This window comes from Paramisgurnus dabryanus, chromosome 23, assembly GCF_030506205.2.
Source record: "Paramisgurnus dabryanus chromosome 23, PD_genome_1.1, whole genome shotgun sequence".
Classification (NCBI taxonomy): domain Eukaryota; kingdom Metazoa; phylum Chordata; class Actinopteri; order Cypriniformes; family Cobitidae; genus Paramisgurnus; species Paramisgurnus dabryanus.
In genome coordinates this window covers 15606130-15848014 of record NC_133359.1, presented here as the reverse complement: position 1 = coordinate 15848014, position 241885 = coordinate 15606130, and the positions used below count along the sequence as shown (strand labels likewise).

The following is a 241885-nucleotide window of genomic DNA, read 5'->3' as shown; positions in this document are numbered from 1 at the left end:
TAGTAAGATACGCGGGTAACCCTCTGTGTGAACAAGAATGCCATAAAGGGCGTGTCGAAGTGAGGACGCGCGCGTCATCATCACAACACAAGTTATGGTTCAGCTCCTTACAACGAGAGATAACATGTATATAAACATTCACCACGAGAAATGTTGCAAACTAGATTGAAGCAGTTATCAGGAAATGATATATGAGACGCATAAACAATGACGCACGTGCCGTAGTGAGGACGCGCGTGTCATGGCAACATGAAGTTGGTTCAACTCTTTAAAATGAGGGATTTACAACATTCACAACGAGAAATGTCAGCATACTAGACTGAAGCGGATATCAGGTAAGTTAGCTCGTTACTTACTGCGTTGAAACGGAGATCATTCAGCAGCATAAAAGAATATCGCGTCAGGTGCTCATTTGAGCTATAATAAACGAAAATACCCGCATGTCATCCCAACGAGATATATTGTTCAGCTCCTCAAAATGCGGGTTTAAATGCATATAAACAATCACGATGAGAAATGTCTGAAAACTGTATCAAAGCAGAAATCAGGGAGCTTGTCAAATATCCACTCTGAAGCTGAGATCATTCACCAGAATAGAACTGTGCATTCACGCGCTCCTTTGTAGTCTTATCATAAACAAAAATGCACGCGAGTTGTTTCTGGAGAGAGAAATAATAAATAATATGCAAACTTCAGACGCTGCGTAGAAGAGAGGGCGGGACTTTCAACATGTCACGTGTCTTTCCGGGACCATCAGATGCCGTGTAATCTTGGCAGTGTGAACGAACAAAAACTCTAACTATTCCGGAAAAATCCAGGATGCATTTTACGTGTATTTTACGGAATTTCTTTGTGAAAAGGGCTTAAATAATGCCGGAAAAAATCGGCGAACCCGGCAGCTACATATCGGCCGATGCGATACACTTAAAACTCGCAAATATCGGCCCGATATATCGGCTGTTTTTACTATGCTAATCAATGAATTATGGTGAAATGCCGCTACATCCTAAAGCCAGAGGGCGCTCTTGTGCAGAAACTCAATATGCGCTGTAGACGAAGAACCATACAAACGCAGCTATGACAGGCAGCTCCAGGAAATGGCTCAAGGATATATTTATATTGCTGTTCTTTAAACCTTTTCAGGTATTTTCATGATAATAAAGAATATAATGATTATGTTTCACCAGTGTTGCTTTTTCAAATGCATGTTATAAACGAGTCAAAGTAACAGTGATTTCAGATCAATAAAGACTTACGGATCAAAAGCCGTAGTACATGAAATAGCTGTGAATAATATCGGCTGTGCGATTCAGAATAGTTATTACGTATTATTATTGTGTATCTGCATTTATCGGTGCACCCCTAGTTCCTGTAGCTCAATTGGTAGCACACTCGATCTTAGCGAACACAAATACTGATACAAATGTATAGATTGAATACACTGTAAATCACTTTAGATAAAATCGTCTGCAATTACATGATTGTAGGGTTTAGAAATGCAACTTTTTAGCAGCTAAACATGTCTTTTAATACAATGTTTGAAAGCAAAATTCACCATCTTTAACTCATATTTCTCATCCAACACAGGTAACAAAATTGTAGTTTTATGACTTACCGACAACCATAAGCGTGAACTCGAAGCCCCTCTTCACAGACTTCCTGTACACCTGGTTGGGGAGGTTGGCAAAGCCGACATAACCCTCCAGATTTCTCTGCTGAAAGAAAACACAGCTTTACTCCACATACCACTGATTAAAGAGCATTGCACCTTCTCCATTACTGTTATCCCCACAGCTCAAGATCACTTCACAAAGGAAAGACATTAAAGGCTCGGATGATATCAACATTAGTTACAGTGGATAATGACTAACTCTTGTCTTACCCATAACTAATTTGAGGATAAGCGATAATTTGAGGATAAGCCGACAAACCTGCTTCAAGTACACACAAGCGCAGCACATCAAAATAGCCAAAGGCCATGTAGCAGGTTGACTGGTTTTCAAGCCAGAAACCAAACTTTGAAGACCAAGAAAATGGGGGAGGGAAGAATCTGATACAGGGACCTGAGAGGGGTGATGGGACAGGGACAAACTGAAAGAGGTACTGTTAATCCACATGCTCATTTACGTTTCGTATCAAATCCATCATGAACTCAAAGTCGTCATGGAGACAGTGAATTTCGTTCCATATAACAGCGAGCGCTTTATCCAGCTGTAAATTCCCCCTCTCTCTCTCCGACTTCTCCATCCTTATCTCTCCCTCGGCTTCTTTCTCCATGAATCTCATGCTCTCGGAAACGCAGGGCTGCAGCGCACGCTAGGCGAGGCAAACACAATTGATCGCTCTGCTTTGGCCGCAATGAGTTTCTCATGCGTGGTAAGCCAATGGAAAACTAACCAGCGGGCCATGCTGATCTTGATTTTGAAGGGGGGAGAGCTACTACAGTCATCATGGCTTAAGTTAACCATTTCTGATCTGTATGACTGGCAGTCGCAACAGACGGTTTCAATGCATTACAAGCCAATAGTGTTGGAAAAGTTGAATTAACACAAATTTCGAAATTTCTTAGCACCCCCCCCCCCATTCTGTCAATGAAAGCTTTTAAGCTGAAACGCAAAACCTAATGATCCTTGTTAAACCAGCATGATTTGGGAACATTTCAAAGCGACTTGTGTACTTCAATGGAAGGGAAGAAATCTTCAAAAGGGGATAGTTCATCCAAAAATGAAAATACTGTCATCATTCAAAACATTCATGGTGTTAAAAACCTATATAATCTTTTGTTCTGATAAACACGAAGGAAGATATTTTGAAAAATGTTTCTATCAGAGGCCCCATTGACTTCCATTGTAGGAATAAATCCATACTAGATAAATCCATAAATAGCTACGCTCAGGGATTTTTCCACACGTTGACTTTTCAAATGCTTATGTAACAGCAAAACATATGTTAGCTCAAATCTGGAAAAACACAAGTCAACTGAGCAAATCGAATAATTGGATGCTAAACTGCTGTCAGTATTACCAACATAGAGACCATAGTGGAGGGCAGGGCATATTGAAGAGTACATGTAGGTGGAAAACGTGAAGCAAAAATGTGTGGGTGCTCACAAGCGTGCAATGAACATCGATTTTTTTTTACAATTCACCCACCTCTGAGTGCAGTACAAAAAAACATCTAAACTAAAATAAGGCCAGTGGTCCAAAATAGTATTTGGACAACTTATGGTTGTCTCTGATGCTAGATAACACTACACAGATGTGATGTCACTAACCACAGGTGTACTTCATCACATGAACTATGGGCATGGTTTCGTAATTTTGGCAACCTAAATTAAACTTGATCTATTGCTTCACGCTCCAGACTACTTTGCTTTTCGTAAAATGTTATGCTTGAAGGTGTGCTCGTGTTGTTTTTGTTTAAAATACATGAGGGTAAAACAGTTACATCTCTTCACTTTTAGGTGCAGTCCAAATGCTTTTTGCGAGGCTGCTGCTCTTTTAGATGTGTAAGCAAATTCTTTAAAGTGACTTTTTATGAGTCAGTTCAGAAGTTTATTTCGTGATAAGACATCTAGTGGAGAATGCTGGAGGATCTGTGATATATATGGATAGTGACAGATTTTGGCTGCCGTTCTCTTTCTCGCCCCATTGAAATGCATCACCACTCACTGCTTTCCTCAAAAGAAACTGAGCATCATGGTTAGAGCCTGCCATTAAGGATTGCTTTATCAACACATAAACTACCCAAACTAACTAGATTCACAGATTCCTACTTATCTGACTCAATACAATCTCGATAATTAGCTTTGAGGTCATTCTAGATATTAACATACATAAGGATTAGTACCTGATCCAAGACACAAAAATCAACAGGGGGGTGCACTTTGGTTTGTCATTAAACAAGGGGGTTTTGGATCGTATGTGCGTAGAAAATGAGTGGGCTGCAGATTGGGAACCAAGTCTATCGCCCACCACCACCACGCGTATCCGATAAGATTTATTAAGCACTTCCACATGTGTTCCTGATGCACTTTCCCAAAAATGAGGAATTGAATGAATGAATGAATGAAATATACTCACTGCAACGCTGGACACAGCCGAGTCGGGTCTCTCGATCATTGTCCTGTGACAACACCCACTCTGAATCCAAATAAATCAGGCATAAAAAGATGAGTCGACTAGATAAGGGTCGTTGATCAACCCTGACTTTAAAATTAATACGAAAGGTGCAGATCTGATGTTGGTAAATTGTTGAATTAAAGATTTACGAGCATAAGACAAAATCCTGCATGCGTGCATTGGCCGGGAAAATGTTATAAATGTATCGAGCGTGAACAGCGATTGTCCTCCTCCCACAGAACTCAGCGCTCATTGGCCAGCCACTGGCCGCTTATCGTGATGTCATATAGCACAGCCCGCCCACGTATTTGATTGGTTCGCTGAAAATGACGCGATGGATTGTAGTATTTGTAGTCAGTGTTTTTAATATGCTTTATTCACAACAATTTTAAATGATATTTACAAAAATAATAACGTTGATAGAGTTAAGAGAAAAAAGGAATGGGAATAAGTAACAACCAACCACGAGGAACATGGACTCAAATAAAAAAAGATGCAGTATGACGCTGCTTATAGAAAAATGCACACGTATATGTCAAATACTTATATATGCATCAAATTATTCTCAAATAAAAAAAAGTTAAATCTTTTGTTCTCAATGAGATAAAGTGAAAGACCGATTCTTCATGTAATAATATAAATGCGCCTGCGCCCTCTAGTGGAATTGTCCAATAGTACAGGCAACGCATATCATTCTTAAAACTACAAAGAACCATTGTGGACGTTGTATTACCGTGCATTTTATGTATAATGGGCGTATTGTAAATATAAAACAATGTGAAAGGTTACACTTAATATAATTCTTATTTTTAAAGTTTTATTATATACCAAGGGTGCCCAAACTCGGTCCTGGAGGGCCAGTGTCCTGCAGAGTTCAGCTCCAACTTGCCTCAGCACACTGTCTGAAAGTTTTTAGTATGATTATTAAAAACCATTTTAAGTATAAAATCCCACTGTTGTTCTCATTCTATTATTTTCTATACAATGTCCTATCTTTATTTATTTTAAAGCTTGGTGTTTTTGAATATTTTCTTTCTTTTGCACTTGTTTGACTGTTTTATCCACCCATTTTCCTCCTTATTCCTATATGTGCGCATCTCAAATCCCTATTGCAGGTAGAGACTGTATTCCCTGCCGCTGAATTTTTATTTTTTGTTATAAATCAGCCATGTGACTGGCTTTACCACACCAAGAAACATCAACCTTCTTGTGTAATGAATGACTGAGGCCGTTTCTCAATCCGAAGGTTGCAGCCTTCGGATGTCGCATATGCACGTCGTTAACCCTGGTTTATTTAAGTTAACAGAGCATTATTCGCAAGTCATAAGCATATTACAACAATTTACGATTAACTAAGAATAAAGGGCAACTTTATAATTGTTAATATTCTGAAATAAGACTGTCTTGATGAGGTATGTAACCTACAAATGCGACCTCCGAATGCTGCAGCCTTCGGATGAGTGTCGGTGTCTATTCTCCACAGTACAGTAGGAGGCGCTCTGCTGCTCTTCAGTCCGCCGATAAAGACAGAAAAAAGTTATCGCATGTGATGTGTTTGTGTATCTTCCTCAGTGTTTTTCTCTCATGAGTCTTGTCTCTGTGTATTTTAGTGGTGAGATGTTGAAGATGAGAGATAATATGCGCTGTAAATCAGTAGGAACCGATCTGTCCATGCTGGATATTGATGACTTCATCACAGAAATCTCTCAGCTGAAGAAAGAAGTTGCGTTACTGGAGGCAAAGCTGAGGTCAAGGAGAGATGAAGGACCAGGAGTGAAGATAGACGTTTGTACAGCTTAAATATCCGTTACTTGTACCACTCTGTCTGTTTGACAACATCAAATCATTTGTAACTTACACTTGAGTGCACGTGTGTGTTGTAAGGATGTGGATTGTTATGGAACATCAACAGAATGTCTGGATTCAGTGTGGATCAGCAGCAGAGATCAGAGTCAAACACCACAGCCACTGCTGGACAAACTCTCTGAAGAGAAACCCAGTCTCTTACTTTACTCTGTTATACTGACTCAAAGCCCACAGATGCTCAGGACACTGCAGTGTGTGACAGTAATCAGGGTTTCAAAGATGAGGAATATACGGATCAAACCTGCACAGAGTCTCCAGATTCTGTCTGTAATGCTGGAGGACAGCAACAGATCCTGCAGACCACACTGAAGATGTGTTCAGTCAAACTGATTGACTGCAGGAACCTGATGATGAGGATAAAAACACAACCCACAGAAGAGGAACATCACACTGATGAAAATGAAGACAATCATGATGATGATGATGATGATGATGATTTTATTCCTTCTGGTAGGTTTCTTCTGTTCACAATAATTCACTCTCATGTCACTTCCTGCTTTTTTATTGTTGTTTTCTGGTACTTGAGTCACAAGCGCACTAAAACGTTTTTCATATTTAGTCAACATTGATGTCGTTTCGGATTTTCTCTGTCATAGCTTCTTAAATAATTTATGTGGAGCATCTAATCTTTGTTTCTGGGGCGGTGACTCGATTACTCAATATTGATTTGGACTGTGAATTAGTGTACAATGTGAGGAGCGTCATGTGCAGACCCATACCATCAAACTCAACCTGCATATTATACTTTACACCAGGGGTCTTCAACTAATCTTCTTCAAGGGCCAGATTTTAAAGGGGACATTTCACAAGACTTTTTTAAGATGTCAATAAATCTTTGGTGTCCCCAGAGTACATATGTGAAGTTTTAGCTCAAAATATCATATAGATAATTTATTATAGCAAGTTAAAATTGCCACTTTGTAGGTGTGTGCAAAAATTAGCCTTTTTGGGTGTTTCCTTTAACATGCAAATGAGCTGATCTCTGCACTAAATGGCAGTGGCGTGGTTGGATAGTGCAGTTACCGGGCGGTATTATCCCCTTCTGACATCACCAGGGGAGCCAAATTTCAATTACCTAATTTTTCACATGCTTGCAGAGAATGGTTTACCAAAACTAAGTTACTGGGTTGATCTTTTTCACATTTTCTAGGTTGATAGAAGCACTGGTGACCCAATTATAGCACTTAAAAGTCAGATTTTCATGATATGTCCCCTTTAAAAATGTAGATATGATGCAGGCCAAACTTTTACCCCAATTTTTACATTAACCTAATTCATGGGTATTTATTTATTATTAATATTATTATTATTACTATTATTATATATGCTATAACTTATGTTGCTTTTGTTACCTTTTTTATAGGTCATGATTAATAAACATGCATTTTCAATAAAATTTATCCGCCTTTCCATTACTGAAAACTAATTTCCTTTAAAAACAATTGCAGTTTAACTCAAAAGCCAAATGTTATTAGTTCAACTATGAAAAAAGTGCAAGTGTAATTAATCAACACGTATATTTTTTTATAATGTAGTAATGCAGAGCTCTAACTGTTCGTTCACACCAGACGCAGTAAAACCAGGCGGCAAAAACGCACTATTTGCACATAGTTGGACGCTTGAACATCTTGAATTCGTGTAATAGGAGGGGCTTCTGCGACTCACTTCCTGTAGTCACATAACCACTAGAACAAGCTCCAGATTGGTTAACATGACGCTAATATCCGCCAAAGTTTAGATTTTTTAATTCGGCAACGCTCATTTTGCACAGACAGGATGCCTTTTCGCATCTTTGCATTGACTTAACATGGAAATCACTCGCTTGGCCGCCTCTTCCGTGTCTGGTGTAATCTGCTTTTACTTAACTTTCATAAAATGTTACATTTCAAGTATTCACAACATATAGCCATTATTTTCTTAGTGACTAAAATTGCACTTCATGTTCTCTTTTTTTTCATATTTTAAAGATATATTGGCTAAACCGCCTTTCCATTGTACGCTACATTCGGACACGAATGTTGGAGTTCGCCCCCAAGTGGCATTCATAATAAAATTTCAGTTTAATAATAATAATAATAATAATAATAATAATTCCTTACATTTATATAGCGCTTTTCTCAGTACTCAAAGCGCTTTTTACAAATGAACGGGGGAATCTCCTCAACCACCACCAATGTGCAGCATCCACCTGGATGATGCAACGGCAGCCATATTGCGCCAGAACGCCCACCACACACCAGCTTACTAGTGGAGAGGAGATAGAGTGACATAGCCAATTAGTATGAGGGATGATTAGTAGGCCAGTGGGCAAGTTTGGCCAGGATGCCGGGGCACACCCCTACTCTTTTTCGAAGGACATCCTGGGATTTTTAATGACCACAGAGAGTCAGGACCTCGGTTTAACGTCTCATCTGAAAGACAAACATCCGAACGTCTCATCCGAAAGACAAAAGTTTAATCGTAAATCCATGTCAACATAGGACAGAAGCTCATTCCAGCACAAGAGCCTTTAATCTACGAATATATTTATGGTTAATATTTTACTTATCAGTTATCAATAATTTCAAAGTATTTAGGTGTTACTGATAAAGTTAAACAACAAAAGATAAATACCTTTCTCCTTACACACTGTGTTTTGATTGGAAAACACTGAAATACATCACTTCTGGTCATCACTTCTGGCCAAAATGTCTTTGGGAAGAGTTTTAATCAATGTAACATTTTAGTGTCACACCAAAGAATTCATACGGGTGAAAGACCTTTCAAATGCTCTCAGTGTGACAAGACGTTTACTCAGTTAGCTAACTTAACAACCCATCAGAGAGTTCACACCGGAGAGAAACCTTACCTATGCTCCATCTGTGGAAAGAGATTCGCTGGTTCATCTCAATTCAAAGTTCATCAGAGAGTTCACACTGGAGAGAAACCTTATCACTGCAATGTTTGTGGGAAGAGTTTCAATCAACGGGAAAATTTAGTGTCGCACCGGAGAACTCATACGGGAGAGAAACCTTATCACTGCTTCATCTGTGGAGAGAGATTCACTAATTTTGGATCTTTGAGGTTTCATCAGAAGAAACATGCTGAAGAACGACTTCACTGAAATTATCATAGTGTTTGCATACGGCTCGATGATGAAAACTACTAATTATTGCATAACAGAGGATCCTCCGCAGTGTATACACTTCATAAAGTATTTAAAAAGCATTTTTAATGTTGCTAAACAAACAAATTTATAAAGGCACTTTGTATTTAGTGTTGATCCTTTTTATTAAAATCCTTTTTATTCTGAAAGTCAGTTTCAGTTTGGGTGTTAATGACTTGCACATTCACTGGATAATTTTGCTAAACACGAATAGTATTTTATACTTTTTAGTGTGCAAATATTAATTTCACGCATACATTTAAAACATGTTCCCCGTTATACTCTGCGGATGAATGAATGTTGGGAATTTTGCCCATGTTGCGTTGTTTTTGAGGTCCTCATGCGTGGTGATGTTTAAAGGGGTCATATTATGAAATTTTTTAAAAGATGTAAAATAAGTATTTGGTGTCCCCAGTGTGCGTATGTGAAGTTTTAGCTCAAAATACTTCACAGATAATTTATTATATCATGTAAAAATTGCCACTTTGTAGACCTGAGCAAATGTGTGCCGTTTTTGGGTGTGTCATTTAAAATGCAAATGAGCTGATGAAATGCAAACACTGATCACAATGATGGTGATTTGTTGCCATTGAAACTCAATTGTGCTGTCATTTTTTTTCTCTCTCTTTCTCACTGCACTAAATGGCAGTGCCGTGCTTGGATAGTGCAGATTATGGGGGGGTATTATTGTAATTCGCCTTGCTACCTACCTAACAAAACAGGTGAAATCTGAACGACCTAATTTTTCACATGCTTGCAGAAAATGGCTTACCCAAATAAAGTTACTGGGTTGATATTTTTCACATTTTCTAGGTTGATAGAAGCACCGGGGACCCAATTACAGCACTTAAATGTGGAAAAAGTCCGATTTTCAAACTATGATCCCTTTAAAGTCCCTGAAAACATCTGTAGTCTCATGTAGCAACTTGTAAGCAACCTTCCTATTCAGTGGCGGTTGGTGACTAAGGGGCTGGACACACCAAAACTTTTAAACGCGGCTGAAAACGCCTTGAGGACGCCGAATGGCAGCAATTTTTCAGCTGAGTGCCAGCTTTCTTCAACTGAGCGCTTTGGTAGCTGTGATACTTCAGCTGCGAGCCAGTTGGTTGCTGTGGTAAAGTCCCGCCCCTCCTCAACTGTGATTGGGCGGCCGTGTGAGAACTGACATTGACGAGCGGAGCTTTTCTCCCAAAGTTTAATCTCTTTCAACTCTCGACGCTCAGCGCCGAGCGCGGAAAAACCGCAGAGCGCCGGTTTTCAGCGAGGAAAAAACCCGCTAGCTGCTGGCTTATTTGAAAAATGCAGAGCTTCCATTGGAAACAATTGAAAACATGCGCCGGCCGCAGGCGTAAAAGTTTTGGTGTACACAACCCCTAAGTCACCTTGACTTCTCTTACAAGGGGCACAAAATTTAAAATGTTTGTTGCATCATGTGAACCATGTGCATTAGGGGTGCACCGAAATTTCGGCCGAAAATGGCATTATCGGTTTCGGTTGTCATAAAAAATCATGCCGAAAATGTCAACCAAAAATGAATACCGTGCCCCTCCCATCCTTTTTCTTATAAAAACATTTGTTTATGTTTTAAGTGTATGTATAGATTACAGTCAGATTAACCTTAAGTCTGTGTCATTAATGTTAATCAAACAACCCATGACAAAGAGACAAATAGCTCTAAAAATAATAATATATTTAATTTATTGTGTTATGATTCATTTAATTTGATTTCTGTACTTAATGCTAATTTCAGACCTTATTAATGTACAACTTTGTTCTTTTTTATAAATGTTTGCAATTTCTTTATTGTTTATTTAATTTTTCCCACATGCTTTTTGCTGATCCGAAAAATAATCTGATCTGTGTCTCAAAAACTGTAATGTGATCCGAACTGTGAGTCTTTTTATCCTTCACACACCCCTAGTAAAGTTAGTACACAGTGATAGCCATAAATGCAATTGTACTAATAATTGGCATAATAATTTCTTTCGGTGTTTCAGTTTCGGTTTTCCGCCCTTGGTTTCCTTTTTTTGGTTTCGGCCAAGAATTTTCCTTTCAGTGCATCCCTAATGTGCATCATGCGTCATCTCAAAATAAGTGCCTGCTGCACACGCATCAAAAGGGTATATAATAAAAGAGATGATCACGTTTTACAAAATACTCGCAAGACACTCACTTAACACTTAACTCAGTAGTTTACACTCAGTATCTGGCAATCGTGAGCGTCTCTTTTATCATAAACCCTTTAGACGCGTGTGCAGCAGGCCCTTATTTTGACATCACGTGTGATGCACAGAAGTTTACATGATGCGCCGAACACATGACGAGCCACACACATGCATGGGCTAAATACATGTTGTGACGAGCTTTGCTTCATGTGCCCTCGAAAACCGTCCGCCACTGTTCCTTTAAAGACGATGTGCACGATTTCTGAAAAACGCTTTGGTAAAGAGAGTCGGGCAGAGTACCAAAACACACTTGTAGCCAATCAGCAGTAAGGGGCGTGTCTACTAACCGTCATCTTTGCCTGTGTGGGGCGGGTCTATCAAAAGAAGGTCCAGATTCTATTGGGGTAGGGGCATGTTTACTTCAGTGATTTCAAATGTCAACATTGGCTTTCAGAGATCATGCACACTGCCTTAAAAAAAGACACGTTAAAGCTTTAAAAATCACAAGTAGTGGTATTGGTGTGTTAAACGTAAAAATACATTGGGCTTTTGTTCACCGATGTTCATTTTATTTAAAGGGTTTGGCCTAAAATAAAATTACCCCAATTTACATATGTCCATCCTGTTTTCCATACGAACGCATATTCAGATATTTTTGAAAATGTCCTATTTCTTCTAATCTTCTTAATGGATGAATATAGGGTCCAGCTCCTTCAAGTCTGAAGAACGTGCATCCATCCATCCTTCGTTAAAGTAATCCACATGGCTCCAGGGGGATAATTATGGCTTCTGACGGTGATCAATGCAATTTTGTAAGAGTTTGACAAATTTTACGAATGAAAATAACAAGCATCCGGTAATGCAACCATCTGATTAGACTCCTCTGCATTCAGGAAAGAGTATTGTGGTGGAAATTCAGTAATAACCTACACTGTAAAAAAAATCCGTAGAAATTACAATGTTATTGCAGCTGGGTTGCCGGTAATTTACCGTAGATTTAAATTTATGTCATTTACTGGCAAGAGTTTGTTCAAAGTTAAATACATTTTAAATATTAACAAGTCTTTATCTTTACAGAATAAAATTATACAATAACAGCTCATGCAAATAATTCTGGGAACCAGAAATCATCATCAACCTTTTTCTGTTTTTTGCTTCAGATTTTGTTTCCCAGATTGTTTTGCTTGATGCTGTTTTTTAGTTTTACTCTGTGAAGACAAAGACTTGTAAATGTTTAATGTTCATTTAACTTTGAACAAAATGTTGCCAGTAAAAAAAGATACATTTAAATCTACGGTAAATTACCGGCAACCCAGCTGCAATTTCTACAGAATTTTTTTACAGTGTAGAGATTGAGACGAGACGGAATGAATGCTTAAAGAAGAAGAATTTGTTTTATTTGCAAGGACTTCCACATACAAAGCAATCAAATCGATATATAGGAGAAGCAACTCTCCCTTTCCTTGCTGGGTGTTTTATATGCCCAGATAACCCAACCCCCCCCAAAAGCAGATTGTTCCTGTTATGCAGTCTTGTTGCCCAAGACTATTTTCTCTGTTATCTTACTTACAAGGACAAGAGGACAGCACATTCTAACGCTGCTTTTCCATTGCATAGTACCCCACGGTTTGGTTTGGGTCAGCTTACTTTTTCCACTGGCACTGCAGTACGTAGTACCAGTTACTTTTTTTAGTACCACCTTGGTTGGGGTTTCAAGTGAGCCGAGCTGATACTAAAACGTGACATGAAAACACTTTAGGTCACTGACGGGTCTGAGAAAAACGTCACTACCAGCGTCATCGCTATAATGTAAACGATTAGCTTTACCTTAGTGCTAGCTTGCGCTGTCTCGAATAAACCTGTTGTCATCTGTGCTCTGCTATAAGTTCCCAAACTCCCTTTTAGTGATGAAAAACGTCCACAGGTTGTGAATGAGGAACACCATACCATTTTTTTCCAGACTTGCAGTTTGTGGTGGCAAATATCATATGCTACGCGCACGTCCACATTTATGCTTAAATGCAACTCAAACGAAGCTCAGTGGACGCGTCGACTGACGCCACGAGTGTTTGTATAGAAATTTTCATGTGAGACAGAGGTAGTGATAAACGTGATGTGCAAACATCTATTTGTTGTGGTCAATTTTAATTTTGTGGCGGACTGAGAAATTAATGTATGGGGATTTAAGTCTCACTTGTATGATGTCACAGCAGTAGGCAGCGCAAATATAACGACACGCCTATGATTCCTATGAATATTGATACTAAACTGAATTGTCAAGAGCAATGTCTGTGGTAACCGTGATATACACAGAATAATGGACTTTTGGTCCTTTGTTTTTAATTATTATCTGCCATGTAACCACCTTGGGTGTGCACTATTTTCAAATAATTCAATGGTCGGTCATCAATAATTTCTTACAAAACAAACCTGCAAATGTTGCGATTGGCCAATCAGAATCAAGCATTCCAGCGAGCGACTTAATAATAAAAAGACAATGTATCTGACTTACATGTTTGTGATGTCAGAGGGTTTTCTGGATCTTTGGTGTTGCATTGCATCATTTATGAAAGATTGTAAATCAGGTTTTAGGTTATTCTGAGCTTATCACATGAGCTTCATGAATGTCTGTGATGATTTCAGTGGGCTTCAACGCTATGTAAAAGAGAAAGCTTGTGTAATGTTTCTCTGTATTTTGCTGTTGCATCATATATTTTGCTTCATAAGATGACCACCTCAGCATATTCAAACTTCCTGTTTCATAAAGAAGTGAATTTGTTCATTTTACTGAGTGAGCAATATTATACGAGTTAAACACTGGTTTGATCTTGCTGGACTTTTATGGATGAAGTGTAATGGAAAAACTTCACTACACAAGGATTAATTTATTTATATTTTATTAAAAAGAGTCATAAATATTCTGTACAAATATTTTTTCATAAAGATGTGACATATTTCAAGTGAAGTATATTGTACACTATAAAAAACAGATGAATTAATTCTTTAGATTTTGCTTTGGGTCTTTGTTATCCTTTTGTCCACTTTAGTGATGTGGTGGTTCACCCAGCTGGTTTCTGGATCTACACAGATCTTCCTTTTGTCAGTCTCAAACCTGAAAAGATTAGCATAATAACCAGACTTAGAAAACAGATTTTATAATTAGGATTTAGTTTTATTTTACAATTTGAAATAAGAAATAATATCTGAGCACTCACACAATGGCTGGTTTGAAGCAGCTGCTATCAGTCCTATAGTACGACTTCACCAGTTTCAGGGGAATCTGTGCATTGCTGAACTCAGAACAGCATGTTGATTTGGCCAAATCAGGGCCAACTGGAGCTGAAATATCAAGATTTGTAAAATGTAAAGAATGGTCATCACAACAAATCAAAGCCTGGAAATGGAAAAAGTATTTGTCCTAATCAATGAAAAGTGATCTCACCACTTGTAGTCAGCTGCAGAGAGCAGAAGATCACCAGAAACATCAAAGCCATCAGATGTCTCATTGTTTTAGATGATGTGAAGAAATGAATCCTGGAGAAGTTGTGTTGAGCTTCAAGATCTCAGAGTTGGATGAGAGATTGATGTGTGAAGAATATCATCTGAACATCTTCTTATATACACAACAGTAGAGATCTTCCTCTAACAGATATTCATCTAAATACATTTCTCAGTATGCAGTAATGTAGAATTTGGCTCTTCCTTTTACTTTTTGATTTACTTCCCTGTTTCATGCGACTCATTTTCTGGTTATCAGTATATCACAGAATATAGTTTTTGATGGGCAAATTATTTTAATTCTGTAAAAATATAAAATCCATTTTATAATTCATGGATTTTCAAGTTCAATTTAACTTGTGTAAATAGACAGTATCACACAAGCTGAAAAGTTTATTTGAAAGTACTGGTATAAAAAAAAATCTTCATTGCAAAAAAAGTTAAATTGTGTATCATACTGTAGTACCATTGTCAGTGCAAGATTATTGTGGTAGGCTAAATGATCTGGAAGCAATTTTAGGAGTCAGTTCTCTTCAAACATTATGTATCATTTTGTGCTAATTTTGTGTTAAAATAAATAAAAGTGACAGCGCAAGTTGTGTTAAAAGTAACAATGAAGTCTCTAAAATAACACTGACTGATTGCATTTAAAGAGTATCCCTTAATCTTTTTCACCCATACAGAGAGGTCATGAGAGAAACTAGAATAAGTTCAGAGAGATTTGTTGAGATCAGGAAGAAATCATTTTTAATTAGAAAGGAAAGCAAACGTTATTATTAAACGACAACATAACTGGCCAACAGTATGTTTATGTGATAAGGTCCAAAGGTTTTTTGGATCTTTGTGTTGCATTATTTTTCTAGGTTACAATCTGAGCTTTAACTCTCAAATTTATTCAACTTTTTTCTTTTAAGAGTATCTGTAGAATCACAGCTTTATATTATATAATTCAGTGGTAGAAAATGTACTCAAATACTACACAAACACACTAATATATATTATAGTGTTTTAATGGATGACTATAGGCCATGTAAGGCTTGAAAGTACGAATCTGGTTCTTAAGATGTTTGATGAGAAACAGGAACATGTAACTAATATGAGGAGTAATGAAAGCATTAGAAATGGTTCATCTTTGATGATGTCAGAGGGTTTCAATGCAATATTGAGGAGAAAAGCTTTTGTGGTATTTCTCTGTATGTTGCCGTCACTTATTTGGGGTTTAAATCGCCATATCAGCATATTCAAACTCAAGTCTATTCTGTTTATTGTATTGAGCAATCTCAGACTGAAACAGACTCAGTTTCACATAAACCTAAACTTTGCTGGACTCGGATTGGGAGGAAACTATAGGATATTCATGTAAATTCATTTCTCAGTATTAACATGCATTAATGTTAAATACATTTTTGGTCTCTTCCTTTTTTACTTTCTGTTACTTCTGCTCAGTGTTATAAGAATTGGACCAGTCCATTAAAAACTTTCAGGAAAACATGTTCTGCACCTTGTGGTTTATAAGTTACTTTTAGCTTGCAAAAAATGTTTAGGTCTGTGTAAATATTTAATGGATTTATAAATATTCCTATGCCCAGGTGATAATTGTGCACTAAAATACACTTTAAGTACACTAAGTATATTTAATGAACTATTTTCACACCCTAATTTTGTACTTAATAGACTAAAAATAGTCTTTAATAGTTCTTAAAATAAATCTAAGTACATAAATACGAAGCCCCTAAGGGGACATGGAGAAAAAAAAGAAAGTTTAGTTGCGTGTGCGCACGTGAAACTATCGCGTTAGGTTCGCGCGGGCACGTGAAAGCGAAAGTTTCATGTGCGCACGCGAAAGTTTCACTTAAAACTAAACTTAAAAAAAAATTCTGCACATGAATGTTTTGCGTGAGCACATGAAAGTTTTGCGTGAGCACATGAAACTAAACTTTAGATTTCTTTTACTTCAATGTAACCTTAGGGGCTCAGTACATACTTAGTCTTGTTCAAAATAATAGCAGTACAATGTGACTAACCAGAATAATCAAGGTTTTTAGTATATTTTTTATTGCTACGTGGCAAACAAGTTACCAGTAGGTTCAGTAGATTCTCAGAAAGCAAACAAGACCCATCATTCATGAGATGCACGCTCTTAAGGCTGTGCAATTGGGCAATTAGTTGAAAGGGGTGTGTTCAAAAAAATAGCAGTGTCTACCTTTGACTGTACAAACTCAAAACTATTTTGTACAAACATTTTTTTTAGCAATCCTGTGAATCACTAAACTAATATTTAGTTGTATGACCACAGTTTTTTAAAACTGCTTGACATCTGTGTGGCATGGAGTCAACCAACTTGTGGCACCTCTCAGCTGTTATTCCACTCCATGATTCTTTAACAACATTCCACAATTCATTCACATTTCTTGATTTTGCTTCAGAAACAGCATTTTTGATATCACCCCACAAGTTCTCAATTGGATTAAGGTCTGGAGATTGGGCTGGCCACTCCATAACATTAATTTTGTTGGTTTGGAACCAAGACTTTGCCCGTTTACTAGTGTGTTTTGGGTCATTGTCTTGTTGAAACAACCATTTCAAGGGCATGTCCTCTTCAGCATAGGGCAACATGACCTCTTCAAGTATTTTAACATATGCAAACTGATCCATGATCCCTGGTATGCGATAAATAGGCCCAACACCATAGTAGGAGAAACATGCCCATATCATGATGCTTGCACCTCCATGCTTCACTGTCTTCACTGTGTACTGTGGCTTGAATTCAGAGTTTGGGGGTCGTCTCACAAACTGCCTGTGGCCCTTGGACCCAAAAAGAACAATTTTACTCTCATCAGTCCACAAAATGTTCCTCCATTTCTCTTTAGGCCAGTTGATGTGTTCTTTGGCAAATTGTAACCTCTTCTGCACATGCCTTTTTTTAACAGATGGACTTTGCGGGGGATTCTTGAAAATAGATTAGCTTCACACAGATGTCTTCTGACTGTCACAGTACTTACAGGTAACTCCAGACTGTCTTTAATCATCCTGGAGGTGATCATTGGCTGAGCCTTTGCCATTCTGGTTATTCTTCTATCCATTTTGATGGTTGTCTTCCGTTTTCTTCCACGTCTCTCTGGTTTTGCTCTCCATTTTAAGGCATTGGAGATCATTTTAGCTGAACAGCCTATCATTTTTTGCACCTCTTTATAGGTTTTCCCCCCTCCAGTCAACTTTTTAATCAAAGTACGCTGTTCTTCTGAACAATGTCTTGAACGACCCATTTTCCTCAGCTTTCAAATGCATGTTCAACAAGTGTTGGCTTCATCCTTAAATAGGGGCCACCTGATTCACACCTGTTTCTTCACAAAATTGATGATCTCAGTGATTGAATGCCACACTGCTATTTTTTGAACACACCCCTTTCCACTAATTGCCCAATTGCACAGCCTTAAGAGCGTGCATATCATGAATGCTGGGTCTCATTTGTTTTCTGCGAATCTACTGAACCTACTGGTAACTTGTTTGCCACGTAGCAATAAAAAATATACTAAAAACCTTGATTATTCTGGTTAGTCACATTGTACTGCTATTATTTTGAACAAGACTGTACATGCAGCCCCGCCGCTCCCATAACGCGCATCACGCGCTGTGCGTAGGGCACCAGGTGCTGAGAGGGCACCAAAACAATAGCCTAATGAAAAAAAATTATAATGCTGACAGAATTTCATTAGTCTATAGAAATATTATTAGACACTTTTTATCCATGTAAATGTTACAAAAAAGGGGGAACGAGATAATTTAATTGCTCTAGTCTCGAAAGTATGCCCCCCAGCCTTTGATGGTCCGTGTCGGTTGATAGCGCGGGCGCCTGACAAAGTTTTACAGAGGCCGTTTCTCAATCTGAAGGCTGCAGCCTCCAGAGGTCGCATTTCTAGGCTGCATACATCATCAAAACGTTCTTATTTCGTAATATTAACGATTATGAAGTTGACTATTATTCTTAGTTAATCGTAAATTGTTTTAATATGCTTATGACTTGCTAATGTAATGTTCAGTTAACTCAAATAAACCAGGCTTGATGACGTATGCAGCCTGCATATGAGACCTCGCGCTGGTTGCAGCTTTCGGATTGAGAAACGGCCAGTCAGTAGGCAACTTTTGGAAATGGCCCGAAAAGACAGCAGGGGTCAGGATCGGAAAAAAGAAAAAAGATGAAACTGCGGGATGATGCCCGTGCATCACTTGCAGGTAAGTCCATCATGTTTAATTCCTAAATAAGGGAAATGTGCATGGGCTGCAGCTGCTGCTAATCGTAATGCGCCTCGATCTTGCGGTGCTGATATTAATGTTAGCAAACTATGTTGTTATAAGTTACAACTTCAGTGCAAGCTAAATTGAGATTTTACTGTAAAACATTACCTATGCATTTTACAAATAACTGACGGCAGCTGTTACTTTCTTTACTACGTTTTTTTAGATATTGAGCAGTTAGTTTATTTTGTGGTTTATTTTGACGTGACGGTGGTTAATACTTAGTTAATGTTAGCCAGTCAGTGCACATGGTAGGCTAACAATTCCTGACTGTTAAATATATATAAATATAAAATGTCATGATATGAAGCAAACATTACTGACACTTAGTTCTCTAAATCTTTGTAATATTTAAGAATTTTGAGTATTCTTGTTATTGATGTTTATTTAATGTAATTTATTTAAAGTGACATTGTACTTGGGAAAAACATGTCTGGATTATTTTGATAATTTAAGTTTGCTATTTGTTCTATTTTGCTATTCTATAAAAGTTTGCACTTTCAAATGTGTGTGTTGACTAAAGCTGTGAAGATTTTACTTTCTGCTATTAAGTTATATGTTTGGTAATAAAAAGTTAAACTGGCAAAAACAAACAAAAAATTTCTCAGGGTCGGGGGCATTATAAATGAATTATGCTTAGGGCACCAAAATGGCTAGCAGCGGCACTGTGTACATGTACTCAACTGCATTGTAAAAAAATGTGTTCAGTCAACTTTAAAAATATTTGAGTTGCCTTAAAAATGTTTAACTTCTCTCTAAAAATGGCTGGGTTATTTTTGACCCATAATTGGTAAATATTGGACAGAATACGTGCTTGGTTAAAAATTGACTCAATGCTGGGTTATTATACCCCATGGTTGCATAACAACAACCCAACATTGGGTCATTTTAACCCAGCACAGGGTCATTTTTAACCCAGCATGTGTTCTGTCCAATAATTACCCATTATGGGTCAAAAATAACCCAGCCATTTTTAGAGTGTTAAAATGTTTTATTATGATACTTAAATTTTTATTTATTTCAAGTAACCTGGACTTACAAAATTTAGTTGAAAATAATGAACTTATTTTTTCAAGTTGTCTGTACTAAAATTCAAGTTCATTCAACTGAAATAATTGACCAAACTATTTATTTAAAGTATCCTGGAGTTACAACGTTTGGCGAACTTACTTTTTTAAATTGTCTGTACAAGAAGTATATATAGGAACTGGGCCAGTTCATTTAAAATGTCTCAGAATGAAGCAGTCATCAGAAGACCTCTTTAGAGTAACTTTTAATATAAAATATTGCTTACAATTAAAAATATATTTTGTGTACAAAAACAGATACAACTGGTTGCTTAAAACAAACCTAAATATTTGTTGTCACATTAGTAATGTGAACAAAAGTGCAATATATTAATATAGTCATATAAAAAAAACCGATAAAATAATATTAATATTTTTATTAAATGTAATATAGTATAAAATTGTCGCATATTTGAAGAAATATTTGTAGTTTATTAGACTAGAGGTCTTAGTGTCTTTGCTGCAGATTTCCTTGTTTTCTTCTTTTCTTTAGCAATATGGCGGCGCACCCATTGGGTTTTTGGATCTGCACATATCTCTCTTCCTTTAACTGTCTGAAACCTGGGGACAAAAAGTATGAAAGATTTTCTGGCAGGCTCTTTCAGTTCAGCTTTGAATCTTAAAAATACAATAATTTACAATACGTACACAACATGCTGTTCAGGGCAGCTGCTGCTGGTCCAGGAATACGATCTTATTTTCTTCACAGGGATCGGAATGTTGGAGACGTTTTGTGAACAGCATGTTAACTGAGTAGCAACAAGTGCAAAAGGAGCTAAAAGAATAAAACAACTTATATGCTATGACATTGATGGTTATAGTAAATGCACATTATTAGATGCATTCATTTTAAATCCAACTAATAGCACAAAAATTATAATGCCCACTGCTTTGAATTTTACTATCCAATTCATACTTACTGTTTGAAGTCAAATGAAAAGAGCAGAATAGACCCAAAAGCAGAAGAGACATCAGATTCTTCATTCTTTAGTTGTTATCTATTCACACACAGAGTCAAAAGCACAGAGCCCCTTCAAGGTCCAAAGTGAACCGATCGCTTGTCCTTAGTTTTATACGGGTATCCGGACAGCTATTTTTAGACCTAATACACATCACAGTTTAAAATATTCAAGTGACATTGAAATAGGATCCTTGTTATGTCCTCTCACGATTTCCTCTAGGTTTTCTTTTGATGTTGTGGCTATGAGGAAATAAAGGCCCACTTTGTTAAATAGCAAAGAATGTATGTGTACGTTCATTATTGATTTATGTGTAAAATACATGTTTTTATTTGTCATGTGTTTTTTCAAAATGATATAACTAACATACAGGTTTTACATCATTTTTTGGAAAAGGTTATCATCATTCTCTATGCATCAATCTAAAACTGACTTTTTGCGATCTTGCAATATTTCAACAACTTACAAATCTCCTGCCTCCTCTCAAGCTGTGTTTATGCTATGTCACTCATTTTAGGCTGAGGGCCGGATGGTAAAAAACGCCACGAAGGGCCGGATAATTTTTTAAAACCTTAGTGTGCTGATAATTGTGTTAAAATTAACTAAACAAACCAATTAATTAGTTTGTTTAGCAAGAAAATTAGAGAAACACACAGCTCTGTGAAAACTACATTTCATAAGGTCACACTCATACTGTACATATTTTACACACAAATTTACATCTGTACAAAACCCACTGGCCTTAAAGCTTTAATTTAACTTCTTTTGCCTTAATGCCAAAATTTTTTATCACTTTTCTTTGGAATATATGTCACAAGCCAGGGGCTGGCTGTTACTTTGCTTAAGCCACGCCCCTTCTCGACTTCCACCTTGAGGAGGTCCCCAAAACCAACCCAATGACCAGACAACCACGAGGACAGGTAAGTATAAAAATATTCTTTATTTATTTAAATATTTAAAATGTACTGGGACTTGGGGAAAGGGAAATTAAAACTAATCTCGGGCTCTGCCCTCCAGGGGGGCCACGGCCGAGTGAGTGACAGAGGGTGGGGGGTGACGTCGAGGAACAGGCTCCCGCCTCTGGTTCCTTCTGCCCGTGGCGCACCTGCGTACCTGTATTTCGCTCGCGGCACTTCACCGCTTGACTTGCACAGCTCTTTGTCGTTGACTCACTCTCCTTTCCGTCTCTCTCTCTCCACAGGCAGTGACTGGGATACAGAGGACACAATGAATCGATCTCAAATGGGTTCTCTCACCTCTTCGCTGGCTAAAGCTTCTTGGTAAGTATGGTTTTCCTTCACAGCTCGTTTCCTTAGCGCTCACGCTCGTTCTCTCTCTTTCTCCACAGACGACAGCTGGACAGTGGTCTCTATACTACGCCGGGGACCAAATCCTCTCGGCGAGCTCGTTGGTCTGCAGAGGGGCGAGAACGTCACGCCGTCACACCGGGTCGAGCGCTGCCCTTTCCTCGGTACCCGTTGGGCGATCGAACACTGGACAGGGGCGCCCTTTTGTAGAGACCTCGGGGCGGCGGATCTCCTTCGCCTCTAGCTCTGCGACGATGAAATCACACAGGTAAGGTAGCAATGTTATTTGTAACACTCACACACCGCCAACTGCACAGTTCTTCACCGCCACTCCCAAACACACGTCCGCCAAGCGTTCGGCTGCGAAAAACACTCCAGGATGCCACTCCGTTATTCAGGACTGAAACACACTCACAGCATAATCATGTACAAGTTTGCTCTAGGACCGCTTTCCTCTTCGTCTTCCCGTGACGAGTGAGTGGAGGCGGGGATACGTCTGACAAGACACAGCAATCTCACTGCAATACACGGCATTACACAGCACCACTTCAAAGTGAAAATTTCTACATCCAAAGACTCACCCACCACGCTTAGTGCACACAAAAGACGCCCGTCTTCCTCCACTTCGCTCTGGGCGAGATACGGCAATGATAACACGGCCTAGTGCTTGTTTTCGTCACTGTGGCTGCTTCATACAAGGATCCTTCGGCTCACCCACCACGCTGACTCAGGGGTAGGGCCAACCGCTCTCTCTTGGAGGCACTCAAAAAGATCTACAGGTCAAGTACATGCAATTCATTTCCATAAAATGGGTTTTGTTACTCACGGCTGCTGCACTTCCTTCGTCTCACGTTCTCTACGTTAATCCACACTACGAACACTCCAGATGCACAGGCGGGGCGGTTTCCAGTCACCAACACACACTTTTCTACAGGTGTATACTCACAACAGTACGTTTCTTCTTCCTTTGTTTCTCTCCTCTGGATGTCAATATTCGTTTGTTCTTCAACCTATAAGGTCTTCGGTATCAACCACACCAACAACGAACTCGGTGCAGTGCTCCTTTAACTCTCTCACAGCCCCGTCCTCCTTCGCCTCTCTCGGCTGCCGTACTCTCTCCTCTCGCTCTAAGCGCTCTGTGGATCAACGGCGTCCTCCGGCTCCTCCGAGGACGGAGCGTGTGGTTTGGGTCTGCCCTAGGCAGTAGTGGAGCTCGTGCCCGAAACAACAACTCCTCGTTTGGACTTTCCTTGGACCTTTTATGGGTCTTGTCCCTCTTCTCTCCTCCAATCGCGAGTTGCCCGCTTAATTTGTACCACCTGTTGCTCATCTGCCCGTGATCTGTGTTGCCAGGGAGACCAGGAAGTGAAGGGTGCGTTAAAAAATCTGCCCGGGCGGAACCTCTCCTCTCCATTTCTGGTTCCGCCCTAAGTCACCTTGTGACATATATTTGTAATGAGAAAAGTCATTTAGAAAATGAAAATGCTAGATGGGGCAGTGTGGCCCAAACCAAAAATGGCACTAAGAGGGGTGGTCCTCCCTACTGAAAAATCCAGCAAAGACCAGCATAAGCTGGTAGCTGGTTTTACCTGGTTTAAGGTAGCAGTAGCTGGTCTAAGCTGGTCCTTCCAGCCTGGCAAAGCTGGTCAAGCTGGTGGGTCAGCTGGTCTTCCAGCATGACCAGCTAAGTCCAGCTGGACCAGCTTAAAAAGTGACCAAAACACAGCTACACCAGCTTACTACACCAGCAATACCAGCTAAAACCAAGCTGGGAGACCAGCTAAAACCAGCTCACCAGCTTATGCTGGTCTTAGCTGGATTTTTCAGTAGGGCTATTATTATGGTTTTAATAAAGTATTATAAATATGATGTGTTATATAACTAGCATCAAGTTAGACAAGTGATTATAATGGGAAATATAATAACAAGAATTAAAGTGTGACAATCTGCTAAATATTCAATATGTTGATGGAGCTTTGAATCCATGTTTGTAATGTTGAACTGCCTTTAGCAGCCTCTCTTTCCGTTCTCTGTCGTTATAGGCATTGATGTTTTTTGTATTTTTTTGTCTACAAAGTGTGCCAACAACAGCAAATTTAGTGTTTATATTAACTTGGATCTGATCGGGAACATTAAATCGATTAGACAAGCATTGTAACGTTAATACTAAGAATGTGGATATTTTGTTGTCGTTTGCTTAGTTGTTAGCACTTTTAGAACACCGACAGCAAATCATTACCGGAAGAAATACATAAACAAACTTACAAATTACTAATTCTGCGGTTTAACAACTGATTTAATGTAATGAATCTACCTGTTAATGCAACGAACTTCGAAAACTGTCATCTTCGCTCTCCAGGCAGAGAGTGGACACAGAGATGCTGCGGAGCGGTCGGGAAAACACGAAGTGGATCACCGGAATCAGTGGATCTTTAGCGGAGCGGTAACAATAAAACGGCAAGATTTTTGGGCACCGTGTTTAGTCTATGTTCCGCGTTTTGCTACTTTCCGCAAGTCTCATATTAAAAACAAACTAGACACCCGCCTGATAGGTTTTTAAAATATGTATTTAATATTTAATCAAACTGTATAAATCATCATGCAGGCCTGATTGGACACCTTTGCGGGCCGTATCCATGTTTGACACCCCTGCTCTATGTGAAGGACGTGAGACAAGTAAAAAAAAAAAACAGAAGATAGGGAAAGCGTCAGGCCCAGATGGTGTTTCACTAAGTCTGGGTTGACCACCTGACCCCAATCTTCAACAGATCTCTGCAACAGTGTGAAGTTCCTCGCTGTTCACACGCTTCATTATCATTCTGGTACCAAATTAATAGACGTAACAACTACAGGCCCGTTGCTGTTACATCTGTGGTTATGAAGTAATTTGAAATACTGGTGTTGGCCTACCTTAAAGGCGGGATGCATGATCTCTGAAAGCCAATGCTGACATTTGAAATCATGTAAACAGTCACGCCCCTACCCCAATAGAATCTGGACCTATTTGATAGACCCGCCCCACACATACGCAGCCCGTCAATGATGTCGGTTAGTAGACACGCCCCTTACTGCTGACTGGCTACAAGTGTGTTTTAGTGGTCTGCCTGACTCCTTTTCCAAAGCGTTTTAAAAAAATCATGCACCCGCCTTTAGGGACATTACAGGACCATTACTGGATCCCCCAGGGTTGCGTGCTTTTTCCACAGCTCTTCTCTCTGTATACAAACGATTGCACTAAAGGAGCCCTCTGTCAAGCTCAAGAGGTCCTTAATGTACCCAAAAATGTACAAAAACATGTGTATACATGTAAAGGTACAAAACTGAATCTTATACCACCCCAGAAATAGAAAAGGTACAGTTTTTTTACCTTACTATTTAAATACAAATATTGTTTCTTAGACAAGGCTGTTAGTACACTTTAAATGTTGGGTTTGTTTTTAATCCATTCTTGAGTAAATATTGCACAGATGTTAACTGTGTATCATAACTTAAAACTCTGATGGCTTATACAGTTATATAAAATCAGCCACATGTTGAGCTCACACAGTTTACAGTAAATGCAATGCTTTCTTTAAATTCTTTATTTAACCATCAGTTAAAGTTAAGAACTTAAAAACAAGCTTTCTAGGAAAACAACAGCTTCCAGTGGTCAAATCTGTCATATCAGCAATTTAATATATTTAGGCATGTGACATTCTGAGAAAGTATTGAACATCTGCAGAAAAGAGATGCAGCTCCACAATAACTTTTTATTATGTTGTTATATACTGATCAACAGATAAAAAAAACATTAAAATCCACTTCTGAGTGTTAACATGTATTGGACTTTAAAAAAAAAAATTTTATGCCACCCAACTACTTTGTACTTTGTTTCATTTTAAGTGTTGAATAGGACCATACTTTTACATTGAAAACGCTGCAGGACAACTGTTCATTGTTACTAATAATACTGAATGAGTACGTTGTAGCTTTCGCTTTTTTTCTTTGTATGCGGTACGATTCTGTTTATCTTTCTGTCTAATTGTATGAAATACCATTCTATCCGTCTGTCTGTGTGTGTGGCCACATTATATTCATTTATAAGACAGCTTTCTCTTCTGTGATCGAAGCCACAAACTGTTGTGGTTGGCGTTTTTTTGTTTGTTTTAATTTTAGCCATATATGACGGTGGCCTATAAGTGCAAAACAAAACAACAAAATAAAAAAAACACAAATGCAAATTTAAAACACAACGACTAATCCAGTGACAAAGTAAAAAGTCAAAAAACGAAATAACAATCATTATCAGCATTAACAATGTGATGTCCACTCTAAAAACAAATAATAGCCCCAAAAGTGGTTCACTGGCTCGTAATCATAGGGGATCCATTTTAAGTGCCATATAGCACCTATGTAGCACCTGTGTAGAACTATATTGTGCAATATAGAACCATGTCTGGTGCTATAGTGGTGCTATATCACCCTTGTTTGGTTCTTCATAGGTGCTTTATCAGTGGCAGGTCGTGACTGCTCTTCCGAGGGGCGCAAATTCAAAATAAGTGTTCGGAGTGTCATGTGTGTTGCTCGTGTTTTCAAAATATGTGTTTGTTGAATCATGTGAACCATGTGCATCACATGTTTTGTCAAAATCGCTTTATGAAAAAAGAGATGCTCACGTTCAGAAAATCCACGCAAGACACTCCCTTAACACTAAACTCTGATTACGCATGAGATTATGCGAAATCACATATAAGGGGTTTAAGGGGTGCACACCTGCAGTGTAACGGCACAACACAAACATTACCACCTTGGGTGTGCATTTTTTTCCCGAACATTTCAACAGCTCGTCGTCAATTATTCCTTGCGTATTGTATTTTATTGTATTGTATTGTTGTCTTTCTTTTCTTACCTAATTTGCACTAGGTTGCACACATGATTATAGTTCAGTGTTCAGCACCATGGTCCTGGAAAACATTGACTCATTTCACTATGTACCACACTGACAAATATAGTTAAAATGACAATATAGCCCCCCCACACTCTAATAATAGAAGATTAACTCATTGTGCCCATATAGAGGCATACAATAATGAATCTAGTACAATATTGGGTTGATTTAACCAGTGCGTTGTTCTGGAAACAATAATTAGACTCTGGGCGGTTATATTAATATATTAATTCAGTCAAACTAAGAGACAGTATAGCAGAAAATGTAGACACAGTTTGATATGTTTAATATTTCTGATAGCAGGAAGATACAACTAAGGTGAAGAGAGATGGAAACTATGTGGTCAATTTCAGTGATGATGTCAGAGAGGGGTATTTTTACAACTTGATTTGCTAATACATTATATAAACAGTTATTCTTCACATCCTTCTAACTTTGCAACATTATATTTTAGAAGCTAAACACATCTTGATTTTGTCTCCTTTAAAGTTTTCTTTTGTAATTGGTTCTTGAAACAACCTGGTGATGGTTTGGGTCGTTGGTGTTGTTATAGTTCTCCTGTTCTTTTTAGCAATAGTCTCAGTGTTTTTTGTTTTAAAATTTGGTTTTCGAACCAAAGTTTTTTGAGTTTTTAATCTAGTAGTAGTTGTCCTTTTGTCAATTTCAGAGATATGGTGGCTCACCCATTTGTCTTGTGGATCTACACAGATCTTTTTGTCCGTCTCAAACCTGAAGAGAAATTCAAAATAACAAGACTTAGAAAGCAAATTTCTACTGATTGACTAATTTAATTTGACATTAGTTTGAAATGAAATAATATCTGAATACTCACACAATTGCTGGTTTGGAGCAGCTGCTGTCAGTCCTATAGTACGACTTCACCCGTTTCAGAGGAATCGGATCATTGAAGAACTCAAAACAGCATGTTGATTTGGCCAAAACAGGGGCAACTGGAACAGAAATTCCAAGATTTGTAAAATATCATAAATCTGTATCTTGATCTACCAATAGTTTTTAACATACGTCTGATGCTTTTTAAAATGGAAAAAATGCACCGCTAGCAAAAATACAACAGTAACACATTTGAAAAGAGGTCTCACTTCTTGCATGCAGCGGCAGAGAACAAAAGATCACCAGAAACAGCAAAACCATCAGATGTCTCATTGTTTTAGATGATGTGTTCACAGTGAAGAAATGAATCCAAAGGTTGTGTTGAACTTCAAGAGACTGGCGTGTGCAGAATATCATCTGAGCATCTTCTTATATTACAGCACAGGAAAGACTTTTTTTTAGGTTTTCCTTTTTACTTCCTGTAATTGTGCTAAGTCTTTTTTCACCAACTCAAAAAGTTCAACCTGCCACAGGTACAGTGACACAGTTTAACTCAGTCGTTATTGAGTCGATTTTGTGCACTTCGATATCAGTTATAACTGCAACGGAGTGTTAGGACAGCTGAAAGGATCACTGGTGTGCACCTGCCCGAGTATACAGAGTAAAGAGACAGGCTGGTATCATCATCACAGACCACTCTCACCTCGGCCACAACCTGTTCACACTTCTCCCCTCAGGCATTTGTTGCAGATCTCTGTGCACAAGAACATCTAGGCATAAAAATAGTTTTCCCCAATGCTATCTTCAACTTGATCAGTTAACATAGCATTACCATCTGTCCATATAATTCAAGATTTTTATATATAGATTATATAGAGTATATATAACCAGCAGTGAAATGTGAGTCAGGTCTGTTTCATGGACAATGCAATTTTTAAAGAATACAACACAAATGAAAATGTATATAAATAAAGGGTAAAATAATGAAATAAAAGTTAACAATAAACATATAAGAATAAAATATCCAAATAAAGTATACTGTAGAATTAAAATTATATATAAATACAGTATTGTGTCAAAGTCTTAGGCCACCATGTCATAATTATATTTGTTGTTTTTGCAATGTTATAGTGATCATATATAAAAAAAAATTTAGTCTCTTTAATGGATTACATCCAGAAAATACAGGAAATGTGTATGTAGTATTAAAAACTGTATAAAAATATAAACTGATGTGTCAAGTTTTTAGGGTAAGCTCCCCTTCCACTTGAGCAATAGCAGGAAACTGCAGGAAACGTAACAAGGGTGTGGTGAGCTTGAACCTGCTTATATCACGAGATATTTTTTGGACCCAACATCCAATAGGAAAATTCAACTGCAGTAGCCACCGTCAGGGGCGTGTCTAGAGGGGGGTGTGGTAATGTAACCATGAGGGAAAGGGGGAAATGGTAAGAAGGCGCAAGCAGATAGCAGGATAGCTTCTTCACGTGAGTTTTATTTGCAAAACTTTTGTAGTCCAATTAAACATCTGTGGCCATACTCTAAAGAAAACTAACATTTTAAAATTAAAAAAAAAGATAAAGATAATGAAAAAGAAAAAGTAATTCAATTATCAGAATATGCCATCGTTCTTTTAACTAAGAACAAAGCCCATGTTGCTACTTTACAGCAAACAGCCATTCGGCTAACTCTCTAGCCCCCAACCTCTCTCTTCAAAGGCTGCAAGCCACTGTCTTATATAGAGAGGTTTCCCACGTCTAATTACCAGACCGCACCATCTGTATACCCCATTTTACCCACCAGTAAATTAATAAATGTATGCAGAAGGGGGAGAAACTCACATTACATTATAACAGAATATTTATAAAGCATACAATTAACACATTTACATCAAACTAAAGATATAAATATAATTTATAACAGTAAAGAAAAACGGCCCGAAACATTAACAATTAATAGTCCCGTCCGGAACTTTAAATGTACATTCATACGGGCACACGACCCCTTAGTAGGACGCACAGCACACCCGGAAGCGGACGGCTACAACACACACACGCCACGGAGGCTGCGACAGGAAAACCCAAACATAAAATCAATAAATGGTAATGTAAAACTAAACGAGTGTGTTTTGTCATTAATGTCCGAAAAGTTTTAAAGTTATTTGTATTGAAGTGCGTTGTGATATTTGCGATTATGTGCACCTAACCACAACTATACACCACCGCATCTCCGTGCATAAGTTGAATGGGATGTATGTAAATGCATGATGATCACAACTCTGTAAATCTGAATGTGAACATATACAATATTAATGACCCCCCCGGGCACATCATAAACATAAAACCTAACAAGGATGACGATGTCACATAAAGGGGACGATGTCACATAACGTCTCATCGTCACACACCCCCCCCCACAAGACCGTCACTCTCAAAAAGTCAGCTATAACATTTTGGGCCCCGGCTCTATATTTGATTTCAAACTTAAATGGCTGGAGAGATAAAGCCCAGCGGGTAATCCTCGCATTGCTGTCTTTCATTCGTTTGAGCCACTGCAAAGCTCTGTGATCAGTCTCTAGAGTGAACTCTTTCCCAATAAGATAGTATCTCAATGTGTCCAAAGCCCACTTAATAGCCAGAGCTTCTTTCTCCACAGTGGAGTATTTAGTCTCTCGGGGAAACAGCTTGCGACTTATGTATTGTACAGGTTTAGAGTCCTTACCTTCGCCCTGTAGGAGAACTGCCCCAAGACCCACTCCCGAAGCATCAGTTTGTACCGTAAAAGGGAGATCGAAGTTTGGGCTTTGCAGAACGGGTGTTTGACACAGACAGCCCTTTAAATCCTCAAAGGCTTCCTGACATTCAGGGGTCCAAATCACTTTCTGTGGTTTGTCCTTTCGAGTAAGGTCCGTCAACACCGCCGCTCGGCTGGAAAGGTTAGGTATAAAGCGCCTGTACCAACCAAGTAGGCCCAAGAAAGATCTCACTCTCTTTTTTGTTGTTGGAGGGGGACAGGAACGTACTGCTTCAACCTTGTGAACTTGGGGTCTGATGACCCCTCCTCCCAGCACATACCCCAGGTAAGAAACTTCTGATCTTGCCAAGTTACACTTTTTTGCATTAACCACTAGTCCAGCAGCCTTTATACGTTGGAACACCTCAGCCAAGTGCCCTAAATGTTCTTCCCAGGATGCACTATATATCACTACATCATCAATATAGGCAGCAGCAAAATCTGCAGTCTCTGAAAGAACTTGATCCATAAGCCGCTGGAAAGTCGCTGCGGCTCCATGCAGCCCAAAAGGCATGACCTTGAAATGATATAATCCAGATGGGGCTCGGAAAGCAGTCAGGTCTTTGGCAGCGTCTGACAGCGGGACCTGCCAATAACCCTTACACAGATCTAACGTGCTTAAGAATTTTGCCTTTCCAAGCCGTTCCACCAACTCGTCAACTCTAGGCATGGGGTACGGGTCGAAAGCAGAGATGGCATTTAGCTTAGAAAAGTCAACACAGAACCTTAAGGTCCCATCCTTCTTGGGTACAAGAACCACTGGGCTGCACCACTCGCTTTTTGATGGTTCAATCACCCCAAGATCTAACATGACTTGAACTTCCCTTTTTAAGTCGGAGATGAGGCGAGCTGGGACTCGGCAGAATGACTGACGTATGGGCCCTGGCGACTGAAGTCGAATGCCATGTTGAGTCACGTCCGTCCTTCCTGGTTTATCACTGAAGAGACCTGTTGGTATTATCGCCTCAATTTGCTGCCTCTGTTGAGTTGACAGATGATTAAGATTGGGTAAGGTGTTGTGGTCTTGGCTAGTTGGAAAGTATTGTTCCTCCTCTTCTTCCTCACTGTCCACTGACCGAGCCCACATTTGCTCTGATACAGAACAGCTTCGGTCCTGCCATGGTCTGAGTAGATTAACATGAAATACCTGAGTCTTTCTACGACGATCTGGTAGACTGATTTCATAATTGGTTTCTCCCACCTTCTTCAGGACCTCGTACGGTCCCTGCCATTTTGCAAGAAGTCCAGTGTCAGATGTGGGTAGGAGGAGCAAAACCTTTTGGCCTGGTTTAAGAACTCTTTTCCTTGAAGATCTGTCATACCACATTTTCTGCTGTCGCTGAGCTGTGAGCATGTTGTCTCTGACGAGTTCAGCCAAGGAATCCATTTTCTGTCTCATTTTAAGAATGTATGATACAATGTTGGTTTGCTCTTGTGGATTGTCCCCCTCCCATGCCTCTTTAAGGACATCCAAAGGCCCACGAACTTGGCGACCATAAAGCAGTTCAAATGGTGAAAAGCCTGTAGAGGCCTGAGGGACCTCTCTATATGCAAACAACAGGTACGGTAGCCACTGATCCCAATCTGAACCTGTGTCTGAGACAAACTTGCGCAGCATAGACTTCAAGGTGTGGTTGAAACGTTCAACCATGCCATCAGTCTGGGGTGATACGGGGTGGTCTGGATAGGGTGAATGCCTAGCATGGAATAAACTTCCTTGATCTGTTTAGAAGTAAAGTTTGTGCCTTGGTCTGTCAATATTTCCCTAGGTATTCCTACCCGTGAGAACAGCTGTGTGAGTGCATTTACAATTTGCCTTGTCTTAACCTTTTTGAGAGGGAAAGCCTCAGGGTATCGTGTTGCATAATCACATACAACTAATATGTAGCGATTCCCTGTTCTGCTCCTCTCTAGGGGACCTACGACATCCATAGCTATACGTGTAAATGGCACATCAATGATAGGGAGGCTAACCAAGGGGGCCCTGTCTCCCTTTTTGATAGGGGCTGTCAGCTGACATTCAGGACATGACTTGCAAAACTCCATAACATCCATATATAGCCTTGGCCAATAAAATCTGTTGGATATCCTAGCCAGTGTCTTTTGTTGGCCTAAATGACCTGCCCAAGGAGTGGAGTGACCCATATTCAGAATCATAGATCTCAGGGGAGTAGGCACTACTAACTGCTGTCCAGCATTACCTTGCCGATACAACCTTTCGTCTTTCAGCACGAACTGGTCCCTGTCTGTCACACTACTCAAGACATCCTTTTTACCTACTTTTGCAAACAATGGCTGCAGAGTAGCATCCTGCTTTTGCAGCTCCACAATATTATGTGGTATAACTTCTACATCTTCTGCCCTAGGTTTGGAAAGACGTTCAACCATTGTTGTGCCTTTAACTTTCTGTTGCCGCTTCTCTCTTCTTGTTTTCTTTTCTTTGGGACTCTCTGCAAAAGGTAAAGGATCCAGAAGCTGTTTTGACTGTGCCCTTGTAACTACTCTTACTTCAGCTACCTCTTTGTCATCACGTAGCAAGTGAGCTAGCACAGGAACATCTCTACCCAACACAACAGAATAGGGAGCTTTATCAACAACACCAACAGTCAAACAGTAGGTTTGTCCTTCAATCTGAATGTTCAGATCAACTGTGGGATATTCCCTTTCATCACCATGAATGCACTGAACCTTTAAACTACCCTTATAGGATGCATGTACACTATCCAAGCATTCCTGTCTGACCAATGTTTGACTGCAGCCTGTATCTACCAGCGCTTTGAACGTTCTGCTTCCTATTTTCACTGAAACTACAGTGTCAATGTTGTGTTTTGCTTCAATATATGGGTCTAGAGGTCTAGGAGTATAGCAAAGGTGTGTGCTACTGACCTGTATTGGGCAATCTGCCTTCTTGTGCCCCTGCTGGCCACATGCATGGCACAGAAGTGGAGGTCTGCCCTTAGGCTGCCTATCAGAGGTTTGTTGGCGATTGGCGGTATTATAAACTTTAGCCTGAGGGGTATATGTGAAATTTGGGCTTTTGGGTATGTTATGACCACTTCCGTAACCCACCCCAGACTTACCTGGCAAGCTGCTGGACTTGCCTTGAGAGTATCCTAGTTGATAGGGAAAACGTCGTGCTGAAATGAATGTTTCTGCCAGCTCCGCAGCTTGCTTAGAGGAAGATGGGTTATGCTCCTTAATCCACGTCCTGATCTCAGGGTTAAGGACTTTGAGGAATTGTTCCAAAATGATAACATCGCCAATTTCCTCCTTAGATCGATGTCCTGGTGTCATCCATTTGTCATAAAGATCCTTTAACCTTGCTTGAAGTTCTCTGGGTGTTTCACCCTCCTGAACAAAGTTAAATCGAAATCTCTGTCTATATGTCTCTGAGTTGATTTCGTATTTAAGCAACACAGCTTTTTTCACTAGGTCGTAATTCAGAGTGTCAGCAATGTCCATAGCAACATAGGCCGCTCGTGCCTTACCTGTGAGGAGTGGTATTAAGTGCAATGCCCAGTCTTGTCTGGGCCACCTCCAAGCCAGAGCAATCCGTTCAAAGGTGGTCAAGTAATGTTCAATGTCCTCATCCTCTTGTAGTGGTAACATTTTTGGACCTTGCCATCCCATGTATGGAGATCCTTGCCACTGTCCCGATGATGAAGCTTGTACAGAAGGCTGTGCAGAATCGGTGCTTTGGGGTGCTTGAGCCCCACCCTGGGAGTGATGGACTATGCGATGAAATGGATGTGTACCAGCAGATGTTATTGAAGCGTCTTGAGCTGCGCTACCCCCCATCTGATCCTGGCTCCGCAGTTGGACCTCATTCTGCAATTGTGTAAACTGATGTTGTAAAGTTCGCCACCTGTGCTCTTGCCGTTGGGCTTCCCTTTGCAGATGATCTTCTCTAGCTTGCTGTGACTGCATAAAGGAATGTAACGTCCTGGACAGCTGCTGTATGGCCTCACCATTGCCTTCTTGTGGAGACATGCTAGCTGCCCCATGATCTGGGATTTCTTCATGAACGTCATCAGACGCTTTCACCGACGTTTGTTTCTTGGGACCCATCCTGGATTGCTGCTGCGCCCCCTACTGGAATGGAGTAACCGCTGCCACCATGTGTGGTAATGTAACCATGAGGGAAAGGGGGAAATGGTAAGAAGGCGCAAGCAGATAGCAGGATAGCTTCTTCACGTGAGTTTTATTTGCAAAACTTTTGTAGTCCAATTAAACATCTGTGGCCATACTCTAAAGAAAACTAACATTTTAAAATTAAAAAAAAAGATAAAGATAATGAAAAAGAAAAAGTAATTCAATTATCAGAATATGCCATCGTTCTTTTAACTAAGAACAAAGCCCATGTTGCTACTTTACAGCAAACAGCCATTCGGCTAACTCTCTAGCCCCCAACCTCTCTCTTCAAAGGCTGCAAGCCACTGTCTTATATAGAGAGGTTTCCCACGTCTAATTACCAGACCGCACCATCTGTATACCCCATTTTACCCACCAGTAAATTAATAAATGTATGCAGAAGGGGGAGAAACTCACATTACATTATAACAGAATATTTATAAAGCATACAATTAACACATTTACATCAAACTAAAGATATAAATATAATTTATAACAGTAAAGAAAAACGGCCCGAAACATTAACAATTAATAGTCCCGTCCGGAACTTTAAATGTACATTCATACGGGCACACGACCCCTTAGTAGGACGCACAGCACACCCGGAAGCGGACGGCTACAACACACACACGCCACGGAGGCTGCGACAGGAAAACCCAAACATAAAATCAATAAATGGTAATGTAAAACTAAACGAGTGTGTTTTGTCATTAATGTCCGAAAAGTTTTAAAGTTATTTGTATTGAAGTGCGTTGTGATATTTGCGATTATGTGCACCTAACCACAACTATACACCACCGCATCTCCGTGCATAAGTTGAATGGGATGTATGTAAATGCATGATGATCACAACTCTGTAAATCTGAATGTGAACATATACAATATTAATGACCCCCCCGGGCACATCATAAACATAAAACCTAACAAGGATGACGATGTCACATAAAGGGGACGATGTCACATAACGTCTCATCGTCACAGGGGGGCATGGGGTGGCACCGGCCCCCCCTGGAATATGATTGCCCCCCCCCGGTGCCCCCCCTCCAATCTCATTGGGCCAACTAGATTTACTGTCAACCTGAAAATGCCCGCCGAACCATTGGACCAGAGAGCTGTCAATCACTGTTTGATATGAGACTCGCGCGAACGCGAAGAAGAAGCCACCACAGTAGTTGCGCGTTTTTAAAACAGGAGGAAAGAGACACCAAGACACCCACCGCACCATTGGACCAGTTGTCAATCACTGTTTGATTTGAGACTCGTGCGAACGCGAAGAAGGAGCGGGCGCCCCGCCACAGACTCAACACTGGCACAAATCAACACGAATCAAATAGATTTTTCATGATTACCATTTACATTTTATTTTACTATTTAAAACGGCTTCGTTCGCTGTTGCAAGCGCTCAGTAGTGCTCTCGCGTGCACGCTTTCTCACTGCTGTATGCGGAACCTCGACGTGCCTCTCTTACATGACACTGAGTGAAGGAGTTAAAAGTTGGCGGTGTTTTCCAACTGGGTTCCTTCATGTATTTGTCTTTTCACATAAACGTTAACAGTCAACAGATGTTACTGACGAGAAGACGATTGATCGAGTATCATGACTTAACGAAAGGTTAGTAGTGTTTTCCCACACAGACACACACCAGTTCTCTGTGCACGAGCTCTCTCCCTCCCTATGGTGCGGTATGCGCACGCCCGCGTAACAGTATATTTTCTAATTTGCGCTGAATTGTCTGCCCTATACGCGATCGACAATTAAACTTTCACTCGCATTTAAATTTAAAAGCGCTCATAAACACAACCAGATGAGAAGAGCAACCCTGCATGAGACACACAGGTAATCCGAAATCACCTCGTATCAGCTTAATGTAAATGTATGGTGATTTTATCAGACAATGTTGCATTTAAATCAGGATTTTAGCAGTATAAAGTAACAGCTGGTTGCATTAAACACGAGGTGTTATTGGGTCGTGTTTAGTCACTATTTTAAACTCTTTCTTTATGTCTGATAACAGAACAGATGATATGTAAAAATAGCATTCAGTTGTGTAACAGTACAATAAAATAAACAATGGAAGTCAGATCAGACAGAGTAGAAAAACACATTTTTAAGTAGTCTAATATTTTCCCAAACGGTCCTGATATGTCAGAACGTTAACTAATACCAGCTGCACGCAACTCTGTGTAATTTAGATAACCTACTTAAAGGAATAGTTCACTTAATTTAAATGGTCATATACCTAAACTTCTTTCAAACCTGTATGAGTTTCTTTCTTCTGCTGAACACAAAAAAGAAAGGAGTTAAGAATGTCGGTAACCAAAATCAGTTGATGAATCCCATTGACTTCATATGTAGGAACAAAATAACATGGCAGTCAATGGGGTTCATCAACTTTCTGGCTACTAAATATATTACCAAAATTTTTTATTTTGTGTTCAGCACTAGAAAAACTCATACAGGTTTGAAATAACTTTAGGATGAGTAAATTTTGACAATTTATTTAAAGTGAACTATTCTGGAACAGAACTGTGTTGTCTAATCCATGCAAAATACAAAAATTAATAGATTAATACCATCTATATTAGAGCACGTGCAATGCACAAGATTTTGGGAACCATGCTTAATATTTTCTAAACCAGTATCTATTTCATTTGAATTTTCTGATTGGCCCCCCTGACTGGTTATTGGTCCCCCCGGTGCCCCCCCATTTATAAAATCCTGGAATCGCCCCTGGCCACTGTTCAACCTGAATTGTAGTACCATATATTGTAGTACTGAAACACTTTATATCCAAATGTCAAAAAACTTACTAAAATCAATGGTTTAGGGTTTAGTTACTCTTTAAACCAATTAAATTAAATCCTAATTTCTCATTTTGAAGAAATTAGTCTTTTTACTTCATTCTGCTCAAAAAAAAAAAAAAAAAAAAAATATATATATATATATATATTATATATATATATATATATATATATATATATATATATATATATATATATATATATATATATATATATACATCAACATATATTATGATATCACTTTCTATGTTTAAGTATGTTAACCTAAAACTTTGACGGCTTACAAGCAAGTTATTTTTATTATAGTAATACAGTTACATAATATCAGCCACATGTTTAGCTCATACAGTTTACAGTAAATGCAATGCTTTCTATTTCATTATTTTAACAGCTTCCTGCTGTCAAATCTGTCATATCAGCAATGCAATGTGTAGGGGTATGTGTGAGTGTAGACATATTCAGAAAATATTTAAGATCTGCAGAAAAGAGATGCAGCTTCACAATAACTTTTAGTATGTTATTATACTGACTAAGAGACAAAATCATGAAAATCCACTTCTGAGTGTCAACATGTATTGGACTTTAAATTGTGGTTTATTTTTTTTAATACCACCCATATTCTTTGTACTTTGTTTCATGTAGTTGTATAGGCCCATGCTTTAATTCACATTGAAAACATTCTCCAGGAAAACTGTTCATTGTTACTAATAATACTGAATGAGTACTTTGTAGCTTTCACTTTTTTCTTGTACGCAGTACGATTCTGTTTATCTTTTTGTCTACTTGTCTTGTATTAAATACCATGCTACCTGTCTGTCTGTCTGTCTGCCTGTCTGTCTGTCTGTCTGTGACTTAATTTTGAGGGTGATTTATTGTAACTTGGAAATGTAATGCCCACCCATGTCCAGTTGGTGGCAAATGCGCACCATTCATTCATCTGCTTTCCACCTCCTCCTTAATTCTTTATTTGTACCGCAAGGAGGGGTGGAACAAGGATTGAGGAGGCTTTTTAAGGAGTCATGAGTGATGAATTACAAGTTTATCCTATGCATAAGTGTTTTATCAATTAAACCTGACGCACTTATAAAATACACATTTTGAAATACACATAAATCTCGGTATTAATGTTTAAATTATTGTAAATGTGGACTGTAAATGTATTGTAAACGTTTCATACAGTATATTTAATATTTATGTCCGATCTGATCAATGGTACACTGTAAAAAATAAATTGTTGGCTCAATGAATTATTTTTTAGTAACTAGTTCCACAGAAATTTTACGTTCACTCAATTTCTGTCTCCAAAGTGTTACCTGGATTGATGTTTTTTAGTTGGCCCAAATTTGACTCAAATATAAAAAAGTATGTTGGCTCAATTAGCTTTATAGTTCATTCAACTAAAATGTTTTAATCAGTTGAATCTTTAAAAACTTACAGCAAAGACTCTGTCAATTAAAATTTAAGTATTCACTCAATGTTTTATGTGTTACTTCAATTAATATTTATTATTTGGGATTTTTTTAATAACATTTTTAAATTATTTAACAAAATAATTAACTTCAGTCACATAAAAACAAAAGCTTTTTATTCACTTACACTTATCATACAGACTGAACATACAGAATTAAGTCTTCTTTAAATAGAGGGCATAAAACAGTCCAAAAAGCCTCCAAAGTCAGTCAGAACATCTCCAGGGCCATTTAGGAGACTTTCCTCAGCCAGTCCAAGCGGAGACTGTCTCGCTATGTATCCTTCTGGTCTGCCCCTCACATAATCTCCGCTCTGGTTTGATAAACAGAGGAATATAAACACACACACATACATAAATAACATGTTTAATATAATAAAGTTTGACGGTGAAAGACTTTATTCCCTAAATAACATTAATGTTAGGCCAAATTTCCCTCAGACATCACACATTAAACACTATTGGGCGGTTTTCTCGGACAGGGCTTTTCACTGACTAAAATAACTTACTGACATCTCTTAACATATGAGTGCTATTGTTTTGTCTCAAAATGCACGCCAGTATTGTATTATATAAGGTTTGTTTGTAAAAATGTCCCAATTATAATAAAGACCGAGTTCTAAACTTTGTCCGGTAAACCAAACCTATATCCAGGCTTTTTATCTTAACTAAAATAGCTCCACTTTACTTCGGTCACGTAACATAACACACTTCTAATGTATCTTTACAAAAATATAATTACAAAAACGTCGAGTATTTGCGTCTTTGCCAATTAATATATTCTAAAATTAACATTTAATTACAAACACTTACCTGACGTGAACTTGAGGAAACGGCTGACTTGTGTCCTCCCTTGTGTGAATCATTGAGTGATTCCAGCTGTTGCGTGCGGATTGATCTCAGATGAAATGACCTGTGATCCAGATCCTTCCGAGTTAAAACATTTTAAATTCAAAATACACAGACGCACGCGCATAGATACATACATGCACACGCGCGCACACACGCACGCACACGGGTACACACACGGGTACACACACGGGTATATTTAGAAGTTTTAAGATTGTTATGATATTGGGACTATTTCTCCACTCGCACCTTCAGCTCTGAAGTTCAAAATCGCAGGCAGTACGCAGCCCAGTTATAACAAATGTGAAAGATATGAAATATCATTCAACAGCGATATCATTTAAGTGCAATCCTAAAATATGATTTAAAACATACCAGTAAACCTTTTATTATTAAGTATAAGAAATTAAAATGAATTAAATTGCATGTTTAAACGCCACAGAGATATCAGAGCCAGCAGTCGGTTTCTGATGGGCTTGCCGAGGCGAGGCTGCGCTGGGCGGGGTGTGAGCGCTTAAGTGTCTGTGATTTTCTGGAGCTCATCTGGAGCTCTTCTCCGTCCGAAAGTGTCCGAGCACATTTTTAAATAGACGCTATCTATATTAACCGACCGCATATTTAAACTTAAAGCACATACATTCACGCCTAGCCTGACGTTGTCATACTCAATTCTAGTCAGAATTTGAGTCTGATACCGCTCCATTGAGCTATAATTATGAGGCGTGTCTCAACCGAAAAATGCCTCTGCACTCAATTGGATAGACCTACGACCAATCAGAGCAACGGGGTGTGAGACGTATGTTGAAATGACGTATTTGCAGCTTGACCGAACTGCTAGTTATTTCGCTAACACACTACAAGTCTGAGTTTGCGAACGTACATCAACACCTACTATGTTTACAACATTTCATTTATATCACATTAAGTCATACAGTAAGACTATCTCTTACCATTTGTACATTAGTTGAACTTCATCCACGACGATACCCATTACGTTTGCTTGTTATATCCATCTCGTCGTGCACACCGAGTTGCATCGCCGTGATACCCATTTTAGTTGCTTCTTTAACTTGATCTTTCATAAGTGCGACAACTTTTGTCGAATCCCGTAGGACGGCAAAAACATCAACAAATGCCTTGCTCGCGTTTCTCTGTTCCTCTTTTAAAATCAATGCTCTGTCGATATCTTTTAGAACAGACTCAATGTCAGAGTCCACACATCTGATTTCTACCGCGGCAGCCATTTCGTTGTAAACAACAGATTCAACACACGCGCTCTTTGGTGACGTGGTTGATTTACGTTACTGATCATCTGTCCATCATCATATAAAGCCCGCCCTGACAATTTGATTGGTTCGACCAGCTTTGGGTCGAGCATAGTAGCAACTCAACGGTGAAACTCCAGACCGATCTTCCCGTTCCTCAAAATGTTGTGGGCGGGGCTAAGATCGGCTGGCACCCAGGCTAATTCACGCCTGAACAACTCTTAAAATTACATTTTGTTACCAAATAACAGTAATATTGTGAGCATTTTGTTGTCAGGAAACATAGCTGTCATAAGTCCACATATTGACCAGATTTGTCTTAATTAGTTCAGTCAACATAGCCATTCTGAATGTTGACTGAATTTGGAAATAACCATTCACTTAATGTTTTAAACACAGATTTATCTAGACTTAAAATAATATGTCTACTCAACTAAGCCCAAACAAGAAAGTTGGTTTAACTTATATATTTTTGCCCGTCCAACATTTCATTAATTGGATTTTTTACAGTGTAGACACATCCATTTTACATCACTTTTAAGAATGTCTTTATTTTAATGTAGCAAGGCTATGAACACAAGTGTGTATTTAACTTTATTTTTTTGGTTAAATATTTTGGTTTTTAATCTAACTTTATACAGAGAAAGGAATGAGGATATGCCATTTCATGCTTTTTCTCCTCCGTCCCCGCATCTTTCCTCACTTGCATCTGTAAGGGGGTACAAAATATATCACCCATCCATCCGTTTGGCCTAACAACGGAATCCAAACGGCATGGTCGAAGGATTCTAGCGCGTTCTGTCATTTCCGGCGCTTGCAGATGACGTTTTGGCGTTACGTAATTAAGTTTGTTTATCTCTTATCTGACTCCAAAGATAAAGTTTTAGTTTATATTATAATTAGGGCCGGGACTTTAACGCGTTAATTAAGATTAATTAATTACACAAAAAATAACGCGTTAAACATTTTAACGCATTTTAATCGCACTTATTAACGGAGTCATTCGTAAATGCTGCAGACCCTGTTTTAGTTCGAGAACTCCGGAGTTGTGCTGCAGTTTAAATAAAAGTAGACGGAACCTAAACGAACAGCTGATTTTAACGGGACAACGCATCAGTTTCAAAGTAAAAATTATTTATTCTGGTAAATGGAGGTTTGCAACGGAGGTTTTGCCCAATAAACATCTACCAACAAACTACAGATTATTTTAACATGTATCCTAATGTCTGTTATATGTTAATGTTTGAGTATTGCTGGGTTTAAATATTGTTGTAATGTTGTTTTGTTTCAATTTAATTAGCTTATTGCGAGTTTAATTTAAGTTTTGTTTGCTACTTTAAAATGAATTTCGTTTCAAATAATTTGTCTACTAATTATAAACAATGTTTTGTTGTTAGGTTTTGTGAATATAAATTAAAAAGAACATTAAAAGCAACACCGTGCATCTCATTGATGCATATGCTACCGAATGCCAAAACATGCAATGAGTAGCCTATATCACTTAAAAATCAGCTTGGCAGTCCCCAGAAATTACATTTACACGCGCATTTAGAGCATATAGCAGCACGTTTGATTTGCGGTGTGCTTAAGACTTTCAAAAATCAACTTCATATTAATTTTAATAGGCTACTTTGACGGAGGACACGCACAGAGAATAGCGACGGCAGGTAAAGGAAAAAAGTTAAATGGTGTTTTTCTGACGAATAGAGTCAGTTTGTAAGAACATTTTTAAATGGACTATAAGATCATCAATATGAACTCTGAACAATGAACTATTATAAACATAACAGCAAGAAAACCTGAAGAGGATCTTGCAACATTAAAGAAACAAGCATTTATGTAGGCTAAAGCTATATATCACCTCTTATTTTTTAATTTTGTTAAGTTTCAATGGTAAGACTAAAAGCGCGTACATTACGCAGCGCTTTTCACATCTGAATCCCACTTAAGAAAACTATAAACGATGTGCAACTTAAAAATGTGCATAATATATTTTTTATATTTTAATTTTAATATAGGCTATATAGTATATTATGTTTTGTTGTTTTTATACGTGAGGTGGGGGATCCGCGCAAATAGGTACCGGAACACAGACAGTCAAAACAACACATTAGTGTTGATTCTGGGACAACAAACTGCGTCATCCTGGAATCCACCCATCTCTGTGTTATTATTGAAACAACACATTTTGTGTTACTTTTAACACAACATGTTTTATACTTGAACACAAAATCAACACAAAATGACACATAATGTCTTAAAATTACACATAATGTGTTAAAAGCTTACCGCACAATGATGTGTATAAAATTAACACATCATTTCTAAGAGTGTATACTAAAAATCCATGTAAAAAAATTACTTCTTAATGTTCTCAGGTCAAATATTTATATGTGATTAAAATGCGATTAATTTAGATTAATTAATTACAAAGCCTCTAATTAATTAGATTAATTTTTTTAATCGAGTCCCGGCCCTAATTATAATACAAATCAGATTGATTATTACTTTAAAAACTTACAGAAATTGGAGGGATGTTTTTTAATTCTGATAAAGCTCTGGTATTACACTCGTTCATTCGGTTCTCACAGTCGCACATGATCCTAGTATGGGCCTTATAATTAATCCCTGCCAGAGGTTGGACTATATGCTTAAGCGGCCGCTCACTCTGTGCTCAACTTTAAACATACTTTATTTAGTCCCCTTAGAGGTGACACTTAATTGTTACAATAATTATTTCTAGTCAAAGTTAATGAATAGTATAGACGGTTTCATCGGACACACGTGATACACGTCTGGATCCGAACCTTACTTCCGGTTACGTTTTTTTAATGGTCTGACTAGTTGCTAAACTAATCTCTTGAACAAATGCCTCGTCGAAAATAACAAATGTTTGGTTTCCTATATAATCTATGTTTTGTTTTGTTTGCTTGTTATATAAATAAACTATGTTTAAAGAAATTTGTTGTTATTTATTATTAGCGGAGTTTACCGGAAGTTACGTGCGTACCGCGACAGCGGCTTGTTTATGTTGTTACTGCTGAAACGGTCTATAATATTGAAATAAACAGAGGTTGAGACTGACCCTATTTAGAGTTATCAGAAATGTTACTCTAAACAGAAACACAGCCTCCACGCTTCTAAGTACACTTAAACTAACGCCAATTGCTAGTCGTATCTCTCAAATCCTCAGCTGATGTATTATTCACTATCTAACTGGGATTGGGCCGATCCTAGCCTGATTTCAGTCCTTACGGTAACTAGATACAACGATATTACTTGCAGTGTCGACATTTACAGAGCAACAGTAAAATCAAACATCATAATTTATTAGCCAGGTAGAAAAAACATAATTCAGAAGCCGATTTACATTCCAATTCAAATACGAAGCAACAAATATAATCAAATGAGAATAATGCATACCTGGCAAATGATGAATATCTGGTTACAGATTTCTCAAAGTAAAATGAGATTGATGCTATATCAAAGATACAGCATCATGGGGGTAAGTTTCCAAGTACAGAAAGACCCTCTGAACCATTTTACATCATTCCCCTAAATATCCAGAGAGACAAAGCATATAGGAGTTTGGTACTGATTGGTTGTTGTAAAACTCAGGGGTGTTGGCTAATATACATACAGCTGGTGATTGGTCAACATGTCTAAGGTAGGAGTTGTCTCCCAACATTAGGTTAAGTTTACTTATTGTCACAGATTAACATTGAATCCTGTTGTCATATTAATAAACCCAAATGTACCACTTGCATTAAAACACTTCATATAACACCAAACAAGACCAGTTTCAGATTCTTTGTGCATGTAGAATGTAGCATTCCATATACAGTTTGCTTTTAGAACATGAGGAGAGGGGGACGAGAAAGTGTGGTAGGGTGTGACTCTTCTGTAGATGTGAATTCTTTGAGAAAGGTTTCAGATGATAATTCAACAGTAATTAGGAAGCGGTTCCCTGTGGATTCAGCTATTTGCTGCTGGCTTTAGAAATACCTTTTGTCAGGGTTTGGCACCACCTTACACATCCTAGGAGCTAAAGCCAGGTACACACCACAAAATAATCGGGCTAAATTTGGGCCAATTTCCTCCCTTTTGACAAGGTAAAGTCCTGATCATCTTTGTGGTTGCACCGATTATCTTATCAGATTTTCCTGTGGTACGTGGTGTGTTAAAAGCGTCCGAATCTGTTCAGAAGCATGTTGGGGCTGCTCTGATCGCAAATCATAAATATTTAACATGTTGATCAGAAATCTTGTTGTGTGGGGGAAACCCAGAGGATAAATGCACACACACGCTGTAGATTGTCACGATACCCAATCAGAAAGCGCCAGTCCAAAGTACAACCCAAATCAGAAAAAGTTGGGACACTGTAGAAACAAAGAAGACCTACAGTTGAGCAACTAGAAGCCTGTTTTAGACAAGAATGGGACAACATTCCCATTCCTAAACATTGGTCCTCCTCAAGCTGTCCCTTATTTGTACATTTAAATTTTCCGGCCTCTTATTGCTACTGGTCCCAACTTTTTTTGGAATGTGTAGCTCTCATGAAATCCAAAATGAGCCGATATTTGGCATGACATTTCAAAATATCTCACTTTCAACATTTGATATGTTATCTATATTCTATTGTAAATACAATATAAGTTTATGAGACTTGTAAATTATTCCATTCCTTTTTTACTCACAATTTCTATAGTCCCAACTTTTCCTGAAATGGACATCAGAGATGTAAAAAAGCAGTCCATTTTATTAATGCCATTTCTTTATGCCCGTTGTTTGCCCTTTGTTTACTGTGAAGTCATGTTTGACTGTAAGGGGCATTGCGAAATCCGCAAGACTTGCTTTGTTTGTGAAGTTAATCTGATCACATAGCAGCAGTCCACACACAAAAGGAACAAACGTGTTAAATCGTCAATTTTTTTTGGTAACACTTTATTTTACGTCCCGCAAAGTACCGCGTAATTAAACCGAATTTACAGCGTACCTATTTGTAACAACAGGGTAGGTAACCTGTAGGTATAAGGGAATAATATTGTAAGTTTGGGGTAATAAGGGGGTTAGAATATGAAGAATTATAAATTATTTATACTCTAAGTATTTTATAACAACAGGGTACCTATTGTAATATTACGTGGTATGTATGACTTAGTCAAGTCTATGGGGAAATTATGTTTTATTTATTTTTTATTGTGAATTTTTCATATTGACTACTGAATGTTGTATACAGTCAATGTCTACGAGCCACATCGACAAATAAATATAACAGCATATCACTTTTATTTTAGTAGCCTATATTACTTGCTTTTAATAACAAAAGTCAAGCTGATTTAATGTGGTTATCTTTTTTTTAAGGTAAGTACAATAAAAATAGCAACTTATTCCCTATTTACCAGGAAACTCCTACATTTGCGGACATATTTGAAGTGGTGCTTTGCAATTTATTTACTGTAAACACAAGTATTTTAGCCAAATATAATTTATGCAATGACAAACCAGAATGAAACAACAGCAGATATCAGCTCCCGCTAAAGCAAAAGACGACTACATGCGTAGACTACTGCGCAGGTGTAGAGCGCGCGGCCGTCTGCAGGAGGTTTGCTGGAACGCGATCCTGAGGTGAAATTTCTTTAAGAGGTTTTAAAAACGTTCTACACTGTGGATTACAGCTGCGAGTGATGTTAGCAGGTTCCGCATGCTGGATAAGGTGACTGGTTTTGTTAATACATGACTCACGCATTTCAAACAATGTTTTTCAAGAAAGTTGCTAGCTAACGGTAGCAGGTTAGCTAGCACATAAGTAAGCCTAAAATTTATAAACGTAACTGGCTTAGAAAACTCTGTTTCTGTCAAGGCATAGTGAAGAAACATTTACTGAAGGCTTTCATTTATGTTTTTTATATGTAAAGCAGAACAGCATTTGTGAGACGACATCAACTCATCATCCGAGTGGACAAGAACACCAACAGAGGAAGCCAAGCCGCAAAAACAATGAAAAATTGTCATGACTTTTTATTTTAAATAAAAGTTATGTGATAATAAACATTAAGTGTTGGCTTAATTATAGTGTTTTAAAGATGTTTTGAAATAAGTTGTTTTAAAATAAAAATAACAATATTCTGTATGTTTATGGTATTTACCCTATAACATTTATTAACAAGAGGTGAACAAAGCACCACTTTAGTTTACAGCCCGCAAATATGAGAGTTACCTGGTACATACACAGAACAAACGGGGAATAAGCCCCAATTCAATTTACAGCCCGCAAATATAAGAGTTACCTGGTACATACACAGAACAAGCGGGGAATAAGCCCCAATTCAATTTACAGCCCGCAAATATAAGAGTTACCTGGTAACTCCTGTATACATATACAGATCAAAGAGGTACAAGTTGCTATTATCTTTATTGTGTGTTATATTTTATTTGCCGACGTGGCTTGTAGACATCAACTGTAGGCTATACAAAACACTTCATCAGGTAAGTAGCAAATATGAAAAAAAAAAACTATTACACATAGACCATATTACCCATAGACGTAAGTCATACATACCACGTAATATTACAATAGGTACCCTGTAGTTATGAAATACTTAGAGAATAATTTTCCATATATTCTTACCCCCTTATTACCCCAAACTTAAAATATTATTCCCTTATAACTAAAAGTACGTACTGTAGAGGTACTCTGTTGTTACAAATAGGTACGCTGTAAATTCGGTTTAATTACGCGGTACTTTGCGGGTCGTAAAATAAAGTGTTACCTTTTTTTTTTCATTAGGTCTGTGGTCTCTCACATTTTGAAAATCTGATAAGATTTAATCTAATCCATTGTGCCCAGAGGCATACAGTAATGAATCCAATAATTGTGTAGTTTCTAACAGTGCATTGTTCTAATTATGGAGTTATATTAACTATGGAGTTATATTAACATATGAATTCAATTAAACTAGTAGCAGAGAAGAGACAAGCAGAGAATGAAGACTCAGACAGATGTTTGATATTTCTGATAGCAGGAAGATACAACTAAGTGAAGAGAGACGGAAACTATGAAGTTAATTTCAGTGATGTTATCAGTGGGGAGTATTTTTACAGCTACATAAATAACAGTCCTTCTTCACATCCTTCTAACTTTGCAACATTATATTTTAGGAGCTAAACACATCTTGAGTTTGTCTCCTTTAATGTTTTCTGTTGTAAAATCTGGTTCTTGAAACAACCTGGTGTTGGTTTGGGTCGTAGCTGTTGTTATAGTTCTCATGTTGTCCTTCTTTGCAATATAGTGGTTATCAGTGTTGGTTTCAGTGTTGTATGTGGTGAAATCTGGTTCTTGAAACAACCTGGTGTTGGTTTGGGTCGTTGCTCTAATGGTAATTTTGTCAATTTTAGCGATGTGGTTGCTCACCCAGCTGGTTTCCGGATCTACACAGACCACCCTTTTGTCAGTCTGAAACCTGAAGAGAAAATCATAATAACAAGAATTTAGAAAACTAATTTCAATTGATTGACTCATTTCAACATTACAGTTTAAAATTAAATAATGTTTGAACACTCACACAATAGCTGGTTTGAGGCAGCTGCTGTCAGTCCAATAGTACGACTTTACCAGTTTCAGAGGAATCTGTGCATTGCGGAACACAGAACAGCATTTTGATTTGGCCAAATCAGAGGCAACTGGAGCTGAAATATATAAAGATTTGTAAAATGTCTTAAATCTGTATTTTGATTTACCAATCATTTTTTTTAATACTTAATATGTTTGCTACTCTTTTAATGGAAAAATGCACCACTAGCAAAAATACAACAGTAACACATTTGAGAAGAGATCTCACTACCTGCATGCAGCTCCAAAGAGCAGAAGATCACCAGAAACAGCAAAACCATCAGATATCTCATTGTTTTAAATGATGTGTTGACAGTGAAGAAAGAAATCCTGAAGTTGTGTTGAGCTTCAAGAAACTGACATATGCAGAATATCATTTGAGCATCTTCATATATATAAAGGACATGAAAGAGTTCTCAGCTCCTCCTTTTTACTTCCTGTTACTTCAGTTTTTTTTTTTTTTTGTTAGTTTAAATAGATGCTGTAGCGAACAATGTAGACATATTTGGAACATTTAATCATAGCATCGTTACGTTTTTACAGCTACAAAACATAAAACATTTCAGATATTTCATACCATAAAGATAATGTTACCCTCTAACGCTACACCAAACCTTTCCCTATGTAGCAGGATTATGTGAGCTGTGACTGACAGCTGGTATCGCCTATCAGAGAGTGGCAGTCTCCTTTTAAGCGGTGATTGGCTGCTGCTCTGCATGCGTCATGTCCGACATCCCCATAACCCCCCACGCGGTAAGTGTCTAGCACGAAGTCTTAATGTTTGAGTTGTGTGTAGTTTTAATATATTTGTTTACTTTTAGGAGACTCCCTTTCGTTCTATGCCGCGTCTCCCCTTGCGTATGGAAGGCCAACAGGGCAAAAACATGTTGAAAATACGTGTTAACACGCACTACGTGTTAACGCGTAAATCACGTGTTAACACGCACTACGTGTTAACGCGTAAATCACGTGTTAACACGCACTACGTGTTAACGCGTAAATGCGTGTTAACACGTGATTTACGCGTTAACACGTACCTAGACTGTTTTCTTTACCACCACCTACTGGTGTGGAGCTTTGAAAACACAGAAACAAACAAGGCTTGGATATCACAGGATGTTATCTAAAATATATTTTGAGCATTTTATAAAAGCATTAGTAGGCTACAACTACATATTTTTAAACAGTTAACTATAATCGTTCAACCCTTGAAATTCATGACCACTTTCACACATTTTTCCAAACTATATTTTTAAATACACTTTAACTTTATCATGCTTCTAAAGCCTAACTGGTAACTGACAAATGAAAACAGGACATTATGTTTTCATAGGTCAACCCATATGCATTATATTTGTTTGTTAGTCCCTTTGATACCCACCGTAAGTCTTATGAAGCTGCTATTGGTTTAGATAGCTTTATAGTAAATATAGTAGTTTTGCTTTATCCTTCAAAGTATAATTGATCAATTATAATTTTTTTATTATCATTAGACACACACAGGAAAAAAACAATAAATTACACTGGTGAGGATCATATACGTCCTCCAGATGCTGTGTTGTCTGTGTAAAATGTGTTGCGGTTGTAAAAAGAGGAATACTATGTGAATGACTCCTTTTTCTTGGGATGTTTTTATCTTTGCTGGAGATGGAGCAAGCAGTACTGTAGACTCCAAATACTCCATCCTTTTCAATATTGTAATGAAAACAGAGATGTATACCATAGTTTAATGTTGCATGTGCAAATAAACAGTTGTTTTGATATGATGCTCTCTATTTTCCTTGGCTTTTTTCATAAGGGTTAAAGTGCCTGACACACTACTAGTAGAATACATTAGGAATGAAGAAAGATACATGATGCTTTTAAAATAACATAATATTTAACTTTTATTTATGCCATTAAACAGTAATTACTAAATTTAAGACTCAAAGTCCACAGGAAGAAATATCTTTGCTTTTCCATAGCATTTCTTCATTTAATAATTGATTAGTTCGTAAATTGTTGAGGAGACAGGAGCTTTGCAGTATCCAGATGTGATAAGGAACATGGCCCTTCCATTGTATGGCACATCGCATGGAGTATGAACTATATCTTATGTGATTTTGTTAAATGGTTTATGAAGCCTTTAATGGACAGTGGTCCCCTGCTTCAAAAACAGCAGACCTCCAACATCAAGCTTAGCAGAGCTGGGGTGGTTGGTGAGAATCATTTTGGTTGGCTGAAGAAAGATGGTGATGACCTCAGAAGTGCAATGCCTGCAACACATAAATAGTAAAGTTTATTGTGCTGCCCTGGGAAATGGGTGACCTAGGAATTAGGCCTGTCACGATAACAAATTTTGCTAGGCGATAAATTGCCTCGGAATTTATCGCGATAGGCGATAACATTGATGCTCCGGGACCATTATAATAATGCAGATACACCTTTTCAAAGATCTATAAACTTTTATTTCTAAACAATAAGTAATACTGGAACTGGAAGACATTTTAAATATCCACAAGAAATGAACAAAATAACAGGATGATTGCGTTTTAGGTGCATATGCATGTTTGTCGTGTTGCCACTTTTAAGTGCTACGTTATTACCACAAATGCGACATAACGGCTCGTTCAGGTTTAGTGGTTCACCTCGGTCATTAGGTTTAAATCCAAAGTACTCCCACACTGCAGCTGTAGCGTTTGGTTTTGAAACTTGGCTGTTTACACTTGGTATCAAGATGTGTTTTTGATCAGATCACAAGTGGACGAGAGAGACATATCACATTTACACCTGGTATTTAAATCCGTCTCTTTTGTCCACTTTCGACCGCTTCTGTGCTGAATACTGTGAGGGGACGGTCCGTGAGACGGTGGGCGAGTCTCTCCGCTGTCATTTGAACGCCAGCGGGAGTAATTATGAGTTTATATGGACGCAAACTAATATTATGTCGGAGTCCGCTGCTTGTTTAGCAAGTATACATGCTGCACAGTGTTTTGTACGTTTATATGTTAGAGCTTTCTCTGAATTTTCAGCGCAATTGATGAAATAAGATCGCGCAACTTTCACACGCTTGCAAAATGAAACTGCGGAGATCACCCGCTTTAGTTTATCAATGAAAGGCTAAAATAGCACTGTTCACCTTGTGTCAGAAAAGTCAGAAAAGACGTAAAACATTGTGATCCGATCGATAAAAACGCATGTTAATGACAAGTGTAAACAGCCTATAGTAAATCCATCTTTTTCTCCAACTCTCGTCTTAACTAGTGTTTTCTCCTGCTACATTTCTCACGCGGCTCTCATCCTCCTCAGTACTCCTACTGTGATAGGCTACGCCAGGAGTCCCCCCTCCCCACACAGATCATGCGACTGACAAATGACTGACGAGGGTTCACTCCTTGTCACTCGTTGCACGGAGCGGTCATCCAGTCTCTTTGGTAGAGAGAGAGAGAGACAAGGAAAACAAACAAGCATGCAAATGTGAATTATCGCGGCCTAAAAAAATGATCGAGCTCATTTTATTTACCGTGCGATTAATCGATTTATCGCGACAGGCCTACTAGGAATGTTAGTATATGTAGGCCTAATGCACATCACAGCCTGTAAACTGTTAAGTCTTATAACTTCATACAATCAGAATGTACTGTAGTAAAAACATAAATGAAAAAGAAAACAGAACTTTATTACATGTACTCTAGTAAGAATTAGGCAAATTATATGGAATATAAACTCCAAAAGGATTTTTTTTTTTTGCTCAGTTGTAAATGAATCTTATTTAATATTTGATTATTAATAAAACCCATAAACCACAAACATTGGCAACAAAGGGATATAATTGTTTTCAACCAAAAACATTGTAATAGGTAGTATTGACATAGGAAACAGAAATACAGACTCTCTAAAAAATGCTAGGCCCATCATAAAGACAACTGTGTAACTAGAAATCAATATTAAAAGGTATAAAGTTGAGACCTTACTTACATCACTTGGTCAAAAAAAGTCACAGACTCAACTGTAGGCACAAAACAGTTTATTGAATGCACAATGAAAATCTCAATTCCAGAATGCAGAGACTCACCAAGCAGCAGGGTGGCACTAAATTGAGTCACTGCTGAGAATGGCACCTTGCAGAAAGAGTCAGAGTGCAAGGCATCAGTCAGGAAATGTTATCAGGGAGAGCAGCGAGGCAGGCAGACGGGATGAAGAGAGCCAACCGATGTGAAGCTAGGCATAGAGAGGGAAGATGAGGCTGGGAGAACGGGGCAGATGGCATCAGGGCACAATCTGGAGAGAACAGAGAAGAGTCAGAAAGAAAAAGCACTGACAGCGCATCTCATAATAAATGAGATGATGACTAGACGGAGGGGAGGATATAGCCTGGGATACACTGCATGATTTTTGGCGGTCCCAAACGAAAGATTACCATCGTGAAACATTTGTGGCAATTTCTGTGATCGTGGCTCTTCGGTGGTCCTATGTCGACCAGCTTACCAGTATTTGTTTAACACTAGCACATGCTGGTGACATTGCACTTAACTGGAGTCACAGTCATCACAACCTATGAGTCAATAGGTGTCATCATTATACAGTCTACATGCTTGTCGTACCAAAGTTTAAATGATCCATGTCGCACAGTGTGATAAGGTAATGATATTATAGGAGAGCAAAAATCTTGCAGTGTATCCTGGGCTTAAGACAATGACTGGTACGTGCATGGCCACCTGTCAAAACAAACCAATGACAAAACACACAGCGTACAAAACACATAAACAGAAACAACCAATCAGAACAAAGCTGTGACACACTTGTAGCTATAGTATTCAATCAGATACTGGTTGCCCAAATTCATTGATTGTTTCATTAGACAGAAACAGGTTTTGGAATGTTTGGTGTGATGGTTGCTGTATCGGTCAGGTTAACAAGTGAAAACTGAATATTTCATTTAGTATGAAAAGTAAAAGTTACACTCTGATTTTGACCTTAAATGCTTAAAATGTCTAAATTAAGTGCAGGTGCAAAGTCATAAATATATTAATTTGTGACAGTTCTACTGTTTGCACTTGAAATAAACACAGACATGACATGTAGATAATAAAAATCTTTAACAAAAATATCATCTGAAAAAGGATAAAGATGTTTTAACAATTTAAAACAAAACTGTTTACTAATAATAAAACAGACAATAGCAGAAAGAATAAGCATGCATGTTTAAGTTAAGAAGAATAATGAGCTTTTTAAAAAGTACCTGTATGTCCAGTTGTGCGGTCTGGAGTACATTGCTTTGCATGTAGTCCTATAAGGATCGCTTGGTCTTCTTGAATATATTAAGTCCTATAACTGCTTCAAGTACACATTCTCTCATCAGGCACACTCTTACAGCCTCAGGGTGGGTCATTGTTCATAATTTGGTCATCTAAATAAGCTTCGGTCAATCTTGTGAATAAACACTCGGTGAATAATCTGTGAAAGACAAGCATATAGAAAACCATAAAAATTTGCTTGTATTAGTAATAACTAGAATCAGATTTGTTTTTATGATTTTTGAAACAATGGTTATTCAAATGTAAAATCATAGTATTAATGTAAAATCAACAAGGAAATTATATAGACCAACTTACTCTAATAATGCTACACAGTAGGCCTACAAAGGAATATAGTTTCCCTCATATTTGGACAGATCTGTGTTATTTACTCTCTTGCCAGTTTGTCATGAGTCATAACTTTATGTTCATATTTTTAAATGAATAACAAACACAACGCATTCATTTAAACAGCACTAAAATTTTACCTCACTATATTGTCTCCATCTGGGAAAGCCTGACACTGTTTCCACTAACTTATGTTATTGCAGTTATAAAGACTTTTGCCCAAGGCCATTTATCTAACAAAACTGTTTTCTGTTGTTGTTACTGCTGCTGCTTTTGCGTTTGTATTCCTCCATAGTACTTTTTGGCTCTTCCGTGTGGTTACGTTACCCTTCCGTCAGCGTACCTGGCTTATGATGGCTATGAGGTAAGCTTACGGCAAACTCGACGTAATGCTTGGATCACTATATCATTAATTATTCACACAATGACAGTGCCTGTCGTAACGCATTCGCTGCAATATAATTATTCATAAGCTTGTGAGCGAGTAATTACCTATTGCTTACAATGAGCTGACGTTACGATCTTCATCTTCTTCTTTTGGTTTAATGGCGGGTTACGAACCAACTTTAAAGGTGCATACCGCCACCTGCTGTGATGGAGTGTGAAAATAATGATCTGCCTCTTCTATATCCTGTTATATAACACACTATTCTTAATAAATCTCAAACTGCATTTGACTTCCTGATTTTGGATCTTCATTTAATAAGTTGGCTATAGTAAAATCATTGCATGCTATTGCTTGTAAATCTTCCTTTAAAATACAACTCAAAATGATAGTGGCGAAGAAGTAATCTGCCATCTTGTGCTCATTAGTGGTAACGACATGCAATGCACAAATGACTAAAACGAGTTATTGTTGTTAAAGCCAGTTTCATTGAAAGCATGGTTTACCGACAATGCATTAATGATCTTATCATTTTAATGATATATTAATAAATCTATGTCCAAAGTTAAGAATATGAACGCAAAAAACTAAATGACAAACATTAGGTGGTGTTTTCCCGGACAGGGGTTTTCTTAAACCAGGATTAAGCCTAATTAGGAAAAAATAAACAAACATACCTTACTAAAAACATTACCTGTGTGCATTTTAAGGCAAAACAAAGAGCACTGATGTATTTTAAGATATGTCAATGCATTTTTTTTAGTTTTGAAGGATCCTACCTTAGATCCTCACGTGCAGAATGTTTTTATTATTGTGTTTTTTTATCATTTATCATTTATTTACATAATCATCATAATCATTTTATAATCATTAGTTTTTATCCATTTAATTATTGTATTTGATTATTTAATATCATTTTATCATTATCAATTTCATTATTATCATTTTTATTATTACATTATTGTTTATTAATTCATTTATTCATTATTGTTTTTATTCATTATTCATTTATTCATTTATTATTATATTTCTACATTTTATTATATTATTCATTAATTCATTGTAATTCTATATTTTATATGTCTCTTGGTGGTTAAGTTTCATAGAACTGTTCTGTCTGTGTGTAAACAAGATAGATAAAGAGAATGTTTATGGAAGCCCAAGGTCTAAGGGATGATGCAGCTGAGCAATTTTGGATATAACCGTGCATGCTGTATTCCTGGGGTGGACGAGGTTTGAACATTGAGGCATATGCAACTGAAACTGCTGTCCATCAATAAAACTGTTCTATTTTATCATCTAAAACCTCCGTCTCACGACTCTGTTTATGCTCTCCAGCAACGATTGATCAGCCTTGTATCTGACGGATACTTAACAAAGTAAACTTATATTTTCTTATGTGATCTGGTGTCCGGGGCTGGATCGTTCTTTTTTTATTTTGTCTGTGGTGTGGAGTCCAGATCTAACAGTTTGTACAGCTCTTACATTTATTTTAGTCTAGGACTAGTCTAATCCCTGTCCGGGAAACCGCCCCTAAATTGCTCCCAATACAATTTTGCTGTGTTCTTCACTGTACATTGATTGTACTGATTATAATCCAAAAGTCAGACGGGCCAAGTAATTCCCACGTCATCCATTATAAAGGGAGTTTTATTGTGCAGTGTAGCCAATTTCTATACAATTTAGTCCAAGTTTGAAAAACCTTTTGTTTCCATGTCACTCAGAAAGTCAGTGTGATGTCTTGAATTAGTAAGCAAGCAAAAACCATTCAAACGTTTTAGCCTATAAAATGAATTAAAATGCAATTAAGCATTTTAATGTAGTTTATTAATCAACATTAATTATCATGATTATCGAGGGCATAATCAACAATAAATATTTTTGTTTTCCCTGTAGTGAGTAGCCTATCTGTCTCATATCTGCTTGGAGTTTGAAAGACTCTTCTGATGCTTTTCTATTAAGTTTATTTACATATTTGACATTGAAGTAGTCTAAAGGTAAGTCTTGATTACTTTCATTTTGTGATACTTGAATTAGTTACTGCATCTCTTTAAGGTTATTTGTAACTGTATTGGAAATTATGTTGAAGTAGTTCTCCCAACCCTGTTACACACAAATAATAACAAAATTACAGAAATCAAAGTATAATCAGTTCAATGTAAGAAGTTATTATGATTACTAATAGAAGTGTACTCTTTGTCCTGTTATTTTCCTTACCTTGCCACTCAGTCCTTTAGGTTAGTTGAAACTATTTCTAATTTCAGCAAAAGCTCCAGAGTTAAATCAACACTGATTAGATCCACACCCAAGGTGTTAAAAATTACCACAGAATTTTTTGTATTCTTCCTACGAACTATCACAATGCTTCAACACAAACAATAAAATTTTTGGGGTCAAGTGCTCAGCTAAGTAAAGATAAAACTAATCACTGTTAGGATGACTTCTTGTTTTTAACTTTTTTGTTAACAGCAAGTGTTTATCATAAATATTCATTTCATTATTTAACTTATCCTAGGGGCTTATCCTAAAATTATTAGACTAAAATATATGTTTGGGCTCGCTTAATTTAAAAACAACTTGCACTTAAGCTTTTTTGTATCAATATGTGAAACAATGAATTGTTGATAAAAGGCTGTTAACAGTTACCAAAAAAGCTTAACTTCTTAAATATAACATAATATTTACATCATAAGATAATAGGCAGTCATGGTCTAATAGTTAGAGTCGGCCTTATAACCTGAGAGTTTTGCTGGTTCGAGTCTCACGGCTGACAGGTTGCGACTGAGGTGCCTTGAGCCAGCCACCTGTCTCCCAGTGTTTCCCGGGCACTGCAGTACTGCTCTGGGTGTGTATGTTCACGACGTGCAGTGCGTGTTCACCACTCACTTGATAGGTTAAATACAGACGTCACATTTCAAGTATGGGTTACCATACATTGGTCATTATGTCACTTTTACTTTTCCTTAAAAAGAATCAGATGGAAAAAAACTAAAGGTGAAAACAAGAAAGCACTTTTTTTTTAATTCCAATCAAAGCTATAGACATGTGTCTTATTGCCATTCTTCTTTTTTTCCAGTCATCACATATGCATTTATTCATTTAGCATATACACTCATCCAAAGTGTCTTATAGATCAGAAAATATACAGAAAAAAAGCATCAAAAGTTTATTACATTTGCATAATTGTTCTAGTATCTGCTGCAGAGTAGTTCTAGTTACTATGACAAAGAAACGGTCTGAGCGTGACTAATCCATTGGAAGCCTCAGATTGATCTATGACACATACTTTCTGATATGGAAACTTTGTCTGAGGCAACGCGTGCCAAAAAGTAAAAAAAAAAAGCTTAAAAGGTTTGTAGTTGAGAGCCTCCTTCACACAAAATAAGATTATTATTTAAACTCAAAAAGCATGTTTTAAAGCCTAACTGCTCTATACAATGACATTGATGTTCTCCCATTAGGCCATACATATAGAGTTCCATCTGTTGTTCATATGCTAAATTGGTTGTAATTATATAGTGTGGTATTGCTATACTGTATTATTAAGGATATGTGTATGACACTAGTGAAAAACAAATTTTATAAGGCATTTATAAACTAGCTGAACTAGCTATAAATGCAATCAGATCATGATGGCAGGTAGTCCAAAGACTTCATATGTAGAACATCATAATGTGTGTGTGTGTTCACAAATGATGCAGATGTACCATCTGCTTGAGCATACATTCCATTTACGTTCATAATCTTGCTATTAACCAATTGTTATTAACATAAACTTAATTAGATTACCTGTGGTTAAGTAGTGTTTAAATAAATTTTTTCTTGCAATATTAATCATCCTCTACTGTTTATAAGAATTGTATGACACTACTGTGTCATCATTTAACACCTCTATTTTTAAGAATATAATTCTTTCCATAGGCAGGTACTAAAAGAACAAGACATTAGACACAAAGTAAGTAGAAATTGGGACAATTGCCTAATTCACAAAGCTAACAAAATTATTTATAACAAAATTAAATGATACTATAATTATTATATATAGTCCAATCTGTAACCTATTTATGATCATTATTCACTGTTAATTACTTTTAAAAATATATATTTAGGATAAAATACTTCAATTTACAATCCTATCTATCTGTCCGTTCTGTGTATTTAGGTCAGATTCGCCACACCACTAGATGGTGGTAAAACTCCATGTCCATGATTTCTAACGCGTTAACACGTGATTTACGTGTTAACACGCACTTACGCGTTAACACGTAGTGCGTGTTAACACGTGATTTACGCGTTAACACGTAGTGCGTGTTAACACGTATTTTCAACATGTTTTTTCCCTATTGGCCTTCCATACTTGCGCTGTGTCTTTGCTTCTCGCACTACGGTGTTGCACCGTTGCTAACAACGTCATTAGCTGCACTGCTACACGCGGGACTGTACCTTGTCTGGTTCTGCTGAGCGGCTAGAAATCACGCTCCACTTTTAATGTGACCATCACAGAGCCGTGGTTTGCTCTGTGTGAGAACGAGTACCTCTCCAGTGGTTGTTTTTTTAATGCATCATCATCATTGTGTTTCTTTTTGTTTATTTTCCCTTATTGGTGACGAACAACCCCTGTGAACCTGTGAAAATTCGCTCAGATGACCCAATGATGCTAGTATATAGGACTGTTCATTATAGTTGGTTCCTGAGGACTGTGTTCTGCCTATAATTGACTCCTTGTTAATGGTACATGTTAATATTATATACTGGCTTCCTGTTACATACAGGTGGTTTGGACTGGTATAATTTAACTAATTATCAAATTATTCGTTTATTTTCTTTCTTCTACTGTCTGTGGTGGTCGTCGGCCTTGTGAAATAAGGCTGACCATCACCATTTTGTTTTGTGTGAATAAATTATTTATATCATTTTGGTTTGTTGCAGGAGCTGGGGTCCCACGGGTGATGGAGCTTTTCCGGTGGTGGTGCTTCCTCCTCAGGGCGTGCTGTGTAACACTTGACGTGTGTGGTTGTGTAGTCTGAGTGCACAGTGGGGTGTGTGTGTGTGCCTTTTGTAAACACGAGTCGTGATAAAGTAATTTCTTCTGTTGGGAACCTCAGCCCTGCTGGTTTGTATGTTTTTGTTTTGTTTTGTTTCTATTAATTTCTCATTTTGAGATTTGATTGTGGTGATTGTGCATTGAAGTGGAGTGATTTTGTATGTCTTGGGAGGGCTCATTTTAAGGGATTCTGTCTAAATAAAATCTATTTTTGTACTATGTACTATACCCATGTCTTTTGCACTATTCTTTTTAAAGAGGAACGAACTTGTGTGCCTACCACCCTTTTGGGTGTAAGGAATATTTCCTGGGTGTAAGTCCCGGGGTGGCGTAGTCGGAATTTTATGTAAAATCTTTGCTTTCGTCATGAAGCTAAACTCTCCCCCCTCGTCATGCCACACCTATAGCCCAAACCATTCTAAAACAAATATAACAATATTAACAATATAGCATTTAAAAGATATTTTAAGATGCTAATACAGTCCTACCCCTAAACCATGTACTGTTGGAAATAAAAAGCATAACAGAGAGACACGTGTAATCACAATAACTTATTTACTGCAAAAGTAGTAAAATGAAAAAAATCAAGTACTGAGAAGTATTAAAGTTAATATTCCATGAGAACATTAATCCGGCTTTTCTCTGTCAAGCCACGCATTTCAATTTCTGTTTACGTAACACTAAGAGCCAATGAGCATTTGGTATCACTGCTGTAGAATGTGTCGTAAAGCTTCTTGAGGCGCATTATTTGAATTCATATTCATATTGTTTACGGTCTCTGATGAGAACTTAAATCAAGATCACTAGATAAAGAGCTGAATTTAAATCTCTTCCTCGCAATCGTTTGAATTTTAAAGATGTGGATTACAGCAAATGACTAAAAGTAATACATTTTGTGAATTTATGTTGTGTTTTGGTGTAATTATTATAGGGGTGTCCTCGACTAAGGATTTACATATTCGAATCAGAATTGTCGAATCTTTCCATAGTCGACCGATAGTCGAATCATCTATGTTTGTGTGCATGGGTTGGGAGGGGGCCAGACCAGGTACAAATTGGTAACTTTTATTTTCTTTCACAAGCAGCACAACAACTTTCTGATAAAGTGACCAAAACTGTCTTTCAAGTAATAAACGAAGACAAAACTGACGATGCATTTATATATATATATATTTTTTTAAGGTCAAATGTAAGGCAACATTTGTTTAATTATTCCTCATAACATTTTAAAGCCACGATCTACAGAACATCACACAAAAATACATTTTGATAACTAAACCTAAAAAAATGGTGATCCTGCCTTGGAAACTCCGGCTACAATTCAGTGTTTTTATTTAATTTGGAGATAGCGCGTCAAAGCAGTCATGACCAAAAAAAAACGACAAATGAGAAATGACAAATAATTTGTGATTGTGACTGTAAATAATAAAAACTAATCTTTATATACAATTCATTAAACGTTAATTTATAACAAGAAAAACACTGAAATTAATGATTTTATAGACACTACGCGTTATTATTTAGAACAGAAATACCTTGCTTGCTTTGACTTTGATCATCTCTGTATTAACTTTAGATACAGAAAGACCGGGTGATATTATTTATTTCAGGAATCTCTTTGCTATCATTTGAAAGTGAACACCGACCCACCATAATATTAAATCACAAGAAAGACATTCGTGTCAGGCAGAAATGGGTTCGGTGCAGATACTTCCGTTTCATCACCAAAATAAAAAAACGGCTTACCTGTTTTGACAAGATAACCACTATGTTTTAAATACATTTTAAAAACGTATACTCGTCGAAAAACATACGTTTTTTAATGTTTAGTCTGATGAACTCCTAAATATGAGACGCATGCTGAGCACCTAGCCCGTTCGGCTAAATTACATGCGCAAGCATGGCCAGCACGCAATAGCGCAACATCGATACAACGAAAAGCTATCCAAAATGTACATACTTAAATTAGATCAGAATTAACGTTTATAATAAATACAATTTTTTTAATAAAATAAGGTCAGAAGTAACAAAGTGCAGAACAAATATGCAAAATGCCTCAAGTGCACGGAAACAAAACACAAGCCAAATAGTTAAATCAGATAACCCAAAGTGATTTATAAATAAAATAAAATATAGAAATTATTAAAAGAACGAAAGGCATAATATCATTTGCCAGCTTTGTCTTTTAAATGTAGAAACAAAGAGGCAATGGTTTATTAACATAGAAACCTCTTATGGACGTGTAGCCCGGTCACAGGGGTTGTTGGATTTATTAACGCATTTTAAAAATATTTATTGAAAGCTGCTACTTCACATATTATTTGCAGCATTATCATAATATGCAGTATATTAATATATTGTGAGAAAGCTGTTATATGTGAAATCAGATAATGTGTGCACATGTACGGCCAAAATTGAATGATCCTCATTTCATAACACATCTGCGACGATTCGACTGTGAGATTGGTAGTCGAATCAGGCTTCTCCTATCGATGCATCGAATCTTCGACTAGTCGGGGTCACCCCTAAATTATTATTGCATAAGGCTGCATTGGAGAAAACGGCCTTCGTGTGACACAGTTTTACTCTGTTATTGATAGTTCTGTGCACTTCTATAACAGTCAGCAAATCAGATGTAAGACTGCAAAGGAGTGTTAGGACAGCTGAAAGGATTGGTGTGCACCTGTCCAACTTTTAGTATACAGAGTAGAGAGACAGGCTGGTAAAATCATCACAGAACCCTCTGAACCTAATAACTGGTTGTTATTCTGCCACGTTAGAGGATATTCGAGCATGAACCGCCTTTTTAAGGCCATGGCACATCATCTCAATAGGACTGAGGTCTGGACTTTGACTTGGCCACTCCAAAGTCTTCATTTTGTTTTTCATCAGCCATTCAGAGGTGGACTTGCTGGTGTGTTTTGAAGATGTTTTCTGGCAAAACTGAGACAAGCTTTGTGTTCTTTCTGCTCAGCAGTGGTTTTTCTCTTGCAACTCTGCCATGCAGGCCATTTTTGCCCAGTCTTTGAACACTGACCTTAAAGGGGACATTTCATGAAAATCTGACTTTTTCCATGTTTAAGTGCTATAATTGGTTCCCCAGTGCCCCTATCAACCTAGAAAATGTGAAAAAGATCAACCCAGTTTTGGTAAACCATTCTCTGTAAGAATGAGAAAAAATAGCTCATTAAAATTGGTCTCCCCTTGTGATATCAGGATAATACCGCCCCTTAATCTGCACTATCCAACCACGGCACAGAAATTAGGTCATTTGCATTTTAAAGGACACACCCAAAAACGGCACCGTTTTGCTCACACCTACAAAGTGGCAATTTTAACATGCTATAATAAATTATCTGTATCTTGAGCTAAAACTTCACATATGTATTCTGGGGACACCAAAGATTTATTTGACATCTTAAAAAAACTTGTGAAATGTCCTCTTTAAAGGCGCTCTAAGCGAATTGACGCGTTTTAGACCATAAAACATTTTTTGTTACATACAGGAAACATCTCCTCACTATCTGCTTGCTGCCTGTCCGCTGATCAAACTGTAAAAAAACGCGATCTCTGTAGACAGCCCAGGCTTCACAAACGGCAATATCAACATAGTGGCCGAACCTACAAACAGAAACCATAACAAAGTGTTTCAGCCAATAAACGACAAGAAGGATTTGGGGGTAGGGGTTGGGCGCGTTCATGAAAGCACGGAAGGGAGGGGGAGGAGTTAGCTACGCTCCGTCTGTTTGAAAACAGTTCAAACGTCAACAAAACTAACGTCTCGCAGATTCGCTTAGAGAGCCTTTAACTGAGGCAAGTGAGACCTGCATTTCTTTGGATGTTGTTGTAGGGTCTTTTGTGACCTCTTGGCTGAGTCGTCGCTGCACTCCTGGGTTGATTTTGGTCGGCCGGCCACACCTGGGAAGGTTCACCACTGCTCTATTTGTGGGTAATGGCTCTCACTGTGGTTCGCTGGAGTCCCAAAGCTTTAATAATTGCTTTAAAACCTTTAAAACCAGACTGATAGATTTCAATTACTTTCTTTTTTGTTTGTTTCTGAATCTCAACGTGTTGTGTTGTAGTGATGGGTCGTTCGCGAACGCCGGCTCTAAGAGCTGATTCTTTGTAGTGAACGAGCAGAGCCGAATCTTCAGACGCATGCAGGGGAGCCGGCTCTTCTAAGGGAGCCGAGCCAGAAGAGCCGAATCTATGAAAAGAGCCGGACTGCCATCACTAAAATGAAGAGCCGGAGCTTGAGCCGAAAGAGCCGAATCAATGGAAAGAGCCGGACTGCCCATCACTATTGTGTTGCTTTTGATGATCTTTTGGTCTACTTCACTTTGTCAGGTAGGTCCTGTTTAAGTGATTTCTTGATTTACGAACAGGTGTGGCAGTAATCAGGCCTGGGTGTGGCTAGAGACACTGAACTCAGGTGTGATAAACCACAGTTAAGTTATGTTTTAACAGGGGGCAAGCACTTTTTCACACAGGGACATGTGTGTTTGGATTTTGTTTTCCCTTCATAATAAAAACTGCATGTTGTGTTTACTTGTGTTAGCTTTGATTAATATTAACATTTGTTTTATGATCTGAAACATTTAAGTAAGACAAACATGCAAAAGATAAAAAAAAAGAAGGGGGCCAACACTTTTTCACACTACTGTATGTACCTTTGAGGTAGCAGTATGTAAGCAAGGTACATTAGAAGTACCAATATGCAGCTTATAGGTGCAAAAGTGTACTATTTTAAAAAGGTATAGCCCCTGTGATAACTTTTGTGTAGCATGAGCTTCATGAAGGTCAGTAATGATGTCAGTGGCTTCAAAGCAATATTAAGAACAAAAGCTTGTGTAATGTTTCTTTTGTATGTTGCTTTTGCATCATTTACCTGGGTTTTTAGATAACCACCTTAGCATATTCAAACTTCTTGTTTCATAAAGGAGTGCATCTGAACAACATGAGTTAAACACTGACTTGACCTTGCATTCAGTTTTATGTATGAAATATAAAGGGAAAAACTTTACTATACAAAAATATATTTATTATCAAAATTTTATTAAAAAGAGTTTAGATCAACCATAAATATTTTGTAAAAAAAATACTGTAATCATATCATTTATTACACATGAGATTATAGCAGGAGTGAAGTATGTACAGAGTCAGATGTTCAGTTTAAATATAAAAACAGATGAATCAATTCTTCAAACTGTCTTGCTTTGGGTTTTTGCTGCACTGTTGTCCACTTCAGTGATGTGGTTGCTCACCCAGCTGGTTTTTGGATCTACACAGATTCTCCTTTTGTCAGTCTCAAACCTGAAAACAGATTTAAAATTTGGGTCTAGTTTTACTTTACAATTTGAAAAAAGAAATACACTGAAAAAAAATTATTAATTTAATTTACTTCGTTTTTTAAGGTAAGTGGTTGCAATCAATTTATTTAAGCTACATAAAAAAAAATTGTTTTAATAGCTTAAATAAATTAATTGCAACCACTTACCTTAAAAAAATTATTTCAGTGTAATATCTGAAAACTCACACAATGGCTGGTTTGGGGCAGCTGCTGTCAGTCCAATAGTACGACTTCACCAGTTTCAGAGGAATCTGTGCATTGCTGAACTTAAAACAGCATATCGAATTGTCCAAGGCAACTGGAGCTGAATCACAATAGATTAGAGCCTACTGTTAAAAATAAGATAAGCAGAAAAAGTTTTGTCCAAATCTATGAAAAGTGATCTCACCACTTAAAGTCAGCTGCAGAGAGCAGAAGATCACCAGAACCATCAAAGCCATCAGATGTCTCATTGTTTTAGATGATGTGAAGAAATGAATCCTGGAGAAGTTGTGTTGAGCTTCAAGATCTCAGAGATCGATGAGAGATTGATGTGTGAAGAATATCATCTGAACATCTTCTTATATACACAACAGTAGAGATCTTCCTCTAACAGATATTCATCTAAATCCAGTTCTGAGTATCAACATACATAATGTTGAATTTGGCTCTTCCATACTTTTGGTTTTACTTCCCTGTTTCATGCGACTCATTTTCTGGTTATTGTCATATCACATAATAAAGTGTTTGGGCAAATCTCTTTAACGCTGTAAAAATATAAAATCCATTTAATATTTCACAGATTTTCGAGTTTCATTTAGATTAAATGGACACTATCACACAACCTGCAGAGATTATTTTAAAGTACTGGTATATTTAAAAAAAAAAAAATCTTCATTGCCAAAAAAAGCAATTTTAGGATTCCACTCTAAAAAAGGATGTGATAATTTTTTTACAACACATTATGTGTAATTTGTGTTGATTTTGTGTTAAAATAAATAAAAGTGACAACACAAGTTGTGCTAAAAGTGTTCGAGATGTGTCCTGTTTGTGACAACATAGTGCATTGTCCCTAAAATAACCCTGATTGTGTTGTTTTTACACAAGCCTTAGTATTTGTTCACCCCACAGAGAGTTCATGAGAAATACTAGAATCAGTTCAGCTAGATTTGTTGAGATCAGGAACAAATAACTTTAATCAGAAAGAAAAGCAAATGTTATTATTAAACAACAACATAACTCCCCCCAGTACATGGTTATGTGATGATGTCAAAAGGTTTTTGTATCTTAGTGTTAAATCATTTTTGTAGGTTACAATCTGAGCTTTATCTCTCAATTTTTTTAAGAGTATGTGTAGAATATGTTTTACAGCTTTATATAATAATAATTCACTGGTGGAAAATGTTATCAAATAGAACACAAACACACCAATAAATTATTTTAGTATTTTAATGGATGACTATAGGCCATGTTAAGTGAGAACTTTAAAGTATAAGCTTTTATATAATCAGTTTAGCAGAGAAGCTAGAATCTGGTTCTTAAGATGTTTGATGAGAAACAGGAACATGTAACTAATATGAGAAGTAATGAAAGCATTATTAATGGATCATCTTTGATGATGTCAGAGGGTTTCCATGCAATATTAAGAAGAAAAGCTTGTGTGGTATTTCTCTGTATGTTGCTCTCACTTATTGTGGTTTTAAATTGCCATCTCAGCATAAAACTCAAGTCTTTTCTGTTTATTGTATTGAGCAATCTCAGACTGAAACAGACTCACAGTTTTACATAAACGTAACCTTGCTGGACTTGCATTGTGGGGAAACTTCATACGATATTCATTTAAATCAGTTTCTCAGTATTAACATGCAGTTATGTTGAATGAGTTTTTTTCTCTATTCCTTTTTTACTCTCTGTTATACTTCTGCTCAGTGTTATAAGAACTGGACCATAAAACTTTTTTTTTCTTTTCAGAAAAACATGTGCTGCACCTTTTGGTTTATAAGTACTAAGTTACTTTAAAGGAAAACAGCACCGTTTTTCAATATTTTACTATGTTCTTACCTCAACTTGAATTAATACATACCCAGGCCCGGTACTAGGCTTGCTGGACTGGGGGGGCAGTCAGGATTTTTGGGTGGGCAGCCATTTCTCGACTAAAATGATTCATACACTAAAATTATGAATGTTTTTTCAATCCAATATTATTTTGCATATGTCTTATAATAAAAGGCCATTTATATGTCATTTTGCACATTCAAATTTTAAAAGTAGATGCAATTAGATTAATGATTTATAATGTTATAATGATTACACTAGTTTGACACATTTAGTCACAATTAATGAAATCAGGCAAGCAGGTGATATGAATACAAAGCTGTACATATAGCTATATTTTATTCATGTTTACACTGCATTTAATCTATTATTTCACTTATAGATAAATTAAAGCCATTCTTATACCTACCCTACCCAACATATGCCTTGCTTCTAAATAAACACTTGTTAGGAACTTTATTTCCACTTCTCAAACATTTTCTTCATTTAAAATAATGTATTTTCAATGTGATAAGCTGTATTGTCATTAATTCCTGACCCTATCATTGCTGCTGCAGCAACCTCAAATATCACAACAAAGCACAATGCTTTAAATAATATATTTTGAAACATCATGCAATTTGACATGCATGACAAATTCGTCAAAGGTTATCCTGAAACAGCACCAGACAAAAGCACAAGCCGTAAAATACTGTAAGTGTGATTCGCAACGAGACCAAAGATAAATCACATTGCTTTGTTCATAACACAGCAAATTAGATATTATAATAGAACGCAACATTATAAACTACAACGTTTTACCTTACGATGACCTTGCGGAGTGAAAGTTGCTCCTGAACTTAAGAGTCTGTAGATTTTTGCGTGTGAAGTTTTCCTCAAACGCAAGCTGAATGATGAATGACGATGACAAAACCGCTAAAATTTGAATTTAAAACTGCACGCGATGCTCAGCTGTTACAATACTGTATATTTACTGTATAACCATCTTATATCTACTATATAGCATGCCACAACCAAACTGCATATTCTAATTTTAATAAACAGAACTATGTCTAAAACAAACACATTAAATGCTGCTGGAGACTTGCCATTGGCTGTTGTATTTGAATGAATAAATAATGAGGTGAGTCCAAGAAAGGATAAGGGGCTATTTTGGGCATGTTTTACTATTAAATCTTTTTTCAAATTAATATGTGTTGGGTTATTACGTTTATGTAATACTAAATTGCATTGTTTCTGATATATATTTTAAAGATGTGTTTTTTTTTTTAGTTACCGTCATAGAGAACAGTAGTGCTTTTCCTGTGAGTTAAATACTGCTGAAAAGACCTTTAAGGTTTGAATAAGCTAATCAGATGAGAGTGGGCGGGAGCTGTAAACGCTAGCGCTTATCTAAAGAAAACATTTTTGTTTAAAGACACTCCATTATTTTAAGGTTGGCTGGACATTTTTGGGGGGGCAGAAGGAAATCTGGGGGGGGCAATGCCCCCCAGCCCCCCCTTAGACCCGGCCCTGTACATACCTATCTTTTATCAATGTGTGCACTTTTACACTTTGTACAGCACTTCTTGAATGTGTTAGCATTTAGCCTAGCCCCATTGTCATTGACATATAAAAGCACCTGTCAATGTTTAAATCCTTTTCGAGCAGCAAGAATGGCTTATATTTTCGAACACCTGAGGCGTATGTTTGCTCAGACCCTGACATGGTGTTAAGCACTTTTCCACATCAAAGACAGTTTTAATAAATATGACTTTGCATGGATTTTTGCGTATGGACACTTTACGATCAAATCTATACGCAAACTTTGTAAATGAGGCCCCTGGACTAAGTTTAGCTGAAAATCATAAACTTTCAAGTTGTCTGTACTGAAATTCAAGTTTATTTAACTTAATTAATTGACCAAACTATTTATTTTAAGTAACCCAAGTTATAGTTTAGTTGGAATACAGTGAACTTTTTCAAGTTGTCTGTTCTTAAATTCAAAAGCTATAGATAAGAACTGGACCAGTTCTCATTGAAAAAAGTTTTTCAGTAAAAAAAAATACATGCAGGATCTTTCGCTCTTTACCAGAAAAAAATTACAGAATGTAATCTGCTCTTTAATGAGGACCTCTTTAATATTGTAAAATTATACTCAGTTCATCTTTTCATTCACAGAAATTCATTTTTCTGATTTTCATATCTGACTTATATGTGCATGTGTAAATGTATCACACAAGCTAAAAAGATCGTCTGAGAGTGCAGATATATCTTAATAAATATAACTCTAAATTAAATTCAGTAATCAAAGAAATTTACTGCCAATGAAAGAAATTATTTGTAAATTTATTAAGATGAAAAAGTTAGCAGTCTTGTCAATACAATGACAAAATGTATGATCTACACATTTATGTGATGATGTCAGAGGTTTTAGGTAATTTTGAGATGGAACCTTTTTCTTTTAACACACACAAGCTTCTTGAATGTCTGTAATGATGTCAGTGAAAAGCTTGTGTAATGTTTCTCTGTGTGTCACTGTTACATCATATATTTAGGTTTTTAGATGACCACTGCATATTCAAACTTCCTGTTTTTTAAAGCAGTACATTTGTTTATTGTACTGAGTTGAAGACAGGCCTGACCATTCTGGACTCACTTTTATGGATGAAATATAATGGGATAAACTTCACTACACAAGAATTAATTTATTATCAAAATTTTATTAAAAATAGTTTAGACAAGTGATAAATATTTTTTTAAATATATTATTACACAAACATAACAGGAGTGAAATATAGAGTCAAATGTTAAGTTTAAATATAAAAAGATGAATCAATTCTTCAGACTGTTTTGTTTTGGGTCTTTGTTGTTCTGTTGTCCACTTCATTGATGTGACCGCTCACCCAGCTGGTTTCTGGATCTACACAGATCTTCCTTTTTTTAGTCAGAAACCTGAAAAGATAAACATAATAACAAGACTTAGAGAAAAGGTTTCAACAGATGGAGACATTCAGTTTGATATTACAGTTTGAAATGAGTAATATATCTGAAAACTCACACAATGGCTGGTTTGGTGCAGCTACTGGCGGTCCTATAGTACGACTTCACCAGTTTCAGAGGAATCGCTGCATTGCTAAACTCATAACAGCATGATGATTTGGCCAAATTAGAGGCAAATGGAGCTAAAATATCAAGAGATGTAAAATATGAGTACCAAGTCAGCCACTAGTCTTTAAAATGCATCTGCTATTTTATAATGCAACTATACTTTAAATACAATATGGTTAGCACCGAAGATGCTGCTGAAAAGTATTTGTACATGAAAAGTGATCTCACCGCTTGAAGTCAGCTGCAGAGAGCAGAAGATCACCAGAAACATCAAAGCCATCAGATGTCTCATTGTTTTAGATGATGTGAAGAAATGAATCCTGGAGAAGTTGTGTTGATCTTCAAGATCTCAGTGTTGGATGAGAGATTGATGTGTGAAGAATATCATCTGAACATCTTCTTATATACACAACAGTAGAGATCTTCCTCTTACAGATATTCATCTAAATCCATTTCTTAGTATCGACATACTGTAATTTTAAATTTGGCTCTTCCTTTTACGTTTTCATTTACTTCCCTGTTTCATGCGACTGATTTTCTGGTTATCGTCATATCACAGAATAAAGTCTCTTAAATGCTGTAAAAATCCATTTTATAATTCACAGATTTTCAAATTTCATTTAAATTGTGTAAATGGACACTATCATACAAGCTGAAAAGTTTATTTAAGAGTAAAAAATTGGTAAAAAAAAATCTCCATTGCAAAAAAATGAAATTGTGTATCATTGTAAGTTCAAGATTATTGTGGGAGGCTATATGTTCTGGAAATAATTTTACTTTAACGTTGTCTAAATCCACTTCTGTTGAACATGAAAATGATTTTCGTATCGAGCTGAAACTAACAAAAACACACGTGTCACGCTTTGTGCTACATTGATGGGGCTCTTAATGTGTCCTCCCAAACTGGACACATCTATGTGATATTATTGAAACAACACATGCTGTGCTACTTTTTACTTTATTTTAACACAAAATCAACACAAATGACACATAATGTGTTAAATAGCTTGACACAAACATAACAAATCCTTTAAGTGTTGTCCCTAAAATAACCCTGATTGTGATGTTTTTACACAAACCTCAGTATTTCTTCACCCACACAGAGAGTTCATGACTCATGAGAGAAACTAGAATCAGTTCAGAGAGATTTCCTGAGATCAGGAACTAAAAAGTTTAATTAGAAAGAAAAGCAAATGTTATTAAACAACAACATCATAACTAACCCCTCAGTATGGTTATGTGACGAGGTCAAAAGTTTTTTTGTATCTTGGTAATAAATAATTTTTGTAGAGTTTACAATCTAAGCTTTATTTATTAAACTTTTGCTTCTTTTTAGAGTATCTGTAGAATCACAGCTTTATATTATAGAATTCAGTGGTGGAAATGTACTCAAATACTACACAAACACACCAGTATATATTATAGTGTTTTAATGGATGACTAGAAGCCATGTTAGGCTTGAAAGTACCAATCTGGTTCTTAAGATGTTTGATGAGAAACAGGAACATGTAACTAATATGAGGAGTAATGAAAGCATTATTAATGGATCATCTTTGATGATGTCAGAGGATTTCCATGCAATATTAAGGAGAAAAGCTTGTGAGGTATTTCTCTGTATGTTGCTGTCACTATTTTTGGGTTTTAAATTGCCATCTCAGCATATTCAAACTCAAGTCTATTCTGTTTATTGTATTGAGCAATCTCAGACTGAAACAGACTCACTTTCACATAAACGTAACTTTGCTGGACTCACATTGGGGGGAAACTATAGGATATTCATGTAAATTCATTTCTCAGTATTAACATGCAGTTATGTTGAATAACTTTCAAATTACTTTCTTTATACTTCTGCTCAGTGTTATCCCAACCCCAAGCGACAATGGTTTAAAAATTAGAACACAAAAAGTATAAACCAATACTTAAACTGACATCCAAACCCAAACTCTAATCCCAACCCCAAGTGACAATGGTTTAAAAATAGGGATAAAATTGGTTGAAGTCACATAACGTGATGGCACCACCTTCCGGGATGCCCTTTCGTCTATATCTGACACTGGGTTTAACATGAAAGCAACAGAGCTCTCATTTCGTCGATATAGTGACACATAGGGGCACTCTTTGCGTCTTCATACTGACTCTGAAGGCGTTTGAACATGCTTTCATCTTAATTTGGGTGGTCAATCTGCATCTAATCTGGCATAATCAAGTAAAATTACTCAAAGTACTAAAAAAAGACATTTTAGGATGCTAAAGTCAGGTTTAATCATATGAAATGAATTTTACAGTCAGAACAACAAAATTGAGGCCAGTAAATCTTGTGTAGTGTGTAGTAACTTTGGAAAACAACTTTGGCTGGTGAGCAAAAAAGTTACAGTAATGTCAAGGCCTGGTTATGATACTTAAATAATTGACCCAACTATTTATTTCAAGTAGCTTGGGGCCTCATTTATAAAATACTGCATAGAAAATTTCCTAAATCTGATCTTACGATCATTTCTCAAAAGTGGATACGTGTGATTCATAAACAAACGTGCGCACAGAAAATGCGGGTATAGATCTGAAATCTGTAAATCGCAAATGATCTTAAAATTGTGCACAGTTAAATAGTTTTAAATCTCTGCATTTAAATGATGCCTAATTAATGTCAAAAAAGCACCTGTCAAGCACCTGCTTTTATTTTCAAAAACCTGCAGCGTACATTTGCTCAGACCCTGACGTGGCGCTTATCACTTTTCCATGTCCAAGACAGTTTTTATAAATATGAACTTTATCGTGGATTTTTGCATACGCACACTTTATGATCAAATCTGTGCGTGCACACACTTTATAAATAAGGCCCCTTTGAAATTTTTTCATTAACTGAAATTCATGTTTCTGATTTTCATTTCTGACTTATATGTGCATATGTAAATCTACACTATCACAAAAGCTAAAAAGATCGTCTGAGAGTGCAGATAAATCTTAATAACTTACTTCGCAAAATAATTTGAAACTTTAATTTGATTTAGTGATATAATCGATTATTCGGGTAAACATACTGGAAGCAACTGCAGGATCAATTTTCCTTAAATATTATTTACACAAATAAACTATGAAAGAGTCTAGAATCAGTAATCAAAGAGATTTACTGCTAATGAAAGCAATTTTTTGTAACTTTAATAAGAGGAGAAAGTTAGCAGTCTTGTCAATACAATTAAAAAATGTGTGATCTGCACATGTATGTGATGATGTCAGAGGTTTTAGGTTATTTTGAGATTTAACCTTTTCTATTAACACAGATGAGCTTCATGAATGTCTGTAATGATGTCAGTGGAGTTTTAATACAATGTAAAAGAAAAGCATGTGTAATGTTTCTCTGTATGTTTTGCTGTTACATATACTATGTTTTACTGTTATCATATATTTAGGTTTTTAGATGATCACCTCAGCATATTCAAACTTCCCGTTTCATAAAAAAGTGAATCTGTTCATTGTACTGAGCAATATTACAACTGAGCATTAGTTGAACACTGGCTTGACCTTGCTGGATTCACTTTTATGTACAAAATATAAAGGAAAAACGTCACTACACAAGGATATATTTATTATCAAAATTTTATTAAAAAGAGAATAAAATGTAAAAATATATATTTTATTAAGACAAATTACAGTACATACATAATATTTAGTAAAAATATTGTCATCATACAGTAAATCATTTCCAAATAAGAACATAAGTAAGAGTAAAGTATACAGTATGTACAATGTTAGATCAGATGTTTAGTTTAGACAGATTATAAAGACTGTGTTGGTTTAGGTTTTTGTACTGTAGTAATTGTAGTTGTTGTGCTAGTTGAAGTTTTCATATCCACTTTAGCGATGTGCTTGCTCACCCAGCTGGTTTCTGGATCTACACAGATCAACCTTTTGTCAGTCTCAAACCTAAAGAGGGACAAAAAAAGAAATAAATTTTTAACTAATGGTTTAAAAAATACAGATTAAAATGAAATAATGCTAACACTTTACAATAAGGTTCTACTTGACTTGTTAACAATAAATTAATGCATTAACTATGAGCTAAAAATACTTTAATGAAAAATTAATCAGAGTTCACGTTAATTTTGGCATTTACTAATATATTTATAAAAAAGTGTTGTAATAAATACATGCTAAAAAAATTGCTCATTGTTTGTTCATGTTAGTTTATTCATTTACTTATGTTTACTTATACAACATAATTGTAAAATGTTGCAAAAATAATATTTGATTACTCACACAATGGCTGGTTTGGAGCATTTGCTGGAGGTCCTGTAAAACGACTTCACCAGTTTCAGGGGAATCGCTGCATTGCTGAACTCATAACAGCATATTGACTTGTCCAAGGCAGCTGGAGCTGAAATATCAAGATTTGTCATTAATCTGTACAAGGATCAGCCAATAATGCAATACTATTAAAGATACAATAACATTTCAGTACTTTAGCATAACTGAAATAATCCACAAGAAATGCTTTTAGAAAATGTTTTGTCCAAATCAATGAAAAGTGATCTCACCACTTGTAGTCAGCTGCAGAGAACAGAAGATCACCAGAAACATCAAAGCCATCAGATGTCTCATTGTTTTAGATGATGTGAAGAAATGAATCCTGGAGAAGTTGTGTTGAGCTTCAAGATCTCAGAGATGGATGAGAGATTGATGTGTGAAGAATATCATCTGAACATCTTCTTATATACACAACAGTAGAGATCTTCCTCTAACAGATATTCATCTAAATCCATTTCTAAGTATCAACATACACTGTTGAATGAGATTCTTTCTCTTCCTTTTTTTACTTTTTGTTATACTAAGAAGAACTGGACCAGTTTATTTGTGGAAAAACGTGCTGTCTGCAAGTTTTTCAAGTTAGTTTTAGTCAGCAAAAAAGTGTCATTTAAATATTTATTTAATTTATATTTTTACAGTGAGAGACATCCACCAGATATTTTTGAATCACATCTAACTTTATGAATCACATCTCTTCAATGTTGTATAAATATACTCTTTATGTACTGTCAGACAACTTGAAAAGATGAATAAAGTGCTGGTGTAGATTAGAGAAGTGACTCCGCATAGAAAAAAATAAAGCAGACAAAAATACAACAAATGCATTGTGACACATTTCTGTGTTGTTCTGAACAGTAAACAACAACAAAGATTGGTGTCACAATTAAGATTAGTAACACATCTACATTAGACTTTGAACAACAACACATACTGCTTAAGGTCATCATCAGGTCTTTGAACAAAACACTGGGAAACATAAAAATACATAAAAGTGTCCTCACAACATGTTTCAGGTGTGCACTGTAAAAATAATATTATCATTAAGTCATGGCAACTTATGCTTTTACATTAACTCATCAAAATATTTTAAGGCATTTTAATATTTTATAATTTACACTAGAAAAAAATTGAACGTATTATATTAAAATAATATATCACTGTATATCTCAGTGGTAGCATTGCATCAGCAGTGTAAAAGGTCATGGGTTCAAACGCACTCCTAATGCACTCACTGTATTGTAAGTCACTGTGGATAAAACCGTATGACAAATGTGTTAATGTAATAAAATTATTTGTGCAGCCATTTTTATTGTACATCAAATTTTAAGGCAGCAAAAGTTTGTCTTCAAATTTCCCCATATTCATGTAAATCAATTTCTGAGTATTAACATTATTGTAACCAATGTTATTTCATTTTCCCTTTTCTATTTTTTTAATATTTCCACTTCCCCTCCTATATGAATAAGATACTTTTTTTAATTCACTGAAAACGTGCTTCAGAAAATGTTGCTTTCTCTTTTGTCAGGTGATAATTCAATAGTTTAAAGTGAAATTAAAATGTCTTCAGTTTTAAGTGTCTACAGAGAAAAATGTTGACACTGGTATTTTTTGAACAGCTTTATATTTATTTCATTTGATTCCCTTTAAAAAAAAAACAAGACAAACTTGTAAATTATGCTAATGTTTTGATTTGTTATTGAATGTGTAATGTTTTTAATACATTTGAAATATGGAAATAAACTCTGCTTTATTCACTTGTATTAGTACACTGCTATTATTTTGAACATAACTGTATAGACCCTTTTACTGTTTGTACACAATGATGACGTGGCAGCGTATGCGCATGCATTTAGGCAACGGAAGTACAACAAGAATCAGCAGTGAAGCAACAAAGACAGAGAAAGTTATTTGAAAAAGTTGACTTTATCAACTTTTTCAACACAGCTACCAGATCCATGTACTATAGTGAAGTGGATAGAAGACGTTAGCAGATGGCCAAATATAAAGTGGCCAAATACATATATACGTATATTAGTATACTATATTAGTGCAACCAAACGCAACACCCAGACATTTTGAAACCGTTTTAATAAACTTTCCGAGTTGCTAACACTTTAGAACCAATGGGGAATAACACCACTTCTGTTGCCTAAATGCACGCACAGGCTATTTGATCACGTGAGCTGTAAAAGGATCTATATATTATAACATAAACACAAAGCAGGAGTGAAGTAAATGTGCAGAGTCAGATGTTGAGTTTAAATATATAAACAGATGAATAAATTCTTCAGACTGTCTTGTTTTGGGTCTCTATTATTCTGTTGTCCACTTTAATCATGTGGTCGCTCACCCAGCTGGTTTCTGGATCTACACAGATCTTCCTTTTTTCAGTCTCAAACCTGAAAAGATAAACATAATAACAAGACTTAGAAAACAAATTTAACATTTGGATTCAGTTTGATATTACAGTTTGAAATGAATAATATATCTAAATACTCACACAATGGCTGGTTTGGAGCAGCTTCTGTCGGTCCTATAGTACGACTTCACCAGTTTCAGAGGAATCTGTGCATTGCTGAACTTAAAACAGCATGTTGATTTGTCCAAGGGAACTGGAGCTGAAATATCAAGATTTGTAAAATGTCATTAATCTGTACAATGATCAGCCAATAGCTTTAAATTGCTTAAATTGGTAAGTGCAGCACTATCAAATATACAATAACATTTCAGTACTTTAGCATAACTGAAATAATCCAAAAGAAATGCTTTAAAAAAAAGTCCTAATCCATAAAAAGTGATCTCACCACTTGTAGTCAGCTGCACAGAGCAGAAGATCACCAGAAACATCAAAGTCATCAGATGTCTCATTGTTTTAGATGATGTGAAGAAATGAATCCTGGAGAAGTTGTGTTGAGCTTCAAGATCTCAGAGTTAGATGAGAGATTTTTAAGTGCGCAAAATACAAGATGGCGGCGCGCTCTCCCTATTTCTGTGCTCTATTTTGGAGAAGGGTCTGGCTGCAGACACGGTGCACTCGCAGCCGCTCATGCGCACTTGGCGCTCAGAGTCTGAGACCTACGGATGGGCATACACAGAAGCACGCGTTCAGTCCACTTGTAAGTTTATTTCTTTAATTTATGCAAGTAGATGTAAAAGTGTTGTTTCAATCTATGAGATAATGTATAACGAAAACTATACTGATGTCATATCGCGTTTGTGCTAATGGGCACCCATTCTTTGCAGTAAATTATTAAACAGCTAAATTCATTTTGTCTACGTAGTGAAAAAAATCTTTTACAGGCTCTGTGTTGTTCTATGTTATTGTTGTTTTAGACGATGTGTTACTTAACATTATTTAATATAAAGATGGCATTTTTAAAATAACAAAAGACATTTTAATGTTGTTAGGAACAGTTCTTTAAAACTAGAGGTTTATGGACTACAATCAAACAAATAACAAAAAGTCAAACAATATTTTACACATCGGAATGATTTTAATTTCTGTCTCTTCAATTTATGTTTACAGATCATCAATAGTCTTAGCAGTTGTAAAGCACCTGATACCAAAGTACACATCTTGTTACCCCTTGTGTCCTTCACTAAAGCCAATTACAACAAATAAAGTTCACTGGAAAGTCTATATTAAAATGCAATCATTTTCCAAGGTAACGTTAAAGGTATAGCGGAAGATTTTCGTTTTCCGGGTGGATCACCACTGTTATTGGTCATCCCAGATGTCAATCATTCTGATTATATGTTGACGTATAACCGTTGCACGTGCTCGCCTCTACGTTCGCTTTCTGCACATGCGCACTTTCACGTGTATGTGTGTTGTGCTACGGTTTCAACCATTCATTGAAGGTCGCGTTCTCACTATGTTTTTTTCAAAATGTCTGAGGGTTGCAAGAGAAAAAGTGTCTACGAATTGTATGACAAGAAGAGAAAGGACTATAAATAAAGAAACAAGACCAGATGTTTATGGGAGACTATTTCACACGCTGGCGTGAGCTAAAAGGACAGGTTGGGCTTCCCACGCGAAGTTTCTACTGGAAAGGTACATTTTGTCATGCTATTTGGAGAAATCCATTTAAAATCACTGCTGGTAAAAGTTGATGTAAGCTATGATTTGCGATGCTAGCCCTGGCACAAGTCACGAACCGCACAGACACGGTAAAAATGCCGACACAACTTGTAATCAGAGCGAAGAGAAGAACTGAGCTCCTGCATGCTCTCTCTCTGTCTCGTGCACGCGTTTAACAGGCGTTCCCTCTCGGGAGCATTTTTTAAAAAATATCGAGGGGCGGTTCTTTTAAATAATTCGGGAAAATCTTCCGCTATACCTTTAAGATTAGTGTATTTTAAAATGATTATAATTTGTCTTTTTTAAGCACTTCAAATGGGTACTTATATGTATGAGAGGCCAAACCAAACTCATTCACAAACACACTGTCAAACTGTCTCACACACACACACCACACTGTCAAACTGTCTCGCACACACACACCACACTATCAAACTGTCTCGCACACACACACACACACACACACACCACACTATCAAACAGTCTAGTGCGCATGTGCGGCTGAGCGTGCATGTGTCTGCAGCCAGACTCTATTGGAACTGGAAAGACTTACTGCCTAGCCTGGTCCAACCAGACTCTCGTACATTCATTTCATTTGTACAGAGAGTCTGGCCACGCTCCATTGCAAAGCGTTACTTCCGTTAAGGAGGGTCCGTAGAGTAGCGTTATCAGCTGAATAGCTTAGTGCAGGGGCTAATGGACCCACGTTTGTATACACACACCTTTGGTGTGAGTGAGAGACCCGGGTTCGAATCCACTGTGACACACCATGTCCCTGAGCAAGACACTTAACCCATAGTTGCTCCAGAGGCATTCCTCTGACATATATAGCAATTGTAAGTCACTTTGGAAAAAGCGTCAGCTACCAGATCAAACCCATGCCCACTTGGCCCATACATATGCTATTCAGGACCCATATATGTGTTCTCAGTACAAACCCATGCCTGTCCGTTATGGGGCCCATGTAATCAGCTCATATAGGCTTCCTGTGGGACTCATACTACAAAACTACATGGGACCCGCTGATTTCACCCAGCCAAAGCCCATGCACAGTAACCATGGAACCCGTACTTAACCCATCTGGGCCTCACATGTCATTGCTGGCTGGGTAATTAATGTCATTGATATATTAAAAAAGCACCTGTCAATGTTTAAACCCTTTTCGAGCAGCAAGAATGGCTTTTATTTTCAAAAACCTGCAGCATACGTCTGCTCAGACCCTGATGTGGTGCTAAGCACTTTTCTACTGCAAGGACAGTTTTTATGACTTTGCCATGGATGTTTGCGTATGGACACTTTACGATCAAATCTGTGCGTACGCAAACTTTATAAATAAGGCCCCTGGACTGAGTCTAGCTGAAAATCATAAACGTTCAAATTGTCTGTACTGAAATTCAAGTTTATTCAACTTATTTAATTGACGAAACTATTTATTTCAAGTTACCCGATTAATAGTTTTGTTGAAATATGAACTTTTTCAAGTTGTCTGTACTAAAATTCAAAAACTTAGATATATAAGAACTGGACCAGTTCTCATTGAAAAGAACTTCTTTAATGTCGTAAAAATATACTCAGTTCATCTTTTCATTCACTGAAATTCATGTTTCTGATTTTCATATCTGACTTATATGTGCATATGTAAATGTACCCTATCAAACAAGCTGAAAAGATCAGATATATCTTAATAAATAACATTACAAAATAATTTGAAACTTTAATTTGATTTAGTGATGACATAATCGATTATTCTGGTACACATACTGGATGCAACTGCAAGATCATCTTTTTCTTTAAACACACATGAGCTTCATGAATGTCTGTAATGATGTCAGTGAGGTTTCATTGCAATGTAAAAGAAAAGCTTGTGTAATGTTTCTCTGTGTGTTGCATTTTATATTTAGGTTAGATGACCACCTCGTCATTCAAACTTCCTGTTTTTTAAAGCAGTGAATTTGTTGAACACAGGCCTGACCATGCTGGACTCACTTTTATGAATGAAATATAATGGGATAAACTTCATTTTATTTATTATCAAAACTTTATTAAAAATAGTTTAGACAAGTCATAAATATTTTGTAAAAAAATATATATTATTACATAAACACATAGCAGGAGTGGAGTATGTACAGAGTCAGATGTTGAGTTTAAATATTAAAACACATAAATCAATTCTTCAGACTGTCTTGTTTTGGGTCTTTGTTGTTCTGTTGTCCACTTCATTGATGTGACCGCTCACCCAGCTGGTTTCTGGATCTACACAGATCTTCCTTTTTTTAGTCAGAAACCTGAAAATATAAACATAATAACAAGACTTAGAGAAAAGGTTTCAACAGATGGAGACATTCAGTTTGATATTACAGTTTGAAATGAATAATTTATCTGAATACTCACACAATGGCTGGTTTGGAGCAGCTGCTGGCGGTCCAATAGTACGACTTCACCAGTTTCAGAGGAATCTGTGCATTGCTGAACTTAGCACAGCATGTTGATTTGGCCACATCAGAGGCAATTGGAGCTGAAATATCAAGAATTGTAAAATATGAGTACCAAGTCAGCCACTAGTCTCTAAAATGTAACTGTACTTTAAATACAATTGGGTTAGAACTGAAGATGCTTATGAAAATGATTTTCCTAATCCATGAAAAGAGAACTCACCGCTTGTAGTCAACTGCAGAGAGCAGAAGATCACCAGAAACATCAAAGCCATCAGATGTCTCATTGTTTTAGATGATGTGAAGAAATGAATCCTGGAGAAGTTGTGTTGAGCTTCAAGATCTCAGAGATGGATGAGAGATTGATGTGTGAAGAATATCATCTGAACATCTTCTTATATACACAACAGTAGAGATCTTCCTCTAACAGATATTCATCTAAATCCATTTCTGAGTATCGACATACAATAATTTTAAATTTGGCTCTTCCATTTACGTTTTCATTTACTTCCCTGTTTCATGCGACTCATTTTCTGGTTATCGTCATATCACAGAATAAAGTCTCTTTAATGCTGTAAAAATCCATTTTATAATTCACAGATTTTCAAGTGTCATTTAAATTGTGTAAATGGACACCATCAAACAAGCTGAAAATTTAATTTGAGAGTAAAAAATAATCTCCATTGCAAAAAAGTGAAATTGTGTATCATTGTAAGTTCAAGATTATTGTGGTAGGCTATATGTTCTGGAAATAATTTTACTTTAACGTTGTCTAAATCCACTTCTGTTGAACATGAAAATGATTTTCGTATCGGGCTGAAACTAACAAAACACACGTGTCACGCTTTGTGCTACATTGATGGGGCTCTTAATGTTTCGTCCCAAACTGGACATATCTCTGTGATATTATTGAAACAACACATGTTGTGTTACTTTTTACTTTATTTTAACATAAAATCAACACAAATGACACATAATGTGTTAAATAGCTTGACACAAACATAACAAATCCTTTAAGTGTTGTCCCTAAAATAACCCTGATTGTGTTGTTATTACACAAACCTCAGTATTTCTTCACCGACACAGAGAGTTCATGACTCATGAGAGAAACTAGAATCAGTTTAGAGAGATTTGCTGAGATCAGGAACTAAAAAGTTTAATTAGAAAGAAAAGCAAATGTTATTAAACAACAACATCATAACTAACCCCTCAGTATGGTTATGTGACGAGGTCAAAAGTTTTTTTGTATCTTGGTAATAAATAATTTTTGTAGAGTTTACAATCTAAGCTTTATTTATTAAACTTTTTCATCTTTTAAGAGTATCTGTAGGATCACAGCTTTATATTATAGAATTCAGTGGTAGAAAATGTACTCAAATACAACAAAAACAAACCAATATATATTATAGTGTTTTAATGGATGACTAGAAGCCATGTAAGGCTTGAAAGTACGAATCTGGTTCTTAAGATGTTTGATGAGAAACAGGAACATGTAACTAATATGAGGAGTAATGAAAGCATTATTAATGGTAAATATTTGATGATGTCAGAGGATTTCCATGCAATATTAAGGAGAAAAGCTTGTGTGGTATTTCTCTGTATGTTGCCGTCACTTATTTGGGGTTTAAATCGCCACCTCAGCAAATTCAAACTCAAGTCTATTCTGTTTATTGTATTGAGCAATCTCAGACTGAAACAGACTCAGTTTCACATAAACTTTGCTGGACTTGCATTGGGGGGAAACTTCATTAGGATATTCATGTAAATTCATTTCTCTGCATTTTCTCAATATTAACATGCAGTTATGTTGAATTACTTTCACATTTCTTTCTGTTATACTTCTGGTCAGTGTTATCCCAACTCTAACCCCAACCCCAAGCGACAATGTTTAAAAAAAATCAGAAGACAAAGAGCGACAATGGTTTAAAAATAGGAAAACATTTAGTAGTTAAGCAGCATGATCCTGCCGATCGTCGCATACGTTGACGTCACCTTTCAGGATGCCCTTTCATCTATATCCAACACTGAGGGATTAGCATGAAAGCAACGGAGTTCCCATTTGTCAATATAGTGACACATAGGGGCACTCTTCCCATCTTCATACTGACTCTGAAGGCGTTTGAACATGCTTTCATCTTAATTTGGGTGGTCAATCTACATTTGAAAGTCAATCTGCATCTAATGTGGCTACATCAAGTAAAATTACTCAAATTAAAGACAAAAAGTTTAAATGGCTTGGCTACTGATATGCATGTATGTAATGTATATGTATTGTTCTTTTTTGCTAAATCAATTATTTTTACAGTCTGAATCGCTAAAGTACATATAAAAGCAATACTATCATGTATTATATATAATAGAGTTTATTAAATATTTCATAATTTTCCTGTTTTTTATTATTTCTTCCTTATATTTATCTTATGTGTTTGTTCTAAAACTATTATAAAAGTATTATGTTTAAACATACATTAAAAAGGCCTGTTTATATATTAATAACACTTTACATCGTGTGTGTAAGTATGTAAACATAATAATTTTAGAACAAACAGGAAGAAGACATAAGCTAAGATATAAGGAAATAAGAAATAATAGAAAACGAAAAAATTATGAAATATAAAAAAAAGTGATATTATTGCTTTTTCAGTATAAAAAAAACATTTATTCTGAATAAATTATAATTGTAACGTGATGAAAACGCTATAAGAAGCACATAGAGGGAACAGACTTCGACAGAACACCGGACATCTTCTCTACTTATTTTCTATTCTAATTATTAAAAGATTTCCAGATGATTTCCTCGCTCCATTCTGTCCGTTTAAGAGCTTAATGTAATCATAAACACCTATGTTTATCTTCAAATGATGTCTTCGACGATGGTATTCTATAAAAATGAAAGCCATCTTTTTTGGCATTCTTATTCTGACACTTACAGTTACAAAACAGGACATTTTCTAGTGAGTTATCTTGCTCTTTTCACTCGTGTCTCATTCATTTCCACTGTTTTTCTGCAACCGCATTGCGCGCGCAGCTTGCAGTGACGTAACTGTGACGTCTACTCTAAATTGGTCTATTGTGCACAGCTAAATAGTTTTAAATCTCTGGATTTAAATGATGCCTAATTAATGTCAATGACATACAATAAAGCACCTGTCAAGCACCTGCTTTTATTTTCAAAAACCTGCAGCGTACATTTGCTCAGACCCTGACGTGGGGCTTATCAATTTTCCATGTCATAGACAGTTTTTATAAATATGAACTATATCGTGGATTTTTGCATTTGTACACTTTATGATCAAATCTGTGCGTGCACACACTTTATAAATAAGGCCCCTAAGAATTTTTTTCATTTACTGAAATTCATGTTTCTGATTTTCATTTCTGACTTATATGTGCATATGTAAATCTACACTATCACACAAGCTAAAAAGATCATCTGAGAGTGCAGATAAATCTTAATAACTTACTCCGCAAAATAATGTGTAACATTTAATTTGATTTCGTGACATAATCAATAACTTTGGAACACATACCGGAAGCAACTGCGGGATCAATTTTCCTTAAATATTATTTACACAAAGAAACTAAAAGAGTCTAGAATCAGTAATCAAAGAGATTAACTGCTAATGAAAGCAATTATTTGTATCTTTAAGACGAGAAAGTTAGCAGTCTTGTCAATACAATGACAAAATGTATGATCTACACATTTATGTGATGATGTCAGAGGTTTTAGGTTATACTGAGAATTAACCTTTTTCACATGAGCTTCATGAATCTCTGTAATGATGTCAGTGGAGTAAAAGAAAAGCTTGTGTAATGTTTCTCTGTACTGTATGTCGCTGTTACATCATATATTTAGGTTTTTAGATGATCACCTCAGCATCAACTTTATGTTTTTTAAAGCAGTAAATGTGTTTATTGTACTGAGTTGAACACCAGCCTGACCATGTTGGATGGTGGCTTTTTGGACCACATTTCTTCAATCTAGTCAATTTTTCATTCACTAAAATTAATTTGACTGATTTTCAGGTCTGATTTATGTAAATGTACACTATCACACAAGCTGAATGATCATCTAAGAGTGCATAAATACCTTAATAAATAACTCTCCACCACAAAAATATATCATTTTAATCTGATTTAGTAATTTTGTAATAATATCACTGTTCTATAGATTATTCTGGTACACAAACTGGAATCAATTGTATACGATCCAGTTTCCTTAAATATTATTTTACAAAAAGAAACTTTATGAAAGAGAATCAGTAACCAAAGAGATTTGCTGCTCATGAGGGCAGTTATTAATAACTTTAATGATGCAATCTAGTTAAAATAATACAATCTACACACATTTATGCAGTTCATTGCTGAGCAATATTACACGAGTTACACACTGGCTTGACCTTGCTGGATTCACTTTTATGGATGAAATATAAAGGGAAAAACTTCCCTACACAAGGATTTATTTATTATCAAATATTTATTAAAAAGAGTATAAAATGTAAAATATATATTTTATTTAGTAAAATATTTAGTAAAAATATATTTCCAAATAAGAACCTATAGTAGGAGTAAAGTATACAGTATGTACAATGTTAGATCAGATGTTTAGCTTAAACAGATTATTAAGACCGTGTTGGTTTAGGTTTTTATACTGTAGTAATTGTAGTTGTTGTGCTAGTTTTCATATCCACTTTAGCGATGTGGTGGTTCACCCAGCTGGTTTCTGGATCTACACAGATCAACCTTTTGTCAGTCTCAAACCTAAATAGTGAAAAAAGAGAAAATGGATTTTAACTAATGGTTTAATGTGAACGGGTAACACTTTACAATAAGGGTCATTAGTTAACATTAGTTAACTACATTAGTTACCATGAACTAATAATGAACTGCACTTAAACAGCATTTTTTAGTCTTTGTTAATGTTAATTTTAACAATTACTAATACTTTATTCAAATCTTGTTAACGTTAGTTAATGCACTGTGAACTAAAATGAACAAACAATGAACAGCTTTATTTCTAATAACTAACATTAACAAAGATTAATAAAGACTGTAACAAATGTATTGCTTAGTGTTTGTTCATGTTAGTTAATACATTAACTAATGAACCTTTGTAAAGTGTTACCTGATAAGACTTTAAAATAAGGTTGTACTTGACTTAACCATTATTTAATGCATTAGGTAACGAGAGCTAACAATGAACAATACTTCTACAGCATTTATTAATTTATTAAGTGTTGTTAAAAAACTGTATTGTTCATGTTAGTTTATTCATTTACTAATGTTTACTAATACACCCTCATTGTAAAGTGTTACAGAAATAATATCTGAATACTCACACAATGGCTGGTTTGGGGCAGCTGCTGTCGGTCCTATAGTACGACTTCACCAGTCTCAGAGGAATCATTGCATTGCTGAACTTAACACAGCATTTTGATTTTGCCGCATTAGAGGCTTCTGGGGCTGAAATATCAAGATTTGAGAAATGTAACAAAAGTCTTTTAAAAGAATGGTAATCACATCAGATCATAGCCCACTGTTAGAAATAAGATAAGCAGAAAAAGTTTTGTCCAAATCAATGAAAAGTGAACTCACCGCTTGAAGTCAGCTGCAGAGAGCAGAAGATCACCAGAAACATCAAAGCCATCAGATGTCTCATTGTTTTAGATGATGTGAAGAAATGAATCCTGGAGTAGTTGTGTTGAGCTTCAAGATCTCAGAGATGGATGAGAGATTGATGTGTGAAGAATATCATCTGAACATCTTCTTATATACACAACAGAAGAGATCTTCCTCTAACAGATATTCATCTAAATCTAATTCTCAGTATTAACGCACACTGTTGAATGAGATTCTTTCTCTTCCTTTTTTTACTTTCTGTTATACTAAGAAGAACTGGACCAGTTTATTTGTGGAAAAACGTGTTGTCTGCTGTCTGCATCTTCAGGTTTATCAAGTTAGTTTTAGTCAGCAAAAAAGTGTAAATTAAATATTTTATTAATTAATATTTTTACAGTGAGAGACATTTATCAGATATTCATGTTACTGGTTATCAGCATATTACAAAAAAAGGAGGGAGGGAGGGGGGATTGGCCTTTATGAATCACATCTCTTCAATGTTGTATAAATTTACTCTTTATGTACTGTCAGACAACTTGAAAAGATAAATAAAGTGCTGGTGTAGATTAGAGAAGTGACTCTGCATAGGAAAAAATAAAGCAGACAAAAATACAGCAAATGCATTGTGATACATTTCTGTGTTGTACTGAACAATAAACAACAACAAAGATTGGGTCACAATTAAGATTAGTAACACATCTACATTAGACTTTGAACAACAACACATACTGCTTTAAGTCATCATCAGGTCATTGAATAAAACACTAGGAAACATAAAAATACATAAAAGTGTCCTCACTGTAAAACATTAGCTGTAATTTTGCAGCTGGTTGCCAGTAACTTACTGTAGAAGATAAAGACTGTTGCCAGTAAATAACATAAATGTAAAAATCTACAGTAAGTTACTGGCAACCAGCTGCCAGCAATACTGTAATTTCTAGAGACATTTTTTACAGTGAGGTGTACACTGTTAAAATAATATTGTCATAGAGGAATGGCAACTTATGCTTTTACATTAACTCATCAAAATATTTTAAGGCATTTACATTTTTTTTATAAGTTACAGGAACTTATAACTAGTAAAGATTTAAATTATTATATTAAAATATATCACTGTATAGCTCAGATGGAGCATTGCATTAGCAGTGTAAAAGCTCATGGGTTCAAACACAGATGCAAACTGATAAAAATTTTTATACCCTGTAATGCACTCACTGGATTGTAAGTCACTTTGGATAAAACTGTCTGCCAAATGTGTTAATGTAATAAAATGATTTTTACAATCAGTTTGATTATACATTACATTTTAAGGGGAGCAAAAGTTTGTCTTCAAATTTCCCCATGTTCATGTAAATCCATTTCTGAGTATTAACATATTGAAACGAATGTTATTTCATTTTCCTCTTCTATTTTCTGACTATTGCCACTTCCCCACTTAAATAAACAAGATACTTTCTTAATTCACTGAAAACGTGCTTCAGGAAATGTTGCTTTCTCTTTTGACAGGTCTGACAAGCTCAGCAGAAATAAAGTTTATTTAAATATTTAACACAGGGACAAATATTCAGAGAAATCCCACTGCGGCTTAGAGATCAATAATGGGAAAATATTTTTATAATGAAAGACAAATTGAGAGTCTGCATGAGAATTTGCAATTCATTCACTTCTTAGAAACTGAAAAAGTGCTCACCCCATTTCATTTATTCACCTGCTTTAAAACAATATGCTAGCATTCCCATGAATCTCAATCTGCCATTTTGTGTCACTCCATGTCACATACAAGTTTTCAGCTCATCTGAGCCCTAAAAATCATGTGAATAATTATACCTTATCAGTGAACAATTCCTAAGCTGTCGGTGCATGTACATTTGGTACTAAAACATATCAGGTACTAATATGAACCATTTAGGTGCTAGGTGCTGTACTTCTTTAAAGGGTACCACTCCAATGACAGTTAGGGATATTTTTTATCATTTCTTGACAGTGTTGCTTTATGGAAATAACATTTTGACATAATAACACTGATTTCAAAATACATGCCTACTTTTAAATATCTGGAGAAAGATGCTTTTTGGGACCAGATGGTGAGATTGACTTACAACAAAACACTCTTTGTTCAACATCTTAACCAAAACACATCAAAACTTTTCACAAATTCACAGGAGATCATCTTCTGACAGTAAGAGAAAAAGACCAAAAGCACAAATTGCTCGGCCCTGTATAAATATCTGTAAAGTAGCCTTTTTACAATTAACTCTGTGTTAGTTTGTACCCCGCTTACCCATATATATAAGAACTGGTGCGTATGTAAATGTACACTATCACACAAGCTAAAAAGATCGTCTGAGAGTGCAGATATATCTTAATAAATAGCATTGCACAATATTGTGAAACTTTAATTTGATTTAGGGAGATAATCTATTATTCTGGTACACATACTGAAAGCAACTGCAGGATCCAGTTTCCTTAAATATTATTTGCACAAAAAGTTACTTGTAACTTATTTGCAGTTATTTGTTACTTTAATGAGAAAGTTAGCAGTCTTGTCAATGACAAAATGTATGATCTACACATTTATGTGATGATGTCAGAGGTTTTTCTGTATCTTGGTGTTACAGCATTTATGTGAGATTGTAAATCAGGTTTAAGGTTATTCTGAAATTAAACCTTTTTCTTTTAACCCACAGCTTTATGGATATATGTAATGATGTGAGTGGGGTTTCATTGCAATTTACAGGACTAAAGCTTGTGTAATGTTTCTCTGTATGTCGCCGTTGCAGTATATATTTAGGTTTTTAGATGACCACCTCAGCATATTCAAACTTCCTGTTTTTAAAGCAGTTAATTTGTTTATTGTACTGAGTTGAAGACAGGCCTGACCATTCTGGACTCACTTTTATGGATGAAATATAATGGGATAAACTTCACTACACAAGGATTTATTTATTATCAAAATTTTATAAAAAAAATTTTTTTAGACAAATAAATATAATATAAAATAAACACATAGCAGGAGTAAAATATATGTACAGAGTCAGATATTGAGTTTAAATATAAAAACGGATGAATCAATTCTTCAGACTGTCTTGTTTTGGGTCTTTGTTGTTCTGTTGTCCACTTCATTGATGTGACCGCTCACCCAACTGGTTTCTGGATCTACACAGATCCTCCTTTTGTCAGTCTCAAATCTGAAAAGATAAACATAATAACAAGACTTAGAGAAAAGGTTTCAAGAGATGGAGACATTCAGTTTGATATTACAATTGGAAATGAGTAATATATCTGAATACTCACACAATGGCTGGTTTGGAGCAGCTGCTGTCGGTCCTATAGTACGACTTCACCAGTTTCAGAGGAATCGCTGCATTGCTGAACTTAAAACAGCATGATGATTTGTTCAAGGAAACTGGAGCTGAAATATCAAGATTTGTAAAATTTCATTAATCTGTAGAATGATCAGCCAATAATGCAATACTATCAAAGTTACAATAACATTTCAGTACTTCAGCATTACTGAAATAATCCAAAAGAAATGCTTTTAGAAAATGTTTTGTCCTAGTACATAAAAAATAATCTCACCACTTGTAGTCAGCTGCAGAGAGCAGAAGATCACCAGAAACATCAAAGCCATCAGATGTCTCATTGTTTTAGATGATGTGAAGAAATGAATCCTGGAGAAGTTGTGTTGAGCTTCAAGATCTCAGAGATGGATGAGAGATTGATGTGTGAAGAATATCATCTGAACATCTTCTTATATACACAACAGTAGAGATCTTCCTCTAACAGATATTCATCTAAATCCATTTCTAAGTATTAACAAACACTGTTGAATGAGATTCTTTCTCTTCCTTTTTTTTTTACTTTCTGTTATACTAAGAAGAACTGGACCAGTTTATTTGTGGAAAAACGTGCTGTCTGCTGTCTGCTGTCTGCATCTTCAGGTTTATATAGTTTTAGTCAGCAAAAAAGTGTAATTTAAATATTTATTTTATTAATGTTTTTACAGTGAGAGACATTTATCAGATATTCATGAAAGTTATTTACTGGTTACATATTACAAAAAAGGAGGGAGGGAGGGGGAACTGGCCTTTATGAATCACATCTCTTCAATGTTGTATACTTAATGTTTTTCACTTTTGAGTCTGTCTCACTTAGATTTTGTACTCTACTGTCATTTCAGACAACCTGAAAAGATAAAGTGCTGGTATAGATTAATAAATGACTCTGCATAGGAAAAAATAAAGCAGACTTACAAAAATACAGCAAATGCATTGTTGTGACACATTTCTGTGTTGTTCTGAACAGTAAACAACAACAAAGATTGGTGTCACAATTAAGATTAGTAACACATCTACATTAGGCTTTGAACAACAACACATACTGCTTTAAGTCATCATCAGGTCATTGAATGAAACACTGGGAAACATAAAAATAAATAAAAGTGTCCTCACAACATGTTTCAGGTGTGCACTGTAAAAATAATATTATCATTGAGGAATGGCAACTTATGCGTTTACATTAACTCATCAAAATATTTATAGGCATTTTAATTTTTTATAATTTACACTAGAAAAATATTATATTATATTAAAATATATCGCTGTATATCTCAGTGTTAGCATTGCATTAACAGTGCAAAAAAAGGTCATGCCCAGGGATCACGCATACTGATAAAAAATTTGTATACCCTGTAATGCACTCACTGATTGTAAGTCACTTTGGATAAAACTGTCTGCCAAATGCATTAATGTAATAAAATGATTTTAAGGGCAGCAAAAGTTTGTCTTCAAATTTCCCCATATTCATGTAAATCCATTTCTGAGTATTAACATTATTGTAACCAATGTTATTTAATTTCCCTCTTCTATTTTCTGTCTATTGCCACTTCCCCTCATAAATGAACAAGATTCACTGAAAACGTGCTTTAGGAAATATAGCTTTCTCTTTTGTCAGGTCTGACAAGCTCAGCAGAAATAAAGTTTATTTAAATATTTAACACAGGGACAAATATTCAGAGAAATCCCACTGCAGCTTAGAGATCAATAATGAAAAATTGTTTTTATAATGAAAGACAAATTGGGAGTCTGCATGAGAGTTTGCCATTCAATCACTTTTTAGAAACACAATATTTTTTTTTATTGCATGTTCACTAAACATTACAGAAAAGAAAATGTACAACATTACATAACATACATAACAGGGGGAGACGCATAACAGACCTTACTACATTAACATACATAGTATACACAGAGAAAAAATAAAAATAAAAATAATAATAAAAAATAAAATAAAAATAAAAAATTAATTTCCATTATAAAGCCACACAAACCGGATCATCATAAACTAGATAAGATTTTTCCCAGTATAAGAGATGTTTTCTTCTTTTTCTTATTTTTAAGATTTGTTTTAACGGATTCAAAGAAAAATTTTAAATCTATACAAAGAAGATTAAAGGCGGGTTTTGTTGATAGTATTTTAGATTTATGTAAATGAAATTTCCCTAATAGAATCATCAATTTTAGTGCAAAATCAACATCAGAGGAGCCAGAATTACATTCCAGAAAAAGAATCATAAAGTCATCAATTTAGAAACACAATATGCTAGCATTCCCATGAATCTCAATCTGCCATTTTGTGTCACTCCATGTCACATACAAGTTTTCAGTTCGCCTGAGCCCTTAATACCAAAAATGTAGGTGCTAAGCTGTACTTCTTTAAAGGGTACCACCCCAATGACAGCTAGGGATATTTTTGATCATCTTTCTGACAGTGTTGCTTTATGGAAATAACATTCTGACATAATAACACTGATTTCAAGATATGAATATCTGTCAATGGAGAAAGATGCATGCTTTTTGGGCCCAGATGGTGAGATTGACTTACAACAAAACACTCTTTGTTCAATATCTTATCCAAAACACATCAAAACTTTTCACAAATTCAGAGGAGATCATCTTCTGACAGTAAGAGAAAAAGACCAAAAGCACAAATTGCTCGGCCCTGTATAAATATCTGTAAAGTAGCCGTGTTACAATAACCCCCGTTTGTGCCCCGCTCACCCCATATATATAAAAACTGGACCAAAAAAAAAAAATCTGGAAAAAATACATGCAGGATCTTTCGGTCTTTGCCAGCAAAAAAATGAGTTCTGTATCAGCACAGAATGTAATCTGCTCTTTAATGAGAACCTCTTTAATGTTGTAAAAATATACTCAGTTCATCTTTTCATTCACTGAAACTCATGTTTCTGGTTTTCATATCTGACTTATATGTACATATGTAAAAGTACACTATCACAGAAGCTAAAAAGATCGTCTGAGAGTGCAGATAAATCTTACTAAATAACACCACAAAATAATGTGAAACTTTAATTTGATTTAGTGACAATCGATTATTCTGGTACACATACTGGAAGCAACTGCAAGATCCAGTTTCCAGTTATTTGCAACTTATTTGCAGTTATTTGTAACTTTAATGAGACGAGAAAGTTAGCAGTCTTGTCAATGACAAAATGTATGATCTACACATTTATGTGATGATGTCAGAGGGTTTTCTGTATCTTGGTGTTGCATCATTTATGTGAGATTGTAAACGGGTTTTATTTTGAGATTTTACCTTTTATTTTAACACACATGAGCTTCATAAATGTCTGTGATAATGTCAGTGTGTCATTTTTCTTTGTACTTCACTGTTGCAGTATATATTTAGGTTTTTAGATGACCACCGCATATTCAAACTTCCTGTTTTTAAAGCAGTAAATTTGTTTTTTGTACAGAGTTGAACACAGGCCTGACCATGCCGGACTCACTTTTATAGATTAACTATAATTGGATAAACTTCACTACACAAGAATGTATTTATTATCAAAATTTTATTAAAAAAAAGTTTAGACAAGTCATAAATATTTTGTAAAAATATATATTATAAAATAAACACATAGCAAGAGTGAAATATATGTACAGAGTCAGATGTTGAGTTTAAATATTAAATCAGATGAATCAATTCTTCAGACTGTCTTGTTTTGAGTCTTTGTTGTTCTGTTGTCCACTTCATTGATGTGACCGCTCACCCAACTGGTTTCTGGATCTACACAGATTATCCTTTTGTCAGTCTCAAACCTGAAAAGATAAACATAATAACAAGACTTAGAGAAAAGGTTTCAACAGATGGAGACATTCAGTTTGATATTACTGTTTGAAATGAATAATTTATCTGAATACTCACACAATGGCTGGTTTGGAGCAGCTGCTGGCGGTCCTATAGTACGACTTCACCCGTTTCAGAGGAATCTTAGCATTGCTGAACTTAGCACAGCATGTTGATTTGGCCAAATCAGATGAAATTGGAGCTAAAATATTAAGATTTGTAGAATATAAGTACCAAGATCAGCCAATAGTCTTTAAAATACAAAAATACTTAAAACATAATTGTTAGCACTACTGAAGATGCTTCTGAAAAGTTTTTGTCCTAGTACATGAAAAGTGATCTTACCACTTGTAGTCAGCTGCAGAGAGCAGAAGATCACCAGAAACATCAAAGCCATCAGATGTCTCATTGTTTTAGATGATGTGAAGAAATGAATCCAGGAGAAATTGTGTTGAGCTTCAAGATCTCAGAGATCGATGAGAGATTGATGTGTGAAGAATATCATCTGAACATCTTCTTATATACACAACAGTAGAGATCTTCCTCTAACAGATATTCATCTAAATCCATTTCTAAGTATTAAAGCACACTGTTGAATGATTTTTTTTGGCTCTTCCTATTTTTACTTTCTGTTACACTTAAACTTCTGCTTAGTGTTATAAGAAATGGACCAGTCCATTGAAAACGTGTTTTAGGAAAACATGTGCTGCATCTTTTGGTTTATCGATGTAAGACAGCAAGAAATTGGGTCTAAAGTAAGAGACATTTCCATGCACTCTCAGAAATAAAAGTACAAAACTGTACCTTTTCTGTCACTGGGGCTGTACCCTTTCAAAAAGTACAGATTTGCACCTAAGGATTTCATTTAAGTACCTCAGTATACATTCTGGGACCAAAGAGAGCTTATTAGTACCTCAAAAATACATATTAGTATCTCAAAGGTACATATTGGTACTAAATGTTTACATATCTGTACCTAATGGTCCATACAATTACCTTCTTAAAGGGTGCTGCCCCACTGACAGCTAGGGTACATATTTTGACTTTTTTCTAACATTGTAGGTCCTTAAGGTACGGTAATCTACCCAAAATTATATTATGTTTTGTATTCCTGTAAAGGTACCAAACGGAAACTTAGGGTACAGCCCCAGTGACAGAAAAGGTACAGTTTTGTACCTTTTTTTCTAACAGTGTGTATATACATTTCTGTGTCAGCAATTCACATACTAGAGGCCTAATTGAAAAGAAAATTGCACTTAAATACACTTTAAGTACACTTAGTGAATGTAATGTAGTATTTTACGCCCTTTTTTTGTACTAAATATACAAAAAAGTCTTTATTAATTTTTAAAATAAACTTAAATACATACAGGTAAGTATTTTTTTTTTTAAGTAAGTAATTGAACTAAAGTACTACTGAAATAGATCTATCCTTTTAGTAAAATTTTAATTAGTATATTTGTAGTGTATGAATTTTTTCTTTAGCACAAAAATATAACAATGTGCTACAAATATAGGCTACTTTCTGTTATTTAACTATATTTTTAGTACATTTAAGTATAAATTATTTTTACCTGGGAGGGTTGGGGGGGTTGGCCAGTGTTGACGAGTTTTTCAGCAATCAATTTCCGCTATTATCCACCAGATTGCGCTCTTACGAAAAATGCGAAAGCAACCCATCAGGTCAAACAGTTTTAACTCTGTGTATGTTTTGATCATCGTTCTGAAATTGATCTCTATCAAAACTCCTTCCCAAAAATGCAATTATTTCAGCTTTTTGTTCAAATGTTGTATTTTTGAAGAAACCTGAAAGGTGATAAAAGAGACCAAATGAAGGTGTGAACGTTTTTTGTTGTTTGAAAGCAGATGGTCTATTCTTTCATTTGATATATGTTTATATATTTAAAGATTAACATTTTCTGAAAGGCATTAAACTTTTGTGAAAATCATAAAAAAAGGTTCCTTTAGTTGGCAACCTTTTTTTTAAAAACGCTGGCAACTGGAAGCAATTTTACGATCCAGTTTCCTTAAATATTATTTTACACAAAGAAACTTTATAAAAGAGAATCAGTAACCAAAGAGATTTGCTGCTCATGAGGGCAGTCATAACTTTAATAAGTAGAGAAAATGATGCAATCTTGTTAAAAAAGTAAACATTTATGTGAATAGGTCAGTTGTTTTTATTTTTGTGATCATGTATCACTTATGTGAGATTTTACATCGTTTTAGTTTATTGTAACTCACGTAACCATTTTAAACACATAGCATATAAGGTTTAAAAAATAAAGATTTATGAATGTCTGTGATGATGTCAGTGGAGTTTTAATGCAATGTAAAGGAGCTTGTGTAATGTTTCTTTAGGTTTTTAGACCACCTCAGCATATTTAAACTTCTTGTTTTATAAAGGAGTGAATCTGTTCATGAGCAATATTACATGAGTTAAACACTGGCTTGACCTTGCTGGATTCACTTTTATGGATGAAATATAAAGGGAAAAACTTCACTACACAAGGATATATTTATTATCAAAATTTTATTAAAAAGAGTATAAAATGTAAAAATATATATTTTATTTAGACAAGTTACGAATATTTAGTAAAAAATATTGTCATCATACAGTATATCATTTCCAAATAATAACCTATATAGGAGTAAAGTATATGTACAAGATGTTTAGTTTAAACAGATTATAAAGACTGTGTTGGTTTAGGTTTTTGTACTGTAGTAATTGTAGTTGTTGTGCTAGTTGAAGTTTTCATATCCACTTTGGCGATGTGGTTGCTCACCCAGCTGGTTTCTGGATCTACACAGATCAACCTTTTGTCAGTCTGAAACCTAAAGAGGGACAAAAAGAGAAAATAAATTTTTAACTAATGGTTTAAAAAATACAGATTGAAATGAAATAATGCTAACACTTTACAATAAATTTGTACTTGACTTGTTAACAATTAGTTAATGCATTAACTAACATGAGCTTAAAATACTTCAATGAAAAATTAATCAGCGTTCATGTTAATTTTGACATTTACTATTTATAAAACCAAGAATTGTAATTAATACATGCTGAAAAAGTATATTGCTCATTGTTTGTTCATGTTAGTTTATTCATTTACTAATGTTTACTAATACAACCTCATTGTAACGTGTTACAGAAATAATATTTGAATACTCACACAATCGCTGGTTTGGAGCAGCTGCTGTCGGTTTTATAGTACGACTTCACCAGTTTCAGAGGAATCTGTGCATTGCTGAACTTAACACAGCATATTGATTTGGCTAAACCAGGGGCAACTGGAGCTAAAATATTAAGATTTGTCAAATGTCATTAATCTGTACAATGATCAGCCAATACTATAACAGATACAATAACAAGAAATGCTTTTAGAAAATGTTTTGTCCTAATCCATGAAAAGTGATCTCACCGCTTGTAGTCAGCTGCAGAGAGCAGAAGATCACCAGAAACATCAAAGCCATCAGATGTCTCATTGTTTTAGATGATGTGAAGAAATGAATCCTGGAGAAGTTGTGTTGAGCTTCAAGATCTCAGAGTTGGATGAGAGATTGATGTGTGAAGAATATCATCTGAACATCTTCTTATATACACAACAGTAGAGATCTTCCTCTAACAGATATTCATCTAAATCCATTTCTAAGTATTAACGCACACTGTTGAATGAGATTCTTCCTCTTCCTTTTTTTTTTACTTTCTGTTATACTAGGAAGAACTGGACCAGTTTATTTGTGGAAAAACGTGCTGTCTGCAAGTTTTTCAAGTTAGTTTTTAGTCAGCAAAAAAGTGTTTTTAAATATTTATTTTATTAATATTTTTACAGTGAGAAACATTTGTCCACCAGCTATTCATGAAAGTTATTTACTGGTTATCATCATATTACAAAAAGGGAGGGAGGGGGAATTGGCCTTTATGAATCACATCTCTTCAATGTTGTATAAATATACTTAATTTTTATTTATGTTTTACTTATGTCTGACTTAGATTATGTACTCTAATATACTTTCAGACAACCAGAAAAGATAAAGAAAATCCTGGTGTAGACTAATAAGTGACTGCGCATAAGAAAAAATAAAGCAGACAAAAATATAGGAAATGCATTGTTGTGACACATTTCTGTGTTGTACTGAACAGTAAACAACAACAAAGATTGGTGTCACAATTAAGATTAGTAACACATCTACATTAGGCTTTGAACAACAACACTTTAAGTCATCATCAGGTCATTGAATGAAACACTGGGAAACATAAAAATAAATAAAAGTATCCTCACTACTTGTATCAGGTGTACACTTAAAAAAATAATATGATCATTGAGGAATGGCAACTTATGCTTTTACATTAACTCATCAAAATACGTTAAGGCATTTTAACTTTTTTATAATTACAGGAATTAAAATATACTGCTGTATATCTCAGTGGTAGAACATTGCATTGGCAGCGCAAAAGGCCATGGGTTCAAACCCAGGGAACACGAATACAGTGCATGTACTTACCATGTGCATACGGTAAATATGTTGTACATTACAAACAAATGTGTGGTACTTACTTTTGAGTATTCACATGGTAATTAAATGGTTACATTAGTGTACCAGTGGTACATTAGTTATCATTTACGTACACTATAACTTACGCTTGCCTGCATGTACTACACATTTACCATGCACATACAATTTGTAAGTACAGGAGTGTTTCTTATTAGTTACAGTTAGTATACATACATTATAAGTATGTATCTGGTATTACGTACTTATCTAGAGTAACATAATAACTAAAAGTAAGTACCACTGGTAAGTACAGTAATGATACCATTTAATTACCATGTAGATACTCAAAAGTAAGTACCACACATTTTTCTGTAAGTACAACATATTTACCATATATGTACAACGTAAGTACACGTACTGTAAAAAAAATGCTACCAAAAATGGTATACCCTCCAATGCAATGTAATGTTAGTCACTTTGGATTAAAGACAAATGTGTTAATGTAAATAAAATGATTTTTACAGCTAATTGGATTATACTTCAAATTTTAAGTTTGTCTTCAAATTTCCCCTTATTCATGTAAATCCATTTCAGAGTATTAACATATTGTAGGATGTAACAAATGTCCTTTTCCTCTTCTATTTTCTGAATATTGCCACTTCCCCTCATAAATGAACAAGACACTTTTTTTAATTCACTGAAAACGTGCTTCAGGAAATGTTGCTTTCTCTTTTGCCAGGTCTGACAAGCTCAGCAGAAATAAAGTTTATTTGAACATGTAGAAAGGTCCTCAATTTGGTATTAATACAGTATATACATATCAGGTACTGATATGCATTCTTACCAATATGTACCTTTGAGATACTAATATGAAACATTTAGGTGCAAAGCTGTACTTTCTTTAAAGAGTACCATCCAGTGACAGCTGGTGACCATTTTTGACTATTTTTTCTGACTTTTGTAGCTTAAAAGAAATACCATTTTGACATAATATCACTGATTTCAAAATACATGGTTACTTCCAACTTACAACAGGGGCTAAGTGGACAATGCCACCAGACCAGACCTTGACCCTTTGCTATGTTACTCTCTTGATTGTCTGGTTTAGATTCAAAAGGTTTGCTAAAGATTAAAACTAACATCAGAAATGTGGACCCCACAGAGTAGAAATACGTATTCCCCCACAAAATCCCCTCATCTTTTTGGTTTACAAGTCTAACTAGAAGTGCCATGATGTTGAACTCCTTCCTCTCGCAAAGAAAGCAAAATTATTCAGTTTCATTCTCAGAACTCAAGCATGCAACTAAAACGAAGACTACGTCTAGCTTTTATTTGCATATAGGAAACATCATTGATCGCAGGTGTAAAGAGCACAGTCAAGGCCATTTCACAAGGTGCGCGGCAAGTGGCAAAATCGCCGCGCGGCTTCAGCTTTTCTCTTGTATTGGAAGCATTTTGTGCAGCATTTAGTGCAAATATATTTATGAAGTGCTGTGTCTGGAGAAGGGACAGGATTTTGGAAGGCGTGTGGACCAACTCTGCTTCACTTATTTTATTTTATTTTACTTGCTTTACTTATATGTCTTTACTTATATGTTTTAGCATTGTTTAAAATGTTGACATACATAAAAAAGCCAAGCTAATATAAAAATATTCAATAAATAAATATTCAAATTCAGGCTATTAATAGAATGTGATTTGGCGGGCAACTCACAGACACTCTGTGGGCAACATGGTGTGTGGCTGACCACTGTACCAAAGGGATAGTTCACCCAAAAAATTAATTGTTTCATTATTTGCTTAACCTTAAGTTTTTACAGATCTGTATACATTTCTTTGTTCTGCTTTTTCTAGTGGCAAGCTGAAAGGGAGGGAGCGGTGTGCTTTCTTTCTTTTAGGCTTAAAAACATCCGTAAAAACTGCAAAATAAGTATGAATAAAATTTCAATTTCGTTTATGACTATCAGAAACATATTTGCTTTAGACTCATCTCAGCTTTGGTTATGAGGTCACAGTCCAGTTAAATCAAATCAATCTAATCTTAGTACTTTTACCCACTTAACTGTTGATTATTTCATTTGAAAATCTATACAGCTGGCTGATTGGGGTAAATTAAAACCAAAGACTCTGTAACTTTAAAATTAAAGACCTCCTTGTCCCTTTTTCAAGACTTAAGTGTAGAGGGGATCGAGCCTTTTCTGTGTGTGGGTCACAGCTGTGATGAGAACCCTCTCTGGCTATTTTTAAGTCCCTTTTAAAAACGTCTGTTTTCCTTGGTATATCAGTAATTTTCCTTTTCATTTTAATTTGGTTCAATCCCATTTGCTCTTATTATGTCTTGTCTTTATTATTCTAGTATTGTTTTACTTACAATCTTGTTATTACTGCTCTTTGGTCAGTCCTGTGGCTGTTTTAAATGCGCTATATAAATAAAGTGAACTTTATCTTTTAATATGGCATAATCTTTTGCTTTGACAAACTTAATACACTTGTAAAAATCCAGTGTCCCATAGTAGTTTCGTCATCATTGCTATTGAGAACTTTAACCACTAGAGAGCAGTAGAGGTTTACACAGGAGTTCCATTAGAAACATGCTGTTGTGCCAAACTCGCATAGTATTTTAGTACATTATAAGAAAATAAACATTTTTAAATAGTTTTATCTTTATTCGGTTTGGTCCTTCGAGACAATCAATAACTTCCACATCAGACTCGGTAAGTACTGTAATTTTCAAACGAGTTTGGTCATTTCAAAACGTTGCCACAGGACGCAGAACATTTTCTACAATTACTGATTGATGTTTTTCACATATGCTATACATGGATATCAGCTGACGTTACTCACTTGTCTTCCGCCATTTTAAGGACTTGAAGTGGTCGCAAAAGAACTAGAAGCTATGCCTTCAATATGCTGTGAGCATCAAAATCGCTATTTTAACAACACTAAGAAGGCTCAACACAACATGATATTTTGCTCGAAGTATCGCCTATGTCTCTACACGTCAGTGCTGGACTGGTAATCTGGCATACCGGGCAAATGCCCGGTGAGCCGACGTCCTTGGGGGCCGGTGAATATAATATGATTATTTTTTTTATTGGCCAACGACCGGCCCATAAAGCAGGGACAGCGGCCCATTGGTTCATTTTCCATACTGACACTGGGCTTGCCCAATAGAGACAGAGCGCCGCGCGTCATAACCTGAAAACCACGCCCACCGGGGGGGAAAACAATCCAACCGTCTCCATTGACTTTGTATTGCGAGAGGCTGCCTCCTTGTCATTTCTGGCTTATAACAAAAAACAGAATAATGCCTAAAAACTGCTGTGTGACAATATCTACAGCTAACAAGCCAAAGAACCCAGAAATAAGTTTTTATAAGCTGTCGAGCCGTAAAACCCTGTCTTTAAGGAGAATAAAGTGGATCGTTGACTACGTTTCCCCCTATTGGACGCAGTTCTACTAATAGTATTAGGCTACTATGAAAAGTTGCCTGTTTCCATTTTTGTGTCTTTAAACGCTCGTTTTTGGGGTCGACAGCTTATAAAAACTTATTTACAGATTAAAATTAAAAACAGAATAATACATAAAAGCTGCTGTGTGACAAGGTGTACAGCTAAAAAGCCAAAAAACCCAGAAATAAGTTTTTTTTAAGCTGTCGACCTCATAAAACGAGCGTTTAAAGAAACAAAAGTGGAAACAGGCAACTTTTCATAGTACTTCTATTAGTAGAACTGCGTCCACTAGGGGGAAACGTAGTCGGCGATCCACTTTATTCTCCTTAAAAGCTGGGTTTTACGGCTCGACAGCTTATAAAAACTTATTTCTGGGTTCTTTGGCTTGTTAGCTGTACATATTGTCACACAGCAGCTTTTAGGCATTATTCTGTTTTTTGTTATAAGCCAGAAATGACAAGGAGGCAGCCTCTCGCAATACAAAGTCAATGGAGACGGTTGGATTGTTTCCCCCCCGGTGGGCGTGGTTTTCAAATTTGCATATCGGCGCTCTGTCTCTATTATCTCTTAACAAGCTCCACCCCTCTGTTTCTTGTGTCAGATGGACAGAGCGATGATCTGACACAAGAAAGAAACAGAGAGCGAGTATCATACAGACGTAACATACATCTCACACTATTTTTGTCTGACCAGCCCATAACACTCATACATCGCGCAACGCAGCCCGTTGCTTTCTTTCTTTGTTTTCATGTAATTCATTAATGGCGCTAAAAGGTGCGGTGGCAATGTATCGCATTTTCCAAAAAAGTTAGCGTAAGATATTTTTTTTCCGAACAGACCGGCCCAGGAGACACCTAATCAGCAGCCCATTGGTTCTTTTTTATTTGACATTTGGCTAGCCCAATCACACCTTTTAGGGCATTTTATGAAGCATGCAGCGTCAGTGTGCGTCTGTCAAAATAAGAGACTACTGAGTACCGAGTGGACGTGTGGTAAGCAGAACTGCATCTAAAACACTGTTGTTAGATATCCTCTTGATAAAACACAGTCAAAAACACAAGTGATAGACCAATTGCTGTTTGCAAAATGACTTTGATGATTACACTGCAATAAAATACAGTGTGGGCAGAATTATTAGGTAACTACATAAAACTTTTGATCACAGTTTTTATCAAACATATTTTACTAATTCCAAACCAAATTAATCTTAATAACTACCATTCATTTTGTAAATAAGGCATTTATAAGTAATACATTATTGTTAATGATGTCTGGCTGGAGAAAAAAACACCTTATATTCAAGTGTGCAGAATTATTAGGCACATTTTCTTTTCATTTAAAATGGGCCAAAAAACCTTTAACACACACACTGGAAATTCATTATTTGATGTCCATAACAAAGATGCCATGCATGGAAATTGCAAAATTGAGGTATACAAGAAATCCTGATTCGGGCAGCAAGGGCATTAAATAGGATAAAAGGAAAAGATATACAAAATTAATGTTGGTTATTAAAATTACTGTGTTTTGGAATTGGTAAAAGGTGTTCAGAAAAAAAGTGATCAAAATATTCTGCACACACTGTAATGGGACTCAGCCACGAGAGTGCGACTTCATTGTAACATTTATCAGGTCTTGGTGTTATCATAAGGTGTTCAGAATGGTTAGTTTAAACATTGTGCACTCACTGGCTAATACTATTATTTTTAAAACCTGCAAAGCCTTTTACAGCGCTTACATTTTTGTAATGTCACGTGTCAGCTCTTATACTTTTCTACTTAATCATTGTGTGGAGTTGGTAGTCAAGTTTGCACAGAGATTTGGGATCCTATGTAGTGGGCCGGTCTGGGCCAAAATGCCAGGGCCAATTTTTTGTCCCAGTCCAGCCCTGCTACACGTGAACTCGAGCATTAAGAACATTCATTGTGAACAGAGAGTTAACTAAAAAGACGGTTTTGTACAACTGACTTTGGATGATTTGGCCTCCGCTCGCCGCCTTCTTCACAGTCAAGATGTATCGATCTCCAATTGCGACGTAAGGAGGGAGGATTGTAAAGATTGATATCTCCTAAAGCATAATTCCATAAAAATGCACGGATAAGTCGTTGTTTTGTCGCAAGTGAAAAACAATATTGACCTTCTAGTTGAAAAAGGAGCCTCATATGAGATTCATTCATTCCCCTTCGGAAATCGATTATTTACGTCTGGCAGAGATGACAAGCGGACACCATAACAGCCAAAGTCAGTTGTACAAAACCTTTCTTTTTAGTAAACTCTGTGTACACAAACAATGTTCTCAATGCTCGTGTTCATGTATAGAGATCCAGGTGATACTTCGAGCAAAGTTTCATGTTGTGTCGCACCTTCTTATGTTGTAAAATAGTGGTAGTTCGGTAGCAGCGGACAGCGGCTGGAAGAACGCATCAGGGATCGAGAAAGCATCACACCCTAACCAAGATATATTTTTTTAAAGTAGCGTTTATTTTCATGACAGTCGAGATCCGACATGTTGTCTTTCGTAGCCCTTTACTGTATCCGTAAGAATCATAGACAGTAAAAGATAAGAGATCCGTAAATCGTAGCAAGGTAGCCAATGCTTGTCAATAGCCTACTGGTACTCGGTAGGTCCTAAAGATGGCGGCATGATAAAGGTCACGTGACTGAAATCCATCTATTAAAAGCCACAAAAGTATGAAAATTGTCTCATAATTGACTTACCCTCGTGGTATTTTAAATGTATTTGCCTAATATTCGTCAGCTGAACAGAAACGAATCATTTTGTCATCATAATGGGGTTGACAGCCAAAATGAGTCACACTCCGGTGACTTAATAAATGTCTTTTAAAAGTGAAGCGATACATTTGCGAGAAAAACGTAAAAATATTTTAAACTTATTTAGCAAAACTTCGCATATCAATGGACACTTGTGGTAAGTTAAAAAATGGCGGCACGTCACGTAATGGTTGTTGCGCGCTTAGCCTCGTCAAAAAATCCTAAAGTATTCCAATAAGAATGTCTAGAATTCCATTAGGAACTGTCTTATAAATATCCTATAGGATAATTTCTTTAGGATTTTAATGGGATAACGTTTTTTCACGTTGTTAAAAGGTTCTGATAACGTTATTTTCCGACGTACTTAATACGACCAAATGTCAGGTTTTTTGAACGTTATAAATACGTATTTTTACAACGTTGCAAAAACGTTTTAGTTTACGTTATCAAAACGTTTTTGCAACGTTGTGAAAATACGTATTTATAACATTCAAAAAACAAGTGAAAAAATTGTTTTTATAACGTTTTTGTGTTTGCTGGGCAGTCATTCAAATAAAGCACAATCCAGAAAATTTAAGATATTCAGAGAAATATTCAGAAAAATATTTTAAACACTTACACTTATTTTGTATGTGGCGCACCAAACTTTAAATATTAAAGGAACAATTTGTAAGATATTTGGAGTAAAATATCCAGAAACCATAGGCCGGTTTTATATATTTTTGTCAATTTGATTAATTAATAATTACAATATCTCTAATGTTTTCAACTAATTGTAAATCATGAGAAAATTGCCATTTTAAACAATGACACGATACATTGATAAAAATAACCGTTTATGATAAAAGAAACGCTCACATTCACAAAATACATGCAAGACTCTACCTTTACAGTAATCTAGTTAATCTGGCAAACACAGGCATCTCTTTTATTATAAAACCCTCTAGACGCATCTGCAGCAGGCACTTATTTTGACAAGACACGTGATGCACATAGTTTCACTCGACGCACAGAACACATATTTTGAAATTACGAACCACACACGAGGGGCTACATACATGTTGTGATGAACTTCACATCGAGCACCCTTAAAAAAAGAAGTCAGCAGCCACCACTGGTGTCAATTTGAGCTTTTCCAAGTGTATTGAAATGGATTTAAAACTGAATAAGTATTGAAACCCAATTCCTTTTGGCATGATTTCACAATTTTTACACACAATTTTCTAGAATGTCATTGTCTACCATGCCGTAGCATTAAGATTAAGTCCAGATAAACCCAACTGAGATATGTTAGGGATTATTGTCGATGGGCTGTTGAATTATTTGAAAATAATGCACACCCAAGGTGGTAATGCAGTTAACATTGCGTTTATCGAAAAATAATGCATACCTGTGAAACATTTCTCAACAGGAACTAAATCTGTTCATTATAAGTGTCCATCTATACTTTTGGCCATATATGTTTTGGCCATATACTAGTGTTATTTTAAAAATAGGAAACATTCATCCCTACAGATCAGCTCAAAGGAGCAAAACAGCTTTAGAAAGCAATGTGTGTTCCACTTTTGCCGAAATTGCTTCTCATCTCATGGGGATATGAAGGCTTTGCTGTCTGCATTGAAAGGAACAGTGTTTTGACCTTTAATTCCTCTCAGTTCCAAAACCATTTAATCTCATATTATTAAATATGTTCTTATCTTGCATTCTTTTCTCAATAAGTTTAGATTTCCTCCTTTGTGGAAGGGTTTTGATTATTTACAGTCTGTAATATTTCCAGTTTCAACATTTTGAATCATTCATTTTTAACTCACAGTTTGTCTGACATATAAGGCTCAAATATAAATAACTGGATGTAAAACTGACAGTGTGGGTACGACCAGTTGACCTTTGTTTGCGGACCGAAAAGAGAACTGTTGGTTTATTTTTCCTTCTCCATTTGAGCAATGGAATACACATGACCACAAAAACCATAAATGTGCTGAAAAACGTCACTGTACGCAAGACCAATAAGGTTAAAAAAGTGTTTCCAAACATTCCAGCTAGTACAAAATAAATAAACCCATACACATTTTGAAAAACACCAATCTTTATTGAAAATACGTTTGTAGCGATACATTTTAGAGTTACATAAACAAAAAAATATAACAAACCTTATATTGATTTGCCTTAAATTACACAACATGGAAAAAAAAACATTTTCTTTAAAAGTTTTTTATTGTCAATTTTTTTTGTGTTATATATAAATATGTAGCTATATATAACTAAAATACTGTATCTTTCAGCAGCTAGCATACATTAGTAGGACAAACGCAAGATAAATCCAAAAGAAAATTATTCAAAGAAAATGACTTTAAGGTACTGTTAAACCCATAGCTTCAATATGCTGAATTATTAGTGACAATGCATTTGTCGGTGAGTGCCTAAATTGCACTGTGCTTCCAAAATATTCAAAGAGGTGGAGGATGCAGGTCACCATGGTTACAGGGTCCCCTGGGCCCCTGCGGGCTTGCTGTTAAAGGTCTCCACGTGCTTCTGTACCCAAGAGTCGGTGGGATTGGCACATATCTGGCTTCCCCTTTTTGTCTTAAACCTGTCAAAAGAACATTTGTTTAATCAAACACGCTCAAATGTAACCCACTTCAACTTTAAAGATGCCTTTAAAGTTGTCTGTCATGTTGAAGTCACACGTTATTGTCCATCTATGTGAAATAAGGTGTTTTCTCAGCTTCACATGTAAACTTCCTTAACCAATCGACAGAGATATGTTGTATTTATTGTATACTTACAATACAGCTTGCATTGGGCACTGCTGGCTTGTCATGCTGTAGCCGGTAATTTGTTTGATTGGCACTTGACGCGATTGAAAAGAGAAACAGCATCTCTTTGGTCCAATACGCATACCTGGAATACAAAGTACATAGGAAATCATTTATCTCTTTGTATAGTGTGATTTCTATTAACAAAGAACATACTGACATATAAAACAAAACAATTCTTTGCATGAGATAAATAAGATAAATATTTTTGTCCCATTGTGTAGGTTTGATGTTAAACTCTGATATTTAACTTTTGTTTGTTTTAAAATATATAAATCTATTATTCGTTTCCATCTTACCTTCACTGATGGTGATGGCACCTAGAATCATCAAAATTGCGGAGAAAACGACAAGGCGAGAGGCAGTCATATTGGTCGTTTGTTTGTTGGACTGGATAAACAGACAGTCAGTCGATGATGTGAAGCACTCAAGTTCAACTTGCTGTTGTGTGATTCACTGTCCTGGCTGTCTGTTTTTATAGAGATGTGTATAGGGGAGAACCCTTAGGTTGTAAAGGGGGATTTTGATTCAAATTCTCCCACTCAACAAGAAAGTCCAGTATCTGCTGTCACCCACATTAGCTTTTGACCTTCTAGTCTTGTTTAGGAAAATAATTCTGTTGTTTTCACGGGACTGCCTGAACAGTAGCGCTTTCAGTTCCTCTGTCGCTACAGCGTCATGATTAAAAAAAACACTGTATTTACATGACATGTCATACTAGACAGCTTAAAGAAACAGTTCACTCAAATTCAGTTACACTTTATTTTACGGTGTCCTTCACTGTAAAAAAAAGAACTCGTTGCACTTAACTTTTTAAGTTTAATCAATTTGAACTTACTAGTGACTAGTAAAAAGTTGCCATGAATTCTAAAAATATTTGTATAATTTTTTTATTTTTTATTTCAACTTTATTTTTATTTAAGAAAGTCTTATATCAAAAAGGTTTAAATGAATTGTAAATTCAGGTTGATTAAACTTTAAGGAGCGGTTTCCCAGAAAAGTTTAGATTAATCCAGGATTAGGCCTTAGTTATGTAAGAAATTTTACAAACATACCTTACAAAAACAATACTGGTGTACATCTTGGGATGAAGCATGACACTGATATATGGAACCCAGTCTCACTGAGTTGCGTATAAATAGCACGAAGTGTGAAAACTGCAATACGATCCATATGATACGCCAGTCCTTCCCATTCACTTAAACCGCGCATCTTTTTTTGTTGTTTAATTTATTGGTTTTTTCAATGTTTTTCCTATTTTTTACCATTTTCTCTTGGGTTTAGGGTAGGGATGCTTAACGATTAATCGCGATTAATCGTTAGCAGAATAAAAGTTTTTGTTTACATCATGTGTGTGAACTGTGTATAATAACTTTGTATAAATAAATGTACACACATGCATGTATATGTTTTAGAAATGTTTACATGTGTATATACATTTGTATATTTATGTATAATTTATATTATATATAAATATAAATACTTAATATATACATTTTTTTTCTTAAAATTATCCATGAATATATATATATATATATATATATATATATATATATATATATACACACATATTTATTATACACAGTTTACACACATATGTGGTGTAAACAAAAACTTTTATTCTGCTAACGATTAATCGCGATTAATTGTTTAGCATCCCTAGTTTAGGGTTAGAACAACTTTTTGTTATATAAAAATGACATCCTAACCCAAACCCCAATTCTAACCCCAACTCCAAGCGACCATAAATGCAGAAAAAAACAAGAAGAAATGTGTATATTAAACAACGTCCTTAAGCAAATCTGAAATCTAACCCTAAACCCAAGTGAAAATGGTTTAAAAAACAGAAAATATTGAGAAACCAATAAATAAAATGACAAAAAAGATGCGCCGTTTAAGTGAATGGGAAGGACTGACGTATCACATGCACGCCAAATTGGAATTGTCGTATGTATTGCACTATTTTTTTACACTTCGTGTTATTTTTATACGCATCTATGAGACTGGGTGTCAGGACAAGATGTGTTTAATTCAAGGCAGCTTAAACATGCATTTTAGTCTGGGACTAGGATAAGCCCTGTCCGGGGAACAGCCCGAAAAAGTTAATTGCAACGAGAGTTGTTTTTATAGTGTTTTATGGTGCATTTAATTAATGAGTAATAGTAATTAACAACATGTACTTATCAGGGCCGGAGTGGGACCCATTTTCAGCCTTGGAGTTTTATGCATTAGACCGGCCCACTTTAGTTCACGACTGCCTATTTTAAAATAATATCAATCACATAATATCATCCTCAGTATTGTGTAAGTTTGCAATAGTGCACTGTTTACTGCAGCCTTGCAATTCATTGTATTATTCAAATATATCATTTCCAATTCAATGCAAATACAATATCCTAAACAATTATCATTTTTGCCATAATAGTGCAGCCCTACCATAAGGTATTTTAATATTATTCAAAAACTACTGATATGGAACAAATGTGTTTGTCTTTTCCCCTATATTTCTACATTTATGTCTTGAGATTACCCGTTGGGTTGAAAAAGTTTGGAAACCTGTGATATACAATACACAAGCAAGATTTATCAAATATACAGGGGAAACAGATGGAGAAATAAAAATCCTCCTTATCTTCATTTTTTAGTACTTAGATCATGTAAATTGCCAAATAACGCAAGGTAGGCATACTTTGTGTCAAAAAATATTCTCCAGGTCCTTTCAATGGCCAATCATGGCTTGGTACTTACTATAGTGTTGGGGTTAGTGTAAGGGGTGGGTTAGGTGCATGTAATTATGCATAATTTACTGTTATACCACGGGTCTGTTGAATGCTGTATTCTAAATTGGTTAAGAAATGTTCCACGGGTATGCATTATTTTTTGATAACCGCACACCTTACTTGTCAAATGTCTTAAAAATATGTTTGTGGTAACCGTGGTAGCGGAATAATTGACTCCGGCTCTTTGAATTATTTGAAAATAATGCTCACCCGTGGTGTAACGGCACTCCGCGTGGCTTTGCATTACCACCTTGGGTGTGCATTATTTTCTTATAATTCAATGGCCTGTCATCAATTATTCTTTACTTATTACTATAATAATTACGTAACGTCCAACAAAGGCCTTTTTTGTCATTATTTACTCATTTTATATGACTTTTCTTGCTGTATAACTTCATACGATCTTTATCATCATTCCTTTTTATATAAAATGATTGTTCATTGTAAAAGCAACAGTATAATTCAAAGTGTAAAGCTTGATAGATGTGATCTTAATAACTTTACACTGTTAAAAAATGCTCAGATGTACCCCAGCTGTCACTAGAGCGGTACCCTTTCAAGTACAGATTTTGTACCAATATGTATCGCTGAGGTACTAATAGGCTCTCTTTGGTACCACACTGTACAAAAGCTAAAGTTAGATTCCTTAAAAAAAATAACTTCAATTGGTAATACCATATTTATTTTTTTAAATGTCACTTTAAGTAAAAAATTATGTTTAAAAAGCTTAATTTTGTTTAGATTACCAATTCAATCTGTAAATTTTCTCACTTTAAGGTGCGGTTTTCCTAAAAGGGATTAGACAAGTCCTAGACTGAAATAAATGTCAGAACTGAAAACGACTTGCACTGACATATCTTAAAATATATCACATATCATATAATGACACATCAGTGCCTTTTGTTTTGCCTTAAAAAAGCACACAGGTAATGTTTTTAGTAAGGCATGTTTGTTAAAACTAGTTATATTTCCTAATAAACAAAGGCCTAGTCAAAGAAATCAGAGGGACACAAGATGTGTTAAAACAACACAAAGTGCATTGTTCCAAAAATAACACAGAGATGTGTTAAGTTCAGAACAACACATTAGATGTGTTAGACACAAGATGTGTCATTTTAACACATTCATTTTAAGAGTGTACCTAATGTGTGCACTTTCAATCTTAGTACAGCGCCTCATGAATCTGTGTTAGCATTTAGCCTAGCCCCATTCTTTACTATGGCTCCAAACAGGGATGAATTCAGAAGCCACCAAACACTTCCATGTTTTCCCTATTTAAAGACTGTTACATGAGTACTTACACGAGTATGTATGGTGGCATAAAATAAAACTTTTGTTTGGATCCTAAGGAATGAATAGGGCTAGGCTTAATGCTAACACATTCACGAAGCACTGTACAGTACAAAGATTAAAAGTGCACGCATTGAAAAAAGATAAGTATGTATTAATTCATCCAAGTTGAGGTAAGAAAATAGTAAAATATTGAAAAACGGTGGTGTTTTCCTTTCAGTGTTACCAATTGAAGTAATTTTTTAGGTGAATCCAACTTCGCTTTTTACAGTGCAAAATGTACACCTGAGGTACTATATGAACTCTTTAGGTGCAAAACTGTACTTTTTGAAAGGGTACCACCCCAGTGACTGCAGGGGTACATATGTTGACCATTTTTCTGACAGTGTAGTGAAATTTGAAGAGCTGTGTAAACTTTATTTTCTATTTAAATATTCTAGAATCTGTGTTTCCACAAAATGCGTTTTGGAAAGACACACAAAAAAAATTGATTTTACCCTTTAAAAAATATTAATAATAATATTAATAAATATTATTATTATTATTTTAATGTGTTAATAAAATATCCTTAATTTTTTATCATTTCAAAATGTAGATTCAAGTTTTTGTTATTTCAGGAAAAACAATTAAATCTTTATGGGGCCTGTACGGGAAACCACCCCTAAGTCGTGGAAACATTAGTAAACGATTCTAATTACAAATAAAATAGCTAAAAGCAGACAAATTGTTAAATTTTATTGTTGATTGTATAAACATATTAAAAGCTACACTGGCGCCACTTTAGATAAAGCAAATGCCCCGGAAGGTATCACATCCTCTTTTGAAAAACCATGTTAACGCATGACAAATGACATCAGCCGCATCTATGATGTGAACTGTTGACGTCTTATTTAGACACATAGGCAGTTTCATCTAAGGCTTAAATGTCTAATATTCGGTTAGAAAAGACGTTTCATTAACACAATTGTTTAAAAGTGCTGACAAGTGATTGAAATGAAAATTTTCTCTCATATAAGATGCTGCTGAATTTAAATGTACTCCCCATGCATAATTGAATGTGTCATAATGAAACAACAGTCCAGTCAGAAGTCATGCTTTAGTAACCATGTGTATTTCTATCACAAGGGCTTTGATTTAATATACTCTAACTTAAATATACTAAAATATACTTTTGCACAACATTGAGAGGGAGTGTGGTAAATATTTCACACAGATTTAGTGGACACTTTCTGAATAATAGTTGGTTAGAAGTAATGTCAGGTGCATTCCAAACGATTCACAAATATTGCATCTTAAGCTACAAAACTTTCTGACTGAATGTTTACTAGTAGGATATCTTTCAGTGGGAAAAAAAAACTTCCTTATGAACATTGATTACTCACCAACCAAAGGAATTATATCAGATGATCTACATGTGCATGTAACAATGATATCCCTTCATTCTATGTTTTCCAACGAAGCCTTTAGTTTACTCATGAGTAATTTTGTAAGTGCATGGGGAATGATACAGGGGTTTTCGCTAAAGGAACTGTGTTTAACGTTGACATGTTGATCGCATCGCAAGTGTGTGCACATTTCCAAGCCCGTCCATGCAAGAGGTCAAGATCTGTTTGGTTAAAATGACGCCATTAACCTCCGCTGCCCCTGTTTTCTGCCAGGGCTTGGGGTTGTTTGTTTAACGCCATCAGCCAATCAGCAGTCATGATGTCATTTTAAGCGTTACGAATTTTCTGGCTGCAATATTGAGCATCTATAAATTGGCAGATTTCAGATTGTGTACTTTCAATGGTCATGGGCCATCAAGTACTATATTTGAATGCTAGTTATTAGCTATCTTCAGGTATAATAGGCCTACTTGGATGGATGAAGTCAGAGGAGCTCATTTAAATATGGCCATAATGGAGAAACACATAGTTTACTCACATAATAGCGCAGCTATGGCATCCATTAGCATTAAGTTCTTATGTTCTTTAAATTTCACCAAATGTCAAACAAAGACATTTGCTTTAGTCCTACTTTTTTATTCTCAGTAGCTATGTTTTTTTTTTAATACACTGTAACAGGAAGACATGAAAGCAGTGACACCTGCCCACATGAGTGATATTTGAGAGTGGAACACACACACACTTATGTGCGCACAAACTGATGGTGATGGTGTTAAGATTAGCACTGCTATATTGTTTGTCACACTTACACTACATATAGGTTGGTAAATTTAGCAAAGCTGGTTCTAGCTATCAGTCATGTGAATTGTAAAGTGACAGTGTATGGCATTTAACTGTACATTGCATTTAACCCATACAGTGAATGGTGAACACATGCACTGAAAGTCGTGAACACAAACACTCCAAGAGCAGTGGGTAGCTGCAGTACCCCTACAGCACCCGGGGAGCAAGGGGGGACAGGTGCCCTGCTCAAGATAGTCAACCATTAGGCCACGACTATCATACTGGGTTAACTATGTGGATGCAAATTCCTGCATTCCTGTGAATTCCTCACTCATATATAAGGCTCATATTTTGCTAATATGTGATTAGGGCTGAGTGGTATGACGGTATATTTCGTTATCATCGTGAAAGAAAATTTCAGACTTAGACTTACATGTAACAGATTTTTCTATTCTGTGAATTCCGCAAAATGTAAATAAGTGGGCGTGGATTACTCAGCACTCACACGTGTTAGACTGAGTGTGGCGAAGAAACATGTAAAATAATCCACTCATAAGAAATAAATGAGTTAAAGTGCCAGTGAATCCAGCGTGGGTCTCTCTCACTCGCTCGCTCTCTCTATGCTCATGCAGCATAGGTCTCATAACCCTTACGTGTTGATGTCTTTGTTTGTTCAGTCGAGAAGAAATTATGTTTTTTGAGGAAAACATTCCAGGATATTTCTCATTTTAATGGACTTTAATGGACCCCAACACTTAACAGTTTTAATGCAGCTTAAAATTGCAGTTTCAAAGGACTCTAAATGATCTCAAACGAGGCATAAGGGTCTTAACAAGCGAAACGATTGTCATTTTTGGCAAGAAAAATAAAAAATATGCACTTTTAAACCACAACTTCTCGTCTTCCTCCGGCTGTGTGACGAGCCAGCGACCTCATGTAATACGCCTTTTTTAAAAAAGTAATGTGAGTTACTTTTCAATTTAATTAATTCAATTTAAAAATAAAATTATGTACTGAATTACACTGAACATATTAACGTAGGATTACGCACTCTATGCGCCTGAGCAGGATCAGTTTGAGTCAGAAACAGAGATGGCAGGCCAGACCTTGACATTTTTGCGATCATAAAAAACACCTGCAAGGCCTGAAAGAGATCAAGCCTCAGCCAAGTAAGAAAAAGTAACGCAAAAGTAACTAAAAAGTAACGTAAACATGACTTTCCATGAAAAGTAACTAAGTAACGCAATTATTTACTTTTTGGGGGATAACTTAATATTGTAATGCATTACTTTTAAAAGTATCTTTCCCCAAAACCATTTTACATATTGCCTTTTTTGTGTTTACTTTATACATAAATACAATGCATACTATATCTTCAATAGTCTATAAAATTAATAACCGATCTAAAAACAAAATTCTGTCTATCAATACTTAATCTGTTGTTGTCTTTTGGGCATTTTTGTACTGAAAAACTAACTTTAACTTGCCCATATTTTAAAATTGTGGTTAGCATTTAGTTAAACGCTATAGTGAGTAGCAAATTTCTGCAAATGTTTCTATTCCAAAAACAACATAAACTGAAAAACACATATAATGTGAAATAAACTGTTACTGTGAAATAAAATGACCTTTGATCATACTGCCCACACCCACCCTTGACGGTGAGTCTTAAATTTACAGATCTTTTTAAGGACGAATAGGTTACAGATAGGGCAATTTCGACTGTGGTCATTTAAAGAAAGTTTAAAGAAACCAAAATGTCAGCGTATCACTTCTTCTTTCGGTTCCATTTCGGTCGTGACTATGACATCACTCATACTAAGAGGCATGTGCAGACAGAGTTTAATTCTCTCTCATTCAACCACTGTATTTTTAATCACGAGCCGGTTAAAAAAGCAAAACCCATGTCTGCTTGCTTACGTCACTTATGTAATTTAATTGTTCATATACTTACAATATATGTTAGTCGAGCCTTCTCTAGTTTAAACCTGAGAAATATGTTTTCATAAACAGTATGTTTGTGCGTGTTTTATCGACATTTTATAACTTAAGGTAACAACTTAAATCTTCTAAAAAGGTACACTCGCAGAAATAAATATACAAACACTGTCATTGGGGCAGGACTCTTTCAAAAAGTACACTTTTGTGTCTTAAGAGTGTTTATTAGTACCTCAAAGCTACATATTGGTACCAAATGTATACTTATCTGTCAGTGGCGGCTGGTGACTGCTCATCTGAGGGGCGCAAATTCAAAATAATTGTTCGGAGTGTCATCTGTGTTGCTCCTGTTTTCAAAATATGTGTTTGTTGTGTCATGTGAACCATGTGCATTACGTGTTTTGTCAAAATAAGTGCCTGCTGAACAGGCGTCAAAACCATTTATGAAAAAAAGAGACGCACATGTTCACAAAATACACGCAAGACACTCCCTTAACAGTAAACTCTGATTACGCATGAGATTATGTGAGTATCTGGCAAACGCGAGCGTCTCTTTTATCATAAACCCTTTAGATGCATCTGCAGCAGGCACTTATTTTGACAATACACGTGATGGACACAGGATCACTCGACGGCGCACAGAACACATATTTTGAAATTAAGAACCACACACATGACGGGCTACATACATGTTGTGACGAACTTCGCATCGAGCGCCCTCGAAAAAAGAAGTCACCGGTCGCCACTGATATCTGTACCGTAATGGTACATCTGAGGACCTTTCTAAATTGTCCCCTCACAGTGACAGCATTTGTACCGTTTTTTTTTTTTCTGATTGTACTTCCTGATTAAATGTAGCATCAAAGTTCGTTCTTCCTTGTTTCCCTTTCATGTGGAATTTTTTCAGATAAACAGAAAGTGCACAGTGAAAGTTTTATTATTAGGCATCATTATGCTTAAAAGTCTTTCGTGGAAAACAATTGCTATTGAAATTTAGCTTTCTTAGATGTGTTTATTAGCATGTACTGGAGCTTATATCATGTTATTCTCATAAAATCTGATTCTAAAGATTCTTCAGACTTTCAAATGTGCTATGCTCCTGCTTCTCTGGGTTCCCAAAAATGTGACCCTATCTAAAGTCCCAATATGTAATTATAAGATTTTAAGCATCAGTTTGATTTCACATTTGATTTGATTACTTAATCTAAATTCAAGGACCTTTCAAGGACTTTCCAGGTCCAATACTCTCAAATTTAAGGACTAAGTGTGGAGACACATTTCAAGTGAGAGAGTTCAAGGTTACATCATGTTACCTTTTAAGATACATTGTTACAGTTCCCTTTCAAGGGAACTCGCGCTGCGTCACTGCGGTGACACTTTGGGGACGCCTCCAGGGGTAAGTGTGTCTAAATGTGTATATCAAATTTAACCAATGGTGAGGCATAACGACAGAGACAGGGTGACGCGGGAGCCAGGAAGTATATCGCTATCTGAAATATTGCCAAAGACGGCATTACAGGGACACAGGAAGTATGGCAAGGGAGACGCAGCGTCTCGTTCCCTTCTCAGGGAACAACAGTTACATACGTAACCCGAGACGTTTTCATGTGTCAAACACAACTATGCAAAAAAGCATTTTGGTATGAATCAACATTCACATAAAGAAGATATAAGCATTTAAAGCAAACAGTTTAGCATGTGTGCTTAAAAAGTCTGGAATTTTTATGATATTATCCTACACTACACAGGATTTTTTCCCAGAAAACATCTTGCATAAAAAAGATTTAAGCACTTTCAATAACCTGTATCAATGTATGTATATTTTCAAAAACTTCACAGGGCCTTGAATTTTTCCCACAGATTCACAAACTTTAAAGGATTTCAAGGACCCTTGGGAACCCAGTTTTGCGGGTTAACACAGTTTTGGTTTGGCTAGCATCCGGCTAGCATATTAATATGAATAATCCAACACACACTTTGAATCAAAGAGGGATTTTTTAATAAAAACCAAATGCGCTATAAAGAGCTGACATACAGAAAGCTCTTCCCTTGAGTACATGGCTAGCCGATAGCTTGCAGCAAGCAGCATTCCTCAAGAATTCAAGGAAAACAATAACAAAAACAAGTATATAGTCTTGAAAACAATATATAGATAACAGTAAGATCAGCAATGAGAGTGAGAAATGGTGAAGCTTCTGGTTTTCAACTGCATGCATTTTAACTACAGATCTCCCTGTTTAACTAACCTTTGACCCCTGATTTTATTTATTTATTTAAGGATGGCAGTTCACTTTCTAAAACTATTTACTTTTGAATTATAAACCCTTACAATAGCAACATTGTTTAAGCTTTAAAAAAAAATTACACCACTACTCCTAGTTGACCTAAAAATGCCCCCCTTACACCCCTATATAAAGGTTTTTACAAGTTGTAATTGTTATGGCATAGCCCAGGTGGGTATCCGGAAGTGGGACTTATTTCCGACTCCAACCGTATGACCACATGAGTGATTGGTTGAAATAAGGCTAATGCTGTGTTCACACAGCCGCGGTAGAGGCATCAAGCGCGAGTGATTTCAAAGTTAAGTCAATGTGAAGACACGTTGATGTGCGTCTGGAGGTCTTCGCGTGTCTAGTTTGCGCGAATGGGGCAAATTGATCGTTGCTGCGGCAAACGCGCAAGTTGAAAAATGTGAACTTTGACGGAAAAACGCGTTGCGTTAAACAATCAAGAGCTTGCTCTAGTAGTGACGTGATTACAGGAAGCGAGCGGATTCGCAGAAGCCCCTCCCATGACGCAATTATCCGCGTGAATGTCTCGATGACTAGAACTTCACTTGCTGCTTTTACGCGCGAATTTTGATGTCTCAAACGCGGCTAGTGTGAACCCATGGTAAGGATGTTTATTAGCATGCTGATTGGCCAGTCAGTCTGCAGGTGAAACAGGGCGGAGCTCTACGCTAGGCTGCTGTAAACCTCTAACACAGCAAAAGCAGATAAATGCATTATGGGAAATGTAGTCATTTGTAAAAAGCACATAATTTCAAATCTACGAACAATAGTAATAATGATAATAATAATAATAATAATATCAACTTATATCAAGAGAAATATAGACAGTATAAAAGCAATAAGGAGAGATCCTCTATGGGTTTAACCGGGGTAGTTAAGATCAGCCATTTTTGGTACTGTTGCCTGAAATCGATAAGCGTGTAAACATTTTCAGGGGACGACCATTTTGACTAGAATATGTAAACAGTGAACACTGCGACTCTGTCCGGCACCATATACTGTAATGGAGCCAAAGCAATACTGGAAAAGGGAAGTGTTGTGTCTCTGTATGTGTATGTGAGGGGCGTAACTTTTGGGGATTTCATGTCAAACATGCAGGCCATGACAAACATGGCAGTGCATCGAGAAAACATGCATCTACCAGCAATCCAAACATCCAAAGGGTTAAATTCCCATCAACTGCTCAGCATTCCAGTCATATGCAACGATATCACCATCCGTGAGATTTCCAGGCTTGGTCGTCATTCACAATCGTTTAAGATCAACTTAGTATTGGCTGAGGTTGCACAATTAAACCTTGTTGTACATCAGTATATAAACTCCCTAAAAAGATGACACGAGGTCATAGAAACCTTAGAAAGACGTTAGAAAAGAAAGACACTTTTGCTGAGGTCTTTTGAAGAATGCTGTCCTCTAAACTCTAAAGAACATAAAAGTCAATGCCTTTTTTTCATACTGTGTGACAGGACGACCAGCCCCATGCAACAACCGGGTCATGGCACCAGAAAATCTCTTCCGCACCTTCTCAGGCCAAGAGGAAAGCATCGGATGTGCAAAGGTGAGTCTTTCGAGTTGTTCATCAGATGTAAACACACGGACGTTTAGGGGTGGATGGATTGTGAGACTGTGTCCGTATCCATGGCGACAACAGAACGTGTGTCCGTGTTACTTGAGAACCACAGTCCGAAATGTCGGTGCTCTCAGCCGATTGGTGATTTCTTTGCTTTTCGTCATCCCAGCCTGTCCTCGATCCATCTATTCAATGGTTTTACACCACCATCTCTATCACTCGGCTCTCATCTGACATCTGGAGACAAATGCCTTCTGCTTTTATGCTCCACTCTCTCTCTCTCTCTCTCTCTCTCTCTCTTGCTTTCTAACTCTCCGTGGCATTGATTTTTGTGAAAATTATGGCTGGATTCTAGCTCTCCTCTTCTCCGGTCGACACTACCAGTCTCGCAGCCACTGAGAGGTGGTCGGTCAATCCAGCGAGTTGAGTTATGAAGCTGAACTCTTCTATGTCCTGTTGAAGGTTATAGATCAAACCAAATAACTATTAGTAACAGAACAGAAAAAATGTATACATCATTCGGTGACGGTAGTTTATTTCTCCATGAATGATTGTGCGAGTGGGTGAGATGCTGTTACTGGTTTAATTAACATGCTATTCTAACACTGATCCATGTGATGGCACTACATAGCTAAATAAAGTATTATACCTAAATATTGACTATCTGGGTATTGTGTACATACCAATAATTCACATTCTGTGCACAATATACATTAAAAAAGAAAATGTTGGTTCAACTTAAAAAAATAGTAAGTTACATGGTTGACTTAAAATTTTGAGTTTATTCAACTTATAATATATAAACTTTTTGTAGTTTACTAATATATATATATATATATATATATATATATATATATATATATATATATATATATATATATATATATATATATATTTTTTTTTTTAAGTAGAATTAACTCAAAATCTTAAGACAAACACGTAACTTGTTTTTTTTAAGTTTAACCAACTAAATTTTTTACAGTGTATATACTACAGTACTACTAAAGGAAATTGAATACTAGAATAGGAGGGTAGTAAGCCATTAAGTTCAATCTAATAACTTATTTACAATGTTTTTGTTGAAACACAACTCAAGTGTTTAGTCGTATCTTCATTAGGAACTTGATAAGGGAGGCTGTAATCTGTTATCACAACTCACCACTTTCCAGTCCTGCTGCAGGCCTTCCTCTTTATAGAGGATGTAGTCGATTCTCCTGCCGTTGCCCTTCAGGGGGATTTTACGACCCTTCTGGCTGGGACAGTGATTCTTGCTGGCCGGGAAAACCAAGTACTCTTTTCTCCCTTCTTCGTTCTCCATTACCCTGTTGGATAAATGTATTATAACCGAGTGCGTTAAGCATAACCTGTGTATACTGTATATGCTTGTTTATATGCATGTAACTTACTTCTGAAGACTCTCTGGCGAGCTGACTTCTTCGTCATACAGCCCGCTTGTGTCCAGCAGTGTACCTGTACAAACACAGACAATGTATGGGTTATACACAGTGGCAAGGCTACATAAGTGGCACTGGCACACTCAGATTGACGGCTGATGATAGACAAACTTTTTTTGAGGAAAAGCAGAAGAAACCACGCTTAAATTATAAATTATTATCTACTTAATAATAATCGCTTAAATACACAATAAATAACTATTTATATATAAAGTTGTATGTTTCTAAACCTTGTGAATGTTAACATTCAAGCCATTTAAACAATTTGAGTGCAATAAGATTTTTGTGTGCACACAGACAATGGCGCAGACGCGCACACATACTCAAATGGACACACACTCATAAGCGCACGCACTGAGAAACACTGAATCTCGATGCGCTTGACAGGACACATACACCCATGATCTCGAGATACCACAGTCTTGGCAACTATTCTTATAAAAACAATCAGTTATGTCTTAAAGGGACACTCCACTTTTTTGAAAATATGCCCGGTTTCCAGCTCCCCTAGAGTTTAACATTTGATTCTTGCTGTATTGTAATCCATTCATCTGATCTCCGGGTCTGGCGGTACCACTTTTAGCATAATCTATTATTGAATCTGATTAGACCATTAAAAAATAACCAAAGAGTTTCAAGTTTTCAAAAATATTCCCCTGCCATTGAAAGTTACTAAGGAGACTATTTTCGGGCAATGCGTAATATCACTACGCCTGCTGCAGCAATGTTATAGTAGAAAAGTTCTTGATTATTACGCCAGAATAAGAGTATAGTTCCTAGGCATATCTGCCTAGAAAATTGCAACTTTAATTTTCTGTCTGTCTTAGTACACAATGTAACTACAGAAGAGTCAAGTTTTAAATAGGAAAAATAAGGAAGCTCTTTGGTTGTGATGACTGTTTGGGGCGATGCTAATGGTCTAATCAGATTCAATGGATTGTGCTAAGCTATGCTAAAAGTGGTACCGTCAGAACCCGTAGATCAGTTGAATGGATTCCAAAACGATAAAAATCAAATGTTTAACTCAAGGGGAGCTGGAAAATGAGCATATTTTCAAAAAAAGTGGAGTGTCCCTTTAATGTGAACGCAAACAATTCAGAAAGAAATCAGATGTGTGTGTCAGTATATAGATCCATGCTTGTTTGGTCTTAAAGTTGCAGTACGCTCAAGAAATCTGCTTAATTCTGCGTTTGTGTTCATTCATGTTAATCAAACTACAGAAAACGAAAGGAAAATCACTTCTGTAGCTTTAAAAAGATTATTTATGTTTAATTTATGGTATGAATAAGACAGTGTTATAATTAATTTAAAATGTCTGGCCTAGCCACTGGTTTTACTGTGACCCTTAAATGTTTTTGAGTACTCAAGTAATGCTTAAATGTGACCTTGGACCACAAAACCAGTCATAAGGGTCAATTGTTTGAAATGTTTGGGATTTATACTTATATATAGCTTTTCATTGATGTATGGTTTGTTAAGATAGGACAATATTTTGGCTGAGATAATTATTTGAGAATCTGGAATCTAAGGGTTCAAAAAATCTAAATATTAAGAAAATATTTTCCAAATGAAGTCCTTAGCAACACATATTACTAATGATCGATACATTTTTGATATATTTACAGTAGGAAATTGACAAAATATCTTCATGAACCATGATCTTTACTTAATATGCTAATGATTTCTGGCATAAAATCGATAATTTTTAATGTATTTTTGGCTATTGCTACAAATATACCCGTGCTATATGATTGGTTTTGTGGTCCAGGGTCACAAATATGCATGTGTCATTGCATTAAATAACAACATATATATATATACTAGAGGTGTTTTTTGTGTTAGATTGTTTTATTAGGTCGATGTTTTAAAAGATAAACTAGAGGCAACACTTTACAACTGTATTTGTTCGTGTTAGTTAGAGGCACCAAGGTGTCAACCATCTCTCATAAAATTTCAGATCACATTTTTGCCCTTTGAACAACCATACTTAAAAAAGAAACGTCTGTCAGTATTCATTATTTAATAGGCTGTTAAGTCAGTCATGTACAAGATATCTTTCACCAATCAAAGTCTCTTAATAGTCGTCTCTGGAGACTAAACCAAGCGGGGACACCCAGAGTATCACACACCATTAAAAAAGCTCAAGGGAAATGTCTATGAGTCAACCTGGAGTTCTGCTATACAGTAGCTGTATATATAACCGTAATAAGTTTCTAAGGTTCTCCCCCGGCTCTTTTCTGTGTTATTAATGCTTGGCTGAATCCAGAATGCAGATCAGTTCTTCCAGTACTTTCCAGAGGGCAATATACTGATGAAGGTGATCTTTCTAACTGATTTACTTTTATTAATCACTGCTGAATTATGTGAATTTCCAAACATCTTAAAAATTTAATTACGGGAATATCAAATTTGTGCCTTCTTCGAGCATTATTAATATTTAAACATGGTTCATTACAACATTTACATGCATTTGGCGGACCCTTTTATCCAAAGCGACTTACAGTCCATTATAAGATATACATTTTATCAGTACGTGTGTTCCTGGGATCGAACCCATGACCTTTAGCGCTACTACTGCAATGCCCTAAGAACAAATCCCTGTGGTTCAACTGAAATCCCAAACTTTCTTTGGTTAAATCAGTTTTTGAGAAATACTATGAACACGATTTAAAGCAGTAAGCTAATGGTAATAGTTTATAATTAATAGTTTAGCTTTAAAGGTCCAGTGTGTAGATTTTTACTGGCATCTAGCGGTGAGATTGTGAATGGCAACCAATGGCTCAGTCCACAGCTCAGCTCTCCTTTTTAATACCATAGTGAAGCTACGGTAGCCGCCACAGTACAAACATATCATTATTCAAGACAGTCCCTCCAGAAAAACGCGATTATGCGATCACATGATTCAATGAATAATCAGCCAAAGTACGAATATTTATGCAGAGACCGGATATTTTCAAAATAAATGCAGATTTCCATGTGCAAAATATGCATGGCTTGCATGATTTCATAATCCACGCATTTTCGTAGCAAAAAGTCACATATATCTTAGCAGAAAGTTGCATTTACTTCACACAAGCGCAGCCATGTCCCCTGTTGCCATGGGAACGTTATGAAGTGACGATATTACGCGACGTGAACATCACTGAAAAGCTGCAAGTTCCCACAATTTCATCGCATAAAGTTGCATAAATATCCTGCATATTGCATCGCATGTTTTAAAAATCGTGCCGCAAGATCAAGGATTTTTGCCCGCAACAATCACAAAAAACTCTTTTCTGGAAGGACTGTCAAGACAACGTAGTAATAAAACGCGATCTATAGAGCAGTTTGTCCGTTTAGAGCTACTGTAGACATATGGCAACGCAAAATGATGACATCCATTGTAAGTACCTGCGGTGTATGTAGATAAAATCGGCTCATTTTAAGGTAATAAAAACAATAAAGTTCATTTTGTAAGGTCTTTATATGCTACTGATAATATAGTTATGTATATTATAATGCATTTCTGTTAAAATATCCTTCTTAAAATTACACAATGCACCTTTAACCTATAAGAATAAAGTATGGACTATCACATAATTTCTCATTTCATTTTGGGATTTAACATGTTTGTATTAACAATCCTGTCTATATATTAATGTGTGTAATTGCAGTAACATTCAGTAATGCTTCCTCTTAAATACTGTAACTAAAGCAAAATTTGTCATTGCCTGGTGCACTATTATGGATTTTACAAAGGTTTTTCCTGGGTAAAATAACCATTTCTTAAATTAAAACTGATGTAGCGTCATCCTGCATGATTCTCACCTTTTTATTTTCATTTCTACAATAGTTGTGTTTCTACTGTTGTTTCAATCCTGTTTGTATTAGTACATGAAATCTAAAACATATTAATAACTTAAGATCTCAGATGCAAAAGCCTCAAAGTGGATCTGACATGTTGTCTTGTAAATGAGCATTTTTTTATCAGGCTCTTAATGGATTTTGCCAACAAACCGGTATTTCTGAATGGCCTCAGGCCAAGAGCATTCAGTTAATATCTCATTTTTGACAGAGATGAGAGGCTTTTACATCCAAGTTCCTCAACTGTAACTTGACGTCAATTAGAAAACAAATCCTCTTCTAGGAAAAGAAGCATTTCATTTTTCTAGTGGTTAGTTACAAAAGTTTTCTCCTTGATCTTCACAGGCAGAGAGTTTCACTCTCACAGGACTTGTTGGGAACCTCAGAGGATAGCGTAAAAACAGGGTGTGCTATAAAAGAGAAGTGGAACACACCCCACTAAAATCTAAAGTATCATTAAAAACCTTCACGCTCTTAGATCTATTTTAGATGTGGGGTTGGGCTCGAGCTTTTCTCCGGTGGTCCCCCGCCAGCTCAACTAGTGCACCATCTGTGTGCGACCACAGTTGATGCCATCTAATTTAGCTGTGAGATGAAGGCCTCTTCTAACTTTCACAGAAATTGAGACACCAAAAAACTACTTGATGCGATGCTTTAAGAGACATTCCTGAAATTGTTTAAATAGTTTGAATAGTTTAAATTTTGAGATGTCTGGAAAAGTAATGGGATCTGGGTACTTAGTTTTAAGAGGACAAAACCTGAAACTATATTTCATGCACTGAATTTAAAGCTCTGTGCTTTAGATATTAAACCCCTATTCAGTGCAACACAACACTGAACAATCAGAACTCGTTACGTATTTCTGAAGGAGGGACTTCATAAAACAAGGAAGCCATCAGCACGTTTTGAGGACAGTGAAAACAGCGCTATACAGATAAGTAAATTGTGTGAAAAATACAGGGTTTTGTGCACTGTAAACACAATCAAAGCTTTTAAAACACGGAAAGAACGCGACCTTTAAAGGCGGGGTGCATGATTTTTAAAAAACACTTTGGAAAAGGGAGTCGGGCTGCGTACCAAATCACAATTGTAGCCAATCAGCAGTAAGGGGCGTGTCTACTAACCAACATTGTTGCCTGGGTTGCGTATGTGTCGGGTGGGTCTATCAGATGAAGGTCCAGATTGTATTGGGGTAGAGGCGTGGTGATTTCAAATATCAACATTGGCTTTCAGAGATCATGCACCCCGCTTTTAAATAATGATCTGTATAGCCCTAAAAAAAACTTAGAACGTGACCTTAGAATCGAAAATGTAATCGAATCGAGTATTTGGAGAATCGTGACACCCCTATTATCTACATACACCGCGGGTCTACTTACATGGAGGTCACCGTCTTGTTTCTACAGTAGCCCTAAACTGCCTAAAAGTCCATTTTAAACTGTTTAAAAGTATTTTGCTATTTATTTCATCTAAAATTAAGAAACAAAATTTGTAGTTGTAAATTTTGTCACACCACAGGACCATTTGAAACTAATCAAAACTATTTGAACTAAAACAAAAATAGGATTTAAAATAATGGACTTACAATAATAAAATATACATCTTTATCAACTTGTATACTTTCTGTCTGTTTGGTGTTAAACTCACCTAGGGCCCATGGTTTGTCCTCTCCGGGGCCGAGGCGACATGGGTCTTTATACTGAGTGAAGAGTGAATGCTGTTGTTCCAGCTTATCTTCTGATAAAGAGAAAGAAAAAGAGAAACAGTATTTAAAGAGAAATGCAAACTGTTTAAAGGAAAGGATTACATTGCCTCCTTCTGGTCAGACAAAAAGCTAATTCAATGTTTCCCCTGTCAGATGACGTAATTTTACATTTACAAGCAAGACTATTTCACTATATGCCTGAATCCTTTTTAATGTTTAAGTGCTATAATTGGGTCCCCAGTGCTTGTATCAACCTAGAAAATGTGAGAAAGATCAACCCAGTAACTTACTTTTGGTAAAACATTCTCTGAAAGCAAATGATAAAATAGATAATTGAAATTTGGCTCCCTGTGTGATGTCAGAAGGGGATAAAAACGACCCTTAATGCAACCACGGCACTGCCATTTAGTGCAGAGATCATTTGCATTTTAAAGGACACACCCAAAAACGGCACATTTTTGCTTACACCTACAAAGTGTCAATTTTAACTTGCTATAATAAATTATCTATATGAGATTTTGAGCTTAAACTTCACATACGTACCAAAGATTTATTTTACATCTAAAAAAAAGTCCTGTGAAATGTCCCCTTTAAAGCTCTAAAATCTGATTGGATGAGCCACAAAATCAATGCTATATTAATAAATCAACCATTTGTTTATTAAATAAAAGAAAAAACCTTACAGTAAGCTAAAAAGTGTTAACATAATAACTTAATCAAAATGATGATAATGATGGAATCTATAAACAACACCAGTAATAAAAGTAGTTATTTAATAAACAGTGATGTCACATGTCGTCTTTTGTCATTAGATAACATCAGTCTGATGTAATCTGTTTATCTCATTGGCGGTAAAGTATTACAAAGCACTGATGTTTGTCAGGAGCAGACGCTGTTACCTGAGGAGCAGTTGTCAAAGTTCAGGTCTCCGAGTATGACGTCAAAAGCCACCTGATCTTCCAGACCCTTCTCCTCATCTGCAGACCCTGAGGTGGCTCTTCTGAACTCCGAGCCCCATTCCAGCAACATATCTAACTGCTCACAGCGCACAGACGAATCACCTGAGGGAGACATTAACACAAATGGTACTTACAGAGAACCGAACTCGAATAAAATGTACAGATTTAATTTTATTTCATAAAGAGCAAACTGATGGTATAGCGTAGCACACATCAGGTAGTTTAATATCCGTTAATGAAACGGCGTCGGGGCGAGGCGTCTACAGTTTATCATATTCTCAAGACTCATTCGGAGGTAGATGTGGAGAATTAATGACGATCTGTGACATTTTCCTCTCTGCCTGAGTCATATTTAATCTAGCTTTTAATCACATTTAATATCTAATTTGTTTCTTCAAGACAGCGTTGCATTGAAACAGAGAAAAAAGTACTACATGTATGCCTTTGGGTAGACGCTGTTATTCAAAGTAAATTACAAGGTACTCTATACTTTTAACCAGTATGTGTTCCCTGGTATCAAACCCATTATGTTCGTGATACTAATGCAGTACTGTGCAGGGATTTTAATATGACCTGTAACATTTCTCACTAAACTGTACAACACTCGATCGCCCGAATAAGGTTTATTTTGCTGCTTATTTAATATTTTCTCTTATTTCAAGTAATTTCGTTCAACTCTCAAATTTAAAAGGTCTCAACTATAAAGACTTATTTTTATATATATTTTTTTATATTTATATATATATTTGCCTTCTACTACTAAAATCCATTGATAGAAAAACATAAACGTTGGCATGAAAGGAAAGTATCAATACTGTAGTCTTATTTTCCCCGTCATGACGTATATTTTTCTGAAATTAGAAAAAAAATGAAGGGCGTGACTTGATTTTGTCCATTAAGAGCAGATTAGCTCATTTGAATTCGTTTTTTTGTCATTGATGATGTTTACATTGTTTCAAAATATTACTACAGTTAACAATAGTAAATACTATCTACTAAAGTTTTCATGTATGAATGTTTTACTCCCCACTCCCACCTTCTTACCTCTCAGATGGTCTTTATTTTAATAATCTTTCATTTGTAGGTTTTCTTTATTGTTTATAATATTACTCTCTGGTTTATTGAAAGGGCTGAACAGAAGACGATGTTCTTGTATTTTTAAAGGCATGCAGGTGTCAAGATCACATACCGCCACCTGGTGTCAGTGTGCATTTATAACTCTCATCTTTTGTTTTACATCATTTTACAATGTACTGATTAAAGACTTGTTTACCCTGTTTTTTTACTTAAATTTTCACTACATTCTAAAGCATATAATCATACTGTGTATTCCTTTTATATTGCATATTACAATTTATTTAATACCTAATTACATAAAAATGTTGTACTTTTACTTTCTTGAGTTTAAGTATGAAAGTACTTTTTACTTAAGTAAAAAAATTTACTTGATGTTTAATGTACTTAAATATTAAATATAAACTAAAAACTTCAAATTATGAAATGTAGTGGAGTAAAAATTATGATAATATGCTTTGGAATGTATGTTTTCCAAAGAAAAACACAAAAACAACTTTTATGTAGAAAGTAAAAATACTTAAGTAGTCTAGATTTGTTCATAGTTGGGGACAGGTACACTTAAAGGGGGCATGTACACCAAGGCGTTAAGGCCTGTGGCCGGTGTATGTTTTCAATTTTTCCAAACGAAGTGCCGCCCATTTTTTTTAAAACGCCAGCATCTGCCTCAGCATATTTTTTACTCCCAGCACCGAGCGCCAGAGTTAAAAAAATTCAACTTTGGGAAAACAACCAGCTCGTCAATAGCTGGGTACCCATTCCCACGATTGTATGCACATTTTGAAATATTGCATAAGAAACGAGTCATGGACATGCCAAATTTCATATAAAAAGAAAAACGATTTTGCAAGTGAGGTGGTTTTTTTACTTTTGTGATAAAGAGTAAATGCAAAAAATGGGAGATGGAATCACATTTGCCGAAAAAATTCTAACAGAGTGAACATTAAACCCATGTTACTGACTGTTCACACCACCACCGGCGAGAGCGTCAAAGTGTCTGGAATACATTCATTTTCTATGAGAGCCGGCGGCGAGCTCCATCGAGCAGTGGTGCGTCAAGTAAGTGTGACAACGAGCTCAACTTTATGGTAATGAGCTGCAACCAATCGGAAGGCGAAAACGTTCACCGGCAACCGATTGGAAGGTGGAAACCTCCGCTTGAGAGGCTTCCAGAGAATACATTCGAGTGTCCAATACACTTTATCTATAGCTTCATTTGTTCATTTTTGATGCTCTCGGCGGAGTGAACGCACAGTTAATAACTGTCTAGCTGTATCAGCTGTCGTGTCTTTACCATATATGGGGCTCGACATCGTCGCAATGCCCTAGCTGCGAGTGCCTGCATCAAAATTATGCATTCCTTCTTCTGTGCACAGCATTTAGTTTGACAATTACAAGCTCCGCTGCTAGTAAATATATAACTTGCCCAATCATAATTAAATGCAGTCCTGTCTTCATTTTCTAATGCCATGTTTTATATACTGTTGGTTACCAATACCACCATCCGTCATTCCCTCAAACAACATGATGGAAACGCACCCAATGTTACTTTTCAATCAACCATCCGATCACAGTGAGGAGGGGCAGGCCAAATACCAAACAACCAACCAGTGCATCGTACAACAACTGACAAACCAAACAGTAGTATCATAGCAACCAAAGAAGAAACGCTGGCAAGCACCAACAGTCAGCGTCCACCTGGCGCTTTCAGCCGTGTTTAAATGTTATACTTGTGTCTCATGGGCTATGAAATAACACATTGTATAAATATATACATGTGTGTGTCCATGGAATAACTAAAATCCGCCTCCACACTTGAACACACAAGATGTGACAGAAAAAAACAAGTGCTTGAGAATATCCAGAGACAGCACGGCCTTCTTCTGTTAACTAAACCACATGTCTGTGTCTGTCCAGCATCATCTACAACATAATCAGGTCTTCCTATCCTTCTGCACCGTTCCCCTATGTTTCATTTATGCTCCTGAAATAGTCCTCTCTCTATAATTAGACCGGGTAGCAGACACACAGAGGCGTAGGTGGATCCTAGAATAGCAAAAGTGTCTTCTTAAAAAATGAGCGCTGGAGACCGGGAGCTTTAAATAGGGCTGACGCCAGGAGCGGCGAGCGCCAGTCGCCATGGGAACGGAGACCCAGTGGGCGAGTGGGACACGTTGATTAATCTGAGCAGGGAAGAAGAGCGGAGAACAGAAGAGGGGTCAACATGCGGTGATGTTACAGGGCTCTGTATGTGAAGTGTCGATTTGAGTGAATGTGTGATAGAGTATGGAGCATTTCACATTTTAATTTCAATAGAAATTAAGGTAAGAACGAAAAGGATCTTTGGGGAACCAAAATAATTCTTCTATGGGATCACTGCAAAGAACCCTTTTTAGGACCTTTAAGAGTATAAGCATTGCTTAATGTCCTTGTGCATTGTGAGATATCTCTCTTTCTTTTTATTGCTTATGGAAATCCACTCGGATGTGTGCAACACGATGAGTAGATCCGGATGAGCTTGTCAGTATCACTCAACATCAAAAGCAAGAGTGCAGCGTCACAGCTTGGAGGTTTGCGTTTGTGTTTTTGCTGTATTTGTGAACCATATTGTTTCCACAACCATAGTAAAACCTTCAAAAACTAACATTGCGGTGATCTGCGCCTCACGGTTCACCCAAAACAACAAAATTATAACGCTTGCGTTTTTATCCAAAGCAACTTAAAATGCATTTAAAGTATACCCTATTAGCCAGGGCTTTGAACCAGATTTTTTTCCCAACTGGTTCGTTCCAAACAGAAACAGTATTTTAACGTTTCCGGTTTTTGGTTCAACCCTAAAATTGACGTTCCTGAACCGGTTAGAACAAAAAAATTAAGTTCCCGAACCGGTTAATAATGTTCCATGTCAGCTGTGGGACATACAAATAAGTAGGCTGATCATTAGGACATTAAACTTACATTTACATAAGTCTCTATCTTGTCATCGAACATTAAAAAGGCTACAATATGTAAGCGGCAAAACTGTAATTCTGACATGCCTCTATTTGTTGAGTGCACTTAAACACGCGTGCGCACACACAGACGGAGGACGAATTCCAAACGGCGCTTCAGGAAGAAGATGCAGCATAAACAGTCGCTCCACATAAAGTGAAAATTACGTTGTTTTTCAGTGCTTTAAATGTATTTTAATGGACTACAGTATGAGACACAGTATCGCAACTCTCTCTCTTAATGTTTATACATTAAAGCCGAAAGTATACTAGGGATGTCCGCTTATGTGGACCGTCCGCGTGCAGTCCGCGTACAACAGCGCATGTGCGTGAAAATATTTAGAAAGGACACTCCACTACAAACAATCAATAAAGAAAATATAAACAGCATTTGCACACACACTATCGTTTTTCTTCTTTACATTTTACTTCTTCCAAGAACAGAAAGCTGTGGAGCATGTTTGTTACCATAATTTTTAATTCCTGTTCTTTGTTGTCTTGTTGTTTGTTCTAAACTGTGTTTGCAATGGTGGATCAGTTACTTTTCTTCACCTATCCTAATGTTTTAATGTAAATGTCGGCAAATCAGTGCTGCCCTGACGGCCTGTTAGACTAATAATTTGAATAAGAAATAATTTTTATTGCGTATAGTGTCGAACGCGGCCATTCGCGTGTAGCCGCGGGGCGTATACTTGGAAAGTTGCGTGGACGCGCGCGAGCCGGACGCGGATAAAAGGTATACCCTGGCCTTAAGAGTTCTGATCTTTAAAGGGCATAGGGATAATCACGTTTGATTGGAGTTGGACCAGACACATTCAACCCCATGTGCGTCTGTGCGTACAGAAAATTGGTCACATTGGTTAAATTTTTTAAAATCACTTAAGAGTTAACATTTACAAGCCTTTGAAAAACGTGCAAATGATCAACTTTTTAAATTTGCGTATTAATCCGCGAATTGCATGTGAGCCGAACCGTGGGTCGTGATCTGCATGGATCACGGATCAACTTCGATCAGTTACCACTAATTAGTTTTGCAAAACAAACATCTTGAGATACTTGGTAGCCTACAATATTTACCTCTTATGATTAATTATGATTATGATTGAGCATAACAGACTCATGCTTAACTCTTTCACCGCCATTGACGAGATATCTTGTCAATTAAGAGAAAACGCTTCCCCGCCAATGACAAGATTTTCGGTCTTTCCGCAATACCGCTATTATCCACCAGGTTGCCCCCTCTGCAACTTTTTAAACCCGGAAGTATTGCCCTATGGCAAGCGGCAGCATGTCGGTGTCTGTTTTAAAGATCGCTCTGAATGGGAACTCTATGAAAAGATCGTCACAAAAATGGAATTATCTCTGCTTTTTGCTCAAAATGTGGTGTTTTTGCAGAAACCTACCCATATTCAAAAGCTGATTACAAAAGAACTACTGAAGGTAGGATGAAACGTTTTTTTTGTCTGAAAGCAGAGGGTCTGTTCTTTCATTTGGTATATTGTATGTTAATATATTTAAAGAAGAACATTTTCTGGAAGGCATTAAACTTTGGTGAAAATCATGAAAAACGCTGGCGCTGGCTGGCAACTTTAAAAAAAAAAAACGCTGGCGGTGAAAGAGTTAAGTTAGGCTACTTGCTGGTAGCAAGCTTCTCATTTCTCAGATGAGTCAACGATGACCGGAAGTGAACTTCACCAAGTATTGCATAGAAATCTTTCAAAGAACGAAAAAATAATGGTATTAACCGGTTATCATTATTTGAAATATAAACGATTCTGTTCCGGGAACATATATTTTTTTTTTGGTTTCGTTTCTGTTCCTTGCAAAACATCAAAAGTTTCTGGTTTTCGTTCTGTGAACCGGTTCATAAGCCTTAGCATATGTGTGTTCTCTGGGAATCAAACCCATGACTTTTGTGCTACTAACACAATATTTTACCAACTAAGCTTCATAACCTCTAAAGCTTGAAGTATGGTTAATTTTTTATGTGTATGGGTGACGCAATTTTCGTCATCAAAAAAGTGACCTTTACTGTAAGCACACGCCAGATTTTTGAATCCCCGCATACATTGTATGCGTAGGTCACGCATATGCGTACAGGAGAATGTAGTATGTAGCCCAGATGGGTTTCCTGACAATATTCAATCAATATTAAAGATATGAACAAAAATTAATTTGACACATGATTTTTGATAAGACAGGCACATTTATTTTGTTGGCAGCCAGCAATCATCCGTGTGTAGCCTATTTAAAACAATGACAAGAATTATGCTAACGTTAGCGGTTTTCATATTGTATGTGCTGAGGGGTAAGTTGTAACGCAGCGTTACAATTAATCCCGCTGGGTCAAAATATTTTCAGACCCACCAAAAAAGTTGCTAAGAGCTGCAGACATATTTCAAAACGATGCTATGTTTTAGTCAACAAGACACTGATTAATATGACATAGCATTGGATTTGGAATTTCATCAATAACTCTCTGGAAAAACATTATACATTTCCAATAATTGGCAGGAGATCGTCTTTTGGCAGCGTGAAAAAAATACCGGAAAAACTAAACGCTCAACCTTGTGCAACAATGTAAACAGGCCGTGTTACAACTAACCCCACGTTAGTTTTTGCCCCACGCACCCCTATATATTATATGTACTTTCTCAAAAACCTTTTTGTAGATTTATTATTAACCCAAAAAGGTACAGAATGCAGCTTTAAAATAAAATACAATGCTGGAGTTCTCTGGTAGGTTGCTAAGATAGGCTATGCTTGGTTGCCAGGGTGTTGTTTTCCTGTTTCTTAAGCACTATTCGGACGGGATTAGTTTTCCAAACTACGTTTGAGTTTCAACGTGTCCCCCAGGACGTCTGTGATTTTATGTACAGATTCGGACGGGATTAAAATTATGCAGACTATTGCAGAGATGGGAGTGTCTGTTTCATGCATTTGGGCATTGCAGTAGCATGTTATTGATACGCGTGTTTGTAATGTTTAATATTTTTCTTTAAATGTAAAATTATGACAGAACATGTAATTTATTCATTTAATTTTAACAAATCAAAATAAAATATACAAATCCTACTAAATTAACGTTAGTCTACGTGTTTTATATAACTGTCTGCTTATAATAAACCCAAAGAAATTAAGAAATAATGATTAATAACAATTTATTGTCTTTATTAATTAACATTACCATTCCGGAGTTGAACAACCTTGAATGGAGTTTCTTATAACGTTACTGATATTACAGTGGCCAGTCTTAACAGTGTTTGATATTCAGCTCGTCTTGATGTAATTATTTTATTTTGCCGAATGCGAAAAAACATTCATATCTGAATGAATGGGACTCAGGAAATACAATATATGCGCATTAGTAAGACCTTACGGCAGGTCACGTTGGCCAAAACACGTAATGGACCGGGTTTTCAAAAGATATTGCGGGCAAACACATGACATTTGCATTCGGACGGGATTAAATTTCTCAGAGGACCTCTGAGTTTGGCGAAAAACAGTAGGTAAATTGCTCTGGAATTCTTACGGAGGTCGTCAGAGAAAAACACAGACATGGCCGATTCGGACGGGATTAAAAACACAGAGGACCTCTGAGAAGCACGATTTTCTCAAAGGTCCCCCTGTAATACTAATCCCGTCCAAATAGGGCTTTAGATGGTTAGTACAGTTGCTGACTGGCCCAAACCACAAGTCTGATATTCAGGTCTATAATTATGGCTCAGGCTTCTGTTTTATGTAAATCTTTAGGGGTTTTAAATTTATTACCTGCCTGATCCAAAGAGTAAGGTAGATAATCATTTAGAAAAGCAAACGGCACTTAATGTTAAACATAAACATCTGTGCACCCTGAACACGTGTTGTATTTCCACGCGCATTTGTTATGGACACCCACCTTCAATAGCATGCAGATGAGTACATGCGATATATCCAACAACCCGTTGTTCCTGAGCAGAGCGTCCTACCTGCACCTGAAAGAGAGAAAAAGAGAACAGAGTGTTAGATGGAAATAAATAAAAACGTGACAATTGTACCGTATCAAAAGTTTAACTAAGATGCAGAATTATTTATGAAGTGCTGTCCACACTCCTAAATGCAGTTTCTCTCTCTCTCACAGTCAGCTCGCCTGTCTTCTGTCATAACATATTGAATTTCTTTTATCTGTCTGTGGGTTATCTAGGGACCGTGTTAAAAAGTTACGGTCACAACACGAACACCTCTGAGCTGTACAAAACACCTGCTCATATGGTCATATTATTCAGGAAAAGCTAACACAAAAGATGCTTCCTATTCGAGAGCTATAATAAAAATAATCTTGATTTTTGTTGTGTCTGAAATGTATTTAGCCTGACACAATCTTTCAACTTTGGTCTTTAAAGGGACACTCCAATTCTTTTGAAAATATGCACATTTTACAGCTCCCCTAGAGTTAAACATTTGATTTTTACCGTTTTGGAATTCATTCAGCTGATCTCCAGGTCTGTCGGTACTAGGGATGGGCATTCGATTAAGTTTTCTTTGTCGATCGTCGGGAGAATTAACGATTGACTATCGATTAATCATTAATATTTTTATAATTAAATTTGTTATTTAACTTTTATACTTAAAAAATGCAATGAATACAAATATACAGCGTGTTTTTCCTCGATGAGACCTTTATTACAAGATCAACTTGTGGCAGACAGTTAGACTATGTTTCAAACATATATGTGCGTACATGTGCGGTGCTCTAAAGCAGCGGAGCCTGCAGCTGCGAGCCAGCGTTCTTAAACAGAGACCTCATTATTTCCAAAATAAATAAAAAAAAACAGATTCATGTTTAACATTAAATTAAACAAAACACATAATACTTAGATCTGAAAGGTTTTGTCAAAATGTAACTCAAAATTATTCAAGCCAGAAGAAAGTGCAAGATATTAGCCATCCTAACATTCGGCTATAACAAATTAGGCTACTTAAAGCCTCGTGAAAAATAACTAACTTAAGTAACTGGCATAAAACTTCTGCACCAGTCTACTGATTTTTTTGAGAAATAAAAGCATGTTTTGGGGTCAGACGCGACCGCAACCCATGGTGACCGTCAGTCCAGCCGCCGCCGAAAACACCCGCTCCGAGAGTGACCGGGATGCACAGGTACCTCAGCGCTAACTTGGCTTATTCCGCATACAGAGTATGTGTGAAACAGCGTGCGTTTTGTGAGCCCCATTCACCATTGTTTAATTATACTAACATAGTCTTTTAGTTTTTATTTGTTGTAAAACAACAGTAGACACAAATTTACTATGGTCTCCAACTCCACAATATACCATAACCATGGTATTTGTTGTAAAATTGCGGAAATACAAATCGTTTTAATCTGCAAAAAAAAAAAACATTTTCACAATGATAAAATCATGGCTAATTTTCCTAAGGTAGTAATTACAAAATTATATATGTTTGAAAGACGGAGATGCGCACCTGTCAATCTATTACATAACAGAGCGAGGCCAGAGACAAACGTGCTCATAAACGGGAGCAGGGCCAGCGCCACGAGGGGGCGTGATGAATCCCGCCCCCTCAGATCACCATTAATGTTGAATGGGATTTTAATGATAAAATGCGCTATTTAAAAATCACGTTTGCCTTGTGTATTGTCTTCCTAAAGTGAATTTTAAAGTCTAATTATTTAACAAAACAAAAAAACAAGTGTGCATGTATTCTACCGTGACACACGCCCACTCATGTGTAGCCTATAGGCTTGTTCGAATTCATCAGGCGAAGACGTCAAAATGCCGCGAGAGCGAGACGAAACGACACTTAGTATGATTTCTCGAATCGTTCTCGCGGTACTTTGACGTCATGTGGTTGTTGGTTCTTGCAGCCGCACCTGAAGTTGAACAAGTTTGTGTTGACGGCTTGAGGCACGCCGACAATGAGCCCGCGTTCTGAGTCTCAGAGGGAAATCAAGATGTCGAAGTGGGAAATTATATAAAAATTTACAGACAGGAGTATGAGAGTGACCTGGGCCTGCCCTGTAGCAATGGATATATGGAAAATAGCATTGGAAGTTCTACAAACCGGACTCCGGATTGTCACACATCAATTAATGCCGTGGCGTGGATGAATTATCGGAGCATTTCAGGTGCAAAGATCCAAATGTTCGGCTGTCATTAAGTCAATACGGGCACCATGAACTTCAGCCAGACTGTACATAGTTTTGAAAAGTTCAGATGTTCATGTTCTTCAGCATCCTTGCAAGTCAACGTACAACCAACAGCCTATTATTGTTCTGCATTTAACGTTAAAGGTAAGCCTGTACTATCTCTCTCTCTCTCACACACACACCTGTTTATCAGGAGTAAATAGATAAAAAACAGACATTGTTAAATGTATAATTAACGAATTTGAATTAGCCTATCCTACAGCATAGCTGTATATGTAAACGAGTTATTGTCATTTTGCTATTGTGGTTCTCTAGCTGCTTAATCGCTAGCTTATGGTGCATTACTTGTGGCAGTTAAAATAACTACGTTATATGATCAAATTGAAAATGTTGATAAAATGTTGCGTTTGGACCGTTTTTGGGCTGAAAACCATCAACTCTATTTGCCAACACTGCCCCCCACCATTACGTAAAATTTATTTCTACCTCTGAGTCTGAACTTCAAATGAGTAGTGTTGTGCTAATATGTAACGTTAGGTATGCGTTTTTTGTTGTTGTTGTATTGTTTAGAGCTCTGTACGTTGCTCACTATAGCTGTAGTTTTTGTGGTTGTATTACAGAGATGTTTGTTTATAACACTTTAAAACTTAATGTACCAAACCTATGTATTTTCTAGCTGGGGGAATTATATGCATTCATGTGATCGCCCCCTCTGGTATTTTAGACGCCCCCTCATCAGCGCTCGGCTGGCGCCGGCACTGAACGGGAGTAATATGGAATAATGTGTGCATCTTTGAATAACTGTAAGTATACATTTCTTTTAAATATATTTTGTCATATAAAGTTTTGAGACATGGCCTAATAATGCTTTTTTCACTTTAATTGCTCATTTAGACTTATTGTGCGGGTAACAGCGTTTTTGACGCATTTACCTCAGAGATTATTTTAGCAATATTGCTTTTTTCCGGTAATAATAATACAATTTATATTTCAATCCTGTTTCATTGTCTGTTTATTCATTTCATTATGCTGTTATGTTAATGTGAGGATATTTATTTGCCATATGAAACGTGCCGTTATATGAATACTTTTGTATAATATTCAAATATATGCGGAATAATGTGGGCGTCTTTGAATTCATACAGTTGCTTATTTTTGTCATAAAGTTTTGAGAAATAATAATATTGTGAGGATTTATTTCCATATGAGACGCTTTTTGTCGTTGAATACTCTCGTTTATTATTTGGAAATCATATACATAGGAAATATATAATGTGGAAGGGTAGACTTACAAAATTACTCTGCTTATTTTTTTTATGATATATGTGGAGATAAATAAAGCATTGCAAAACTGCTGATTTGATCCATTCAGATCCTGACCACCAGGCTAGAGATTTTAAACATCCTTAATCCACATTTACTAGTCTGTCAAATAATATCTAACATATATTGTTTTGTGAAAAAAAATGATGCTTTGTTCTATTGTTTATGCGGAAAAGTGTTCACAGAAAGTGTCAATCACATGAACGTTTTATATGCAGAATAAGCGGTCAGCAGCGCACAGCAACGACAGATTCGCCGCACACATACGCAAACGCACTGCATACGCAGTATTTGTGAAACAGGAGTTAGATAAAAAAAAATGCATTCAATTAATTGATAACAAATTAACGTGATCGACGAAATTCTTAAAAATCAATTATCGATCGTCGATTAATTATGCCCATCCCTAGTCGGTACCAGTTTTAGCATAGCTTAGCACAATCCATTGAATCTGATTAGACCATTAGCATCACGCTAAAAAATAACCAAAGAGTTTTGATATTTTTCATATTAAAAACTTGACTCTTCTGTAGTTACATCGTGTACTAAGACCGACGGAAAATTAAAAGTTACGATTTTCTAAGCCGATATGACTAGGAACTATACTCTCATTCTGGCATATAATCATGATATTACGCAGTGCCTGAAAGCAGTTCCCTTGGTAACTTCCAATAGCAGGGGACTATTTCCGGGCACTGCGTAATATCATTGCGCCTCCTGCAACCATGGTACTTGATTATTATTACGCCAGAATGAGAGTATAGTTCCTAGCCATATCTGACTAAAAAATCTCAAATTTTAATTTTACATCGGTCTTAGTACACAATGTAACTACAGAAGGGTCAAGTTTTAAATAGGAAAAATATCGAAACTCTTTTGGTTATTTTTTAGCGTGATGCTAATGGTCTAATCAGATTCAATGGATTATGCTAAGCTATGCTAAAAGTGGTACCTTCTGAATGGATTCAAAAATTTTAAAAATCAAATGATTAACTCTATGGGAGCTGGAAAATGAGCATATTTTTTTTTAAAGTGGAGTGTCCCTTTAATTACACAATTTTTGATTTTGTAACCCTTATAATTTTTAAGAAATGTACGATCTCAGCAATATTTGGCAAAAAAAATTATTCTGTCTGCGAAAATCAGGTTAAAGTCTAAATTAAAGTGAAAGTTAAAATCTAATTTTGACTATCCAAATACAGTACCCTTTATCTCAAATAACCTTTGAAGTATTTCAGAATATTTTAAATAATACTAACTGCTAATAATGCATTTCTACAATGCATCTGATAACTTTCTTTTATAAGATGCTGCAATCACTGACATACTCGCTCCCTCTTCTGCAGACTTTGTGTATTATTTTTCATCCAGAAGGTTCATTCGTTGAACATAAATCATTCAATGACATACACCAGCTCATTCCAAACAAGGACTCCTATTAAAAATGCTGAGAGCTACAGTTTACCGAACAAATTTTTATACTTTCTTCCAAAAACGACAGCCTCAAAAGTTTGTCTCCACAAACTGCAAGATCTACATTTCAGCGACGTGCAATAAAAAATGTCATTGTTTTTCCACAGGTGATTTGTTGATTTAATCACGTTAATGAGAGTCTGCCCTTGGTCCTTGCGGTGAGCTCATAGTCTTGGACCAAGAGGGCTAAAACGGTTTCTTTGCTTTCTCTTGCTTGTTTTCTTCACCTCGTCTCCATCTCTTTCTGCCCTGCCTTTCTGCGTGTATGAATATTTCAAGCGTTTATCCATGCTTCACTAAGTGTGTTTTGTGTTGACGGACCAGTTGAGACCGAGAGCTCAGGGGGGCAAAATTGTTTTGCGAGTCTTCTGCATGTGCATGTATGTTACCGGGAACCTGAGGTGAAAGTGCACGTGCATAGTTTGTGGGTGGGTGTGCATACATGCAAATAAAGTAAGGAATGGCTTGTTAATTAGACTTTGCATGCCACTTAAAGATCTCCAAAAGGTTAAAAGATTATTTGCATCCTTGGCTCTGCTCACTATACGTTTAGCAAACACACCCACAGAGAGAGATAGACGGAGGTTGGCTGTCTAATAAACTTCCTCTCATTCGTCTAATCCACTTCCAGCTTGATGCTGAGCTGATATCACAGAAAGCAAAGACGTGACTAAAGCTGGACTTCTTGTGCTTTATACTAACAAAGCTTTTAAAGAGAGCTGAGCACAGCAGTTGCAACGGTTCATGGCCTTTTTATCGCTGAAAGACGACAATGATTGATGTACTGTCGAGAAGGTTTCTTCTTCACTTGCTTTTTTGCATCTTATCTTCTAGATGTAAATGACCTATTTGATGTTTAATTTATGAGGAGCTCATATGCAAAAGCTGGTAAATGCCATCCTTAGTCAAAAATGAGATAATGATAATAACTGAATGCCCTCGGCACGTATTACATGAAGTTTATTTAACTAGGTTCGGGAGCATGGTCATGTAATCCAACCATTCAGCGCAAAGAGGTACCTATAAATAGCTCTCTGTCACCTCTGCCCCATGACAGTTTTTGCAGCATCCCTCCTCCACCATCACCTCATTCTCTGCTAGGTTCATTATTCCCAGTTAACTCTTTTTAATTTTCATTTTAAACTCTGTGTATGTTTTGATCATTGTTCTGAATCTGAACAAATTTTTTTTTAAAGTACCCATATTTAATAGCTTATAAGCAGAGAAAACTTTTTTTCACGTTTTGTTTGTTTGTTTGTTTAAAAGCAGAGGGTCTGTTCTTTCAGCTGATATATTTGTATGTTAATATATTTTTAAGAAAAGATTTTCCTGGAAGGCATTTTGTTAAACTTTTGTGAAAATCACATAAAAAATGGCTGACGGGGAATGAGTTAAAGAGGGGGGAGTACTGGGATAGATGGGGGGGCTAATATTCCGAGCTTGGAGCCCTCCCCTCGGACAGCATGCCAAAAATATCCTTTATCTCATTCCCAATCAATTACATTCGAACTCGTGAAATGTTCATCAAATACCTTCACTTCAAATCTGCTTAATCTCAGCCTTAGGCCATTCAAAAATAATGCTTTGTTGGGAGAACCTGCTAAACGCCACGTCAATTTTGTTCATAAAAGTCCTCTGAGTGCACAAAATATGAATAAGACTAAAAATGGCATGCAAAACAACCATGGATCACATTCACTTTGGTCCCTAGTGAGTACTTGGACCTGGATACAATCCAAATGTGGCAGTCACATAGATCACAGCGCCCCCTATTGTGTGGTTTATTTTCTTTATTTTACATTCAGACTTTCATTATTTGCAATGTTTTAAGTTGCATCTTTAGCCTGGATTTGGATAAATTTGAGTTTATATTGAAATGTTCATAATGTTGACTTTTGCAAAATGTGCAAATCTGAGCTCAGTTTGTGTCAAATCTTCAGTAATATTGACTTTTGATTGGAGATTTGGCGAAACTGAGCTTTGTGAAATTGTTGAGATCTCTTCTAAAACTCTAATGAAGACATGTATAAGATTTCTGGGTATTTTTTCTTAGGAAAAAATATCTAAAACACAGGAGTCTTCTAATATTTTCCATTTACTCTCCATTGGATCTCATTGATTTCTAGGAGGAATAATAAAGAGTAATTTATAATAATGAGATTATAAAGATCTTTAGATTTTTCTTTCTTATGGGATCATATTGGGCCAATAAGATGTGCACATATAGAAAGCAAAATAGACAGATTTGGTGTAAGCATTTTACTGCATGTCGCTTTGTTACATCACATCTACTAAGAACATATAAGTAAAAAACATGGGTGTACTGTGACAGTTCATGCTAGCAGACACATCAACAATTGTTCCTATACATCCAGCAAGTATGGAAGTGCCGGCAATTATGCCAACCATCTTGTGTTTCACCCTTGATGTTAAGAGCAGAGGGTTCTTGAATAATAAGCTGGGTCAATATGCAGGCTGAAAGGCTTCAATTAGATGGCCACTTGATCCTATGGGAAGCATTTTTAATTAATCTCCACTCCATACACATTCCAACCCTATTCCTGCCTCCCTTCATTCATTTTCCAGCACTCCCTCCTAAATTACTTCACACAGGTTTATCTGTCTTTATTTATCGGAAGTTGCTCAAGGATTTATTACCCATAATGCACTGCTGGTGACAACAACGGTGGCCGTAAAAGAGTATAAGTAAAAATATATTAGTACTGTAAGCATTTTTTATTCAGTGTATGTTTTCTAGTAACAAACTCTCTATCTCTCTTATATTTGGCTTGGAAAATGTTTAGATTAATCTGATTTCCTTGATTACTTCAAGTACCACAATGGAAATGTTATGGGTTTTTTTTACTTTATTGTGTTATCCTTGACAAATGTGTTTATTTCACTTTTTGTCCAATAAAATAAAGAAAAATGCATGTTAATGAATTTGATTTTTTGGCCAGTTTATGTGAATTATCCTATTTTATATATATTTATATATATTCTGACTTTTTAAAGTCTTTTTTATTACTAGTGAAATAGTGAAATAAGTGTTTCTTAAAGGGGACATTTTACAATACTTTAAGATGTCAAATAAATCTTTGGTGTACTCAGAGTACGTATGTAAAGTTCTAGCTCAAAATCTCATATAGATAATTTATTGTAGCATGTTAAAATTGCCACTTTGTAGGTGTGAGCAAAAATGTGCCGTTTTGGGTTTGCCCTTTCAAAATGCAAATGAGTTGAACCCTGCACTAAATGGCAGTGCCGTGGTTGGATAGTGCAGATTAGGGGCGGTATTATCTCTTTCTGACATCACAAGGGGAGCAAAATTCGACATATTTTTTCACATGCTTGCAGAGAATGCTTTACCAAAACTAAATTACTGGTTTGATTTTTTTCACATTTTCTAGGTTGATACAAGCACTGGGGACCCATTTATAGCACTTAAACATTAAAAAAATCTGATTCTCATGATATGTCCCCTTTAATGTTTAAAAGTTTTTTTCTAGAAAAGTTTTTGCCTTGACATAATTTCCACTGAAACAGGAAGTTAGGGTGGAACATTTTTTTTCCACCTCCAGCATTTACCCTGTGTCCCAATTTGCATACTATCCATCCTAAATAGTATTTAAAACTAGAAAAAGTATGTCCCAAATTGTAATATGTTAAAATAAGTATACGGTTTCCGGATGGTCTACTGTTTAGGTTAAAATTCAAAGTTCAGATCCATCAAAATGCTGATATTACCCACAGCTCACCACGAGAGGGTGGAGTTTAGTTGTGCTACAAAGAATTAAGAAATTTAAAAAAATGTGTCAATGAATTATTAAATTAAACCACAGAATAAACATTACATGACAAATAATAAAAACTAATTCTTAAATGCTAAGATAAGTTGTATTTTGATATTTCTGTATTTTAAGGATCAGTAGCTGCGTTTACATGGAAAATTGTAAACGGTTTACATGTTCAATCTGAATAAAAATGCTCCATGTAAACACCTCAATCAAAATATAAAGAGCCAAGCCAATTAAAAATCTAATTGTCTTGAGAGGGGTGGTTTATACCTTTTGTAATCCGCTTAAAAGGACATGTAAACACTTGATCGAATTGATAACTGAAACTGGGCAATCTGCGCATGTGCAATCTTCTTCTTCTTCTTTTCTTATTGAATAGTGACTGGACTGGATTTTTTTCTACTGGACTGGAGTGTGGAGCATATTCACACATGCAATGACGTAGAATTGGCGTAAGGACGTGTGACACAAAGAACGCAGGTTTGTTTTGTTGAAGGAAATCACATGTAGTGACTGTCTTGTCATCTTGTTATCTTAAAATGTTCCTAATCTCCTTCCAATCTTCTGTAAAGTGATACGAGATGACGTTGTCCGGTCAGTCCATGGTTTATACTCTGATCCACAAAGGCGTGTGTTTGGACTCGCTCTTGCGGAAACACGTACAAAGCTTCGTGGGCTCGTTGTTTATTAATTATGACCTTAAATAGATGCACAGCGATTTTAGGAGAATAATTTGTATGCGTATCTTAATACAACGCGAAACTATTTGTGCAATGTGCACATCATGATATTACGCAGCGCACAAAATAGTCCCCTTGGTAACTTTCAATACCTGGGGACGTAATATCATATCATGGTACGGCAGCAAAGTCCTTGATTATGACGCCAGTTTGAGAGAACAGTTCCTAGCCATATCGGTCTAGAAAATCACAACTTTTATTTTCTGTCGGTCTTAGTACACGATGTAACTACAGAAGAGTCAAGTTTTAAATGGGAAAAATATCGAAACTCCTTGGTCATTTTTGAGCATGATGCTAATGGTCTAATCAGATTCAATGGATTATGCTAAGCTATGCTAAAAGTGGTACCACCAGACGCAGAGATCGACTGAATGGATTCCAAACGATAAAACTCAAATGTTTAACTCTAGAGGAGCTGGAAAATGAACTTATTTATAAAAAAAGTGGATTGTCCTTTTAAGGCTAACATAGTCTTACTAAAAGCTAACAAACTTCACTTTTGATTTAATGGGGACTTTAACATCTGATACTTAAAATCTTTAATGTTGTAAACCGCTTGTTTAAGTAGATTGTATTGTAAATAACTACATTTTCAATAATAAGTATGTTGTTTATTCGTTGAGCCACACAGAAACAGAGAGAGAAATGCAGACTCCCACATTCCTATCTGACAGTGTTAATTAAATTCCAAGACTTGAAGTGTAAGCTTTCTAGCTAATCATTGTCAGTTTTGCTTCAATTGCTAGACCCTCGTGGGGTTTTCAGAGCAGTACTTTCCTGTAACAAACCGTAACTGTGCAGTTCAAATTACCTCCTGCAGAAAGTTCTGACTTCATTCTTGCGTTTGCAACTTTCAGGCCTGGATCAACGACTAAGTGTATAAGACTACAACTGAACCAATAAGAGCGCAGAAGCTTTGAGATGTATCCAATGGGAGCCAATAACTTGTGTCAAAGCAGCCTGAATAGACTGACTGTCAATTCAAGTAAGAATGTCTTTTGTAAGCACTTGTACCGGCCAAAGGCATTAACTTGTCTCTTTGTGTAAATCGTTTAATATTTAACAAGCCCCTTATGCACCCACAGAGTTAGTATTTAGCTTTGTTTGACATACAATGATGACTGGCCTCTTACCCTTTTAAAGGGAAACGGGATCAGGTCTGGAACGTAACCAGAATCAGCTACTGTACTGAGAGAGTAATGCTATCTGAATCCTGAAAGTCTAATCGCATTGTAACTAGCGCTTAATACAAGTACAGTACACTTTAACTTCACTTACTTTAGTATTTTTGGCTTGTTTTATACACGTAATATGACTGAACTGAAGCAACAGGATGTGTTAAAAATAAATAAATCTAACAAAATTTGCCAACAAAGTAAACAACATTAATATTATATTTTATAGAAAAGTATGTTTTTCCTAACCTACTGCCAAATAGTTTTCTTTCCCAAGATTTGCACATACACTAAAAGTTGCTGGGTTATTTTCAACTTGGGTCAAAAAGAGACAAACCCAGAAACTGTTTATATTTGACCCAACACTGGGTTAAAACAACCCAGCATAGGTTAAATTATAACCCACCAGGTTAGGATCTTCCCTTTTTGACCCAAAGCTGGATTGAACATACAAGAAAAAGTACAAAGTGCTGTACTTTATGTGCCACAGTAATCTAAGTAAACGCCCAGACTTTTATCATTGTACTTTAATACCACCTTGATTCAAAATCTATAAAGTAATGCATACCTGCACTGCTTTATGTCACAATGTAGCATAATCTTTGGCTGATACTGAAAATGCCAGACTGTAAGAAATATTGTTTGAGAGTAAACTTGCAATATGTCTTCAGCAAAAGTGCACAGCCCCATTAGGACCGTATATAATCTAACATACTTTGTCACTGTATATCGACCAAGCTTCAACGGTGAGTGGAGGGTGTGTGTTTCTGAAGGCATGATAGATGAGCGTTTCAAACAAGCCCTTTGGGCTACAAAGGACTAGTTGTAAATTATTCAGACTGTTTGGGTTCACTCTAACCATCAGTCCAACTTAGACTACAGGGAACATGTGTGATGAAACCTTTAAAAACATGCACCAACTTCTAATTTCGGTATTAGTGAAATGTATTGTTTTAAAAATGAATAAACAAGGCTAATTGATAATCAATCAAAATTGTTTAGACACTTTCTTTTTCCATTGCAGGTCTATAAATAGAACGGACTAATTCCAAAATGTTATATTTTAGAGCTTCTCAAATCCACTCCTGTAGTGCCACCAATGACCTTTGTCAAATTTATCTGGATTAATGTAGACAAGGCTTTAAAAAGTCCTGCTCTAAATAATGAATGCAAGGATATTTAAATATAATATGTAAAATTTTAATATGTGAAGTCTTAACAAAGCTACACAGTACCCAGCATGCAATAGCCATCGTTTCACCATTTAGGTTAATTATATCTAGTGCTGGGCAAAGATTAATCACGATTAATCATGATTAATCGCATACAAAATAAAAGTAAATTTTATATATTCGGTTTATATACTATTTAAATAAATATATATTCACATGTAAATGTTTCTTAAATACATACATGAATGTGTGTGTGTGTGTGTATTTATATATACATAATAATTACACACAGAACACACTTGTATATTATGTTACAATTCACTTTTATTTTGTATGCGATTAATCACGATTAAAGGGATCGTTCACTTTAAAATGAAAAGTCTGTCATCGTTTTCTCGTCCTCATGTTGTTCTAAACCTGTATTAATTTCTTTTTTCTGATGAACACAAAAGAAGATATTTTGAGAAATTATGGTAAACACACAGCAGTAAGTGACCACCGACTTCCATAGTAGGAATAAAAAAATATGAAGGAATTTAATAGGCATTGTCAACTGTGTGCTTACCATCATTTATCAAAACATTTTCTTAGTTATTTATCACAATACTTCCAAAATATTTTTTTCCTACTATGGAAGTCGATGGTCACTATCTGCTGTGTGTTTACCATCATTTTTCAAAATATCTTCTTTTGTGTTCATCAGAAAAAAGAAATTCATACAGGTTTAGAACAACATGATGATTAGTAAATTATGACAGAATTTTCATTTTAAAGTGAACTATCCCTTTAATGTTTGCCCAGCACTACTATATACCTGATATAGTCCGGCTTTGAGTAACCCACTAGGAGACAAAATATCCTTGAATGTCGTTTTAGCAAAAATAATGTTCCATTTTCCATCATGTTTGCAAAGTCAACAGTGGTTTTACAAGGTGTTTGGTTTCAGTTATTTATTTAAAAAATTTTGGGCTATGTGTAGACGTATATAAAATTTTCACTGACAGCCCAAACTTTGCCTTGTTTTAGCTTAGATGTCTGGACTGTGTTCGGACGGATATTAGACAACTATAAACAAATTGCTTGCTGGGTAAACACTATCTAAAAGGTATAACAAACTCACCTTGGCAAAAAGAACTCCCTTAGCAGCAAGAGCATCCTCACTACGCCCATTGGGGAAACACTCATAATGGGCATCCAAAATAGGGTAGCGACTGGCCAGCAGTAGCCCGCTGTTCAAGAACTTGAACCGAGAGCAACAGCCTTTCCAGCCGTAGCGTCCCACGTCACTCAGCACATAGGGGAAGTAGCGGTGCAGCTGCCTCCTAAGTCTGTCAGTAGCCCGTATGTCGAAAACTTCCTGCAGACACAGGAAGTCCAGGTTGGCAGGAAAGAAGGCGGAAATCTCATGGTCAAAGCCGTCATCACCATGACGACGCTTGCGCCCGATGGGTCGCTTGAAGACGGAAGTGCGGTGTTGTGAAAGCGTGTTATTGGGCGATATCCCTCCATCAGTCGTGTTAAAACGAACCAGAGATTCTCGGGAAGCTGTGCGGCTTTCAAGGCTCCCTGTATCCCCGTCCCCGGTTTGATGGTTTCCTTTTTCAGCACCAGCTGGCTCTGAATCAGGGGAGGTGATGCTGATTTGTACTCCAGATGGATGGAGAGGGCAGTCTTCCGAGTTCTGGGTGATGCTGCTATGCACTGGACACTCGCCGGAGGAGTTCGGGTCTGCAAACTGTTGGAGCGCGCAGTCCGGAGCATGGTCTTCTCCATTGGGATGAACGGGACACTCTGAGGGGTTTTGGGCGTCAGTGCTGTGGATAGGGCAATCTGAGCTCGTACCTCCTGAGGGGTGAACGGGACATTCTGTTAAGGGCTCGGTCTCACTCTCAGTGATGACTGCAGGTTCGGGACGATGGTCCAGAGAAGAGGTACGACGGAAGCCCTGTGTGGCCAAGCTGCAGAAGGAGGCAGCACTAATTGATGTATTAGTAGGCGAGTCGATGTATATCTTGATCTGCGGTCTGCTGGCACCGTTGCGGATCCGCTTGCCCACATCCCTCGCCCGCCGTTGAGTGTCCGCAAGGTTATTGAAACGTGCTAGTGAGTCCGGCAACAGGCAGACGTTGGCACTCCCAAAGCAAAAACTGCGACCTTGCGGACGCCATTCAGCAAGTGCTGCCCCAGTGCCGGCTGCAGCACCCAGCTCAATCCCATGCTTGTCGGGCTTCTGGTGTGTGTATATGTAAGGGCTCCTGATGCTCTGCAGTGGTGCCCATAAAAGAAAGCCAAGAAAGGCCAAAGGAAAGGATGCCACCAGTAGCACCAGGTAGAGCGGTGTTGAGATCAGAACTCCCAGTACCAGGAAGGAACAGGGATCCTGCGAGCGCCTACGTTTCTCCAGTGACGTTGGTACACAGGAGGCCAACAACCGGTCCAACAGCCAATAGCAGGGGAAAACGAAGGCCCACGAGAGGCCGCTCAGAAAACTGAGGAAGGCACTGGAGTAGGGAGAGGTGTGCAAGACCATTTCCGGCTCACCTTATAGACCAACTCCCTTAAATAAAAAAATCATACAAAAAGAGCTACAAAGTTAACCCGCCCCCCTGTGGTGGAAAAAGAAACACTACATGGTTCTTTTACTACGTCCAACTTGGAATACAGGATAAGATGGGCTCCTTGCCCAGCCTTTGCCCTCCTGGCTGGGGCGTGTTCAGTGCTACAGTCTTGTAACAAATCTGATCATGGTGATGATAAGAAAGCCTCCTGAGATCCAGAATATTCCAGGCAATGTGTTGTAGAAAGCCGGAGGTCCACGTCAGCGCAGAGCCTGCAGACAACCAAAGGGAGGGGGAACAAAATACACAGGCAATCAGCTGAAAGTGAAGGATAATGTGCAATCAACAAATTGGATCTCAGTAAAATTTCAAACGTTTCTGAAATCATAATGAATACTAAATAATAATATCTTTTAACAGAATGCACCATGTCAGGTCACCGTACATTACAGTATTTATGTATAATACAATATTTATTTTTTTATAAATAAACTACAATTTAAATAAAATACGATTGACCTTATAAACTTTTCAAATGTGTGCAATTACAATTATAATATTCAGAACAGAGGTCTACCAGATGTGGCTTATTATCCCCAGTGACCTTCTGATTGCAACAAAAGAGGAAATTAGGATAATTACCATTTTAAAAAAACACCTCTGCGCAGGTGTCACTGTAAAATATGATAACTAAGTCTCATAGTGGAATAGTGGAGGATTTCTGCTTTCTGAGATTTAAAACATGCAAGCACAAACAATGAGACAGATGAAGAAGATTAGACTGCAATCGCACACAAAGACAATCAAAGCCATTATTTGTAGGAAATGAAGATAAGAAGATTCACTGTCAGTATGATGTGGAAAACCAATTAAATTGGCTATGTTTTTAAATAAAGAGTGTTGAAGAACTCAGTGATGTGTATAAATCCTTTTGTTTTGTAGATAATTTATAATATTAAATATAATTATTATCATTATTTAATTAGAAAGGTGAATTTAAAGTAAGGAATAATTGACGACAAGCCGTTATTATTCGAAAATAATGCACACGTATGGTGGTAATACGCCACAATGCGAAACAGACTTAGGGATATGGAACTGTAATCCGGTCGACAAACCAGGAACTACTTCATAGGTGTGAGTTTACTGAAAAATAATGCACACCCTAAGAATGTTTGTCAACCAATCAAAATGAAGCATTCAATAAACCAGTGGTATAAGTAAGGGATAATGTACAGGTAGTCGGTTGTTATCTCGGGAGTTAACTCGTCAATAGGGCTTGGGCGTCGTGACGTCATTACTGGGCGTGGCGGCCATGTTGGTTGCCTCCTTTACTACTACTCGGACTGCTGCGCTCTGATTATAGACGTACTTCCTCTCAGTCGTGTGTCTTAATTTGGCGTTATTTTTTTCAACCATGGTAAACCGTTGCTGTATTAATAATAAAGTAACACATTAAAAGTAATTTACATTAAAAATGACAGATAAGGACAACACTTCATTATGTTTTATTCAATGCAGAAAAACCAAACATTAACCTCAACCCCCTCAGTAATGTGTATGCATGACATATAAATGATATTTATATATACGACATTGAAGTATAACCTCTGAATATTAATTTATATAGCTTAAGTCAACATTGAACATTGAAAATAAGGGAAAAGTCCCGGTTTACTCGCCCAAAATACGGGAAAATTTCAACATTTATCTTTCTGTTGCTTTCCCTCTGCTGACAACAAAAACGGCTGTACTACAAAAACTGCTGCATTAACTAAGCTAGTTGTAAAGCTAGGTCGTACGTGTCCTTGCTTACAGATTGGCGTGAAATTGTGCTCTCACATCAACCACGCTTTTATCTTAAAAAGGCTCTTTATTCACTCTTTTTTCATATACATCCAACCGGTTAATAGTTCCGATTTTGTCCATATAACGGTCCCTGCTTCCCCATTTAAAGGGATAGTTCGGCCAAAAACGATATTAAACCCATGATTTACTCACCCAAAGCTGTCCGAGTTGCATATGTCCATTGTTTTTCAGACAAACACATTTTTGGATATTTTTGAAAATATTTTAGAACTTTCAGTTGATTAAATGTAATGTTACGGGGTCCACCCATAGTCCACGACCTTCAAGTCCAAAAAAGTGCGTCCATCCTTCACAAATTAAATCCAAACGGCTCCAGGATGATAAACAAAGGTCTTCTGAGGGTAATCCGTGCGTTGTTGTTGTAGAAATATCAATATTTAAAAATGTATTAACGTAAATAAATACCTTCCGGTAGCGCCGCCATCTTAGACACCTCTGTATTCAGGAGAGAGTATTAGCGTAGTGTATGCATTTTTCTTAGTGACGTATGACAAATTCGGAGGGGGGGGGGCACAGAGCAGCAGCAGAGTAGCCTCTGTAGGCTGCGTAAGCTCTCATCCTGAATGCGGACGCGACTAAGATGGCGGCGCTACCAGAAGGTATTTATTTTCGTTAATAAAGTTTTAAATATGGATATTTCTACAACAACACCACGCGGATTACCGCATGGCCGCCACGTCTCAGAATGCAACGCGGCACCCAAGCCTATTAAGAGAAAATGCTTCCCTGTCAATGACGAGTTTTTACCCGCAATCCGTATTATCGCTATTATCCACCAGGTGGCGCTCTTAACCAACTTATAAAACCTGGAAGTATCCCCCTAGGGCAGTGTTTCTCAAACTTTTTCAGCCCAAGGACCACTTTATCTTCCAATTTTTTTCTGAGGACCACCTAACAGAATCCCACTCTAACACGCCCCCAAAAAACAACAAAATAGGAAGGATAAGCTAAATTTAAGTTTAATATGCAACTGTTTCAAGTCAAAAACACATTTTTAAACACAAATGCAATTCTATGTTCAGAAATTATAATATGAATTTTAGTTCATTTGAAAAAGTAAATGTGAAATGAGTTACAGCTTAATATGAACAACAAACTGCACATATGAAAAAAACTGCAATTAAACAGTATAACAGCCTGGGTCCCACTTAATGTCATTCCAAAGAGCCATTAGTTTAAAACTGAGGTGGTGGGTATATGAAGTCTATGGTTGTAACTATGGTAACAATAAAATGCTGAAAAAAAATTTTCCCCTTCATGTCCAAAATCACTGAAATTACAGGGATTTTACACATGAAAAAAAAACTAGTACATTACAAAACTAATAGATCTGTAGATTTTAGCTGCTTTCAGTTGACGCTAGATCTTTTCTTTTGACTCCTCTTTGGTTTAGCCACCGATCCATTTTTCCGTTATTAAAACAGAATGGCAAGAACTGATATCACAGTTTTGCAAGTTCATTAAAAATCTACTTAAATAAGTGACGATTGTATAAACACTTGCCTAGTTTAGGTCATCTTTTGGCGGACCACTGGGGGGGTTTGGCGGACCACTAGTGGTCTGCGGACCACACTTTGAGAATTACTGCCCTAGGGCAAACTGTTCAAACTCTGTGTATGTTTTGAACATCGCTCTGAATCTGATCTCTATCAAAAGTCACAAAAACGCAAATATCTCAGCTTTTTGCTCAAAATTAGGTATTTTTGAAGAAACCCACCCATATTTAAGAGTTAATAAAAGAGAACAAATAAAGGTGAATAAAACTTTTTTTTTTGAAAGCAGAGTGTCTATTCTTTAATTTTATATTGTCTGTTTAATATATTTAAACAAAACATTTACTGGAAGGCATTAAACGTTTGTTAAAATCATAATCATAAAATTTTGGTGCTGGCTGGCAACTTTTTGTAAAAACTCTGGCCGGGAATGAGTTAAGATAAGAAGTTAAATGTCAAAAACATGCCATTTGGTTCCATCAATTGTAAATATAATGTCATACAATTTATTAAAAGACATATCAGTATTTATATTCCATTTCTTATCATTAGCATTTTATTAAATTTTTGATCATCACTGATACATTATAATCACCATTGTATTCCCTTCATGTATTCCAGCATAACATGTATCCCACATTGATGATACATTTTCAATAAACATAAATTATTAAAAAAATATTTATATTCCATTTCAAACTATTTTTTATTTTTCAAAATGATTTGCAGAATCCGAGTAACCATGTGTTATTAGTTTCGAGCGGTTGTTATCTGGAAATAACAAACCTGCAAATGTTGCAAATCAAGCATTTTAAAGTTCCATGTAATAATCATGATTATACAACAGTTCTTTCTGGTTCTCGAATCTGATTGGCTAAGAGCTATGCGATATTCTACTGATAACGGCACAGTAACCGCTTCACCTTTCATATCATTCCGCCACCTAGTGAATGGAGGTCCTTTAAACAGGTTCATCTCTGAATGGAAAAACTGCACGCGCACACAGACGCGCTGTTTTTAAACACTCTCTGTGTGTCTCATTAGTTCACTAGCTCGTAAATCAGTCTGTGAATCCCAATCGGAAGCGATTATTCCGTCAAAGATCAGCGCTCTTGGATGTTACGTTAAACTTAATGAGAGTAATGTCTTGTCACATCGTGTGGATGATTAAAACTTGGAAAGAGGAATGTAAACAATACTTTTTTCTGGAGCGAAATCTCTTCTCAGAACGCGAAAACACTGTGGAATTGCAGGTCAGCACCACAGCTTTTAAATGTGGACATTGATCATTTACTTTATCCTGACGTGACTATTAAAACATATATATTTATAAGCAACCTGCAAAAACATCTCTCTGACACTTATAAAAACAGTTTTATATAGTACTGACAAGAACAAAGTCTAATAATAATCGAGTGCTCGTATCGCGTTAAGATTAAATGGGAAAGCAATGGTAATATTATATAAGTATAGTTTTATTAACTTTTCCCTCGCCCAAAACAATAACAACACAAAAGTCACTAAATATGAATAAGAAAACAAGTAATAGTTTCATCATGACACCAAATACTGCTGATTTGATCTCATCAAACACAGACAGGGCCAACATCAGAGCAAGGGAATCCCTGTCAGAGATGTAGCCCAGAGAGGGCGGTGGTCAGCGGGGCGAGTGAACACTGACGTCCGCTCATGCTCTGGTTCTCATACGCACCGAATCTTACCAAGCAAACGTTCAAACAGGTGCTATCTTTACTAATCGACTGCAGATTTGAATATAATACAAATATATTCTCGACTGAACTAATCTTAAAACTACATTTTGTGACCAAGAAACGGTAATATAAAGAAACAGCTACTCGTCCATTGACTTATTATGAAATTCAAAGCAGCCGAAAGTGTTACCTGTCATTCTGGCCGCCCTCAAATCCGTGGCGGAAGAAAGTAGTTCCCAAACAAAGAGGCTTTTTAAGCGATATTGCTTAAATAAAGCATAACTGGACTCCATTACGTTACCTGAGCTATAAAACAGCAAAAATTGCTACTGTGAAACTATATATCATCTGATAGCCTACAGTACGATATGTTATTTTCTGTAATATGTCAAAAAGCAACCTTTGTTTTAAAGTCACCCATGCTTTTATGTTGCGATATCGGTTGCCTTTTTGCACCGCTCTGAGTGCAGATGCTCTTAGTTGAACCGCTGGACTAAATCATCAAAAGATTTACCACAGATCAAAGAGGTCAATCTTTGACACCATCAGAACATCTATTTTTTACTCTGTTTACCACTCGGTTGACAGTTTGCCCTGATGTCAAGAGACAAAATGATTGAAACTAAAAGAGAAAAGGCTGCCATGTGAATGAAAAGCGAGGATAAAACCTTCTCCTGCTTTTGACCTATTGACCAAGGGGGAGGGTGGGTTAGTAAGCAGATGGTTGGATGAGACAGCGAACGACAAAGATGTAAGAAAAACAATTGTTTTAACCCCCTCAAGAGAAATAACCATGCTTTGGGGATTGAAATGAGTTTGTATACGCACAACATCACACGTACGGTTTCAACATGAAATCAAAATAGACTTCCTTTTTAGATGATGTCACCAAGCCCTCTTCTCCAACCACCTGTCATATTAGTGTTTTCATAATCCATCATTTAAACATCTCTCCCAAAATGTCCCATTTTCTGTGCATTACCTAAACCTAAAATGGTTTGCTAACACATCAACACACATGCTGCTTACATTAAATGACTTTGATGTACAAAAACTGCAAAAAAAATACTCACACATACACAAGGCACATTGCAAATAAAACAACCCGCTGTACTCATACAGTACATCTCATAACAGTACAGTTGTTTCCCTAGATAAGCAGCATTACCAGTACGTAAACACATAATCCTATCCACGCTTACCTCATCTGCGCACACACCCAATCTGCAGAGTAATAATTTACAGGGTTTTATCCATCACGACTGCCTAATCTGTGCCGGACCGGAGCAAAGAGATTGTCTGAGATGGCTGATTTTCACAGCCCGCTTGCGAGTACGACAGTACTGTGGAGAGTTTGAGCGGTCCGACTCTCAAAAGTGACATTCACGGCAGTCGGCGTTCAAGAACAGGAAAAGGAAAAGCAGCAAACTATAGTTTGCAGCTGTGCATGCTGTATAAACTCGCATTACCACACACACATACACACATGTGCAGGATAAGCATATCTACCGCGGAGCAACTTTCAGGTCACCCACAAACAAACATACAACAACTTGAAACGTTATGTTAGTAACTACTTACAATCTCTTACTACTAATATCTACTTTGTTTCGTTTTTGTGCAGTTACGGTAGGTTAATGTTGTCCAGGACAAACCAGGAGACTTTAACCAAGGCAATGAAACTCAATGAATGTCTGTTAGCCAACCCTTTGTTGGAAAACCTCAACTATAGATCTGTTTAAACTCAAATCATTCACTTTCCAATCAATACTGATCACAAGCTCTCCCATGAGGGGGGAGAGAGAGAGAGAGAGAGAGAGAAAGAGAGAGAGAGAGTTCACATTAATCTCTTTAACTGTTTATTAGCTACCATAAACAAAAACTGTGTTCAAACAACTGTGAATAGTCTTTGGGTTTATAAACAGGCTTAGCTTAGATTGAAATCAAACTTTGATGCTCCTAATCTCATGAGACTTTATTCTGGATTTTAAACAGGTCTCTGTTTGTCTGTTTGTTTGTGTAGTTTAAGTGCTATAAATCAGATAAGTGTACATAAGGGCCTGTTTGTGTATCCGTTAACTTTCAAGATCGATGAAGACCATCAGCCAAACTGTGCATCTTTCTTATTGGTTTATTCATTGGCCTTTGGTAATAAAGACAGATAGGATGAAAGGGAGGAAGAGAAAGAGGAATTGTTTTAAGGGCCCTCTCGCTGAAAAGGAAACAAAATGGGGTCTAAACCTCAAATGTTTAAATTTAGAAACACAATTTTTTAACAAATGGTAAAGCACCTTCAGAAAATGTAGATTATTAATCAGAAGGTCACGCTGTTTTATATTCTATTAATATTAATATTTATAAAAAATTCATTTGATGTAATTAATTTTACATAGACAAAATTGATGAATTCTAAAATGTAAAAGGCAAAATGGGTCATGCTAGGTTTATTTTATAGTTTACATCTACAGTTAAAGTCCAAGTGAACAGCAAGTCACAATTGACTTCCGTGTTGTGACGTATTTTCGAGTGAAACGATCACACTAGGAAAAAAGCGGGGTGGCTTTTGTTTTCACTTCAAATTAATTGGATGTAAAAAAAAATCTATTTTTATGCGCTACGTAACATCATTGCACCTCCTGCAGCCATGGTACGACAGCAAAGTCCTTGATTATTACCATAGATATGTACACTAGATATCGCCTTGGCTACGACAGTTCATTGGAACGAATGCGTCAAATAGAGCCGCCATCTTGAAACAGGAGAGCCTTGCATCAACGTCATTGTTGGCAATGGTGTAACAGAAATAAAATCACCCCTTAATCGTCATGAATGCGATTTTCTAGGGTGTTTTTTTTTGTTCGTTCCAACAGTCAGACATGTATTTAGCAGTCCAAATAAATTAAAGTTTTGATATTATGAAAATCTATTTTTTTAACTATAATGCACAATGCTAGTAGGCCTAACTACAAAAACTTGCTTTACGGCAGACCTACAATCCAATTAGAACCAGCTTTGCTGCGGTAGGCTAAATTATTTACGACAGTGGTAATGGACACTTCCGCTTCCAACCTGTAGGGGGAGCAAAGAGCAAAAACTCTTTAGTGTTGCTTTAAAAAGGAAAAATATTGATGCTCTTTGGTTATTTTTTTAGCGTGGTGCTAATGGTCTAATCAGATTCAATGAATGATGCTAAGCTATGCTAAAAGTGGTACCACCAGACCCTGAGATCAGCTGAATGGATTCCAAAATGGTAAAATAAAATGTTTACTCTAGGGGAGCTAAAAAATTTGCCTATTTTCAAAAAACAGTGGAGTGTCCCTTTAACATAGCATTATCATCTGTGGGTGTGCCTTTTTATGTACAGTAGTTATCTCTATAGTAATTGTAACAGTTATTGTCCTTTGGATGAACAGACCTTTGATATGACATTTGATACAAAAAAAGGCCAGAAACATGGTTGCTTAATCGTAAATACGTACTGTGACAAAACAGACCAGACATAGTGTAACATTGTTATCTTTTTTTATCTCTCGCGCCTTTCTTTTTTTTCCCAATCATGTCTTTTAATTTCCTGTAGAAGTTGGGTAATGCATATTCCTGAGTAACGTGTGTGTGTGACACTGCACTAAGCACACTCAAGGGAGTTGTTGCCATGGTGACTTCACTGTGCTCACTCATGAGCAGTATAGCTTTTCTCTGTCAGTTTGGTCAATGCCCCCTTTCCAATACACATACATAAACACACAAAAATAAGAAATGGCATTTTGCTCACCAAATTTACATGATCTCGTTCTGTTAAACTAAGCCGATAACACACTGTTTCTGCAAATCTGATGTTAATCTGGAGTATCTATAGAGTATTACTACATCCTTCATATCTCAGAAGAGTCTTTAGTTTTATCAGATTTATAAAAGACAGATCGGCTCTAGCGATTCTTTTCGATAACGTAAAAGCAAGTCACGAGTCATGCAACACTGTATACAAAATAACTTATGATTGACTGCATGTTTATGTCGTTTATATTAAATGTGCAGTGTGTCAGTTTTAGCGGCATCTAGCGTTAAGGTGTCGAATTGCAACTAACGGCTCAGTCCACTGCCCAACCCTCGCTTTTGAAATGCATTAAGGAGGTACGATAGCCACCACCCGACAAACATTTAATCGACAGAGACAACTTAGTAAAAAAGTTTGTCCGTTAATGGCTTCTGTAGAAACATGCCGGCGCAAAATGGCGACTTCCATGTAAGGGGACCCTCCGTGTATGTAGATAAAAACATCTCATTCTAAGGTTATAAAAACATAACGGTTAATTTTAAAAGGTCTGTATACACAACTGATAATATAGTTTTGTATATTATTTAGCATTTCTTTCAAGAGATCCTTCTAAAAATTACACACTGCACCTTTAAATGCACTTACGCGCTTATTTCCAACATAACACAGAAGTCTTACCGCATATGCAACTCATGACCCGGTTGGGTCGAAATCCAGCGGTAAACAAACACAAACGCAAAACTCTGTTGGTACCCCGGATAAACAAACTATATGCATTGTTTCCATAATGTTGGCTTACTTTGCCTTACATCTAAAAACACACTTCTTCTTTCATGCCATTGTTAAGTCTTGAAATAAAACAAAGCTGTCGCGTGAAGTGATGCCTGTGACTTTTAGTGTTCTCGGTTCTCGCTCTCCTGCTGTTTGACATGTGGGCGTGGTTTTCGGGGGGAGTGCCCATAAAAATACATGATACGTATGGCTTACCTCTGTTACGTCAGCTGGACCTTTCTGAAACTTTTACGAACCCTGGCACAGAAATTCGGCAAAGAAATACTCTTTAACACATCCAACTGCTTTTTAGACACTTTATATATGTTTAGCTAGCCTGGGTGCCAGCCGATCTTAGCCCCGCCCACAACATTTTGAGAAACGGTCTGGGGTTTCACCGTTGAGGATCTACTATGCTCGACCCAAAGCTGGCCGACCAATCAAATTGTCAGGGCGGGATTTATACGATGATGGACAGATGATCAGTAACGTAAATCAACCACGTCACCAAAGAGCGCGTGTGTTGAATCTGTTTATGGCTGCCGCGGTAGAAATCAGATGTGTGGATTCTGACATTGAGTCTGTTCTAAAAGATATCGACAGAGCATTGATTTTAAAAGAGGAACAGAGAAACGCGAGCAAGGCATTTGTTGATGTTTTTGCTGTCCTTCCTACGGGATTCCGCAAAAGTTGTCGCACTTATGAAGGATCAAGTTAAAGAAGCAACTGAAATGGATATCATGGTGATGCAACTCGGTGTGCACGACGAGATGGATATAATAAGCGGTCGTTGCCAGCTTCTTTTCGGAAGCCCGGAATCGTGGAGGGACATGCAAGGCTCGGATATTTTTCAAGCAAACGTAATGGGTATCGTCGTGGATGAAGTTCAACTAATGTACAAATGGTAAGAGATAGTCTTACTGTATGACTTAATGTGATATAAATGAAATGTTGTAAACATAGTAGGTGTTGATGTACGTTCGCTAACTCAGACTTGTAGTGTGTGTCATTGTAACGAAATAACTAGCAGTTCGGTCAAGCATGCAAATGCATTTCAACATACGTCTCACACCCCGTTGCTCTGATTGGTCATAGGTCTATCCAATTGAGTGCAGAGGCATTTTTCGGTTGAGACACGCCTCATAATTATAGCATAATGGAGCGGTATCAGACTCAAATTCTGACTAGAATTGAGTATGACAACGTCAGGCTAATGTTTAGCATGAGGAAACCAACTCTTAACCTGTGTTAATAAGTCAGAATGCATGAAATACTGTTGAATCCCCCCCAAAAAATCTTTATATTTTCGAAGGAAAATTACTTAAATTAATAACTTTTCTGTGTTTTAAAAACATTTCAAATACGTTAGATAATATTAATGTTTATTTAAAAGAAACCCTTTTCATCACTTTTATTATTAAGATTTCCATACGGGCAAAAGTATAAACAGCATTATTTAGTAGGTTTTGTTTATCTCATAAACAAACATTTGTTGCTGAGATTCACATTAAAGAAAATCTATTCAGCATGCCAGACTATTTTAAGTGTACAAACATCTAACACATAAAAACATCTTCTAAACGCACTAATAAAATACTAATGTAATGCTTATATTACATAAAATAAACGTATCTGCAAAGTATACATGTTATTACAGAAGTTTCTTAAATGAAAATGTTCTCGCCTTTATAGTGTACTTGGAAAAAAATTCATTGAATTAAAAAGGGACAATAACCAGGCAAGTGTCTTCAAAGCCCATGATGACAACGCTTTTTCATACAAGGTGATAATGAAACCGTGTACAGCTCTCTAGACTGCTCATTTAGCCCTAGACACAAATTAAAATAAGATGACTAAATTCCTGCAAGCCTCTCCTGAGTATTCTCACATTGAGATCCAGTGTGAGCTAATAGTAAATACACAAAATGCTCATGATATTATTTAATCCTCCATAAACCAAATGTCATATTCTCTGCACCGTATAGTACATAAATTATGTTTCAGATGCTTATTGATGTAGCACAACTGCGTTGGGATTATAACTGCCAGATCCTCCATAATCCCTTATTTATCAATACCAATTCTCCAACTTTACTAAGGGCTGTTTTAATGACATATCTGATTAACTATGGGATTAAGGCGGGGTGCATGATCTCTGAAAGCCAATGTTGACATTTTAAATCACCTAAACAAACACGCCCCTACCCCAAAGGAATCTGGACCTTCATGTGATAGACCCGCCCCACATATACGCAACCCAGTCAACGATGTCGGTTAGTAGACACGCGCCTTACTGCTGATTGCCTACAAGTGTGACTCCCTTTCCAACTGTTTTTCAAAAATCATGCACCCCGCCTTTATCCCAGCCTACAAATTTTGAAGAAATTATGTTTGCTCATATTGCACAGGGTTGACAGAGTATTGCAATGCGGCTGCTAAGGTGCATTAACTTCTTTTTTTGCTTTCTTTTCTTGGTTACGTGGTTGCGCTCTGCCCTAAATTAAATAAACTACATTTTGATTTTCCGGGCACTATGGCTTGGGTCCCTTTATAAATATTCATCTACAGAAGTCAGCCCAGTAAGATGTATAAACCAGATGATGTTACAAAGTAATATTCAAATAGCAAACACAACAAATGTATTTAGGACAACTGCAGAGCAGCTTGCCGCACTAGCGTTTTATATGATATTAAAGTCCACATGAAATCGAAACTGACCGCGTTTACTTTGTTAGCATACATTACTAGTTTGTCTTTAAAAATCATGCAATTGATCAGTGCAAGTTAATTCACAAACAATTGTCTTTATAATCTTTAAACCAAAGGGTTGTACTTCTTAATACTTATTTGTGCATCTTTGTTTTCTTTCCTCACTTCTTTTCCTCGCGAGTTAGATTAGATGCGATGAAAGGATGCGAGGATGGAGGTGTAGAATTAAAGGACCAGTCCGGGTTTTTTAGTGGCATCTAGTAGTGAGATTGCGAATTGCATTTAACTTCAATTTTGAAACGCAAAGAGAATCTACGGTAGCTGCCACAGGACAAATGCTATCATCTTAGACAACTTATCGACAAAACGCGCTCTACACAACAGTTTGTGAAGGAACATTGAATTGTGAATTCACAAAGAATTGTGAAAAGCGCTATATAAATAAAAAATAAAAATTGAATTGAATTTGTCCATTTAGGACTACTTAAGAAAATGATGGTGCGAAATGGCGACTACCGTGTCAGGGGACCCGCGGTGTATGTAGATAAAAATGCCTCATTCTAAGGTAATAATGACAATATACTCTTACCTAAAAGATTATTATGAACACCTGTTCAATTTCTCATTAATGCATTTATCTAATCAACCAATCACATGGCAGTTGCTTCAATACATTTAGGGGTGTGGTCCTGGTTAAGACAATCTCCTGAACTCCTTGAGGTGGATGGGCTACAACAGCAGAAGACCCCACTGGGTACCACTTATCTCCACTACAAATAGGAAATAGAGGCTACAATTTACACGAGCTCACAAAAATTGGACAGTTGAAGACTGAAAAAATGTTGCCTGGTCTGATGAGTCTCGATTTCTGTTGAGACATTCAGATGGTAGAGTCAGAATTTGGCGTAAACAGAATGAGAACATGGATCCATCATGTCTTGTTACCACTGTGCAGGCTGCTGGTGATGGTGAAATGTTGTGGGGGATGTTTTCTTGGCACACTTTATGCCCCTTAGTGCCAATTGGGCATCATTTAAATGCCACAGCCTACCTGAGCATTGTTTCTGAACATGTCCACCCCTTTATGAACACCATGTACCCATCCTCTGATGGCTACTTCAAGCAGGATAATGCAACATGTCACAAAGCTCGAATCATTTCAAATTGGTTTCTTGAACATGACAATGAAAAACGAGTCTACAATAATTTAATGGTTAATACTAACATGTATTTGAATATATTTGAAGATGTGACAATGTCCCAGCAGCCATATCACCCTGTAGCCCAAGACAGCTTGCCCACTGAAGCTAAGCAGGGCTGAGCCTGGTCAGTACTTGGATGGGAGACCACCTGGGAAAGCCAGGTTGCTGCTGGTAGAGGTGTTAGTGAGACCAGTAGGGGGTGCTCACCCTGTGGTCTGTGTGGATCCTAACACCCCAGTATAGTGATGGGGTGAAAAAAAAAGCACCGTCCTTCGGATGAGACGTTAAACCGAGGTCCTGACTCTCTGTGGTCATTAAAAATCCCAGGATGTCCTTTGAAAAAGAGTAGGGGTGTGCCCCGGCATCCTGGCCAAACTTGCCCATTGGCCTACTAATCATCCCTCATACTAATTGGCTATATCACTCTATCTCCTCTCCACTAATAATAAGTTGGTGTGTGGTGGGCGTTCTGGTGCAATATGGCTGCCGTCGCATCATCCAGGTGGATGCTGCACATTGGTGGTGGTTGAGGAGATTCCCCTGTTCATATGTAAAGCGCTTTGAGTACTGAGAAAAACGCTATATAAATGTAAAGAATTATTATTATTATTATTATTATTATGTGAAGGGGGAGGAGATTTATAAGTGCATCAAGTAAAACATGCTCATGACTCCTCAAGAAGCCTCCTCACACCTCGTTCCTCGCCTCACCGCGGTGTAATTAAATAATTTAGATGTCCTACAAGATTGTGGACCACAATCGTTTGCCGGGTCATAGGATGTAGGACGTAGGAGCGAGAAAACAAGAAAGCATATTAAGAAGTCACCAAAATCTGAAAATATACTTCCCTCCCCTTCTTTCTCTGATGATGTAAAACCTTTCATCTGCTGCAAGTTCCATTTCATTCAAGTTTATCAGTCTGAGTTGGAAATACATAGCAATACTGAAGTTAAATCAGATTTAGCTTCCGTTTCATGAAGACTTTAAAATGATATCATGTTATTCCCACACTTATCATCACTATTATTACCATTACAAAGAACAGCAGCGCTTTCATTCACTGTAGAGCGACTGTTACTTAGCCAGACTCCCTGACACCTGGTTACACAAGGTGACGAGTGCATTCACTGTGCGGGCGTTTGCAAGATTGAGTGGCATTCAGGGGCAAGACATACAGAAGATTGTTTGTGTGCTGAAGTGTGTGGGATGGCCGATGAGAGGCAATGTGTTATTAAAAATGGCCATGCTAGATGTTTTTCACTGTGCATTTCTTGCTACTTAAGGTAGAGAAAAATCCTGTTTCTAGTGTTTCTATAGCTCAGTTGGTACAGCATTGCATCAGCAACGCAAAAAGCTTGTGGGTTCGATCTCAAGGAACACATGTACTGATGAAATGTGTGTCTTGTAATGCACTGTAACCTGCTTCGGATAAAAGTGTCTTCCAAATGCAAAAATGAATATACTGTACAGCTGTTTACTGTATACACTATACTTTATAGCCTAGGGGTGGGCTGATCAACCGATCCAAATCCAATACTGTGTGTTTCTCGTGGTTGTTACTGTCATACTATAGAAAAAACTATTATAAAAAGCGCCAAAAACATTTTTTATACACTATATTCAAAGTCTTTTTTAGTATATTAGACAGCTTTATGTGAAAAACAAAGAAGATATTAAAGGTCACAAAAAGTGAATTGTGTGGTGCTCTTGTCATGGATTTATTGCATTTTGCGGAAAAAAAAATTCTATAAAAAATCTTCGAAATTCAACTTATGGATTTAAAATTTTAATGTTATCATAACCTAATGCTATGTTAAAGTTTATAAAAGAAAATAGTGGTTTTCATCTCGTCACTTTCATTATGGTGTAGAAAACACGTTTTTACCGAAATTAGTCAAAATGGATTTATTGCTTTTTAGAACCAAACTCTTCAAATATACTTGGACTATTTATTTGCTCAGTTGTATGTCCACTTAAAAACTGGCATTATTAATAAATATTTAATAACACTTATAGTCTTTTAACTTGTATTTGGTGTGTAAGTGTGTATTAGTACACGTTAATGCAAAAGATACCAACCCCAAAGTAAACAATGACGCGAGTTATCATCTCCAACGCAAATCTGTTTTCTCGGACTACAACAAACACACGGATTGTAGGCAACAGTTTACTTCCTGGGATTGGTGATGTAGTAGACCAGTAATTCTTAAAGTGTGGTCCGCGGACCACTAGTGGTCCGTTAAACCCACCCAGTGGTCCGCCAAAAGATGACCTAAACTAGGCAAGTGTTTATACAATCGTCACTTATTTAAGTAGATTTTTCATATTAAGCTGCAACTCATTTCACATTTACTTTTTCAAATGAAATAAAATTCATATAAAAATTTCTGAACATAGCATTGCATTTGTGTTTAAAAAATTAGTTATTAGTGCATATTAAACTTAAATTTAGCTTATCCTTCCTATTTAGTTGTTTTTTGGGGGCGTGTTAGAATGGGATTCTGTTAGGTGGTCCTCGGAAAAAAATTGGAAGATAAAGTGGTCCTTGGGCTGAAAAAGTTTGAGAAACACTGTAGTAGACTGACATTATCATAATTCTTCCCGCTTCAAACTGTAAGTTAACTCCTGTTAGCAATCGAATCTTTACAAAATGGTAAGGAGCATCACGTTTACAGCTGACGTCAGAGGTTTTCAGGCCAATCACAACGTACAGATTAGCTGGCCAATCAGGGACACAGAGCTTTTCAAATCCATGCCTTTCAGGAAGAGAGTGAAATCTGAAGATACAAAAATGTACGGTATGTGCAAAATAATGTGTTTTTGAACCATAAACCACGCAAACATATACCAAATACACAAAATAATATTGTTTTTAAGCAATGAAATAGGTGCTCTTTAACTAAAGGCACTTTATTTGCATGCTTTTATAAACTTCTGTCACATGACTCACATGCATTTAACCATTTTAACCATGGCTCTGTTAAATGTCAACAGGAAACAAGGTCAGTGTCTGGTGCCAAAGGGTGTTGCTGTGGAAATGTTGCTTAATGCACCTTAGCTTTTATTTCAATGCATGCAAACCATGTTAAGAGAGGGTCCAGACTTAAAACAAAACTGAAACCTCACTAGCTTATCATGCATATAAAAAAGTGCAAAATTAGTTTACATTACATCTTACATTTATGCATTTTTATCCAAAGCGATTAAGTCTTTACAGTACTCTGTATCAGTATGTGACTTCCCACGATGTCATCTCAAATCATAGATGGAAATAACTGTGATTAAGCGTGTTTGTTTATGAATGAATGAATGAAGGCTGCTATGCACAGATAATTTTGCTTGTGAAATGACAGCAGAGTATTATGATGGCGATTGAGTATTACCCATCATGCTCTGGGTCATTGGCCCATATGGGCCCCCCCATGTCTACAGGGTGTTTGCTCTAAATATACACTCAAATCTAGATCGTGACAGATCAATACTGTGCCACACACTCACCATTTTCTCAGTTGCCTTTTAATCTAGTTGTCTTCCTTCACCTGTTTCATCTCTCTCTGTCTCTCTCTCGCTCTCTTTCTGAATGTGTGACTTTAAGTGACCCGCACAAATACAAATTGCTTTTAGACTTCTGTGCTGAGTGAAAGACTCGAAAATCAATAAATCCTGCCTTCTTACGCACACGATAAAGAATGAACACAAGAACAATACAGCACATGCGACATGCAAAATACACAGACACATCACAAATCCATACTTGTACTAGGGCCAAACATAGATTTATGTTTTGCATTGACTTGACTGGCAACAACTACTGATACTTTATTTGTGCGATACAAATGCTTTGATAGTAGATCTGTTGGGTCGAAGACATTACGTAAGTGTTCAGTATCAGTGAAACATTCACAGGAAGTAAAGGCAAACCACAAAAAAACCACAGTGAAACATTTGATCCAAATGTTTTTGTGCTGTCATGCAAATGATTCATTTGCTTACCAGTCTTTATTGCTTCAGTACTTGTGCCACAACATAAGTCGCAAACATTGACATTGTAATACAGCCAATAGTCATTATGATGACTAATATAAATAATCGATATAAAGTAGTAGAGATACATAAATATTACATTTTCCCACCAATACCGACGATTATTCAGACTGATATCCGCCAATGGCAATAGTTTGGTGGTTATATTAATTTGCATTAACTAAATTCTGAATGTTATATATAATGACCATTAATATTGAACATTAAAGTGATGTTTCTTTTCATTTCGTATTCAGAGAGCTTCTATACAGAGAGCAAATTCATTGCATTTTCTTGTTCTCTTTTGATGGACAGGATATATCGGCCATGAGTATCGGGTGTTTTTATACTATCGGCCGATAGTGTGAATAATTGCTTTTATCATCCAATTTTGATTATTCATCTCTACAAAGTAGTTTTTGTCTTTTAAATCATTTAATAAATTCAGATAGTGGTACATTTTATAATATAATACCGAAAGCAATTTAAGAGTCAATGATGTGACGTTATTTATTTTGTGTAAATTTGCAGATTTCTTGCATTCATTCTGTTTTTTGAAGACCAAGTCTAAAAGTTTAGGTTTAATTTAATTTTGAAATAGTATTTGAGGGATAATTGCAAAATTGTCAATGTGGTGTAACCGGTCTGTGTCATTTGGTGTAACTAGTATTTTTTTTATTAAAATAGAAATATATTAATAAAAATGTGGAATAAAATATCTGGTTTAGTGTAATATGATTTTTACATTCATTTTTCAAATATTATTTAAAAACAGAGCTGTTTTCAGCATATGTCAGGACAAATATTACAAAAACGCATTAAAATTTACATTTAGAAATAACTATATTTTATTTCTAAATGATATAGAAATAAATGATATTTTAAAAAAATTTATGCTTACGCTTACATGCCATCAAAGTGGATAAAATATTTAATATTTCTCATTCTTTGGCGCAATTTGTGGTTACACCATTTGACATTTTCAGGTCCATTCAGTCTTAACTTTGATAAAAAAGGTGCAAATGTATTTTCTTATTGCATATAAATACACTATGTGCATTGAAACAAACCCGATGGGTTCTTTTCAAACAAGTTTTTTTCAAAGATTTTTGAATTTCTCATTTTGCCAAACTTATCACTGACCCTTAAACATGCTAAACTAAAGTTACAATGTAAAAAGAGTCTGAGACAGTCAGTACTGATGTGGTATCTGCGATACAGTATCACATGATCTTTCAGCTCTCATCACATCACAGATAAACAGAAAGACATCGCAATTTGGCTCTGTACAGAATGGGGGGATACAAGGTCATACAAGACAAGAGTTGCCATGGAAACCACCCAAAACTCGAACTGCACCAGTCAGGCAAAGGAAACAGGGTTGAATGGTAGGCCATGTGACCGTGTGGCAGAAAGCGAGCATGAAGGAGACGGTCCACGTTCGCCCGCTGATCAGAACAAAATCGTTGACAGCACACCAGCACCTACAACACCATCACCAGCTGTCCGGCACCACAGAGACCCACATTAACATCCATATGTCTCCGATGGGTAGAACTGCTACTTTAATTATTAATAACAGCAGGAAAGTTCCTTTTAATTCATGTGCATACAAACACATTTTTGTAGTCGTAGTCACAGTCTCGAGCACTGTTAGTTTTGAGAAAAGATTTAATGTCATCTGATCAGAAATAATAAATTTTCAAGTCCGGGCCACTTCACATTTCCAGACACCCACATGCGCAACGCATCTCTACAGCAGAAAAGATTTTTTTAATCTGTTTGAGGTCAGTTCGTGTCCTGCAGGTAATGACAGACCCCGTCCGTGTGGCCCCTGACTGAAAGAGCAGGGTGCATTAGGGTGGTTCAGAACCAAAGCGCCCTCTGTAATCTAACAACGGCTATGGCCTTGAGTGCACACCCACAACCGGCGTCTTTCTGCTAAACTGGAGGTTCTCCCAGAACCACAGTCCTTAAATAGCGTTGGAGGTACAGTTCGGGAACACAAACCATGGGTCTTAATCACAAACTACAGCTACTCACTACAGAAGCTCTGTATGCAGGAGATATTGTTAGACGTATGAAGTCTGGATGGTTAAATCAATAGGGCTGTAATTATTTGACTTGGGCCGGTAAGCAACCACCCAGAAGACCCCGCTTTAGCAACCACCTAGAACATTTTATAAACCATGCTAAACCAAGCTATATTATGTGAATGGTTCGTACAATTTGTTATGATCATCATCATTACCATACAAATAAAGTGACCTTATATTAAAATAACATATCACTTGTCAAAATGCACATTTAATCCATTAATGGATGCTTGGCTAGGTAATGTTAAAACCAAAGCTGAGCAAAGACCCAGTGTTTTATAATGACCTACAATGACACACATACTACACACAAGCACATCGTACTGCTATGGCAGATTAACTGAACAAAAAGCAAATCCTTCTCTCTCGTTGTATTCATATTTCTCTGTGTACCAGCAGAGGACATCTAATCTCTACATGTTCACACAGTCTGTTCGAAGAGCAGTGCCAACATCAACCAGGACAGACAAACACACAATCACACACACATTGTGTTATGACATGGTGGTGACTTTTCATTGGCTTTTATACTGACCTGATGATATTTTCTGACTCTTATGCTTAAAAACCTTAAACTAGGTTATTTAGATATTTTTTGGCTTATTTTTAGGTCCCTTTATTTACACTTCAAAAAAATGCTGGGTTGTGTAAACCCATGGTGGAAAAAGTATAGGCAAACCCAAATTAGCCTGTGTGTTGGGTTTGAAATATGAACATTTTTATATATGTTAATTTAACCAAAAAATTGGGTTTGTCCATATTTAAACAACCCAGAAATTCTCAAATAACTAGAACATAATCGTATTAAATTTAAGTTGTTTTCCTTGTAGGGCCCCATTCAGTTCATGTTCAGTATCAGATATCAGGTTTTACTTTTATGTGAGCCCATGTGTGGGAACAATGCTAGCATTGTGGGATATTTGGTTTTCTATAATGCAACAGAACCAGAAGTTTCACTCAAACGAGGTAATGTAAAGGTTATTCAGGGGCCGTTTACACAACACAGTTTAAACTAAAAACTGAAAACCTTTATTAGTTGTGGCCATTCATTTACATGGCAATGGTATTTTGGGGACATGAAAATGCAGTTTTCAAAAGTGATACTGTTATATACGGAGCCCCTTTAGGGGACATGGAGCAAAAATTAAATAAAGTTTAGTTTCATGTACGCACGCAAAACTAAACTTTTTTAAAAACATTCTGCACATGAAGGTGTGAGCATGCGAAAGTTTTGTGTGAGCATGCGAAAGTTTCACGTGAGCACGCGAAAGTTTCACGTGAGCACGCGAAAGTTTCACGTGAGCACGCGAAAGTTTCACGTGAGCACGCAAAACGAAACTTTTTTTTAAAATTCTGCATATGAAGGTGTCGTGTGAGAATGCGAAAGTTTCACGTGAGTATGCAATAGTTTCACGTGAGCACGCAAAAGTTTTACGTGAGCATGCAAAAGTTTCACTTGAGCACGTGAAAGTTTCACGCAAAAGTTTCACGTAAGCACATGAAACGTAACTTTTGATTTTTTTTACTTCAATGTCACCTTAGGGGCTTGGAAGTTATAGGCTATGTCCACACGAAGCCGGTGCATTCCCTATCCAATCATTTTTTTTCCTTGCTCTAAAAAAATTATCCGTAAACACGAAACCACTGATACCGACTGAAAGCGGTGTTATATATATGCCCGACTATTATGGTGTGCTTTAATTCTGCCACAGATATACACTATACACGGAGAAGAAGACTTTGAGGATGCGCATAACCAACGTACTGTATGGTGTTGTCCATTATCGCTTGTTGGTCACCACAATTGCTTAGAAGCAATAGATTTTGCTGTAATAAAGCTATTAGGCTTTAGTAGCTTCTGTAGCACAAACACAATTATTAAACGCCATTAGTGTTGTTGCTGTTACGTGTGACGCTTCCGACACGTGATGTGATGACGTTTTCGCTTTACAAAATATATGGATTGGCTGTACAGACGAAACCGCAAGGGTGTCGGTTTCAGATTTATCCACTTTAGGACCCGGTTTCAAAAAATAGCGGATTCAGTCTCCCAAAACGCTGGATCCGTGTGGATGAAACGCCAATACGATAACAAATTTATACGTATACAGTGATACGCGTCTCCCTGTGGACAGCCCCAGTCTCTGTGTAAACTACAAAAATGCAAATTCGGTGACATCATGTGCATGCATATTATCGTGTGACATCACCAACTACTATCCTGTAATGCATAGTACAGCATTTTTTGTCGTTTTTGTGGATCCATGTGATTGTTTTGACAACAAAGTCGTCTGTAAGTGAAAAACTTTTCAGGATAAACTTTTCCACTTTTGGTACATTGCTGTTGTGCAAACCCTCAGACAACTTTAAAACCATGCGCCTCAATCTGCCTTTATTTATTTGTAAATATATCCGTCCACTACATTTCCATGAGCAAACATTGCTTTTGCCCCTTGCAGTGGGATGAAACATAGAGCAGAATAGATTCACTGTGCCCGGCATGTCATTCAATACTCCACAGCATTCTTGAAATTCAGCACAGCGTTTGAATGAACGTGAACACGCTGTGCCCAAAACACATGCTTTCATACACAAGCACACTCACACACAATCAGATACCTTGTGCTTTACTTGCCCTATATCTGGCCTTAAACACCCGTAGTGCAAATCTGTTGACCTGTACCGAAACCAGAGATCTAAATATGGACTGCCACATCACTATCGTAACCCACTTTGCTGCTGCATGGGGTTGCTGTTGACTGCTGTTGTAGTATTTCCTGAGATTGAAGAAAATAATATGATGAAACCAACCCAATCTCAAATAGTCATGAAATATTTGATTTATTTATTCGTGTTCATGGACACAATTTTCTGCTTTTCCGTGTCATTGAGCACGAATGTCTTGTTCGTGTCACTCAGTACGGATTTCTATAAATAGTTATGCGTGTCCGTAGGACGATTTTTTTTGTGTCATTTTATATATTTTTTCTCATTTTTTTTTACCATTGTCGCTTAGATTTCAGACATATCGGGCACAGTGAATCTATTCTGCTCTATGTTTTTATCCCACTGCAAGGGGCTAAAGCAATGTTTGCGTATGGAAATGTAGTGGATGGATATATTTGTAGATTGAAAAAAGGCATGATTTTAAAGTTGTCTGAGGGTTTGCACAACAGCAATGTACCAAAGTGGAAAGGTTTATCCTGAATAGTTTTCCGCTTACATACGACATCGTTCGCAAAACAATCCGCTAAAACAATTAAAAATGCTGTACTATGCATGCCAGGAGAGTAGTTGGTGATGTCACACGATAATATGCATGCACATGATGTCACTGAATTAGCATATTTGTGTTTACACAGACACTAAAACAGTATCACCTTTGAAAACTGCATTTTCATGCCCCCAAAATACCATTGCGGTGTAAATGAATGGCCACAACGAATACAAGGCTTTCAGTTTTTAGTTAAAACTAAAAACTGAGTAAACAGCCCCTGAATAACCTTTACATAACCTCGTTTGAGTGAAACCAAAACCCTAAGAAAAATATGTAGAAACCAATACATAAAATTCTAACTCCAACCCCAAGCGACAATTATTTTAAAAAAGAAAACAAGGAAAAACAATACATAAAATGACACGAAGAAGAAAGAAGTGCTAGGGACACAAAAAACGATTTATAAAAATTTGTGCTGAGTGACACAGAAAAGACATTCGTGCTCAATGACACGAAGAAAAAAAAAAGGAAAAATCGTGTCAATGAGCACGAACAAATAAATCAAATATTTTATGACTATACCACGAAATGCCTTGAGGTAGGACGCACTGAGTATGGATGTGTATTTGATTATGTGTTAATGGCCGTGGAAAGACCACAGTCACAACACACAAGTGCAAGTAAGCGAACACGACGCTCAATTAAAGGTATAGTTCACCCTAAAATTTTAAATTATGTCCTCATTTACACACCCTAAAGTTGTTACAAACCTGTATATAAACCTGTATATATTTATTTATTCTGTTGAACACAAGGGAAGATATTTGTAATCAAGCAAGTAGATTAGATGGCCTAAAAGTTTCTTCTCTAGACAGAAGACCAATACCACATTCTGATTTAATGGACACTGTAAGATTCATGTACTGCAGTCTCGTTCTTTTAGAAAGAATAGAGATTTATGGTGTGGCCTCTATCGAAGGAGGATTAAATGCATCATGCTTTTCAGCTCTTAAGAGGCATATTAGAAGCTGTTCCTCTAATGGCTTCAGTATAATTACTTAGGGGTTGCTGAACATTTCTCATTGCATGCTGACTGGAGACTTCTTTGCCATTGTCTTACATTAAAATAATTTGCCTTAATAACTTCAGCAAATTCTGTGAGAAAACGACCCACTGTGTTGGAATATTACTGCATCATTGCTAATTTCAATACCATGACCACACTTTACCTCGCCCACTGTCGTGACTTGGACCACTGCCTACTGTACTGTATCTCAAGCGGCTCTCTAAAGACTTGAGGAAATGTAGTATATCTTAAAGCAACATGGAAGGTTTATTGGCTAAGCCAGAGCCATCTATACATAATAATGAAACTTTGAAGAAGAAATTGGGCCACCTTGCTCCTTAGGTAACACAGCAACACCATTTGGCGGATGTGGTTAACATCTGATTTAATTTGTAAACACAGGTTGGAAAGTGGGACACCGCGTTTTTTGGTAACATATCCGCCGCTGACGCGTTTGACACCGCCCCTTTCAGTCACGTAGACTATTTATTATTGAAAAGCAAAAATGATATATTTATTTGCACCGTTAGCATGTGGTGTTATTACGTTTACTGTGGTAGACATATCTGTCTCACAGGGAAAGACTAAGTAAACCACAACTAGTGTGGCTTTTGAGACTAGTTAATGTGTGAGCGTCATGGGACAGAAAAGGTACTGAAGAATAAACTCAAAATGGCTTAAACTACATGCTAAATCAAATGATTACACTACACCTGAATTCGCAACAGTAGGCTGTTTGCGAGATAAATATGCAAATGAATACAAATAAATATGACACATGCATTTCACTAATAAATGAAAAACACAGATATTTAGCCCATGTCAAAATAGATGCCGCACAGCATACCTGGCTTATTAATGCATACAATTGCCTCCAATCGATGATTGTGGTGGAAACTACAGAAGTGATCAACCACGCAAGTGTTGTTGTAAGGGAGAGCGATCAGTCTCCTTTTTCTTCCTCACGAGCGCGCACATACACACACACACAAACGCGCTCAAATGAACAGAAGCACACCTGGCTTGAAAATCTGATCTAACGCATGCAAATACAATTCAAATCATTCCCTTTCTATTGTGCCACGAGTGCATCGGTAGAGGCGGTGCATTTTTGCGAAACATTAGGTTAAATAAGCAGTTACATACAGCAAAAACCCATTACAGCCAATGTGATATCATGCAAGTCTCACAAAGAAGCGTGGATACACTCGGGCGGTCCCTTCCTCCCCAAGCTTTCCATTCAGCCCAACTTTTCCGTTTTAACCGATCGTATTGGATATTTGTAATACTCACAATGCAGAAGACCGGTTGTTCTAACAGGTGAATGACTCGTTTCTCGCTATTTCCTTGAGAGATGCCCGAGTTCGCGGTCCGCCTCGCCGCTCGCTGCTGATGACGCCGAGTTTCTTTCCAGCACCAGCGCGCTTTGAACAGCTCCACTGACGTCACTCCCGCGAACACGAGCAACGCCACGCCTTTCAGATAACCACAGCGTTCAATCCACTGAACTAGATAAGACCCCACCCAACCAGCTACGCTACAACATTTAAAGCTTATGAATGCTAGAGGCGTCAATAGTGTGTGTGGCAGCCTACCCTAGTCAATGCTAAAAACTGGATGCAGGATCGGACTAGTTTTGGATGATCCTATTGCTTTCCAATAAAAAAAATGTACATGGTTCGTTATCGCATAATGCAACCTTTATAAACTTTAAAGATAACCACATAAACGAACACATACAATTATTTTTTAAGAACTAAATTTTTGGTATTTGTAATGGAAACCACTGGAATTTGTATTGTTGTATGGTTAGAAATGTTATGGATTTAAATGTAAGTTTGGTACAAGCCTGCAGACCGCTGGGGTACTATTATGGACCCCCATTGGTTTTCCCTAAATACGTATTAATTTGTATAACACAGCAATCGTCGCATGTTCGCTATGGGGACTTCAAATCCCACAAGGCACTGCGGTTCTACCGTTACCATAGTTACACTCGCCGTCTACGTCAGTAATACAAATACTGGCAAGTTCACGAAGGTGTCTGTCAACGGTTTTCAAGCACCCTTTTGAGGTATTTAGCTGAAGAATATTAAGGTTGAAAGTATTTGACATATAACAAAACAAACATACATACAAAAAGAAAGATAAATGGAGACGTATTTACCTTTGTGTTTTGTTTAATCTGCTAAGGATTCGTCTGAGTGATTTTCCATACGGCAAAGTTGTCACAATGAAATTATTCATATTAAACATGGTTTTTACTTTTATCTTTCTTTTAGTGAGCGATGCAGGGGTGTGTGGTCCGTCTTCATAGTGTGCTCTTTGGGGAAGACTTGAGCGCTCAGCCCATCAAAATCAACTTCCGGCAGCTCTTCCGAACCACAGATGCTCCTGAAATCCTACCCTCGGTCAATTTACCCTTCTTTTTTGTGCACTTTTTTACACATTGTTATTGTATATGAATAGACAACATGTGATTTATTCTAACTCACAGGATTTGACTGGGGACTAAAATGTATATAAAACAACGTAATATTAATTTAGATATTTCACAACATAATCCCAAATTTATTTTGCGTTTGTGCCAAGCTTATCCCACAGGCTACTGCGTTACTGTAAAAGAAAAACAGTGAAAATGTATAAATATTAATAAGTAGGACATTGAAATTTGGCTCTCTTTGTGATGTCAAAAGGGGAAAATACCGCTCCTTGATCTGCACTATCCAACCCCAGCACTGCTGTTTAGTGCAGAGATCAGCTCATTTGCATTTAAAAGGACACGCCCCAAAAAAGGCACATTTTTGCTCACATCCACAAAATGGCAATTTTAACATGCTATAATAAATGATCTATATGGTATTTTGAGCTAAAACTTCACATACATACTCTGGAGACATCAAAGATGTCTTTAAATCTTAAAATAGTCCCCTTTAAGAATGAGTAAGTGATCCTTTTTTGCACTTGGTATGCTATGGCAAGTACCCAACTGTAAATAATTACTCTTTTGGGGACTAGCACAAACATAATGTGGGTTGAGATGGGAAATATACTAATGAAAACAAACCTCCCACTGGATAATGTAAACATCAGCAGGCATTTGCCGTCTGTTGCCTTACTCTCATTTCTTTGGGTTGGTGGGGGTTTCAGACAGTGCTATTTTGCATTGGAAAAGACAAATATCTGTTTTCCTTGCTTAAAAACATTAAATCGTGCTATGACTGAACAGCTAAAGTGATCAAACTAAAGTGTATCACGCTCACAAATTGTGCAAAATTGCCCTGTACAAACCTGTGCACTTACACCCACCAACACTAATTCATTTTAATCTCTTCCCTCTCACTCAATTTTATTATCTCGCTTTCTTTCCCCTCACTGGTGTTTATTGATTATTGAAAGTCGTTTTGCACTTCCTTTTAACATATTAACTCCATGCTTTTAAAATATTTTCTTGCTTTTTATTGCCCTCCCCCTCTTATTCCAGAAAATATAAAATTATAGGGCCTGCGTGATCGTAAATGTACCTCATGCTTCAACTTTCCACCCAGCTCCTTGTCTTAACTGAATGGATTTTTTACTACTGTACAGCCAGAGCTTTATATTCATAATAGAGTGTGGGTGGAGTCTATGTGTTTTAGTTATTTGTGAGAGTCTATGTGTAGGTAAGTTTGTTTATACTTTTAAGCATTTTTAAATGTGTGTGCTCAAAGATACGTTTCTCTTGGTCTTGAAGATAAAAAACGAGGATGTTCTGAGGGCAGTGGTGGCTCTCCTGGACACATACTTGCCTGATGTTGGCCCCAGAGACATTCACGAAACAGTACATTGCCCTGGGGTACAGACCCTTATTTTGGCACGGGACCATGCAGGTACATCACGCACCTTTTTCAGCCAACAGACATACAGTAAATTATGATATACAGAAGAAACATGCAACATTATTCTGGATTACTGAGTATTGGTCTAAGGTTTTGTTATGCCTTATCTTCTTTTTTCAACCATACAATGTCTCTCTCAGATGTTTTGGAGGAGTATAGAGGAAAAAGACCCAGGATCAAGGGAAAATGTTTGGTTTCAGTACCCTGTACAACAGCAGAGAGAGATTCAACACACAACGTGCTCTCCAAGCTATACAGTGATTCGGAAGAAAGCCAAGGGGAAATCTCAGAGGAAAGCTCAGAGGAGACCTCAGAAGAGGACACTACCAATAGGTTATTATCATAAAATTTACTTTCATTTTGCTTAGTACTAAAAATATATACACTATTAGGGGTGTCACGATTCTCCAAATCATCAATTCAATTACATTTGCGATTCTAAGGTTACGATTCGATTCTCGATTTGTACTTTTTTTGAAGCACAAAAAATGCTATGTCATTATTAGACTAGATTTTTATGAAATATAATATTTGACCTTGAACCCGGAGATGCCCTGCCATGTTAGTCGTGCTGCCAGTGGAAAAATATGGTACACGCACATACCTGATAAAACGAAACTTCCGGTTAGATGAACATTCCTGTCAACTTTGCACCTTAAAAATTGCTTTTATTACCGTCAGACGAGATTGTGAGAATATATCCCAATAAGTCAGGTTTAAATGCTGTTTTCATAACTCTTAAATAACTGAAATAAGCTGTTGTGAAACTTAAACAGATCTCAGTTCAGAGAAATTACCGGTCCTAGCACAGACACCATTCTGGTGTTTTTTGTTTCCCATGTAAAGAGCAGCTCGCGTGGTGTCTCTTGCATCTCCCATGCTATCTTTTGACTGGCTGTAGCTAGCTAGCTAAGTTAAAGGAGGTTGACTCGCAGCACTCAACACGTGTTTTTTTCCCCGCTTGGCAAGCCGACCGGACGTGACATGGGGGCGTGGCAGCATCGATGATTCCATTTTTTTATTCGAAGTTTGATGTTGTGAGTTAATTTCAATCGATTTAAAATCAACATGGTGACACCCTTATTCACTATGCATGCAAATATGTAAAGAAAGCTCAGACAAGCCTATCCCAAACTAAAATGCAGGTTTAAGATGTCTGAAAACAGCTTGCACTGACATATTTTAAAATATTTCCATGCAATTGTTTTGTCTCAAGATGCACACCAGTAATGTTTTTTGTAAAGTATGTTTGTAAAAACTACTTAAGTCCATTTTCTTAAAAAAAAATCCAGATCATTTACTCACCACCATGTCATCCAAAATGTTGATGTCTTCCTTTGTTCAGTTAAGAAGAAATTATGTTTTTTGGTGAAAACATTTCATGATTTTTCTCATTTTAATGGACCCCAACACTTTACAGTTTTAATGCAGTTTTAAAGGACTCTAAATTATCCCAAACGAGGCATAAGGGTCTTATCTAGCGAAATGATTGTCATTTTTAACAAGAAAAATAGAAAATATGCACTTTTAAACCACAACTTCCCGTCTATCTCCGGTCCTGTGATGCGCCCTGTGAAGGGTCCTAGATAAGACCCTTATGCCTCGTTTGGGATTGTTTAGAGTCCTTTGAAAGTGCAATTTTAAACTGCATTAAAGTTGTTAAGTGTTGGGGTCCATTAAAGTCCATTAAAATTAGAAAAATCCTGGAATGTTTTTCTCAAAAAACATAATTTCTTCTCGACTGAACAAAGAAAGACATCAACATTTTGGATGAGATGGTGGTGGGTAAATTATCTGGACTAATCCTTTAAATGTCCTAATATAACTAAGACCTAGTCCTGCCTTAATCTAACCAGCCTTTTAAGGTTTTAATTCAGATGAAACAAGCAATCTGTAACATTTTCTGGTGAAAAAAAACAATAATTTTTTTAAATCAGCCTTACCTTGATCTGCAATAGTAAGGTTATAATAAAAATGTTGGGTCAGATTTCTTGTGTTATATATGACTCCATTTGACTTCATCACACTTAAAAAAATGTACTCATTTACAGAGAAATGGATATAGAGGCAGGGGTGAGCGAGTGGAGAGCAAGGACTAAAGAGAAAGAGAGGTAAGGTGAAAGAGAGGAAAGGTTGTGGCGTATGACACTGATGGTTCTGATATGAACGTAAATCTTATTATGGATGTGATTGAGTGCGTTTGAGATAATCTACTCGGATCACAACAAACCAGGAGGTCGGCAAGTACATCTGTGATGTTGCTACAATAAACATGTTATTGAAAAGCTGAATAATAAAGCTATTATCACTGGTGATATGAATAGACTTTTTCTTTCATTTTTATGATATTATCATGAGTCCATTTAAACATGTTTTGCATTTGGGTGTCTTTTTGTAGAATTGGCCAAAAGGGTTTTGATTATTAAAGCGAGTAATTTAGACATGAGTCGGCACAAATCCTTTGTCGACATTAATAAAGAAAATAATAGTCTTTTCCTCAGAAACTAGGCTGTATTGTTTCTGATGATCTGTACCCTTTCAGAAGCCCCCTTAATGCAGGATGTCTACAGTTTGGATAGAATACATTATACAGACATCATTGTGACCTTATTATGGTCAATTACATTGACAAATACTGTCGTATTACAGTATGGCCGGATTCAGTGACAACACATGTACAGCTATACTGCATCTTATTATGGACAGTTACTGTGACGATGTTAGAGCATGGTGTGACAGAATGCAATCTTTTCAATCTTTACTCGGTCAATATTAAAGATATCAGAATTATATGTTTAAAGAATGTTCTTTACGTTTTGTAAGATGGTTTTATGTAGAAATCAGTAAAAACCACAAAAAAAACTTCAGCTGGGTTTTCACAGGCGTTGTAGGTTTACATATTTTATGAAATCATTTAAAATCATAATTTTATAATGCTGCCTAGTAGTTAGTGCACGTTTATATCTGTTGAGATCTGAAGCTCATATTATGTGAAATGTGGGTTAGAAACTTGGCTGTGTCATGTTTCCTATAATTTCCTGTTTACTCTCTAATATAAAGTAAAGTGTGCAGTGTTCTCTGCTCTGTGTAGGTGGTCTTGGGATCGATTCCGTGATGGCCTACATGAGTTCATTGAAGAAGCGAGGAATAGGAGAGAGATAAGGAAACGAGAAGTAGAAGAGATCCCAGCATCTGCAATAGGAGCTGAATCTCTCATCATGGCTGCTGCTTGCTACGAGTTCAAGTCACTGTGAGCAAACTAAAGTACACACACTGAGTATGCATTGAGCCTGATTCAATCAAACAGCTGGGAAAGAGACATTTAATATTATTTCGTGAAACAGAACACTAATAGCTTTTTGTCTTTGAGTATCAAATAGCATCATGCATGTTAATCTGTCGATTGCATTTTATACTGAGAGGAAGTTTTCGTTGATGAAACTTGAATTTTACACAAAATTTAACCAAAGTGTTTACTTTACTACCCTTTGTGTTCGATTTATTGATATTTGTGACCCTGTCTGTGAAATCCAAGTTGAAGTCTTATAATCTAATTATGAGATTAGGAGCATCAAAGTTTGACGTCCAATCATTGATTTCACTTTCAATTCTATCTTTGACATGACCTTACTCAGTCTATATTTAAGATATCAAGGTTATATCTTCACAGTTATATACTCACCTATACTGTGTTTGAGCCCCTTTCGCCTCCAGAACTGCCTTTATTCTACATGGCCTTGATTCAACAAGGTGCTGAAAGCATTCTTTGGAAATGTTGACCCACATTGATAGGATAGCATCTTGCAGTTGATGGAGATTTGTGAGATGCACATCCAGGGCACAAAGCTCCCATTCCACCACATGCCAAAGATGCTCTATTGGGTTGAGATCTGGTGAATGTGGGGGCCATTTTAGTACAGTGAACTCATTGTCGTGTTCAAAAAACCAAACTGAAATGATTCGATCTTTGTGACATGGTGCATTATCCTGCTGGAAGTAGCCATCAGAGGATGGGTACATGGTGGTCATAAAGGGATGGACATGGTCAGAAACAATGCTCAGGTAGGCCCTGGCATTTAAACAATGCCCAATTGCCACTAAGAAGCCTAAAGTGTGCCAAGAAAACATCCCCAACACCATTACACCACCACCAGCAGCCTGCACAGTGGTAACAAGGCATGATGAATCCATGTTCACATTCAGTTTACGCCAAATTCTGACTCTACCATCTGAATGTCTCAACAGAAATCGAGACTCATCAGACCAGGCAACATTTTTCCAGTCTTCAACTGTCCAATTTTGGTGAGCTCGTGCAAATTGTAGCCTCTTTTTCCTATTTGTAGTGGAGATGAGTGGTACCCGGTGTGGTTTTCTACTGTTGTAGGCCATCCGCCTTAAGGTTGTGCGCGTTGTGGCTTCACAAATGCTTTGCTGCATATCTCGGTTGTAACGAGTGGTTATTTCAGTCAAAGTTTTTCTTCTATCAGCTTGAATCAGCCGGGCCATTCTCCTCTGATCTGACCTCTAGCATCAACAAGGCATTTTCGCCCACAGGACTGCAGCATATACTGGATGTTTTTCCCTTTTCACACCTGTTAGGGATTTACAAGAGGAACCCAAGCGCAGACGGTGGTGGGGATGCACACAAACTCTTTATTCGAACAAACAGAAAATAAAGCCCACGAGGGGGCAAAACAACATAAACAGGATAACTTAATGAACAGGAATAAACACTAAACTGGACAAGATACAAGACTACACTAAACAGGATAACTCTTAACAATTAACTAGACTGACCACTAAACATACAATAGACGAGAATAGACTTGATTTTACCAGACAAAATACTCAGAGGTAAGGAACAAAGCACAAGCACAGGACCATGAATACAAGAGGATTAAATAGGGGAGCAAATCAAGGGGGGAACAGGTGAAATAAATCAAACAATAATGAGGAGAGGATGACAAGGGAGCGGGGCAAAAGTGACGAGACACGGGAAAAACGTGGCCTGATACAATAATACTAAGACCACGCTTTCCCACATAAAACATTGTACTGTCAGAACCCTGCCATACTGGACTAAATATTAAAACAAGACAAGGTTCCAGCAGGATCCTGACAACACCATTCTTTGTAAACCCTAGAAATGGTTGTGCATGAAAATCCCAGTAACTGAGCAGATTGTGAAATATTCAGACCAGCCTGTCTGGCACCAACAACATTGCCACGCTCAGAATTGCTTTAATCACCTATCTTTTCCATTCTGACATTCAGTTTGGAGTTCAGGAGATTGTCTTGACCAGGACCACACCCCTAAATGCATTGAAGCAACTGCCATGTGATTGGTTGATTATATAATTACATTAATGAGAAATTGAACAGGTGTTCCTAATAATCCTTTAGGTGAGTGTGTATATATATTTAGTTTTTTTCAGATAGGGTAACATTTATATACCATTTGTACTCATATATGTAGGGTCAGATGTTACAATTCTATTAGGATCACGCCTAAGACTGCAATGCAATTCCTTGTATTTTACATTCAGTGTAAAAATTCTGCCTTTTAGCATTTGAAATTAATATATACAAGTACTTTCTATGTCAGGGCAAAGTTTTCCACATGGAAAAAGCCCAAAGCAAACTCTTTACTGTTCCTCCTGTCGCCTCAGTCAGCATTTCACCACTTCAGTGGATTTTTAAAAGATACTTTATTTATATCACCAAACTGAAACAAGCCTTGTCATTATAAGATCCCACTGAAGGTTGTTGCTCCACCCTGAGTCTATTTCCAATACAGTGAAGAAACCGGCCCTGCCTTACTGCATATGGTGTGTTATTACCAGTCAATGAGAGACTAAAGCTTTCTCTCTTTCTTTCTCTCTCGCTCTCTCTCGCTCTTGCTCTCTCCCCCCTCCCTCACTTCATATTTGTGGCAAAGGTTTCCACATGGTCAGTGGTTTAGTATAACCTGCCACACACACCCTTAGTAAAACATGGATAAAGTATAGTGACAGTAAATGACGTGTTTCACCATTTTTTTATGTAAAACAATATTTTCTGCTAACAGGGCCTTGGGAGGTCAGTGGATCTAGGAAGGTTTACTTTGGAAAGTTTAGATGTAAAACCTTTTTGTGTACCATGTTTTCATGTAAATAAGCATTTTTTTTTCAGACTCTTATGTTTAGATTCAGTCATTTCAGTCTTATGGCAATGAAAAGGTTATTAGTCAGTAATCAGAATGCCTTATTTTTTACAAATGTCACTTTAGTCTTTTTATTGGTATTTAATGTCTTTGCAAAAACATGCACTTCTTTAGACAAGACATAGTTAACCGTTACAAAATGACTAAAGATGCAACTAGAAACATTGGAAATAATGTAAAAATGAAGAAACTGTACAACACATTAGGAGGCGATGTGATCCATGTCACTACAACATTCGGGTTGAATTCAGATTCAAGGGACACACGTTTGATTAACATATAATTTGTGCCAAAACAATCTTACAGCAAAGAAAATGCCTTTTTTAAAATAACAGACCATCTCACAAGGTTAGATATTTTATCTATATTTTTATTTTTAATGCATTTGGTACAAAGTGTTAACCACAGCGAATTTGTGTACAGTAAGTGCATGCATTTCCTGGGAATCAAACTCATGACTTGGGTGTTGCTAGTACCATGTTCTAATAGTGAGCTAGGAACACACTTTTATACCATAAAAGCATGATGTATAATGTATAGTCGCAGCGTAATGGACTAAACATTAACGTGCCCACATACAGAATTCATCTATGAACACAGCTAATGTGCTGTAAGTGTTTATGTAATGAGAAAAACGGTATAGCAGAAATTGATACAATCAAAATAGTGATGGGAGGCTTTACTGTTTCTCTCTGTGAGATTGCAGGTCTACGGGAGACATGGCGCTTCAACTTTCCCTTTTGGCTGTTAGGAAATGTTTCTGGCATCTAGGCATTGGCGGTTACATCATGAAGGTAAACACAAGCACAAGCGTTACCTCTGTATGCACATTTTTAGGCAATTTTTCTGTCCCTATGAGCGAGCCACTTGTATTTGGTCAGCCAACACTGAACTTGCCATAATCTGCTTTTAATATTGTGTTAGAAAGTGAAGCTATTGTTTTGTCAGGGCTCCAGACTAACTTTTTTCACTAGGAGCACAGTGGCCCCCAACTGAAAATTTTAGGGGCGCAACCAGAAAATTTAGGGGCACATGCCGTAAATCAACATTCTAACCAAATATTCACATTTCTACTAATTTCCACTGTATTACTAATAAATACTTTAATGCTAGATGCAGAAAGTACAATGTGCTGTTTCAAATTCAGTGTCACATCACAAAAAAAGTCAAATTTACTGGTCGCACATGGGCGACTGGATGTAAAATTCAGTGGCACACTCTCAAATTTTGGTTGGCAGTCTGGAGCCCTGTTTGTTGTAATTATGCCAACAATGAACATACTGTAATTCAGTCATTGTTCACGTTTATGCATTCAGCAGATGCTTAAATCCAAAGCACATTACAAGCTATACATTTATGTATGTGCACACCCTGGGTTCAAACCCATGACCTTTACAAACTCAGTGCTCAACAGTACTAACTAAGCTATAGGAACCCTCATGTATCATGTACCTTCATGTATAGATACTGCCCTCTGTTGTTTGTATGCAGTACTGCTATTTAAATAAATAAAAAATAGATTTGATCTTATGTTTGTGTGTTTGTATCATCGTCTTTTTCAGCTTTTGAAGACTCAGTCTATGGTAGGACAATATGATGTACTTGTTGTCCATGCTGACAGCGATGCAGTGGGTTTCTTCAAAGGCCACGAGCTCACGGACGACCTCATGCTCAATGACAAATACAAGTACCAATACAATACTGGCTCACTATGCAATGCTGTCACAGATAGGTTGTGTGTATCATGTGTATCAATGTTGAAATTTCTAGAAATGCAATATACACATTTATTTATTATACAGAGAGCTAAAAGAGGATTGGACCAACAGTATTCTGATGAGCTACCTGCCACCCTTTACCACAGGTGAGACACACACTCAAACAATAAAAACAGATTTTCACTTAATGTTTTCATTATTCTCATCCCTTTACAGATTTACAAATGAGAAATCCTGGTTTCTCCCTAAACTTCACAGAGTTGGAGATGGATCTAAAAATAGCGTGAGTTAACACATTGATATCCATGCAGAACTCAATAGTGGGTGCAATAGTGGTTGCCAGGGTGTTGACCTTTAACCCTAAACACTGTACAAGCAATAGCCGTAGCAAGCGTCACTGTATGTGAAATATACGTAGTTAAGTGTTGTCTTTTGGTGACTTTTTTGTGTTAGAGGGTCGCAAGCTCTCTCTGCCTATCAGCAACAGGTGATATGTGTGACCAGGCTAATACGAGAAGTCAAGACATTACGCACACAGGTAATATTTTTTATGTTGCATGATACAGTAAGTGATGGTGTTTTAAACTATAAATATATCTCTACTATATATTCAGAACATCAATATTAAATTTATTTGTGTATGTGTACACTTCGACTGCCTTTTTAGCTTGATACACAGCGCGAAGTAGTGGAGCGCCTTCATTCCCGTTTAGAGCACGAGAGACAAACACGTAGGAAAATAGGTTCGTTCAGTTTCAGTTTGATTTGATGTCAATAGTAATAAATGTATGCGATAACTTATTTTAATTCTTAAATTTTGTACATTTCTATAGAGCACAGATTCTTGATGTACAAGCTAAGGAACGCAAAACAACTGTTAGGCAATACTGAGACAGAATCAGGTGAGTGTGTGTGTGTGTGTGTGTGTGTGTGTGTGTGTGTGTGTGTGTGTGTGTGTGTGTGTGTGTGTGTGTGTGTGTTGTGTGTTGTGTGTGTGTGTGTGTGTGTGTGTGTGTGTGTGTGTGTGTGTGTGTGTGTGTGACCGAATGCCTTTAAAATTCATTACTTGTCAGACAGACTCAGTGACCATGATATCCATTTAAAGCACCTGACCGATAACAAACTAAGACTGACCTTTGCTCGCTAGCCCAGTTATAAAAGCTTTATGTCTTCAAGCCTGGACTAATGGAGCCAGCCTGCTGAGTTATTATAATGAGTCATATGAGTCATATGTGCATGTTCCTCCTCAAGAGAGAGACAGCAGAAGCTCCTAAGATCTATACTGCCAGAAGAGGTGCAATAAATATTTTGTTCAATGAGGTTCACCCAGACAGTCGTTTCAGTCAAACTAACCTGACATTTATTAAATAACTAAACAACGTTTAGTCATTTGTGGCGATTTTTACTTAAAGTGAGTTACATGATACAATACATGGATGTTTTATTAAAATCAACACAGTGATGTTGCCTACTTGTGCATAAAATTGCTGCAAAAGTTGAACACACATAAACACCTGGTGGGTTACAGATGCTGTACTGTCTCTGTGCTTTCCAGATGTTCAGGAAGATGATAACCATGAACATTTAAGTACAGAAGAACAAGAAGTAGAGCAGTTAGATGAACCATCTATCCAAACAACAGAGGCCGCTGAATGCTCATACCGCTAAATTGTACTTGAAAAATAAAAACTGTGCTCTCGGGATGTTAAACATAGTACTGTATGTGCATTTATTTATTTACTTTTAAAAGATTTATTAGAAGTTAAATGTGTTTTAATAATTTAAATTATATAATAATAATAATATAAAAATTACCCGTTTGTTATTTGTTCTCATTTTTTCAGATTTAAGGGCTTTACTGTTGTTTGGCCATTTTTTGGTAAGGTTGTTATTTATGTATAACGTCCATTTATGAAAACACCATAGGGCGCTGAATGTTAAACTTGTGCTCCCGTGATGTGCTATCCTATCTAATGGTAAGTCGTGTCATAGTCACAAAATATTTTATTAATTTATTCGTGTTATTGAAAGATTTTTCGCTGTTTTTGTGCCTTTGAGCACAAATGTCTTTTTCGTGTCACCCACCACACATTTCTATAAATAGTTTTTCTTGTGTGTGACATGACTTTCTTACCAAGCCCTAGGGTGACATTGGAGTAAAAAAATCGAAAGTTTAGTTTCATGTGCTCACGCGAAACCTTCATGTGCAGAATCTTTTTTAAAAGTTTAGTTTCGCGTGCTCACGTGAAACTTTTGCGTGCATACGCGAAAGTTTCACGCGAGCACGCAAAACTAAATTCGATAGTGCACACGCAAAACTAAACTTTATTTATTTATTTAATGTCCCCTTAGGTGCTCCGTACTTTCTTAATCGTGTCATTTTATATTTTGTTTTCTCATTGTTTTTCAATCTTTGTCACTTTGGGTTGGGGTTAAATTAGGATTTAATTTTATGTATTGGTTTCTACATGTTTTCTTACGCTTTTAAAACTATTCTCACTTGGTGTTGGGGTTAGAGTTGGGGTTTGGAAAAAAATTGAATGAGAAAGTCATTCTAACCCCAATCGACAATCGTAAAAAATACGAAAAAAGTATGAGAAAACAAAATATAAAATTACACGATAAAGAAAGTCGTGCCACAGACACGAAAAACTATTTATAGAAATTCATGCTGAGTGACACAAAAAAGACATTTGGGCTCAGTGGCACGAAAATCAGCAAAAATTGTGTAAATAAAACAAATAAATTAATCAAATATTTTGTGACTAACACGACTTGCCGTGAGATTTGGTTGTGATATTATACATAGTATTGTATGTGCATTTATTTATTTACTTTTAGAAGTTAAATGTGTTTTAATAATCTAAATTATATAGTATTGTTTAGCTTTAAAGAGTTTTGTACTTTTACATATGACACTTGTTTGTCATTTGTTCTCCATTTTCACACGTTATGACCTTTTTGGCCCTCTTGGCCTTTTTGATTTTGTAATATTGAGAGCCACTTTCTTATTCAAAATAAAAACTTTTGTAAATATACCAGTTGCTAACAATATTTTTAATTAAAAACACAACACACATTAATAAGTAACTTTTATTGTGCACCTGCATATTCAAAACTCAGAAGAAGGTGTCATATGCTAAAAGATAAGCATCATTATACATGTAAAGTTTCCGGTCAACTGGGTTATAATTCAGATTGGCTATACCCGCTGCAACTTTCTCAAAAGGTAAAGAAAGAGTGTTTATCTCCTGACCAGTGGCAGTATCAAAGGCATAAAATACCTCGTCTTGATAAGTATTAACAAAACGTGTCGCATACAAGACACCGCACACCATAAACGTGCTAGTGACAGATCTCTTAAACAAATGTGTTTTCCAGGTATGCGTGATATTGAGCTCAATCGGGTCCAATCGGCTCACAACGATGTTGCCGTGGTTCTCCTCCGTGGCGTATATCACCCATACAGCGCCTTGATCTGCTTCCAGATCAAAGTCTGTCCAATCACGACAGCTGTAGTAGCAGAACGGAAATTTGTTTTCGAAACCAGCACCATCTATATTCATACGCTTGGTCGTCTTTGTTGTAATATTGTAACTGCAAATCTCAGCTTTGGTGTAGCATTGGTAAAACACAGTGTTATCGTACAATATAGTGCCTGAACCCTGGACGGCATTCTTGTCAGTATAAGCCGGTGCTATCGGTTCGTCCTTGTAGTTCTTGCTTGCCATGAAATCTTCGTATGAGTTGTAAATTCTGATTGTGTTGCCGTGTTTGTTTCCACTGACCAGGCAGTGCTCCCAGTAGATTTTCTTGCTGTTCAGTTGGGCATCTCGGCCCCACGCACCAGAGATGTACGACTTACTGAAGGAATTCAGTTTGGTGACTTTTGGAGAGCTTATGTTGGTCATGATACGCTGATGACAAGAACCTGCAAGTAGCACAAAATATGTCCTCTCAGTAATGTGTAAACAATTTGTACTTGCTTGTCTCTCCAAAAATGCACATCTTTACATTTAAATAATCCATCCCGCAGTATAAATATGTACTGTACTTACTTCTAAAATCGTATGGTAAGGTTCGACAGGTCTGTACGCGATTGCTGAGGTCACGTAACCTCTTCTTCATTGTGTCGAGATTGAATGTGTCATCTTTGTACATCTTTTGGACATCGCTCTTTGCTTTACTCAGCTGAAAAAAAATCATACGTTTTTCTCACATTGTCAGGTATAACCTTACATCACTTGAATAGTTTCACATTTTGTAACCTGTAATGAACATCTACCTCATCAAGCAATTTTTGTGCCTCTTCAGGATTGTGCACTTGTGTTTCTTCAATAGCACGATGGATATTCTGGAGTTCTTGGTTCAGCTGCCGCAGGTGAAGAGCGTTGTACAGTCCACTTGTTTGAAGATAATCAAAGCGCTTCAGACGGTCTGTAATGTTTTTAATGGTGGCTTTCATCTTCGGCAGTTCTTCATTTTGATTTGAGACCTGCAAGTCATTCCAAAAAAGGATGTACAGATGTACATCTACATTAGCTTTATGCATTTGGCAGACGCTTTTATCCAAAATGATCTTTGAAATTGAATCAATGACCTTTGAGTTGCAAGCACAATGCTCTACCAATTGAGCTAAATACACACATTTAGAGATAAATATGTACAATTTGACACTATAAATGATTTAAATTGACTTTACCTGGTTCCGAAACTCTTCCAGGTTGTTCTCACAGATCTGGATCTGTGTTGTGACGTCCAGGAACCGTGCCGCAGGGAAGCTCCAGATGGAGCTGTTTACTTTACACACACAGGAATCATTCTTCAGTTGACCTGGGACTCTCTGAGCCTGACTTGTCACCTTTATGTAAGCAAAATCACACACACATTCATATTCAGCTTGAGTAAATGCTATATATCTGAAATGAAAGAGCAAATTCAGAACACAAAAGTACTTACGATTACAGCGAGGAGTAGCAGCAGGAGCATGGCGACAAAATGAAATGAAAAACTGAAGGACCTGCTTTAAACGTGCAAGATGTTGCAATCATAGATGTATGCAAATTTTGCTGTGTTTTCACATGTAAGGGAGGATGTGAAACTTGCACAAATGTGGCATTTTAAAAAATTAAGGAAGATATTAAGTTGAGAAATGTAGGAAAGTTCAACCACAGTCATCGATACTCATGCAACCCCAATCCCCCACCACCCAGAAAAAGTTTACAACCCCAGTTTATGAGTTTATTAACATATTTAACACTTTTATCCCAAAGTAACATTGCACAATGCATATACATTGATCAATATGTGTGTTTCTGTGGGATCAAACCTATGCCTTTTGCATTGTGAACACAATTCTTTCAATTGAGCTACATAGAAACACAAAGCATATTTAAATCAAAATAAATTTGCTCATTTCTCAAGGTGAACTGATTATTTTAAATATATATATATATATATGATCCCACATTTTTTACCTCATATGTGACCCTAAACCACAAAACCAGTCATAAGGGTTTTTTAAATATTGTATTGATGTATGGTTTGTTGGGATTGGACAATATTTGGCCGAGAAACAACTATTTGAAGATCTGGAATCTAAGGGGTGCAAAAAATCTACATTTTGCCTTTAAAGTTGTCCAAATAAAGTTCTTAGCAACACATAGTACTAATGATAAATACATGTTTTATATATTTACGGTAGAAATTTACTAAATATCTTCATGGAACATGATCTTTACTTAATAACATAATGATTTTGGCATAAGAGAAAAATCTATCATTTCGATGCAATGTATTGTGGGCTATTGCTAAAAATAGACCTGTGTGACTGGTTTTGTGGTTTAGGGTCACATATGGACAGAACTGCAAACTACAAGTTATGTCATTGACTTCAGTATTGCAACAAAATGCTAAAATGCTTCCTTTGATCTGCAAAAGGCAATAACTGAAATTTATCTTTTCTTGAATCCCACTCATATCCCTTCTATTAGAAATGTATTGAGTGTCACCTTTAAAAATAAAACTGCAAAAAAAATGTGGTAACACTTTACTTGAAGGGGTGTTCATAAGACTGACATGAGACCTTCATAATCATGACATGACACGTCTTATGGACATGAAGGAGATCATTTATGACAACTGTCATTAGGTGTCATTTTTAGATTATGTAATTTTTAACGCAAATATGACATTGTTTGAAATGTTTTTGTTATGACAACTTGACATAAACCAATAAATCATAACTTGTCATAAATCTGTCATAAACATGACATAGCAGAATAATGATCAAACTTAAGAAACTACCTAGCTTTATGGGTTAACATTACATTAAACTGTCATTTAAATGTCATTTAGTGTTAATACTATGTGAAAATATGTGTAACCTAACAAAATGAAACAGACATGTCAAAATATTATACTTCACTTTATTTATGTGCACAACAATACATAAAAAACTGACAGCTAACAGAACTAGTTTTTCCTCACATAGAGGGTTCTGACATAGAAGAAAAAACTAACAAAACATTTAATGAATTTAATTAATTAATTAAACGTAATTAACTGTTTTTGCAGTGATTTGGACCCAGCACTGCATGGCTTAAATTATTATTGTAAAGATTTCATTTAATTTGAGGTGAATCGGTCTCCAAATGCAATAAAATATTGTTTCATTAATTTTAATTATTGTTATTATTATTATTAAGGGATTGATTTTATTTGTTTAACACATGGAGGAAACTTAAAAAAAACATTATGAACTGAAGAATATTCATGATGTTGTTATAAAACTATTTGACAGAGTATTAACACTTGTCAAATTACTGTAGTTGAGGTCAAGAAAAATATTCATGACGCTGTTATAAAATTATATTAATGACAAATTCAATTTGTATCACTGGTTAAAAGTGGTCAGTTATGTTGTCTTGGTAATGTCAAGTTGTCATTAATGTCGAGTTGTCATAACAAAGACATCTCAAACAATGTCATCTTTGCTTAACAAAATGACATAATTGAACAAATGACACTTAATGACAGTTGTCAAAAACGTGCATAAAATCTCCTTCATGCACATGGCACGTGTCATGTCAATCTTATGAACACCCCTTTAAGTAAAGTGATACTAAAATCAATATGAGAATATAAACAGTGTTGTAAGGAAAGAGTATTTGTACAAATGAGGGGAAGTTTACGATACAAACATTAATTTCGGTATTGCAGCATATGGTCATAAATCTGCCCAAGAAATTCACCATTTGGAATTATAGAGGAAACATAAAAATTACTAACTTCTTAATTTTACATTTATTTCTGCTTTTTCTTTTAGTGTCAGCAGAATTGTATGGCTTTGACAAAGTCTCTCATGATGAACACATGTGGATAAGAATTAATATATTGAAAAGAATGACATTAATAATAATAATAATGCATTTTATTTCATGACGCCTTTCAGAACACCCAAAGAAAGAAACAGTAAAATGCATTTAAGTCTCAATAAATAATTTAATAAAAAAGCCTGTTACCTGTATAAACAGAAATGTCTTAAAACGCTTTTTAATTAATTAAGGAATAACTTAAAGAATATTACTATATTGATAATAGCAAAAAATATCCATGGTACACTGTCACCAAAAGTATATTTAGTCCACCTAAAAAATGTAGCAACCCTGTTCCAAAAAAATGCGTTGCATAATGTTGTAAACCATTTATTTTTTTAATACAATTCAAAATCCTAAACTTAGTATTTCACACTAATATATGGTTTAATGTGTACAATGAATCCATTGTAAGTCTCAAAATGCATAAATGTAATTTACCAATGTCTTGTTTGCATGTTATACTGTGTCTCTGTTCCCTGAAAGATACTTTGAAGAACTGAAGTGTAATATAAGTGTGGGATTTATGAAGTGTAATATATATCACACACATATATGACTGTCTTGGCTTTCCATGCATTTTTGCACCTTATTTTCTTCAGGGGTCCAATATTTTTTTCCGTGTCACAAATGATTACAAATAACTTATGGACATATATGGTTTGATTTCTTTGCATGTATGGATTGCATGGATTGTTACCAACATCTGGTGAAAATGCTACAAATTCATGTCAGTAGCACCTTTAGAAATATATTTACAAAAAAAAACTTATTTTACCCGCTGTATCTATTGCAAAAGAACATACAGTAACTAGATGCACTTTACTAAAGTACTTTAACTACTTAAAGGGATTTTTGGAAAATGTGACCCTGCCTGTTTCCTACATAAAATCGAATATTTTGTGAAAATATATCTTTAATATTGACTGAAGTAAAGCTATGTCAAAGATTTAAATCAATGAGTGAATTCAAACTGTGATGCTCCTGATCCCATAATTAGATTATCTAAAAAATATTGGGTTGTTTTTAACCCAGGGCTGGGTAACTATGACAGAACACATTTATGGGTTAAAATGACCCAAATAATGGGTTAAAAAAACAACCCAAAATTTTTAAGAGTGTATGATGGGTCACAAATATACAAGCTCAGTGTTCAATTTGTCAAAAGTAAAAAATCACAGATGAGGAAACCCCTGTTCAAAAAGCGAACCGCCTCCTAAATATTAGGATCAGAAGCTGAACTTCTTCAATCTGAGATCATTTCATCGTGTCAGCAGAAATGGGTGACTGGTTTAAATTTCTGCTGTCGCACAAGGTTCATCTTTGTTCTCAAGGCTACAGGATTCAAACCGTTCCAGTCACAGACATGAGTCGGTTTTATTTATTCTTTCTGATGCTCATCATTGCTCTTATTTCACCACAGGTAAAATATAACTGTACCTTATATAACAAAATTACATTTAACTGTAATAAAACTGTGCATTTTTAAATTATAGAGTGGTTTTTATTAATTGCTTTAAAATAATTCATTTTTCTTTTTTGATATATTGATATCTTATTGTTTGCTTCACAGCCGGTAAGAGGAAAGGGCTGTGTGTGCGAGCTACACAATTCAGAGTCTGCATTCCCTGAAAACAAGCTCAGCAACGTAGAGATCATTGCCAAGGAGTGTATAAGAAACATCAGTTCAGAAAAGGTAATAAAATGTAAATAAATATATTTTTTTCTATCTACATTTTATGATTACTAATCTACACTGTTAGAAAAAAATGGTCAAATGGTTCTAACATGTATCATGAGGTGCAGATATGTATACATTTGATACCAATATGCACCCTTGATATACTAATATGTATATTTAAAGTACTAATAAGCCCTTTTAATTTGCAATACTTTATGTACCTCTGAGGTACTAACATGAACTTTTTAGGTGCGACCCTCAAGGGTACAGCCAAGTGGGGTATATATTTTGACCATTTATATCTATAATTGCAGTATAATTGCTATTTCTGATTATGTGTGTAGAGGACAGAAGGTGACAGACTTGTGCTGGGTCTACAACATCGTATACAACATCTAAACGAGAATGTGTCCATGCTGGAAAAAGAAGACGATGGAAATCTGTATGCGGCTGTGTCTCTGCGCATCATTCAGTTAGAGTTAGCTGAGATTCAAGATCTTCTGGACAAACTCAGCAGATCCACCAGCAATAACCAGCAACTCAGTGCAGCGACTGCAGTTCAGGTGACTGTTCAGTATTACACGTCATGTATGCTTATTTTTTATCATTTGTTAAAGGTGCATTGTGTAACTTTTAGAAGGATATCTTGACAGAAATGCAATATCATATACATCATATTATCAGTGGTGTATAAAGAACTTACATGATGAACTGTATTGTTTTTATTACCTTAGAATGGGGCATAAAATTATGTTTTCAAGGGACATTTGAAAAACCTAAATTAGTACTGATTTGAATCTTAAAATTTTACTTTTTATATTTTATGAAGAGGTTAGCTGTTTTAAAACATAATGCTTAAACACATTATGGCGCTTTTCCATTATGGCGCTTTTCCATTGCATAGTACCCCACGGTTTAGTTTAGTTTGGGTCGGGTCAGCTTACTTTTGGGAGCTTTTCCATTGGGTGCAGTATGTAGTACCCGATACTTTTTTTCGTACCACCTCGGTTGGGGTTTCAAGCGCCCGAGCTGATACCAAACGTGACGCGAAAACACTGTAGATCACTGATTGGTCTGAGAGAATCGTCACGTCATCGCTAAAATGTAAATATTAGCTTTAGCTTACTGCTAGCTTGCGCTGTCTCAAGCAAACATGTTGTTATCTGTGTTCTGCTATAAGTTTCCAAACACCCTTTTAGCCATGAAAAACATCCGCAGGTTGAGAATCCGGGACACCATAATAGTTTTTTCCAGACTTGCAGTTTGTGGCGGCACATTCGCGACGTGCACGTCCGCATTATATATGCTTAAATGCAATCTGAATGAGGCTCAGCGGAGCGCCGTGGACTGACGCCACGGGTCGGGTGTTTGAACAGAAACTGTCATGTGAGACAGAGGTAGTTATAAACGCGATGTGCAAACATCTATTTGTGGTGGCCAATTTTAATTTTGTGGGAGACTGAGAAATAAATGAATGTATGGGAATGTACAACAACGCTCTCACATGTATGATGTCACAGCAGTAGGCAGCGTAAATATAACGACACACCTATAATCCCTCACACTATGAAGTGTTACTAAACTCGATGGAACAGCTAACCAAGCCAAAGTGAGGTCAGCTGACCCCACCTGACCCAAACCAAACCGTGGGAATGCAATGGAAAGCACCATTAGTTGTTAATTAGTACAGAATATCTATGAATATCTAAAATAAAAATAAGGCCCGAAAAGTCTTTTTATTTCACTCATGTGTGGTAATCTAGGAGAGGGTAATTTTCAACCTAGCATTCATTTGCTAACTGTATGTTAATATTTGACCAACCAATGAAAAAAACAGCATTATAGTGTAATAGTTGTATTTTCTCACATTGTTATAGCTTCAGGATATGAATGAGACAATGATGGATCTGGAAGACTTTGACCACACACTGGTGATGGAGAAACAGCGTGAAAACCAGCGTATTAAAAGAGACCTGAAACTCTGCACGGATGAGCTCAATGCTACATCACCACCTCCTACACTTTCCCCAGGTACATTCGTTTTTCATTCGGCTATTTATCCACAGCTAACAAGTTCAAGTGTTAAACTTAAACTTATTTTTCTCTTTAGGCAACTGTGGTCTGGGTCAGATGGTAAATGTGTCGGGACCCAAAACCTATTCCCTCACGGTATACGGGACGTCTTACAGTTTTGGTGCTTGGGGCAAGGATGCAAACCCTGCTCCAGGAGATGAGAATAAATACTGGCTGGTGGTCTTGTCCGCAAGTAATGTATTCGGGCACTTTGTCCGCCAATACAATAGTATGAGTACTATTTTATTAGGCATAGGTCCTACAGATGCGTACATATCAAGCTCTAACCCCACAACTAACACAATTCAGGGACCAAACATGGTTTTGTATGGAAATGCGCTCTATTATAACTGTTATAATACATATTCCGTCTGTCGGTTTAATTTGACGACTCGCACGGTTAGTAACGTGGCACTGCCGAGTGATACAGGTTTTAATAGCAAGTTTCCATTCGGACATCTCGGCACAACATACGGCTATACAGATATGGATTTTGCCACGGATGAATTTGGTGTGTACGTTATATACACAACAACAAGCAATTTCGGGAATATAGTCATCAGTAAAGTTGAGACCAGCACTCCGCCCGTTCTGGGCCAAACCTGGTCAACTTCACTGCACAAAAAAACTGTCACAAATACTTTCATGGTATGCGGTGTGCTGTACGCAACCAGGTATATAGACAAAGACATAGAGGAGATCTTTTACTCATTTGACACCAAAACCAACACAGAGCGCTACGATTGGAGAATTCATATTAGGAAGATGCAAGCCAATATTAAATATCTCAACTACGACCCCAGAGATCATTTGCTGTACGTGTACAGTGATGCCTACATTTTAACACATGAAATAATATTTGAGTAGGAATTTGTCTATTTCCTAAACAAAACAGTCAGTGGCTTCAGATTTTCACCATGCATGTGTATTTACACTGCTCTCTGTTGTTTGTATGCAGTACTGCCATTACACTTGTACTAGTAGTAGCCAAAATATAATGTCTGAAGGGATAAGGATTTGTATAATATTTGCTTTGAATGCCCCCTTCAGGTTAGATTAAACCATTAAAATATAAGCTGTATTGACATGATTGACAAAACACAAAACTTTAAAGGTATTATTGGACAAAATCATTTGGCAAAAAGTGTTTTATATGACTATACAAAAAATGATATGTAATATTATTGTAATACATTATTGTAATACATGTAATAAATCTCAAACTGACTACAATTTTATCTGTTTTTAATATTTTGTTGTCATTGTCCTGCACTCTCAGAAAAAAGGTACATGAAGGTACAAAAGTTGTCACTGGGGCGGCAATTTTTCAGAAAGTACACATATAACTAAAAGGTGCATATTGGTACCTCAAAAGTATATATCTGTACCTAAATGCTACATAGGACTTTTTTACAAGGTACAGCCCCAGTAAGGTACAACTTTTGTACCTTGTTTTTTGATAGTGTGAGCTATGTCTTATTAAAGGCGGGGTGCATGATTTTTGAAAAACACTTTGGAAAAGGGAGTCCGGCCGAGTACAAAAACACACTTGTAGCCAATCAGCAGCCAATCAACCCCTTGCGTGTCTACTAGCCAACATCGTTGCCTGGGTTGGGTATGTGTGGGGCGGGTCAATCAAAAGAAGGTCCAGATTCTATTTGTAGGGGCATGTTTGTTTAAGTGATTTCAAATGTCAACATTGGCTTTCAGAGATCATGCACCCTGCCTTTAATGCATATTTGATAACAGACAAAAATGTCAATTGTGAAAGCTGTACTTTTTTGGACTCGCTATTTGTATGTCCGGTATTACACTTTGGATGTAGTTTCATACAATTAATCACATGCAATTTCACAACCTCTTTCCTATCATGATTTTAGAAATGTTACAGTTGGACATTTATGTGCAATTGTTAAATGTTTTGGTAGCACTTTACGTGTACTTACCTTGTACATATATGGTAAATAAGTTGTACTTACCGACAAATGTATGATACTTACTTTTAGGTTTCTACATGGTAATTAATTGGTATCATTACCAGTGGTACATACTTGTTAGTTATTATGTAACTCTAGATAAGTACTGGGTAATACTTATAGTGTAGGTATACTGTAACTAACAAGAAACAATACTGTACTTACAAATAAATGTACAATATAAGTATTTAGTTTTGCCAGGCAAGTTAGGGTAAATGAGAGATATTTATACATATATGATAACTAATTTCAAACACTACTGTACTTACAAATTGTATATACACAATAAGTGTGTGGTACCTGTAGGCCAGTGTAAGTTAATGGCTGGCACATATGGTGTATGTATATGTTAAATAACAAGCAACACTACTGTACTTACAAATAATTCAATTTCAATTCAAATTTATTTATATAACCCTTTTTCACAATACGTAATTGTTTCAAAGCAGCTTTACATTATAGTAGAAGCAAAGAAAAACACAGAAAATCGACAGATAGCACAACATAACAAAGCAGGTAAATTTGCTGCGGCTATGAATCAACATTATAAGCGAGCGTATTACTAATGTAACATATAGGAGAGGGTGCTAAGTTAAGCCCAAGAAGGCTGCCTCCCCGGGTTGAAAAACCCCCAGACTTTTTAGCCGGGGAAGTAAAAAAGTCCTAGGAGGGAAAAACCCTTGGGAGATATATATATTTATATATACATTGAAACGGATAAAGAGATTAAGCGGGTGTGTGGTACCTGCAGGCAAGTGTAATTTATACTTATACCATATGATAACCATTTTGGTACTCAGTATCTTTGTCCTTATCATTAAACAACCATTTGCATTAACTACTGGGTACATTCACTAGTACGTCCATGGTAACTGAATGGAAACAGGATAAAGTGTTGTTTTTTACACAGTTATTACATAGGACCTACCACCTAAGATATAGCATCATATACATGTCACTTTGAGTCAAACCCAACCATTGACTATCATACGCATTAACTACTGGGTACATTCACTAGTACACACTTATTGTGTATATACAATTTGTAAGTACAGTAGTGTTTGATATTAGTTATTATATATGTACACTATAAATACCTGTCATTTACCCTAACTTGCCTGTAAATACTAAATACTTATATTGTACATGTATTTGTAAGTACAGTGATGTTTCTCGTTAGTTACAGTACACTATAAGTATGTATCTGTTATAACCTACACTGTTAGATGTCGCTGTAGATTTAGCAGTACATTACTGTAAAAATCCACAGTACTATACTGTATGTGTACATTACAGTACAGTACTGCAGTTCATAATGCATTCTGGGTAAATTTGTTTGAGCGGGAACATTTTACAGTATCTTTTGGTCTTGATGTAACCTTGCTGTAGCCATTGCTGTAATGTGCCAGGTGTACTTGCAATCAGAGAAAGTGCGCCAACGTCAAATCACACAGAGGGAGAGAGAGCACAACTCCTGGCTGCAGCTGAAGGAGGACGATTGATTTCTGGCAGTTCGGTAAGTTTGAAATATTTCTGTTTCATGAAAACTTAATTTTTAGTTTAAGAATGTTGTCAATAGTTTGTCACAATATTGTTTTAAACGTGCAATGAGAGAGAAAAACGGTCGCCAACAAAGTTTCAATCTCCCTCAGAAAGTAAGCTAACGTTACACACAGATGTCTACCGCTGCTTTAACTCGCTTGACACCTTTATTAATGAATATAGGGTTGTTTTAACTAAATTATGAGGGTTTTGGTGAGTTTATAATGTGTTGAAAGTGTGGTGACAATGAAACTATTTTTAACGAAATGGACAAAGACAACCCGCCAGCGCGGTCTTGCGGTCCCAGCATAATGGTCGTTTATCTCGGCGTTTCATCCGTTCAGTTAGCGTCAGAGAAAAGTATTAAGTTCGACTGTTTGGCAAGGCTGACTCGTGGTTGTAAACAGACAGGACTTGACACGCCGTACACATCATACTGTAGTACCGCAGTCCTCCTCCACAGAAGTGAGAACAAGAAACCTCATATTTAACTGGATACATGCATCGATTTCATCGCAGCTTTAACTTCGACCAAATATCATTCAGACCTGGGCTCATCTTAATATCAGATGAACGAAAGGGATTGCCGCGCTTATTGTTGTTGTTATTATATTACGGTATATCAGCAAAAGCAAAGAATATCTTCTCTTAAGCGTTTTACACGTCCAGTAAGTTGTCCAATACATTTTTATGGCATATTGTTTCCACCACTTCAGATGCATTACATGCAGTATATATAAGTTTCCAAAACGCATCAAATCAATGCACGAAAAGAGAATGGGCTCCGCATTTACGTACCTTTGTCTTCTCGTCTCTGTCATCTGATCCTTCATCTCTGGATGTAAAATAGTCCAATATAACATCGTGTAGGAAACTGGCATCACCAGGATTGCTCAGATTTAGGCGATTATGTTTATCTTTAAAGTGAGCAGCCAGCTAGCTACTAACTTAGTTAAAAAACTTTGCGTGAAATAGCGTGTTACACCGCAGCCGGTCCGGGTTAAACATTAGGGGCAGTCTTTTTACCTTGTCACTATAAATCGCTATTTTCTGCACTAAACGAGACATTTTCAGAGATTTTCTGTAGACAAGATGTTATAGAATAATAATAAAAAAAAGACTTATTTAGATATTTATATGTAATATATAATATAACAACTAATATATATATATATATATATATATATATATATATATATATATATATATATATATATATATATATATATATATATATATATATATATTTGTTTTACAACTGACTAAACACTTACAGAAAGGTTTTATTTGTTAGCATAGCATGATATTAGATTTAAACACTTAATACATTTTTAAATCAATCACTTTGTCTCTGCACAATGAACATTATCAAATATTATTAATGTTGTAAAATATATTGTTCATTTTTGGTTCATATTAGCTAAGGCATTACCAAATGTTAAGGAATAAACTATTGTAGTAAAGTGTTACTAAATTTTTTTTTACCATTTCCTTCACAATGTCTACTTATTTCTATGGCTAACAGATTTTGTAACATTTGTCTTTTTTACAGTCTTACCATTGCTTGTAAGCTGGATTGGGTAAGATGGATCATCTTTAAAGGAACCAGGCAAGTACATGATGTACAGTTACAAGTCATGTATTTTTTTGACTGCAATATTAAATGCTTTCACGTCACATGTAAAAGTACAAAGGGAATGTGGCTAATCACTTTTTATTTGTAGTTTACCTAAGTGTCCTTGCACTTTTCAGGAGTTAAGGCAGATGTGGAGGCACAACGGGTGATACCAGACACACACCAAGCACATTATGTTCGGTAAGTTTGCACTTTACCACTACAGCTTCTTTAAATACCCATGTATACACTCATTCACAATTCCCACACACAACACTGTAACACGACCATACACAACATGTACACAATTGTCTTAGTTTGCCATGTAGAAATATACAAACAGAAATATTCAGACTTTGGTTTTTAAGAAATTTAATTTAATAATTGTATTTATTTAGCAGAGCTGTGCCTGGACTTTATTGACAAAAGATTTTGTTTTCAGAATAAAAAGTTGTGTCCAAATCAGTAACAATTGCACTTTCTGTTCAGGACATTCAATCATGACAGGATCCAGGTGGATGCTGTCCATTGAGGAAAGAGTTTGTTCCGAGGTAAGTGAATCTTCTGTATTTTAATGTAATTAGGTGTGGAACAGTAGAATAAGAGCAAAATGTTTCAGAATAGGAGTAAATTCAAGGCTGAGTTTAGTTTTTTAAGAATCTTTTTCTATCTTATATTTGTTGACTTAATGTTTATGATATTTCTAACAGGTTTCTGGATAGAATTAATTCCAAAGATGGGAAAAAGTGCACATCCAGACAAGGAGCAAGCAAAAAGACAAGGAACTTGGTGCAGAGAAAAGCTGTGGCCATTAACCCCCATGTGAACAGCTTCATGCAGTCCCTGATTGAGTTCGAATGGACGACTTCAAAGTAAAGGCCACTGTGGTCTGTCTGCCACAGTTTAATTTTTAATTTATTTTTAGTGTTCAATGAAATTCAAGTAGAATATTTAAAACTATGGGCCAGTGTTGTTTTTACCACAGTGAAATGTTACCTTTTAGTCGATGATGGACTTTAAACTGAAAACTTCAAACTATGGAACAGTGTTCTATTTGCCAGAGTTAAATATGTTACAGCAGGGGTCTCCAAACTTGTTTATACTTGTTGATTTTATTTTATTTAACTTGTTTATATGTTTATTATTGTTTAAAATCTTGTTTTAAATATGTTTGTTTCAATTAAATGTTTTTTTAAATAAAATTTTGATACAAACATTGCTTGGATTGCCTTTTAATTCATTATGTTTTAATGTAGCATTTTTACCATATTAATAACTATATATTTAAACCTAAATATCTAGCTATTATATATAATATTATTGTATTAACTGTAATAAGTAATAAATAGTATTTATGGGTCAATATAGACATTACAGTAAATTACTGTAAAAATAGACTACTGTAATAAAATATTGTAAAATTACAGTACAGTACTGCTTTGTAACTATACAGTACTAGTTTGTGTACTGTAAAATGGTATTACAGTACAGTACTGTAAAACCAAAATACAGTAACTAACTGGCAACCGTGCTGCCAGTACCGTACTGTAAAAATACAGGGAAATCGTTAACAGTGTAGTACTTATCTAGAGTTACATAATAACTACCAAGTATGTACCAATGGTAAGTACAGTAATGATACCAATTAATTAGATACCTAAAAGTAAGTACCACACATTTGTCGGTACACTGTTAACGATTTCCCTGTATTTTTACAGTACGGTACTGGCAGCACGGTTGCCAGTAAGTTACTGTATTTTGGTTTTACAGTACTGTACTGTAATACCATTTACAGTACACAAACTAGTACTGTATAGTTACAAAGCAGTACTGTACTGTAATTTTACAATATTTTATTACAGTAGTCTATTTTTACAGTAATTTACTGTAATGTCTATATTGACCCATAAATACTATTTATTACTTATTACAATTAATACAATAATATTATATAAAATAGCTAGAGATTTAGGTTTAAATCTATAGTTATTATTATGGTAAAAATGCTAAATTAAAACATAATGAATTAAAAGGCAATCCAAGCAATGTATGTATCAAAATTTTATTAAAAAAAACATTTAATTGAAACAAACATATTTAAAACAAAATTTTAAACAATAATAAACATATAATCAAGTAACATAAAATAAAATCAACAAGTATAAACAAGTTTGGAGACCCCTGCTGTAACATATTTAACTCTGGCAAATAGAACACTGTTCCATAGTTTGAAGTTTTCAGTTTAATCTGTTAAGCGTCACCGTCCCGTATACGGGACACCTAACTTTACGTCAATATTGTTCAGGTAAATGTTAATCTATCACTACAAACTATATATTGTTGGAAAGGTCTAAGCCTCTAGAATAGACATTTTAACAGTGTTTTATAAAATAACTTATGTAGGGAGAGTAATTGATTCATTTATGAAGAGAGTGCGCCTCAAAACATTTTTATCCTGCTAAATGTCACTGTTTCGCCAGCGGGGCGCCTACGTTTACTTCAGTGTTTTCCATGTGAATTCTTATCCAATCCTGACAAACTATATATCATTTGAAAGCTCTAAGGGTGTAGTTTCGATTTATCATCAGAATTTTGGGAAAGAAATGACATGGTGAGAGCCATTTTCTAAAATGCCACAGGTCCACAGGTGGGCCCATGTTGTTATTATATATTGGTAACACGAATACCCTATCTAAACCTAAAATTTCTTGACAAACTATATATCATTGGAAAGCTCTGAGAGTGTAGTTTTCATATTTTATCACCATTTTGGAGAAATTATGAGAGAGTAGGAGTCAGTTTCTAAAATGTCATCGGGCCACATGTGAACCCAGTTTGTTTTTACATATGTATAGCAATAATACCCTATTCCATACCTAAACAATTTTGACAAACTATATATCATTGGAAAGCTCTAAGAGTGTAGTTATCATATATCTTCACCATTTTGAGAAAAAAATGATGTAGTGAGAGTCAGTTTCAAAAAGGTCACGGGCCCACGTGTAGGCCCAATATGTTTTTACATTTTTCTAACACTAAACCCCCCACCCTAAACCCCAAAAATCTTGATAAACTATATATCACTGGAAAGCTCTCAGAATGTAGTTTTCATATGTCAAAGTCATCTGATGATAGAAATAATTTAGTGACAGTTTTTTGTTACATGCCACCCCCCCCATAGGAATGCATATTAATTTTTTATATTCATAACACTATATACTAGTATAAATATACAAAAATTTTGACAAACTATATATCATTGGAAAGCTCTTAGAATGTAGTTTTCATATTTCAAAATGTTTTAGCAGTAATAATGTCATGACTGCTGGGTGATCGATGGCTGTGTGATCTGTGTGTGTGTGTTGTTTACCTGTGGTGCCGGTTCCTCGTGTGTTCACTAACTCCGCCCCCTTGTTTCAGTTGATTGTTCACCGGTGGTGTCTCGTTTACCTTTCCCTTTATATTGCACGTAGTCCTGTCCTTTGTTGCGCGCTCATTGTTTTATCACAGTCCTGCTGCCCTGCCTTGTCTTGTCAGTCGCTCTCTGTCTTCTCCTTTGTTACCCCAGGTTTGGTTTCGGCGTTCGGGGACGCGTCTTCACCCGGACCGCTCGCTTGTAGGAGCATTGGATTATACTGACTTTGTTTGTCTCTCGATACAGCTGGTTCGCTTCGTTTCTAGGCGGTATACCAGCTGTCTCCCTCTCTCCGGTTTGCATCATCACCCGTGAGTGGAGTTCACCCATTTTACCTTGTGGATTATATTGACTCTAACTACTGTTGTTTCTCGGAACCGCTGGTTCGCTTCGTTTTTAGGCGGTGACCAGTGGTTTCCGGGTGGTCCTTCTACATCTGGATTACACAGTGGATTATCCGTCTGAGAACTTGGACTTCCATCTCCGCCTGTCATCCACCTTCAGGGCGGCGTGTTTCATCCCTCTGTTGCGTGTGGTGACAGTGCTGGCGTTCTCGACGGAGCGCGTGGGTGGCTCTCTCTTCCTTTGGATCTGTACTGAATTATTGTGTAGCGCCGACTCACTCTCCCCTACTGTGGGAGTGATTCATTCCCACAGTAGTGTTTCCATCGGAGTGAGTCAACGGGTGTACGCCGTGTGTGGATCTACCAGTGACTTGCTCTCCTGTTTTCTATATTTTTTCTAAATAAACTATTTAACTTGCACTTGACTCTGAGTCCGTTTCCTGACAGATGAGCGCGCCAAAAATGGAGTCAGCAAGTTTAGAGAGTCTGGAGGTACAGACCGCCCTTCACCAGCAGGGGGCGGCCATCGACCAACATTCGTCGTTATTGTCCGCTGCTGCCAGAGATTTCAGCATCCTGTCTGAGCCACTGAAAGAGCTCAGCAATCGCTTGGACCAAGTGACTCCTCGCCATGAAGCCTCAACCTCATCCGGGGGAGCCGCTTCATTTGAACGGGAGCCACACACGGCTACACCCCCCACCTACAATGGCGATCCCAACACCTGCAGACCCTTTTTACAGCAGTGCTCTCTCGTCTTTGCGCTCCAGCCCCGTCGATTTTCTTCATCCACTTCCAAGGTGGCCTATGTCCTGACATTACTCACTGGAAGGGCGAGAGACTGGGGTATGGCCGCCTGGGGGGCCAAAGCTCCTTTTACTTTTTCATTTGAGGCTCTCGAGGAGGAGATGTTAAAGCTGTTTGACCGCTCACTCAAGGGAGATATGGCAGCGGCTGAGTTGGTGAGATTACGGCAACGTAATGACTCTGTGACAGATTTCGCCATACGATTCAAAACGCTCGCTATTTGCTGCAACTGGAATGACGCGGCATTAAGAGCACAGTTCCTCGAGGGTCTCACGCCAGGTATTCAAGACGAGATTGCACTGAGGGAGCCACCCACGTCCCTGGAAGCTGCCATCGATCTGGCTCTGAGGGTCGAGTCTCGCCATCGGCAGAGAGATCTGCGTCGCTCATTTCGCCACCTGATGTCAGAACCAGGGGAGATCGCTTCAGAGACGCCCGCCGAGGAGCCTATGCAGCTGGGCAAGTTCCGAATTTCTGCTGGAGAGAGAAGTCGTCGGCTATCTAATGGCCTCTGTTTGTATTGTGGCAAGCCGGGGCATCTGGCGGCCACCTGTCCGGTAAAAGCTCACGCCCGCCGATGAACCTGGGAGTCTCGGTGGGCGCATCGTCATTTAAATCTCCCGTAAGCAGCACCACACTACCTGTCATGATTAACTCTTTCTCGTCACAGGCGTTGCTGGATTCCGGTGCGGAGGCGTGTCTTTTGGATGCTGGGTTGGCCAAGTCCTGGGGTATTCCATTCATCCCTCTCTCCTCTCCTTTGTCTGCCTGGACATTGAAGGGCCAGCATATGGCTGTGATCACGCACCGCACACCCCCTGTGAGTTTGTTTGTTTCTGGCAATCATCGTGAGGAGATTGAATTTTACATCTTAGAGGATTCACAATCGCCAGTCATTTTAGGTCATGACTGGCTATCCAAACATAATCCTCACGTTGATTGGCAGAACAATGTTGTGTTATCATGGAAGTCTTCGTGTTATGTTTCTTGTCTTGGTCCTGCTCCCTCTCTTGTCTCTTGTTCTGTCTCGCAGGTCCCGGCTATCGATCTCTCAGGGGTCCCGGCGGAGTACTCGGATCTGTATCAGGTTTTCAGTAAGTCCCGGGCTACTTCTCTGCCTCCTCATCGGTCGTATGATTGCGAGATTAAACTACTTCCCAACACTTCTCCGCCTAAGGGTCGCATATTTTCCCTAGCTAAACCAGAAAGAGAGGCTATGGATAAATACATTAATGACGCTCTTAAAGCCGGTCTCATTCGCCGCTCCTCGTCTCCAGCTGGTGCTGGATTTTTCTTTGTAAAAAAGAAAGACGGGTCTCTTCGTCCGTGCATTGATTATCGAGGGCTGAATGACATTACTGTTAAGAATAAGTACCCCTTGCCTTTAATGTCATCAGCATTCGAGTTATTACAGGGAGCGCGCGTATTTACCAAATTAGATCTGCGCAACGCTTATCATTTGGTACGTATTAGAGAGGGCGATGAGTGGAAGACAGCCTTTAATACACCTTCTGGACACTGGGAATATTCCGTTCTGCCGTTCGGTCTTTGTAACGCTCCAGCTGTCTTCCAGACCATGGTCAATGAAGTGCTGGGTGACATGATTAACAGATTTGTCTTTGTGTATCTCGATGACATTCTCATCTTTTCTCCCTCCATGCAGATACACACTCAGCACGTTCGCATGGTTTTACAACGGCTATTAGAGAATCAGCTATTCGTTAAGGCGGAGAAGTGCGAGTTCCACAAAAAGTCGGTTTCGTTTCTGGGTTTTGTCATTGCCGAGGGAGAAATTCGTCCCGATCCCGCTAAGGTTAAGACGGTTGCCGATTGGCCAGTACCCGACACTCGGAAGGAGCTTCAGCGATTTCTGGGGTTCGCCAATTTTTATCGGCGTTTCATCAGAAATTTTGGTCAGATCGCTAAGCCTCTCACCGCTCTCACTTCACCTAATGTATGTTTCCGTTGGAGTAGAGAGGCTCAGGAGGCCTTTGATGTGTTAAAATCCCGGTTCATCTCTGCGCCTGTCCTCTCTATTCCCGATCCGGCTAAACAATTTATAGTGGAAGTGGATGCATCTGATGTCGGGGTAGGCGCCGTCTTATCACAGCGATCGTCTATTGATGGGAAAGTACATCCGTGTGCTTTTTTCTCTCACCGGTTAAACCCAGCAGAACGTAATTACGACATAGGGAATCGGGAGCTGTTGGCGGTTAGACTCGCTTTGGGTGAATGGCGTCACTGGTTGGAGGGAACCTCGGAGCCCTTTCTGGTCTGGACGGATCATAAGAATCTTGAATATATCCGTTCGGCCAGAAGACTAACATCTAGGCAGGCTCGTTGGGCACTCTTCTTTGATCGTTTCAACTTCACCCTCTCGTACCGGCCTGGCTCGAAAAATACCAAACCTGATGCTCTCTCCCGTCTGTTCGAAAAGTCCGATTCGGAGAGGACGGAGACCATTCTCCCGGAGGGGAGGGTGGTCGGCGCCCTCGTATGGGGAATCGAACAGCGGGTGAGAGAGGCCGGCCGGGAGGGGGAAGTTCCGGAGGGGTGTCCAGCGGGTCGCCTATGGGTTCCTGAGCGGTTACGTTCCGATGTCATCCGGTGGGGTCACGAGTCCAAATTTGTCGGCCATCCAGGTATTCGGAGAACGTTGGCTGCCGTCCGTCAGCGTTTTTGGTGGCCTTCTATGTCCACTGACGTCAGACAGTTTGTATTAGCCTGTTCGGTGTGTGCTCGTAATAAAGCATCTAATTTACCACCCGCTGGTCTGCTTAAATCTTTGCCCGTGCCCTCCCGCCCCTGGTCTCATATAGCTCTTGATTTTGTCACCGGCTTACCGGCATCTAATGGTAACACTGTTGTTCTAACTGTGGTGGATCGTTTTTCGAAGGCGGTTCATTTCATTCCCCTGCCCAAGCTACCTTCTGCAAAAGAGATGGCTCAGGTTTTGATTAATCACGTTTTTCGGTTACATGGTATTCCGACTGACGTAGTGTCAGATAGGGGTCCTCAGTTCATCTCTCGTTTTTGGCAGGAGTTTTGTAGACAAATTGGCGCCACGGCCAGCTTGTCTTCTGGTTATCACCCGCAGACCAATGGGCAATGCGAACGGGCTAATCAGGATCTCGGTAGAACGCTCCGCTGTCTGTCGTCACAATATCCGAATTCCTGGTGCGATCAGCTCCCGTGGGTTGAGTATTCTCATAATTCTCTTCCCGTTACGTCTACCAATTTGTCCCCGTTTGAACTTTCCATCGGTTATCAACCTCCCCTGTTTCCATCACAGGAGCCCGAGGCAGCGGTTCCGTCTGCGTTAGCTTTCGTACGCAGGTGCAGACGCACCTGGTGGAGAGCTAAGACACTGTTATTATCTAATTCCAGACGAACCAAAGCTGCAGCTGATCGTCATCGGCGACCTCCACCCCGTTACGTTTGTGGTCAAAAGGTATGGCTTTCTACCAAGGATCTGTCTCTCCGTGAGCCTTCTCGTAAGCTGGCTCCGAGATTCATTGGGCCATACAGTATTTCTAAGGTCATTAATCCGGTGACGATTAAGCTTAAGTTACCCCTTTCTCTTGGTCGGGTTCACCCTGTTTTTCATGTATCCAAGGTTAAACCTGTGATGTTTGCTCGCTATAACCCCCCTGTCTCTGCCCCCAATCCCCCCGCCCCTCGTCTAGTGGATGGTGCCCCTGTCTACACTGTTAAGAGGTTACTAGACTCCCGCCGCAGGGGCAGAGGATTTCAGTATTTAGTGGATTGGGAAGGATACGGTCCTGATGAGAGGAGCTGGGTTCCGGGTCGGGATTTGCTGGATCCTGGGCTGATCGAGGACCTCCGTCGGCAACAGGGTGAGTCCCCCGGTCCGTCTGGTGCCGGTCGTGGAGGGGGGGCTACTGTCATGACTGCTGGGTGATCGATGGCTGTGTGATCTGTGTGTGTGTGTTGTTTACCTGTGGTGCCGGTTCCTCGTGTGTTCACTAACTCCGCCCCCTTGTTTCAGTTGATTGTTCACCGGTGGTGTCTCGTTTACCTTTCCCTTTATATTGCACGTAGTCCTGTCCTTTGTTGCGCGCTCATTGTTTTATCACAGTCCTGCTGCCCTGCCTTGTCTTGTCAGTCGCTCTCTGTCTTCTCCTTTGTTACCCCAGGTTTGGTTTCGGCGTTCGGGGACGCGTCTTCACCCGGACCGCTCGCTTGTAGGAGCATTGGATTATACTGACTTTGTTTGTCTCTCGATACAGCTGGTTCGCTTCGTTTCTAGGCGGTATACCAGCTGTCTCCCTCTCTCCGGTTTGCATCATCACCCGTGAGTGGAGTTCACCCATTTTACCTTGTGGATTATATTGACTCTAACTACTGTTGTTTCTCGGAACCGCTGGTTCGCTTCGTTTTTAGGCGGTGACCAGTGGTTTCCGGGTGGTCCTTCTACATCTGGATTACACAGTAGATTATCCGTCTGAGAACTTGGACTTCCATCTCCGCCTGTCATCCACCTTCAGGGCGGCGTGTTTCATCCCTCTGTTGCGTGTGGTGACAGTGCTGGCGTTCTCGACGGAGCGCGTGGGTGGCTCTCTCTTCCTTTGGATCTGTACTGAATTATTGTGTAGCGCCGACTCACTCTCCCCTACTGTGGGAGTGATTCATTCCCACAGTAGTGTTTCCATCGGAGTGAGTTAACGGGTGTACGCCGTGTGTGGATCTACCAGTGACTTGCTCTCCTGTTTTCTATATTTTTTCTAAATAAACTATTTAACTTGCACTTGACTCTGAGTCCGTTTCCTGACAAATAATAATGCAGTGACAGCAATTGATTCATTTATGACAAGAGTATGCAGCAAACCGTTGACACCTACTGGCCGTTGTTGGTAAAACCACTAAAACTGTGATACAAACCTCATTTTTTGTGATTTTAACTTGAAATTTGGATCACAACTGCTTGAGACATATGGCTTCATGTTTACATTATTACTTTTTTGAAAAATTTACCTTTTTATAATTTTTTGAATAAAATTAATATTTTATTGGATTATTTGTATTTATTAAAATAAATTTAAACTGCTATAACAATTTTTCTGTTAAATATTTTCACCTGCTTACACTTCAGTCGAAAACCTTGAATTGTCTTCTTTAAAACAAGATAAAGATTAGGCTTCTAGACCAAAAAATGCCAGAGTTATATTCATTTGAACATGCACTTCAATTTTTCACCCCCCCACTCTAAAGGATAGGACGACGCTTAAGAGGTTAAAGTCCATCATCGACTAAAAGGTAACATTTCACTGCACTGTAAAAAGTTTATTGTCAAATTAACAGTAACTTACTGGCAACAATTATCCAGTAGTTCCTGTATTTCAAACAACAGTAAAATTACTGTAGAAAGAATGACAGTAGTTTTAAGGATACTGCAAAATGAAGTACAGTATTATACTGTTATTTGTAAGATCCAACATACAGCATTTTACTGTTATACTGGACATGTTACTGTTATTTATTTTACAGTGTTAAATATATACTACTGTATTTTCCAATTTTACTGTTATTTATTTTACAGTGTAAAATATATACTACTGTATTTTTTTCAATTTTACTGTTATTTATTTTACAGTGTAAAATATATACTACTGTATTTTTTAAGATTAAATTAAATACTGTTATTTTATCGGTTGATGTTAAATATAAAGACAACAACTATATCTTTAAAAGCAGAAAATTTATTGTGCAGTTTTAACTGTATATTTGTAACAATATTAACAAAACAAAAACAAAAAAATGATTAGATTTTAAACAAAAAGTAAAAAAAAAAAAATCAGTCAGCAATCAATTTATCAAATGGTTGCCATAGTGTAGTTACCCTAAATGAGAAAACCACATCATACAATACAGTGAAAAGCATTATTACAATACAGTTTTTTGTAGGTAGTATGGGTGGTGGTGGCAGGATGAAGGTGTAGGTCAGGAGTAGGCAACGTCGGTCCTGGAGTGCCGAAATCCTGCAGATTTTATTTCCAACCCTGATAAAACCTCGCCTACAGGTACCTGTAGTTTACTGGTGACTCTTCAGATCTAGTTGTTCAGGTGTGTTTGTTTAGAGCTGGAGCAAAACTCTGCAGGACAACGTCACTCCAGGACCGACATTTCCTACACCTGGTGTAGGTGGTGGGGGCGTCATATACAGCAAGGGCGACAGCACTTGTGATAATCCTGTAACAAATGATAAAAAAAATTAACTAATCATCTAAAATGCTTGTTTTTAGCAATAATGTACTTTGAGCTCACCAGTTATAATCTAGAACATGGCCAAGTCTTGAGATCCACCTTGAGAGAACAGAGAAAATATTACGGAGAATGTTACAATAACATTACATATTACTGAAAGCTTAAATAACCCAGTCGCAGTGCTGGTTGGTGACTTCTTTTTCAAGGGCGCACGATGCAAAGCTTGTCACAACATGTATTTAGCGCGTCATGTAAACTTATGTGTATCACGCATCATGTCAAAATGCGTGTCTGCTGCAGATGCTTCAAAGGGGTTTATTATAAAACATCTCGCTAAATCTCATGTGTAATCAGAGTTTAGTGTTAAGTTAGTGTCTTGCGAGTATTTTGTGAATTTTATTTTGTCATAAAATCATAAACCCTTCTGACGCTTTTACAGCAGGCACGTATTTTGACATAAGGCAAGATGCACATGGTTAACATGACACAACGAACGCATACTTTGACATGATGAGCAACACACATTACACTCTGAACACATATTTTGAATTTGCACCCCTTAGGAGAGAAGTCACCAGCCACCACTGCCAGGTAGAATTCCATTTTGAATAAATAATATTTAATAGACCACAGGTAGACTATTAAATATTTTTGCACGATTTTACACATTTCAGTGACTAAAACATGACACAAATATTACCCATAAATAGGGGTGTGCCGGTTTCAGAATTGGTGATGACGGTTATGACATGAGTCAAATGTGACGGTTCGTAACATAACCGTCGGTGGGGGGCATTTTGCTCGTTTAAATGCTCGTGGATTGACAGGAAAGTGTCATTTTACCATAAAATCATGAATGTTATGCCAAGTGTGTTTCAAACAGTAATAATGTTGAACAATTTAACAGAAAGCAATGAAATATTTAAAAAACACACTGTTGCCAGAAGACTGCGCTGTCACTCTCTGCCCATCATAAATTAATCCTCTGTCTATCATCTATTTTAATAATCTTTAGAGAAACACATTTGTGCCATGGGTTTTTTATGTCTGTAATTGTGTCTATATATCTGTCATTACACGAACCAAAACCAGAGGTTTTGCTCATAAATGCAGGTAAAAGAAAGTAATGTGAACTTCAGATTGTTATTAAACTGCACACTATGCGCTGCAAACGCAACCGGTGTAAAAGCAAAATGGCCACGCGCAGCAAATGCTCTCCGCAGACGCGCTGCACAGTGCTCACCCGGCGTTTGAATAAACTAGACACTGATTAGCTACTTGCTCTACGTTTCTTTAAAATTAACAGCAAGCAGTGAATGTGCGTTCAGCAGAGTTAGTAGGTTAGCATGGGAGGATTTGAACTTGAAAAGCGGAGTGTACTGACGGAAGAGATGATTTGAAAGGTGAGACTTTGTTTAATATGTTTAATCTCAAAAGTAACCGAAAAGTAACCTGGTTTGTCCTGTATGTCAGCGCGTTGTCAGTGTTGCTCCGCTCTGTATTTTCACTGCGTGAGAACATGAGGGGGCGTGTAACACAGACTGTTAACAATTGTTTTTAATTAGTATTTTAAAATTCTTTATGATAAATTTTTTTTTATATATATTTTAATAACACGGTTTTGGCGGTTATAGAGTTCTAATGACGGTGTTCAACTATAACCGTCAGTCTCACGGTTATATAACGACCGTCACACCCCTACCCATAAATTATAACTGGTGTAAGAAATAAATAAATGTGTTTACTATAATAATTATTAGCAATAAACACAAAACTAATTCCGTATAGACCATTCCAAACTTAAGACGTTAAATGAACAAATTTACACAAAACTATATACGAACAAATTACCACTAAGTAAGGTTTGTTATGGCAAAACAATTGATAGAAATACGTTGTTTGTACAATTTTAGAAGTGTTATAGACTGTCTTTTGTAGTCACCAAAAATGTTTAACGTTTAGTGTGCAATGATGGGTTTGGACATGCTACACTGAAGGAGATAAAAAAGAGATACAGTACCTCTGTTACCTCCACTTCTTCATTCAGGATATTGACACCATCCATTCTGATGCTGGCTCCTCACATCAAGGTGGTTTAAAGTGCCATGAAAAATTATTGTTGGTGTTAGCTTTGCTGAATCCTGTGAAAATAACATGTACTGAGTAACTAAGAATACAAGTTAAAGAGTTGAGTAATAAATTGCATCAAAATCTAAACTCTATTGTTAGCCAAACTCAAAACTTACATTTTCCAGACAAAAGGTAAACTTGCTGTATTCTCAAGATGAAGAAATAAAATGAGCAGTGCAGGGTTTTTCTCCATATCAGAAACACCTGTGTAAACATAAAAATAAAACACAAGTTATTGCCACACTGATTAAAATATACTGTACTAAGTATGGGAGCTGAAAGAGATTAATACACACTCATTAAATACACTCAGCAAGTAGTTGCTTACTTATAAATATTAAAATAATTATTAGATAAATTTAATCCTTGTTAATGTGCTCCCAACTGATGTGCTGTTCCAGTTCTGTGCATTTTTCAAGTGTATAGGCAGTTCCTGACCAAACGCTTGACTAGTCCAGTACAGTAAAGTAAAGTAATTGTTCAACATTTCAAATTGGGAATAAAAAATTCTTGTACCTTTTTGAGCCAGTATGTCCTGTCTTCAGATTTAGATGAAGGTCCTTCCCAAACCACATCTTGATGTCATAAAGAATCTTAAACACATAACATTTCAACAGAATGATTCAGGGCACTTGCACAGTAATACCTGAAAATGAATAGATTTTGTTCTAACTCAGATGATCACATGATATTGTCATAATAACAACATAATAATAAGTAAGATATTGTTTCTGTCTTAATAGATTGATTGCAGGCTTTGCCTGATGCTAAATGCATGGTAAAAAAAAATGTATTAACAGATAATTGAACCACGTAAAAAAATAATAATAATTGAACCACGTGACTTCTCCCGATCATCCGGGACATATGACCATCATGTAATGGCAGCATATACAAAACAGGGATACAAAGGAAAACGTTGATCATTGGATTAATCCATTTCAGGTCCTAAAACACATTTTCAGATCTCATGTCAGCAGAACACTAATACATTTTCACATAAATATTCGCGGATATTATTTAAATCCACAATACATCTTTGTGTATGGATCATAGTCCTATTATTAGCAGATGAACAAAAGTTATGTGACTGAAAAGAGTAGGCTTTTATGAAACTACACAATAATAAGTTAGTACTCACCCACTGTTTAAAAAAGCACTGCTGGTCTCGATCCAAGTGAGCACACAAACACACCGCCACGCAACAAGCACAGGATCTCTTCAATGCGATTACCGCTGTAGTGATGATCTCCCCGCGATAGACGAGAGGACGAGCATGCAGGCGTAAAACTACCGTAGAAAATTTGTCGTGGACTGTAGCCCAGATTTACCTACACTAATAAAGAAGATAAAACATTGTTAAATCTATTATACGTCTTTTCAATACTTCTAGCAGCCATATGTTCAGTCAAGTTCATGTTCAGTCATTAATGTATTATTTTAAACCTATTCCACAGATATTCATTACACAACGTATTCTGGCACAACATAATTCAAGTTTATAAAGTTATTTATTTAACACATTAATTTCTTTCTCTTACTTACCTCAGCAAAGTCTCTGTCAACACAACACGATAAGCTCAGACTCGCCCTGACCGTTAATTTGAAAATGCCCTGCGCGGGGTTTTACACAGTGAACATGCTTTCTTTTGCACACACGCAGACAATCATTGTGAAGTTGCAGAAGTTGTTTGCTGTTATGACAGAAATTAAGTAAAATTTAGCCGAAAGAACCCTTTAGTGCCAATAAAGTCTCATACCAGATATTGCATATAGCACTTACCAGATAATGATGAAGTGAGTGAAGACAAACACGACGACACAATATCTCGTACAGTATAATAGCTCTCTGTCATTTTGTGGTCACAAAATTAATGTTAGCATATACGTATTAATATTCACCCAGCAGATATTAATAAAGAAATACGCGCTAGATGAGCAGAACAGATACGACGACACACACGCGTTCTCCCACTCCCCCTACTGACAGAACTGAGGAGCACATCACGTGACCGACTCGCGCCTGAACCCTCCGCATTTGTTTAATCAAATTCTAAAATTAGCGCTTTTTTAACTAATCGACTGCTATTTGAAGATTATACATATATATATTATCGCCTAAACTAATCTTAAAAATACATTTTGTGACCCAGAGGCAACAATATTAAGAACTGATGGTATGTCCATTGAATTGGCTGGTGATTTCATTAAAGCCTCAGAAAAGGCACGTGATATGTTAAAGGAACACACCGAGCATCTGATGTGAAAACAGACATTAAACCAAATATCTCACAAAAAATTAAGCATTTAAGATATAAATAGACGTTTGTAATTGTGTTTTGCAGTTGGTTGGTAATACTGTATTCAGAGTAATATTTCCCATAATGCATTGGAAAACTACAGTAGCCTACTGTACAAAGCTTATGCAGTAAAAAACTGTTGAAAATACATTAAAATACTGTGGAAACAACAAATCTACAGTAACAAACTGTAAACAACTTATACAGTAAGAAACTGTCGAGAAAAACAGTAAAAAACTGTGAAAACAACGAAAATTATTTACAGTGTGTGGTAAAAACAACACTGGCCCATAGTTTTAAATATTCTACTTGAATTTCATTTAACACTAAAAATAAATGCATTAAACTGTGGCAGACAGACCACAGTGGCCTTTACTTTGAAGTCGTCCATTCGAACTCAATCAGGGACTGCATGAAGCTGTTCACATGGGGGTTAATGGCCACAGCTTTTCTCTGCACCAAGTTCCTTGTCTTTTTGCTTGCTCCTTGTCTGGATGTGCACTTTTTCCCATCTTTGGAATTAATTCTATCCAGAAACCTGTTAGAAATATCATAAACATTAAGTCAACAAATATAAGATAGAAAAAGATTTTTAAAAAACTAAACTTAGCCTTGAACTTACTCCTATTCTGAAACCTTTTGCTCTTATTCTACTGTTCCACACCTAATTACATTAAAATACAGAAGATTCACTTACCTCGGAACAAACTCTTTCATCAATGGACAGCATCCACCTGGATCCTGTCATGATTGAATGTCCTGAACAGAAAGTGCAATTGTTACTGATTTGGACACAACTTTTTATTCTGAAAACAAAATCTTTTGTCAATAAAGTCCAGGGACACCTCTGCTAAATAAATACAATTATTAAATTAAATTTCTTAAAAACCAAAGTCTGAATATTTCTGTTTGTATATTTCTACATGGCAAACTAAGACAATTGTGTACATGTTGTGTATGGTCGTGTTACAGTGTTGTGTGTGGGAATTGTGAATGAGTGTATACATGGGTATTTAAAGAAGCTGTAGTGGTAAAGTGCAAACTTACCGAACATAATGTGCTTGGTGTGTGTCTGGTATCACCCGTTGTGCCTCCACATCTGCCTTAACTCCTGAAAAGTGCAAGGACACTTAGGTAAACTACAAATAAAAAGTGATTAGCCACATTCCCTTTGTACTTTTACATGTGACGTGAAAGCATTTAATATTGCAGTCAAAAAAATACATGACTTGTAACTGTACATCATGTACTTGCCTGGTTCCTTTAAAGATGATCCATCTTACCCAATCCAGCTTACAAGCAATGGTAAGACTGTAAAAAAGACAAATGTTACACAATCTGTTAGCCATAGAAATAAATAGACATTGTGAAGGAAATGGTAAAAGAAAATTTAGTAACACTTTACTATAAGAGTTTATTCCTTAACATTTGGTAATGCCTTAGCTAATATGAACTAACAATGAACAATATATTTTACAACATTAATAATATTTGATAATGTTCATTGTGCATTAACTAATGTAAACAGAGACAAAGTGATTGATTTAAAAATGTATTAAGTGTTTAAATCTAATATCATGCTATGCTAACAAATAAAACATTACTGTAAGTGTTTAGTCAGTTGTAAAACAAATATATATATATATATATATATATTAGTTGTTATATTATATATAAATATCTAAATAAGTCTTTTTTTAATTATAACATCTTGTCTACAGAAAATCTCTGAAAATGTCTCGTTTAGTTCAGAAAATAACGATTTATAGTGACAATGTAAAAAGACTGTCCCTTTAATGTTTAACCCGGACCGGCTGCGGTGTAACACTATTTCACGCAAAGTTTTTTAACAAGTTAACGTTAGTAGCTAGCTGCTCACTTTAAAGATAAACATGATCGCCTAAATCTGAGAAATCCTGGTGATGCCAGTTTCCTACACGATGTTATTATGGACTATTTTACATCCAGAGATGAAGGATCAGATGACAGAGACGAGAAGACAAAGGTACGTAAATGCGGAGCCCATTCTCTTTTCGTGCATTGATTTGATGTGTTTTGGAAACTTATATACAGCGTGTAATGCATCTGAAGTGGTGGAAACAATATGCCATAAAAATGTATTGGACAACTTACTGGACGTGTAAAACGCTTTAGAGAAGATATTCTCTGCTTTTGCTGATATACCGTAATATAATAACAACAACAATAAGCGCGGCAATCCCTTTCGTTCATCTGATATTAAGATGAGCCCAGGTCTAAATTATATTTGGTATAAGTTAAAGCTGCGATGAGTTCGATGCATGTATCCAGTTAAATATGAGGTTTCTTGTTTTCACTTCTGTGGAGGAGGACTGCGGTACTACAGTATGCTGTGTACGGTGTGACAAGTCCTGACTGTTTACAACCACGAGTTAGCCTTACCAAACAGTCGAACTTAATACTTTTCTCTGACGCTAACTGAACGGATGAAACGCCGAGATAAACGACCATTATGCTGGGACCGCAAGACCGCGCTGGCGGGTTGTCTTTGTCCATTTCGTTAAAAATAGTTTCATTGTCACCACACTTTCAACACAATATAAACTCACCAAAACCCTCATAATTTAGTTAAAACAACCCTATATTCATTAAAAAAAGGTGTAAAGCGAGTTAAAGCAGCGGTAGACATCTGTGTGTAAGCTTACTTTCTGGGGGAGATTCAAACTTTGTTGGCGACCGTTTTTCTCTCTCATTGCACGTTTAAAACAATATTGTGACAAACTATTGACAACATTCTTAAACTAAAAATTAAGTTTTCATGAAACAGAAATATTTCAAACTTACCGAACTGCCAGAAATCAATCGTCCTCCTTCAGCTGCAGCCAGGAGTTGTGCTGTCTGTGTGATTTGACTCTGGCGCACTTTCTCTGATTATTGCAAGTACACCTGGCACATTACAGCAATGGCTATAGCAAGGTTACATCAAGACCAAAATATACTGTAAAATTTTCCCGCTCAAACAAATTTACCCAGAATGCATTATGAACTGCAGTACTGTACTGTAATGTACACATACAGTATAGTACTGTGGATTTTTACAGTAAAGTACTGCTAAATCTACAGCGACATCTAACAGTGTAATTACAACTTATTTACCATATATTATGTTCAAGGTAAGTATACGTACTGTAAAATAAAGTGCTACCAATGTTTGTGTTGGGTTTTTTAGTAAAACTTAAACATCACAAATGTTAAAATGGGACACTAATACCATACATAATAAAACACTTTGATGTATTACATATCTATACTAATATCTAATATTTCAATTGAATAATAATCATAAACGTTGACTAGATTTAGTTTCCTGCCTTATTTCGTTTATATTACTGTTTTGCTGGATTAGAGTTTTGTTGTATAATCTAATTAGCTTTACAAGTCCTTTCAATTTACCAATTTTTTACAATTTCATCTCATTTTTATAAGCAATTCAACACTGTTCAGAATTAAAAAAAAGCTGAAATTCCATTATACTTAAAAATTTAAGGAAGCCAAATATTTGTACAGTAGAGAACTTTAGTGGAGGTTCCACTAAAAGAAAAAAACCCACCAACACTTCATAAGCACATTTATTTGAAAGATTTGGTCATCTTAGTAACAAACATTGTAAAAGTGCAATGTTCACATAACAATGTAAAAACCATACTTATTATTGCAGATATGAAGGACAACAGATCATATTTCAGTCCCAACCCAAACAGCAGATGACTCTGGGCCAGATATCCACAACGGAGCTGCTGATTTCAGCGAAGATCCGGCCCAGAGTCGTCTGCTGTCTGGGAATATACAAAGCAATTGCATTAAGCGTAATTTGACTTTCAATTAAAAGAAAACAGTGGCAATGTATCTGCTTATCTCACCTTAAAAGACGGTGTCATATGCTAAAAGATAAGCATCATTATACATGTAAAGTTTCCGGTCAACAGGGTTAAAATGCAGATTGGCTATACCCGCTGCAACTTTCTCAAAAGGTATAGAAAGAGTGTTTATCGCCTGACCAGTGACCGTATCAAAAGCATAAAATACCTCTTCTCGATAAGCATTAACATAACGTGTCGCATACAAGACACCGCACACCATGAACGTGTTAGTGACAGATCTCTTAAACAAATGTGTTTTCCAGGTATGCGTGATATTGAGCTCAACCGGGTCCAATCGGCTCACAACGATATTGCCGTGGTTCTCCTCCGTGGCGTATATCACCCATACAGCGCCTTGATCCGCTTCCAGATCAAAGTCTGTCCAATCACGACAGCTGTAGTAGCAGTATGGAAATGTGTTTTCGAAACCAGCACCAATGATAGGCTTTCGCTTGGTTACTTTTGTTAGAATATTGAAACTGCAAATCTCTGCTTTGGTGTAGCATTGGTAAAACACAGTGTTATCGTACAATATAGTGCCTGAACCCTGGACGGCATTAGCATCAGAGTAAGAATCTGCAATGTATTCATCTTTGTAGTTCTTGCTTGCCATGAAATCTTCATATGAGTTGTAAATTCTGATTGTGTTGCCGTGTTTGTTTCCACTGACCAGGCTGTGCTCCCAGTAGATTTGCTCATTCAGTTTGGCATCTCGGCCCCAAGCACCAGAGATGTACGACTTATCTAATGAGTTGAGCTTTGTGACACTTGGAGAACTTATGCTGGTCATGATACGCTGATGACAAGAACCTACAAGTGGGTAGATTTATGGATTTAAATTAATGTAGTAGACCTTAGTTATATTGGTACAAGTAGTTGTATGGGGGCAGCATTCGTCAAACTTTTATGACCCCCTCCCCCACCCGGTGACAGTTGCTGTCTGACAGGTCGTTTTTATGACCCCTTTGACAGGGGGGCGGGTCCATCAATCAAAATCTGTACAAGTTGTCAACTTTAGACAGAAAGTATTTAATGGTTTTATTGCCGGTCATTTAGAGTGATTGTTTTTCCTGAGTGTGTTTTATGTCACGCGTATGCAGTCATGTTTAATGACGGCTCGTGTTTGTGACATTTGCTGTCTATCACCCCTCCCTTTTCGACCCTTGCGAGTCTCACCACTGCGTGTCACACAGTGATGTGTGTGTTGTTGAATCTAAAGTTTTGCAACATCGAAAGTTTATTTTAAGGCAATCACTAATCATATATATATATATATATGTGATTAGATGTAACTGGTTAAGCTTAAAGCCGATATTTTCTATCGAACTAGTCTATTTTCTGTTCAGACACAAAGTTTTCTGATGCTGATATTATGTCAGTGTGTGTTTGTGTGGGGGTCGTGTGATGTAATCTTTGAAAGTTTATGACCGAACCTTTATTGGGGAGCAACAAGAGATCTCCCGGACTCAGGTTGGATGGAGCAGAGCTGTTATACTCAAGTCTATTGGTATGTATGTGTTTCGCTGTGTTCGTTCCAGTATTTTGTCTGATTTATTTAAAAACTAAAAATTCGATCTGGTATTGCAGCGAAATTGTCTAAACTGGTATTAACTATTCCTGGTAAATCGCGGAGAAGAGTGGCCTGAACAAAAAAGTCAGACCGAGACTAGTACCTCCCGCAACGTAACAAGGAAATCTTGGAACAAGAGAGACGCAGAGTGGCTCGTGTTGTCCAGTCTGTATTTATTTAATCCTGTTACAATAGATTTAAACAAACTGGTTTGGTTTAATATTTTCTAATAACATGTGTTATGTTTTAAAGGTTTTGATATCAGCGGCAAAGCGAACGTTGTGTGTACTATTGCAAAATAGCGGATCTCCCCGGTACGTTTATGTTGCATAAGAAAAAGTTGCTTTATTTAGATATTTGTCCTAATAACTTGTTTTTATCTGTTTACAGGTTAGGATACAGACCACAACGCTTTGGACGTATCTTTAAAAAAGAGAAAAATCAGAGACTTTTTGGATTTGTCTGGGGACATTTTAAACATTTTGTGTCAAATTGGATTTAAAACATTTCGGATACTGGATACCTAGTTTGATTTGTCCACAGAGCTTGTTTAAGACGTTTTCACCTCATTTTAGGGTTTATTTTTAATTAAAGGCTTCTTAAAACATGTATGAAAATGTGTATATTATACAATGAGTCTTATATTGTCTGCTCTGACAAAAATAAATTATTATTTTAGATTTTAGGACAAATGACTGCGTGTGTTTTATGTCAAGCGTATGCTGTTATGTTTAATGATGGCTCGTGTGTGACAGCTCGTGTTTTGGCATTCGATGTCAGCTCTCACCCTTCCTCCCTACTGTCTCACAAGCCATGCATTCATTCACAGGGGTGCGTGTTGTAAAGCGAGTAAAGATTTCTAAAACCCAACGTGGGTAAAATAATTCCCCATTACGGGGGTCAAAAAAGTAAATGTTTATTTTAGATTTAGACAAATCATGAACAATGTTATAATTAAAACTTTTGTTTGTAACATCACAAGTTATTTAATTAAATATTCCGTATACGTGTATAGTTTAAGCAATGACCTGAGCCATATCCTTCGGCGCCGTCAATACTACAATATTTAGACGATAGTCTAAACTAAATAAAATTTTTAAACGGTTTCAGGAACTCCGTGAATCTTTTCATAACATGCTCTATAGTTTCACGCGTATTAAAGATCCGGCGGTGCCTGACAAAGCGCCGGGTGTGTGTTCATATATGCCGTTTTAAATTAACCTTAATAAAACGTAATTCTGTCCACTATGGCAAAATAGGAGTTTATTTTAGATTTAGGGGAATCTTTAACCAAGGCTCTGATTAAGACATATGTATACGTGCACCGATGGTGACAGAGAAACTTATAGCTGACGTTAATAAACTTTTTAAATGTTTTTAAGACGTCTACAACTCATTTTAGGGGTTTATTTTTAATTAAACGTTTCTTAAAACATGTGTGAATATGTGTATATTATACAAAGAGTATTATATTGTCTGCTCTGACAAAAATAAATTATTATTTTAGATTTTAGGACAAATGACTGTGTCTATCTTATAAATACAACTTGATATATACGTTTGTTTTGTCAAGAGACTTTTTTAAAGTCACGCAAGAATAAAATCTTTTAGTTGTAATTGGTTAACATTAAATGTACTATTATCTATTTAACTATAAGCTATATTTTTCTGATCAGATATTTTTCTGTTTCTGATGATGGTCTTATAACAGTGTGTGTGGGATGATGATGGCTGTTCACAGCAGGTGGCGGGTTGTAAACTAGGATCTTTTTAAAACTGTAGTGGTAAAAATGTAATAGCACACTGACAAAAATAAAGCATTTGGTTGTAACAAATTATTTAATGAAATATTCAGTATGTGTATAGCGATGAACGATGTCAAAACCCCAGTAGGTCGACATTTCTTTAGACTAAATCCTATTTATTTTAAACTATATAAAAGCTGATTCGCTTCACGAGATCTGTGAAGCATTTCAAGCAGGGGGTTCTGTTCAAGCCATTAAAGATCGGGGGCTCCGGCGTTTACAATAGAACATACACGGATGCGGGGACATATGGGCCATTAAGAAACTTTTAAACGATTAAAAACATATTCATATCATCTTCTGGGTTTTGTTTTAAATTAATGACATCTTAAAACCAACTGGGAATATGTGTTTATTACACAATAAAATGTAATTCTGTCCGCTCCGGTATAATAGGGGGTTTATTTTAGATTTGGGACTTTCTTTAACCAAGTCTCTGATTAAAACACGTGAATGCGTGTACCAACGTTGCCAGAGAACGTGCGCTGAGGTGCTCTTATGGCGTTAAGAACCTTTTTATTGTTTAAGACATTTTGACCCCATTTCCTGGTTTTGTGTCCGCTGTGGATCCCAACCTCTATGTGTTATTACAACAAATGCAATTCTGTCAGCATTTCTAGTTTAGAACGCCTCTGATTTAAACATGCGGGTTTTAAAATGAAACGGCCATGTGACTTTTATGACAAAAGCTATTCGATCTTAATTTTTTTGTTTTAACATCCAAAAGTTTTTATACACATTCCATAATTAAACATCTAGGTGTGTATGAGTAAGTTTATATCTAATGTCACACGAGCAGCACCAAATCGCGCTTGTGTCTCTGTGTGTGCATCCAGGCTGTTTATGTGGGGGTGTGTTTATGAGCCCGTGTCTTTGCAAGGTGTGTGTGCGTGTGTGTGTGCGTGTGTGTGTGTGCGTGTGTGTGTGTGTGTGTGTGTGTGTGTGTGTGTGTGTGTGTGTGTGTGTGTGTGTGTGTGTGTGTGTGTGTGTGTGTGTGTGTGTGTGTTTGCATGGTGGTCTATGATGTCTCTGTTTGTTACTAAACTTTTGATATTAAGTCTGTGTCCTCATTGACAATAAGTAAGGGTTTTTAGATGTAGGCTTCATTACACAGATACTGATTAAATCATGTTATCCATTATTTGCGATTTAAAGAAACTTAAAAGGTTTAAGACATTTTATCTCACATTGTGGTGTTGTTTTTTAATTAATGTAACCTTAAACCCCTCTGTTATCCATTTAGGGAACAATAAAATGTTAGCAAATATTATTTATCAAAGTTGACGATGTTATAAGCCAGGATGTCACTAACGTGACAACAAACATTTATTTAAAGACAAAACATTTTAACAAAATTGCCATGGCTTACAGAGACACACTAGACTTAATAATAAAAATAAAAATATACTATTCGAACATCCTAACCTGATATTAGGGTAGATTAGGTTTAAGGTCAATCAGAGTCTTTAGCTTTACAACTTACAGCACAAAACCCCCCAATGACAGGATTTTTATGAAGTGGAGCAGACCCTTGGTATGCCTGTGGGGTTAGGTTCAACTAAGGTCAACATCTATCAGTGCATAATAAGCAAACATGAAATTATATTTTACCTATGGTTTGTTAATGATGTTGCTAGGTTCGCGTATTTTTGCTGAAACAAATTTTTCTTTTCAAACTTAGTTAGGATACACATGTTTGTCGCCTCAAACACCTGATCAAAGTTTTTTCTTCGCTAGCGACAACTAATGTCTGAGATTTTGTAAATTCATCAGATGTTTCTTACTTGTGTATTTTCTTAAACAAACTATTCTTTTCAATCTTAGACAGTCTTCATACGTTTGTCTTTCGATAAGTTGTTCATAGTTTTTCTTCGCTAGTGTCAACTCATGTCTGAGATTTTGTAAATTTCATCAGATGTTCTTACATGTGTATTTTCTAAAACAAATTTATGCTTTTCAAACTTAGGTAGTCATCATACTTTTGTCTTTCGATAAGTTGTTCATAGTTTTTTATGTGGTAGTGTCAACTTATGTCTGAGATTTTGTAAATTCATCAGATGTTTCTTACGTGTATATTTTCTTAAACAAACATTTTTTGTTTTCCAAACATAGTTAGGATACACACTTTTGTCGCCTCAAACACTTGATCAAAGTTTTTCTTCGTTAGTGTCAACTAATGTCTGAGATTTTGTAAATTCATCAGATGTTTCTTACTTGTGTATTTTCTTAAACAAACTTTTCTTTTCAATCTTAGACAGTCTTCATACGTTTGTCTTTCGATAAGTTGTTCATAGTTTTTCTTCGCTAGTGTCAACTCATGTCTGAGATTTGTAAATTTCATCAGATGTTCTTACATGTGTATTTTCTAAAACAAATTTATGCTTTTCAAACTTAGGTAGTCATCATACTTTTGTCTTTCGATAAGTTGTTCATAGTTTTTTATGTGGTAGTGTCAACTTATGTCTGAGATTTTGTAAATTCATCAGATGTTTCTTACGTGTATATTTTCTCAAACAAACATTTTTTGTTTTTCAAACATAGTTAGGATACACACTTTTGTCGCCTCAAACACTTGATCAAAGTTTTTTCTTCGTTAGTGTCAACTAATGTCTGAGATTTTGTAAATTCATCAGATGTTTCTTACTTGTGTATTTTCTTAAACAAACTTTTCTTTACAATCTTAGACAGTCTTCATACGTTTGTCTTTCGATAAGTTGTTCATAGTTTTTCTTCGCTAGTGTCAACTCATGTCTGAGATTTGTAAATTTCATCATATGTTCTTACATGTGTATTTTCTGAAACAAATTTATGCTTTTCAAACTTAGGTAGTCATCATACTTTTGTCTCTACATACATTTGTTCAAAGTTTCTTGTAGCTAGTGTCAACTGATGTCTGAGATTTTGTAAATTCAACAGATGGTCTTACGTGTGTATTTCTTAAACAAACATGTTGCTGTTCAAACTTAGGCAGAGGTCATACGTTTGTCTTTTCATAAGTTGTTCATAGTTTTTATTTGTTAGTGTCAACTAATGACAGAGATTTTGTAAACTCATCAGATTCAAACAAAACTCATTCATTTCTGTAGTTTATGTAACACCTTGTCAAACTCTTAAAGGTAGTACTAACTGTTTAAAACAACAATGCAAAGTATTTTAGATTTACTTGATAAATCTTTTACATCAAAACAAACTAGGATAGCAATACGTCTGAATCTGTAACAGGTGATACCATCAATAGCGTGTTGTACATAACAAAGTCTGCAAAATAATAAAGATTGATTAGGTTTTTATTTAGTAAACCTTTTAACATAAAGTGTAGAGTCTTTTGTATGTAACAACAAAGATGCGATGAAACAACGCAAAACAAGAGAGGATGCGTTTGTTAAAACACATATAAATTAAGATGCATACATCTACAAATGGGGCAATGTTTGAAATAGTTTGCCCGTATAGCATCTTAATTCGGGACCAATAGATTAAAAACATTGCCCCATTTGTAGATGTATGCATCTTAATTTATATGTGTTTTAACAAACGCATCCTCTCTTGTTTTGCGTTGTTTCATCGCATCTTTGTTGTTACATACAAAAGACTCTACACTTTATGTTAAAAGGTTTACTAAATAAAAACCTAATCAATCTTTATTATTTTGCAGACTTTGTTATGTACAACACGCTATTGATGGTATCACCTGTTACAGATTCAGACGTATTGCTATCCTAGTTTGTTTTGATGTAAAAGATTTATCAAGTAAATCTAAAATACTTTGCATTGTTGTTTTAAACAGTTAGTACTACCTTTAAGAGTTTGACAAGGTGTTACATAAACTACAGAAATGAATGAGTTTTGTTTGAATCTGATGAGTTTACAAAATCTCTGTCATTAGTTGACACTAACAAATAAAAACTATGAACAACTTATGAAAAGACAAACGTATGACCTCTGCCTAAGTTTGAACAGCAACATGTTTGTTTAAGAAATACACACGTAAGACCATCTGTTGAATTTACAAAATCTCAGACATCAGTTGACACTAGCTACAAGAAACTTTGAACAAATGTATGTAGAGACAAAAGTATGATGACTACCTAAGTTTGAAAAGCATAAATTTGTTTCAGAAAATACACATGTAAGAACATATGATGAAATTTACAAATCTCAGACATGAGTTGACACTATCGAAGAAAAACTATGAACAACTTATCGAAAGACAAACGTATGAAGACTGTCTAAGATTGTAAAGAAAAGTTTGTTTAAGAAAATACACAAGTAAGAAACATCTGATGAATTTACAAAATCTCAGACATTAGTTGACACTAACGAAGAAAAAACTTTGATCAAGTGTTTGAGGCGACAAAAGTGTGTATCCTAACTATGTTTGAAAAACAAAAAATGTTTGTTTGAGAAAATATACACGTAAGAAACATCTGATGAATTTACAAAATCTCAGACATAAGTTGACACTACCACATAAAAAACTATGAACAACTTATCGAAAGACAAAAGTATGATGACTACCTAAGTTTGAAAAGCATAAATTTGTTTTAGAAAATACACATGTAAGAACATCTGATGAAATTTACAAATCTCAGACATGAGTTGACACTAGCGAAGAAAAACTATGAACAACTTATCGAAAGACAAACGTATGAAGACTGTCTAAGATTGAAAAGAAAAGTTTGTTTAAGAAAATACACAAGTAAGAAACATCTGATGAATTTACAAAATCTCAGACATTAGTTGACACTAACGAAGAAAAACTTTGATCAAGTGTTTGAGGCGACAAAAGTGTGTATCCTAACTATGTTTGGAAAACAAAAAATGTTTGTTTAAGAAAATATACACGTAAGAAACATCTGATGAATTTACAAAATCTCAGACATAAGTTGACACTACCACATAAAAAACTATGAACAACTTATCGAAAGACAAAAGTATGATGACTACCTAAGTTTGAAAAGCATAAATTTGTTTTAGAAAATACACATGTAAGAACATCTGATGAAATTTACAAAATCTCAGACATGAGTTGACACTAGCGAAGAAAAACTATGAACAACTTATCGAAAGACAAACGTATGAAGACTGTCTAAGATTGAAAAGAATAGTTTGTTTAAGAAAATACACAAGTAAGAAACATCTGATGAATTTACAAAATCTCAGACATTAGTTGTCGCTAGCGAAGAAAAAACTTTGATCAGGTGTTTGAGGCGACAAACATGTGTATCCTAACTAAGTTTGAAAAGAAAAATTTGTTTCAGCAAAAATACGCGAACCTAGCAACATCATTAACAAACCATAGGTAAAATATAATTTCATGTTTGCTTATTATGCACTGATAGATGTTGACCTTAGTTGAACCTAACCCCACAGGCATACCAAGGGTCTGCTCCACTTCATAAAAATCCTGTCATTGGGGGGTTTTGTGCTGTAAGTTGTAAAGCTAAAGACTCTGATTGACCTTAAACCTAATCTACCCTAATATCAGGTTAGGATGTTCGAATAGTATATTTTTATTTTTATTATTAAGTCTAGTGTGTCTCTGTAAGCCATGGCAATTTTGTTAAAATGTTTTGTCTTTAAATAAATGTTTGTTGTCACGTTAGTGACATCCTGGCTTATAACATCGTCAACTTTGATAAATAATATTTGCTAACATTTTATTGTTCCCTAAATGGATAACAGAGGGGTTTAAGGTTACATTAATTAAAAAACAACACCACAATGTGAGATAAAATGTCTTAAACCTTTTAAGTTTCTTTAAATCGCAAATAATGGATAACATGATTTAATCAGTATCTGTGTAATGAAGCCTACATCTAAAAACCCTTACTTATTGTCAATGAGGACACAGACTTAATATCAAAAGTTTAGTAACAAACAGAGACATCATAGACCACCATGCAAACACACACACACACACACACACACACACACACACACACACACACACACACACACACACACACACACACACACACACGCACACACACACACACACACGCACACACACACGCACACACACCTTGCAAAGACACGGGCTCATAAACACACCCCCACATAAACAGCCTGGATGCACACACAGAGACACAAGCGCGATTTGGTGCTGCTCGTGTGACATTAGATATAAACTTACTCATACACACCTAGATGTTTAATTATGGAATGTGTATAAAAACTTTTGGATGTTAAAACAAAAAAATTAAGATCGAATAGCTTTTGTCATAAAAGTCACATGGCCGTTTCATTTTAAAACCCGCATGTTTAAATCAGAGGCGTTCTAAACTAGAAATGCTGACAGAATTGCATTTGTTGTAATAACACATAGAGGTTGGGATCCACAGCGGACACAAAACCAGGAAATGGGGTCAAAATGTCTTAAACAATAAAAAGGTTCTTAACGCCATAAGAGCACCTCAGCGCACGTTCTCTGGCAACGTTGGTACACGCATTCACGTGTTTTAATCAGAGACTTGGTTAAAGAAAGTCCCAAATCTAAAATAAACCCCCTATTATACCGGAGCGGACAGAATTACATTTTATTGTGTAATAAACACATATTCCCAGTTGGTTTTAAGATGTCATTAATTTAAAACAAAACCCAGAAGATGATATGAATATGTTTTTAATCGTTTAAAAGTTTCTTAATGGCCCATATGTCCCCGCATCCGTGTATGTTCTATTGTAAACGCCGGAGCCCCCGATCTTTAATGGCTTGAACAGAACCCCCTGCTTGAAATGCTTCACAGATCTCGTGAAGCGAATCAGCTTTTATATAGTTTAAAATAAATAGGATTTAGTCTAAAGAAATGTCGACCTACTGGGGTTTTGACATCGTTCATCGCTATACACATACTGAATATTTCATTAAATAATTTGTTACAACCAAATGCTTTATTTTTGTCAGTGTGCTATTACATTTTTACCACTACAGTTTTAAAAAGATCCTAGTTTACAACCCGCCACCTGCTGTGAACAGCCATCATCATCCCACACACACTGTTATAAGACCATCATCAGAAACAGAAAAATATCTGATCAGAAAAATATAGCTTATAGTTAAATAGATAATAGTACATTTAATGTTAACCAATTACAACTAAAAGATTTTATTCTTGCGTGACTTTAAAAAAGTCTCTTGACAAAACAAACGTATATATCAAGTTGTATTTATAAGATAGACACAGTCATTTGTCCTAAAATCTAAAATAATAATTTATTTTTGTCAGAGCAGACAATATAATACTCTTTGTATAATATACACATATTCACACATGTTTTAAGAAACGTTTAATTAAAAATAAACCCCTAAAATGAGTTGTAGACGTCTTAAAAACATTTAAAAAGTTTATTAACGTCAGCTATAAGTTTCTCTGTCACCATCGGTGCACGTATACATATGTCTTAATCAGAGCCTTGGTTAAAGATTCCCCTAAATCTAAAATAAACTCCTATTTTGCCATAGTGGACAGAATTACGTTTTATTAAGGTTAATTTAAAACGGCATATATGAACACACACCCGGCGCTTTGTCAGGCACCGCCGGATCTTTAATACGCGTGAAACTATAGAGCATGTTATGAAAAGATTCACGGAGTTCCTGAAACCGTTTAAAAATTTTATTTAGTTTAGACTATCGTCTAAATATTGTAGTATTGACGGCGCCGAAGGATATGGCTCAGGTCATTGCTTAAACTATACACGTATACGGAATATTTAATTAAATAACTTGTGATGTTACAAACAAAAGTTTTAATTATAACATTGTTCATGATTTGTCTAAATCTAAAATAAACATTTACTTTTTTGACCCCCGTAATGGGGAATTATTTTACCCACGTTGGGTTTTAGAAATCTTTACTCGCTTTACAACACGCACCCCTGTGAATGAATGCATGGCTTGTGAGACAGTAGGGAGGAAGGGTGAGAGCTGACATCGAATGCCAAAACACGAGCTGTCACACACGAGCCATCATTAAACATAACAGCATACGCTTGACATAAAACACACGCAGTCATTTGTCCTAAAATCTAAAATAATAATTTATTTTTGTCAGAGCAGACAATATAAGACTCATTGTATAATATACACATTTTCATACATGTTTTAAGAAGCCTTTAATTAAAAATAAACCCTAAAATGAGGTGAAAACGTCTTAAACAAGCTCTGTGGACAAATCAAACTAGGTATCCAGTATCCGAAATGTTTTAAATCCAATTTGACACAAAATGTTTAAAATGTCCCCAGACAAATCCAAAAAGTCTCTGATTTTTCTCTTTTTTAAAGATACGTCCAAAGCGTTGTGGTCTGTATCCTAACCTGTAAACAGATAAAAACAAGTTATTAGGACAAATATCTAAATAAAGCAACTTTTTCTTATGCAACATAAACGTACCGGGGAGATCCGCTATTTTGCAATAGTACACACAACGTTCGCTTTGCCGCTGATATCAAAACCTTTAAAACATAACACATGTTATTAGAAAATATTAAACCAAACCAGTTTGTTTAAATCTATTGTAACAGGATTAAATAAATACAGACTGGACAACACGAGCCACTCTGCGTCTCTCTTGTTCCAAGATTTCCTTGTTACGTTGCGGGAGGTACTAGTCTCGGTCTGACTTTTTTGTTCAGGCCACTCTTCTCCGCGATTTACCAGGAATAGTTAATACCAGTTTAGACAATTTCGCTGCAATACCAGATCGAATTTTTAGTTTTTAAATAAATCAGACAAAATACTGGAACGAACACAGCGAAACACATACATACCAATAGACTTGAGTATAACAGCTCTGCTCCATCCAACCTGAGTCCGGGAGATCTCTTGTTGCTCCCCAATAAAGGTTCGGTCATAAACTTTCAAAGATTACATCACACGACCCCCACACAAACACACACTGACATAATATCAGCATCAGAAAACTTTGTGTCTGAACAGAAAATAGACTAGTTCGATAGAAAATATCGGCTTTAAGCTTAACCAGTTACATCTAATCACATATATATATATATATATATATATATATATATATATATATATATATATATATATATATATATATATATATATATGATTAGTGATTGCCTTAAAATAAACTTTCGATGTTGCAAAACTTTAGATTCAACAACACACACATCACTGTGTGACACGCAGTGGTGAGACTCGCAAGGGTCGAAAAGGGAGGGGTGATAGACAGCAAATGTCACAAACACGAGCCGTCATTAAACATGACTGCATACGCGTGACATAAAACACACTCAGGAAAAACAATCACTCTAAATGACCGGCAATAAAACCATTAAATACTTTCTGTCTAAAGTTGACAACTTGTACAGATTTTGATTGATGGTCCCGCCCCCCTGTCAAAGGGGTCATAAAAACGACCTGTCAGACAGCAACTGTCACCGGGTGGGGGAGGGGGTCATAAAAGTTTGACGAATGCTGCCCCCATACAACTACTGGTACATTTAAGCCGTTTTTACAAACATACCTTATAAAAAAAAATAGTCAGATAAGTACTTACTTCTGAAATCGTCTGGTATGGTTTTGCACGTTTGTGCTCTGTTGTTGAGGTCACGTAATCTCATTTTCATGGTCTGGAGATTGAATATATTGTCGTTGTACATGCTCTCAATGTCACTCTTTGTTTTAACCAACTACAGTAAGAGGAATAAAAATTAACGTCTCATTATTTAAAAAAATTTTTTTTCATTTTAAGCAAAGTCACCAGTGATTATAAGGTGTCATTTAAAAGCAAAAGAGCACGTGGAGAGAGGTTTACCTCTTTGAGAAGTTTGCGTGTGTCTTTGTTGGGATTTGTCTGATGTGCTTCAGTGGCGGTCTGATGGATCGCTTCAAGTTCCTGGCTTAGCTTTCGCAGTTGAAGGGCGTTGTACAGGCCATTGTTGTTGAGATAATCAAAGGGTTCCAACCGATCTGTGATGTTCTTAAGAGCAAATTCCATCTTTTGTAGCGCTACATTATTGGTCTTTATCTGTAAGTTACAGATGAAAGAATTCACTTCTTAGGGCTTCTGGCAAGCACACACTGTACACTGTATATGCTCTTAAAAGTAAATGGTTCTTTTCTGGGATGAAAGTGAAGTGTTGTTTGAAGGACCATTGTTAGTTTCCCAAAGAACCATTTAGTCAAATGCTCTTAACAGAATCGTTTCTTTCATACCTTGTAATAGTCTGAAATCTTTTTGGCAGCAAAAAGGTTCTGTGGATGTTAATGGAGTGTAAATGAAGAGCTCATATGCGAAGCCGCTAATACCACCTCCATCAAAAATAATATAATGACAATAACCGACTACTCTCGGCACATATAATATACCATCATCAAATGGTTTCACTTTAAATCCGCTTAATCCCGTCGTTAGCCATTCAAATGGGTGAAGGACAGCACGCATACGTGGAGGTGCATAAACTTTTTACCCGGTATAAGGAGGTTTACCAAATATATTAGGATATTGACCAAATATTTGATTATTTGTGGTACAATATTATACCCTAAGGACCTATTGTTTACCTTAAGGAAAAAATTGTACCAGTTTAGTACAAAATTAGTGCATGAAAATAGCACACTTATTAAGTGTATTTTAGTGCAATTTTACCTGGGAATATTAAATGAGTTCAGATTCAAAACCCTCTAAGGGCATTTTTATCTTATGTTTAGGTTCAGTTATTTCACTTTAATAGCAATTAAAAGGTTATTAGTTTGTAATTAAATTGCAAATTTTCACAAATCTCACTTTACATTGTCAGAAAAAGGAACAAAACCTTGTACCTTTTCTGTTGCTGGAGTGGTACCCTACACTGTAAAAAAATCCGTAGAAATTTCAATGTTATTGCAGCTGGGTTGCCGGTAATTTACCGTAGATTTAAATTTATTTTATTTAATGTCAAGAGTTTGTTCAAAGTTAAATAATTTTTTAATATTAACAAGTCTTTATCTTTACAGAATAAAACTATACAATAACAGCCTCATGCAAAGCATTCTGGGAACCATAAATAATCATCAACCTTTTTCTGTTTTTTGCTTCAGATTTTGTTTCCCAGAACGTTTTGCTTGATGCTGTTGTTTTAGTTTTACTCTGTAAAGACAAAGACTTGTAAATGTTAAATGTTCATTCAACTTTGAACAAAATTTTGCCAGTAAATAACATAAGTTTAAATCTACTGTAAATTACCGGCAACCCAGCTGCAATTTCTACGGATTTTTTTTACAGTGTAAGGTTCTGTTTTGTACCTTTACAGGTAAACTAAACATAAAACAACGTTTAACCTTTTGGGTACATTACTGTACCTTAAGAAACTATTGTGCAGGGGTGTAATGGTGCATTGATATGGATCGACAGCAGTTTTATTTCTATTATTTATTTTGCCACACATAAACCATCGATATGGGCTATCTTTATTTTGACACTCTCAACGTCCTCATACCTTGACATAACCACTGCAGCATTTGTTTGACTATCAGATCTAAAGTTGGATGACAGATCAAATACTTCGCTCAAATACTACAGGTTTACTTTTTATATACCTCAGTGATTGTCACTATTTTGGCACAAAAATACTGAAAGACGTAGACTGTTTCATCATAAGTTTAATTTTTAATAATTGCCTCGAAGCGTTTGATGTATCGACAAATATCGCATCGCTGGTGCACTGGAAAAAATGATTCATTCAATTTACTCAATTTTTTAAGGTAAATGGTTGCAATCAATTACGATATCTCAGCTGAGAAAAAATTTATTTCACTATACTAAAGTATTACTGGTATTTAGTATTTATATACTTTATAAATTGACACTATTATTAAAGGCGGAGTGCACAATGTTTGAAAGCCAGTGTTGATATAATAACCTAAACAATCACGCCCCTACCCCAATATAATCTGGACCTTCTTTTGATAGACCCACCCCACACATACCCAGGCAACGATATCGATTAGAAGACACGCCCCTTACTGCTGATTGGCTACAAGTGTGTTTTGGTAGTCGGCCGATTCCCTTTTCCAAAATATATTTTTTGGGGGGGCTGTAGCTAAAACACTTAAAAATATAAAATTAAACTTGAACATGCTTAAATTTTGTAGATGCTACCAATTTAAGTAATTTTTAAAAAAATGTACCTTAAAGTTTTTTACTTAAAGGCGTTCTAAGCGAATCTGCGAGACGTTAGTTTTTGTTGACGTTTGAATTTTTTTCAAACAGACGGAGCGTAGCTAACTCCTCCCCCTCCCTTCTGTGCTTTCATGAGCGTGCCCAAACACCACCCCCAAATTCTTTTTGTCGTTTATTCGCTGGAACACTTTGTTTTGTTTTGTGGTGCTAGGTTTGGCCACTATGTTGATATTGCCGTTTGTGAAGCCTGGGCTGTCTACAGAGATCGCGTTTTTTTACAGTTTGATCAGCAAAGCAAGCAGATAGTGAGGAGATGTTTGCTGAATGTAACAAAAAAAATTTTATGGTCTAAAACGCGTCAATTTGCTTAGAGCGCCTTTAAAGTGAAAAAAATGTAAGTTGGAAAAATGTTTTTAGGTTTTACCAACTTAAGCAATTTTTTAAAAGTTGTTTACTTTAAATTGCTTACTTAAAGTGAGAAAATTAAAGTTGAAAAAGAAATATTTTTAGGTGCTACCAATTTAAGTAATTTTTAAAAAGTTATTTACCTTAATTCTTTTACTTAAAGTGAGATAATTAAAGTTGGAAAAAAATATTTATTATGTGCTACAAATTTAAGTAATTTTTAAAAAGTTGTTTACCTTAAATTTTTTACTTAAACTGAAAAAATTAAAGTTGGAAAGAAATATTTTTTAAGTGTTACCAAATGAAGTAATTTTTTTTAAGTACATCCAAATTTAACTTTTTCAGAGTAAAAATGTACTTGCTGATATTTAAATGTTTTTTTTTAGTACATTCAAGTATATTTTATTTTTCTTTGAGTTTATACAGTATGTACATGTATATAAGTATAAGTTTTTACCTTTTTCTGCAAATTCTTCAAGTTGTCATCACAGATCTGGACTTGTGTTTCGACTTCCTCAAACCGTTTGGCAGGAAAAGCCCAGATAGAGCTGCTTAATTTACATACACAGGCATTGTTCTCCTCTACACCTTGAATCTTCTCAGCCTGAACAGTCGACTGAATACACACAGACACATTTACACAGACATAACACACTACAGTTTTTACAATGCTGCTGTTTATTAAATATTTTAATATTTAAGGGTTTTTATCTGATCTAGAATAAATAAAGAAATATTATTGTGCAGTATGCAATGTAGTTGACATTGAAAATAAACTTACTATGACTGCGAGGAGCAACAGGTACGAGAGCATGATGGTCAAATGGTGCCAAAGACAATAAAGTCCTCCTTTAAACCCGCACACAAACAAATGTTGCAACCGTAATTATGAAAATACTATCTGATATTACAAAAGCAACGAATAATAACAAACAAAATAACATTTCAAAACCTGCGTGATTTCAGCATTTTTGTTTTATATTGAAATGATGATTTAGCAAAGTCTTATCATAACTAAACATGTCCATTTTTCTGAAGAAACTGTCCACAGAGATAAGAAACCACTTTATTTCTTCATTTGTTGATTCTTTTTAAGGTCACCGTGGTTGGCTCACTCTCTGCTAAATGTACATTTTACAGTAAAAATATTGAACATATTTATATTGCAATTGACTTGCTTGACGAATGTGAAACTACCGCTCTGCATTGGTGTCAAAAGTATTCACATTCATTACTAGGGTAGAAGTATGGTTTAAAAATACTTCTTTAAAAGTATCAACTCAAGCTTTTTACTCAAGTAAGTGTAAAAGTACTGGTTTCAAAACTACTTAAAGTATTAAAGTAAAAGTAATGTATGAAAAAAATGCCAATATGGACAAAAGCTTAGGCAGCACCACATTGGGGCCTATTGTGGTACTAAATTTTCTAAAGGCCACAATGACTATAATGTTATATTAAAATGTTAATGTTGAAAAATTTGGGATGCACCAAGGTACCGCATATATGCCCATCGGAAATGAATGCATTTTAGTACAATGCAAATACATTAGAAAAACAAATGTGTACTACTGGGCATTAACAATGGAGCGGAAGATATGATGACTGCCTATAAGTATTGTAATGGTGCAAAAAAACAAACTTTAGAGGCATGTCATTATGTCCATTTATTGGAATGTAACCATCCAAGCTTAGCTGCAGGAATCTGTAAAGGCAACAGACAAGAAAATTGGTGTACACAGGGCAGGTTTAGTAACAGTTACCCTTGTATGGTTTTCTATATACAATAAACATTAGTGCTGTCAAAATGAATTATTAATCCAAGTCATAAATAAAAAAATAACTGATAAACCTGATACCTTACTGTTTCATTCCTTCCTGATATGTTCTATGCTTAGTTCTATAGCTAAAATAGCAACGATGTTACAAATTACTACAAGATGTAACAAACACTTTGGGATCAGTTCTCTACCCTTACGAAAATTAACCATGGATTTACTACAGTAAAAAACATGGTTATTGTAGTAAAACCATGGTAACCCTCAAAATAACCATGGTTTTGACAATCATGGTTTTTCAAAACCATATTTAAACCATGGTTAGTGTAGTAAAACCATGGTATTGCTGATAGTAATCAATACACAAAAAAAGGTTACTACACTTTTACCACAATAAAATCATGGTTAATTTTCGTAAGAGTATTTACAACCACAGGGAAATTTACATCACTTAATCACAGAACATGCAACAAAGAGTTACCAATAGTCTTGTTCAGCCGCAAAAGCAGCCATACATTGCAAGATGAGGAAGTGGCAAAGTATAGCCTACTTATCACAACATAAATGTCTCTTTCCCAAACTACCTACAGTAGCTTAATTTGATGAGGACAGAGAGAAAGCACCTGTTTGATAATGAACCAGTAGTTTGAGCAGAGGTGGACTCGAGTCGAGTCACAATTTTCAAGACTTGTGACTTGCTTGATTGAAGTATAAAAATGACTTGACTTGACTTGTGAACAAGTTACTTGAGACTTAACTTGACTTAAAGTGAAGACGAGACAATGACTTGAACTTTAATGACTTAAACAAACAGCAATGAAATTCATTAAAATAAAAAAATGTGCACATTTTCAAGTGTTTGTGTGGACTGAGTGTAAAAAATAGCCATATTTATACAGTAAGCAGAGAAAAAATATAGATAGGATGAAACGTTTTTTCCCGTTTTGTTTGTTTGTTTGTTTGAAAGCAGATGGTCTGCGGCTTCACTTAATATGTTTGTATGTTTATATATTTTTAGATGAAAAATTTCCTGGAAGGCATTTTGTGAAAATATTTTTTTTAACGATGACGAGCCGGAATGAAAACAAGACAAAATTATATAGGAGTAAGGAGGCATAATGTCAGTAGTAAAGTACAGATAATTGCGTGAAAATGTAAGGATTAGAAGTAAAGAGTCAGCTTAAAAAAATTAGTTTAATGAAATATATAGATACAAAACAAAATTTGTGATTTAAAAGAGCATATTTTTTATTTTTACCAAAAAGTTAAATATATGATACAAATTAATACAAAATAAAATAATTTAGTTGTAGTACTTCACAGTTAGCCATGTTATCATTTATTTAAAAAAAATAAAATTGAGTTTGCTGTGTGTGTGTCATATGTGTGTGTCTGTGGCGCCACCATTGACTGTAAAAAAATTTGGACGTAGTGTCTGTGACATTCCCCATTGGTTTGTGAAGATCGTTTTTGAAGCTTAAAGTAGGCGTTTGCCTGCATTCACCATCTTGGCCGCACGTCACGGCAAATCACTCGCGGAAAACCCGAAAATGGGTAAAGGGGCGGGAGATGGGTGAAGCTGAGATGCCTGGTTGCTGAAACCACGCCCGCCTAACTCAATTCTAGTGACAGCAGTGGCAGTTCACCCGTCACTCAAGTGGCCACGCCCTTTATTATGCAAAACTTTAAGGCTTACTATAATTTAAACAGAGTTCAAAAAATGTCACCCTCCTAACAGTTGTCATGAAGGGCAAAATTAGCTATACAGACAAAAAACACTTTTTGTACCAAGGCAAGGCAAGTTTATTTGTATAGCATATAAAATATAGTGCAATCAGTTCGGACGCAGCATAGTGCTCATTCAGTAAATGCATAGCTAATACCAGGCTGTAAACATATTATTTTCTACTGTAAAGTTGGGCATTTTAACATGGAGGTCTATGGGAATCGACTCTCTTTTGGAGCCAGCCTCAAGCGGCCATTCGATGAATTGCAGGTTAAATCACTTCCGTATTGGTTTCATCAGAGAGATCAGAAGTGTGTATGTAGGTCAGTACATTTGCTAAAAGCATGTGACTTGAGGCTGAGCTCTAATTGGCTTGTTTCAGATTTGCCTTGGGGCGCAGCACTGTAAGCCCCATCCTCCCACCGTTGTTGTTTTTCGTGTTTTTCAGAGTCTCATAACCTCATTGCAGATTACCCTGTAACTGCTAGCTACACTAATCATTGGAAGCAAGTGAAAGATAAAAGAAAATACGATTTTATTATTTTTATTTTATACAAAATCACCCTTAACAAGGCGTTCATTTGAAGAATAAATGAAGGATTAAGGAGCTTGGACCAGACCAGTTTTAATAAGTAGAAATAATGGGCTTTGAATTTAGAGCTCAACACTAAACACACACCTTAATCATGGTGAAAATCAAATAAAAGCATCATACAGAACACTGTAAAAAGTGAAAGCTGCTCTACTTAAAAAATATCATTAAATTGGTAACACCTAAAAACATTTTTTAACTTACATTTTTTACTTAAAGTGAGAAACATTAACACATTTTAGGTGTTACCATTAGCAATTAAAGTAATTTTTAATTTGATCAAACTTTTACTTTTTCCAGTGTACAAAACAACAAAATACAGCCGATAACTAACAGAGCAACAGCAACACCATAACAGTCATTCTTTTTAAAAATATAAACCATTGAATTGAAGATACTGCAGTGCATGCTGGGAACTTTTAAGTTCTTAAAAGTCCAGTGTTTTTATTGTTCGCTCAGATTATTGGTCAAACTTTTGACAAGTTTTGGACAATGACTCAACTTAAGTCCAGACAACAAACTAATCTTATTCATTAAAAAACAAAATAAGAAATTAACCCTTTGTTCAGGTTTTTGG

The 241885-nt window shown here is 36.5% G+C and overlaps 15 protein-coding genes and 6 long non-coding RNA genes across 29 annotated transcripts in view; 5 read left to right on the top strand and 16 right to left on the bottom strand.

Annotated features, from left to right (window-relative positions):
- Positions 1-4351, bottom strand: part of septin15 (septin 15) — a 38800-nt gene extending 34449 nt beyond the window's left edge. The window contains exons 1-2 of one of the 3 annotated variants that reach the window (XM_065291596.2): positions 4083-4351; positions 1616-1715 (exon numbers count right to left, since the gene is read on the bottom strand). In XM_065291596.2, coding sequence (XP_065147668.1) covers positions 1616-1715; positions 4083-4121 — 139 coding nt within the window. In that variant the 5' untranslated portion in view covers positions 4122-4351. Of the gene's footprint in view, positions 1-1615; positions 1716-1931; positions 2110-4082 lie in introns of those variants that run through there. The other 2 variants (XM_065291597.2, XM_065291598.2) reach the window with 2 other exon arrangements.
- Positions 4352-14259: 9908 nt separating this feature from the next.
- On the bottom strand, positions 14260-15269 carry LOC135781792 (C-C motif chemokine 4-like). Its single transcript, XM_065292355.2, has 3 exons — positions 14740-15269; positions 14513-14636; positions 14260-14409 (listed from the first exon to the last, which is right to left on the bottom strand). The coding sequence occupies exons 1-3, from the start codon at positions 14801-14803 to the stop codon at positions 14301-14303; spliced, it is 297 nt and encodes a 98-aa protein (XP_065148427.1). The 5' UTR covers positions 14804-15269; the 3' UTR covers positions 14260-14300.
- A 5080-nt stretch (positions 15270-20349) lies between these two features.
- Positions 20350-21237, bottom strand: LOC135758889 (monocyte chemotactic protein 1B-like). The gene is made up of 3 exons (XM_065273596.2): positions 21079-21237; positions 20807-20933; positions 20350-20719 (listed from the first exon to the last, which is right to left on the bottom strand). Exons 1-3 carry the CDS (start codon positions 21140-21142, stop codon positions 20593-20595), a joined length of 318 nt encoding a protein of 105 aa, XP_065129668.2. The 5' UTR covers positions 21143-21237; the 3' UTR covers positions 20350-20592.
- A 6729-nt stretch (positions 21238-27966) lies between these two features.
- Positions 27967-87247, bottom strand: LOC135781240 (C-C motif chemokine 4-like). Of its 5 annotated transcripts, XR_010545124.2 has the most exons (5): positions 49334-49698; positions 49055-49178; positions 48904-48952; positions 28184-28301; positions 27967-28080 (listed from the first exon to the last, which is right to left on the bottom strand). XR_010545124.2 is itself a non-coding variant. In XM_065291600.2 (3 exons), exons 1-3 carry the CDS (start codon positions 87100-87102, stop codon positions 48640-48642), a joined length of 501 nt encoding a protein of 166 aa, XP_065147672.1. In that variant the 5' UTR covers positions 87103-87247; the 3' UTR covers positions 48483-48639. The 5 variants fall into 5 exon arrangements, 4 of the variants coding, with proteins under 4 accessions (XP_065147672.1, XP_065147671.1, XP_065129632.2 ...); XM_065291600.2 differs by lacking the exons at positions 27967-28080; positions 28184-28301; positions 49055-49178; positions 49334-49698 and adding exons at positions 86783-86906; positions 87039-87247 and having other exon boundaries at positions 48483-48952; XM_065291599.2 differs by lacking the exons at positions 27967-28080; positions 28184-28301 and having other exon boundaries at positions 48483-48952.
- LOC141281478 (uncharacterized) lies at positions 46599-47669 on the top strand. The gene is made up of 2 exons (XR_012335811.1): positions 46599-47205; positions 47411-47669. It is a non-coding gene; the product is annotated as an uncharacterized lncRNA (long non-coding RNA).
- LOC135781239 (uncharacterized) lies at positions 50792-55222 on the bottom strand. Of its 2 annotated transcripts, none has more exons than XR_010545123.2 (4): positions 54696-55222; positions 54323-54537; positions 53156-53361; positions 50792-51356 (listed from the first exon to the last, which is right to left on the bottom strand). It is a non-coding gene; the product is annotated as an uncharacterized lncRNA (long non-coding RNA). The 2 variants fall into 2 exon arrangements; XR_010545122.2 differs by having other exon boundaries at positions 54866-55222.
- On the bottom strand, positions 65298-70992 carry LOC135781647 (uncharacterized). The gene is made up of 7 exons (XM_065292272.2): positions 70857-70992; positions 70579-70702; positions 70367-70472; positions 66136-66199; positions 65893-66012; positions 65691-65808; positions 65298-65467 (listed from the first exon to the last, which is right to left on the bottom strand). Exons 1-7 carry the CDS (start codon positions 70918-70920, stop codon positions 65356-65358), a joined length of 708 nt encoding a protein of 235 aa, XP_065148344.1. The 5' UTR covers positions 70921-70992; the 3' UTR covers positions 65298-65355.
- LOC135781242 (C-C motif chemokine 4-like) lies at positions 74341-76310 on the bottom strand. The gene is made up of 3 exons (XM_065291606.2): positions 75161-76310; positions 74883-75000; positions 74341-74549 (listed from the first exon to the last, which is right to left on the bottom strand). Exons 1-3 carry the CDS (start codon positions 75222-75224, stop codon positions 74402-74404), a joined length of 330 nt encoding a protein of 109 aa, XP_065147678.1. The 5' UTR covers positions 75225-76310; the 3' UTR covers positions 74341-74401.
- LOC135781243 (C-C motif chemokine 3-like 1) lies at positions 81138-81999 on the bottom strand. The gene is made up of 3 exons (XM_065291610.2): positions 81667-81999; positions 81403-81526; positions 81138-81296 (listed from the first exon to the last, which is right to left on the bottom strand). Exons 1-3 carry the CDS (start codon positions 81728-81730, stop codon positions 81185-81187), a joined length of 300 nt encoding a protein of 99 aa, XP_065147682.1. The 5' UTR covers positions 81731-81999; the 3' UTR covers positions 81138-81184.
- A 2380-nt stretch (positions 87248-89627) lies between the features above and the next one.
- LOC135781241 (uncharacterized) lies at positions 89628-94779 on the bottom strand. The gene is made up of 6 exons (XM_065291604.2): positions 94554-94779; positions 94287-94410; positions 94075-94180; positions 90642-90762; positions 90357-90474; positions 89628-90250 (listed from the first exon to the last, which is right to left on the bottom strand). The coding sequence occupies exons 1-6, from the start codon at positions 94615-94617 to the stop codon at positions 90139-90141; spliced, it is 645 nt and encodes a 214-aa protein (XP_065147676.2). The 5' UTR covers positions 94618-94779; the 3' UTR covers positions 89628-90138.
- Positions 94780-96726: 1947 nt separating this feature from the next.
- On the bottom strand, positions 96727-97877 carry LOC135758885 (C-C motif chemokine 4-like). The gene is made up of 3 exons (XM_065273591.2): positions 97631-97877; positions 97382-97505; positions 96727-97043 (listed from the first exon to the last, which is right to left on the bottom strand). Exons 1-3 carry the CDS (start codon positions 97692-97694, stop codon positions 96896-96898), a joined length of 336 nt encoding a protein of 111 aa, XP_065129663.2. The 5' UTR covers positions 97695-97877; the 3' UTR covers positions 96727-96895.
- Positions 97878-107051: 9174 nt separating this feature from the next.
- Positions 107052-108370, bottom strand: ccl35.1 (chemokine (C-C motif) ligand 35, duplicate 1). The gene is made up of 3 exons (XM_065273534.2): positions 108045-108370; positions 107716-107830; positions 107052-107519 (listed from the first exon to the last, which is right to left on the bottom strand). The coding sequence occupies exons 1-3, from the start codon at positions 108112-108114 to the stop codon at positions 107408-107410; spliced, it is 297 nt and encodes a 98-aa protein (XP_065129606.2). The 5' UTR covers positions 108115-108370; the 3' UTR covers positions 107052-107407.
- Positions 108371-117897: 9527 nt separating this feature from the next.
- Positions 117898-175557, bottom strand: smpd3 (sphingomyelin phosphodiesterase 3). Of its 2 annotated transcripts, none has more exons than XM_065291611.2 (8): positions 175418-175557; positions 148753-150462; positions 135706-135781; positions 127684-127845; positions 126727-126816; positions 121189-121252; positions 120942-121104; positions 117898-120235 (listed from the first exon to the last, which is right to left on the bottom strand). In XM_065291611.2, the coding sequence occupies exons 2-8, from the start codon at positions 150160-150162 to the stop codon at positions 120134-120136; spliced, it is 2067 nt and encodes a 688-aa protein (XP_065147683.1). In that variant the 5' UTR covers positions 150163-150462; positions 175418-175557; the 3' UTR covers positions 117898-120133. The 2 variants fall into 2 exon arrangements, with proteins under 2 accessions (XP_065147683.1, XP_065147684.1); XM_065291612.2 differs by lacking the exon at positions 175418-175557 and adding an exon at positions 156467-156647.
- A 9296-nt stretch (positions 175558-184853) lies between these two features.
- Positions 184854-187590, top strand: LOC141281533 (uncharacterized). The gene is made up of 8 exons (XM_073813399.1): positions 184854-184998; positions 185767-185891; positions 186007-186068; positions 186139-186205; positions 186376-186460; positions 186590-186665; positions 186756-186824; positions 187478-187590. The coding sequence occupies exons 1-8, from the start codon at positions 184924-184926 to the stop codon at positions 187588-187590; spliced, it is 672 nt and encodes a 223-aa protein (XP_073669500.1). The 5' UTR covers positions 184854-184923.
- Positions 187591-188997: 1407 nt separating this feature from the next.
- On the bottom strand, positions 188998-190958 carry LOC135781794 (olfactomedin-like). Its single transcript, XM_065292357.2, has 5 exons — positions 190882-190958; positions 190625-190783; positions 190208-190417; positions 189981-190113; positions 188998-189853 (listed from the first exon to the last, which is right to left on the bottom strand). The coding sequence occupies exons 1-5, from the start codon at positions 190909-190911 to the stop codon at positions 189042-189044; spliced, it is 1344 nt and encodes a 447-aa protein (XP_065148429.1). The 5' UTR covers positions 190912-190958; the 3' UTR covers positions 188998-189041.
- Positions 190959-194529: 3571 nt separating this feature from the next.
- Positions 194530-198285, top strand: LOC135781246 (olfactomedin-4-like). Its single transcript, XM_065291613.2, has 5 exons — positions 194530-194721; positions 194872-194994; positions 195324-195542; positions 196857-197010; positions 197090-198285. The coding sequence occupies exons 1-5, from the start codon at positions 194578-194580 to the stop codon at positions 197917-197919; spliced, it is 1470 nt and encodes a 489-aa protein (XP_065147685.1). The 5' UTR covers positions 194530-194577; the 3' UTR covers positions 197920-198285.
- Positions 198286-200246: 1961 nt separating this feature from the next.
- LOC135781795 (uncharacterized) lies at positions 200247-203288 on the top strand. The gene is made up of 5 exons (XR_010545260.2): positions 200247-200544; positions 202123-202179; positions 202323-202386; positions 202675-202736; positions 202896-203288. It is a non-coding gene; the product is annotated as an uncharacterized lncRNA (long non-coding RNA).
- A 9127-nt stretch (positions 203289-212415) lies between these two features.
- On the bottom strand, positions 212416-217682 carry LOC135768675 (uncharacterized). Its single transcript, XR_012335825.1, has 8 exons — positions 216888-217682; positions 216650-216798; positions 216246-216440; positions 215621-215697; positions 215221-215308; positions 214995-215115; positions 213035-213073; positions 212416-212959 (listed from the first exon to the last, which is right to left on the bottom strand). It is a non-coding gene; the product is annotated as an uncharacterized lncRNA (long non-coding RNA).
- Positions 217683-220996: 3314 nt separating this feature from the next.
- On the bottom strand, positions 220997-238068 carry LOC135781249 (olfactomedin-like). Its single transcript, XM_065291615.2, has 5 exons — positions 237997-238068; positions 237673-237831; positions 234465-234677; positions 234207-234339; positions 220997-222113 (listed from the first exon to the last, which is right to left on the bottom strand). The coding sequence occupies exons 1-5, from the start codon at positions 238027-238029 to the stop codon at positions 221305-221307; spliced, it is 1347 nt and encodes a 448-aa protein (XP_065147687.1). The 5' UTR covers positions 238030-238068; the 3' UTR covers positions 220997-221304.
- On the top strand, positions 222319-223553 carry LOC135781250 (uncharacterized). The gene is made up of 4 exons (XR_010545127.2): positions 222319-222810; positions 222891-223038; positions 223126-223187; positions 223264-223553. It is a non-coding gene; the product is annotated as an uncharacterized lncRNA (long non-coding RNA).
- LOC135781251 (uncharacterized) lies at positions 232709-233658 on the bottom strand. Its single transcript, XR_010545128.2, has 4 exons — positions 233452-233658; positions 233224-233371; positions 233075-233136; positions 232709-232998 (listed from the first exon to the last, which is right to left on the bottom strand). It is a non-coding gene; the product is annotated as an uncharacterized lncRNA (long non-coding RNA).
- Positions 238069-241885: the final 3817 nt, after the last annotated feature.

Bases quoted from the DNA above. Each gene is read 5' to 3' on its own strand.
- LOC135781792 (XM_065292355.2), bottom strand. From the start codon at position 14,803: ATGAGACATCTGATGGCTTTGATGTTTCTGGTGATCTTCTGCTCTCTG. The intron at 14,637-14,739 runs GTGAGATCACTT...TTGATATTTCAG, and splicing joins TCTGCAGCTGACTACAAGTG to CTCCAGTTGGCCCTGATTTG. The intron at 14,410-14,512 runs GTGAGTGCTCAG...TAATCTTTTCAG, and splicing joins TGCTTCAAACCAGCCATTGT to GTTTGAGACTGACAAAAGGA.
- LOC135758889 (XM_065273596.2), bottom strand. From the start codon at position 21,142: ATGAAGAATCTGATGTCTCTTCTGCTTTTGGGTCTATTCTGCTCTTTT. The intron at 20,934-21,078 runs GTAAGTATGAAT...TTATTCTTTTAG, and splicing joins TTTTCATTTGACTTCAAACA to CTCCTTTTGCACTTGTTGCT. The intron at 20,720-20,806 runs GTACGTATTGTA...TTTTGTCCCCAG, and splicing joins TGCCCTGAACAGCATGTTGT to GTTTCAGACAGTTAAAGGAA.
- LOC135781240 (XM_065291599.2), bottom strand. From the start codon at position 49,478: ATGATATTCTGCATATGTCAGTTTCTTGAAGCTCAACACAACTTCAGG. The intron at 49,179-49,333 runs GTAGTGAGATCT...TATATATTTCAG, and splicing joins CTCTTTGGAGCTGCATGCAG to CTCCAGTTGCCTCTGATTTG. The intron at 48,953-49,054 runs GTGAGTGTTCAA...TTTTCTCTTCAG, and splicing joins TGCCTCAAACCAGCTATTGT to GTTTCAGACTGACAAAAGGG.
- LOC135781647 (XM_065292272.2), bottom strand. From the start codon at position 70,920: ATGAGACATCTGATGGCTTTGATGTTTCTGGTGATCTTCTGCTCTCTG. The intron at 66,200-70,366 runs GTCTGAAGAATT...GACAATAACCAG, and splicing joins CAAAGACCCAAAACAAAACA to AAAATGAGTCGCATGAAACA. The intron at 66,013-66,135 runs GTATGTTGATAC...TCGATCTCTGAG, and splicing joins AGAGCCAAATTCAACATTAT to ATCTTGAAGCTCAACACAAC.
- LOC135781242 (XM_065291606.2), bottom strand. From the start codon at position 75,224: ATGAGACATCTGATGGCTTTGATGTTTCTGGTGATCTTCTGTTCTCTG. The intron at 75,001-75,160 runs GTGAGATCACTT...TTGATATTTCAG, and splicing joins TCTGCAGCTGACTACAAGTG to CTCCAGCTGCCTTGGACAAG. The intron at 74,550-74,882 runs GTGAGTAATCAA...GTCCCTCTTTAG, and splicing joins TGCTCCAAACCAGCCATTGT to GTTTGAGACTGACAAAAGGT.
- LOC135781243 (XM_065291610.2), bottom strand. From the start codon at position 81,730: ATGAGACATCTGATGGCTTTGATGTTTCTGGTGATCTTCTGCTCTCTG. The intron at 81,527-81,666 runs GTGAGTTCTCTT...TTGATATTTCAG, and splicing joins TCTGCAGTTGACTACAAGCG to CTCCAATTGCCTCTGATGTG. The intron at 81,297-81,402 runs GTGAGTATTCAG...TTATATTTTCAG, and splicing joins TGCTCCAAACCAGCCATTGT to GTTTCTGACTAAAAAAAGGA.
- LOC135781241 (XM_065291604.2), bottom strand. From the start codon at position 94,617: ATGAGACATCTGATGGCTTTGATGTTTCTGGTGATCTTCTGCTCTCTG. The intron at 90,763-94,074 runs GTCTGAAGAATT...ATCCATCTCTGA, and splicing joins CAAAGACTCAAAACAAGACA to GATCTTGAAGCTCAACACAA. The intron at 90,251-90,356 runs GTGAGTATTCAG...TTATCTTTTCAG, and splicing joins TGCTCCAAACCAGCCATTGT to ATTTGAGACTGACAAAAGGA.
- LOC135758885 (XM_065273591.2), bottom strand. From the start codon at position 97,694: ATGAGACATCTGATGGCTTTGATGTTTCTGGTGATCTTCTGCTCTCTG. The intron at 97,506-97,630 runs GTGAGATCACTT...TTAATATTTTAG, and splicing joins TCTGCAGCTGACTACAAGCG to CTCCAGTTGCCCCTGGTTTA. The intron at 97,044-97,381 runs GTGAGTATTCAA...GTCCCTCTTTAG, and splicing joins TGCTCCAAACCAGCGATTGT to GTTTCAGACTGACAAAAGGT.
- ccl35.1 (XM_065273534.2), bottom strand. From the start codon at position 108,114: ATGACTGCCTCTCGCCTTGTCGTTTTCTCCGCAATTTTGATGATTCTA. The intron at 107,831-108,044 runs GTAAGATGGAAA...TTTGTATTCCAG, and splicing joins TGCCATCACCATCAGTGAAG to GTATGCGTATTGGACCAAAG. The intron at 107,520-107,715 runs GTAAGTATACAA...TTCTTTTGACAG, and splicing joins TGCCCAATGCAAGCTGTATT to GTTTAAGACAAAAAGGGGAA.
- smpd3 (XM_065291611.2), bottom strand. From the start codon at position 150,162: ATGGTCTTGCACACCTCTCCCTACTCCAGTGCCTTCCTCAGTTTTCTG. The intron at 135,782-148,752 runs GTGAGTTTGTTA...TCTCTCTTTCAG, and splicing joins AGGGAGTTCTTTTTGCCAAG to GTGCAGGTAGGACGCTCTGC. The intron at 121,253-126,726 runs GTGAGTTTAACA...GTGTTTGTACAG, and splicing joins GGACAAACCATGGGCCCTAG to GTACACTGCTGGACACAAGC.
- LOC141281533 (XM_073813399.1), top strand. From the start codon at position 184,924: ATGGCGCTTCAACTTTCCCTTTTGGCTGTTAGGAAATGTTTCTGGCAT. The intron at 186,666-186,755 runs GTTCGTTCAGTT...ACATTTCTATAG, and splicing joins ACAAACACGTAGGAAAATAG to AGCACAGATTCTTGATGTAC. The intron at 186,825-187,477 runs GTGAGTGTGTGT...TGTGCTTTCCAG, and splicing joins CAATACTGAGACAGAATCAG to ATGTTCAGGAAGATGATAAC.
- LOC135781794 (XM_065292357.2), bottom strand. From the start codon at position 190,911: ATGCTCCTGCTGCTACTCCTCGCTGTAATC. The intron at 190,784-190,881 runs GTAAGTACTTTT...GCTTACATAAAG, and splicing joins TGCTACTCCTCGCTGTAATC to GTGACAAGTCAGGCTCAGAG. The intron at 189,854-189,980 runs GTAAGTACAGTA...TGCTACTTGCAG, and splicing joins CTTACCATACGATTTTAGAA to GTTCTTGTCATCAGCGTATC.
- LOC135781246 (XM_065291613.2), top strand. From the start codon at position 194,578: ATGGGTGACTGGTTTAAATTTCTGCTGTCGCACAAGGTTCATCTTTGT. The intron at 194,722-194,871 runs GTAAAATATAAC...TTTGCTTCACAG, and splicing joins TTGCTCTTATTTCACCACAG to CCGGTAAGAGGAAAGGGCTG. The intron at 197,011-197,089 runs GTACATTCGTTT...TTTTCTCTTTAG, and splicing joins ACCTCCTACACTTTCCCCAG to GCAACTGTGGTCTGGGTCAG.
- LOC135781249 (XM_065291615.2), bottom strand. From the start codon at position 238,029: ATGCTCTCGTACCTGTTGCTCCTCGCAGTCATA. The intron at 234,678-237,672 runs GTAAAAACTTAT...TGTAACTTACAG, and splicing joins TGAAGAATTTGCAGAAAAAG to ATAAAGACCAATAATGTAGC. The intron at 234,340-234,464 runs GTAAACCTCTCT...CTCTTACTGTAG, and splicing joins CACGCAAACTTCTCAAAGAG to TTGGTTAAAACAAAGAGTGA.